Raw genomic sequence first — 281,363 nt, 5'->3', positions numbered from 1 at the left:
GTTTTCAAGGCCAATAGAACTACTGCATCTCTGGCTCTCAGAGGATTGTTTATTTGCTCTACCAACAGACTCTGTAACAATATCCATTACCACAGAGCGTGTTTTTCCTGTTCTTTCCTACTCCATGTCTTTCCCACTCTTACACACCTGGAACCCTACTGATTCACCATGGGGACTCAAACCATGCTTGAAGGATCTGGCTTAATGGTTACTCACTTGCAGCAGGTATAACTCAGGCCCACATTTGTAGAAATGGAGTTGCAATGTGCAACTCAACAGCCAAGGTCCTTCTGAGGGCACCATCCAAGGTCCATTCTTTCACTGTTGGTGAGCTACTGGTGGGTAGATATTTGATTTTCTTAGTCAGAGGGAAGCTTAAGCAGAACTACTGTGGTTGAGAGAAGTAAGTTATGAAGGGAAAAGTTACTGCAGTCCTAAGTCATATTTCATGCTTAGATATGGGCAGTCAGAAGAGCTGGAAGAGAGAGACCATAAAAAGTTTTTCTAGGGATATGAAAAACAGTGGGTTCGCAAACTTAGAGCAAGGAACTCCATGTCATGTAAAGCCTCACATGGAATGTGTTTATAGGATCTGCATCCTGTCCTGAGCTAATGAAATGGGAAACAGTGAGTCAGTCTCAGTTTCTCATGTTATTCGAAGCACATGGAGTGATTATTATGGCTGGCTGTCTCAGAAGAAACAAAACACAAATATGTGTTTGAACCATGCCTAATTTTCCAAAAGGATGGACAAAACCAACTGCTATCTATCCAGAGAGATATCTCATCTTTATTGTGGTAAACTGCAATGAGCTCATTCTTCTTGAGCCTGGTTAAAAAACAGGCAGTGGTACGAGACTGCAGTGGACCCCAGAAATGAAAAGCAAGATGTGTTTTCTGTTCCAATTGTACTTGTCATTTTTACTGTGCAAGATGTTGTTAGACATTAAGCTGCTGAGCTGAGTTTCTGTGGTTTCTCTTTTCCATTTGGTTTCCTCTACACAAGCAATGGAAAAATGTATCAGATTTCTTGGCAGTCTTATGAGGGGATACTCTGTGCATTGGTCTCTCTAAGCTACAGTTTCTAACAGTGTCAGCTTTGTTTTTAGGCCACTAACATCAGAAACATCTTAGAACATTATAAAATATCTGATTATAAAGAGCCTATTGTACTTAAATACAAGCATTTATAGCTTTCCTAGCAGCCAACACTGTTACTGTGCTAGTATCCCAGCACGTATTATAAACCTAAATTTTCATCCACTCATTAAAGGAGTCACTGATAAAAATGTGTCCAGATTCCTCATTGCTCAGTTTTGTTCCTGTTCATAAATGTTGTGAGATTTGGAGGGCTTGGGCTACTTAGAAGACCCTGGGAGCTTCTGAGCTGCAGGTCATGGGGCTGTAAAAGGGAGAGTTACAGGAGATTTGGCAGCTGCACAGAATTTAATGTTGGGCAGATAGAGAGTATGAAGGAGCAGCTGGGCCAGAACGCTCATTTCCTGCATCAAAAAAGTGAGGTAAAGGGATGTTTCATAATGAACAGCTTCTTCTGGAGCTTACAGCAAAAAGCCAGAATTCACATATCATGAATCTGAGACTAAGTATCCAAAGCAATAACTATCAGACTTTTTTTTGAACAGAGCCTCTCAAACTAAGACAGCTCTTCTCTGCTTGGCATTTTTCCTTGCGCAATTTTTTTGGTTTGTTTGCAGCTACCTACAATCTCCTGCAATCCAACTTCCAGCATTGATAGGCTTGAACTCTTTGTGGCTTAACCTCCTTATCCAGAACAGCTATTACTGCTGCTCCTCTGTGTCTGGCTTCCCAAGCCTTCATTCCTTTGGTGTATTTCAGACTTCCTGTTGTCGCTATCAGAATGAGTCCTGCTGGCAAGCACTTTTTGACACATGCAAAATACAATGCGTGCCTGGTCTGATAAGGAAACAACGTTGCCAAGAAAAGTAGGTAAAATCCCTGTGCCAAAATATACCCCCAGCATTCCAGCTTCCTAGAAGACTGCGTATCTGCCCCTTCACAGATAGCAAACATTTTCCTGTTCTCTGCATTTCTAGTTTCCAATTTATTCAGCAATCCAGTTGGGAATAAATGCTTTCCACAGCATTTAAGAGTTAGGCAGTAAGTAGCCAACTGAAAATAAAAGCATCTTGGGCACCTGCTAGAAACAGGCCTTTTAGATCATCCACAAATAGCTGCAAAACACACACAAAAAAAATATTTCACACTTCCATGCTTTTGGAAATTTCTTATATTGCTGGGCAGTTTGTCATCAGGAATGCACTGACGGACATTCACCCGTGCTTACACTCATCTAAACTTTTGTTCCAGACAGCTGGGATAAAATTATGACTTTAAGGGAAAAAACCCTACACCAAACAATAGAAAAAATGAACTACCAGCATTCTGTGCTTGCACATACTACACTTCAGGCTGTCCAGTACCAATGAAAACTGCCTGTAGTAACAAAAAGCTGTTAATAAACCACTATATATTATGCCAATCACTTTTTAAAATGAACTTTATGGTATACACTGGCAGATATTTGGAGTTATAAAACCATGCTCAGGGACATTAAAACCATGGAGTCTTTGCAGCAACAACACCCTACCTCAATTTAACATTCAAAAGTGCCTATTTACAGTCAAGACCTATACAAATTAGTTTGGGGTACCATGAGAAGATGGCTAGGCAAAGAAGAGTTTTTAGAAATTGCTTCTCTCCTCCATCTCTCCATGAAGAACAGGACCACATACAACCTACAAGTTATGCTCCAGCAGGTTAAGATAATTTATTTTCCTTTGCAGCTGGATTAGATTAGGAGACTGTTAATTCCTATGGCCCATCTAGAATGCAAAACCCCAGTGACTTCTGGTAAAACAGGAGTTACACTCAGAAGTTCAGCACTTAGGACACTGAAGTTAATGCTTAGGTTTCATTTTTGTTCTGTGCTGGAAGTAGCAAGTGGACAGTAATTACTTCTGCAGACAGTTATTTTTGTTCCTTGAGGGATGGGCAAAGAAAGGAGGAACAATGTCAGGGCTGTGACAGTGCTATTCACACAGCCATCATTTCAGGCTGAGTACCCTCATCACATTAATGAAGGAAGTAAGCACTCAGTAAAAGTACAGCATATTGTTTTTATCTGACTTTCTACTGTCTCAATAGCTTGGCTGAAGATGGAGAACTGCCATCACTGGGAACATGTAAAAGCAGGTTAAGTGTCTATCTGAGATAAAGCACCATGGTTTCAAGCAGAAATCTGACCTGTATTTCTGTAGAGCCCTTGTTATTCTCAGTCTTGAGGTAGAATCTCAGTCTGGAAAATGTATCATTTATCAATTTATTAATTCACTACTTATTTAACTTCTGTCATCACCCACAGATATGCAGAGCCATTTTCAGCCTGCATATGCAGACCATAGCTGGGGATCCAGGGGGTTAGTCCATCAGAGTAACAAGATGAAGTGCAAAGTCTACCTTTGGCTGCTCTAGGTGTCAATTCTTCAACACGGCCTGTCAAACCCATGTGTTAGCAAAAGATGGGTAGAAACAGCCCAGACCTGTGACATGACTTCCTGTATTGTCCCATTTACTGAAGTGGACATAATGACTGCACAAAACTCCTCCTTTGCAGGAGTATTACCGTACTGACAGAAAGTTCACTTTTGCAGAGTACCTTCATCTGCATTAGGAGAACTGTAAAGTACTGGCACTTGTTCAGTATTCCTTGAGGAAACCTACGATTTTCATTTCATTTAATTGGTATAACCATTTTCTGTCATCCTCACTGCACAACAGAGCTTTATGAGAAGCGACTGTTTCAACCTAGCTTAGAGCTGCTGGAGATCACTATATAACCACTATATAACCTGATACTTGGATCAGCTTGCAGCTAGGGCTGGATCAGCTCAGTACCTGAAAGCAAAAAAAGCATTGGAAAGTACATATGTTATAGAAGTAATAGCTAGACATTAGAGCTTTAGAGCTGCTCCAGCAGAACACCAATGAGCAAGGGGCAAGAGGAGCAACACTTCACTGCAGGCACAGCCAGCCCCTGCTCTGTGGTTTCCTTACTTTGTTTGTTTGGTTTTGTTTGTTTGTTTTTTGTTTGTTTTTTTTTTTGTTTGTTTGTTTTTTTTTTTTTGATGGGGAAGGGGAAAGGAGAGCTCCTGCACTTCAGTCTCTTGGTAGCAACTGGTGTTTTAGAGGTAGTTTCATTTCCCTGGGATCCTGTTGTTTGGCTGGGAGGCCCTGGGGTGAGTCACTGAGCCATCCACCACAAAACAACAGGAAGAGTCACAAAATTCTTCAAGAACAGCAGTGTCTGGGAGGTGTCTTCATCCAGGCTAGATTGCTGGTTGCTGACAACTCTTGCAACTGCATTAGAAATATGCTTCTTTCAGACCATATTTTTATTTTATTCCCTTTTGTAAAATGGATTGTTTTCACAAATCTTTCAAACAGTAGAGCTGATGGAATACTATTTATCAAGCTTAAAATTTAGTGAGTTTTTCTACATTTTGCTAAAAGATCTGTTTGATAAAGAATTGTTTAAATATTTGATAATCTTCACAGCTGGTGATATATGTGCTTTCAATGCATGTTTTGGGGAGTAAATAGCAGTATTTGCTGAGGAATTCAACTGAAAATAATGTTTTCTGGTGCCCAGCCATACCAGATCTGTGCTCAAGCCAGGCCAGATCTGTTCTCCAGATAAAGCTACTGGAGATTCATCAGATTCTTCCAGACCAGTCTAACTGTACTCCCAGTGAAGTCAATGAAAAAAATCCAGAACCATCCTTTCAACAATTTTGGTGAGCAGCAATAGGACTGATTACTTTGGAAAAATCTTCTCATGCCTATTCAATATTTACTTCAATGACAGGTTAACAAATCCATATTCTGAGTGCCTAAGCATTACTCCTATTAAATTCAGCTGGACACCTTAATTCTGAAAGTTACACATTCAATCGTTTATAGAAACAGGCCCTGGAAAAGGAACAGTGCCATGCAAATAGCAGTCCTGTATTTCTATTTTCTGCAAATCTCCAGAATCCTACTCCAGTCTCATATTGCTTTCCCATACACGTTACTAGGTTGGCCTCACTCAGGGTGGGGATTATATGGAATAGGGTTAATCTTTATTTCCATTGGGCATTAGCCCAGTTTATGTGACAGAACAGAACCTGCAAGTTATAAACAATACCAACAAAAACAGGAATTTTCTACAGCAACAGGAATTTTCTATCACATCAGATCTAGGGCTGAGGTTTTTGTGAACTCCATGAACCATTAGCCTGTGACATTCACTGGGCATGAAAACAAGCAAGCATATGCAATTCTAAGTATTAGGGCATGGAACGAGAAGCATACATCCCATTCCCTTGGAAAGGTGAGGCAGATGTGATCTATACCTCAATAAAGCACCTGATATTGCCCTTCTGCAACTCAGCTACTCCTTGTGCAGGAATCAGCTCTCTCTCAAAACCACATGTGACCTTGTTAATGTGACCTTGTTAATGTGACCTGCAGATACCTGAGTGCCCAGCTGTAACCAAACATACCCCCTTGCACACAGACTTGTCATGGTAATAAAGAAAGCCCTCTAAGGTGGCCAGTTCTCCTGGTTTCTATACCTCCCATAACAACATGGAGCTAAAAGCTTGGCTGAACACCTCTTTTTCCTTGCTTTGACTTTTGCAAGACTTCTAACATTTTGTTTCACAGTTTTCAACAGTTTTGATGTGCTTTCCATTTCCCTGTAACAAATGTTACTTCTGTTGGCCTTTCCCCCCTCTGCTGCACCCCTATACATTCTCCCCTTTGCACCTGCATTGAAAATAAGCAATATTTTTCCATGTTTATACAACAGGCAATTCAGTTCATACTGAGCTGGAGTGGGTTCTGGCCATATGACTGCCTGGCTGACCGACACAACTAAGGTCTCCCTAGCCAAATTATCCTCTTGGAGATCATGAAAATATGATGAATAATTGGCAAGGATAGAAAAAATGAAGATAGAGCTCACACTTCTGCAGCTGGCTGATATTCCTGCTTAAGTTACTAAGGAGAATTACATCAGATGTGCAAAAGCTGGGGCAACTTTTCTGCTAACATTCTCCTTCAGTTAATGCAGTTTTCACTTTTTGCCAAATGCATTTCCTTGGTCTGTAAAGCAGGGAGAACTGCTGGAAGACTCCAGTCAGTAACTCTGAAATCGTGTAATAGTCAGTGATGGTCTTTGGGATAGGTTTGGACACATGTATTGCCAACACTATCTATTAACACAAGACATTAAGAGAAGTTTCTTATATTTGGAAAAAAAAACTTCACAGAAATAAAAATACATAAATCAGGAATGAGCTAAAACTCAGTGTCAGCATGCTCCAAAAATGAGTGTCTAATGTTAGGCCCCTAAATCCTTCTTAGCCAGCAGGATTAGTAGCTTGATCTTTGCTACTGGTAATTGCCCAGCAAGTTCTGAGAAAGTAGCTCATTTAGGCACCTAAATGTCAGGTTTAGGAACCTAATTTCAGCTTCTAAAATAAGAGCACCAGGATTTTCAGTTACTATTAGAGTTTTACTTTCAGGTCAGACACAAAATCAGAAGGGCTCTAATTTTCTACTTCCACTTTAGACACAACCCCAAATGTCACCACTGCCATAATACTCTGTAGGTGGACGAGAGGAATGATGGCAGAGCCCATGGAGGAACACTGAACACGAGAACAACTCCAGTGCCACAGCCTAGCTCCCCTTCCTCCTTCTGGCTTCTTGGGAAGTGCTCTCAGGTCTTGCTGCGTTTGCCCCAGCTGCTTCCTTCCTTTCCTCTCGTTATCTGTGCAAAAGGCACTCATGGCTTATCTGTCTGCCAGGGCTCCAGCAGGGCTACACAGGCTCTCACGTCACTTCCAGCCCAGGCAGGGGCACCATTCCCACCTTCTACAAGACAAGGCACCCCTAAGGTGCCAGGGAACTCCTACACTCCAGCAGCTGAAATGACCTGCCTTTTTCTGCTGAAGAAGTGGATTTGCCTCTGCTATGCAACTGGTAACAGGATGCTCTACAAGGAATTGGAAGAAAAAAAACCCTAAAATAAGCTATTTTGATTGGCTACTTTTAAAGAGGTTCTGTATTCCTTCTCAAGACCCTCCAGAACACAAAAAGCATAACTCCAGAGTATGCTTGAAATCAAAACCGAGGCTAAACTTAAGCAGAAGCCAAAGCCAAACCAGAAGCACAAATCAAAACCAAATGTGTTGCTCTATTCCTAGAAAGTCCTCTTTTCAAATAAAAATGTAATTACACTCTTATTTTGTCATGTCTCGCCTATACACAAAACTGTAACCATTTTACTAAGCCCTTTTAGAAACTGACTTTTATTTTAATTAGTACAGCCCTTTTATATTCTTTTGGTTATCCTCAGAACACCTTGCACTGATTTGTCTTAATTTATTCCTTACAGACCAGGGCAGCTTTTGTCTCTGACATCCTCAGAGTGTACACGTTTTTTGTCTGGAATTTTTTTAGTGAGTACATTTGAATAATTTTACATAGAGCAAAAATCTTTCTGAACTCCTTAATTGAATTTAGTGTAAGATGAATTCACAAAAGTCATCCTCAGCAGGATTGCAACGCAGACTGTAAGATTATAGTGTTGACTGGTCATATACAAGTAGGGAATTAATCCAAAGAGGCACTAAAAATAGCATGAAGAAGCTTTTTTAAAACTGTAGCCACCTTAATCAGTGCATAGAGCAAGGTGGCAAATGTTTTTTACTGACAGGACTGAGAAAACAAAAGTCAGAAAGGCAAGCCGTATGAATTTGATGAGTTTACACCTTTAAATATTCCCTGGATAAAAGGAGAAAACATTTTTGCAGGAGATCCTTTTACAGGATCTCCAACTTTGCAAAATGACTTCAGGTTTATCTTCTAGAACTGCTAACCCTCTGAAAAAGGGCAGAAAGCAGGGTGAAAACCAAAAAAGGATGGATAGAAAGCAGGGTGAAAAGCTAAATAAGGATGGATAGGACAAGATGGGATGGCTTAAAAATAAAAGAGGGTAGGTTTAGATTTTCTATTAGAAAGAAATTCTTTACTGTGACAGTGGTGAGACATTGGAACAGAGTTGCCCAAAAAAGTTGTGGATTTCCCATCCCTGGGAGGGGTTTAAGGCCAGGCTGGATGGAGATTTGAACAACCTGGTCTAGTGGAAGGTGTTGGAGCTGGATGATCTTTGAGATGACTTCTAACTCAAACCACTCTATGACTGTGACAGTGGGAGATAACATTTAATGAACAATTGCAGTGCCCTGTTGAAGCTGTACTTTCAAGAGCTCACCTAGGCACAGCTGCTTCAAGGATTTTAGTGCACACTTGTGCTCAAGTACAATGTCAAGAAACTTTGCAGACCAGTTTTCAAGGGCTTCCACTTTGGAGCATTGCCATGTGTGCAAGACTCAGATCATTAATTCAGGAATGGCTAAATCCTAGCTTTATTTTCATCATTCTTGCTGGTAAAATAAAGTGAGTAAACTGATAAGAACTGTTCAGTCGTAGGTATCTGCAGTGGTAGTATCTAACAGAAATGCAGGATGGGATTTGCTCTTTCCTAATGTGTCTGATTTGGTTCTGATTGAAGAGTAATTCAGTATTGCAGCAAAGGAAGCTATAAGAGCAAACATTATTACAATTATGAAAATATCCCACCTATGATTTGCTTAAAGCATAGCCCCACAGTAATTAACAGGGCCTTATGCATTTTCAGCTCTATCATTAGTCAAAGGCTTAACAAAATCTCTCTAAGGAAAAGAAAGCAGGAAGGGCTGTGCACAGATTCCTGGTGATTCATTGACTTCCTTCCTTCCATCCCCAGCTACTGTTTTACTGGACAAGTCTGCACACTAACCAGTGTGGTGCTGCACTAAGTAATGCCCAGTGCAAGAGAGGGCCACCAGCTCCTCACTTGCCTTCCATGGGAGAGCAGTGGCAGCACCAGCACTGTCCCAAAAACACCCCCAGGGTCTCCAGGTGACCCACTGGGCTCTCTGAGGAACAATTCTCACTTCCAGGGGAACCCTGCAGTCCCCTTCAGTGAACCCTGAAGCAGGCAAGCATGCCTGTGTCCACCAGCCTTGTCCTGCTTTTGTGGCCTGATAGACCTCTCCATCATGTGTGCCTGAGAAACAAGGGGATTGATCACCAGCTCACACTATCTCCCACAAAAGCAAGCTGTAAAATAAGAAAAATATAAATTTTAAATAAACATGAAGGTGTTTTCTTCCCTCAGCTGTCATGCAGGATTTCTCCAAGGCATCTCTTTGCTGCACTGATTCAGATAAACATGCTAAAACCCTCCCACAGAGACCTGGCTATTTCAGTGAGATCAGAGATATCTGGTAGGGTGTTACTATGTACAAGTATTAGCTCTCAAGTCCTGATTTTTTCTTCAAACTAAAAATAAAAATATAAGTAATTTAATCCAGGGGATCTCAAATCTGTGGCATGACTTAAATGAGCTTGTGGTATCTTCAGGGGTATAAAGGACATGGTGTTCCCAAGTGTCGTGGAAAGGTCCTGCAATAAACTGATTTCTCCAACTGTACCCCAATGCTTCTTAAAAAACACCCCAAAAAATAGACAAGGTTATGCTTGCCTATTTCATGACCGTGAAACACAGCAGGATCCTCATGTCCCAGCTGAATCGCTGCTGGATAGTCCAGCTGTGTGCGGGGAATTAAATTGTGTTTTGACTTGTGTTTTTAGAATTCCTTGATTTTTATAGGATAACCTCAACAAAGAAGGTTAAGAGCCTTTCAAGGTGGCTGGAATAACTTTTATCAAGCTTTTCGTACAGTAAGCTCTAACTAGCACTGTGTTTTTATTACTGGTCAGACTAATAGAATAATTACATGTATCACTGCAGTCAACCATAGAGAATAGAAATGCTAACCTTCTTTAATTTTTTTTTTTCCATTAGGAATTGACATTGGGGAAGGACTTCCACTGGACTAGGGGTTGTAAGTGGGCCTTGATTTAGGTTATGTTCTCTCTATAAAGCATTTCCCTGACCTGCCAGTGTGAAAATACAATTGACTTGAGAAGGAAATCCCTGTTGAAAAGGCCACCCTTAGTCTTCTTTTTATCTTCAAAGAACCCATGTAAGATCAGTGGGACTATTTCAACAGGAAGTTTTAACATAAAAATGCTAAAAGCAGCTCCTCAGTTTCACTGAATTGATGTTTCAACTTGTCATTCCTCATTTATCTTGACTCTTTTCTTGTTGCAACTTTTGCACAAAGCAAATAGACTAAACATAATTTATGTGTTACAAACTGAGTGGCATAATTCCCCACTTTTTAAAGTCAATTGGAGTTTTATCAGCAATCTGGAAAGAGGCAAAACCTGATCTCTCATGGCTGTAACTCCTGCCCTATTAAGAGCCATGGCAAAACAGCTACAGATTTTAATGGAAGCTAGAGCTGCCATTAGGTTCCTACATCCCCTATTTGCATTGCAAGAATGATTCAACTGCGTTATTTTCCCCTCTCTTGAACAGGATTTCATCACCTGTTCTTGTCCAGACTTTTCCCTCTATCAAAGTTCTCTATATTCAATTTCAGAGTCCTGTCACCAAGTTTGCAGTGGCATAATGCCATCCTATCTTGTAAAGGACTTGGCTCAGCTCCCAGCAAAATCAGTAAAATCATTTCCATTTCATCCTGCAAGCTGAATCAGACACAAGTTTGTAACTCTGAGTTTTCCTCCACGACCCCTCTGCTCTTTAGCCTTGAATTCCCACAGGCTCTCAGGAATTTGTTCTGCTTTTACTTCCAAGGCTTTCAAAACAAAACTGATAAAGTGATTTTTCTCTCTGCACCTCTTCAAGGTTCTTTAGACAGAGCAATCAAAGGGTGAATGAGAAAAAAATATTTGGCATAATTTTCTGCAAACAGAAGTCTCAGGAATGATGTTGTGAGTAAGATGGGAACTGCTAAGCCAGGGTACATGAGTGGTGCCTCTGGTCCTCTGTAATTCTGCAGATTTCAGATCACATAAAACTGACAAACATTATTTCCTCATATTTTCCTCCAAATCAATATCTTGGACAATGAATTACCTATACATGAGAGGGTGTTTTCATGGCTGTGAAAGTTAAAGAGCAGCTATAGCCCCAGCCAGAACAGGAGGGTAGGACACAAGGAAGAGCCATTTACCCCTGGATTTTACACAACAGCTACAGGACATTGGAGCCACTGCCAAGATTCACAACTTGGGAAAGGCTTGCTGCTCATCAAAGATCCAGCAGAGCAGCAGGGTTTAAGACAACACTACTGGAGCTGTTGAAGGGGACACACAGACCCTATTGCACTGCATAACTTCACATGTTGAAATTCCTCACTTATGGGAAGGAATGCCTTGCTCTACTCTTCTGTCAGACTTGAAGAACCAGCCTCTGAAAACTTGTTCAACAAACCAGTAGCAGCACTGTCTATCCCTATACAGGTGCAAGTTGTGAGTCATACTTTAGTTCTCACTCATGTTCAAATCCAGCTGTCTTTTCTCACTGCAAGTGGTCCAGGATTTTATAATACTTGTAGAGAGGATGTGCATCACTGTTGTAATGTTAATTTGTTTTTAATTAAACTAATTTTAAATAAAAAATACGGTAATTTTTTTCAGTTTCAAAGGCAATTTTTTAAATTTAAAATGCTGGTTAGGCTTCATTCTTTTTCATTACTTGTGTTGTTGCAACCCTTCCAATTCCAAATCAGAGGTGCCAAGCTGTCTTGAAGGAATTTTCTTAACAGAGTTGTGTTCCAAATACTAATAGTATTAGTATTGTCTAAACTAGATAATTGGCAATCCCCAAAGAACACATAGGATCTGTTGCCTATATATTACTAGCTCAGGGCTATGTAATGGCCAGCACTAATTGATTTTCTTTCTTTCCAGTCATACAAGTATAAATCACAGTTAATAATTATCTCAAGTCATTTCTAAGATAGTGTCTATAGTAAGCATGCTTCCACCATGAGTACTATCTTTGATATGCTTTCCTACTAGGAGAGGCAGAAAAACACCATTCTTCATCCTGTCATTAAGCACAGACTGGAGATTTAAACATGTTTGGCCAAAGCTCAGACTACAGTGGTACATGATGACTGCATATATCTGAGTTCCACAAAAAAAAAAAAAAAAAAAAAAAAAAAAAAAAAAAAAGCAGACACTATTAAATGTAATGATCAAAATGCAGCCTCCCTAGCTCCCACCACATTCAACTACACTTAACAAGTCACACAATGCAGCAGTAGCTACCCTCACAAACCTTTGCACCGAAAGTGTGGCATAACTGCATTGTGGATTTCCAGGAATGTTAAAAAGCTGATTAATTTGACCTTTAAAATGTATTAAATGTCTACTGAAAAGCTGACTGTAATAGCCCTGAAAGAAGAAGGGCATTAATAGCTTTGCATATATTATGTATATATATGTGTTTAGGTGCAATAAATATATAATAGAAACATTGCTATTTAAGCATGTTAAAATAGGCATAGGATGAAAAACACTTTTTACAGGAACATATGAGTACGTGCATGCAAGAGCAGCATTGGTGAGAGCAAGGTTTAAATGTACAAGAGATAAATTCTTCAAGCAAATGAAAAAACAAAGCATCAACACTTTTTGTTTAAAGACATTCTGCAACATCCCTGAACAGGATAAACAACATAGAAGCCACAATGCTCTATCTCCTCAAACAAACAAATGACGTTAGCTAGCACTTGTGAGGGACTGATAGAAACTGAAATAACGTTCCAGACCTTTTAGAGAAGTTGAGCTGTGCTGGGTGCATATCACAATGGGAAAAGCAAGCAAATCTGGCAGTAACACAGTTTCCTTCATATAGAGCTAGCTGGTAAGTAGCAGGAGTGATTATGACATTGCCCTGCACCATGCCAAATGCCCACTGCCTTCATGGGCCAGAACAGCAAGGAGAAACCATCTGAATATAAAAATCTTTTCACCAGATTTTAACACAGGACTCCTGGCAGGTATAACCAGGAACAGGTCCATCTGAATCAATAAATGCATCCCACAGCACCCACACAGGTGTAATCATTACCCTGCATATAGTTAATAAGCTTCTTTATGCTAAGCTCCTTCCATATTTAAATGGAAGTTTTTATGACAATTGTGGCAGGTGGACCAATGCCTGAATAAATCTAGAATAAATAGCCTCAGATTGGACATAGCTTCAAAATCAGTGAAGCTATTTGTTTAACTAGAGGTGTGTTACCTTGCACAGCTTTTTTCCTTTTTTTCTCATTCTTTACTCAAGCAAAGCTCGTGGGAGTTTCTCCCAGGGCAAGAACTGAGTTGAGTGCTAAGTCAGTTAAGCACTCCTTTGTTTCAGGTTCTATCAAATTAATAAACTTATATTAATAAGGCTCTCACACTGCATAGACACACTGATGTATGTAAAAATTGCGAGTCATTTTGTCATGGTTCACCTTTCATAAAAATTCAGACCAAAAAACTGTGACAGTGAGAATTTCCAGGTGGCTGGCCTCAAATTGGTGGAATTAGTTAGGATAATGTGAAAATTGCATCTCATTCAGATCAGTCACCCTGAGACTGGTGCTAAATTGCATCCCACTTCCAAATTAGGAATGAAGTTTCTGGAAGGGGTTCCTGCCACAGAGGGGTAGCATCTCCACCCACTGATTTCACAAGAAGTCTGGTCAGGGCCTAAGTCAAAATGAGGAGAAAAGTGGTCTTGTGTATTTCTGAAACTCCCTTTTGCTTTCAGACATCAGGGTACAGAGGTTCAGACGGGTGAATAGGTGGACCACAAACAATGATCTGTGCTTCCATATTTACTTAGGAATGCTGTATTTGGCAGTGCACGTTTCCAGTGGCGGAAATCTCACTTCCTGATGTAAATACAATATTTGGCAGCAGTTAACACATATTCCCCGAAGAAAACCCTGCCACAGTTTGAACCCAATGTGCAAGGGACATCAGCATTGAGACAAACTGGCTAAGCTCTTATATTTTGACAAATCTTACACCAAAATGTTCAATACAGAAGGGAGAAGGCTTAGGCAGACTTCAGACTGTTGTTCCAAGAAACACTGAACAGCAACTATTGGAATATTTTCTTTGCATACGAATGAATTGCAATAATCCCTGAATAATAGCAGGTCTCTGATTATTTTGTGGAATAAATATTTTCCTTGTGTAATACTGCCCAGTGGATTAAAAATCAAATGAAGTATAAGCCTGTGCCTACATTATCTAAAGCTCCAGGATCCCAGGAACCACTGGCTTACACACCATCACATACACCATTAAGAAATGTAAAGGTCATATTTTACTCTGCTTTCTTCATACATACAAGAGAAGAATTTTGGTCACAAAAAAACCCCATCTCCCTATTATACCCCAAAAGTATGAAGTTTCCTTGGGAAAAATAATGAATTCTAATTTGATTTTGAAGGAAGTAATCTTTTTTCTTGTCGGATCTGATAAAGCAGCAGCCCATGATTACCTAATCTGAAGGTCATGTCACATTCCAATAACTAACCTATCCACACAGGGGATGGAAGCTGTGCTGCACCACCCATCATGACAACTGTCAGCAAAACAAAAGCAACGCTGCTCCCTGCCTTCCTGGTACATCCCAAATTGTCTGGATGATAATTCCTAAGACCAAACAAACAAAAATCTGTAATGTGTGGATATACCAGTAAACTTTCAGAGAGGAGATAAACAGAGGTCAAGAGGAAAAGGAGCTTAAGTAATAACCACATATTTGCAGCCGCAGGAATTTAGCCATGCTCCATTTAGGCAAGCAAGAGGGGAGGATGGTGTTGGTCTGAGAAGCCAACACGCCAAAGTCTGAGATCTGCTAGCAAAGCCTGGTCTTCCAGAAGCTTGAGCAGCTCCTCTCTCTCCTTTTCCCCACACTTAGAATGCTCTCATTTTCCCTATTCCAACCACTCCCCACATGCTCCCAGCACATATCCCTTGTACCAGCACTACCTTCTGCCTGGGCTCCTCTCCTCAGCCCAGCTTCCAAACACACGCCCTGGCCTGGCAAAGCACAGGTCTGCAGTGACAATTTCCCTTACCAGAGGCACCACACGGGGATCTCCCTCCTCTCTCCAGATGCCAGTTTTCATTTAATTCTTCAGGAGCTCATGTCTCTGAGGGCTCTGGTCTCGCTGCCAGGTGTGGGTGACTTCACCCCAGGCCCTGCAGGGTGAACAGGGCTCTGTGGGAGCTGGCATTCCATCGGCCTTCAGCCAATCCTGGGAAACAAAACCACAAAATTACTACATCGTCGAGAACGACCCTTGTTAATAAATACCACTGATGCTGAAGCCCTCCTTAACCATGATGGAAGTTGTGAATAAGAAGTGCCCAGGCCTCGCTGCATGTCCAGCCGTCCCAGGAGCCTGAGCCTGGGGTTGTTCCCCCTGTCCCTGTGCTGCCAAGGGAGGGAAGAGGGGACGGTGACCACCCTGCGGGGGGGTGACACACCGTGGTTGCCAAACTGCAGGTGATGCTCCTGGCTCCTCACGGCAGCTCGCAGGGGAAGAGTGCTGCCACGTCCCCGGCCCTCACCAGGTGGCACCAGCATTCAGCCAGGATTCCAGCCGGGATTCAGCCAAGATTCTAGCCGGGATTCAGCCAAGATTCTAGCCGGGATTCAGCCAAGATTCTAGCCAGGATTCAGCCGGGATTCAGCCAGGATTCAGCCGGGATTCAGCCAGGATTCCAGCTGGGCTGCTTCTGCTCGCCCCAGCAGGCAGCCGGCGCTGGTCACTGAGCCCCATGATGAGGCCTTCTGAAGTGAATGGTGAATGTAACATAAAAAAAGCCCAAAACAAAATAAAACCCCGAAACATTCCTTGCTTATACCTGAAAAAAAGATCCTCTTTGTTTTTTAAACTACATGTTGCCTTCTCCCTTGCAATGTGAAGGGAGCCAAAGCCAGCAGCTCTGGTGACCAAACTCTGATTCCAGGCTTCATTTTCTGTGAATGTACTGCTCTTAGTTCCCTGCTCCTTAATTATTTTTATATTGTTAGTTTGATACAAAAGGAAGGCAAGGCTTGATTCAGTCAAGCCTCTTCAGAACAAACCCAAGCAGCATAATTGTTAATTAAATCACCTGAACTAATTAAACTATTTGGAAAAATTAAAGAAATTGAAAAGCAAGTGAGAAAGAAAACCCTTCTCCCTTAATGTTGCTCTACTGAAGTTTGCGCCTGGAATCATGGATACGTTTTCCTCCGCTGAGTTTTTGCAGGTTTAAAAACAGTGTAGTCCCTAGATCCTTTGTCTCTGCACTTGAAAATCTGGCAAGGAAATAGCAAATGAGAAATAAAACTTCTCATGGTTAATACTTACATAAGCAACAAGCATTTGCCACACAGCTGCAGCAGCAGGGGTTTTGTGCAAGAGCCCACTAAGTGACATGTCCAGGGCTGGACTTGGTAGTGTGCTAGAAAGGCAGTTTTCTTTCTATAACAGCAAAGGCTGCCTGAGAAGTAAAGAGAAGAACATAGGCAGAAAATTAATTTAAAAAAAATCTCTAGATCGTCCCTTAGGTCCTTCTGCCAGACGGCTCAGATCTGAGAAACCTGAGCCCAGCACCCTGAGCAAAGTCCTGGGGAGGAAAGGAGAGGAGCTGCTTCCCCCTCAGTGAGGATCCAAGTGGCTCCATCTCCACTGGGAGCTGCTGGTGCTCCCTGGCCCCCTTTGTTGATCAAACCTTGTATAGTTGGTATCAAAGCACAGTGGGTTACATTTAAGTGGTATCTTTACACACAAAGGCCTCCACATGTCTTTGCAGTCTTTGTATCTAAATTACACCAACTCCTGCTGAAATTCGAACAGATATATTTGATATGCAAAATAGCTGTAGTCTAATTAACAGCACTGGAGCTAGATTGCTCTGCATGCCACACTTGGATCCAAACAAGACTTTATCCTGTATATTTTATGAGTTAAACAGCAGTTGTACGGAAGGAAAACCACATCATCAGGACACAAATGAAAGGCAGAAAGGAAGATCATGATGTAATAATAATAATTTAAAAAGGTAGTCTAATAATAATAAATGTTACAATCTTCATGACTTAGTAATTAATTATAAAGCCCCATTTAGAATGAGACCACAACAGTGCTATCACAGCTATGTCTCAATAAGAATTAAAGGTTCCACTAAGGTTTTGAATATCTTTCCTTGGTTGTCAAAGAAATTCTGCAATTACATTTGACATCCCATTCCATCTACATGGAATTTATATTCCCACAATCTGCTTAACTTTGTATTCTTCTCTTAGAACATCTTCATTAAGGTTCTACTATTAGAAATTACTTTTTACATTAAATAAAGACTGTACATTTGCAGTTTCTAAGACATTCTGAATGTAGAAGAGAAAGCAATAAAGAAACTTTTTTAGTGACTGAACACAACCACTATTTCTCCTAAAAGGAACTTTTAGACTTCTGTCTTTAGACTTTGTGCTTTGAAAAACAGGGCAGGTTTCATACATGATGAAGTTCATGCTAATGGCTTGACTGAGGTAACTGCAATGAAGAATTAAGAACTAATTACTGCCTCATAAATAAATTTTTCTTAGAAAAGAACCCATATCTTCACGTTATGACCTGCCCCTGAAGGCAAGGGTAACTCAGGTTCTCCTTAATAGATCCATTGGGGTGAATTAGACTGAAACAACACTGAATGATCAGTGTTCATAAATATATATATGTGTAGGGTTTATTTTTGAACAATTTGGTTGCAATGGAAAGGAGATATGTAGCCTTTTTTGTTATTACCTGTAGGAATACAGCAATATAAAAGCATAGAAACAACAAGAAAATGTGTAAAAAAAGGAAAGAAGGAGAAATGAAAGATAAGAGTAGAAAGATGTCACCACACGTGGATCCTGTGATGAGCTGTTGGTTAAGGTGATGGCTGCAGTCCTCATTCATCAGGGGTGGGGATGAAAGGTTCCAGAAAGGAGTCTGTGGGCACCTTGGGGGTCTTTGATGGTTTACAACCCCTTCTAAGACATGACAGCTCCTCTCAGGTCAGCGTACATGAGCCAATTACTCACCTCCACAAATGGCTGATTGTTTTGAGTCATTAACCATTATTAACACTTCAGTCTCTCACACAGAGTGAAGCAGGAACACAAGAAAAGATTTTCCTTTCAAAGCAATTAACTCATCATGTCTGTTAGGGAAAACAAAGCTACCTTGATATTTTTTTCCTCAAAAGAATCTTTGTGGGACATTGCAATGGTTTTTTAAGAGTTCAATATCATTTGTATGAAGATTATCATACCATGTGTATATGCTCATACTTGAATCAGAAAATAATCTGGTATTTCACAGTTTACAGATAACTATAAACTACTGTTTATGTTTCCAGAGTTTTCCTCTTATACTTTACATTACAAAAAATTTCTGGAATCTTTTCTTATGTCTATATACCTGGACAGACCCCAGAAAACTTAATACCAGCTTTCTGAGAGCAGAGTGCAAAACTGAAGCCAACTCCAGCCATTTCTGTACAGAGTCCCATAATACATATATATGGCTTCAGTGAACAGAGGTATCTGAAATATATTTGAATTAATAACACTCTTCACAGGTGAGCAGAGGAGAGAGGGAAATAGAAGAGAAGGACACAAGACTGCAGCCCAAGGCACACTTAATAAACTAAGATGTCAGAAGAACAGTGTTAGGAATGTAGGAGAAACTAAAGCAGTTAAAGTCACTCTGGTGAGCTTTGAGACACTCAGTGCATCAGCCCACAGCTATCACAGGCCATCTGCTCCTCACAAAGTCAGGAGCCACTCAAGGCAGATGAATATTATGTTCAAGTACTGAAAAATATCTAATTTGGATGGATAGGAAAAGAGTTGTGGCTGCTCCTTGTAAGGGTAGGACCACAGAAGAAATAGAATTTTGCATACAGCTAAGATTTTCTTCTATTTGCAGCTTCTGTGAAAAGGCTTTTTCCATTTTAATTTGCCAGTGCATGAACTAAATAAATATGTGGGTAATGGCAGTCCGTGTAATACTGGGGACATGCCAGAAAATGCTTTTTTTTCAAAAAACACTCAGTGGAACAAAAAATACATTTAACATCTTACCTGTGGCCTCACAGTTGAGGCCGCAGAGTTCAGTCACATTTGACCAACTTACTGAATGCTGATTCAAGCCTGCTGAAGACAATTTGTTGAAGTTCAGAAAATACCTGAAAAATGACAGTGATGCAGAGTCAATGCCATAAAAAAGCATTTTTCAGATGAATTCTTTGGTAAAAAATTTTCCATTGTCAGCGCACCCTGGTCACCAATATTTTCCCAAAACTTTGTGGCCATCACACTTGATGGTCTAAACTCTGTTTAAACTAACAGGGACTCGACTGCTTTGAAAGTCCGTGTTCAACTTTTGGCTTTGACACCCAAAAGTCACAAAGAGTGTTGCCTTTCACAGCACTTGGAGCTCTCTGAAGCTGAGCAATGGTATGAGTATGGCTTTCAGGAGCATCTGCAAATTGCTGTTCTACAACAGACAGTAGAAAATGGGAGCTTAACAACATCCTACCTATTGAACTTTTGGAAAAGAAGTCACCAGTGCCTCGAAGATTGCAGAAACCAGTGTGTCTAGCAGAGAGAGTGGGTACTGTGCTCAGCCTAAAGCTGCAAAGGGCTGAAGAAAACTTTATTCTGATTTTTAACCATCCCCATGAATGACCCTTGGATATGAACTACACTGGGCCGGATAAAGAAAATAAGCACTTGGCATAAATGTTAAAGAAGAAGGAAAAGCTCTCTCTTCTCTGTTTTTCCTTTCCTGTTCTGTTAATTTCTTGATGTTGTTACTTTACTGTGTCCTGGTAGCCATTGCCCCTGTGCCATGGTCCTATTCTCATATGCAACTTGTTGGCTCTCTTCAGAGCTCCTGATTTTCACAATCTGCCTTCAGATTTTACCCAGCAAATCTCCCTTCCTCAAAAAATCTCCTTTGTCATCTTTGCCATCTTTTCTCCATCTCTCCCCATCAAACAGGTTGTTTCCCAAACCTCCCACTCCAGGTTGCCTGGTGTATTGTAAAGGTGCTGTGCTTTGTTTGCAGTCTGTCATCCCACTGCAGTCAGCCTCAGCCCAGAGGAGGCATTGCTACCTAGCAGAGAGCAGTCACATTTCAGCTCTGGTGGAGGTTGCCCAAGCTCCCAGTTCTGCTCTGTTTTCCACTCTCTAGCTGTACCTCTGCACATTGCCAAGAGGTGCTTCCTACACTGCGCTCCAGGCTCAGTGGACAGGTTTGTGGGGAGAGGATCTACACCCTGCAGAGCTGTAACTTGGGGGAAATCAACAGGACACATCTATAAGAGCAAATCCTTAAGCAACACAGTCTTGAGAAACAAGTCTCTGCTGAATGCAAGTGTGCTCTGCTTGTGCTTTAAGGGCTTATTGTAACTATTTTTTTTACTTTGGCTAAATGTGCTTGGTTTGCCATATGTTCAGCAAACAGCCTTTTCACCTAACGGCTACCACCATGCCAAATCTCAAAGCAAAGAAATTGCAGTGATCTTTTAATATAGAATAAAATATTGCCCCCCGCCCCCTCACTTGGCTTTGATCTGGAAAAAAATTACATCACTTTTTTTTTAAACTTATATTTCACAGGTGCAGGCCTGCGCCATCCCAGCATGGTCAGTCTCATTCTAAATGGTTAATGCTTGGCTGAAATGCAAGCATCTAAAAACAGGATATTACACCAGAAAACCGGATAAGTGCAGTAACAGTAGGAGCTGCAAGGCCCTTCCCAGCCATCCCCTCTCTCCATCAAAACAAATAGAGATAACATCTCAGTGCATTCCTGTCTAGTTAAAACCCTGTGCAAGCGAATCGACAAATTTAATGCACATCTCTGACTTGTGGCAACTTTTTGGTTGTGATTACCAGTGCTACAAAAGTTGATGTTCAGAGCTGTGGTGGAAAGAGTGCTTCTCTAAGGCTTTTTCTCATCAATACCACAGAAACAGCATTTCCCTCCCTCCTCCCAAAACAGGGAATGGCTGTGATGGTACCAAGTGACTCCAGGCAGGATGTGTCACCTCCTTTCCCACTTGCATTTTTCTGGCCAACTGGTGGGTTCACCTTCACAGTGCCCTGCAAGGCAGAAGGAAAACAGGCATCCCAAGAGGGGACCAGCCAAGGAGTGAGATGATAAGAAGTGACAATTTCTGTCTTCATTCCCTTCCACACCATTCATTTGTGAACAGAGGAGGAGGGGACCACACCTGCCACTGGTCTGTGCAGATGGCCCTGCCTGTGTGAGCAGATTCACACCCAAGATGAAACCAGCCCGATATTTGCACCCAATAGTTGTGGAGTCAGGGACACAGTAGCTTTAACTCAAAAAAGCTTAGATTCTCTGTTCCCTCTGTGCAATGATGCATATAGGAAAATGAAGGGGAATGTGTTTCTCCCTGACTCCTTTCCTACCCTGAAAAAGGCAATCTACTTTTCAGCCTTGGCCTCATCTTTCCAGACAGCAAGTTGTTTACTTGCATGTGTTCAGAGCCAGAGACTCCTGTGGTGGCATAGGAACTGCTGGGTTGGGAAAATAGAAATGCCACACCAGAACAAAACTTTTTCCCCAGCAAAATTTATATTTTATATCGCTCAAGTCATGTTGGTTTTTGCTGTTCAAATCTATTTGTGTGTTCATTATGTCACCAGAAGAAAGGGAGAAAATTTGTCATTCTCTAGAAATTTAAACTTTCCATGAGAATTCCTGAAGTTCCTCTGTTTATTAGAATTCCATTTAACTTTGTGTTTTGCTTTGTTTTAATGCAGATGTGCCTTGAGCTATAAAGCAAGAGGCTGATCTGCTTTTCCATTGCATTTAGCTGCTTCTTTGCCAAATCTCAATATGTCCCAAGCCACGCACACTTTTCCCCTGCTTTAAAAGAAGGAATCCACATTTCCCAGAAGAGTCATGAAAAGAGGGGAACCAGTCTGATAAACCCCTTTTCTTCCTGAAAGGGAGAAGTAGCAGAGAAGGGAAGAAGGAAAATCACTGGTGTAGGATGTGTTCATCCTATTAGCCTAGCAACAAAACACACTGAAAGGCAGCAGCGCTTTCGGCATTAAACACACTGAAAGTCTTTATGTCAACAAAACAAAATAAAACTGCATTTGTGATGGGGAAATTTCACCTTCACTTGATGTATGCAATTTTGCCAGTGCCACCACTGAGGAAATAAATCCGGCAATATCCATTTTATGTGAGTCTCTATTTACCATAACAAAATAGATTTGTTCTGGAAAATTTTTTGTCAATATATCCTTTGTTAGGCATTACCTTCATCTCCTAGCAACAGTGTGGGGAAATCCATCAGAGACATGGAATTTAACAGCAAAATAGGATGGCTCACTGTAGCTTGTACATGTTTGGAAACCTGCACTGGCATGCAGATACTCTCACGCACTTACACTGTTTATGTCCATTGACGGACTGATAAATCCAACTACAGCATGGAAACTGGGAAAAAAAAGAAAAGAAAACAAAACAAAAACTCTACTCTTTCTCTCATTAAAAACAAATTTACCAAGGCACATGAAATACTGAAATAACTGCTCTGCCTCTTGCTCTTGGGAAAATTCTTTCACACCCATACACATTGCCCACACTTTGTGGGACATTGGATCCACATAAACACACACACCACATTAAAATTCTTGTGATGACACTTAAAAAGTTTAAATGTCATCAAAACAGAGTTTTTCCAGCCTCAGAGATTTGTGGGGTAATTTTCCTAAAGGTACAATAGGAACAATAAACCTCTTGCAAGCATCACAGTCACTGAGCAAACAGGTACAGAAGATGGCAATGCTCCTCAGGTGCCTGTGCATTTCAGGGCATGTACCAAACTCTGCTCTTCTTTTTCTTCCAGAGAGAACCTGTGCTCCATTTCAAGGAAGTTAAGGGTGAGCTAAAATGCTTTAAAAAGTCTCTAAGGCATCTCTTGCAGCTGAGCTCTGCAATACCCCTTTGATCTACATGTCATCCTGCTGGCTGTTTTTCAAGGTTGGATTTGTCCCTCAGGCTGGTCCCAGGAGGTGGCTCCTTGCCTGCAGTGGAACTGACATTATTGCAGCTCAGCCTCTGCAAGCACAGAAAAGAAAGGGATGGTACTGCAGCCTTGTGGCTTGTCTGTAGCATAGGAAAATGGGAATTCCCTGTCTGTCCCAGCCTGGCCACATCTGGAGCCTTGCAGCTGACAAAGCTCAGCCATGTCTCAGGACACTCCTTGAGGGTGTGAACATCTTGGCTTCATTGGCTGCTGTGCTTCCAGAAACACACAAACTGCAAGAGCAGGTCTAGGGTGTGGAAATACTTTACAGAAGGGACATTGCCAGAGACTGGGGGGGGAATGACTGAGAGGATTTCCTTTGCTCCCCAGTTCCCTGAGCACATTACCACATATAGAAGCCTCCACAAAAGTAAGAATGACTCATCCTAGTGATCCCCATAAGACAGCACTGTCTGAACCAGGCTGTCACCTATAACAAGATCTTATGGACACCATTCAAAGGCCAGTAAAGATTCCTGAAGTCTTTGTGGGTTTATACCCATACTCCATGAGAAACCTGATTTTATAAGTAAATTACACAGTTTAATCTCCTACACTATCACAAAGGCAATTTGTTATCTGCCAATCAGATAAGTGGATTATTTCTGTGTCCTTTACTATATCTTCATTAAGGGGACACTACAGTAGGAGATTGCCTTTATATGTGTGTAGTGTCCTGCAGATGGGAAATCTTCCAACATATATTGTAGAGGGTTTCTTTAATAAAAGAAGATGTAGCCCAGAGGCACAGTCAAGCATTCTAAGGACTGAGGAAATGTGCTGTTCTCAGAGATCTGTTTTAGTTCAGCTGGGGAGAGAGGAGGCAGCTGAGGGGACACCTCCATGTGACTGAGCCAGCCTGAGACAGCTGTTCCTAGGAGGACATTAACAGATCAAAAGGACTTTATTAACTACACCTTATAGATGTGCAAGGGCTTTAGAGGAGGGTTAATTGGCAACAAGGCAACTAAATAGCTCCCAATACAAAACCAGTTATTCAGGTATCTGCTGAACTCTGAAAAGGCAGCTGGGGAGACAGGTGGGGGAGAAAAACAGTTTTGGCAAAAGTCTGTGTTTTCAAGGGAAAAATACCGTCCAATGATTGGGTATTGCTGCTGTATATATATGGGGGAAATCTGAGCAGTGACCCAAACCCCCTTCTGCCTATCTTTGGAATGAAAAGACTTTTGCTGCAAGACCTCTTCACACTGCCTGATCCTCAAACAGTGGCAGAAGATGCAAGAACCATCCCAAGTAAAACTTCTCCTTTAAAAAGACATTTATATTGTTGTTTCTGATTGGGCATAATGATTTCAGTCAATTTGAATTTTTACCCATCTAAGCTGTGTTTGTTCTCAAACTTTTTGCTACTGACTTGCACACATGTTCAGTACACAGAGCAAACACTTTGGTGTGAAACAACATCATACACAATGAGTCATCTGTGCTCTGGTCCACAGCCATCCCACAGAAAGCTGGGGCTGTCAGTAACTCTGTCAATTGCAAACATAGCTACAAACACTCAAAACCAGACAGTTATCTTGTATAACACCTTATGGAGACTCTGTCTAAAGTAAATAGGAGCCATGTCAATGTATTTTTGGAAGAGCTAGAATAGAAAGATAGATTATTTGGTAAGGGAGAAGACAAGTCCTTTTGGACAAGTCCTGTCTACACTGATGCATCTGAGCAAGATGATTTTAAAAATAATTATAAATTAACCTTTGACTTACAGAAGAACCTGTCCTGGTTTCTATGGTGATGTGCAGCTATCAGCAAGCGTTAGCTTCAAGTGTACAGAAAAAAATACATTTATTCATCCTGGGGAATAGCACTAAATAAATTAACAGTGTTAACTCCAAGTACCCTGATGACACAGGCAGGTGAAAAGGGGAAGAAAGGGGAGAAGAGTGGCACAGGAAGGCAGGGAACAGCAGAGAAGATGGCAGAAAAGAAGGGAAAGGGAGTTGGGGGTATGGCCTGTAGTTATGGTTTTATAACATGGGGCAGAGCAGCCTAGAGGAGAAGGTGAAGGAGGACAGAGAAAGGCATAAGAGGGACAAGAGCAGTGTGTAGAGATGGACAGGCAGTGACCAAGGGGCCAGAGGGTGTGTAAATGGGAGAAAGAAGGGCAATAAAATCAAAGAATGTCAAAAAAGGTCAGAATGGGGCAGAGCTGGGGTGAGTGCTGCAGAGGAGAGCAGCAAAGAGAGGTGAAAAAGGGAGAGAAGAATGGCAGAAAAGCAGAAAGAGTGGAGATGAGCAGAGGTTAAAGAAGGGTGGAGAAACAACAGAAGTGAAGAGAAGGTCAGATAAGTTCAAAGAATGTCAGAGAAGGTCAGAGACAATTGGGCAGATGGAACAGAACAGCAGAGAAGAGGGGTGGAGATGAAGGAGGAAGAAGGACAAAGGATCAGGAAAAAAAGAGAAGGTCAGAGAAGGCTGAAGAAAGGGAGAGACAGGAGGGAGGCGGAGAAAGGAAGGAGAAGTAAAAGAAGAAGGGCAGAGGAGAATGAAGGTCAAAGAAAATGGGCAGAGACAGATGGGCAGAGTGGGGTGGAATGGGGACTGAGAAAGACAGAGAAGGGCAAAGGAGAAAGGTGAAGGATGACTCAAAGTGAAGAGCTCTCAAAGATTGTAAATTCACCATACCAATATTGGCACTAAGGGTGTACCAAGGAAATGCATCCTCTGATTTATCAGAGTTGCTTAAGGATCCACGACAAACAGAGTGAACCTCATTTCCCCCAATAATACACACACACCCCCCTATATCTAAATCTATATCAATATGAATTTTTCCATCTGAATGAGAAACGTGGGAGTTTTGCTCTCCACTTTCCCAACCCCATTCCTTTTGATCTGGGAACAGAGAATTCCAATTATACTCGGCCCTGTCACTGCAAACAATTTCCAAACCATCTGCTATCTAATAAAACAACTCGTCTAGACAAACCCCAAGCCAGGCAACAAATCTGATATTGTACTTGAAGTCATCTAAGTATTAACAACCTGCCATTGCTAACCTGTCAAACTTCTTCACTGGAAAAAGGACTCACATTTACAATCTCAGGCAGAAGGACTGGAAACGGGAAAGATTTTTTCCATCGTTAGATACAGGAGAGCTGCTTAGAAGATGGGACAGGATCCAGCCAGCCCAACCTGAGCACTGTTTACACCCACTCAGTCCATGCCTGCGAAAGCAGGGAGCAGTGGAGAGAGATGGGTGCTTTTGAAGGGGCCCATCTGCTCACACTGGAACTCCTGAAGCAGGTTTGGTGATAGTTACATAGCTGGGGCCCATCAGTCTTGCCTGCTCCAATAAGATGGAGAGCCCAGCGTATTCGGGATTTGCTACAAAACTGCTTTTAATTCGCTACGCCTGAGAGAGTGGAAACAGATCCCAGGTTCACTAAACTCAGACTCGCTCTGAGAATTAGATTAAAAATGTTGTCTGTCTCCAATGACACCAAAATCGGCTTTGTGTTGCGTGAGCTGAGAGGTTATCTTTCCTGTTCCTCTAAGTTGATTTGAAAAGAAAGTTTTTGTCTTGATGACAGAGCTCTTAAATACTCAGAAGCACGGACCAAACTTGCTCCAGCTTCTGAGCATTTCACTGTGCAATTTAGAGCCAAAGTCAGAGGGCAGCAGTCTTTCCAGGGTAGGGCCACAGGGGCAAGAGGGTAGGGCCACAGGGGCAAGAGACAAGTTGAGTTCCAGCTGCTTCAGAGAAGAGGTTTTGAAGCTCCTTTTTTCCCTGAAACCAGGGAAATCAAGTTATGGAATCATGTAAGCTGTTAAAAAACTTTGCTGAATCTTGTTTTATTCTGTTCAGAAAGAGTCAGTCAGGAAATAAAAAAGGCAAGAAATAATAAGCATGGTGCTATAACACTTAGACACTTACTTGTTTGGAAGCTCTTATTCTCTAGTCTTTATATCAGTTTGGTCCAGTAGAGCTACATTCAGAAAGAAAATACCTCTGGTAGGGTTTGACCCAACACCTTCTTTAAGGTTTCCATCACTCGATCTGAGCAGCAGGAGAAATTAAATTAATAGGAATTAGGCATCTATTTTCAGTAGAGCTTTTGCCTAGGCTACAGTGCTGCCCTCCCTCAGGATGCCATCTTACCTCTGATCAATGGAACAGTGTTTATCTATCCAAGGTTTTGCTCAATCATGCAAGTCCAAAACTCCCTCTCACATGATGGCTGTGAAGGCAACAAGGGAGGTTTTGTGAGAGGGAGAGAAGATAGTCAAACCTCTTTTGGGTACATTTGGGCTGAGCAGTGGCCAAGTCCCACGGTATGCTCAGAAAGTGCCTGGCAGTTTCATTGAGTGACCTATCCCAAAAATGTCCTGGTACCAGGTGGGTGAGTTTTCTTCCCACAAGAGAGCAAGGAGAAGATACTGAGTAGGGACTGGTACCCTCTAATATGGGAGCAGCGTGTGCTTGAGGCATGCTCAGAAACACACTTAGGTCCTCCCATGAAACACAGTCAAACACTGACAAAGAATGATTATTCAAGGTGCAGACCATCAACTCCAATACTCTGAGAAACCTGTGATCTTCATTCTAAGTACTGAGCTGAGTTTGAGCTGCAGCTCTTCTCACTGAAATTGAGCCTGGTTTTGAGAAAAATCATGGGGAACTGGTAGACACAAATTGGGAACAGAGAAGCATATTTGGACAAGTGTAAGTGTAGTGAAGTGAGGAGTTGTTATCACCCTGAGTTATCACTCTAATGGGATGATAAGAGAAAGTTTATGATCCTCAGGGGTTAAAGAGGGAATCAGACAGTTGTACCCACCAGCATTATCTCCTCTGCAGTAGGCATGGCTGTGTTATAATGATGATGGATTGAGTCATTAGACATTTTGAGATTCTTTCATGATATAACATTGCTGCTCATTAAACCAAGCCTAGGTGAAGGAAAGGCACTGGGAAATGGAAAAAAAAAAAAAAGAGCTAGTGATTAAGTCTTGCTGGGTTTGGTAACTGGAATTGGAATGAAACAATCGACTGCTTGGAAATGGATTCTGCAGCAACTGGGTGACAAATTGCAGGACATCCATGTCACCTTTAGCAGCATGAGCAACACTTAAAAACCTATTTAAATTCTAAGAATTATACCTATATTGATTAGGAATTACAGTCAATTTAGCAGTTTCCTTGTAGTAAAGTGGAAGTAAGCTGTTAATCTAAACTGTGGTAAGTGTTATAAACACATCCAATTTTGATCGAACTGTTACTGATGTAAACATATCATTATAATGAAATTTAAGTAGTAGCAAGAACTGTGGTACAAAGTTCTGGCCAGATCTCAGTGATACCAAGATAATTGATAGAAGAGCAAAAAGTATTGATCTTGCATGACTAATAGGCTGCTTAACACAGGGAGAAGGACTTACAGCTAAGAACTGAAGATTAAAAAAAACTGAATAGCAAACCTGAAGTGCTGCTTCAGTGCATGCTTGAAATATCACAAGATGTTGGAAAAACTCATTTACAAATTAATATTCCCTTCATATTTATGAAGTATGAGAATCTAGAGTACTATATCTGGCTTTGGTACATAGAACATTGTAATGATATAAATTAGACATAACTATACTGTGAGGGTTCATTTATATCTGAATATAAAGTAAGAATGCAATTCTGTTTAGAGAAAGCAAAAAATATGTTTTTTCTTTCGTTTTTCACTTAACACTATAAATCATGTGTTTATGTCCTTCTATTTTTCCATTTGTAAGTTGGAGCTAATATTACCATGACATTTAAAAGGACTGTTCTGAGAAAAGAGTCATAAAAATAACAGAGAATTCAGCTATTGGAGCGCTGATTACCATCTTAATTATGTATTTTTTCTCATTACATCTTATAGGATGGAAACACTTGGTGTTTATTTTCCATCTGTGAAAGCTATGCCCAGTTCAAATTCAGATTTCTGCCCTGAGGATAAGTCTGGGAGAAATGCTTCCAGCCTCTATATCCAGCAAGTGAGAGGTGAGGGGACCCTTACCCACTTGTAAATACTGATTAATGCTCTCCCAGGTTTCACAGTGCCGGGCATGACCCAGCTGCAAGTCACTCAGCCACATCAAGACAATAACTGTGCTCAGAGGAAGCCATCAAAGGCTTCCAGAAGAAACCCGCTTTGAGATGAAAGAGAACATTATTACGGTAATCAACTCTGCTAAGAGAAAAGGAAAGCTGTTTCTCTTTGGGAAGATTTCCAGTGTTGAAGAAAAGTGGGGGGAGAAGGCGAGAAGGGAAGATGATAAGGTCTCACACGTTCGATTGATTGTTCACATCTAACAAAAATAGCCCTGGCCTGTTCCCATTGTCCTGCAGCTGCTGGCTTCATCACACTCATTGTGTATTTCCTCATGGCTGAGCAGTGCAGTTGCCCAGTTTCCTCTCCTTCATTTCCTAACAAGATCTGTGATGAACTGTAGGAAAAGCCATCAGCCCTACAAAACAATGCCTTTCAAGTTTCCCTGGGTCCATCCCAGAAACCCAGGCTACTGTCTTAGAGCAAAGCAAAGCAGTTTCAGACAAGTCCCAGTGCAGGTACCCAGATCCTATCCTGAATCAGATCCTATCACCTGCATATTTTTATTTTTTATTTCTTTCCTGGGGCATATCTGAAGTTATGTGGACTTTAAGCTTGCTCCTAAAGTGACGGGAGAAGCTTCCTGCACTCAAGGCCAAAACATCTTGAGAAAAGAATGTGCACAAAGAGATGAACATTGTGTTTAAAAAGTCTCTTTTCCCTCTATGTATTTAACAGCCAGTGTTAATTCTCCAAGGAGACATTCCTGTACATGAAAATTTCAGATATAGAGCAAGATGTAAGAGGTGTTCTTTCTCATTCCTTCAGTGGTCTTGGAGCCATTTAAATTGAAACAAATTCACCTGGCATGGCCAGATTGATCACAAACCTGCTCATCCCTTGTGGGAATAAGCTACAGAAATCAAATTATCATTCCCAAGAAGGGTATTTTTGCATACAGAAATTAAACCTCAAAGCATCATAACTGAATATCCTAAGATTGAAAGGTTGGAATCATTCCTACAAATATTTTAGAGTCTATTAAACCCTCTTTAGCTGAATTTCTCTCTGCCTTTCATTTTATTGCCAGGAAATTGAGGAATACTTTTCTATAAATAGTTTACAGAGACCAGTATTTTGCATCTATACCCCCCTTCCAACATGGATACCAAAAGAAAGCTCCTTTTCATGCCATGTGATGCTTCTTTTTCTTTAAGAACTGTTTTCTTCATAGAGGAGCTACACTTCAGCAGAAATAACATCAGATGTTTCAGATTAAACCAGCTGAGAGGAAGATTTCCTCTTTCACAGAACCATGGAATGGTTTGGCTTGGAGGAGTTTTTAAAGAGCATTCAGTTTCCACCCCCTGCCATGGGCAGGGACACCTTCCTCTAGAACAGGATGCTCAAAGCCTCATCCAACCTGGCTGTGAACGCTTCCAGGGATGGGGCACCTGCAGCTGCTCTGGGCCACCTGTGCCATTGCCTCATCACCCTTGAAGTAAAGAATTTCTTCCTAATGTGTAATCTAAACATCTCTCTCAGTTTGAATCCATTCCCCCTTGTCCTAACACTAAATGCCCTTGTCAGAAGTTCTCCTCAAGCTTTCCAGTAGGCCCCCCCAAAAGGACAGCATAAGGTCACCCCAGACTCTTATTTTTTTCAGGCTTTCAGTCAGTGCTTTGTTGTTATTCTTTACTATTTGTCAATACCTTAAATGTTCTGGATTAAATCAATGTGAACAAAATCCTGCGGGTGAAACAGATTTAACTTCTGGTGAGAAGCACTGGATAAAGGCCCAGACAGCTACAGACCAATCTCAAGGCTATTGTGAAGATCCCTGCCCAGATATTTCATCAAGAAATGGCCCTTCAAGTGCAAATTTCTGACACCCAGGTGCAGGTGAGCCTTGCACACAGCTGAAGGAAAGAAGCTATTTGGGAATAATTGTCAAAAGGGAAGAACACCTGTGAAATACTCTCAGTAAAAAAAAATATTTTTCCATTCCTGCTCCTCCCTTGGGAATCTGTACACTTCCTGGATGAGGGATGTGTTAGCCCTGGAAATCCAGCCAAACAGATAAGCTGCACTTCAGTTCACCTTATTCGCTGCCAGATCTTCAATCTCAAAAACACTCAGAGCTTAACAATTCTTAATCCAAATGTCAGCCTTCTCCTCTTTCCTCTGCTCAAATATTTTGCATAGCTTGGAGCAAGGAAAGTCTTTGTAGGCAATTTCAGAGCTGCTCACAGTCCTTGTTGCAGACATTTCCTCCTCACACTCAACCCTTGAAACATTTATTTGGACTCTTAAACAGGGACTTAATGACACATCAAGCCTTTAAGAAAAACTGAGGGGGTGAATAAATGCTTTTCTGTATTTTAAATTTAAAAAGAAGGGATAATATAATGACCAGTCTGTGAATTATCCATGACAGCAGGCAACACCTCACACAAAGCTCATTCAAGTACCTGAAACCCACAGACTAATCAGGGTCTTAAAAACACTCATAGGCTCTATTCAGAGCCTCTTTTTACTGTAGTTTGACCTAAATTCTCTAATAGTCACAAAAAAAAAAAAAAATTTGACTGGAGAGAACATAAAATAAGCTCATTTCAAATGCTGCTACTAATGCTCTGGCATGGATTTTAGCAGCTTTTCTAATACTTTAGTTCAACATAACAGCAATGGAATCATTCTATCTCCATTAAGTCCCTTGAATTTGTATTCCAAAGGAAAGAAGAAATTATGGAGAAGAAGAAAAAGCATTAATTAGATAACAGGGGGAAAAAAACCCAACAAAGCAGTTACTGTATCTACTTCATCAGCTTTATGGTTGTTTCAAACATGCCATACTTCGTTAAGTTGAACTAAGACCACTAGAGATCAATTAATATTGATTAAATGTGAGAAAAAAAGAGATATGACATTAAATAAATGTCAGGTTCATTCCTACAGCATAAAAAGTGAACTGGTTAGGCAAGGCATTTTCTTCTGAGTTTGTCTAAGTCTAGTTGAAGAAGGAAGAAAATTTGTTCAATAAACAATCCCTACTGATCTTGGGAGATGTAGATATAAGAGCAAAGAACAGGTGTGCAAATGGATACAGACTGTGGCTATGTCATGATGTGCACAGAGAAATACCATCCAGGGAAGTAATCCAGTATCATCTCCTCCTAATCACTTCTTTCTTGGATATTTCTTGGACTAAATTATGCATTTGTTGTCCCTAAAACCTCTAAATCCTTACAGATATTTTTCATTACTATGGTAACTGTTTAGAGAGGAGCTGGTGATACAATCAGAGGCAACCATCACTACACAAACTAAATCATTGTTTCATTAGTTTTATTGGCTCCTTCATACTCACAGCACTAAAATTGGAAAACAGAGTCTGCTTGCTCCCTGGCCTGAGGAAATTTGCACTTCAAGTTGGATAGGCTGTCTAATGAGAGAAACTGGGCTTAATATCCCCCCAGAACCACTCATATCAACTGCCTAAAAATATTGAATCCTCTAACAGAGCAGCACAATTTTAGTTTTCCTGCTACACCTTACTCCTCAGGCATGCCAGGGTAAGCCTTCAGAGGGCTGTGCTTGAGGTGCCCAGCCAAGAACTGGAAGCAAGCCTTGTGCAAGGAGAGGTTCACATCTGGGCATGTGCACAGCTGCTGTGTTTCAGCACCTTGTGCTTATGCCTCCATTAGGCTTAGGAAACTAAGTAGGAAAGCTGCAGAATGAGTTTTGAGGAAGACATCCCTTTTCATGCTTACAGCTTTGCAATTGCAGAACTCTTTGCAGATCACAAATGCAGCTTTAATATTTCTTAGGCTTTGAATGACACACTTCTAGTATCTCCAAAATGCCTTCAAGCAAGAGCTACTACAAGCCCCCTTCATATTTTCCAAGACAAGAAAAGCCCTCTCTGCTTTTTCACAGACCCAGGGTGGGGGAGAGCTTCATCCTCAGGAGAGGCAGGAGCTGCTGTTGTTCCTCACAGTCCTGAGAAGACACCATAGAAGCAAGAGTGATAATAGATATCAAAAACAAACATTTGTTTTTCCCAAGGACTACTCCGTGCAGTGTTACTGTAATATTTTCAATCAGAACCATGACTTAGGCATACTGACATCTGATTGTTCACTTCTTACTATAGTTCTCCAATTTGTTCCTTCCCTTGCTTGCATATATGAGAGTTTTAAAATAATTTTGCAATTTTTAAACAGGATACCTCCTGACATCTTACAGAATACCACCATCCATGGATCAAAGTCTGAGAGACACCTTTGGTAGGATTCCCTCCTCTGATATCTGTTTATTCATACCAAGATGAAAAACACTTACCCTGTCCCAGATATCTAGGAGTCATGCACTGCAGTGCCTGAAGGTATTTAGGCTGGATTTTGCTCTAGTTCTACAACCATCACAGAAGAGTTTTCAGCCCAAAAACCATGCCAGTATGACTCCTGCCACCCTCAGGAACACCAGAACTTTGTCAGGCATATTTTGGAAGGAATAGGTATGTCTGACTGGATAACAGTTTGATGATGTTTTGAAATACTATAAATGCATTAGGGAACCCTGCTACTGATACTCTCCTTGCCAGCAGCTACTCATTTTTGCACATCCTATGACAACTCATAAAACTCCTGCTCTGCCATTTTGAGAATGAATTGAGAATTTTGGCTAGATACAGGCTGTCTCCCATTCTTCTGCAGGCAGCTAAATAAAGCTAAAACACACATATACATCCTTTTTGAAGATTTCCATGACTGCAGTCATACTTTGTGTCAACAGAGAGGTTTTAGCAGTTTTCTGTTTGGGTCTGCTGCAGATCCCTGCAATTATCAGTGCCACCTCCTGGTGCAGAAACATACTGAGATCCAGCCACTCAGGAATGCTAGGATGAAACACAAAATATCCCAACCCTCTCTTCTTGTTTAATATTTGTTGTTCTCTACAGCCTTTTATAAACAGCTATCTATCCTACAGGAAATCAAAAAGTGCAATACTTTTGTAGCTATATGTATTGAATGAAAGGGCAGGGAAGCTATCAAAGGCAAGAGGTTACCATGGATTTTCCTTTCCAGGATATCCATAACAAAGCTAAAACCAAAAAAGAAATGTATATATATGCTGATCAAACCAGCTGAAGCTGAACAAGACAAAGCTTGTGAGTTTAAAGTTTTACTCAGAAATGTCTGCATTCATTTCAGGACTGAGGAAATAATTCTTGCAGTGTTTATGAACCTTAGATACAAAATCTGAGATTTTGACTGACGATTTGAAACCTGAGGGGGAATCCATGTCCCCACATCTTAGGTATGGAATTTCCACTGATTTATCCAGGCAAACAAAAGTGAGAGAGGCAAGACTACAGGTTAGGACACAGCTGCTGGCAGGAGGCAGCAGAACAGGACTCTAGTCAGAGCTTGCCAATTTATTTTCTAAAAATGACCAAGATGTGCCTTTTCTAACCACAGCAAGTCAGATGTTTTCCTTAGCTCCTCTCTACTTCAGTAACCTAATCCTCAAGCAAAACACCTTCAGCATTATTACTCAGTGCTCCCATGGGATGGGTCACACTTTCACCAGCCTATTTACAAGAAACCAACTCCCAAAAATGCAGGTGAAGAGAAAACACATAGCCAATGAAAGCAAATATTTCCAAAAGTTGAAGCACAGGATCTATGTTTTCAGTGACACTTCCCTTCCCTTTCCCATCTGTCTCACTCAGAGCAAGAGAAATCACAGGCTCAGGTCTGAAAAAGCAGCAGTGCCTTCCCTGTGCCCCCAGTACTAAAACCATTTTTGCTGGTGCTGGGGTACCAAAAAGGCCTGGAAGGCAGCAGAGCAGGCAGCCTCTCATTCCAGGAGAGGGCAGTGAAACACGGTGTAACTTGTCCAGGAAAGGGCAGATGCACCATGAACTGCTCAGCAGCACCTGCTCAGTCAACCCAAACGCTGACCTTGGCAGCACAAATACAGGCAAATTCAACAGTGGGCTTCAAGAGTGGGGTTTCACATGTCACAAGCTCCCTAAATTCACCTGGATCACAATTTCTTTGGAAAATAATTAATGCAACCACTTGTTCGCTCCCTGTCCAGGGAGAGGAAAAGGTGTCATTAGGAGGCAGTGTTTTCTTGCGCTTAGGTTAACAGGTCTCATTTGTTCTGCCAGTGTGGAGGGAGGCAGAACCAATGGAAGAACTTGTAATTCTCTTTTCTAATTAAGATAATGTGCCACACCAGCCCTCAATCATATTTTTGGCATGCTGCAGTGTCCATGACACATCTCGGAGAGACCGCAGCTGTGATTAAACATTTTTGATAACCCATAAATATAAGATTAGTTGCCTCAGTTAGGTTTCTGATAACATCATTCATTTCAGATCATTCAATTAGTGTAGACAAAAGGGCTCTTTCCAGGAGACATAATGTCATTGTCTCTGGAAAGGAACGTACTTCCCAATCACTGTTTATCACTCTGTAATTACAGTGCTGTAGCAGCCATGCTCTATATTACAAGAAGTCCTTTTTGTGCCCAAGGATCCAACAGTTCTTTGTTTTAATTTATTTTCCTCTTAAATACCTCCTGCTATTTAAGCAATAATTCCCTGTAAATCAATTGTTAGCAGCAGTTAATGACTGGTTGGTTAATTAATAGCTGAATGCAAATCTGAGGGTGTTTGCCACTCTAACAAACCAGCAGACAGTAACTGTGGGGTTATTGCTCATGCACCCTATAATCAAGGACTTTTCTCAAGCCCATGTATAATTTAAAGAAGGGACTGTCTGGGTTGCAATAGGTGGTGGCATTAGGGGTGTCTGTGTTCTGCTGGAGAGCTGCATTAAGACGTTTTTAATCCAACAGCCTGCTCTGCTGCTCTCTCCAAGGGACAGATTCCCAGATAATCTTTTTCACAACATTGTCAATTAATATTTATATAAGCCTGTTTTGTCTCTTATCTTCCACGAAATAAGGTTTGGAGTGATGCTGCCATGGAGAAGGAAGGAGAGTCTAAAGCAGGCAGTAATTGATGTTACAAAAAGGGTATGTGTAATGGACCAGCTGGCTTATTATGAACTAAAATTCTGCAATATCTTCAATGCAGAGGATGGTAATGGGGAATAAATGTTGACATTTTCATGGTGAGCAATGCAAGACCATCAAATCAAACCATTTCTGGCACATAATGAAAGCAACATTTAAATGGAAACTTGAGAGATAAGAACATTTTTTCATATTTTTTTCTGAGTAGAAATGTGCAGCTGTAGGAGAAACTGCACGGCATGAGTTCCCCACACTGACACAAAGCCAGGAGTTCCCAAAAGGGACTGTCTGACTAGTCCTAAGTTAAAGAAAAAAAAAACAGCAGAAAGGAGCATCCTTGCATGACTGCACCAGCCCTTCTCACTCTGACATTAACTGGTAAATCTAGACAAAAATCTGTCCTCTCCATGACCAAGGAGAACAACTGCTCTCTGTTTTGTTTTTTGTCCCACCTCTGCACTGGACATCTGCTGCCATGTTACTGTCAGCCTTCCCTTGGCTAAAGTGAACAAACCCAATTCCCTTGGCATCTCTTCACAGTTTGTGCTTTTCAGTGCCCTATGTTCTGTCTGATTTACCTGGATTTTTTTGTCCTTCTCTTCACCTGCAGGGAAAGGGAGCACCTGGTTGCAGTACTCCAGTGAAGAGAGGAAAATAAATATTGGTTGTATCTCGAGGATGATGATTCTGAACCATAACCCAGAACATTTAATTCATTATTCCCTTCAATAGTCAAATATGCTGCTGCCTGGTTATTTCCCCACCTTTCACCCACCCCTATCTATCTACATCTCTCTTTCCCAACCACAGAACTTTGGATTGTTCCTGAATAAATGCAATTTAAATATTTAGGAGTAGTTTCTCCAAGTTGTGAAGATCATTTCAAATTCAGATCCTGACCTCCAAGGACTTCTATCATCTCCTAGTTTTGACATTGAGAGATTGACTTTGTTTGCTTGTTGTTTAGTTGTCAATAAAAAACCCCCAAAACTTAAAAGAACTGAGTATAAGGAAACTGCTGAATGACCTTCTTGAAATATCTTCCCTGATGGTGATCCAGTGATAGCTATTGCTGAGGAGCTATTTTTCAACAGGCTGTGCAGCTACCCCATTGTAATTACATCTATACCATATTCTTTAGTCTGTCACGTATGTCAAAAAGTGTCACTAAAAATCAAGCACCAGTGCATTTGCTGCTCCCTCTTTATTCATAGACATGCACTGTGACAAAGAAGGAAATTAGATTGATTTGACATCAAATGTTCTTGACAAGCCTATGTTTTCCTGTATCAGCTGGCTACTTCAGATTGATTGCTTAATGATTTGTTCCTGAATCTTTCAAGGACTAAGTTAGATTGACAGGTCTGTAATTCCCTGGGTCCTCCTTTTCTCTCTCTTTAAAATATTATACACTGTGTTTGCCCTTCTCTTGTCTTCAGGGACCTCCTTTCTCCTCCGTGAGTTCTTAAAGATAATCGCTAATGGCTCAGCAATTGCTTCAGACAGCACCTTTAAGTACTCTGGGGTGAATTTCATCAGGCCCTGCTGACTAGAATTCATTCATCTTACCCTAAATATTCTTTAATCTATTCTCCTCCTCTTCCAGCCTGTATTTCTGCCCCCCTTGTAAAAAGTAAGTTTAAACAACAGGCTGTATACCCTGCTGACTGATACACTTCATAATTCAAAGCAATTGAACATTTGTCAGTACATTTTAATCTTTTAATATTTACCAAGCTTTATATTTCCGTTCTCCACATTACAAATTCTAAAAACCCAAACTCATCAACCCCTATTCACTGGATGCTAAACAGACACACCACTCTCAAGGACAGATTCATTGCTGAGGATGGAGCAGAAAGAGAATATGTGACTAAAACATTATGTTTTGTCCTGCAGAATTTCAGCATTCACTGACAGACCCTGATTGCAACAACAGGTTCCCACTTCTGCCCAAGCTGTTCCTAAAATATAACTGGCACCTTCATTTCTGAGAGTACACCCACAGCAGTGTCCATGAGCCAAGCACTGTCCTTTGAATTGGTGAAACTGCTAGGGCTGTTGTCTAGATTTGCTCTAAATTACAAATATTAAGGCCATGTGTTGTTTGGGTTTTTTTTTAATATTAAATATGAAAGCCTGCCGAAAGTCATGGTGGGTTTTCCATGTAAGTACTACATGGAGATCTACTCCCTGTGCTCTGTCAGACACCTGATGCAACAGTACTCAGTGGGAAAGTAATTCAGGTTTCTACCTGCAACAGCCACGCAGAACAATCTTTATTTCAGTCTTTAATAAAATCTTTTGTCTACTTCTCCTCTCAGTAGTTCACTATCATTACAGACCTGAGTGACAGTGTTTGCACACCAAGGCTCTCGCTAAAGCAGGGCATTTTACAGTCAACACTCTCAGGTTTGCTTTTACTAGCAGTTCAAGGGCTTTCTGCCAGAATAAAGGATATTTCATAGGAGAAATTAACTTTTTAGAGGCCTGTAGGCTTAAGTACCATCCCATTCCTTACAAGTCAAGATGACTGCAAAAAGTCAGCTTTTAAATGAAAAGCACTGGGCTCAAGTGAGTTTGCTGACAAGCCAGTCATCAAAGGAGGAGGAGGAGAAAACTGGAGAACCACTGAAGGCATTCACTTGACCTCTCCACATGGCTAAGTCTTGCAATGCACATTTTCTAGTTGACACCAACAAAGCCTGGATGACCAGGCAGCTTTTTTTTTTGTTTGTTTCTTTTTTTGTGTCTTGAAACCCTGATCAAACTCTCATTTGAGAATTTGCCCACAGTGACCCTGATCCATGTGACTCCTCTGCAAACATCCTCTTTACCTGGAGCTGCATGTGGAGATTATGTGAGGGTACCAGCTGGGGGAGGGTCCAGGGTTGCTCACTTCTTTGCCTTCTCTGTGTCTAGAGGAATACAAGAGGTTTGTTCTGAAGCACTTCTATTTCCTAGTTTTACCTTAGCATGGTTCAGACTTTAAACTCAGGGTTCAGCTGTGCCAAAGTCTAAATTTTAATGTATCACTACCAGCAGCTGCTGTGTGTTTCCAAAACAAGGCAGCCATAAAAATCTAGGATAAAGGTTGTGATGGCTCAGAATAAGCATTCTCTTTTGAAGGGATCTGTCTCTGGGAATGCATATTTGGAAGAAATAGGTAAAACAAAAATTTAGTCCTGCTTCCACAAAGCTTTTCCTTTACAGAAAGAACAACACTGACATTTGAGATAAGAGCTGGTTTGAGAATTTCTATCAAAAACTTCTCATAAAAAAAAAAAAGTATTCCAAGTCAAAACTGACCCTTTCTGCAGTAATATATTGGTTTTGATGAAACTCACTGGCAACACTGCTCAAGTCTAGAACAGAAATTATATGACATTCAAGAAGGGGAGAGGCAAACCACAGAGGTGGCAATTACCAGATGGAAGGGCATTCGCCCAAGACACAGGATACTCTCCCATTTGCACTTCCAATTATCCACATCCTGTATGAATACTATCCTGGTGTTCTGTCATCAGACCTACCTTCTGACAGACAGAAGATTTTACAAACCCCCGCAAACAGACCAGTTCACTCTTCAATAAAAATAGATTTGCAATTCTCATGCCTGGAATATTGTCCTATGGAAAACAACTTTTGAGCCATATTTGAAGGAATTAACTTCCAGATACAACTTTCCCATAATGCCTCAGATTTCCTTTCTCATTTCCTTTTTGGAAACAGCACTGTTGGGTTCCTCAGCTGGGACAGCTGGCTGGAGTCTGTTCTCTGCTACTTGTGTGGAACCAGCCTCATGTTCATCTCTATTTTCTGAATTTGGAAAAATCTTATAAAGGGAGTAATTTTCTTCTCATCAATCTTCTATACCTTATCTGATATTAAAAAAAATATGAATGCTGCTTAAATGGTCCTTTTCTTTGAGCTTTACTGCCATCCCCCTTTCTTAACCCATTCTCATTCTTTCCACTATTTTTCCAGATATTTTATTTTGAAGGACCCTTAGCAGTCTAAAAATGTTCAGTTTTTTTAGATTGAAGAATCTCTCCAACCTACACTCAGGTTATTATCTTGAATTTTGCATTTTTATAATATATTTGCATTTTCATGCCTAATTTTAAACTCCTACTTGTAATTTTGACTTTTGTTATAAAATCCCCTTCATAACTCCTCGAGTGAGACAACAATAAGCAACAGAGTCTCCACTGCCATCTTCCTCAGAGTTCAGTAACTCAGCAGGCCAGATTCAGCAGCCAGCTTTGAGTTCTGAATTTTCCAGTTCTTCAAGCACTGGAGGAACTAAGACTATAAATCAGTTTAAGAATCACTTGATAATGACCTGTCAAAGATTGGCAGGTTGTTGGTTCACAGGTTGGCCTTTACCAAATGTTGAGTCAGTTCAGAAGCATTCATGAACTTTTTCCCTTGTCTAGAACGGCACTGAACCTTTGAATCAAGGCTCTCACAGTAAGTATCAGTAACAAAATAAAATAAACCTTATCAGAATGAGGAACTTCTCCCTGTTTACTAATATCTTCAGAGAGAAACATAATTTTTGGGAAATTAGTTGCCCATGGGGCTTTGCTCCCCACTGAAGAGTCCCTAGACACCCCCCTTATCTTCTCTGCATGAATTTGCTCATCAGCAGGAGAAGGCAAAACTTGACTACACTCATTGTCTTGAGTAAACAGCACTGCTTTAGTGATTTTTAATGCTATGCTTCTGGTCCTTAGAAATGGTAAATTTTTCACTAGAATAAATTCCCTAATACTGCATGAAGGATTCAGAACTTCCCCACTGAGCAGCTCAATAAAAGATTTTTTAAAAAGGAGGGGATTCACTGTTATCTTTATTGAGAAGAAAAAAATATAGCTCTTGGATCAAGCTGCTGTCCATGGCATCCAATTATTTGTTTCCACTGCACAAAAGGAAATAAAAAAAAGAAGAAAAAAACAGTAAAAAGAAAATTAGCTACATTGATTGCTGGCTGGGGTTTCATTTTGGGTTTCCCCTGTGACTGCAGCATCAGCAGGAATGGTTACTTAGTCATGAATGTGCTGCACAGCAAGAAATCAGATTGCTCCATGTGAGAAGCTGAGCTTTTTTTCTGGTCTCTCAGTTGGGTGAGGAGGAAATCCAGCTCCCCTTAATCACAGCCTGCCACCACAGAGGACACATAACTCACTGCTACAGCCTTTATTATATGGCTCCCCAAAATGAAAAGAGCCTGTAGATCTTGGCTGTGGGGTATTGGAAATCAGTATTATCCAAAATAAAATTCTAGCAGATCAACTTAATAATGCTTTTAAGCTTGTTTGGAAACCAGGACATTTTTAACTGTATCTTGATAAAACTCCACCTCCATCTATAATGGGTTCCTGATTATTAAACCCTTATTATAATATGATCACATATTTAAGCTGCAATTATGCTTAGCTTCCCCTTGTGCCAGAAGCCCTAAAAGAGAGGGATAGGGCTCTTTCTCAAGTAGTAATTACACAAAAACATAATTTAAAAAATACAATATAATAAGTCATTGGGAGAAAAAGAACAATTCTGGGTCAAGCCAGAAGAAAAGACCAGAGCAGGTCAGAAAGTCAAAGTTACCTTGTACCCTAGTCCCTGTTTTCAGCTAGAAAATGGCACCAAAAAATCTCTACTCATTTAAAGCTTACATCCCCAAAAGTGAGTTTGCTACAATGTGTAGCAAACATATTTCACTGAGCCACTGATATAGAAAAGGAGTGATTCTCAGAACCTAGTGTCCCAAACTAATCATCAGTGATTACAGTGCACCTGGGCAAAAAAATCTGAAATCAGACTTTGTTTCTATGCCACAAACATGAAATTTCAGTCAGTGCTAACCTTACAGCAAATGAAAAATTTCATTTGCATTTTCCTTTCTACAGAACCAAAACTCTCCCTTTGTAAAAGTTTGATTGTGGAAGAGCTATATTTCAATGTGAAATTCCTAATGGACAGTATCTATAAGCATATGACAGGACTGCAATGAGCCTAACAGGGGCTATTCAGTTATTAAAATATCCAGAAACAGATTAACAATTTTTCATAATCAGAGCAGCACTATCAAGTGCAAGAGGGTTAAATAGATGGAAAACTGCAGAGTGAGGTGGTACTGGCTCCTAGGCCCTTACACAGCCTCTTCAATAAAGATTTTTTTTTTGGCCATTCCCTTGAAATACTCATGCTCCTTAAACCCTCCCTGATAGCCTCAGTGACATCCCACTCCCTGGTTCCTCTTACAAAAGACTTCACAGCCAGCATGCTGAGGCTAAATAACACCATCATCTTTTCCAAGGTAGCCTCTACCCGGCAGCATGAAGCAGTAATTTTCCACTTTACGAGCTGCACACAGTGCATTGCCTACAGCAGCTTGTTTAAGCACCCTGTCCCTGGGAAGAGAGATGCTCAGAGGGTAACTCCTTGTGCTGCACCACCACTCCCTCCTCCTCCTCCTCACTAGGCTGAGAGGAGCCAAGGCACCCCCAGAGCAGAAGGGGGAGGCTGCAGTACAGGCACAGCACCCCTGTGCCTCAGCACCACATTATCCTCCAAACAGAAAGGAAAATAAACACAAGTGGCACAGCACATCTTAATTTTCACTGCTGGTAAGTGACAGTTTTACTCAATTTTAGTCAGCTATCAAGTAATCAGAATGAATTAAGCAGCAGAAGGAAGGGCTGTGCCAGGATCCAATAAAGCAGTGTGCACTGGAGTGCTTCAGGGAGTCACTGAGCATCTTCCTCTTATCATCATCCCCCCGGGTTCCCCATCACTGCCATCAGACAGCATCTCTGAGCAGCTCCAGAACACCAGGAAACCAGCACCTCCTGCCACTCCTATCACCAGCTTTCAGAATCAGCTGTCAGTCCAGCTTGTCTCCGTGGGATGGTTCTACACACATGCCTGCCTGTCTTTATCTGCTTTGAAGAGCCTAATAAGAAGGCTTGAAATTGCTATTAACTCCCAGCAAGCTCCACTCACACCTTTAACTCAGAGCAGTGCTTGCACTTGGTCAGCACTGGTGTTCCCTCAGCTGAGATGAACACGGTGGGTTGAAAGTTTTCATGGGAAAGCCAAAGGCAATTTCTCCTTTAGACCTCCCAAGGAAAGGAGTAGCCTTGGGGACACTTCATTCCATGTTTGCACTTCTCTAAATATTATACCTGCTTTGGTCTCAAAGGTCATCTCAGGTGCAACCTTCCCATTGTAGGGATTGGATATTGTTGGCTGTAATAAGGAGGGTTTTTTTTATTATCTCCTCCTGGTCATAGATCAGCTTTCAATCTGTGTTTTGCACACTGTGCAAGACATGAGGGTATTTACAAACACAAACTTCCAAGGATGTCTTTAGAGCACAAATGAGAAGGACTCTGGTGAAATCTCTGACTTCAGCTGTGTTTTACTACTGCCATTAAGCTGTCACACAGGGGCTGTAACCTGCAGTGATTCCATATATAACTGCACACACAAGGCATACGGTTAATGGCTCCTTCCTAAATCCTGACTGTCCAGCAGTAAGGAGGCTGTGGACACAGCCTCCGTGAATTTAGTCAAGCACACGCCTTCTCTTTACAGCACTAATAAATAACTATTACCCTTTGGGACAGGACTGGAGGCACACAATGGAGAAATGTCCTGGCAGGCTAGAAAAGGACATCTAAAGAAAAGTGAGTTTTGGCTCAAGGTGGTTGTTCCTCACAGCTGTGGTACCTTCCCTGATGCTGGGCAATCCTAGCCCACATTAACTCTGGTTAGAAAATAGATTTTGCCAGATAGTGGTCAAATTTATACTGAAAGGGATGGAAAACACTTCTTCTGTTGCATGAAGAACATGCAAACAGCCTTTAATTATGGAACATTACAAAACTACACTGATCCAAGACCCTCATTATTTTTTTTTCTCCAACAGTTATTTGCCTCCTCCTACGTGAACCACCCCCACCTCTCGGCAGCTCCTACTTCAAGCTCTTTGCAACATCTCAAGAAATTCAAATGCCTGCTCTTAGAGGAAAATAGTTTCTAATTAAACATAGAGTGTGGGTGTGAATGAAGCTGGGCCCACTCGTGCCTCGCTGAAATCAACAGAAAAATGTTTTTATTTTTTACCATGAGCATCAGCAAAGACAAGGGTGATGGGTCATTGCTCCCAGGCACAGTCTTGAGGAAACACAGGGTCACTGGTACCAACAACTAATGTGGATTTTCTCTAGGTTTGGGAAAAAAGTCTGAAGCTTCCTAAATTTCAGACTTAGGGTGAAGTCTTGGCTGGAAACGTGTACGCTAGAGATTGGATCATGCCCAGTGGGCAACAGCAAGCCAAGAAGATGGAGTGCTCATGTAAACATTAGCTACTTATAGGTGCCAACATCAGAGAAGATCATCTTACAAACCTTCCTCTGCACCACATCAGAGCACGATTTTGTGAGTTTTGAACCAAAATTAAGTATTTGGGAAATGTTACTCGTCCTTTTCATGGCACAATAAGGTATTTTGCAGACTCAAAAATCTACTTACATAATTTTCAAATATATTCTTTCTTATATTCTATTAATCTGAGGTCTAAGTTTAAAAGAAAATATTCTAGCTCATAATTTATCTCTTTCTACTATAATTCATCCACAGAAACATCCAAAAAGTAGAAGAAAGTGTTGGAGGTGCAGACAAACACAAATCTTGCCAGCATCACAACACAATACAGAAAAACAAAGACAGACCATGGTTTTTGTTCATCTAGGTGGCAGTCCTATCAGGCTAGAGTAGCTGTAGATGGTGTTCAAGCTCTGGATGATTTAGTCTCCACTTCCTCAGTTCCTCCTTAATGTTCCTCTACACACTTACACAGCTGTGTAGTGTGCACAGCTGCTCCTCGACTCCCACAACTGCATTTTGACCAGTGTGGTTGTGGTTTCCATTTGGTAGTGACTCCACAGAAAATACCCACTTGGAAAACTGGAGAGGAAAAGATAAGAAGCTGAAAGTTTTTCCTGACACCAGTAGGACCCCCGTAGTTTGTTTGAGATAATTTAGTTTACAGCAGCACAATGGATCCTGGTGGTGTTAGAAGGGAGGTTCTGCCTCTACTCCAGAAAACGCTCCTGCACTGTGTGCAAGAAAAGCTGAGTGTGCTGAAGGATTATAGCACCTCATATTCCATTTAAATTCTCAGTTATGAACACTCCAGTTATTTTTGCAACAGTAGCTGGTAAAGTTAGGGCCTGTGTGAAGTAGGAAGAAATGAGAAATTGATTTTATTTCAGTAACACAAAATTACATTTTCCTTGTAGAGCTACTCAGACTCTCAGGAAAAAAAGAAAAAAATCAGTAGCTGATCTCCAGAGGTCCATCCAGCCCTATATGCTCATCAAAGTTCATATTCCTGCAGCTAATGATATATTTTCCTTCAGACCTTAGCTTGTCTGGAGATGGGAAGAAGAGATCTGTTTTTTTCATTTTGATGAGGCTAGCACTTTTCAAAGTTCACCTATGCATAATCTTGGCAGGGAGACGTGCATCTAGCTGATTTAGAAGACACGTTTGTGTCAAAATCCATCTCTCCTGATTTTCACTGAAGTGCTTCAATATGCTATGGTACTTCACAAGATTGAAATAAATGCATTTCATACCTCTCATCTCCCCCAGCTCCCACCTTCCCTATAACTATGTTTCCATTCCTTTTTAGCAGAAATACCTGAGGCTGCTTTTGTTTTTCTTAACACCAGATTCAAACTCAGGGTGATTTGAAGACTTCTCTCTTGGACTTGTTTCCCCACAAGTCATAGTTCATCAGCATGGCAGCATCTCTTCTCCTGCATAAGAGTGGCTCCAGGGCTTTTCAGGTGCTGAGTTTGCCAGCAGAAGAGAGCAGTGCCAACACTATCTTCCCTTGCATTGATTATACTTCCTCCACCACCGCCCCCCCCTCCCCACAAAATGTAAACATGTCACAATGCTTGCTCTCATTTAAGGCTCAGATGGGCTTTTTGGGGGGAAAAAAGTGTTTTCTCTTGTCTGTAACAGACACCTTGGCAAGATTTTTGAATTTGCACAGGATATATTTATACCCTTTAAAAATCCTGCAAAAGACTAATCACCTTCAGGAACACCCTGAAACTGTGGCTCCAGCTGTTTTAACTTCCTACTCAGCCTCTTGGAGGAGTGATTAAAGCCAAAGTTTGAAAGATTTTGATGCAAGGCTTAAAGGTATTCCCACCCTCAGCTGCATCCCAGCAAGCATTATTTTTCTTGCAGGGAAGGCAGGAGACCAAGCTATGTATCACCTTCTAGCCACCCTGGTTCACAGTCTTACTGGGATGCAGAGCAGTGATCAGTGGTTTCACACTGTGTTTTCAGGGTCTGAAATGTCACAATATTTTCTTTCCCCACCCCTGGGAGAGGGGCACAGAAGGGGCAGAGAAACAGAAGGTGCTGAAGGGGAATCTGCTACAGGTTCTGGTAAAACATTGGGCGGAAAGCACAAGCCCTGAACTGCAGGTTCTTATTCTACTAAACATGGAAACCCTTCTCCTTTCTGACCCCTGTGCAGCACAAGGGGACCTCCAGAAGGACTCAGTGTTGGGGGCAAAGCATCCTCCAACCCCAGGTTCTCAGCAGCCACCCCTGCAGTTGTCAGTCAACTGGGCCCCATTACCTCTGCTCAGGTTGCATTTCATATTGACTGCTCAAACACCACAGGATGTAATGTTAAGGACTTTCATACTTCTTATTAGAATGAGCTGAAGGACACAAGTGGAATACAATATGTATTGTTTTGACCTGAAGGATGTTTTTAATGTGTGTAAGGGTGAGCCTTTACATACAGCACAGAAATGCTATAATGATATATGGAAAAGGACAAAGATACTGATAGCAGAGGACAAAAATTTTTCTGTTAACTGAGCAGCATTATTCCTCAGACTTATTTAAAAGTGAACCAGTTCCATCTGGCTTTAAGAATCCCCCAATACTATGTTTCTGTATCATGACAGGAAAGATTTGCTGTGCCCCTGGGATAGTAGCTGGACTCCTACAGATGTCATGCAGGAAAGCAGAATAATGAGTGCAATGGGAAGAGCAAGAGAGAGAAAAAGAACAGAGGATTCTCCAGTCCTTGCTGTTTTTTTAAACCTAAATTCGAATTTTACTTATGTAAAGGCATGGCACAGATCTTGTTTCACCTTGGATTGCTGTGACCTTGTCACAGCAGAATGCCTGGCTTTGTCTATTTGCTGTGTTCCATCAGTAAAGGACATAACGAGTATCAGAAATCCTAGGGGATTGAACTTGGGGGTCTGGAGGTTGAAATACCAGAATAATCTTGCCAGTTCAAGAGTTTCAAATGATGACTAGAGCTGCTGAATTCTTATTCAGCTTGAACTTCAAGAGGATGACTACTGGCTTGCCACGCTAGCACCAGCCTTGTAGGGTTACAGGCGCGCTGCATGGAAACCAGCTCCCCATCCCGGTCCCCATATGTCTGAGCTGCTCCCAACCCAAGATACAATCTGTCATGCTGATCTGAGAGGAGAAATTTGCCCTCTCAAATTTGCACAGAAGATATGACTTTGTCCTTCAGTAGAAGAAAATTCTTTCCTTTCTGAAGACAGTTGAATTTCCTCAAAAAATGCAGAGATCTGGGATTGGGATGTTTCAGAGCCTGAGTAATACAAGATCTCCCATGCAATAGCCCATCCAGGCCCCTCAGGAGGTTTTGAGGAGCACAGGCTTTCTGTCAATGCTAGACCATGAAAAACCACACAGTGCATTTCTGAAGAATATGAGGTTTCTTTGGCCCTGCAGTGAATTTAATGTGGAAGGGCCTAGGGAAGGGAAAAAAATTACTAAATGGGGGAAGCTTGCCAGCTGTGAGAGTTCTACCTGCAGATGCTTGAGTGACCCTCAGATGAGCTGGATTTCCTGAAAGAAAAGAAGGGCATGGAGGCAGAGAGGCTGTAAGGAACCATCAGAGGAACAGGGCTAGTCCCTGTGTGTGCTCCAGTATCCCAAGGAAACACAAGGACATCTTTCACCAGGATGCAGTGCTATGTCTCCTTATTTCTCATTCTAGCAAAAGTTTTGGCATGTGAGTAAAATGATTGATGGCCTACAGTGCTCAAAATTTTGGTCTGATAAAAAAGCCAAAATGATACAGTGGTGATTTGATGTGAAGTAGCATAAACAGAGACAAGCCATGCTCATTGTCCTTTACACAAAACTCCTTTTTTCACTGCCCTGATTTTCCCAGAGGATTGAAGCACACACGAATGCCTTGTCACACACATACGTCCTTGTCATTATACCCCCCCTGCCAAGGGTCAGCTTTGCAAGAGAATTTTCACCCTTCCACATAGCTGTCCAGTGCAAAACTGCTCCATCACATATGGTCCTCCACTTAAGCCTTCTGGGACTCAAGCTATTCATAGGTTTTCCACTGAAATGATGGAGAGGAATGAAATTCAGTTCTGGCATAGGGTCTCTTTTGGCATTAGTCCCTCCCAGTTGGTAACTTCCTGCTCTTGCTTTTCCCCTCTCTATGGGGGAAAAATAGCCCAAATAATCTACACAGAAGTTTAGCTGTTGAGTGAAATTTCACAGCTTTTTATGGGTTTCACAGAATGACTCAAAGAGCCTATTAATTTGCTTTTCAGATTTTTTAGGTTTAAAAAAGAAATGTCTAGCAAGTCCTAAAATCCTTCTACAGAGCCCGGCTGGTTATGTTCCTCTTGGAGGCAAGTCTTTTTGTTCCTCTCCTCGGCTAGAAACCCACCACCTCCACCATCTTAATTTAGATTTTACTTCTAACAGGAGCAATGTGAGTTGCACCACAGCTTCCTCAAGGGACTGCATGCTGGTCCCCATGAAAAGCAGCACAGAGTGAAATCTCCAGGACTCAGGATGAGCTCTATGCTGCATCGAATGGAGATGTGCTCTCTCCCTTGCAAAGACCCCTTAGGCCTCTCAATTTCCTTGGTTCAAGCTCAGGACCAGCACAGCTTTATTTTAACTTAGACTTCCCTGTGAAAACTATACTAAGCAAATGCAGAAGGTCCCTCCAGTCCTGGAATTAACTTAATTTTACTTTAGTGAGAGAAGTTTGGGGGAAAAACCCAGTCTGAGAGTCTCTGAAAAATGCTGATTAAATGCAACTTGGCAACAAACCATCATGGAGCATCTCTTGCCAAACATGATCTGGTACTTGCAACTTCCACTGAATTTCATTCCTATTGTAGCTGAACTTGGGGGAAATGACAGGGGAAGGATATTAATATATTAGGGGCTGAGAGAGAGCTGTTTTTCAAGTGAGACAGGAGCAATGAGTGTTTCAAGCCCCTCATACTTCAGTGAAATCCAATTTTCTGTCACAAATGTCGCACTGAAGAAAGAATGCACTTGGAAGTCAGAACCTGGGATGCTAAGCAGCATCTATAAAATGCCTAGGAGATGAATACTTCCTGTGCCCCTGTTGCTTGCAAATGTTGCCTTCAGCCTGCAGCAGGAGCAAACATTAGCCACTGGTGCAAGGCTTTGTACTCAGAGGGCTTTGCAGAGAATCCAAATTGCAGCTTGTACTTCCCTGCAAAGGCTGAAGAAAATGGCTGTGAATTCCCATGCTCAGGAGTAATGTGTGCCTTTAAACATTTCATGAAAGTAGGGATCTCTGCTGAGACAACAGCTCACAAAGGCAGGCTCAGCCTTCAGCTGATATAAGCTCTGGCCAGCAAATTTCTGTGCTTAATCCTTGGAGAGTCCCCTGTGTCATGCCTGCTGGCAAGCTCCAGTTGGCTCTGAGTGTGACCCAAAGGGTAGAAGGAGGGAGTCCATGTGATGGGTTACAAGCCTGGATTGTTTGGGATGGGATGGCAATCTGTAATCTTCTGACCAAATTTGTCCTGCCAAAGAACATGATAATAATAACAGCCCTCTTTAAGGATAAAGGCAAATCCCAGCACTGAGATTGGTGGGATCTCTAAATTCTTTGCAGCTTAATCACAGCAAAGCAGTCAACCATGAGGTTAGCTCTAAAGGGATATGTGACAAATGTGCTGGCCTTGAAATACAGCAAACCTACAGCTATTTATTATCTCCTTGCTGTTCTGCAGGCAAGAGGCCATGGTGGTAGCAGCAAGATGCTGCTGCCCCTGCTTCGCAAATCCAACACCCTGAAAGCATTAAGGGAAAGATTCCCATTGTCACCCCCACTGAGAACAGTTCCTTAAGTCAGAGCCTTCTTGGACTGAAATATTTCATTAGCTTTGGCTAAATTGAATATAGCTAAGTCCTCAGACTGTGTCCAGAAGTAATATGCCTTTTACCTCCTGCCCAATTCACCACTATAAACAAATTAGAGATACACTTTAAGCATGTCATAAACCACTCCTGGCTTAAATTTATCCAGTCTTAATAGCATTGCATTCAGAATAAACTTCCAAGAGAGGTAAACACAGTTAGAAAATAAGGCTTTTGCTCTCCTAGAAACAAAATATATTCTTTTGTCACTACTAAATAATGAGAACATTAGTTCAAAGCATCAGGAAACATTTCAGACGAGTAGGAGAAGGATTTAGTAAAAAAAGAGTATGTAATGGCAATTCTTTTGCATCCAGGGAAGAGCCACCTAGGTGAAGCCATACCACACCAGACACCAGCATGTGGCCCTAGCTGGCACTTCTGCCTTGCCATCCTAGGAATGGGAGCCATGGACAAGCACAAAAGCCTGTTTCTTAAAATAGGTTCAGTGACCTGAATGCAGGAGCTGCTGGAGCTTGAAGCTTTGTTTTATTAATCAGTTTTCATGCATTTACTTGAGGATTAACATAGGCTGCCAGCTTTATCAGCATTAATTTAGAGTACCTTGAGCTATTGAGGACAGAGCTGTCTGCTGCTCACAGTGTCAGCACATCACCCCTGCTCCCCTCCTGCTCAAGATTAAGGCACCATTAGGGCAAAGTGAACGCTTCAGATCCACACTGCTTGCTCCAGCTCTGCACTGAGACACACCAGAGGGGAAAGGGAACATGCCAGAGGCAGCACTTGCAGGTTATTTTGCAGCCAGAGGGTGGCTGGGGCTGTGAGGCTGAACGAGCAGCAAGCCCTGTGTTGCTGTCCCCCCACAGCAAATCTGATGCCTCCACAAGAGAGCACAACTTCCCAACAGCACAGAGGCCCCCAGAGCTCAGTACCTGAAGCATCTTTAAAACACAGCACTAAAAAGAATAGGACATGAGCTATGTCCTGTAGGCTGCGGTACAGAGCCTCAGCAGGCAGCTCATTCCACTGCAGCTCAGCTCCCTTCTGGCTGCCTAAACACCTCTTGCCAAAGCCAGTCCAGCAAGCCTGGAGGGGCACTCTCTCCCCTTCTATCCTACCTGCACTTTCAGTGGAGCTTCTGCAAAGGTTTCTGAGCTGCAGCAATCCACATGGACACCAGGAACCATCTTGGAGGTGGAAGGTTCTGTGGCACAGTTTGTTTACAGCCTCAACTAACCAGCTGTAGCTGTAACAGCACAGCAATTAACACCTCCCTAGCTGAGCAATTAATTGTTCTCTGCTGCAGACGGACACCTGGACAAAGATGTGCTAGAAGAGCTGAACATCTCCAGACATTATCTAAATCCAAGGGCCCTGAATCAAGGACCACCACCCACACTGGCAAACATCTTCTCCTGACTGAATCCAGACACCAAGTCAGGTGTTAGTAAAAAGCCTGTAACAAACCTCTGACACTATTTAAGCAGCTCATACACCTGTGGAGTGTAACTATCTAGTCTTAATCTAAAGCACCTGTCTGGCACGGGCCAGAAAAACAGTTTGGGGTCTTGAAGCAGAAGGACTGGGAACTGTGATCAGATGAGAGGGACAGTTTAGACTCTGGGAGCGACTGAGCATCCACAGAGGCCTCTTCTTGGCAGAACATATGGCAGACCTGGAAGAGTAACTGTACTCTTGTGTTTGTCTACAGCACACTTATCATTTCCTCTGGGATGCAATTATGAGATGAGAACAAACTAAATTCAGAGGTACATACACCAACTGCACAGCAACATCGACACCCTAGCATAAAACAAAAGGCACAAAGCTCGAGAAAGTCACTCCAAGAGGATGTAATGAAATAGCAGCTATGATTTGTCCAAATCAAGTTTCTTTAGACCAAGTCTTTCTTTAGATCAAGTCTTACTTGATCCAAGAGGTTGTTTTGCCAACACTGAAGAAAAGAATGAAGGACTGCCTTGGGTGAGGCACATTTCTTGGCTGAAAACCAGTCCCAAAACCACCAGAGTTTTACTTCAGGCATGCACATGGTTTGGGACCTCTCCTTCAACAGCTCACTGATCTCTGCCAGATGCTGCAGCCCTCCCAGATCAGTAGCCTCTTACCATATCTCAGTTACAATCAACTGCATCTCTTTTCTCACTTCCTTTGGATGGAAAGAGGTTTGAGAGGACCTACCTGATCTCCCACACTGTCATGTTTGAGGTGGCAGTCACAGCATGTGGGGGCCAGCAGCTTCAGCCAGAACCACAGCAGCTGGAAAAAAAAAAAAAAAAGAGATAAAGTTATAAACCAGGAAATATTTTCCCAGGGTGAGGTACCTTCTTGGCTGGCCACACCCAGGGCCAGCATATCTGGGCTGCCTACTTCTTAGGGACTTTGTATGAGATGGTGTCATGCATTTGTTCCACTTAGATTTTGGCATGTGTCAGTCAGAGAAATTATGTCTGGACTCATGATTGTGACTTGTGTTGATCATACAGATGAGGGGAAATCTACTGATTTACTGTTTCAGTCTAAGACAAAACCTCCCTTGAAAAAACAGCTTGTGACCTATGGAAAGGGTAGGTTATGCAGTCAGTGGTGGCTAGCCTGCTCCCTTGCAGGAGGGGGCTGCCACCAAAGGGAATGAACCAGCAGGTACTTACCAGTGTTCTGTACAGGCAGGTGGGACTGTAGACCTCTGCCTTCATCAGTGCCTGAACAACAGAAATGAGGAGTCACACAAAGACACTGAAGTTCTCCAGGAGCAGCTGTTGTGGAGATGTACAGAGCACTAAGGCACAAACCCTCTGAGCACCTAAGGAAGCTGGTCATGGTACTGAAAAACAGCTGGCCAGCAAACCAGGTACTGCATGGGGCTGGCACCCAAGTTAATGCAGTTTCTGAATTGCAGCTGGCTCCACTTTCATTGGCTGAGGAGACAGGCAATGGCCTGTGTGCCCACCCCCAGCCCCTTCACCATGCCCTGGGACAGTCACCATCGGCTAGAGTGGCCGATGCTCAGCAGCAAATAAAGCCTTCTCAGGGACAAGCTCCTCGTTAATCGTTCCTTTGAAACAATCAATCAATCCCCCCTTCTGTCTAGGAGGGCTGCCAGAGAATAAGATGATTGCTCTCATGCCACCTTGTGTGACTCACCAGAGAGAAAAGAGTACAGCAGTACAGGGAGGATAATTACTCTTTTTTTGTGAGTTGGTGCCTGGTTTCAGTGTATTTAAGTGTTGTTTAAGTGTCTAGTTCTTGGCCATTGTATTCAATCTTATTTTTATTAGGGTCTTAAAATTTTTACAGCATGGAGAAGTTTGTACCTCAATGGGAGCTTTCAGAATACAGTGAAAAATACAACCATAAAAGACAGAAGTACAGGTTGCTCCCTGGCATTTACCTATAGTGCTCTTCTCTTGCCTCATTAACTTTGTAAGCATCCAGGTTTGCTAGAAATCATGGTAATTTGTACTAAATCAGTAAAGCAAGCGAGCTGAAATGCAAACATGCCGAAGCCACTCTTCCACCATGCATGTTGCTGCAGAGAGAAAACTGGTTGCTTGAGGGAGGGACAGCTGTCAACGCCACCACAGCTGTGCTATTTCCCTGACAAACATCTCACTGGACATGTTCCCAGGGGAGAAGTGGGTGGGGACATGAGTACAAAACTCCTGTGGGCAGGAGCAGCACCCGGAGTCTGGGATGTCTGCAAATCTGTGGATCCAGGTGTGCAATATCCTGTCTTGGGTGCACTTTCTTCTTTCTGTAGTTTCCCCCCCTCAATTTGTTCAAGTGGTTCAAGTCTGAGGAAGGAAAAAGGCCAGTCTGTTTTGCTTTGTGGGCTATATTTCTATGGGATGCTGCTCCTTAAAGAGCACAGCTGCATTGCTGCCAGGCAAACACACCCGTCCGCCAGGGCTCAAGTTTGTTCTCTATGGGTGGCCAGACCATATTCTCTAAAAAACATCCAAAAACACCCTAAACTCACAAAAAAACTACCAACAGGCATGTAAGCACTTCCACATTCCCCAACTTGCTTGTTCTGCATAAACAGCAGAATTTTATTTTTCTTTCCGCCACATGCATTTTTAACCAGCTGTATATCACTCTTGTTTTAGAAGACATTGCATAGGGAAAAAAAAAGGCTGCAAAGAGACTTTGCTTTTTATTGATGGAGAAATACATTATCAGGTGTGGTTCACAGGGTTAGTCCCTCCAGTCTACCAAGAAGGAGATTTCAAGACTTTGCAGATTTGTTTTCATATTTCCTTTGACCAAATAGGTCACTAAAATCGATACATATTGTTGAAGTCCATCCAGCCCACTATCCACTATTCCCTGGGAAGGACAGCAATGAATGCTAGGAAATAAGAAGGAGCATACCTATAAGAAATCCTACCTGTTCAACTTCCTCATACGTGGGTTGCTGCTCATGTTACTGTTTGCTTCCAATGGGCGGTCAAATCAATACCACTTCTAAGCAGGAAAAGTAGATTTCAGAAAGAATATTGTTCAGCATTATTGAACACAGACTTCCTCCCTCTCCACCCTCAACCCTTTTTTACAAAAAAAGAACTCATCCAGCAGGCACTTTACCTTTCTTAGCTAGAGGACACAGATGGGCTCCTCTGCACCACAGGTCAGGAGTGCTGGGCAGCAGTGGGAGGATCTGCAAAGAACTATCAGGACATCACAAGCCAGTTTTACTGAGTTTCACTCTGCATTACTCCCTGAGAATACATAATTTCTCTATTTCTAAAAGCAGGAAGAGATAACAATACCATAATTACCTTGGAAAGGTATCAAAGAGCCTAATGAAGTAATATTTGTTAAGCACTGAAGGATCTTTGAATACTGTGAGCGCTTTTTGGCTTTACTTTGTCCTGTGGTGGTCGTTCAGAAAAATACTGAAATGAAGGGCAGAATTTGAAAGTGACTATTTCCATAGACATCAGCATCCCCCAAACCCACTTGTGTTAGTGTGCTTTGAGGTAGTTAATATTTGCCAGGTGTTGAAATGCTCAGACACATTTCTCCCCAAGGTATTTAGAACTGTGATCCGTGAAGGCAAATGAAAGGGATATACTAGGAAACGCATTAGAGTTCTTCCTGTGATCTTGTGATTTTTTTTCCCTTAACGCTTTTGCACAGTTTCAAACCAATGATTAACTTTCCACTGGCAAAATCAGGGCTGTAAATGTCTGGGGGAACTTGCTAGACGTGCTCTTGCACTCGGCGTTTGGGCAGAGCTGGCTCACGCGCTGCCCCGGCGCTGACAGGGAGCGGGAGTGCGCAGGCCAGAAGCGTGCTGCTAGTGCAGGTAAAGGCCAGGAGAAACTTCACCTGCACAGACACTAAACACTGGGCCTTTTGGCCTCCACACTAACTGATCAACCAGATTAGGCAAGGCTGGAGTCAGCTGCCTGTGCTGCAGGCTGGCTGCCCGCAGGGCACGAGGCTCCCCGGAGGGGCAGGATACTCAGGTGACATTCTGCTGGGTCCCTTCAAGACAAGCAAGAACAAGGCTCCTCAGGGGAAAGATGAGGGAACTTCTGCAAAACAATCTCTCCAACACAACCAAGAAAACACCCAGTAAAGCAACAGCAACAAAAAAATCAGCCAGGAATTTAAGAGCTGTCGAGGATCTTGAAATGGTGGTGGCTGTGGCAGATCACCATGGATGGGGGTGAGGGGAAAGCCTGCAGGGGCAGCAGGACATTGAGCCACTGCTCTGACATGGTGGGTAGCAGCTAACACAAGCCAGGAGAGCAGAAAGAAGCTGCTTGGTTTTCACCCTTCACTGATGCTGTGTTGGCCTTGCAGCCTCCAGGATGCTGGTCACAGTGTGCCACCAGTGCACCATGGTTTGCTCACCAGCTGATCTCAGCTCTCAGCAGTTGCTAAAATATGGGGGGCAGAGGTATGTATGGTAAAGCTCAGTATTTTTCCACTTGTGTTCAGCCATGCTGGAGCTCAGCTTCTGTGTTAGGCCCCTTCATACAATAGATGGTATGCCAATAAAATTGCTCTCAGGAGAAAATTCTACTGGGTGAGGCTAAGAGTGGCAGAATGAGGTTCTTAACAATCTTGATAGAGGCTGTAAGCAGTCTAAAGAGAAGCCTAATTCAGATGCCTCGGTATGCAGCCTTTTTGATTACACCCACAAACCACCCACAACCTCCAAATTGCTATTCTTTAGAAACACCCTGCAGCACTTTCTGGTTTCCAATATACAGCAGTGCTCTAGGCTTAGCTGCTGGATTTATGCATGCACATGCAAAAATAACTAATGGAGAGCTTGATCAGACAGCAGGATCTTTTCTCAAATGACACATTTTAGTAATAAAGGAAATGTATTCTGTTATCCTGCTAGCATGGAATAATGAAACCATAGCTTTCCCTTCCCAGCTTTTTTCCCTTCCTCTCTTTTGAGTGTTGCAAAGCAGAAATGATCCTTGGCTTGTAGGCTGCAGCAGCCCACAGGAGCTTTAAGAATAGTGTCAGAAACCCACAAAGCCATGCTGTTAATTGGGGACTGGGTCATTGGTGAGACTTTGGAGAGCTGTGCTCTCATTCCAAAGCAGCAAGGTACCCTGCAGGTGCCAAAGCCTGACATTTCCATGCAGAGGGAGGAGGGTCCCGTGTTGCTGAGACTCATTTGTTTGGCAGCTTTGTCAAGCACACCGTGGCCTGGGAGATCAAACCCTTCTTCCTGCAGGTTCATGCCCATAATCTCTGCCCCTCCACACCTCTGGGAGGTGCTGCTGTCACAAGGACCAGTGACCATGATGTTTCCGTGTTTTCTTTGTAAGACGTGTGTGCTGCTACTCAAATCTCTCTCTGTCTTCGCACTGCTGCCTGTATTGCCCAACTCTGTAACTCTCAAAGCAGAAGGCTAAAGGAAAACAAGATGAGGCTGATTTTTAGGCCATCTTGTGAACTTCTGTTTTGTTTCTTGGGCAGCTGGGGTTTCCTTTTAATTGCAATCTCAATTTAAGGCGCAGGACAGAGGGAGATCGAAGGGGAAAAAGAAAACCTCAACTAATTTTCTTCCCTTTCTGGCTATTAAGTGTGGTTTAAGAACAAAGTCTTCCCAGAGAGCTTCTGTAATCACAAATAAGAGAGACAAGAAAATAAAAGTTATGCTCCTGCTAACACTCCTGGGTTTTAAAAATTTTAAAAATATTTCAGTGTTCTACTCATGTTTTTATGAATCTCAGACCTCCATATTACCTCTCGTAACCACCATCCACACACAGAGACCTAATAAGGTGGAAAACTCCAGAATCTACAAGAGCTCCAGAGATATCAGAGGTAGAGAAGCATTGCTAGTAGAGAGCTGGCTTCTGCTGTCATGTCAGAAGCAACTAGGGAGGTATAACTACACATTTATCAGCCTTTTCATCAAAGGAAACTGATAGCATGAAATGCAACTTGTTCTCTGTGATGCAAATTCATCAAAACAAGAGCAGAGGAAGCTCATCAGCTCAAGCTAACTCTCAAACAAAGCTCCCTTCAAGGCTGCCCCCCAGACTTCTGCCTCCTTGGCTCCCAGCTCTTCAAAAAGAGCCTCTCCTGCCAGCCCCATGGCAGGAGAAAACCCCATCCATCCTCTCTCAGAGAGTTTTCCCAGTGCAACTCACACCTACACGTATAACTCTGTTTCTTGCCTCGCTAATGATTCTATAAGCCATCTCAGAGGCCAGCTGCCAGAAGCTGATGTCTCTGCAAAGTGAGAATTGTTTGGAGCATGCAGGAAGGTACTGTGTTCTCCTAGCAACCAAAGTTGTAAAATAATGTAATCATATCCAAGATAATGTGATAAAAGATTATATGATGCTTGTATCAGGTTGTTATGGCAACTGAAATAAGTTTAAATGCGTGTATCCAGCGTTTCAAACAAATAATGTAATTGTCTGCAAAATTACCTTCCTAATTAACCCCATTCAGTTTGCCATCCTCTCCATTCATATAAGCCTACTACAGGGCTGTTGTGAAACCTTATTTTCATAGAATCATAGAATGGTTTGGGTTGACAGGGACTTTTAAAGATCATCCAGTTCCAACCCCTTTGCCATGGTCAGTAACACCTTCCACTAGACAAGGCTGCTCAGAGCTTCATCCAGCCTGTCTTGAACAATGCCAGGGATGAGGCATCCACAGCTTCTCTGGGCAGCCTGTTCCACTGCCCCACCACACTCACAGTAAAGAATTTTTTATTGTGCCTGATTTAAACCTACTCTTTTCTAGTTAGAATCCATTCGCCCTTGTCCTGTTGGTACAGGCTCCTGTAGAAGGCCCCTTCCACCTTTCTTGTGATCTGTCCATCCTCACCCACCAGCACTCCAAGTCCTTCTCGGCAGGGCTGCTCTCAGTCTGTTCATCCCCAGCCTGTCACGGTACCAGGGGTTACTCTGACCCACGTGCAGCATCTCACACTTGGTCTTGTTAAATCTTATGAGATTTCCATGGGCCCACTTCTCCAGCTTGTTCAGGTCCCTGGACCCATCCTTCAGGTGTGTCAGCAGCACCACTCAGCCTGATGTCATCTGCAGATATGCTGAAGATGCACTCAATCTCCCTGCCAATGCCATTAGTGAAGATATTTAATAACACTGGTGCCAGTACAGACACCTGATCTGACATCCACTGACCCCTCAGAGCCATTGACCACCAGCCTCTGGATCTGACCATCCAGCCACTTTCGTATCCATCTAACAGTCCACACATCAAATCCCCCTCTCTCCAATTTAGAAAGAAGGAGGTTGTGAGAGACCCTGTCAAAGCTTTACAGAAGTGCAGATAAATGAGATAAATGGCATCTGCAACCCTTCCCTTGTCCACTGATGCAGTCCCTCCATCATAGAAGGCCACTGGGCTGGTCAGGCAGAACTTCCCTTGGTGAAGTTGTGCTGGCTGTCCCAAATCACCTCCCTGTTTTCCGTGTGATTTAGCACACCTTCTAGAAGGATCTGTTCCATGATCTCTCCAAACACAGAGGTGAGGCTGACAGGCCAGTAGTTCCCAGGCTCCTCTTTTCTACCCCTTTTAAAAGATGGGTAAAATGTTTCTCTTTTTCCTTTCATTTGGGACTTCACCTGACTGCCATGACTTGTCAAAAAGCATGGAGATTGACTTGGCAACTACATCAGCCAATTCCTTAGGACTCTGGGATGCATCTCATTGGATCCCATAGACTTAAGCACACTCAGACTGTCATGAACCAGGTCTTTACTCACCATGGGGGGGACTTTGCTCCCTGGTCCCCATCCTGCTGTCCATCCACTCGAGAGGTGTGGGAAGAGAGGTTGCCATTGAACACTGAGGCAAAAAGTACCTTGAGTGCCTTACCCTTCTCCTCATCCATTGTTACCGTTTTTCCAGCATAGTTTACCTGTGGGGGAAGGGGGAGCATTGCACCTTCTCTGACCACTTTCAAGGCCTTTATCCTGCCTCTGCCCAACCCTGTTTTTATTTTGTTTGAAACCTTCTTTTTTATGACCCTGCTGATGTAAAATTTGTTATTTCATCACTGCACGTTTGAGTCAACACCTATTTGCATTTCAGTGCATCATCTAACATGGGCGTAGTTTTTTCCTTTTCAAAACAATTTTGTTTCTTAGGGAAATGTCCTAAGGTGGTGAGATTTACTTAACTCCTCCCCTTCCCTGTATCTTGATGAATAACCAAAACAGAAATTCCAGGAAGTGAAAATACCCAGCGCCAAAGCCCAAATGAAGATGACCCATCATCTCAGCCATGCTGACAGCAGCTAGGAAAAGAAAGACATCCAAGAGAGGGCACACTGCATGCTGTCAGAATCTGGCATCCTCTTCTCAATTTCCATTCCCCCTACCAAAATAATAACCAATTTCTCAAGAAAAATCAATTGCCTTGCTCCAAAATTTCCAGTTCTTATCACTAGATACACTTTTAAGAAACATTTTCCATGTCTTTTGATTCCTTCCCTTTGAGGCTTTATAAAAGTCTAATTTCCATAGAGTGTCGTTCTGAAATCAACCCATCTTCTGTAATAGTCCCAGTGGGCTGATGTGGGGAGATAATTGTTTTCTGGATTGGATCAGAGTTTTAGTCTATGCTTCATTTCTGAGCTGTGATTTTTAAAGTGATTCTAATAGATACAATATTTAAACTGACACCTTTGTCAAAATTTTGGGTTTTTTGGGTTTTCTCTCTTTCCCACTTCCCAATCCTTGCTGTACATGGGGACAGTGGTGGTGGCTGGGGGCTGGGTCCTGTGCCACAGCTGTGGGCAGGAGGGCACAAACCACCTTGCAAACCCACTGGAGCTGTGCCCTCCACAGGCTGCTCCTGCTGAAGATGCCAAGGCAGCTCAGCTGATCTTTTCCCTCTGTTCTTCCATTACCTGCCTGGTGCTGAGAGCACAACCTGCACTCCAGGTGCTTCCCCTGCCCTTCCTTCTTTTTGACCTGCTAACCACTCACCCGAAGCAGCACTAATGTACCAGCAAAAGCTTTGCTGCTTTCAACACCTCAAAGGAAAGAAAAGTCCCCATAACAACACAAAGCAGCAGTAAAGAAGCTGGAAAGAAGGAAATGGGGTTGATGAATAACCTCAGCTGCCCTGCAGAAGCGTACCAGAGCACTGCCTGACCAGTGCTGTGCCTGCCTGCCAGGAGAGCCCAGCTGCACACCCAGACACAACCCACTCTCCATGCCTGCCTTCCCATCTGCTGGAATATTGGGCATGTTTACCCTGCACTTCATGGGCTGGCTCCAGGCTCTTCCCCATGTGACTGCAGCATCAGCCGAAGGCAAAGATAACCGAGCCCAGCAGGTGCTGTGTGGAAACCAGTGCTGGCAATGGGCTAAGCCTAAAAGCATCAGGGCCATTTGCCATGTAGGCCTGACTTGCAGTTGGGTTTTTAGCCCTGCCAGCAGGTTCATTTCTAGGCTGCAGAAAATTCCCCAGAGGGCATAAGCAAAAGGAGAGAAACAAACCCTTTGAAAATATAATTTATCTAGGTCTTATTTTCTTTTTTGCACAACGACAAAAACAAGACAGGTAATGTCCTTTCTGTAAAGGCACAAGTAGCTCTTTGGATGCACTAAAAATGCTTTTGTGAAATAGAAACATAAGGGTTTTTAAAATAGTATGCTCTATAACCAAATTACCATTCCAAAGTAGCATCATGCATAATATTCCTTAAATTTACTGATAACTTCCCAGCTTCCTGTTCTTCTTGGGAACAGGAACGAGATTAATTTAACTTTGATACTGCACTAAGACCCAGGGAAATGCCTGAGTGGTATTGTGTACATCATATGTTTCACACCAACTGCACCATCCTTCTGAACTTGCAATTAACGCTGGGCTCCAATACCTTTCCTCCATCTGAGCATGATCCAAAAAGCCATCCTGGCAGATTCAACAGGAGCAGCCAACACACGACAGGAACTCTGAAAGACATAAAGGATATTGCAAGGTAGGCATTGCACCACACAGGTGCCTGTTTGGAAACCACAAACCAGGAGCTCCAATTCCCTGAGCACATGCTGAAAGACACCTACAATATGTGCAGCAGGATAACATTTTCTTATTTTATAACTTGTCTAAGTGCCTCCAGACAATTAGGGTTAGGATTCATATGTATTAGGAATTTACCAAAAAGAGGATACCTTGACACAAATTTAATCTTTTCATAGGTCTGTTTTGCAGACAAGAAAATATCAAAAATCAGCCTATAATTTTGTTTGCTCACATATGAACATTAAAGTGAAAGAAAGGAAAAAGATCTGTAATTTTTGCCTCCTTAGAGCTCACAAACTTCATTTGGAACTCCAACATCTCTGAGCACTTAATAATAATCCTAGTGGTGATATGTAAAGGGTTGGAGGAGTTTCATACAAAAAAAATCTTACTTTAGCTACTTATTTCTGTGAGGCTCTTTGCGTGGCTTCATCAGAATGAGCTATGCTGGCTTTATGAGAGTGGATCATTTATAAAGCTCATATAAATGATGTATTCAGAGAGTGTTTTGTGCTCCACTTGATAAGCATTAATTGTATGCAAAATGGCATACAGCAACTAATCACACCTCTTTCTTGCAAGGTAGTTGTGGCCACTCAGGTAGGAAGCCCATATTTTTGGATATTTCTAAGCTGGCCTTACAAGCATTTTTAGCTCTTTCTTTAAGAAATGAGCAAGGTAAAATTTGTCCAATTGTTATAAATTAATAAAAGATGCAAATCTAGTCATCTGCATGAAGAAAATGGGAAGGTAGGAGAGGCTGTTTCTAATCCAAATCCCCACGCTGACTCCCTCTGCAGCAGCAAGGAAATTATTTTCTCTGCTCTGAGCCCCAGTTTTCCCCCTCAAGCGCTAGTGCTAATTATACCTGCCTCACTGAGGTTTTGTAACAAACAGCCTGCGTGTGAAAACTACTTTGATGCAAGCAAGAGCCAAGTTTCAGTAATAAACATATGGTGAATGACATTTTGCCTGGATTTATGCAGTGGAAGAGTTTATTTAAATCAGATTTGGAAACCGATAGCGAGTCGGAGGAACGCTGCACCATTTCCCAATCAATAAATAAATACTTGCTTGTAGCCTCTGCTCTAAATGCACGGAAGCCTGGCTCTGTGCCAGGCATTAGACAGACGGTGGGCTTGGAGTTTGTACCCTTATCTTCATATTTTTTGGAGCTCGTTGCCCTCTTCCAATGCTCAGTTTAAGGGCAGAGGGGGAAGGTGGGAAGGTGCTGGGGCCATCCAGGGCAGTGTTCCAGCACCAGTGAGCCAGGGCAACACCCTTGCGCAGGGAGAATTTTATAGCCAAAGAGCATGTGGAGAGGAAGATGGACTGAATCTAGATCCAGCCATTCCTAAAACTAGGCAGAGATGGAAATATGCTTTTTAAAAACTTTCTCCAATAACCAGGCTGCTCTAGCCAGAAACACCCTAAAATAAAACCTTACCTGGTGTCTGTAATCCTGAACTTCAAACTACTGTACAAATTACATCAGTGCACTTAAATACTTTATCTTAAAAGGGTAGCCACCGACTTGGGCAATTTACGGACTTCAATTATTTACAATTGCCTCTTTGTCAAAGCAGGAGAAGGAGGAGGAAGGGAGAAGACTGAATCCTGGCAATGCCATGACCCTGTGCAAAACCATGGGCACACAGAGGTTTTCAGCAAAGAGCTCAACCCCAAAATGCTTTGTTTTAACTGCAAGCCTTCTAAGAGGGGAACTGCTTTTCTTTCATTCTGTGCTCTGGGAACTCGTTTTTCATTTTCAAATTATTTTAGCCAGGCTGACTTTGTGGCTGCAATCCCAGCCCTGCCAGGGTCCAGTTGCCTTCCATGAGGCTGGGAGTGCCATGCCCTGTGCACGCAGCCCCCACAACTGCAGCCCCCTGTGAACCCTTTCCTGATGGCTTCCCAGGCACACCAGGAATCCTCACCAGAAGTTGCTTTCATTCTTTTGTTAATATTTAATGCAAAAGTTTCATCTTGAAGGAGAAAGACCTTTTGGTTCAGAGGCAAATATGAAATGATTTTCATATTAAGGCTCTCAATTACTCCTTCTCAAATAAGTGTTTCCATATGGACAATTGTATGACAAGTGGGATAGAGTGGTTTCTGCTTTCTTCAGCTGCAGTTACTGATAATTTCTGCAGCATAGGATGGATTCCTTCACTTCAGACCCAAATTAACTTTCCAAGATACATGCATCTTCTCCTCTCCCTCCCCCCCAATCTTAAATTACCAGTACCACAATCCCACTGGGGAACTGGGAAAATAAGGGTATAAAAATGTTTAATTTTTCTAATAGTTTTAATTACCATGTATTTTTAAAGCCCTGTGATTTCTCACGTCGCTGTGGGATAGCTGTTCTAATTTGAGTGGTGACAATGTACGTGGGTATGGAATTAAATTTAAACCTTCCATGGTTACTAACAGCTACCATCACCACCCTGCTCAGGATAACCCTGATGCTTTGCTCTGGGGCCTCCCTTGCCATGGCCATTTTCCCATCTCAAGATTTAAAAGGGATCTCAGAGCCTGAACCTCACCAGTTCTTCTAGCCAGGCTCTGGAAGCAGAGTCACTTACATACCACCCTGGGACTTCTTCATCTGGCCATTGGGCTGCTCTTGATGAGAAATGAGACACCAGAGTGCCTGACCGAGCCACACTGTGGGCCTCTTGGAAATTTTTCCTCAGGGCCTACTTCTTCAGTCCTGTTATCTGAGGTTTGAGACACACAGACATGAGAGATGGGTTTTCGGAGCTAATCAGGATGGGCAGTCCTACCAGACAGAGAAGGGGAAATAAGCCACCAGCAGCATTCATCACAGAGACCCTTCTCTGGGGTTTGTAAGTCTCACACAAGGAAGGGGTTTAGGGCAGTTTGTCACTACCCAGTGGGGCAAAATTTGAAAGCCCCAGTGACTGCAGAAGGGATCTGAGGGTACCAAGGGTCTGGGAGGTAGAAGCAGAAAAATCTCCCTTAAGAAAGGTCATGCTGGCAAAACAGCCTCACTCCTCACAGCCTAAAAACACTTGGAAGAACAAGACAACCAAACAGCTTTCCTTCAGTAAAGACAATGATCACACTGCCTTGCCTCCTTTTTTGGTCTAACCTTGTCATTTATGAGTGTACCCAAGCCTGCAGGAGCAATTGGGATCATCCCAAAGCACAGACCAGGGAGTCCCACCCACAGCACGGATGAGTGTTCCAGCTTTTGTGGAGGCAGCTGAGTAGCCTGTCTCTGCTAACAGAAGATTAAGATGTCTAGCTTAACAGAAGATTAACATGTAAAAATAAAAGCCAAGCGAAAACAAGAAAAGTGACAAAATAACAGCATAAATTACTGTGTAATATGAACATATTAATAAATTACAGGGATAATGATTTTTAAATTATCACTTCATCGCTGATGTATTTCTGCATTAGAGGCAGTATTTCACAATCTATATGAACTGTGCTGCTTTACAGATGTTACCTTTTATAATTCCCATTGAAAAACTGAAACACTGATCCAGATGACACAGCTGGTTAACATAAGTATTGTATTTTCAGATTTCCAAGAAAGCTGTCAGGACGACTTGAAAAAAACATTTGGTTTATTATTTATAAGAAATGCTAGCTTTCCAATGCCAGCTAATTCACTTAAAATGCTATACCAATGTGCTAGGTTCAGCTGAGCAAGGGATTTCCAGCTTTGCACAATTATGGCTTTGGCAGCTAATACTGCTTGCAGCAGGGTTTTTTCCCTTTGGTTTTTGGTTGTTTTTTTTTTCTTTTTCCATGCAAGTTAACTGAATCCCTGAATTTCTTCATATGCCCTAGAATATAAATTTGCTGATTTCAAGGCAAATTTGTTTCATTTTAAATCACGTTAATTTGCTTCTGAAGATAAACCAATGATTATTTAATTGCTTGGAAATTCTCAGATCACACTTTTGACATGTTTGCGGTGTCTGTCCCACATGTTGAAACCTGTGGGACCAGGAGATGATCAATAGGAGGATGAGGAAAAGAGGGGAGAGGAGATGTTGGGGTTTGCAGTGCCTGTGACTGCATGGAAACTCTTCAAGCCAGGTCCTGTAGTGGCACAGTTGAGGTGAGGGCAACTCCAGTGGGAAAAAAGCAGGGTCTGGAAAGCAAAAAGTGGCATTTTTTTGTGTCAGACACTGCAGAAGGATGGTGAGCCTTGAGTGTGTTTTTAATACCTAATGGAAGACGAGTAATTCGCAACAACATTAATGGTCATAAGCATTAGTAGTTCCAGCCCTCCAAGATTTTATGATGTGGAAAGAATTACTGTACATGTCAAAAGTGGGAGGGATTTGGACTCTTTGCTCTTCCATTGAAAAATACAAATACTGACTTCCATTTCTCTCCCTCAACACCTTTGTTCTCTGAAAAGACAAAGGCTGGTGGAGGAGCAACAATCTCATATTTCCCAGTGCTCTGTCTTCTGAAAATGGAAAAAAAAAAGAGAAATACCTCAATTTTCGATAGCAGGATGAGGGGTTTATTTCTCTCTTCGTACTTCATTCATTAGGAGCTGTCAGGTCTCAGGGCACATCAGAGGCACTGGGAGCAGTCAGGTACCAGCTCCCAGGCTGTCTCTGGAGCTGGCATGGAGGCAGAAATGGAAATGGGCATCACCAGCACATCCCCAAGGAGAGAGCTTTTGCACAGGTCCTTGCCAGACAAATGGACTGTTTCTACAAGAACTACCAGGCATGGGGGAAGGTGTGTGTGGAAGAAGCTCCATTACCCCTAGAACTTTTGGAGTGCTGTGCTCCCTGATTGAGGGAAGAGAGCAGATGCTGTCCCACAGAAAGTGCCTCAGGAGTGAGTGTTCTCCCCTCATCCACCAGCCCCTTGTGCCAATGTGATCCTGTGCAAATCAACCAAAAGCCCCTGAAACCCCCCCAAAACCTGAAACAAAGCAAAAGAACTCCACCCAAGGAGGAAGAACCCTGCTGGCAGCTGGCCACTGCACTACTGCTCTGAACCATGCCAAGGTGAAGGGCTCAAGGACATGATGCAGAGCCAAACTTGCAAGGCAGAGCACTGAGCACAGCAAACACTCATCACCCCCATTTTGAGAACAGCTTGCCTGATTTTTCACTGGCCTGAGGCAGCCTGCTGAGGGACCTGCAGCCAGAAAGAAAAGTGAATAAAAACAGTCACGGATGACTTGCCACAGGGAGCCCAAACCGACTGAATTGTGGATCTGATAAGGTGCCAGAAAGATTTATTAATTAATTGACTGGCAATGGGAACCATGCAGGCAGCAGCAGCCCCTACCTGCATCCACTGACAGCTCCTTCTTGCCAGCCCCACCAGCCAAGACACCAGGAGTCTGTGGGGAGGAAGCAAAAGGAGCATCCTGGGGATGCACGTGCCCACCACTGCTCCCTCCCTCATGCTCCTGTTATCAAGGCTTGAGTCCCTGCCCAGAGGCAGCACAGGTGCCTTCACATTTGTTTTTAATGAAGGATACAACTGTGCAGTCCAACAGCACATGGATGCAAGGACAGCCTGGGACTTTAAACATAAGCCCTTGAGATATGCTTGCCATAAAAGCAAACATCCCTGCCAGCACACACAGAGTTTGCAGCACATGGTGCTTCCCTGGGCATCCCCCAGCAGCCACCTGTCCCACCCTGCAACCAGCAACAGCCCCAAAACCTACAGAGCTGGGGCAGATACACCACCCTGGCCGTGCAGATGTCCCCAGACAAGACCCTGACACCAACACATTTTATTTTGTCTCAGCAGTGCAAATGATGGAGATCAAATGTTGCCACCAGTCCAATCCTGAGCCAGCCAGACCCTGACAAACTGCTGCCAGTAACTTGCAATCTCCCTGGAATACAGCTGTAGGCTTTGCAAAGAGTGGCACCTATATTCATGGATTATGGTGATGGGACTTTTCATTTATTTATTTATTTCTCTTTGCCCCTCTCCTCTGTGTCCAAGCATCCCTGGGCTGTAATTAGCAGCATGCTGCTTTCCCACTGCTTTCCCAAAAGTGCAGAGAAAAACCAGAACGTGGTGGGTAGGGAAACACAAGCGGGATTAAATACCAACATAAATCATTCTGAGGGTGTAGGACCAGGAACAATTTTTTCACATTTCACTCACTATTTAAAAAGTACAACCACCTCCAACCTCCAAAAGACACCTCCTCGCCTCCATTGTGAAATGGAAATGAGGTTGATGTGTGATTTCCATCCTCCAGGCTCCCCCTCTGATTCCCACCAAATTCTTCTCTGCCCCCTTGGATGCCACCAGCCACAGCTCAGCCCCAGCCCCATGTGCCCCACGCTTGGCCAAGTGCCTTGGAGCAGCCTGGAGACCAGACCCAGCACAGAAGCCACCGGTCATGTGCTGGGGCACCTGCTGAGGGTGGATGTCCCCAATGGCCTTCACAGCATCTCAGTAATTCCTGTTGCTGACCTCTCTGCATGTATACCTGTTTTTCACCGGCAAAACTGGTGTGTCTGCCCCCCCTTTCCTCTCTCTGCTTTTCTTGCAAGAAGCTGCTTATTGCAGGGCTGCCTCACAGTCTTCTTCCCTCCCTCTCTGCCTTCGCTTCTAGGTTTATTATGTATCAGCTGCAATGGTTTCTGGAAGTTTTGCAGCATCATATTTCTCACTCCTTGCCCTTTTTCTCCTAATGCCTCATACCTCAAGAATGAGCTATTTGTTATTTTTCAGGAAATCTGCCTTACAAAGGTTTTGGCTGCTCCAAGAAGCTGGAAAGCTCCAGGAGACAGCTCAAGCAGGAGCTGTAACCTCTGATTCCTTCTCCTCCTTCGCATGCTGTGAGGCACATGGGGATCCTCACCTTGCACCACTTCCCTATATCCCTCCAGCTCCATCTCATCCCATGTGCATCTCCCACAGCTTGCAGAGATGACTATGTGGCTCCTGCTGGGCTGCCCTGCTGGCTCCAAAACCCAAGCAGAGCTTTTCATCAGTGGGGGCTGGACCCCCATGTCCTGCCCCACACTGCGGGGAGCCTTGCACTGAAATCTGTTGGGAGCAGGGCCCAGAAGCTGCTCAGGCTGCCACAGGGAGCTGGGAGCACTGGGGACTCACGTCCTGCTGCTCCAACAACCCCCAGCTCAGTGTGAGAGCTGTGCAGATGGGCAGACAGCACAGAAAAGCTCCCACCTCCTGTGAGCAAATGCCACCCCCGTGCCTGGGAGGGACGAGCATCATGGGGACCGCCAGCATGTGAACCTCCTGCCTCTTTTCAGTGGGACACTGCTGAGCAGAGCTGGATGGACACACACACAGCCAGCCCTCCAGCCTCACACACATTGCTGCATCTCTCCATGCACCACAGCTCTCGATGAAAGCTGCAGGAAAAGGTCTGGCAAACAGTTTTCCTCAGCCTGTAATACTCTCATGCCTGAGCCTTACTAGATTCCTACAGTAAACCCAAGAGTGTGTCTAGGGCTGCTGCATGTAATTAAAAAGTGATAATTGTATCAGGTGTAATCTCACCCTCCCTCCATGCAGCCCTATACAGGTAAGCATGGGAATGGCTATGTCACTCTGAGCAAGGGACCCTGCCATGTCAAGGAGCGAGAAGGCTGCAAGTCCCCCCTGCACCTGTCAGATAAATCTACTGCAGCCTCTTATCAGCAGCAGTGCAGGGTCCCCGAGCCAGCCTGCCTGATCCGCGGAGCACTGAGGTGCTGTGGAAGATAAAAATCAGCAACCCACAATTAACACCACCAGCAGCAGAGCCTCCTTCACTCACCAGTGCAAACACCTTCTCCTGGGTGAGCAGCACCAGCAGGTCTCTGCTGTCAGCAGGGACCCTGCGCGCACCTCAGCTGTCGCCACCCACGAGGTTTTGGGCATCAGAGGCCGTATTTAGCAAGCCCCACTGTCACCATGGCAACCAGTTTCGCTTAAACGGAGGGATGCAGAGGCCCGGATGCTCCGACCCTGGCAGGGCAGGGGGTGCCATGGATGCTCCGGCCCTGGCAGGGCAGGGGGTGATGGCACTGCCAGCTCCTCACTGGGGCCGTGCTGCTGCCCCCCGAGCAAGGCAGCGCCCATAAAGAGTCTGGCCTCTCTGAGTGTTTTTGCTGGATGTTCAAATGAATTGCCTGTCATGAAAAAAAGAAAAGGAGAAAGGAATTATAGTTATTTTCTTCCCAAGAGGTGCGATTCAGTTCAGGGAAGGTTCCATAAGGATCTCCTTGAAGGATGTACCTTGCAAACCTTTGTTGTTCTGAGCTACACTCTGTGAGACTGCAGCTCCAGGAGAAGGCTGTGGAAGACAACAGGCAGCCCCCACAGGGATGGTGGCAGCTTTTGAGGAGGACAAGGTCCTTACCAAAGGCCTGGAAGTCTGGGTAATCAGCAGGAATTATTAACTTGGAAAAGAGCTCTAAGATCATTGAGTCCAACCACTAATCCTGCACCACCATGTTCACCCCTATCCACATCCCATCTCCATCACTGTGTTCACCCCTATCCACATCCCTAAGTACCACCCCACACAGCTTTTGAACCCTTCCAGGGATGCTGATTTTCAAGGCATTGCATCCCTCAGTTCTCAGCAGCCACTATAGATGTGATCCACTCATGGAGCAGCAGCCAGCCTGTAACCAGGCAAGCCCATCCTACAACAGACATCATGAAGATTTTAGTACCCAAGCCAATCACAAGACCCCAGGATTTTATTCCAGTGATGTACAAATGCTCACACAAGCATGACTTAATTTAATTTTCAGTGCTCAGCAGAATGCATTTTTTGGTGCATCTCAGCTGTGTTGCAGAGATAAATGATGCGTTTAGTCTTTTGACAATTTTGCTAAAGCTTCATTCCCAGCTGATCTCTTTCAAATGATATATATTTCAGGGATTTTTATCCTTAATTAATCTTTGTAATAAAAAGAAAAATAGGAGTTTTAGAAGAAATGCATTTTCTGCTATTAAAATTATATTTTCTCTCATTCCTCTCTTATTTCCTTCCATTCCCTGAGCCTTGGCCTTTCACTGCCCTTGCAAACAGGCAATCCCTGAGACCTCTCCAGTACATTTGATACTGCAGGAGACTGGAAATATTTCAGAGCCAGGAAATAATGACAGTTATTCCATTAGATACAAAGATATTCCTCCACAAGCCTCACTAAAAAAGCATTACACTGTTAATAATATTACCCAAAACTCCCTTCCAGCTCTAAGTAGCCCAGATAGCCCTTTGTCCTGCTGCTCTGCACTGTATCCTCTCTTCTCCTGAGAACACTTTGGCAAAGTTTGCTGAACTGTGGAGAATACTTTTGCCATAACACACGTGCTCTCTTCATCCTGATGCGAATCCCAGGGACTGACCGGGCAGCCCCCGAGCTCCCACAGGCTCAGGTTTTCTGCAAACACCTGCAGTGTGCTCTGAGCAGGTGAGCTCCTGCCCTGGCTGCTGGCTTGGCTTCCCTGCAGCACATCCTCACCCTATGGGCTCATCTCTGGCCTCCTGCTTCACCTGAAGGAAGGGCAGCTAAGGGCAGGCAAGGCTGCCAGGCCAGCAACAGCAGGAGAAGCAACAATAATGCTACCCACACATACACTTTTCAGCTCCAAAGTGCTGTTTTTACTGTGCTGTGCTCTGATTCCTGAGAAATTCTGCTTTAGTGAGCTGCAGATACCCCTCCCAGCCCCAGTCCCCTTGGAGCTAGTGCTGTGGGGATGGGCTGCAGGTGCTCTTGGTGCTGGGGCAATTGCCACACAGGCTGAGAGGCTTTAAGCCACCCCTGGGTCATCTCTGTGCTTCAGCTTTCCCAGAGAGGGACTAGAAAGTCCCTCAGACTTCCTAGCAGCCAAGAAACCCAGAGGAAGGGCCAGATGACACATGGGGACACATTAAGGGGGGGAAGAGGCAGACAGGGCAATATCCCACTTTTACATCTTGTCTCTTGATAACTGTGTGATACTGAGACAATCTAAATGCTGGAAAAAAGATCATATTCTCTCTCCAAAACACCTGTGCTGGCTAACATACATCTATATACATATATATATATATATACACACACACATCTACATAAGTAACTTCTTGGAGGCAGAGTCTGTGCTGACACTACCTTCACACTCCTGATGAAGCTGTGAGGAGCCAGGAGTAATTGTGATGCACTACACACAAAGGTGAACTTGGGTTAACTGTGTTAAAAAACAATAATAAAAGCACAGTCCACAGGAAGTGGAAAAAGTAAAGCATTTCTATAGACAGTTTTACTTAAAGCTTCATACTCTTGGACTGGCATGGGAGCAGAGATGCCAAAGAGCAGCCCAGCAAGAAATTCCAGACAGTGTAGAGCAACTGTCCATTCTCTAACTAGTGCATGAATATCTTTATTTTACTGGCTAGCTATACCTTAATAGAATAATCACTATAGATTGTAGAATGTAGAGTGGCCTGGATTGGAAGAAAACTCAATAGTTCCAACCCCCCCTGCCATGTGGGAGGATTTGGAATTAGATTCCAGTAGATGCCACAGCACATATTCTCAGTCATTATGGAAGACCACTCCAGAGGTGCTCGTTCTCAAGGATGAACCCCTTGAGTTTCAGACAAGCCACATGATGGCTCTGGTGGTTTTACCAGAAAACACATCATTTAGGAGCTGCCAGCTGAGCCACAGAGGGAACCATGGCTAGGAAGCTGGGTGAATCAGGACCACAAGTCCTGACACATTGGTCCCCCCATTCCCCACTGGGAAGCTGCAGACAACTCATCCCCAGGGAGCCTGGGCCAGGGCATGCCTGCTTTTGTACCCCTTCGGGTCCCCACAGCAGCAACTTGCTCTGACTTGGTGGGCTGGATGGCATCTCCTGGTGCAGGCTCTGCCAGGAGCTGCTTCCCTGGCAGTGAGCTCTCCCTGAGCCCCTGGCAGCAGCAGGGCGTTCTGGGGACGGGAATCCCTGCACCCCCCAAAGCCTGTGTGAGTCATGGAGCTCTGAGAGATGGAAGGTTATTTCTGGATGTAACTTTCTGGACTGAGGGAAACACTGCAGTGTCAGCACCCAGCTGTGCTTTTAGGAGGTGAGTTGTTTGGCAAGTCTTGCAAATCTATTTCCATATGCAGGCACACGCATGAATCACTCCTTACAAGAAAAAGCTGCAGGGGTGAAAGGGCCAAGACAAACTTTGCTGGGAGTGAAGGCAAAACCATTATTTTTTTTCTCCACTATAAATAAAATAGCCACACAGAGGCAGGAGAGGCCAGAAGCCCCCTTTCTCCCCTTACCCAGAGCTGATCCTCTGCTTGTTTTCCCCAGCAGCTCCTCAGCAAGGATCAGTACTATCACCTATTGATGCCAACCTACTTCTGCAGCAACGTCAGCACTTTTCACAATGTGTCTATAGCTTATTGCCAATATTATTTCCCCATCTGCTAAGAGAGAAATTATCTTATTCCCCTGTCCAGTCACTCTTTCCCCACAAATATCAGTGTTTTCCTAACACCACGTATTCCCAAGCAACAAAAATAGGAACTGTTTATAGGGACAAAAAGCTTGAGCCCAGCATGCAGGCAGCATCAGTGCCCCAGAGGATCTGGGAAGAGGAACCAGGGCAAAATGGTGGCTGTGATAAAGCAAAAGAACAAGGGAGAGAAAAGAAAAAGGGACAAGAGGGGAAGAAAATAAAGAACAGGAAGAGAAACATGTGGAAGAACTTCCCTCCAGCAGCGATCCCTGGTAGGAAATCCTGATGCCTCTCAGTAATCCTAGTCTCCCTAGCAAAGTACAAACCTAGGAAAAGTCTCACCTAGGAAAGTGGACAGAGGCAGATGCAAAAAAGGAAGCATGAAACAACTTACAATGACACAAGCATTACTTGCTTGGCTAAATTTCTACCTGCTACATCTGAGGAATCTTTTTGCTATCTCTAACTTCCTCTCCAACATCAACAGTTGTGATCCTCCCTCCATCTGGCTCCTTTCTGCTTCAGCTTTCATGTGCATGTTCCTCACACTGATCCTTTGTGCCTGTTTGCCCCACAGTACTGCAGCAGACAGCCCCTCACACACATTGTGGTCAGTAGCTCCTTCAAGATTTAAATCCTTGCATAGGATTATGCTTAGACCAATCATCCTGTGGTTGCTCCTGATTTATATAAATTTCTGTACTTATATATCCTCCAAGTATATTTTCAAAACATACCACCCATTCAGAGAGCTCTTAAAGAGCACTGCTAATTTGACGAGCAAGCAAATGTGGTATTTTTTATTGTGACTAGGAAAGAAACTTTTGCAATTTCCTGGAATAAGTGCTGTCAACTCTTAACTTGCTTCTGTCTCGACTCCTGTAGTCCTTGTTTCCATACCCTAAATCTCATTCTTGGCTTTCCTTCCACAGTTCTTTGGCCAATACTTTAGACCTCTCCCTTACCATCATTGCATCATTTCCCACTTATTTAACCTTGCTTTTTCTATTCAAGTGTCTGGAAAAGTTTTCTGCTGCTTTTCAACCATGATCAGCAAAGATAACTCAGCTGGACTCATGCTGGTTTTCACTGTATTCCTAGACTTTACTGGTCATGTCCAACTTACTTGGCTAACAGGTCATTTTTCCATTCCTTGCTAGCTTTTTATTTTTCTCTGACATGGATAGTTGCAATCCCTACCTTACAAGGCTAATTGAGATTTAAGGTCCTCATAATTCCTGCCCTCTTATCCTGCAGAGAGCACAGGCTTTAGCCAGTCATCCCAGCTGACTTCATGGCAACTCCCTTGTACAAAGTCCAAACTCCTTAGTAATACCATCCTTGCACTAAGGCTGAACTGATTCAACTCTTCAGCATGTAATAAATGTATCACTCTATTCCACAATCTGTGCTTCTTCCTCTGCCAGGGCTCTGAATCCCAGCTCATTCCTTATCACAAGTCTGCCCTCCAAAACTTTACTTTCCATGCCATTGCCTGCTTTCCTTTTCTACACAACTACCTTCAGGTCAGCACCTGAACTCCACTATAAATTTTAAGTGCACATCTATTCTCAGGTGAATTTTATCAGCCTAGTTTCTGTCATGGCCTACTCAGAGCCCTGGGAGCTTGGTACAGCTTCCTTACCTCCTCATCTCAGACTCACAGTGTAGCACTGCTACCACTGTCTCTTCTCCTGGCTACCTTGAAAAGAGAATGAAATAAATAACCCAATCTCTCCTCCCAGTCCCACTACTCATTCCTTTCCTTTCTCTGGCACTCTGGTCCATGGCTGCAGGGCCTTCTCAGTCCATCAGCTCTGCAGCTTTATTTAAGCTCAGCCAGAATGTCAGACCTATATTCCCTTCAGAGTGCTCTTTCTCCTCAGAGAAATGCAGTCTGACTACAAAGCTTATTAAATATGTACTGAAAACAATAAACAACCAAGTGACAGATAAACAAATCACCTCCTCCTCAGGCAACCTTGTCAGAAGGTTACTTCTCCCTCCCCAGGGAGGCACAAGATCTCTCATTTATGTGATAACGTGCAGATCTGCACCACGGTAATGACTTTATACACATCACATGCTTCAGTGCTTCAGCCACTTGCTTGCTGAATTCAGGAAGGAAATATTTCCCTCTGTAAAAATTTGGTGAGATTTTTTTTCATGACTATTTCACCTTCTGAAGGATCAGCAGTAGGTGTGGACAAAGCACAGGAGTGGACAAAGAGTGAAGAAGGTCCTCCCTCTTGCAATTGATACTTACCTGGAAAATCTGGCAATCAAATTTATTACCAGACCTGGCAAACAACTACTAATCCAGTCTTTCACTGTTCTCTCAGTCTGGCAAGGCATTCATTTTCTCTTATCTTCTTGGATCTGTACCTTAGTATATCTCAGCTCTGCACTTGCAATGTCCCTCTGCTTCTTCCACTTTCTCAGGTATGGCTCTCATCTGTTGAACTCACAATGCCAGAAATGTCAAATTTAAACGTCAAATGGCACCTACAGGCAAGCAGGTCGAGTCTTTTCCCCCTCACTCTCCACTGGTGAGACACACCTGGAGAGCCATACCCAGATCTGGGCTCTCCAGCACAAGGGAGCCATGGACTTCATGGAGTGAGTTCAACAAAGGAACACAAAGGTGATTAAGGGACTGGAAGACCTGAAGAGATGGAGAGAGCTGGGACTGCTCAATCTGGAGAAAAGGTGATAAGTACTTGATGGGGGGAGTAAAAGGAAAGAGCCAAGCTCTTCTTGGTGAGGCCTGGCAACAGGACAAAAGACACAAACTGAAATACAACAAATTTTTAAATGTAAGAAAGAGCCTTCTGCACTCTAAGAGCTCTCAAGCACTGGCACAGCTTGCCCAGAGAGGTTGCAGAGTCTTCATCCTTGCAGATACCCAAGACCTGACTGTACATGGCTGCAGTCAACCTGCTCCAGCTGATCCTGTGTGAGCCCATCTCAGCAGTACCTGCTGGCCTCAGGGACTCTCAATGCTGTAGCACAACAGCAGTTATGATCCATGCCAGTCTCCTCTGGCACAGAACTCTGGGAAATTAGCCCAGGTCACAGTGTTCAACTGCTCATTTAAAGCAAAGGAAATTATTAAATAGCCAAATGTTGAGAGCAATGGGCTTGCTCAATCACAGCATGGTCAGTGGCATCAGCTGCCTCAGGAATGCAAAAGCTAAAATATGAAACAACCACCTCTTGCTCAAGTCCTGCTGCTGTAAGAATTGCCTAACTGGGTGTCCAGACCCAAACTTCCAGCAGACAACCATGCCAGGCTTTGCCCAAAAGGGAAGGGGGGCCGTGGGGAATCCCAGAGCAACTAGTGATGGACACAAGTGGGGCTGCACAAGGAGCAGACACTGTCATGTCTGTCACCATGCCTGCAGGCTTCCCACTGCATGGCTAAATCAGTCCTTTAGCACAATCTTTGCCAAGTTACTTTACCTAAAACAAGCTTCTGACAGGGATGACAGAGCCAAGGCAGTCCTTGCCTTTGCAATCATTGGCAGAGTACTGCCCAGAGCACACAGCTATCTGTCAGCCTGATGAAACCTGGTGTCACATGTAAAACTGAAATTGCTCGAGTTATTTAAGAAATATTTAAAAAAAAAATCAGGGCCTCACAAAACTTTTTATTTTATAAAGTTCAGCAGGCCTGATACTGCAACATCAGCTCAGCAACACACAAAACCCCAACCTCTATCTCTAGCTCCATCAGCTCATCTTTTTTTACTGCCAGGAAAGTGCCTACAAGCCTGAACATTTACATATGAAAATGTGAATGTAGATATATTTTTTCCAAAATCATTGAAGACCAAGAAGTCTCATCCTTTTGCATGCCCAAAATGGCCACTTTTAAGGGGATTAAACATAATTCCAAAAACAACTAAGAAAGCAAACTGAAAACTATTTTTCAAATGGTTGTTTTGGTGCTTGTGGTTTTTTAGCATTTGGAATAGCTGATTCTCACATCCCTCTCTTAGTCAAAGAAGTGGGAAGACTCATCAATCTGACTAATCTGAGCAACAGTATCTTGAAAAAAGAAGGGAAACTGATTTCTAAGGACTAAAATCGTAAATTCAGCTTGCACCCAGAAAATGCCCCCAAATTTTCATTATTTTACACTCTGAATGCCACTTCACTAAAAATTTAAGCTAGGGAGGAGAGAGTCAGGACTCCTCTAGAGGCTTCAGAAGAGGAAAATGCTGAAAAATTCCTACCTGTGCCCAACAGTAGGCAACACTAGCACAAGCTTAAGTAGGGTTAAATCTACTGCAGTTTTGGAGGAAAATCCAGAAAAAATTCAAATGCTGTCTTCTGCAAAAAATATACACTAAGAGCTCATGCACTTTGTGCTTAATAGCTGTTGAAAAGCAGAATTATGATAGTGCAGAAAATATAAGACACTATATCAAACACTATCTCACACAGCAAGATTCAGGTGGTTAAAAATACAGTAAATCTCTCAAGTAGGCACCAATGATGGTTTTGGCATTAAGGTGGGGTATTCAGTAAGAATAAGGAAGATATCTGTACAGGGAGACACAGCCCCATGCATGACATGTCACGGATGAGGCCACAGAATCCAAAACTCAGCCTTCAGTGGCAGCAGGGTTTTTCTTCAAATTCATCCACAGTTTCTTCTGCATTAGGAAAAAAAGAAGGAAAGCTGGAAGAGATTGGATGCCCTGAAATGAGACAAGCTTTGGAAATCGTTTTTGGTCCTTCCAGGAACATTTCAGTATAGCTTAGACTATCCCTTGGAGCAATCCAGAAACTGCCCCTCAGCAGGATGGCAGGGCTTGCTTCAGGAAGGAGCCTGGCCATCCTACCTGGATGCACAGGACACTGCTGTTTTGCATGCTCCGGATGCTTTTCATTCCTTCGAGATGCAAAAAGTTCCAAAATCTCCTTTGTGACCAGACACTTTGTACACTCCCTAGTGGAGCACTCATCCTGGGCTGACCTGCTTATCTAATAAACTCGTCAGCAACTACAACAGACATTTCCAGCCCAAGTGATTGGTAACATGGACCTTTTGGCCTTTTGGGTTAAATCTACCGACTGAGAGCCTAAGCAGAATCACTGCTGAGCAGAACCCCCCCTTCTGTACTACCAGACTGGCTGGTGGAACTGCCAGGGCCTAAGTGAAATGCAGGCAGACAGCAGACTGGGCTGCCCAGCAGCGCTGCCGTGCAGCACGGGGCGTCTCCAGAGCAGGACTTACCTCAGGTAACCTGCAGTGTTCAGGGAGCACACAGGGCTCAGCAGGAAAGCCAAGTGGTCACGCAAAGTGTCACTGTCCCCTTCTGCACACAGCGTGCCCCTGAACCAGAGGGACAAACAGCTCCACCTGGCAGACGAGCACACAGATTCTGTGCATCTGTGCTGCACTCTACACAATCTGAAATGAAAAGTTACATCTGAAATAGTCCCAGATATTATGAAACCTCTTTATTTTTGCCACCTGTCGTATCTTGTCAAAATTAGCGAGAGCTAAAGTGGGAAAAACATGTAAGAAAGCAGGCACTGAGCCTATATTTAATAATGGTACCTGAAAGAAGGGCTAAGACAATACCCACATCATTGCACCATTTGGCATCATCTGTCAGCTCTTCGCAGCATGATGGACTCTGGAAGGATGATGCTGAGCACAGTTAGGGAGAAAATGATAAGGCAGAGCTTTGACAGTTCTTCTCTGACTAAAAGAAAGAGCATTTGAAATAAAATTGTAATCATTGTAAATGATACTTGTTGACCTTTTTAAACACTCCAGATAAGGGGAAAACACACAGAGGGCTTTTTTTAACTTGTGCACTCTACTTGTGGGTTACATCCCATTCATTTTAGTGAAAACCCAACGTTCTAACCAGACCTTGGGGGAAGTCTGCAGAACTGAAGAACTGACAGAAGTCAGTAGCTGGGTAACACATGGGTTTATTTCTTGGTAAAGAACTGACCTTGAATCTTGAAACCAGTCACTCATCTCTTACAGCAGCAGTCCTCTCCTGTCCACAGCAAAAGACAACAAGAAGCACACGCATGAGGTGCCTGCGTGCTTCTGCCACTGAGACAGCAAGAAAGGGCAGGATGCTTAAGTTCATGCACATTTTTATTGAGTAGTAATATAAAATGCTTCTTTCATTGTTACAAGTGCATGCTTTGATTGCCAACATTTCGAAGTCAAATTACAAAGGCAAGGCTGTAGGCTGTAGTGAATTACTTGGGCACTTATACAATTGTTAAAAAATATCAATGGACTGTTTGTTTTGTTTCCTTTTCTTTTTTAGAATGAACCAGTTGAAACCCGTAACTGATATACAAAGGGAAAAAAGTGAAAAAATTACACATTTTGTGGCACATGACAAAACAGAACAAAATGACTAAACCATTATGACATTAACAGTTATCATGCATTTAGAATTTCACATGTAACTACAAACTTATTTAAATTTCACAAGGTTTGCTAAACATGCTACCCATCTATATGTGCACTGACAAGCTTATGTTAAAAACTTTAAGAATACTCTCCCCCCTTAGATTTTTCAAAGCTTTTTTTGATTACAAAATTTCAAAGGCATTAAGCATTTTCTTTTTAGAGAATATAAAGTACGCCAGTATACATACATTTCCAGTATAAGTCAGACCACTAAGCGCATTACAGTCCCATACAGGCCTATACAGCCATTTTTTCTTAAAAAACATGCATAGGCAGATTTTTACAGAATATAGATGCTTTTCACTGCACTTAATATGGTGTCTTGTTCACTATACTTAAAAATGCACCACTCATAAATATTTAAATTTAGCAAGCCACAACCAAGACTTGTTTTACCAAAAAAACCCCAGAAAACCTCCCAAACCAAACCCCCCTAAATATAAACAGCAAAAAAAGATAAATGTTATTATTCCAGTCTTTTTTTTAACAAAGAAAAAGATAATTGCCGCCAAATTAGTAAGGTAAGTGTTATATTTAAAGAAGGGCATTGAAGCACACTAAAGAAACCTGAGGTAAGCATAATCTGTACAAAATTAAACTGTCGCTCTCGCTCGCTCTCTCTCACTCTCTCTCTCTCTCTTTTTTTTGGCATTTTAAACAAATTTCCAACTTTTTTTTTTCTTTTTTTCTCTATATTTTTAAAGAGTGCCTAATTTATTTCATAGCCATTGTCTGACAAGAGTAGCAAAACATTATCAATAAATAGTCCTTATTTAGTTTGTACATTTTGTTAAAAATGTTTCGATGTTGTAGATGTTGAGTGCTGCAACTGTAAACGTACAATAGTTAGTAAGAAATTAAACAAAGTTTTCATGTCCAGTAACATAATAAAAGGCCTTTCAGTAACATAGCTAGACTTTCCCAATGTAGTAGGAAAACATGTTCATTCCCCTAACTTTGCAATATATACCAGCATGAGCTTTCATTTTTCTACAAGCATTTAAAGGCATATCCAAAGGAGGTGTGTCTCCCCCACCCGCCCTCCCACCAAATTAAAGTTGACGATCTCTTTGTTGATGATTTTTGTAAACTGAATCCAACACCTGGCCCCCAGAGCAAACAAGCTATTATCAGAGGCAAGAACACCCCAGTGCTGACGTGCAGCAACCCCATCGCGCCCTGCAGCTCACCCCCCCTCCCAGACAGTGGTCACTGGATATTGCTGCTATTACTGCCGTTGCTGTCCGTGCCATTAGTCTCTGTGGAGATTGCCTTGTTGATGGAGTTAAGGTTGGCATCGGATGGCACGTCTCTGCGCGGAGGCATTCGCTCATTAATTCGATCTAAGCCTTTGGCCTCTTCGAAGCTAGTGATCTTATGCTGGGGTGAAAATCCTTTGATAGCTAAATAAAGGATTATTGAAAAATAAAATTAGCAAGTTAAAACTCTCAGCAGTTTTTCCCCCAATTTAGCAACAAGTGCAGGAGTCCTTCTTTGGGAAGGCAGCAACGAGAAGATCTGACACCACCACCAACTCCTTACCACGCTCAGAAAGAGCTGGGGCTCACCACCACCGTCCCTTCCAACACAACTATTGTTTTCAACACAATCAACTTCCAGTATTTTGTCGTCCACTGGGGCTCTGCTTAGAACACCAAGACGCTGACATGAAACTATGGTTTGCACTTTGGAACCATGCTGAGGGCACAGCCGTGAGCTGGTGAATTGGCACTTGCTGTCACCACTTACAGCCTTACGGACACCGTGCCTTGCCCTAGTGCTCTTCATCAGGCAAAATTCCCACCTGACTGCCAACAATCATGCAAAAAGTGCTGGCTGCTTCCAGATGGTGATGACATGGTGAGGCCACTTTGTGGGATATACATGAAAGCTAGGGAAGATCTGGGGTGACCCTACAACAAGTTGCCTTCTGTTCTCAACACAGGTGAGCTGTTGTTGATTGCCTAGGGCAATTATCCTCCCTGATACAACCCTGGACTTCTGGAAAGCAGCTTGAGTCAAATGGCAGGAGCACTGTGCAACACGGATCAGGGATATTGTCATTTTGGACAGCTATACAGTTTAGCTCAGGAAATGCACTGACAAAGGACCAAAGTTCCAACTGAGGATTTATGATCTGCCCTTTAGCAGCGACATTGGTGAGGCCATACCAACCTCAGAAGGAAGCCACAGGCTGAGGAATGTACTCACAGACTGTGATTTTTATTTTATTCTCTCTCTAATTGAAGTGTTGCAGATCTTTAGATTTAAAGCAAAAGAGAAAAAAAGCACTGTAGGCAAACAGCAGGTCTCAGCCCCGTAGATCAGCCTTCTTTGTCTTTTTTCTCTTATCTGTACCAAATCAGTGCACTCCACTTCCAGAACTGGAATTTCTGCTAGGCCTCTATCATAACATGCCACAGAGCAGAAATGGTGCTTTAGTACCAGGAAACTGCAAACTCCCTGGGGAGAAAATGGTAGGGGAGTTTCAGGGATCCAATTCAGTATTCCTTCTCCCCTTTTCTCTTCTCCTTTATCCCCAAATACTCTCCTTCCTATGTCAAGTCCTGATTCTGGACAAGCTGGTAACTTCTGTTAAAAAAAAAAAAAGCCTAACACATCCAAAACCCCAGAACATCCCTGGTACCAAGCTACCACTCCTTGTATTTAGTGGGGAGCAAGAAAAGGCATTTTTTCATGCTGGTTGTGCCAACCTTTCCTGTGAAAAATGATAGATCCTGTTTGCCTCGGGATTTAGTTGTTTAGCCAGTTTCACAAATGTTTCATTGGAACTTTGTGAAGTGCATGGTTTTTAACATGTATTATACTTCAACTCAGAAAAACAACAACATAATGGTGATTAGTCAAGTGAGCAGGGACGAAGCAGTGAAAACAGAACAGGTTGTACAGTAAGTTTTCTTAAGGTTTGCCTTTTGGGTTGGGTTTTTTTTTAAATTTACCTTCTACCACAAAATGAAGATGTCTAACAAGCACCCATGCCAATCCCTTAAAGCAATAGTTTAATGGATGGCTGCATTGAAGCTGAAGCAGTTGCCATGTCCTGGAGCTTGCCAGCAGCACAGCCCAGTTGGTGTTACCGGGCCCTGAAGGAGAACTGGTGAAACTTCTCCTCCATCAGAAGCTTCACCTGTGTGGAGCAGTAGTTGTGACTATGGTGACAGTGGCTAACTAGCAAGGATGGCAAATCAAGAATGAACTTGAAGGGTGCATGTTGCTCGCATGAGGGCACATTAAGGGATTGTATTTCCAGTAGACACATTATTGTCTGTAACACTAAGGAAGGTGCTCTGCTGTAGTTGCTGGTCAGACAACGAATATTAGCAGGTTACATGGAGAGTCTACTAAAACACAACACATAGTCACAGAAAATCACAGAAAACAGCCAAACTGTCAACAAGAATGCACACTGCAGATTAGAGATTGCCGATAGGAATAGATAATTCCAACATAAATAGCAGCTTACTCACTGCTATTTAGAAAGCAGTTGTATTTTCTCTTACATGTTTGTTCTGTAATTTTAATCACTGCTTTAAAAAATTCAAAAACAAATTCAACTGGCCGAAATGGCACATCTTACCAAAGGACAACAATCACCAGATTTTTTTTTTAATTAGTTAAAAAAAAAGACCCACAGAAAATTTGAGAGGGGCAAGAACAAAATACAACTGAAGAATTTTGTTTTAAAGGGGAATTCTGAAAATTCTTCTTCCAAAACTTTGTAATACTGAACAAATATTGTACATCTACATTGCAATACATGGTTACTTAGCTTTTACCTGAAGTGTTCAAAATTGTTAAGGGTTAAATTAGAGGTCTGTCAACAAAGCACCAGTTTTCAATACTGAGCATTCAGAAATCTTCTAAGGCAGCCAGTCACTTTATATGCAGCTAAAATGGTGCCCGTGTTAATGGTTGCTCTAACGTAAATATCCAGTGTGTAAACTGCCACTACCAAAAGAAGCAGACATCTTGCAGACAAATGTCTTGTGTTGTTTTACTTTTAAAGGGAAACAGAAACATGCTGTACTATAACAAAAGACCAATAAAATTTTTTCATTAGTGACCTAAAAGAAAGGAAACAAACTGAAGCATAAATAAAGAAAAAGTGGAAAAGAAACAACAACAAAAAGAGAGAATATATAAAAAGCTATGTGTTTTCTTTGACCAGAAATTGCTGAGGATAGTTTGAGCCAGCCTCCAGTGCACAGCTTTTGAGCTATGTGTCACAAAGCGTTTATGAGCTGCTGCCAAGTTATGTCCCATGAAATCTGAGTTCCCTGATCTCCTCCTGTGGCATTACTCAGTGCTTAATTCAACATACAGCAATTCCAACGTGTTTGTAACTTACAGAAAGAGAAAAACCTCAACAGCAGCAACAGAAAGAAAAACCAAAAGAACACTTTCCCCTTTAAAGCAATTACATTTTGGTTAATATCGAGCCACAATTGTTAGCCCAACACCCACACAATCTGTACAAGCTACAGCAAAATGAATACACCCAGCAGAGCCCTTATCTGTTGTGGCACCAACAGAAAGGGGACTGGCCAATTTACCTTCATCAGCCTCAATAGCCTCAACAGTAGCTGAAGAGAAGAAAGGGGTAGCAAAACGAATGAGAAAAAATGAGCAGAGGATTCAACTCTAAGAACAAGTCAGTGAATAGCAAAGGAGCTACGACACTAATGTTACTGTAAGTGCTGGATTTTGGCAAAACAGACACACAGAGAAATGTTTAGACAAAAACAATAATTTGCAGATTGAATTAAGCTAGAGTTTGTTTTAAAGCAGAAGTTTCACAAACTAAAAATTTTTAAAGACACATTTAAGAAGTTTTCTTTTGACTCAAAAGAACTACAAAATGTAAATGTCTTCCATATTGCACATCTGACCTGAAAAGGTCATTATATAATTGTCCCAGCTCTCAGTAAGAGCAGTTTGACTTGCCCTGTCAAAAGAGAACAAAAAATGGCATAAAGCCATTGCACAAAATTCATACAACTTACAACATCAGCCTGAAAAGTACTGGTGCCAGTACAAGACAAAGGAATTCCATATACAACTTAACAAAATTATTTTCCCTCTCCTGACTAAAAGAAACATCCCCACAGCATGGGATCCTCAGAAAGCTTGGCCTTTGCCTGTAACCTTGCCCAGTCTGCTCCATCTGTAAACTTTATTTTTGTCAACACAGTCCCTGAAAAACATTTTGCTAATATTTTATTTAAATCAATGGATGCAGATGTAAGATTGACTGTTGGACCTCCAAAGTTGCAAAGCCTGGTCAGAGAGAGCAGAGCTTGTAACTGGGAGATTGCTGTGATGTTATGAATACCATGTTATCACTATTATGAAACCATTAATGGTTCTTAAACATATACTTTCATTTGAGTTTTACCCATCAGCTTTGGTATGCATTTTTTTTACAGTCAGAGATTTAGAAGCTGATGCAAATCATTAAATGCAATCCAATATGCCAAATATTTTAAAAGAAATTTTGATTTTCAAGAATTTCTCTGGTTTAGAGAATAGTTCAAGAAATCAAGTTTTTAGGAAGTCATCTCTTCTTTTTTGTCTTGTTTTCCCCTACGTAAAACCCAAACGTGTATTTTTTTTTAAGTTAGGATGTCAAATATGGATTAAGATATATTCTAAAATATCTATACTATTATCTTGCTGCATGGGGAAGTGAGAGGATTTAACCCTCATGCACCAAGGTAAGCCTATGCCTCTCAAGCAGCAGAGCAAGAGAGATGGCTAAAAAACAAGGAACAAAACCAACGCAAACTTAAAAAAAGAGGAATCATGATAACTAGGATGAAAAATTAAAATGAATAACAAGATCCAAACCAGCACTGACACATTAGAAAAAATGAAGACTAAAATGTATACTTCCACAACAGAACATACTACTCATATTTTCTGTTAATACATATGGCAATATGTGTGCTTAACAGAAACTATATGAACTTCAGAGTATTTGGTGAATGGGGTACTGTGTGTTAACTAATGCAGAAGCTTGTGTATAGTAATGTTTTACTGAGCCAGAATACTGCAGTATGAGGAGATTTTCTTTTAGCTTTTGTAACAAGAACATTTGGCAATTTTCTCAAATTAATTTCAATTCCTATTATTTTGCCAGGGCAACAATAGCAGTTTCCTTGGACCAAATTTTCTGACAAATGTAAAGCAACTATGTGGAGAAAAACCTAGGTGAAGACCACAAACCCATTAAGAAAGGCCTCCTGTGAAATCATATTGCAGCATTTCCAAAGCAGAACGTTACTATGTCCATCACACACAAGTCATCAACAAGAAACAAGAGAAGGGAAAAAAGTGGAAAAGGAGGTTTACCACCGTATACCTGAATCTTCTAGATTAAAGAGACAGTAAAGGGAAAAATACAGAGAAAGAATGCTCCAGGAAGGAAACAGGAAAACAAGAGGCTGAGACTGTGTCAAGGTTATAAAGCATTTCTATTTCTTACATCTACTGCCAATAGAACCTCTATAATTGAGAGACCTTTATGCGTGCCTGCAATATACTCTACAGCAATACACACAGGGAAAAAAAGGAGAGCTTCCAGTAATAAATTAAACACTTTGCACTCCTTATTCCATAAGGAAACAAAGGCAGTCCTACCATAGACTTACCAATTTCCTGTAACAAGAAGCACTTGGTATAAAACTGACAATCTGTATTGTGTTTGTGTACAAGGCAAACACTGTGTTTGTAAGAACCTCCCTTCACTTACATCAGAGTGGAATTGTTCTCGTGTTGTCGCCTAGAATTTCTAGGAGAGAAAATCTAATTCTAGACCTATTTTCCACTGGTGGCTGTCTATGAGGAAGAACAAATCAGATAAAATAAGAGTTTGAGTGTCATTAGCTAAGTCGAACCTTCAGTACTCCACGTATCAAGAGCTGCTCTTTAAAAAAAAACCCCAAAAGATGCTCTGAACTGTGGAAAGAGTGCACTTAACATACAATCCTGAGCTATCATTCTGAACTGTTGATTTTCAGGGCCTCCCCCCTTTTCTCTAAAAATTGATGCTAAGTAGTAAGTCTTGAGATGAGGCCTCCCATGAACTGCTCACAAATGCTCCAGCACAACAAACTACCTGGTTTTCTTCTATCCTTTGTGTTTTTTTTTTTTTTTCCTGAGACAGCTGTGGTTACTTTTCTTAGGTTCTGCAGTTGAAAACCAATTGTTTTTTGTACACAGGACAAGACACACGGGCAAACAGGCTTACCGCTTTGCAGTGTTTGTTTTCCTCCGGAGAGCACTCCACTGGGCAGCATTCCTGTCGGAGTCAAACCTTTCAGCGTCAGCACACTCTCACTCTCTTCTCTGCAAAGGTTAAAGAAGAAATGAAAAATAAAACCCCCAAAAGTAAGTAAATGTCTTTGCTAAAAACATGAGATACGTTTTAGACATCTTAAGCTACACATGCCCTGCAATGATTTTGTCATCTCCAATCTCCTTGCCAAGATAGACTGGATTTGGTGATGACATCAGCACCAGTGAAGTTCCCTTCACTGCTGTGTACATTTGTTAAACCTTTGCATCACACCATATGCAACTCCTACTGCAGTGAACACTATAACCTGTGCCTATGGAACAATACATCTGTCAACTCAAATATGACAGGAGAAGGACCAGAAGGACCAGCTATTGCTAACAATGCATTTAGGCATTTTACACGATGTGGTCCGAAAGCAACTTAAACTGTTAGTTTGCTCTTGTCTGCACTAGCAGGCAGGTGCATTATTTATTGATGACCACCAGCCACTTAAAGAAAGGCAGCTAAAAGCTCATTAAAATTAATAAGCACTTCCATCCTTTCTAGTAATGTCCTTAATACTTTTGTATGCTAAAAATAATATGGATTAAACAAAATTATTTTATGAAACTGAAATATGCTTTGCTGGTCTCCAAATACATAGAGTTTTTAAATATATGGCTAGAGGAATACAACAGCTCTATCCAGAGAAGCCTTTAAGTAAAGCTTTCTACAAGGACTGTGATGCTGCCTATGATGACATACTTTCTCAGCAGCAAAACTGACCCCAATTCCTTAAGAGAAACCTATTTTGAAGTGCTTTACTTTGAAGTATATAATGACATTAAGCTGGAGGAAGCAAATACAAAGACAGAATTTAGTTCCACATTCACTTGAGGATAATGTGGTTTTGTCTATAAAAACTGTCTCTCAGCAATTCTACTACTTACAATTTTCTTTGGACCTACATGCCCTGAATGACTCACGTATATGAAACAACTCTTGTTTACCTACTACATATACTCTTCCAGTTCTATTTTTAGTTTGAAAATAATTCTGCTTGCACTCACTTTTCATTATGTAATAGTCAAAATCAAATTGTGACCATTTTGTTTGCAAGTTTCCCAAGCAATTAAAACTAACGCAAGAGCAAAATATTTTCAGAATTAACAGAGTATTTTTATCATCAACAGTTACACAGCAAAGCTTTTGCTTTCTCTCAATTATTCAGTACATTACATATATATTTTTTTTTAAATTAAAGTGCAATGGCATTTTTAGCTTTACCCTCATGGGTTAAGTTTATTTACTGTATTTTTATTATCTTTATACTGAATGTGTACAAGAAAGATGTGTGTCACAAATATAATGATGTTTTAGCCTTCAGTATTCCTTCATTTCTATTTGATGTAATTTATTTTTATTTATAAAAAAGGATAATAGATTGATTAAGTACTTTATTTACCTCTCTCCAGTCTAAATACACCGAAAGAAAAGTCAGAGTTGAGAAACAAAGTTGGAGAGAGTCAATGACAAGGAATCACGAAGTCTTCCATTTAGCTAAAGCCAATCCTTCTACAATACCTATTTTCATCAAAGCTCATTTATAACATTTGAAACTCAATACAACACTATTTTGATACCTAATTTTTTACACCAAAATGGCTGAAATTATTTCAGCTTTACATTCAAGTTACATCCTTGAGGAAAGGGACCACTCCAGCCCAAAGAAGAGATGACTAAGTTCTTTGCAGATGGTCAGATTAGGTGCTAATCTTTCAGAAAGATTTCAAGAAATAGTGAAATAAATTTCATAAAACACAATGACTCAAACAGGGACTTCAAAGATTTCCAGAGCAGGTTGGTATATAGACAGATGATAGATGGTGGCACTGCTGATTTCTTCCTAGGGTTACACACAATTACCTGACACTTGTGTCTTACATGGATTATGCTGACAAGACAGAAAAAATATCCCAGGCTTTTCTACAGGAATAGTATTTGCAAGACAACCTTGTGAAATTTTTACTGCCTAGCAGCCTGCCACCTAGCTGAGGGGAGTCAGCCTTTCTCAGAAAAAAAGATAACAGGTATCCCAGTGGTGGCTGGGATGAAATGTCACTCATCCCCCTGGAAGACTTGTCACCAAAACCATGCATTGCAGGTACCTGTTTATTTGCTGACTATGCCTTGGATCACAGTGAGGATGTGCTGTATTTGCTGGTTAAAGCTAAGGGAGAACAAATTACTCTTCATCTTCAGTCTTTCCTGCAAAGCTTTCAAGGCCATCAATAATCAAGAGCTGTAAAAGGCTGTGGTGGTTTTGGCTGGGGTAGACTTAAGGTGTGGGACTTATGTGTATCATTGTAGAGAGAGCATATGCAGGAATTATTCTGTATCCCTCTTCCATCCTTGAAACCATTGAAAAGCTTCTGCCCTACAGATCCCTTTGAAGAAGTCTGACACATGGCTGATGTCAATCATCTGTAAGTTGTACAACTTCAAATATATCAGCTGATCATGCAACTTCAGATCCTTCTGCTTATTAAAGTTCACAATTCTTGTGAACTAATCCTATATTTTAAAAGGTGGTTCACAATGGAATACAGGCAATCCAGAAGCTGTAGTTCAAGGTTATGGGAGAAAGCCAAGTTTCCCAAACTTTGTTTGCTCAACTATCATTAGAGGAAAATAGTTGTGCAGTTTTATGAAGGTGGTAGCAGCCACCTCCAGGCTCTCTGCCAGACTTGGTACAGAGAAGCAGGTGGAAACATTTGATTGCTCCCCTATCTTGTTTAGGGAAAAGGCATGATGCCAACCTGTTTTTTTTTTATTATGGGCACCACTTTGAAGTAGCTCATGCATCACCAGTAAGTCAGTTGTAATACTTTGGGATCCCCAGGTACAAGGCCCTCCATCTCAGTTTGCTATTTAAAGCTATGCTGCTGCAATCTGCAAGGCGTGGGTGAACTGCTGTGCCCATGCAAAGCCCTGCAGAGAACCTGCCCACTGCTGGCATGCTGCATCCAAAGCAAGCAAGTCGGACGTTTCCACTGAAATTAAATAGTGGATTCTTCAAGTAACTATTTTATTTATTCTTCTTACATCAATCATGAAATCATAACAGTAAATGTTTTAGAACTCCCATGATTTTTCACTAAGCATAACCCCATCACAACTGACTCCAGCAGACCAACACACAGCTTCCTGAGGAAAAAATCACTCGCTGAAAGGGAGGGAGAACTGTATTTTCTATATTTAGACTTCAGCACAGTACAGCATGTTTTCTCTTCTGCTCAGAGACATCAAATGGAGAGCTCTAAACATTGGGTAGCAATTAGTTACTCATGTTCATGTGTTTGGGGGAGTGCAGCCCAAAGGAGCATGTTGCTGTTGCCTGCACAACCATTTCCTGGATTTCTAGGTAAATGACCCTAATGCTTTCATCTTTAGTCATCATTACTTGTGGCTGTAGCAACATCTGTGGGTGACAAAGTGTGACAGCTGACTTCTTTTTTAACGAGAGGTGATGTATAACATATCCTTTCCCCACATTTAACGTTTGCCTCACAGGGGCTAGAAGTTAATTAGTACACCTGGTCAGTAAAAGTTTTTAAAAATGGTAATTGGATTTTTTTTTGCTGATGTCTTTTGCTTGTTTCATATTCAGCAAAAGCCCTGAAGAAGACTATTCAGAGCCAAAATAAATAGCACCATTGTATAAATAAAACAATCTCTAAAAGGCTGCAGTAGAACTCAGTTGGGTGGTATACTAAAATAGCATATTTGCTGTTTGATTAACTGTTGAGTGCTCTAAGTAACTACTGAAAGATATCATTCAACACTAAAAAAAACTAACCCAGCATAAAGCCTTACCTTAACACTGAGAAAACTCTAGCCATTTTTCCTATTGCTCGTATCTTGTTCCTTATAACCTCCTTTCGAGCAGCAGCTGTTGCACCTATGGAAAAGACATTAAAAACCGTTATAGGGATTTGTAAACAATTTATCACTAAATACTTTCAATACTAAATACAAGAAACATCATATTAATGCTACAGTTTGCCAAACTAAGCCACATTTGCAATCAAAACTGAAAACACTTTTTCTCATTCCTAGTTAAAAATTATTTAAAGATAATAAAGCCTAAGGGCAGAGTCATAGAAACGAGCATGAGATGGTAGGGGTTGTGTTTGCTGGCAGTGGCAAAGAGAGTTCGACAGAGCAAATTCCTTCTAATCACTGCTATGGACTGCTCAAAATTACAATTGCTTTGAAATTTGTGAACTCATGCAATACTCTGCCTTTTAAAAAAGGCAGACTACAGTTTGGCTGAGTTTCAGGTGTACTTGTTACTTGGGCATCATCAAAATCTGTACATGCAAGAGAGAACCACCTGAATGGAAAAAAGCAAACAGGACTTATTACAAAGGATCCCCACCATCCCCAAGAAAATGTTCTGTTACACTCAGAAAGCCAGTTTCATTAATTATCACAATCAGAACCACATACATCATGAAGATTTCTCCTAAAGGTTTCTGAAGGACAGCTAACCTTGACTTGTGTGGATGCTGCCTGACAACTCCTGCCTGTTCAAGGGCAAAAATGAAAATTTCTGTTTTCAAATTCTAACAAATTGATCTATTTTGTAGAGCCCATCAGGGAAGCTAAATCAGCAGAAAGGGGTAAAAATGAGGAGGACAACATTAGTGAAGAATATGCTTGGATGAAACCAGACAAGTAGCGGCGGAATCAGAACTGGCTTCAGCGTGCAACAATCCAACACCTCCCAACACCACACATCATCTTTCCTGCCCTGAAAAACTGTTATGACAGGAGCTCAATGTCATGGAATTCATGAACTCAATGGACTTTTTAAAGGGATAGCCCACAGACTAAGAGGAATGATATCTGTGTGTTTATCTGCCAAAAACAAGAAAGGTGATGGTGTACTGGAAAATGTGGGACCTGCTATGATATACCACGATACTGTCCTGGTTTTGGGTGGAATAAAGTTAGCTTTCTCCTTAAAAAATACTCAGAATGATGGCTTTCAAATCTCCCACACATAAAGATAAAAATATAGAGCAAATATTAAAACATATAAAGATAAAAAGAGATATGAACACTTGGGCATAAATGTCTAATTCTAGACAATAAAGAGTGGGAGAAACAGCTATAATTCAGCTGTAGCTGAATTAATGTAATATACTTTAAACAGCTTAATGAAAAGTTTAAATAAAACAGGACTGATTCAGCCGGGTTCTCCAGGAACAGAAGGTGGTACCTTCCTGCCTCAGTACTATGATCTCACAGAACTGTACTCTCAAGACAGACAAGACATGGTTTTCAGCCTTTCCTATTCCGAAAACACTTGAGCATGATTTTTCTTCCTTTCTTACCCCTACGCATCACAATCCCTACTTGCTTATTACAAGTCCACACTGTTCTGGTGTATCGTATAAGGATATTCAAAAAATTGAACAGCAACTAAGACTGTAGGATATTTGAGAACTGAAAACTGGAACTGTAATTTATGACTGAAGTGAAATATAATGTCCTACATTTAAATACAAAATAAGAATAGAGAAAAACCCCCTCCTTAATCATAAAACACAACAGGCTCAAAGGGAGTATTTTGTATCTCATTGATACACATAAAGGTTACTAAAAAAATATACTTAAAGAGTTTGGTCTCCACTGAATTTCCTAATGTGTCACAAATATGTGAAAATGACATATGCTTAGTAAACATTACAAATAATTTTATTTATTCTCTCTGGCTTTATTAACAAATGTACTTGATATTCACAATGTTTAATTGCTCTGTTAGTTTTGACTGAATATCACTAACCTCACAGTATGTGGATTTCTTAACTATTTATACATAAATCTTAGACTCACATTCCAAGTGTGTCTAGTTTAATATTTTGAAATTCACTATTACTGCAAGTCCTGATGAATTACTTGAGCTATACTTAAGCACACACTGATGTGAAAGTAAATGGGTCAAAACCTGAGAACTGGCTATAGGTAAAAGGGTTAATTTTAGCCCTTGCAAACATTGCCTGATATCCTCTTAAGATTCTACCTTCTTTTCTTAGAACCACAGACTCATTTAGGCTTGAAAATATCTTGAAGATATTCCAATATCTAAACAAACCCTTTTTGAATGAAGGAACTAAAAAAAGAAATTTAAAGTTGAAGTGTAAAAATTATTTAGGGGGTAATATAAAAGCTTTGAATCTTACTTCAGTGATTTAACAAGTTCTATTGGATTTTGGATTGGTATCAAAACACAGAATCTGCAAGCCAGCTATGAAGGATTAATATAAAAGGTAATTTAAATGTTCAGGTTAAGAAGCACAAGAAGGAAAAAAAGGGTATAAATGCTGACAATACTCTGAGACGTAGGATTGAGCAGATTTAAAACAGTGCTGAGTAAAAAAGTCAACCCCAAATCTCTCACTGGTACCCTCATATATATTATGTAGTTAAGCATTAGGAAAATTAAGAAAACTTGAGCCTTCCAACTTATTGAATACCTTTCTTCTGTGCATAAATGGGATCTTCTTGTGAATTCCAAAGAGGGGAAAAGAAAAAGATCAGTGATGTTTGTAGAATGAAAATAAAAAATAATACAGAACATTTGACAACATCAACGGAAGTGTAATGTTTAAGTAAAGTCTGAAAAACAGAAAAGAAACAAATTAAGCAGAGAACATCCAAAAGGAAAGAAACAGGTTGAAATGAGAGGGGAAAAAGAAAAATAAAAAAAGAAACCTTTTCAGCTTAAAGCCTTGTTAGTAGGTTTTGCAGGAAATCAACATGCAGGTAGGAGACCAGCAGCGGTGTCACCACCTCTCCAACACAGACTTTCTCCTGCTTTGATAAAGCTAATCACTTCTCAAAACCAGCCCCACCCTGGCCATATGGGCTGTGCCTGTGTGATGATGCCTCTTTTGTTAAAAAGGGTCAAACTGATTGCTCCAGTTCTCTCACAGAGAAGCTTACTGTCACAGGCACGTCTGCCTCTCCTGGAGCATCTGTGCCACCCGCTGCACGCCTGCCTTTGTCCAACTGCTCCAGCAGCTCTCGGGCAGCAAATGCAAATGCCACCACTGTGCAAGGTACTGCATTTTAAAATCAGCTCTTTGAGGGCAAGACAAGTGCAGCTCTTGGTGCCCAGGCACAACTGCACCATGGTCTGGGGACACTGGGCACCTAGTGCAGGCTGCTAGGTTGGTCCAGAGGCAGAGCACACCGATGATGCGGCTCACAGGAAAATGCTTTGGGCATGGAAACAACTACATCTGACTAAATCACAGAGTCAATAATAAATACAAAGATTACATTAAAATGCCACTCTGTCACCAACTCACAGAAATTAAGTATGCACTGCAGCCCAGCCTTAGTGGTTTGGAGGAGAACAAATGCAAACCCCTGGGAAAACCCCTCAGTTTCTCTCCCAGCTAAAAATCAACTCATTGCCAAGCTAAGACACTCTCATCAGGCAGTACCATGAAGGTCTGTATCAAGATATTGGTAAGTAACAGACCTAAGGACAAGACCCTTGCTTTTGCTCTCTCAGTCTCTGTTAGTTGCTGCTGAGCTGGCTCCAGGCACAGTTGACTGCAGTGAAATGTGGCAAATGTCATATACTACTGTTTACAGCAGAACCAGGTTATGACTGGCAGGAGACATTTGACTTGGGAATTCTCTTTAGGTTGGAACTACAGCACTGTACTGGGAAGCTGTTTTCCAACAAAGGAATAAATGCTGTAGCTAATGGCTCTGACAGTGGCTTTTCTGTGAGAAGGCTGAGAGCTACACTGTTGAAGGCAATACAAAAAAAAAATTGTAGATAATTTAGGAGTGTCTTCATGCCAAATCATGGTAAAGATGCATACAAAGCAAGCAGTGCATTTGTGTCAAATTGTTTATTGCATTATTGTACCCTTTTAATTAGCAGTTTAGTTTATTCAATCAAATGCATGAGGCCAGAAATGTTGCTAATTAAAACAAAACAGAACTCTGACTGTGTGCTTGCTAGGTAGAGGTATTTGCAGCTCCTGTTGCTAAGTGATATGTTTGATGCACAAACATACAGCACATGAACTAACATTTGCCCAAGACATTTTTTTCTGGACCAGATTATATTGCAACCACCACAGCAAACAGGAAAGAGAGAAAGTACAGCAAGAGGAAACTATCAGAGATAAGGAAACTTGACCTATCATGTTCTCTCATTTTTAAAGTGAGTGAAACCAAAAGGCCAATACAGGCCAGCAGGGACATATGGGATAAAGGGCATTACGATATTTAGGCTTTTTTCACAGTAAGCTTACACAGAAACTGCCTACAACAAATTGATCAGATCCCCATGATGTGTTTCCTTAGGGGGGGGGAAAAAAACAGTGAGGGGGCAGGGAAAAAAAAAAAAAAGGAACACATGCTGTTGAGCATCCTGCTTATGGCTAGATGCAACATACATGACTCAGAACTAAAAATAATAATAAATGAAAAAAGGGCTCACAAGAACACCATGCAGTGAAGTCAGGCAATACTGATGGGGCTTTGTTTTGAAGGAAGGAATGAGAGGGGAAGACAGAAGGCAAGAAAACGTAAAAGAAGGTAACGAATGATCAGTGCAAACCATAGTGATGGACCATTCTCACTACATGTGGGAACCCAGGTCAGGGCATGTTCAAACTGCAAGGAGAGAAAGGAAATCAGCAGCGAGCCCTGAAAACTATTGATGATCTAAAAATAGCAATGATTTTTAAGAATCATTCCATAAAACAAAATGCATCTGCTGTTGCAGATATCAGGTGGTTCCTACTATGGTGAATACTGCTAAAAAGAAATCAGCCAGTAAACAGGACTAGTCCTCCAAGGAAGCTGGACAGAAATTACTGATGAAGAACAGTGGAAATATTGAGCCACTACAAGACTGTCAGCAGACAGTCCTTACAGAAACAGCTTTGATTAAACTGGTAATCATTCTGGTCTGTTTCACTGAGAACACAAATGAAACACATCTTGTACTTCTCTTCCCCAAAAGGCAAGGCTTTTTTAAAAAAAAAAAAAAAAGAAGAGGGAGCTCGACGGAAAGAGAATTTTTGTTTGCTGTACAGATAAGAAATCAGAACCCACTAAGAAATCATTACAGATATCAGCTTCTATTTAAATTTAAATCAACATCAAATTTACTTCTATATCAGAATCCTTCAGTCTCTTCCATGTGTATGATCCCCATGAGCCTAACATGTCCATTGGGCTGTAGGTAAAAGTGAGAGCTCACGGCAAGCTGCAGCACCAGTGCCACAGAGCCCATTTTACAGTTCCAAGGGGACTGATTACCTGGGAAAGCAGACATGAACATATGCCAGCTCTGGTTTTTAGCTACACATGCTAAAGACAACTACTATTTCTAGTATCTTCCTTGCCATAATGTTTTACACAGAGAAATCATTCATACGAAAAAACCTGAGAGCAGATTTAGGTAACTGTATTAGTGGCACAGCAGTAGGAATGGTTTAGTTATTCCTCAGCTGGAAGGAAACTTTACTGCTGTTAGATATTGTTACACAGTACACACACATGCCAGCCCAGAGCATTCCAGCCTGTCTCCCTGCTCAGACACCTGCAATGCTGCAAACTCCAGTGTGGAGCAGTGCCATGGCAAAACTCCCAGGGAGGTGGGATGGGGGTTCACTTGCCTCTCAGAAAAAACACAGTAAATACAGAGACCTCCTTCAGCTGGAGAGGGCTGCTGCTCAAGACCCCTAACACCTCCCTATTTCTGATTCTGCTTTTGAAAACATGTTCCTGAACTGTAACTTGGGGATGGGAATGATGACACTCCAAAGTTTTAGAAAAAGAGTACATAGGCATTGGCCTGTCTATGCCCAATGGAAGCTTACAGTACAACTTTAAAAGGAAGTATTAGGCCAAGGCTGAATTAATTTAGAAATCTTTCCCCTAAAGTCTTTGCTTTGGCATTGCAATCAGTGGAATTTCAGCCTGTGCTTAAGAGCTTTGTTGAGCCAAGGATTTTAAGCACATGGTTTGTTGCTACTGTATTTAACTTGACACAGTTTTTACTCATCGTATGCCTCCACACAATTTCACACACTACTTTAATTACACAGTAGTGACTTATTTAAATTTCATGAGGAAAAAAAATTGGGCACAATATTCAAACAGGTGTTTTCTTCTCTTCACTGATTACCAGTTTCAATAATTCAGTCTTTGTCCCAAGTCCTGCAAGATAATTGTTCATGTCCACACTCTGTGGCCGATGCAGAAAAGGGAATTCCATCTGGTTTTTCAGAATAAAATCAAAGTACTATCATCTATACCAGTCTTCTCCATCACAAAGGAAACATTTTGCAAAATCTGTGACCTAGCTTCCTAGATTTGAAAGAGAATCTTAATTATTAATTACAACTTCATTAAACATTTGTCTTACTTGAAAGTTCTACATTTGCCTAGTTCATTCATTCTGTCTAAAAACATCCTGAGAATATTCAGTAGTGTTAGATTTTTCCAGGTTCTTATTTTTAAAATTATTTCTTAGTATTTCTGTCCTTTTCATATATTTTTTTTTAGACAGATTATCTATGATTACTTTTCACAGATTTTTTTAAAACACTGAGAGCATTCAGAGTAAGAATGTCAGGGATACATGGGATTTTTTTTCAGCTTTTCTCAATTGAGAAGGGACATTTTAGATAGCTGCTATTTATTCTTGCAGAGCCTAACAGAAAATTATGTCTAAGAAAATAAACTGACTTTTAAGAATCTACAAGATTTAGGATACAAAGTACAATTTACAGTCAAACCAACAGGTACAGGGCAACTAATCATCATATAAACTTCAACCCAAAGGATAACAGAAGTGACATTTCTGTCTTGGCAGAAATGCCAGGTTAAAACATTTTCTATCTGTGTTTACATGCTTATTTTTAAAGATTCTATTGCTCTTGAAAGCCTTTTAGACACTCAAGTGCATCAAAAGAAGTGACTAAAGAAATACCTCAAGTAAAAGTCTTCCAAAGTCACACTACCAACATTTTGGGAAGGAGCTCTGCAGGAAGCATATTTCATTGACATAATGAAACTCACTATGAGAATACCTGTGATCTTTTGCATGAAATCATCTGCCTCCTTCATGACAACATAACCCAGACTTCGTGGAGGGAAATGCAAGTTTTTTAAGCAGAAGAATGGGATAAAGAAATGGTTTAGGTCAGGGCAGAGCCATTAATTCTTTCTGAAGCGTAATGGAAGCAAATCCATTGGAGTCCAGCACAACAGTTGCTTTCAGTGGCACAGAACTCAACTGGGACTCAGAAAATTATTTCATGGTTAGTAAATAAACTTTTAAAGCAATTCCACGGCAAACAATTTCAACCAAGGGTAGAGGCTCTTACCATCAAATCCATCTTCCTCTGTTCCCAGTTCATCATCTGAGCAGATGTTCAGCACGTTTACCAGCATCTCTGTCACTAAAATGGAAAACAAGTGCAAAATGTTGATATTAAGCTTCCCTGGTCTGTCAGATAGCCAACTCCAGCTGTAGTAGTGTGAATAAAAATTCAGCACAATAACAGCACCCACTTTTTAAACAACAGGATCCGTAATATTAGAAGCTGAAAGTGTCCTGTGTAGCTTCTAAAAAGCACAAGTTTCCACAAATATTTTTCCAAATACAATGAACACAACAAAAAGACTTAAAAAAATCTGCTAATGATCTCTCTTTTTGCAACTGTCAGTGAGATAACATTTGTTTTCTCCCCCTCAAGGCATTTTTTGCTTTTCACTCAACTTGGATAACAAAATGACCCCTCTCCTGTTGCTCCTAAATTGCAATAGGATTTGATTTCCCTGCCCAGCAAATGGGAACAACATTCCAGTGGAAAAAGGTACAAGAGGGATCATAGAGTATTTCTTTATTTATCCAGGTTTTGGATACTACTTCAAGTTCAACAAAACATTAACCTTTGTAAGATGTCCCCTTGAATTCAAGGGACAAATACAAATAGACCAGACAGTGTACATTCCTTAGAGGTGGAACTATTCTGTATTCAACAGATACATCACTATTGGAAGAACTTAGGCCATATTCAGCTTGTTTACTTTGAAATTTGGGCATGAAAGGGTCAGCCACAGACTGTCCCTACCTTGGTCTCATTTCTTTCCAGAGAGACAACTGTGAGACACTAACCAGAGAGCATACAAACTAAGAACAGTGGAAAAAAAACAACCCCAGCTAAAACCAAAACCAAGAAAATGCAACTCAGAGAACAAAAAGGCCAAAGTTATGACATAAAATGTGAAGCAATTAGCAGATTAAGAAAAACTTCACTACAGCTACATGTAGTAAGCAACATTAAATGTGTTACCAGGCTTGTCTACCCTTGTACTGGCTACGCAGGTTGAAACTTTAATTTTTTTAGTCAAGTAGTTAAAATTAAAAATTAAAAAAAAAATTAAAAATTAAAATCCTCTTCTGTAACCACTATGAAGGCTTGGAAAATTAGAAGGGTGGGAAAAAGCTAGATTTTTTCCTACTTTAGTGAAGGATTTAATATTTTCCTCTGACAGTATTAGTGGAAAGACTTTCCACGTTAACAACAACCAGTGAAGCTAACAGCTTCCTACCTTGGTTGGCCTTTGAGGGAAAAAATCTATATTAAAAGAAAGGGAATAAATAACAAGTTGTGTGGAACACCAACTTACATCCTTTGAGTATTGCTTTGCATAGAAAGGAAAATACCGATTTCACTTCTTTGGGCTCTAAAATTTCCAAGAAAATGGTGAATGTGACCACTGGAAGAAATGAAGGAGGAAAAACCACCCCCAAGATGTAAGAAGAATGAGGAACACCATGGTGTCAGAACCTCAACAATTCTGGCCATGCATCCTGCAGCCCCACCTGAGCAGGCTGCTGATGGGAAGCCTCTGAGAAGTGACCTTCCAGCACTGCAATGTGTGTGGAGAACATGCCCAACCTAAAAACAGCCTGGCTGAGTTTACAGCCAAAGAAAATGAACACGTTTTATCTGCTTCACAAGAGTCTGCACACGCCTCAGTGACAATTATGTCATGTCTCCATTAGTGCAAGCAGCTGCCTATTCTTTGGTAATCCCTGTTTTATGGTCTATCTGCTTTGTCCACAGAGACCTCAGGTGTCTCACCAGCAGCTTTCCTCAAACAAAACAGTAGCTCAAAACAAAGCTGGTCATGACTGCAGGTATGAGACACAGCTGGCTGTATTTCCAGTTGCCTATTAAGAGAGAACTGTTATTCCAAGCAGCTTTTAAGAGTTTATTAGAGTTTTCTGGCAGTAATTTTTTGTTGCAGCAATACTCTATAATGGATGGATCAAAGCAAGCCTCATCTCAGGCACTGAATAAATGACTTGGGGTTTAGGCAGTTTGTATTTTGTATTAATTTAATATGCTAGACCAAAGTGTTCTCATGCCTTTTGTGTACTTGCCATTCACAGCATGAAGCTGCATTTAGGCAACATCAAGAGCATTAGGTTTCAATAAAATATCATTTGTGATCTTTAGACTCTTCTTGCCAGCGATGAGGCACCACATGTCCTGTGCAGAGAAGGGGATGAGGAGCAAGTTCTCCTTCCTACTGGCATCCCTCTACTCTCTCCAGGAACAGTTAGTCAGACTGGCTCTTAATATCACCACCTCTGTGTTTGCTAATGAAAAAGCAACCCACCCATAAAGGTAATGTGAGTAAAGATGTAACCCCATGTAGAGGAGTCTGTTGAGACATCCATTCAGCAGTGATATCCAAGGGGATGTTCAAAAGCTTATAACAGAAAAACAAATCAGAATTTTGTTTAGTGAATGCACCTCTGGCCTGCAATGCCATAAAATCTATTTCTGCAGCAGAAAGATAAGGGTATCATCACCTGGAAAGAGTGGAAATTATAAAAAAATATGAGAAGTGTGATTAACCACTGGTAATTGCTTGCCCCTCTGAGCCCCATTTCTACAACTTTGTCTTCAAAAACAAGACACCTGTCTTCAAATTATTCTTGTCCTTTAAAATAAATGAGGCTACATGCACAGTGACCAAGAAACCATTCTGCAGTCTTTAGAACAGAACTGATTTACATACATACCCTTCTCACCAACAAACGGCAAGGACCAGGTAAACACATCCATGAAGTTTGGAAGCCAGTACGGATGAGGGGAGCAGTTGAACTGCCTGATATTCATAACATTGTTCTCATATTTCAATACTGCAGCTAGAAGGAAGAAAGAAAAGAAACAGAAGAGACATCAGCCATGTGTGTAACTGGCTACCAGACCAGGAATGAGGACAGCATGCACAGCCCACAGAGCTGCTCAGCAGCTTCCATACACTTGATCCAGTGGCACCACCTGAATGCTAGTTATAGTAGGATAAAGCCTCACTGAAGTGGAAAGCCATTTTCAGTCTGAAAGCAGTGTCAACAGCTTTCCCTGCCACTAAGATGGGCTGGTAAGTGAATTAATATCTCTGAGTAGTCAAGAACATGAGCTCTGGGATCTGCCACCAGTGAGGAATGAAGCAGAGTATTCAGAGTCCCCCATTTCACACAGTTATCTGAGCTCCTCACAGCCATGCTTTGGAGATAACAGAATAAAGCATTTATGACTCAAAGACTGAGCACTGCTCTTCTGATGGACATTTTCAACATATTTCATTCACAGTATTGTAACTGAGAAGACATCTGCTTCTCACATTATGCAAACTCTAGGCAGGCAAAAACGTGCTCCCTATAATAGGAATCAATACTAATACAATTTGTCTTGCACCATTTAACATTCTCATCATTCTTATCAACACACAAACACACAGACTAAGTCTGTTCACAGGCAGAAATATAGATATTTATGCCACACCCACTTTTTAAAGCACTGCACCAAGTTCAGTGTTAACTATTGTTAATGGACTTCAGGCTCATGTCTGAAATGGTAATCCAAAAAGGTAGCTTTGAGATTATCACCAAAGTGACTTAAAGACATGAAATTCTTTAAACAATGCAGTTACAGGAGACTGCATGCAGGATATTTAATTAACACAAGCAACAGAAACAGTCAACATAAGGTGTGTCATTCTGTGCTTTCCCCTTTCCTCCAGCCTTCCCACTTCCATCTCCCCAGGGAGGAATGTAGTTCCAGGGACTGGTTATCACTTAATAGCCAGCAATAAAGTTGCACAACTGCAATGTGAGACAGCATTGTGGGAAATGCAGTGTTGGCTGAAGGGACTGAAGAATTCCTTCTGATTATTTCTCTCTTTTCTGATTATTTCTCTGATTGTCTGTCAATCAGAGAAGAAACCTTTTTTTATGCACTAGGTTGTTGCTTCACAAATATTTAATAGGATGTTAAATGCCTTCCATTTTGTGGTCAACGACAGAGTCCAGAGTGACCTGGGAGTTTCTGAAACATACTCCCTGACAGACACAGAAAACAGCAATAATGTGAACTTTTGCCAGGCAGACACCATCCACTTAAATAAACCACATTTGACTCTTGCCCATCCCAGTCTGACAACTGGCAGTCAATCTGCTGCTCAGCAGAAGAAAAAAATGGCTTAATACTAGTAATAGCAAAAATGAGAAAACTAGTGTCAATGCTCTGAATATTTCCAACAGATTTTGGCTGAAATCACATGCAGCAGATTGAAATTCATTCTTTTTCTATTACTGTGACACAATTGCATAATAAAAATAAATAGTTTGTGGCTTTACAGAAAAAATGAGTCAAAACCACACAAAAAGGACCACTTAGTGGTTGTAAAGATTCATTTAGAAGGACTAAAACTTCAAATTCATCATCTTAGTGAGCTGAGGTAGTTCCCCTTCCCACTACTTCTTCAATTTATCAATTAAGTCTACTTCTAAATTCTGTGAAATTTGAATAAAGAAATAAGTTTTACAGGGAACTTTTAAAACTGGCCTCTGAAAAAGCTGAACCCTATGCAAAACAGTTGCAAAACATAAAATTAAATAAAAATGGCTTTAGTTAGGTTGTTTCCTTTGAAAGGAAGATAATTTAAGATTACTGTAACAAAAATATCCTCACAACACCTTGTTAATTTATATACCTGAATAGCTTACAAAATAAACTTCCAATAATAGTATTTCAAAAAACTCTCCCATGTAAATGACCTGTACATCTCCTCAACAAATCACTTCAAAATAACATTACACAATAAAGCAGGGTAATAACAGAGAAGCCTTCTAAAGTAACTCTTCTCTTAAAAGAATAGAATAAAATGGGGTATCATAAAACCAGTATCACAAATACTTTTTGGCATTTAAAATTAAAAATCTGTAATTTACAAGCACAACTCACACAAAATATTTTTATTAGGTAAGTAATGAAGATGATATTTAACATGCAAATCAGCTCTTGTTATGAATGTACAGTCCTGATTACTACTTAGTAGTCAGAAGAGGAAAACTTTGCCTGGATCAAGTAGAAAATACTCCTCAGATAACAGCAGGAGTTTCCCTGAGCTTATCTGCCTCTGTGGCTTCTTTTGATAATAGCTTTCTTTTCCCTCTCTGTTGGCTCAGAAAAGATTGGGGGTTTCAACTCTGCTTCATTCCTTAGTCCTTCGTTAACTCAGTGCCTAAGAAGCTACAGGAGAAGCAGCAGCCCTGAAAGAGTACACAGCTTTTGAAGGTTACAAGAGTGGAGGTCACACAGTCGCTGATGGAGGAGACAGAAGTGGAATGGGCTCCTTTGGTTATGAAACTTGTAAGAGAGGAAAACCTGACGCTACTCAACATTTGCTTATTATTCCAGGATGAAACCTCAATACTTTTTCTTTCCAAACACAGACAGATGATAGAAGACCAAGCCATCAACCATTATCATGTATAATCACCAACCAGAGCAAGAATCTTATTTTATTATTCTTAACAGACACACACATTTTAACCTAATTTTGATACTTGCTGTTGTAAGTTAGTTTTAAAAGCTAATGTTTTGTAAAGTGAAGATGTACAGATAGCCCAAATGACATTACACTTGTTTCCAACGGTAGTAACTGAGATATTGGATGCTGAAATCACATCAGAGTGAAATGAAACACTAATGCAGCAGGCAAAGGGCATTTGTACTGTTTAGCTTGAAGCATTTAACACAGCTACCCTAAGGCTAGGAAAATGGGTGTTGAAAACTGTGCAGGTAAGACACCTCCTTCCTTTGGCTACAAATGGAGACAGCCCTTCTAACCTTCTCAAGGTTAGACACAGCAGCTAGGGCTAGACCTCCCTGGTCTCCTTCAGTTAAAGATGAGCCTGGAGCAACTGTGTCACACTGGTCAGATCCGAATGGATGTCTCAGACCCTCGGGCATCTCAAATGGGGCTTTTAAAGATTATATATTTGGAGGTAAGTTAAGGCCTGAAGCCATGTGAACAACATTAAACTGTGTGACAGATAGCTCAGAATTTCTCAAAGACATGACATATCCTGCTTCATGATCTGACAAATAATTTTTCAGGGTAAATTAATTAATAACATTTTAATCAGAAAAAAAACAATCAGAGGAAAAAATAATGAGCTTGGTAGAAATACTAGCCCAGAATATTTTTAGATGAACAACCTAAATATATTTTCAGCAAACAATTTAACTAATTTTCTTGTAATTTTCTTTCAGAAAACTCATCCCACATTTAGAAAATGAATCAGTGAAAAGTCCCCCAAATTCTTCACACCTAAGAAAGAATTTCAATTTCTGATTTAATGCCAAATTAACTTCAGCATTAACTGTGCAACTGGGAACAATGCCTTCTCAAGAAGAGTTGCTAAGTAACCACAGCATTTTCTGCCCAAGTCAGGTCAGGGATAAGGGTTAGTAAAATGAATTTAAATACTATCAAAGGACAAAAATTATTTACTCTACAAGGTAATGGTCTAAATAATCAAGTACAGAAGTGAAGATAATTGTAGATGGAAATATTTTTCCTTATACAATTTTAAAGATTTTTATTTTGCATGTGCAACTGCATCTTGCAAAGAAACAGCCAAGTAACATTCAAGATTTAATCAACAGACTGCAAAAATCACTTTTGGCAAACTTCTCTGCATCAGCAATGAGATGGCCTAGATACCCTGACAACTCTTCTTTAAAAGCTTTTGTTTCCGTGACAAGTACTCTTCACAGCAGCAGAGATAAGGCATTAAAGAAAACTGATAGGGCAAACAGAGGTTACATCTCTCTTCTTCCTCTCAAAGTGCTAATATTTCTCAGAGATCATCCTTGTCTTCCAGGTATACTACTCTGTCTTTTTCCAGGTGAAAATAATTTTCCTGTTAGATCCATCTGGATCAGGCACACTTCATGGTATAGTTCATGCTGAATCTTTATACACTTCACTGACATATAACTTATGATACATTAACAAGCATACAGATTTACAGATAGTTTTCATTTCTCTACTATCCCAAACTCTCCTGCACACTGACTTTCTTTTCCTGCTTTTCCTTTAGGAAACAACACATGTATGTTGCAGCACGTTGGAAGAAACTTCATGCTGGAGATTTTTTCAATAACTTTGGTAGTTCTCTCTCCACTACAAAACCTAATCTTTTAAAAGTGTTCAAAAGATAATAGTCTGTATTTAAACAGCAAGTTAAAATTACTCAGCCAAAAAGCACCCACTTACTGAAGTTACAGCCAGACACAAAAATGCCAGTATTACCAGTGTTCTACAAGTAACATTTCTGCCTCTATAGAACTTCTGTAGAATCTTTCACTTGATTTTTTTTTTGTTTATTTTTTGGGGGTGTGCATAAACAACACTACAGCAAGGTCTAATTAAGGCATTAAGAAATACTGAATACAGTAATGAAAGTTTAGACACAATACAAGGCTAGATCATATCACAAGGTAATTTTTGGCACCCTCTTATTCAGTTGCTATGGAGAATTTCTCCTAGTTATGGGCACCCTGGAGCCCAGGGGCAAATCTGTACTTACACAACTTTCTCAAAGTTTCTTGATCAGCACAGGTGATCTCTAAGGCCCTGAAGTCACTGGTAACTACCACAATCCAATTAACATTTATCTTCTTACATAAGCTTTCTCTCCAGAAGCAGTAGTCTTAGAAGAATCACCAATGCACTGGTACTTCTTGTAATGAGTACTAATAACAATCTTTGAGTATCTTTATGCCTTTTAATAAAACAAATGAAAGCAGAAATGTTTGAGAAAGCTATGAAGATACTGAACAGTAGCTCAGAAGTTGCCAAAAAACTCCCTCCCTTTTGCCAATGCTTTCCATTATACTGAATATGGAAGGAATTATTAATAGTAATGGAGTAGGATAATAATGGAAAAAGGAGGACACAAGGCTCCCAATATTGAGGCAGTTTCTGAGTCTTTGAATCACCCCCCTGAAAGCCTCTCTCTGTGTCTCCCTTAACTGAGAGGGATGCCCTGACAGGAGCCTCCTAATGCAAAACCTCCCTCTGGCACCCAAAGCTGTGTGTGTGGCCTAGGGCTGTGACAGGAGCCACAGCCACGTGTGCACAAGTGACACACACAGCCTGCATGAGGCCACAGCCAGGAACCAAAGGGATACAGAAACCTCCCTTTGGTGCCAGAACCCAGCAGAGCCAGAAGAGGTTCCATGGTGGGTCAGCACTCTGAGACAGCTCATGCAGAGGCTCCATGGCAGCGTTGTTAACAGCAGATTTGCTGAACACAGGCTTGTTTGGGTAGCTTATCTTCAGCCACTCCTGTCAAACCTTCTTTTGCATTGATATCCTTGCCTCCCTACTGCTCTTTGAGGACATATCTGATCCCAGATCTGATCCCATGGCTGCTCTCCACCAGGGACTGAAAGAGCCCCTGGATAAAGTTGGCAAACAAGTCTACTCCTGAAGTGCTTTGAGGAAGCTCAAGAAACTACATCTGTTTTAATGGGTGTAAGAACCATCAACCTGGGGGAGAAAATGAGCATTCTTAACCTCTTGCAGCTTTAAAAAAAATGTATTTATCCTAAACAATACTGCATTTAAAAATGACCCATTTAATGTCAATGGGAGCTTGAGCCTCTCAGGAATTTATTTAGGGTGACTGTTGGCTGACAACCAGAGGAAGACTGAGAAGGCATACTAGACAGAAAGGTGCTTACTAGTAGGAGAATAATTCCTTTTCCAAGGACTGACAGTAACCAAACCTCCAGATAACCTGTAAAAGTCAATTAGGTTCTGCACCAGTGCATGATGAGTCAGCTAGAGCAACTGCCCTGACAACACCTCTGGATGGAAATAATGGAAATACCTTCCTTTTTCTCCTGATACCAGTCAGAAACTGTGCTCTCAGTAAATTCATTTGCTGCAAACCAAGGAAGTCAACAAGTAGCCATGTTCTGGACTCATTCTATACCATAGTGGTTTTTTTTTTCCTTGAACAGGGAAGCAAGCACCCAGAAACTATCCAGATAAAGATGTATGAGCAATGCAGCATGATAAACTATGCATGATGTACTTTAAATGCCAAGAGTCAGGGCAATCAGTCACATGAAATAATGCCTCAAAACTTCTAATGAGCGAAAAGGAGGCAGATAATCTCAATGGAGATCCATTACAAAGCTGTTAAAGGTCAGCCTCTGAATTCACAAGAAGTTATATATTCAGGAGTGGCACACAGGTGCTGATGCAGCATCAGTGCTGATTTACCTGAGCTCACTCTGAGCAGGTATTGCTGGCAGTGCACACCAACTCCAGCTGTGGCCACAGATAACCCCTCAGCAAATGGTGTAGAGCTTTCCATCAAAACAGGCATTCCACCACATGTAACACCTGCCTGCCACAGTGGAGCATCCTGGAACAAGGGAAATGACCCTCTCTTTGGAAATGGAGATAAAAGAGAGGCAATTCTCTTTACCACCCAAACTGTGGTTTCAAATTCAAGGTTTTGAACACTGTGAATCATTGCTCTCCTTTTAATATTTGCCCTCAAGACAAAGTTTCACATAATTCACCCACTGCCTTCATTGCACAGAACTGCTTCCATGCCTAAGAAACAAAAGGTGAACACTTTCTACCACCTTTCTTTTACAGACTTGTGATTGTTCAGCCTTCGACCCAAAGCAGCCAACCAGGAGAGTAAACACACTTCTCCACCAATAGCAATGATCCTACCAAGAAAATGAACACATTCCTTACTTCATCCTGCACTTCTTAGGTTGCTAGCAGAACCCCTACATCATTAACTTTTACAAAAGTAGCTATTGACAGTTCTGCTTGCATGGTTTTGCAGAATAACATATTAATTTTCCCACAAGTTAACAGGTATATTAAGAAATCTGAGGTGTAAAAACCCCATTATCTAGCAGTGAAGTGCTTCCTTCCCTTGCATACAGTTCATGCCATAAAAGCTTTTAGATTATAAATTTTATAACATATAATGATGCGTGAAGAAAGCTTTCTTTTCAAGTTTAAAGAGAAGTATTGTTTGCTTCCTCTGCAAACAAGCATCCAGATTAAAAACAGCCCTTCACAAGAGAAACTGATCTCTTTGCAAGGCAGCAACTTGCAAGAATATAACTGAGAAAGAATTATTTTACTTTGTTCACAGAGAAACACAAATTATTTTATCATTATGGGGACTAGGAGAAAGTAAACAATACTGCTCATTTGAAGATATAGAAGGACAGGTTTATTAGAAAACTTTATTTTTAGAAACATGAATATTTTTTCCAGTTCATTAGAGATTTCTGGGAATGCAATAAATGAATAAATTCAGAGAAGCTGCAAAGACTTGTATTGAGTGGAGCTTTTATATAGTGACCACCGACCCTTATTTCTGTAGTAACCTTTTATTTTTTTGGCTATTTATATTTAATTTTTCTACATTTCAGTAGTCAAGGATTAAAACCCCCAAAATGTAAAGGAACTCAGACATCCATCCCATGCTTTATCTGCTCATGACCTGTCAAAGTTTAACTGGCTAGACAGTTTGCACATACAAACTCCAATAATTTTATTGGAAAGAAGCAAGGAACAGATAATTAATTATAAGGAACACTAGGCTCTAAACATCTCACCCAGAGCACTTCTTAATATACTTCTTCATTAATAGAGCTGTTTTAAGTTTTGCTTCCCGTGTAACATTTACTTAATAACTTGCAGTCAAAATACAGAAATATCCTAAGGCATATTAAAATACACAGTTATGTTCAGAGGCATACATCTGCCTGTAAGGAATTTAATTAGGTTTGTATTATATAATAAGTGGAATGGGCATGAACTAACAAAAGACGAAGAAAATGGGCATGAACTGATAAACACAGGAATGAAAAGACACCAACATATTCAAGTGCACAGAAGTACAGTCTACTGTACATGAACAGGAATTAAATTCTTACCTTTGTTATTGTATACATCTAGATAGTTTGGTGCTGAAAAAATTGTGATTAGCGAAGGGAAGCCTGTTGTTTGGCTTTTCCTGTACATACGATACCTAAGAAGAAAGAGAAGATACTCATTACTACCCAGTGTTGAATGTCCATTTGTCACTGACCACATTCAGTGCGAAAAATGCCCAGTGCATTAGGGCTCTGGCTTTTAACACCTGCCAAGACTGAAAAACACATACACGAGCTACTTAAAAGCCACAGGAAAGAAGTATTTCCTGCAGATTTTCTCATTATAACCATTTGACATGACCAGGAATCCATGCTTGAAAGTGGTGTGTCTGTCTGAAATTCAGTGAGCCGAGGTGGGATTTGTTGTGAATTTGCTCACTGCCCAGGACATCGCCAGCCTTTCCCTCTGGGGGACTGTGGGTGAAGCAAGCACCAGCAGGTACCTTGGCAGGGTCCTGCCTTCAGAAGGGAACTGGGTGTCCCCCATGACCCTCCTGCTGCCTGCCTTCTCCAGGCATAGAAGCCATGGCACTGCTAGGGCACATGGAAGGGGTGAGAAGGGAAGGGGAAATGGGGCATCTGATACTTTCAGTGCTGTGTCTAATCTTATCCACTCTATCAGCCAGTTTATTAATGTCTGTGTGTTCTCATTACCTAACCTTACTGCCTCATGAAAAATACGAGGCTTATTGGGCCAACAAATAAGCACTAAACCTGCAAGTAATTGGAAAGAAAGCAACCAAACAGTACTTAGACACAAGTACACCAAACACTGCTCTTTAGTCCTCAGCTACAAGAAACCTAAGAATTCAGCAAACATCCACAAAAGTTGCACTGAAACTGTTGTATAGTTTAAATGCAATCTTTTCCACAAAATTTTAATTTTCACCCTTTACTGGAAAGCAATACAAGAAAAAAGAAATCTTATTACCCTTGAGTATTCCATGCTAGGTATTTCTGGCATAGTAATAGCTTGCTTTTAATTGCATTACCATATGGAAGTCACAACAATTCAAACATTCAGAATAGTTTTTAATATGCATAGTGAATATTGAGCTTATTCCTACAATGCCACTAATTTATCTTTTATTGCTGTTCAAGTTGGCTAAAGTTTTTACCTCCAAACAAACACAATAATAATTTAGGCATGATATGCAAAGCTATTTATTCAGATTCCAATCCTTCATTAATATCTCACAAGTATGGTACACTTCAAATAAGAGGAATTTTTAAAGTAATTTTTTCAAAGCAGCACAAAAAATTCTACCTTTATAATGACAATAGTTTCATGGGGAACCGTCAACACTACCTGATGCTTGACCTGGACTGTTTTTGCATTCAATGGCTTAGACTTCTTGAATTCATTAATGATACTCCTGCATAAAAATTTATGTGCCTATACAGTTCCATAATTTTTATTTTTTTTTATGAAGTATAAAACCAGTAGACCCAAAAGTTTTAGGTAGCTGAGAAAGTCCTAAAAGATGGCAGTTCTGGCCTTTGTGAGCCAAATCACTTCTCTGGCATCATGGCAATCAGTGTGTAAAAATACTCTGGCATATTTGCAAACCTTTTTCTGAAATGAATTTGTTTTTCTTTACATGTCTGGCATTGTTTGGCATCAAAAAATTTTGGTCATTTTAAATTAGTTAAATACACTAAGGCTAAGTAAGTGGCATTTATAAGAATTCATTAAATTTTGTAACTCACTAATAATAATGTAAAAGACATTATAATGCCAGTGTGTATTTTTGTAGCATTAGTAAAAAGTGAGAGCTGTTGCAACTTATATATTCCAGTTCATTCTCACTCATCTGCTCTTCCTTTTTGTGCTCTGTTTGGGAATGGTAAGCCATTATACATAATGAGTATTATTATTGTCCCCTCTCCACACATACTTACCCAGCATCCTGGGCTTCATGAGCTCGAAGTATGGATAACAAGTTATTGTGCTGTAGGAATTCACATACAGCAGGGTAACTGTTAAAAAAAAAAAAAGTAATAGCACCTGTTAAGGCATTATCAGAAGCAGCACAAAGAACTCTAGCTTTCAAAAAATGTATCATAAAGCATGCATCATCCATGAAATTAGCACCTGCTCTGCAGGCAGATTTCAGTAGAGACAATATCACCAGCAGTGTCTTTTTAAATCCCCCCCCATAACTGCTTGGAAAGGAATGCAAGAAACTCATCCATTACATAACAACAATCAGCCAATGGCTTGTCAGGAAAAAAAGGTACTTTCTTTTATTCATCTAAGATTTAATGTATTCTAAAAAAGCAAAATGTAACACAGCAGTTGCTTGTAACAGAAAACTTCACCCACTGACTACTGTATGCAGTGGCTGCTTATGGACACCAGAAAATAAGGTGGTTAAGTGGAAAGAAAAGGAAAGAGAGAAAGAAGAAAGGAAAATCAATCCTCAAACTGGGAATGTTTATCTTCCTGAACTTTATCTCCTTGAGAAATAAATTATCTTTCCCCTTGGCAACTTAAAATCCTGTGACTTCTGAAACCCCAAAAATGTGTTCACTGAATATATCTGTGCTAAACATACTGAGCAAGATAAAAAAAAAAAACCAAACAAAAACCAAAAAACCTCAAGTATACAGTACACAAAAAACTGCTGTCCCAGGCATGGTTTCATGGTTTCACCTTGCAATCAGTTAACAGCCCCCTCAGTTTCTAATTTCATGCATGAAAAAGATGAAAACTTACATACCCCTCTCCCCCAATCTAATACATCATCTTCCTTTAGTTTATCCAAGAGAAATGATACTACTTGCTTCCAAACCTTCCTGAGTATTTTGGAACTGAAATGTCATTGCAGCTAGAAGCTACAAACCCAGTGGAATGCTGTATTGCTGTTTCTGGATTTAAGCTTCCTAGCATGTATTCTCAGATGCAGGTCTGGTATTTGGAATTGTTTAAAAAGATTGCCATTATAAAACAATTTCAATTCCCAAATTATGTGGGGTAATGTTTTGGCAACTACAGTGATCTCAAATGCTGACAGGCTGCCATTCAAACCACTGGCAAACGAGAACTGATTTGCATACATTTCTTTTCATAATTAATTGTGACTAAATGCAGACTTATGGTACATTTTGTTTAGAAATTTTTACATTAACTTCTGAAAACTGGGGTCTATCATGAAAATCTGATAGACAGTTGATTATGTTCATTATCAGTGCAGCTGCTCAAAATGGCTAGGCTATTACATTTTTTTCCTCCATAGTATTCTTTTCATCCAGTGTTAAGTACTGCTTTTAAAGAAGACATAATGAAGTGGTAAAAAATGCTCCTAAATAGATATGATAGGTTCTTCTTTCCATTTCAAGTACAAAACTAGTGGAGTTTTTTATTGCCTAATTATCTTGTTCTTCATAAATTTGTGGAAAATAAGAATTCTGCTAGCAGAATTTGGCAGATTCTACAGGGCCCACACCTACAATAGCAGAGGTGTCACAGTGCTCCATGCAAATTTACAAAAAAATAATTTGCCTGCCTTCTTTTTTTACAAGTGAATAGCACGGGACCTTCAATGTGCCAGCTGCCCTATTACCCAGAGCACCACAACCCATGAGCAGTCTATCAGGATATTTTATTTTGAAAAAGGCAAAGCAACTTGCAAGCATTTTTCTTGAGCTTCTTGTTGAAGCAGAGGCTGGGAGTAGCAAAAGTAGCAAACTTTGCATCATGTGCAGCTATTACATATGCTATCCTGCATTTCCTTAGTATGTTAGCTTTAGATTAAACCATGTTACTTAACACAAAAATACATGTCCTAAAAAGCAGGTAAAAATAAAAAGTCACACAAAGAGCCAATAAAACAGACATTATGGCAGAAATAATCAAAACCAAAATTCTACAGAAATTACTTCTGCTTGGAAATCTTTTTTCAAATATTTTTTATTAAAATGACTGACTTGCAGTCAAATTCCCTACTAATTTTTCAGAGTGCTACCCTTCCAGAAACCCATTCCTCCTCGCCCTGCTTTGCAGAGCCCAGACTGTAACTCAGATGAGCCAGAAATAAAGCAGTTGGCCAAGAGGGAAAACAAACAAACAGAAATCCCCCACGCAACAGGCTTTTCCAGAGCGCCCCAGCCTCCTGCCTTCATGTGTCATGCTGAATCACGGAGGAGCGGTGACTCACAGAGAAAACAAAACACCCCTCTGCTAAGCTAGAGAGATGCTATTCCCCATGGAGTACGTGACTGATATTCCCTACTTGGGCATCTTCTTTCATTAACATGCCTCATGCATACTTTACTAGTTCTGAGGTCTCTTTTGCATGATATCTGATTACTTCTGGCAGTTTTCAAAGAGAAGCAATACTTTGCTAATATGAACCAAAATGGCAAATGTTTTCAAATTGTTTTTCCACCAATAACTGGAAAAAATAGACGGAATCAACATAGTTTTTTTTCATGTCCCCTCATCATACCATTAAAAGAGAGGCATAAGCACTTTCAAAAGAGAACATTCAAATTTAGTTCAAAAAGCTTCTGTAACATTACATGCACATATAAAATAGGTTTCCTGCAAAATCCATTGGCCTTGCACTTGAGTCTCCAAAGGCAAATGCTTTGTTGCTGTGCTGTTCCCTAAGCAACTCTCAGAACATCCCTTTCCACCAGCTTTTCCTTGCTCTTAGCTGTGCTGTCTGCAGAGCTGCACTGGGAAGTGGAACGGGGCACTGCATTAGAACAAATAAACACATCTTTTTTTGCAGAGTCGTTCTTCCAGAACTGGATGCTTTCCCAGGTCTGATGGAGCACACAAGCAATTCTACTAGTACATCTGGGCAGACAATGTGAGGGTAGCAAGAGCCCTAAAAGCTTCTGGTCTGGGAGAAAGAAGAGTAGAAAAGTGGGCAAAAGTATCTGTTAAAAATGCTATCACTAAAAAAAAAAAAAAAAAAAAAAAATCATGCAACTGTGCTTCCCACCCTGAGCTGAAAACACACTACAGTCTTCAAAAGCTTTCAGCAGGTATTTCTTTAATCTTTGCATACTGACAAACTTAACTTGCATGTCAAGTGCACCACTGAAATCATTTGCTTGTAGGGCCAAAATTATAACTCTACTCCAGAGTAGAGTTCAACCATCTGCAAGGTTGAACCATTTCACTGCTATCCAAGGCTGGAAAGTGTTTCTTGAACAGCTCCAGGCAAAGTGACCCCAGCAGCTCCCTGGGAAGTCATTCCAATGCCTGACCACCCCTTCAGTGAAGGGGTTCTTCCAGGCGTCCAACCTGTTTCTTACAAAATTGCCTGAGAGTTACTGTACCACTAGCTTATGAAATAAGTGCAAAGGGTCATTGGCAAGATCAGTACAAATTAAAAAGTGTAAATAAATATTTGCTAGAAAAATTCAAGGCAAGAATTAGATAATTTGGTAAACAGGAAAACTTCTTTACTGGCTGGATCAGCTGAAAAACTATGTGCCTGTGGGTCTAATATCACTCGGGAACAAATTAATTCCCTCTTGTTTATAATATACTCTGAACACATTATTTTGGGTATGGATGAAAGAAAAGCTTAACTCATACTAAAAGAACAATTTAAACAACCAGCATTCCATTAATGATTTCTACTTTTTCACAAAATTGCATCAAACATGACCAGGACTACAAAGGAGGTACAATTTTAAACTTCACATAGGGAAAATGAAATCCCATCCCTATCACTTTTTGTTCTCTTTAAGGTACAGAAACTTTAATATATTTTCATTAATTCCTTATATTCCACAGTTAACATTTCACTCTGGCATTGTGCTAGTTTGACAATCCACAGTACAAAATACTGCTAGATGCTAAAGGTGCGCACTAAGCGTTGACTCTGAGCGCTTCTGAAAAATCAGACTATTCTTTCCATCTCTAAATGACAGGTTATGCCTATGGTTTCAAGATCTGACATTTTACACCTAGCCACAGCAGTTTCAAGAACTCTTACATAAAGGGACATTTCTTGAAGAAATACTGGATCAGTTTGAAATTCAATAGGCTGTATGAGAGTGATCACGTAAGAAATGCAGTGAGAAGCTTGTCAGACTACTGTAAGCTACAGTCTTTACACTTTCTCATAGAAATGGCCCAACATTTCACAAATGGGTTTTGGCTAAATGCAGAGGATTTTGTGCACTTCTGAGATGGAAGGTCCAGTTAACATGGTGCATGCACAGTTAGAAAGCCACATTACTGTTATTTTCCTCACAGCATCTTTGTATTAGGAAATAACTTGAACTCAGAGCAAAGTAACTTGCAACTTGTCATTATAAGTTGCAAATAATAAATATTTTATTTATTTTATTTATCTGTAATAAATAAAAATTATTTATTACAGATATTTCCTGCAATTGATTAGGAGACCTTAATCAGCTAGAAATTCTTTCACTTATTTGCAGGCATGACTGAAATCTTCCTGACTTTCATTCAAAATTCTCATTGCTATCTTTTAACTTCCCGTTCTAGAAATGACTGAAGAAACTTAAGAAATTTTATTCAGTGAAGAATAAACACAGTCATTCTATTAACAGGCATTCTTGAAGGAGGACTGAGTAATTCAGTCCTTCCTTTACAAGCCTGTTCAGGGAAATTTGTTCCTTTACTCAGGAAGTAACTAGAAAAGGCAAGGAAAATTAAGACATTCTACACTGATGGATACCTTTTATACCAGGTATTATTATTAGGCAAGCAATTAGTCATCTTCCAGGGCAACTAGATACTTCTTTGAAAAGGAATGCTTGCCTTCATATAAACTCAGATAACATGATTCCAAGCTAGCCTTCTGACTCAATCATCAAGCAGTTATATGTCCCTCATGTGACCTGATAATTAGCTGTCTTCTGAATAGTTCCTCTTCTCCTGAAAATGCACTTTTCTGAATACGCATCAGGACACAGACTAGGTCTGGTACATTTTCTGGAGGAAATTGATATATGTATTAAAGAAATTTTATGGCAACTGTATGGAGCAGACCTCTGAAAAAAACCCCAACCTAAAATCTAGAACTTTTTCCAGTATATAAACAGCCCTGTATTTAAGCACAAGCCATATCTGCCAGGCTATTCATGAGTGGAAATCACCATTGTGTGCAGTGCCTGGGAGTCACAGGTACACTCCAGCATTTGCTGCTGCTGCTGAGAGGATAAGCAATGATTTTACTGCTCAGTCATAGCCCATTTGTTTGCAGCAGTGTGCCATCCCTTTCATGATGACCCCAAACACACCCATGGAGCACCTCCCAGATGTCACAGACCCGAGTGTGGCTGCCGGAGCTGCCCACCGGAGGCGGGAGCCAGCGGCCCAGGCTGCAGAGCCAACTGCTCTGCTCTTCACTGGCCCCATGCTGCAGCAACAGGGCTCTGAGAAGGGAGCCAGAAATCTCATTTTTGAACATCAAACCATCTGCCACCTTCCTGATAATGTCACCAACAAGGAGGTTGATTCCAGCGGCTCTGTCACCTGGTTTTTGGTGGAAGCCCTTGATTTACTTTTGACATGTTACTAAACAGCTACAGTCAGTGTTCAAGGGGAGATTTTCTAACACAAGTGAAAGAGGAGGATTCCTCCCTTCCTCCGAGTTTGCTGAGAAAACGTAGATTTGTGTAACTAGCATGGGTTGAAGCAGAAATGCTTCACTTCAAAAAGTTCAACAACCTCTTAACATTTCAATAACATCTTCATGTTTCTCTTGAACAAAAACGCTTTTTAAATTAATATTTCACTGAATACATTGCTCATTTTGCCATTTAACCTCCTCCCCTACTAGTTTTGCTACTCTGGTGTCCTTGTATGTTGTTCTTATCTACCACAATAAAAAAAAAGGCAGAAATTCCTTAAAATCCCCACACTGTCAGGGGACAGCACATTCATGTTTCTGCAGGAATGTGACAGGCACTTTTCTGCATTTCAGGTATTACTAAGTCCCATTTAACAAATGCTTTTTAAATACCGAATTTCTTAAGAAGAATTGCTTCCAAACAAACAAAAAAATTTGATCAAACTGAGAGGAAAAAAGTTCCTCTGTGGGGGAAATCACAATTTTTATTTACCTTGCAGAACAATAAGTAATCCATTTTTCAGTGCTGGCATCTTTCATTAGAAATTACATTTAATTTCCAAACTAGAAATGCAGTTGCATACCCCTTTTTAAAAGTGACACATTCATTCTCTAACTTACAAAAACAGAGGCAAAATACACAGGCTTTGGTGAATAAAATTAAGTGATTTAGAGTTTTCCCACTGTGGCATAACAGAAGAGATTAAAATAAAGCAAGGATGAATTTTTCTGAAAACAAGGCTAGCCTGCAGAAAAAAAATGCCTAATTACCTAAGTAGTGCCACAAAGTTCAAGCAAACATTTATACTGCAAAAGCAGAACCAGTTCACCAACAGAAATCTATCCAAAGTAGTAACAATCACCTGTAGAAGTACGAGCACCCCCTGACTGTGTTGTGAGTGAAGTGTTCCTGAGTCTTCTCATTTCCAAAGTCCTCCAACGGGTCTGACCACAGGATGTCACACATAGGTCCATATGCAGGTGGTTCCTTGAATCGATCTAACTAAGAAAAATAGGAGACAAAGAAATACTAACTTCTTTCAACTATGTATCACAGAAACAATGAAGCAAAATTACTATTTTTCACTCCATGAGCAAGTGAACAAGAGACTCATAGCAATCTGTTCTTCAGCTTTAAAGCAAAGGAGTTTAAGCACCAGCAAAACACTCCTTGCAAACATTGATGGGGACAGAAGGAATAGATAGAACTGAAAATTAAGAGATTCAGTGGATTCATGTTCTACATGAATTTTTGTTTGCTTTTTTTTGCCTTTCTACTGGTTTTTGCAAGCATTCCAGTGGACAAGGGAGAATATAATATTTCTGTATTTCATGATTTTTCAAACCTTAAAACATTAAATTTATGTAAGTGGGGCACCTCAAGAAAATATAGTAGTTATTTCAAAGGCAGGTTCCATTTAGATTTATGTACATTTTCACAAAAAAAAATTATCTAAATATCAAGAAAATATCTCTGCATTACAGCATGTAGGCATGACATTGCTGTTGCTCCTGTAACCTCAACCCTAATTAAGAAGCTAAAAACTTCTTTTTGGTCCTCCTATGGGTATTTAATACTTCAAATTATACAGAATCATACTGCAAATAAGATGAAGTACAGCAAAATAATAAAATAATAAAAATCAGTGTTCTCCTGGAAGAACTCTTTAATATAATAACATCATGTGTTATCTCAAGAATTCTTTCACATAAGAGCAGCCCTGTTAAGATAGTGTATGAATAAGGCTTGCAGTCTGCAATATTCTCTATTTTGACCAGAAAGATCAAGTAAAAGATTCAGTAGCTAGTAGATACTTTCTCCCCTCAAAAAAAAAAAAAAATCAAAGAGAACAAATGGGTGTTGTAAGTTTTCAACACTCAAAGTTTTAGTAAGAGACCTCTACAATTTTGCCTTTGCATTCTTGTTTTGACATATTCACAGCATATCTACACTTCTTATTTCAGCCCTCTCCAAGTAATGCTTATGAAATTACAATGCATTTAAACAAAAATTCATAAATATGCAAACCCAGTTTCTGCTGATTGCCAAAGATAAATAAACCTGCAGGGTTGGGCAGGGAGAAGGAAAGGTGTTAATGAACCTAATCTAGAATCTGAGAGCTAAACAACTTTACTCTGCCATTATGCTGTTGCAGAGCCAGCTAATTTTTATGCAGAGTATTTTTGTTTACTGAGATAGTAAACCTTTACCTCAGAAACAAAACTTTGCATTCAGTAATTTTTTAAAGTGCAGTTAATATCTTAAGCTAATTGATTTTAAACCAAAACATGTAATTACTGGCTCAATTTGTTGTTGTTGTTTTTTTTTTAAACTATATTCATTTCTTAGTAGACTACAAATTAACCTCAGAATATAAATTACCTTTCACTAACCTGAAAGCTCAGAAATAGATATCCATTTGCAAGTCTCAAACAGCAAACAAGGAGGATTTTTTTTCTGGGAACACTAAGAATGAATGGTTTAAATAGCTCTTCCTAGAAATATCGACTTCCTAGAGATCTCTTCCACAAAACATGTGAATAAAAAATTAATCCTTGATAACATGCAATAACACTAGATTATGTGAAGAAGCTGTTTGATACTGTTCTCTGAACTTCCATGAGATTTCTGAGAAACTTTTCAGAACATAAGGGTACTACAAGTGTGAACTTATTAAGCCTCAATTAGACTATGTGCTGGGCACTCTAACGCAGAACAACTAAAAATATGGTGGGACTCATTGAGAATGAAGCTCTTGACAATTTAAAAAAATACCAACTATATTCATTACAATCACATGAGCCTTTTTTGTTACATCTTTATATATTGTGAGGTTCTTCTAGAGCTCTTTTGCATCTTCTCCAAGAAAGCACAGAACACTTAACAAGGCACAAGGAGTTGTCAGATGGGGCTTGCATTGTGCTTACAGGTAATAACCTCCAAGACTTACTTTTCTGATGTCATCTAAGGTGTTGATCTCGGGAGACAAGCCACCATGTACACACAGGAATTGTTGGTTCATCAGAGCAGCCAAGGGAAGGCAGTCGAAGGCATCCATGCAGGCATCATATACACGTTCTGAATATTTGATTTTACCTTTTAAAAATTGAGATAGTAACAGAAAGTGCCATCAACACTTAAGAGGAAAAAGGATAAAAGGATTGTGCTTAATATCGCAAACTTTTTCCTCTCACTATTCTATCTAGTATTGAGGACTTGACCCAAACTTTTGCTTAATACAAAAATATCTTCAGGAATCCACTGCTGGAAAAATTCTTCCTGTTCTGAGGTGAAGCTAATAAAATTTTTTTCATATTTTTTCTAAAAAACTGTAAATAAACAACTGAATATACCATTATAGTCTACCATTTCTACTCAGTACGAAATCTGTAGAGCAAGCCTTAAAACATCTGCTGAATGGTTATCATCATTATCACTCAATATACTCTCTATGAAATAGTCAGAACTTTAGCCCAGTCCCTTATAATTAATTATCTACAGAAATGCCATTATGAAATGAACGAGGTGGAATAATGAAGCTGAAATGTTAATTTACCAATATGCATATTAAACTCAGTAAACCATGAAGCCTTCAAGCCAATTAACATTTCCTTTATCCCCAGTGTAAAAAGAAAATACAGACTTATGGCAATAGTTTCATCTCACTGTGTCACAGGGAAAAAAAAGCTTCATTGTGCAGGTAAAGGTCTACATCTAATAAGCTTTTATGTGTCACTGCATCATTTCTTGCAACACAGAAAGGAATTTATATCAAAAGAGCATATTGAAAAGTTTAAGCCTACACACAGGACAAATGTGAAAATGCTATACCTAAAGGAAGAATAAAATAAAAATTCCTTGCATTTTTCTCCTGCTCCATGAGATGAGACCCAGTGAGATGAAGTCCTCCTTAACTAGCAGTCAGGAACCTGTCCCAGGTGCCAGGGCTGTTGTGCCAGCAGGTTTTGCCTGCCAGGCTGCTGTGTGGGGCAGCAAACCCTTGGCTGCTGCCAGGAGCATCAGCAGCAGAACACGCTCACCGAGAGCATCCCAGCCAGATGGACCCACAGCAGCCCCAGGATGCTCCCATACTCAAATATGGGGGGGTCTAAGCCCTTCCAATCCACACCACTGAGAGGTCACTGCCCCCTCAGGGAACAGGGACTACCGTTTAAAATTAATGGCATTTAACATAAAAATTTGCTAATAGTGAACCAATATAAAATATCTGCAAAATAACAAATTAAGTTGCTGAAAAAGGAGTTAAGAAGTGAAAGGTAAGATAGACTTACATTCTTGCTTAAATGTGAAATACTCTGTTAAATGTCTACATTCATGGTTCCCACGAAGTAAAAACAGTGTTTTGGGGTAAAGGATTTTCAAGGCCCACAAGTACAGCACACACTGTGAATCAGAAGAAGAAAGAAAATTAGAATTCATAATTAATGACGGAACAATTTACATTCCCTTCCATCACAAAAAACTTGCAGAGAAAGTAAAAGTGCAAAGCAAAATCTGTGCAAAGAATTTATTTTCAACTGATTAACTTCATTCTTCACATGCTACACTCAAACACTTCTCTGCACTTCAGCCTATACTGGCTGAAACTCGAGTGGGTACATTCTGTCAGAGTTTCACACTTCCTGCTGAGTGGTCCCTCCCTGGTCAGCCGTGCCAGGCTGCCCCCAGCAGCCCCAGCTCTCCCCCAGCGCTTGCTGTGCATCCTAGAAGGAAGTGCACACTCTCCACCTGCAAGGGGAGGCAGAAACCTCCCGTGGAAACAATTCCACCGGAAGACCTGCATTTCCTGGCTTAAGGAAAATTTGCCTCAGAACAATTTAACTCACACTTCAGGAAATACCTCAGCTTCCAGAATTACAGTTTTTAAATGAGAGCTTGTTCATTTTTCACTTAGTGTTGTTCCCTACATATAACTGCGGTAAAAAGATCCACAAAGCTCTTACATTAAATGAAGTTACTACTAAGCTTTTACAATGCCTCTTCTCTTTCCCAAAGATTTCTATTTGAGATGACATTTCTTCTAGATGTGTTTTTAAAGATAAAAAAAAAAAAACAAACTTGGAGAGGCTAAGCTCTGCTCAGACCTCTCTAAATCACCCAATTAAAAATATTTGTTTTGAAAATGAACTCACAGCTCCAAGAAAGTTGATGGAAATGAGACCCACTCATCCCATGAGATGAGCCCACTGCCTGCAGGGGCACTTTACAGACCACAATGTCCTCTCAAAAACTAGAAAGCTAGAAAAACTGTCTGAATGGTTTTTCCTCCAGCCTTTCTTATATAACCAAGAACTGCTGAAATGCTGCACAAGAAACAAAAGGTGTCAAAAAACCCCACTTTCATTCTCAACTACTTCCCAACACTCCCCTTTGTTCCATTGGGGGAAAAAAATTCCTTTCATTTAACTTAATATTCAATAAATTGGAAATTCAGAATGTACTCTATGGTTTCAGATTAGAACAATAGCATTGCTGTCAATGCAATGCCTCTACATTATAGTGTGAACTCCCTTCTACAATTCAGAGTGTCTTGAAAAACAGCTGAATAATAAATTTAATCATCTCAACATGTAGATTTCAGATCCCTTGTTTGCTACTTAGTCAACTTAGAAGAAACACAGGAAAAGATGAAGGGATTCAACATTTTAATGTTTGTGCTCACACTATCCATAGATAATCACACAGCAGCAGGAGTTTTATACTACTACTCGTTGCCTTGAATTTATTACATGTAAACACCTGAATGCTCTGCCTGTCCTTTGTCTGTAATTTCTGTTCTTCTACTCAGAAGAAGAACAGAAATTACAGACTCAGAGGGTGTACAGACAGAGAAAAACAGCAAAAAATACAGGCAGTATACTCAAGGAATTGTAAAACTAATTCCCCCTCTTGGAAACACACGGGAGGCCTCCCAGCTCATGCCAATTCTTCCACCTATCTGGCGCTACTGCCACTGCAGGAAGCAAGAATAGATGCCAGAAATGCCAGGGAAATCATGCTAATGTAATCCAGCATAGAATTGTGGTGTCAGGTCACAGGAGTCATCTGTTGTGGTCCAAAACAACCAAAGGGTGTGGGTGGAGAAAGTCTTCTGCCTCTGTGTAAACTCCAGCAGACCTCGGTTTGATGGTTTCATTTCAGGGGGCAAGAAACCTGAACTTGTCCACACCACCAGAGCAATTTTCTCTCTCTTTGATGATAACTTCATCATTCCTCCAAAAATTTCCAGAACATTCCACTTCAAACTTACTGACACATGCAAAAATTTGATGTAAATGTTGTGGGACAAGAAGTCTAAAGTGACACCCCCATGCACACAAGGAAAGCTCCAGGCAAGTTACCTTAGAGCTTCTTATCCTGCCAAAACATTGCCCTCGTAACTAAGTTTTTCATTTTCCTAAAGCTCTGGCAAGATTAAAGCAAGCACTCCATATTTAAAATATTGTCCGGATCTGGAAAGCAGGGAAAATAAGTAGAGATGGAATTTTTGACTTTTTGGCATTAGGTACTTGTTTACAAGTTGATTGCTCTATATTTGCTTATCATAGATTTATTTTTTCTTTTTTTTCTATGCTTCCTTTGAAGTACTCATAAGAAGCAGACAGAAAATAACAGAGAATCAATACAGTCTAGAAAGTTCTATTTCTCTGCCACTATTCAAGCAACCTAAGCCCACTATTCATATTTTGTGTTGTTTTCAGCAGTACTATATCAAAGGTTTATTTTGTTTAGATGATTTCTTTAATTTTCTCCCTTTTATTTTTCAGTAGTTCAGTGAAGAAATGTTGTAATAGGAAATAAGAACTAATTAGAAGATTTTTTTTTCATGCAAACTAAAGAGCAAATATGAGGGCAATGATTTTCATGGCTTTTCAACTTAGTGTCATTTATATACAAAAAACATTATGTGTAAACAACAAATCATGAGCAAACATTCTGGTTTTGATTTTTTCCTGCCTGTGCTTCGCATATCATAATTCTTACTGAAAACAAAATATTTATGATAAATTGTCCTTGTTGAAAATCTGAGCTTAAAGTCTTTAAGTATTTCATAATACTGCTTCCCTGTTGTCAAATTTTTAAATACCTTTCTTCCTTCAACATTGTCATCAAGAACATTCTCAACATCAGCTCTGCTGTAACTCTCTGCAAAATGTCCAGCTGGGACCTTACAATCTAGACATCTGTAAGGTATTTTTGCCTATTTCATTTCAAACTATCCAAAGACCCATATTACATATATATATGTGTGTGTGTGTGTGTATATATGTACGTATGTATGTATGTATCTAAGACTTAGACCCTCAAACCCCTCTTGTTTAGTGTCTTTCAGCTGTTGAAATAGCAGATATGTTAAGTTTGTAACAAAGAGGTAATCTGTTTACCTCCCAGCTCCCATAGTCAAGCTGTTTTCCTGCTGAGGTTCTGGCAGCCTCAGCTTCAGGAAAGAAAAGGTCTGTGCAATTAAGCACTGTGTAAGCCAAAGGCCCACATTTTCAAAACAGACTTGGGATTTAACTCCACTGTTGCATTCTGAATTGGAGCATTTGCACAATTCCACATCTCAGCCCATCCTGGAAAGGAAAACCAAAGGTCTCACAGCTCTTTAATCACATCTCAAGTTATGTGATTAAAACAAGGAACCTTGAAAAATCATCACCATGGCCACTTGAGTACAACCACAGCATCACAATGCTCACTTCTTGGTGCTCTGGCACTGGTAGTGCCAGGAAGAGAGAGATGCAGCTCACTGCCAGTTGTGTGGCTTTGCAGGGGCCACAAACGATGAACTCCTCCTCCAAATGACTGACAGCACTAGGCACACCTCAGTAGATGAAATAAAGTGTGAGTGAGTGTGAAGTAATTCGTACTTGAAAGGATAATTTGAGCCACACATTGCTAAGGTCTCTACTGATGCTCTGCGACCTGTGGAATGGGCATAGCTCCCACACTCTCTAACACACACTTCACTAAAATATGAAAATTGTATTACTCTAGGTGCACTGAAATAATGACATCATCACAACATCTAGTACAGATACAGCTTCCTAGAATGGAGTAACCATCCCAATGGAAACCGTGTACCTTTTACACACATAGCTGCATTCACACTACTGGGATGAGTCTTTATTACAGCATGATTTCAGAGACAAATAAAGATAAATTGCAGCTGTAACCAGAATACTCACATGAGATGCAACTTACTGCCATTTCTGAACTACTATCCCTTGAGCACAAAGAAGATTATGAATACTACTGCAAATAAAGAAAAAGCCATATTGTCTTCACTACAAGTAGGATTTCAGCACAATCGCAATATACTGTTTGCTAATGTTTAGACCACAGTACTCCCATTTCAGCCTTTAAAAAGAGTATCTGAAAAGTTAAAAAAATATCCAAAAAGAAGTACCTTTTTCAACCAAAAACTGACTAGGAAACTCTTTTTTGTAAATGTTCCTATAATTCTTATAGCTAGTACTTTCTAGACAGAGATGGCTCCTAACTCTCCTTTTTGGTATCCTGTGTCTAGGCCCCAGCTGTTCTCTAAGAAGATGGGTCCCACAGAGAGATGGCATCAGTGCAGGGGAAATGGTGCCATTACATGTTCTCCCCCTGCAGCCAAAAGGGGGTTCTTGGATGCTGGGGAATCACACTGGGAACAGCTGGCACAGGACCAGTCAAGCTGCAAGGACAGCCCTGACACAAACAGATGTTACAATCTGGGAATCTAATACATATAAAAATGCTCTGAATTTGCTGAATTTTCACAGCTCTGAGGAGCAATGCCATACAGAAACGAGATCTCACAAGATGCAAATTGTTGCTATGAAGAAAGATATTTGCTACTGGTCTACAGAAGAAAAGGGCAAGGAAATTCAGGATAATTCAAGTGCTAGGACTTTCTTTGCTTTAAGAGAACTGAAAAAAACTATTAAGTTCACTGCTGAACTATTCCTGATCAGCCCAAATTATTTTAAATCAAGCTCCTTACTGGAAAACATTAATACACTACAGCAACAGACGATGCTGAAAGGTGTTTATTTTTCCAATGAAGAATTGCAAAGTTCAGAGACCTGAGAGATAATAAACACACAACTTCACCAGCATTAACTTCACCCACTGTTTACTGACATAAATTTATTTATGTGTAATTCTTTTCTTGGGAGAGACCATTTAATTATTAAGAGTTCACCGAGTTCAGAAGCATCTCAAGTGCCAGATGCTTTTTTAAAATTGGCATTAGGTCCAGCAGTCAAATTCCAGACTCACTCCAAACACCTCACTTTGCTCTTGCTGGAAATACCACAACACCAGTTTCACCTTCTGCAATGTCAGTCTGTGCACTCAGGAAGGGAAATGTATGCATGTTCTGAACCTTAAGACATAACTCCACTTTTGTTAGTTTTGAACACTGGTTCAATTCTCCATTTTTTAACTTTTTCCTCTGCCAAAAATGATCACTACATACCTTATGATGGTCAAGCGACATATAAGACTGTATATGGAATTGAGCAAGAAAATAATTCAAACAGTTGGTTTACATATTATTATTAATGCACTGTAGTTGGTTTTTACTCTGTAATTTTCCTAAGACTGTGATGAAAAATAGTCTATATGTACTCTCCTCCCTACACTGGACAGCACTTGTCTGCTTTTCAAAAAAGAGTTTTCAGACTCGGGTAGAGAGATTAGTCATTCTCCCTTACAACCTATTCCTGCAGAACCACTTAGGCTCTAACTATTCTTTACATTTAAAAATAGCCCTCTGTTTTGATTATTTGGGTTTCTACTCTCCATGACCATAAAACTTATTTGAAAGTGAAGACTAAGGGGTTTCTTCTGCTCTGGAGTCAAACCCCTCGAACAGTGCACAAGCACAAGTGGGAAATGTTATCAGTTATACAGCCAAGGAAACAAATGCACTGTATTAAATTGCAGAAATTTATTCTTTTAAGTGAAGAAATGCCCAGGTTCTGCCAAAAGGTCAAATGGAAAAGAGAACACAGATATGGAATAAAGATTCCGTCTGTGCCAAGAAACCTTGTCTCATTCTACTCACGACTTGACATTTTTTAACTTTACCTGTTGGAACTTCTCTATCAGTCTCTCATCCTTTGACTCGTTGCTTAGAGCTAATATAAAAAACACCAAACACACCCCCCCTTCAAGCAGTGAAGCTCACACCAATAAAAATGGAGCATGCACATGAAGAACTGAGCCCTTGGATCAAAAGCTCCATAGAGCAAGGACCGACATTTCTGCTGAGTGCCTTATACAAATACTTTTCTCTTTTTCCCTCTGAATTATCAAGTGCCTTCCACCTACCTTATGCAATTTCTTTCTCTGTTCTTAATGATAATAGCTTGCATTATGTAGTACCTTTCATCCAGAAGAATCCCAAATGCTTTGCAGCCCACAGAGAAGGATTATCTCGCCCACTATCAGAACTCAGCTCGGTCTAAGCTCAATGGTGTCACTTTTACACTAGAGATCACACAGCAATCAAGGGGAATGCTTTAAAAACATGTATTACTCATGATTAGTACCTTGGACCAGCCACTTAATTCTTTTGGAAAGACCCCAGAACTGCAATACTCTCCTGTCTCCATAGCAGAAAGGGAAGCCAGCAGATGGATGGAAGAAAGATCACTATGTGATTGGCATGGCAGAAATATGAACCGAGGCTGGGGCTGTTTACCAGCATGACTTCCCCAGCACAGAGTACTGACAAGAGTTGGTGCCTGATCTATGTACTTAGGTCCCCTTCTCCACCAGAAATATCTTCCCCCTCTAAATGCCAAGTTGCATTTTTCACAATTTTCCTTTCCTTGTCACTACTTATTGTGCTGAGTTCATGCCTGAATGCACAGCTCTACATCTAAATACACTTATGAAACAGAAACTTGCCCTTCCTTTCAAAGATAATCTTTAATCAAGGTGACAGGTGGGGAAAATCAGTTATGTGACCAAAAAAACCAGTAGTGATTTGAGAACCTAACATAGAAAAGAAATAATATAAGTGACAGCTGAGATACTTCCTTGGTGCTGGCAGAAGCCAATAATGCTTCCAGTGAAAAAGCAATGTTCCTGAATGGAAAAACTGCATTCAGAATACAATTTGCTAAGTATGTATGCACAGGTTGCTAAATGAGAGATTTTAAGGGGATTATTGCCTATACATAGGCTGTTGTCTTTGTTTCATATGGCTTGCTATTTCTTTAATTGGCAATAGCACTGGAACACATTTTGGTAAACTGTCAGAGAAGCACTTGAAAGCTGTTCTATTTCTTTTATTAAAAGCCTATGTATATAGAAGTGAAGACAAAACTTTCCTCTTCCAGACACATCTTGTCTCAATCAAAGACTGCAGGAGATATGAATTAGGTTATCACAATTCAAAAATGGTAGTTCAAGACCGAGCTGCACAATGGTTTAAGTCTGTGCAGCTCTTCCTGCTCCTCCTTCCCAACCCTCCCCAAGCAATCCAGCATGGCAACCCACAGCAGTGATTACCAGCTCACTTGAAATGAAGTTTTAAAATGAACTAATAAAGGAAAAGTAGTTTTATTGAATCTAGTTTTTCAGAAACGTCTTACTTTAAACATAACACTGGCAAGATAATACACTGATCTGTTTTCCAAACACATAACTCAGGTGTGCTTGGTCTTATATACTTGTATACCAATATGGCAACAGTATACTTGGATGTGGGATGTAGAATGAAACAGCAGTGGATGTGTTCTCACATGATGCCATCTTATCTAGTCACAGACACACAGACATGTATCATAGGATCTATATTGCTTCCAACAGGTAATGGGCATTCTGCCCTGACTCAGAGGGAATTCAAGTCTGAACTTTTCACAGAAAAGATCAAGAGTTCAGCAAGGATTTCTGATTGACTAGATGACTTCAATGACTAGATGACCTCAATGACTAGATCAGCTATAACCTAGACAAAAAAATACACATCAGGTTTTATTCAGTAGTTGTGCACTTCATCCTGTCAGTTTGTAAAATCAAGCAATAACACAGGATAGAAGAAAACATCTAGTTTGCTTTACAAGCACTGGAACAGAGAACTTGGGTTTGGTATTTGACTCACTTCTAGTCAAAGCTGGCAGGTTGGATAGGACACTGTTTCTTTCACAAGCCAGCTAAAGAGGCCATTTGACCTCCACATTCTATGGCCTCACCTGGAGACTACGCCAGGTCTCAGCACCACCAACAGGGCACCTGTGCATCACTTCTCTGTGGATTCAAGTGCTGCATAAAATCCAGAGATCATGCTCTCCTGCATGCCATATCTAAACAGAACTTATTCATTCTCTCCAGCACAGCATGCTGCATGCTGGCTTTTTGTCCCATCTACCTCTCATCTAGTCCTTCCATTCTCCTAAAATTTCACATCCAGGAAACTCAGATCAAATAAGCCTAAAAGTCAAACTAAACTATGGGTCGCAGGTTAAGTTTTTTCTGTTATGTCTCTTTTCTAATAGCTCTCATTTACTCAGGCTATTTAGCTTTTGCAAGCTGCAGAGCACACTGCTTTCTGTGCAATATTTAGATGGCCACTAGTTAGCACCATTCTGTGTCAGCTTTCCAGCACAGATATAGTGGGATTTGGCTGCATTCCAAGCAACATTTATAAAAACACCACCAGCAACATTAACATGGCATTTGTGAAGAGCCTCATATTCCTGAGCTAGTTAAGATATGATGGTAAATATACAAAACAGGCTGCAAGCAGTTTTGCACCCAAATCCAGAAATTAGAAACTTACTTCAATGCTGAAGTACCCTCTGTCCACGTAGTCCCCCAGGAAGAGGTACCGCGTGTTGGCAGGAGAACCTCCCACTTCAAACAGTTTCATCAAGTCAAAGAACTGACCATGGATGTCTCCACAAACTAGAACAGAAGAGGAGCAATATTTAGATTCACCATGCAAAAATCATCTTAGGTACACACAATCCAAAGACGTGTTATGACAATTTTGTGCATCGTTCACTAGTTAAACAGTTTAACAGTCTGTGCCTTCAGGGGAAGAGTTTGGTTCTGCTCTCTTGTGAAACTTCAAACTCCCTGGTGGGTGATCCCAAGCATCTGCAGGAAAGCAGGCAATGCTTTTGGAGAACCCATGGATGTCTAAGCATGCAGTGTCAAAACCTGCATTGTTTCTTCTACTCAAAAGATAACTTCCCCCCCACACATCCCATTTAGGATCAAGCCTGGAGCTTTTATGGCAATGATCCTTAACCAAGGTGATGTTAATAGCTCTGACTGGTACTGTTTAAACTGGTCCTTCAGTGACCTAAAAAAAAAAAACAACCCCAAAAAAACCCTCTGATTTTCACACTCTAAGGGTGATTTTTGAAGTAACTGAAGAAAACCAAGGGTCCAGGATAGGCCTTATCATGCAGCAGCAGCCACCTTAAGTAAAATTCAGATGCTCTCTTTCAGGTAATGCTGTTGGATCCACTGCAGATCAGCAAACCTCACGTTTGTCAGCATGCCTTGGAGAAGCTGAAGTCACAACTCCATATAGACACAAAAGGACTCCATACCACAGCTGCAGCACCAAATACAACAAACTCCCAGTGCAAAGTGTTCATAGGCTACTGTCTTTCATCTCAGTCAAGTTCACATTATAGTTTTATATTTGTATCACTTTTCCCTGAATGTATACACTAAGATCCATATAGTGTCATTCCATCAAAAAAACTAAATACAAAAGCCAGAAAGAACCCCCATCCAACCACCCACTCCCTTTGGGTACAGAAAAAACCCACTGATATCTCAGTCACCGCTTTCATGAATATTTATGTGAAATTGGTGACAATTCATGATTCCTGACTAGCTGACCATTCTTCTGTGATAGTAACATGATATTTTACCCATAAAATAGCATATTTCATCTTATCACCACTGTGATACACTGTATAATCTTTTTACCAGTTGATTCCCCACTGGGAGTTTTAGATGACAACTTTCATACTAAAAGCCATCAACATTTACAATTTCAACCTAAGAATAATATCTGCCATTAATTATGTAAAATAAATACTATTTAAATTTCCAAGTGGTATGACACCACCACTGTTTCTCTAAAAAAAAATGTTTGTACTCCGAAGGAAAGTTTTTGGTAACATCTTTATTTGAACACATTAATCTACCAAACCAATACACATTTCTTGACTGTACTCCTCTGCATGGACACTGTGGGAAGATTAAAAACACGTGTCGCAATTTGATGGCCAGGCAATCTGCTCTCCTAACTTGCAGCAGAAAAGCTTTTAGTTACATAACTGTACAGTTCTACCAATTATCGCCCGCCCCCATTTGCTCCAACTGCAAAAACCTGAAGTTGAACAAGACTTACAGATTTTTAAATGGATTCAACTTTTTTAGTTTCACTTAAAGCACAAAGAAACTGGACTTTTTTTTTCCTTTTGGTATGCAGACATGTGTGAACAGGTAAAGACACTGGGCCCATTACAGAGAAACCAGAAAGATTAGAAAGCTTTCTGCAAGTACCTGCACATCCCTGAATTTGTCACAAGTCAGAAAAGCAGTGTGCAAATCAGTAAAAAGGACAGAAATAAAAAGTGCAGAGCTCTGCAATCCCACAAGTTGCAAGAGTCTGAATCAGTCTTGAAAATGGGTACTTGATAGATATTCTAGGTACTTTGCACAGAGCAGCCTACTTCTTTTATGCTTAGCAATAGATGCTGAAATGTATCCAGGAAAAACAAAACAAACCCCCCCCCCCAAAGATGGAAAGCTGAAAAGCCCAGCACTCAAAACTAACCTTGTCAATTAAAGTAGTTCCAAAAGAGAAACTTAAAATCAGCAGGTAAAAGCAGAGAGAGGAAGATGCTCAAAATTAAGAGTTAGCATTGAGGTTTAATTTATCATGGCCAAATCCCAGAGTTCCTCCTGGGAAACGAGAATGTTACATACAGTTAATCCAATTAGTATTTTGCCTGGAATAGGATGGAATAGCTTACAGACTTTACACTTTCCAGGTTTGTATGTATAGGCTTGAAATGTCCTTGTAATGTAAAACCCATATACTCATATTCTGATGAATAGCCTGATTTACAAATGAATATAAGGGGCAATTTTGCATGCATACACTACTATGCTCAATTTATCATTTGAAAAGAACTGCAACTGCTCCTAAAGCTATAGTTCTGCCACCTTTCTTTGCAACTCTAAATTCCTATGAACCTCTCAGATCTGGAAGATTTCCCAGGCAGTTGCATCAATGCTTTATCTTTCAATAGGTGGGGGCAAAAGAGACCCAGCATTATATTTCCATTCATAAAGGCAGAAACATCAACCAGCCAATAACTCTAGCATAGTCTCCATGTCATCTTGCAGCTTCATATCACTAAGAAAGAACTTGCAGCACTGTCCCCACCAAGAGCCCACAGAAGAGGTTCCATATCCACACTGCACTGCTGAGTCCACTACTGTCATCCTTCTTGTTATGAGAAAAAAATAATTAAAAGCACACTAGTTATTATATATTCAGGTTTACTCTCTTACAAGTATTAGTATTGAATCTGTTGTTCCTGTTAATTTTGCCAGACACATCCTGTTTTGTTACACCTGCACGGGCCCTCTTTTGGAACTGGAGCTCTTACTATTAAACAATACATGCAAAGAGGTATCAACATTCTTTCATCACTAATAACCAAAAAATCCCCAGCACAGTAAAGCAGGAAATTCAATTTTTAATGAAGATCTCCAGGATCAATGTACTTATGGATTTAAACTATGAACACAGGGAATGTAAAGCATGGTTTCTATGCGTGCAGAATTAACATTAAAAGCAGCTGTGTTCATATTAAAAAAAAAAAATCCAGAGGAGGAATTCACATAGTACCAATATCAATGATTTCACAGAAGTGCCATCAAGTCATGGCCTTTGTACACTCATTCATTTATAATAACAAACTAATCTGACAGCAAATTTTTCTCCCTAAAGAAGACAGCACTCCTGAATTTACCCAGTGCTCTTCAACTTCCTTTGTATTCTAAAATTGCCAGCTGGAGAACAACAAAACTTTTTCTACTCACTATTTCCAGAGTCAGTTCAGGCATCAAATTTGTTGCTTAAGAATTTGTCTATTTGAGCCTGTCAACATCCTACCTAAACTCTCAGGGCAGCAAGCTCTAGAACTGCACAACACACTAGAAATGTTTTAAATGTAAACAAATTTTTAAGTTATTTGAAACTAATGTCCTGATCTCCAAAAAAGTAATTCCTGGTACAATAAGAAAATTTGAGAAACACTAGTTGTTTGTGGACTCCTTAGAAATGTATCTCTGTTGAGGAAGTTTTCAAGGAAGACAAGAGCCCCCTTCACAAGATTCAAGTTCACAGGACTGCCCTTGCAATTCCCAAGAAATCATGTTTCTCAGCAGCTTTTTCTACTTGTTATGATGGGTATTTTGATCCACTACACAACCTTTAGGTAAGCAGCAGATTTTTTCCAATTTAACTCTCTATAAAATATCTTTCTATTACAAAAATAGAAATTGGATGCGGCGAGACACAGGAGAAGTGTTTTTGTCATCCTAATACAAATTAAATTATGTTTCTGATGGCTTTTCTGTGAGGATTTTTCTTTGATTTATGTCAAAGAACAAGCAATACTGAAACAGGAACCACTGATTTCAAGTGGTATTAGCAGTGAAGGAAATTTGAAGCTGAGCAGTGCATTTGCCAGTTTATTTATAGATGACAAATCATTGGTATAACAGTGATTTAGAGTGCAATGTCTACTGGCACAAATAAAAAGTCTGCGAATGCTCTTCACATACCTTCATTCAGATAACTAAATGCTCTTCACTATGTACAAACTCAGTCCAAAGATTATTCTATATGGTTTCCCACTCCAAATGGACATTAAGAACAAAATTTATATTCACACTACATTAAACATTGTCAATTTCAAAATTTTCCATGTGCAACAGTTTGGATATGCCGCACTTATTTTCTCATTTACCAGGTACATACTTAATTGGTGTAACATAATGGGCTGATAGTAAAATACAGTTACTGTTTCAAGTGAATTTTCATTCCATGAAGATTCGATCAAGATTATATTCTCATCTTCAAATGCCATCAGTTATTAGGAGCAGGTATGTAACACTCTATCACCGGCTCCAGAAGCAACATTTGCAAATTCATACATATATGACAATTAACAACAATCTAGCAAAGATAACTTTTAAACCACTGTGTAGGGAATAATATCCACCACTTGATCACTTGTTCTTTACATTCACTGAGCTGGAGATGTTTTTGCACTGAGTTCCAAGAGACTGTGCTTGAGCAAAGCAGCACACAATACTAAATACCTAAGGGAGGAAAACACCCTATTGAGTAACATTGTAGAATGCAGACTGCAAATCCCAAAGGAGGTTGCTTTGTACAATGTTTTGGAAGCATTTAGCTGCTTACCATTCCATTAGTGAGCACATGCTTCCGAAAGCTTACTGCTTTGCAAAGACAACTGATACTTACAAAGCCTTACTGACAAAGAAACGATTGCACCATGTAAACCTGCACGTGTCTGAGCAGAATTGTGGCTGGTCACTTGTACAGACCTACAATGAGATGGTAAAGAGGCTGCATGTCCAATGACAAGTATGCCCTAAACATTTTTCTCTTGGCAAGGAGTTTGAAGGAATGATAGGTTACAAAAGGCTAAGCGAAGAAGCCAAGTGGGAAGGAGTACTTACAGTGGCCACACAAAGGCAAAGTAAAATCAACTAAACCAACTTCTGTAGCTCAGTTATCAAAGACTGGGCTTCCTCAGAAAACTCATAAACATGAGGGAAAACAACCTCAACAGCTATATGCATAAAATTCTCATGTGCTTCAAGAACAACCACTGCATTGTTTTTGAAGGGTTCAGCTATAAACCAGAAGGCTCTGATTTTCCCCAAAACTTAATAAGCAAGTCACAAAGAAGGTTCACATGTCTTTGATTACGTAACCTTACAGCTTGAATGAAGTTTGTCAGCAAATGTGTTTCTGAGGAATACTATATATTGCCATAGCAATATGAAATGTTCAGAACACCACAGTTTCATTCCTTTTTTTTTAATCACTAAGGAAAGAGCAATTTTCTTCCTTATTTTCTGGAGAACCACAATGAAGAAGTACAAAATAAAAGAAAAAACTCCAGAGATTTTTACTTGCATGTGCTCACTACAGGGCAACTCAAGACACCGAGTTTGTGGTTAAGTTACATACATTGTTTCATTGCCATGCAATTCTGTTCCTATTTGTGAGCTGATTAAAGAACTTGAAGATTTCATTACTTACTGAGATTAAGGTCAGAATCATGTAGACAGCTCACTAAGTAACTCTTCCAAAGAAAACAAGTACAAGATTCAACATAATGGGCTTTAATATAAACGTTTGTTATACTAAGTCTATTGAACAACACAGCTCTATTTTCAAAAGAAGCATGATCTCATTCATATTCATATCTGGTTATCTAACGTGATTATAATAGGCTTTCATCTATCTTTTCCCTTCAATCACTGCATGCAAATTGATGAGTTTATACTACCAGAATGAACTGGCATTAACAAAAAACTTCAATCATGTATTTTCATAAACAGGCCTGGTTAGCCAGAGATAAATCCAGAAACCATTGACCATACAGGTACAGCAAAGGAAACCACAAAGGAAGCATCAAGGCTACATTTGCCAATGTTATTTGACTGATAACATTCCTCCCTTGCACAGAGGAAAAAATGGCAAGGAGCATCTTGGGAAAATCTGTTTTCTGTGCAACACATGAGGACACTATACTGTGTTCTGCTCTGCCAACACTTGCAACTCCAGTGTCTGTAAAGATCACCCACGCTCACTCCTTCTAATGGGAGTTCGTTTTCTCCCACCATCCCCTGAAGGCTAGAACAAATTAATGACACTTGATTTGAAGAGGCAGAGTGAAAAAGAATAGAGAAGGGAAAACATCACATCAGAAAAGACCTTCAGGACAACAATCATTAATATTCTCTGATGGAGGAAGCAAGAAAACCCCCAAACCCTAACCCATGCAGCAAAAGCCCCTCAAAATGCTAAGCCTAGAAAAATGTCTTCAGCACAAAGCTTTTAAAAATGGCTCTAGGTATTAATTTTCATGTCACAATATTATTTGCAGTGTCTCAAAACAAAATAAAAACCAGGTACATAAGCTTAGCAGGCAGAGGAGTGACTTCGTGTATACAGGAAATACCAGAAACAAGTCTTAGGAAACTGGCTCTACCAACTGCTGTAAAACCTACACTGGCAGAGAAAAAGTCCTTCTCTCCATGCCCCTACCCCAGCTGAATTTTTCAGAAGAGTAAATTGGTAGCACTTGTTGGTAATGAAGTACCAAATGAAAATTTTCAATTCCAGATAAAAGCCACTTAATGGAGTGGTAGTACAAAGGGGATGGTGATCTAGTGACTATTTTACAGATCTTTTTTTCCAAGATCAACGTAGGTAGATGCTTTCATCACATATATAAGATGCTGAATGAGGTCACAGAGGGAGAAACAAAGTGTGACAGGACTAAATCAGCCTTCATTCCCATATCCACCAAAGAAACAAGCAGCTCTTCCCCCTGCCACCCTCCCAAGGTCAGCACTGCCCCTGAGGATCCTCCTTAGTAAATATAAAAGCAAGTAAACTGTCATTGCCTCCTGTTAATGCACCCTTAAAATCAGGGAGCAATGAATATTCCACAAATAACCCCATCAGAAGGATTATTTGTGAGGAAATATTCACTGGTGTTTGGGTCAGGATTTCCAGCTCATATCCTGAGATCAAGTTTATTTTTAGCAATAGGAAAATTCTCTTATCCTCAGTTTTACAGATGTGAAAAACAAAGGCCCAAGGAATTTTAACAGTTTATAAGGTCACAGGTTCAGTCAGCAGGGATAACCTGAGAGGGAGCAATGCACATTTATATTGCTGCATCCAATTCAATGCACCAGAAGCAGACAGCTTTCAAGGAGGAAGGAAGATTGTGCAGAAGAAGCAGGCACAGCCTGGCCTTAAACACAATGTTCCAAATGAAATTTAGGGAAGGTGAAACAAGGCAAAATGAGAAAAAGACTTTTGAAGAGGAGAATCTCAAATAACAGCATAATTTTTTTTTCTGGTTATTTATTTATTTCAACTCTTAGAAACAGGTTTCTCTACAATCAGTATTTCTCTCAGCAGCACTAATCCCAACCCCAGTAAAGCTAAAACACAGGCAGTAGTATTACATGGATCCAGTGAGAGTTACATAAAGCCCAAAGAAAGCTTCAGTTATTTACAGGGCCATGATGGATAGTATAGTTTGCTCTTCTTACTACAGAATTTTAGAGCAGTATTACCATCACAGACTGCAATCCAATCACCTTTCAAGCACCCAACAATGTACAAGGTAGCAGAATTAGCATGTCAAGCTTCAGTATATGAATGCCTACTATCTAAACACCCAACCACAAAGCCTTCATGTTGGCTGGTAATACAGGTTATCCATTTTTACCTAGGGATAACATTTGCTGTCACAGTTTCCTCATTCTATGCCATCACAGCCCTGCTTGATGCTTTACCCCATCCCTACTAAGTGTTTTATTAAGAATCAGAAGCAACACTATTACAAAGAGCATCCTCCCTCCTTCAGTGCAACAATTTATCTTATCAGTGGAAAACAAACATTTGCCCACAATGAAAAACTGCATTTGTTTGTTACCTTTGTATACGTAGCACTCTGTACATCCCAGAAACAGAAGGGAAAATGAGAATGAAATTTCTCAAATTCCTGTGCTCTTAATTAGCAACCATCAGTATCAACATGGATACTAGTATGCCTCCTGAGTTGGAAGAGCCAGCACAATTAGCTTAAAGAAATTCAGTGAAGTGTAGCATTTGGGCTATATTCAGAGCCATGAATGAAAAGAACCAGCAGCAAAGACCTACTGAGCTTTAAATGTCAGTTTTTGCACCCATCTTAGTGGGCTTAAGCCATCACTGTATCCAGCCCTTCTGTACTAGGGGTGTTCATGTGATAGTACATGAGTATAACGTAAAGGAAAGCAAGCAATGTACAAGATTCCTCAATTCTAGTTTAAGACACAGAAAATTACTTTTTGAAATGATATAATCCAAATAATATAACCAACGTCTTATGCAAATCTAATTCTGGTGAAAAATGCTTAAGCTCTGAGGAAAGTGCTTTCAAGAGAATGCTCTCAAAAGTAATTTTTTGTCCTGGTAAAAGCTCACAGAATAATTAGTTAGGAGAGCCAGTGCAAGAAGGAGTTGACTACAATGATTTCCCCTTGATGAAAACATAAACATGATCTTGAATAGATGGCTAAATCCATATGCTGATCTTAAATCAACATGAATTATAGGATGGTTGGGGTTTAAAGGCACCTTTAAGAATACCTAGCTGTAGAAACGAACTGCTATCACTTAATGATCATTATGAAAATAAACACAAAGAAGTCATGTTGATGAACTGAATAGCCTTAATTATGTTTCTTTGCATAACCTTGTTATCAGGCAGAGTGCAAGCAAGTTAAAAAGGACTAAGGGCAGCACTAAGGGCTGTCAGTCAGGCAGATTTGGGCTAGCTCTTGCTCTGTGCTCCTCAAGCAAGCTAACCAGCCCCTGACACTATATTCAGAATTGTTTTCCTAATGTCTGGCTAGAGAGGGGAAAAACCCCCAAAAGGTCAGAAGAGGGGGGTGACAGGAAAGAAGTATTATTTTAGCAGACAGCTACCAACCACATCACATGCCTTAAGCTGTTCTGAGAGGTAAGAGAGTACTGCTGTTCAGAAACAGAGGTGAGAAGAAAAGGCCACCACCTTGCAAAGAGAGTATCAGGTGAAAAAAAATGAAGAAAAACTCTGTTACACTGAATTGGCATTTAGGGCACTCTTCTGGTCTGTAGTCTAGCAGTAACCTCAAATATGACATCTTTTCAGGCTCTTCAGGTAGAGTTGGTAAATACATTTTAATGATTACAGACCAGACATTCCAAGGGGAGATAAGTAAGTGTTTAATGTGCTGCCTATCACTCAAAAGATTTCATTGACATTTGATAAGTGAATTAAGTGTACATGAATTCAGTATCACCAACCAAGGATCTCCACACCTTACACTTTGCACTTGCAGGATAAAGGATTCTTCTGCTTGAACCCCAGACAAACAGATAATACAATTATATGTAACACAATCCCATCAGAGCACACAGCAAAATAATGCTTGAATGGGGCAGTAAGAGATGAGTATTTCCTTGTTCCCATTCCATGCAAGTTGGATACTGGTGATTTTTTAACACAAAGCTATGCTCACACAGATTGAAGATGTTAAACCCTTATTTCAGAAGAACTTTCCTCTTTAACTCTCTTGCTCCCTAGAATGACTCACTTTTCAGAAAGAACATTGTCTGCTTTTGGCTGAGATCCAATACATTATCAGTTTAAATCATAATACAAAATGTTCTTTCCAACTATAATATACTACAATACTAACCCCCAAACCAGCCATAGATTAGTTTACTTGTGTCGTGAAAAAAGAAAAAATCCTTTCCATGATATTAAAATAATTGCATTTCTGTTCCTCATCTCTCTCTAGCATGCATTTCCTGCAGCTTTAAATTCAGCTCCTAGCTGTAAGAAACAGGACCATGAAAACATTCCTGGTGAAAGATGATTTGACAAAAGCCATCAGGTGAAAATGCTCACAGTAAGAGTATCATTTTTACTAGAAATTTTAATGTAGCATGTTATTAAACCGTTTGTGATTCCTCATAACCTCTACATTTCAGAGAGAAATGCCACTTTTCACCACCTCTTACAGGCTGTGAGGTTCCATCCTGTGAGGGCTGGTGACAAGCTGACCTCTGCAGTATGTGCTTCTGTTCAACAAAGCAGAGTCAAGCAAAAACCCAAGGAAGTGCTCAAAACCACTGACCCTTATCAAAGCACCTCCAGGAGTCTCTCTGACCAGAGTCCTTCACTAGAACAATGAAATCATCAACCAAAATGGTGAAACATCATAGGAAGCTGAACTTTCACCAAAACAAAAGTTACTATTACAAAAAAACCCCCAAACCTCAAAACCCAAATGCCAAACGAAAAGAGTGAACTTCTCCACACAGTCAAGGCAAATGCAGTACGCCCAGCAGCGTTACTAATTTTCTTGCAACAAAATTGCTGTCATTGCTTAGGAAAACAGCCAACACACAAGATGCCATTGTGTTTTTAAGCAATCATGTCTGCATCTAGCCTGGATTTATATGGCTGTATAGGTCCCTTGATACTTACAGATGCTTAAATTTTACACTGTTGCTTACTACCATCCACATATTGTCAGACAAAGTTTGGACACCAGCACCTTGAAAGAAATCATAGCTTGTAATTCAATAGTCCATTGCTACAAGGAGTGGGTCCACTCCAATTTCTTGTTCATTCATTTCTTTATTGATGTCTAATTCCCTTTGTTTTCTATAATGAGTAGCTTAACAAATTGTCTTTTTTACAGGAGAAAAATAGTGAACCTGGTATCTTCTACATTGATGGCATTTATATTCATTTTTATGCATACTTCTAGCTATTCTATTCCTTGCTTGCAAACAAGCAAGAGGCTTTATTCCCAAGAACATGCTGCCTTGATGTAATGAAACAAAATCCTTTACCCTCGTTACACATTCCTTTATGAAACACCAATTGCTGCTGCTGCTTTAAACTTGTAATGGTTTTGCACAACTGATCGGTCAAATTTGGCTTTCAACAGTCCAACAATTTCAGGGAAACAATTCTTTTGTGGATTTGATACTGTCAAGTGAAAAATGTGTACTAAGAAAAAAATATGCTATTTGTACTTCATGGACTTCCCAGGCTGCTTGCTTCTCTTTTGGACTGCAATAACCTGGTTATTTGAAGTCACCTAGAGGCAGAAACCTTTCAGACACATAAAAATAATAAAATCCTAATGTATTCATATGTTTGGTAGAGCTTGCCTGTGCTTCACTGCAACGGTAGATATTGCTTGGCAGTCTCTCTTTAGCCTTTTGTATCTGGCTAAGTAATAAAATATTAAAAAAAATAACCCTTGTGGATCATAAACCTGCATTTATTGTATCTGAATGTTTGAATGTACTCCAGAAGTTTTATAACTATATATTCATTGAAAAGTTCATACAATATTTTTGTGTATCTATATTTCAAACTGAAATATTTACTACTGAACTTGGTAAAGAAAATTCAATAAAGACCTTCAACAGTCTGTCTACTATAAATAGACTGCTAGAAAGCTGAAAAGCATGTGACCAAAAGAAAAAAGGAGCAGCAAAATCAACAGAAGCATCTTATAAAAAAAGGAAGACATATCATTGTGACAAAAAAAAAAAAAATATGAGTCAGTGCAGACAGGACCTTTTCTTCAGAAAACACACAAGTAAGGTAATCAGGTTTTAGAAGATCATCACCCACAAAAGAAGATAATTGTGTATGTGTCTTTTTGGTGACCAATAAAAGCAGGGATATCTATGCATCACAGGAAGTAGAGCTGATGAAGGTGCTATGAAATAACACAAGTAGAAAAGAACAGGCTTTCAACATTATTTTTCTCCTTTTTCATGCTGTCTCTGAGAACAGACAATTCTAAAATAAAATAAAAAAAATTAAGAATCCAACAACTAATTCCCTTACCTCATAAGAATGCACATACAGCTAGGAAATACTTGAGGTTTTCCACCAAAGAGCAGAAATATATATGTTAGTCCTTTGTTTAAGAATTATAAGAGTCTAGAAGACTGTTTTAAGAATTTAAAAAATGAAAAACGTCATATTTGTTATTTTTGAATACTTTTCCAGCTTTGATCAAAGGTTCAGTGAAACTGGACCACATAGAAAAGACCTAAAACTCTGGAAATGTTTTGACAAGTTTTCTTAGAGGATGGAGGATTAGAAACTTGCCATGGACAACATTACTTCCATCAGCAGTGGACAACAGTTCATCTCTTGCATTGAGGACTGACCAAGTACGTGGCTACAAGGGATCCCAAGATCTGGAAGATGCTCCTTCAGTTCTGGAAGCTTCTGAGTTGTCCCTTCCAAGCTGAGCAAGGAACAATTTCCAGTCCTAAGCTTCAGCAGGAAAGAACTCAGGACTTTCCTTGAGCCCCTCTCCTTGATCTACTTTTAGAAACAAACAGCAGCAATAAGGGAACTGAAAGAACAAAGCCACAGACTTCTGCAGCCTAGCAAGGCTTCTGCAGGCACAAGTCTTGCAAGCCCAGAAAGCAGTTTTCCCCTTTTTTCCTTTTAAAATTGTTGTAACAAAGTTCTACTCCAGGTATTCATATCTGTGATAAAAAAATCCCAAACCAACAAAACAAACAAATAAAAACCCCAACAAAAAACAACAACAACAAAACCACACACAAAAACATCTATTTAATGCTACTTAAACTGGAGCAAGTTATCAGAAGTAGCATGGATAACAGTAAGGATCAGATGTGCTTTGCATTGGAGCAATGATTCTTAACATTTCCTGTACTCCCTGTCACATAGATCTCATTTGCTTACCAGTGTCTCAGAAAAAAACACCTCCAGAAATACTTGTAAAAGAGAACAAAATACTTAAATAAGCAATGCTTGTTTTCTTTGTGGGTTTGGTACTCAAAGTTAGTAAATATCATTGTCTTGTTTTGCTTTAATTATACTGTCCTTTTGGGCACGGAGGATGATGTTGTGAAATGCTAAAAGTCTCACACCCTTGGAAAGGCATTACAACATAGTGTCATTAAGAACTGGACTAACGCTGACATCTTCCTGTAGATCATTCATAATCATGATTTGTGGGATTATTTCACACCTGACTAGCAAAAATGCTTTTCTGTATTGAGGTTCCATGTTCAACACAGGTTTTTATTTGCCACCTACAAGAACAGTATTCTATGAAGTTCTTTTTTTAAGTAAAAGGGATTTAAGGTAATTTTTCAGTGGACTGCAGCACTGCTGTGGTTTTCAAGGCAGCCCTTGAACATGGATGCTTTAATTATCTAAGCTCATTAACTAGAAAGATATAAATCATCATTACAGCAGGAAACAGAGTGCAACATTTAAAACTCAATTAGCAACAACGCAAGCAAGTGGTAGGCTGCAAAACCTGGCTTTTCTGTCAAATTAAAGATTTAATAGAAGTATCAGCACCTGCCTCTCTTGCTACTTTAGTCCTGGATTATCAGGAGCTATTTCTCTGTTGTAAATGGCAACAGTAAAAGAGTTTATTTGGTAGCTTAAAAGGCCATTTCTATTCCTTGTACCTTCGCTTGAGTTTTTATAATTCTTATCTACAGTACTCTAATATTCTTTATTGGCTGATGCAGTTTTTGAGCTGCTAACTAGCATGAAGTCATTTTGCTAGCACTTGTAAAAACAGAAAGCTATTTAATATTAAGAGTGTATGTTGGTTTTTAAATACATTAATTCACTAAACTTCTAGCAATGGAAAATTCACATTTTGAAATTGCTGATGGATACATTCCTCAAACCAGAGAAACAGAGTGTCAAGAGAAGAGGAAAGCACAAAGTGTAAAATGAATAATTTCTAAACTGCAAGAAGTCACTTTACCTGTTCTTCAAACTCCCTTCACAAACAAAGTGATCATTCTACAAAAAAGAATGGTAATTTTCTGCATTCAGGAAGAAACAAAAAAGGCTGTATTTTTTTTCAAAGAGCATGTGTATCCTGAGCAAAATACATATTAAATAACACAAAAACATTTGTTTCTGCTACCTGGTTAGGTAATTATTATAGAATAAAAAGGGTGCCTAAACACAGAGGGAAAATATATTGATTTAATCACAGTTTAGCTGTCTTTTCCTGCCCGTTTAGGAATGGAGACAGTGAGGGGTTCAGTGTGACAAATTAAGACTTTGCAAGAAATTACCTAAAGAGCAACACTAAGGAAAAAAATATGATCATGCAAATATATCTATACACTTTTGAAATAAAATATAGGTACAGTGTTAAAATTGTTCTGAATACATCCTTTACAACTGCGATTTCCTACTTTGGCTTTTCTCTTCCCCTTGTGCTTAATTTCACCTTCTTTTTCAATATGTCAGGACAAAGACAGGAGAGCTACAGCAGGAGAGAAGGAAAGGAACAGTTTTCTAGGCCCCTGTCTTGTCTTGACACTGGGACTGCATCAAAACCTGTGACACACAGAATTGATTTGCAGTCTCAGGGTTGGAACAAGTTCACACTTAACTGAAAGGCCAAGAATAAATGAAGTACAGATGTGAAAAAAAAATAATTCCTGAATAGAATTTTGAGACAACAGATGTCATCTAATAATCTACTTGTTTTTACAGGTAAATTATAAAAAAATAAAATATGGTGTATTTAAATATTTTAAAATAAATTTTCAAATATTAAAATACACTGTATTTTATTTTTTGAACTATGTAAGCCAGAAAAAATCTGCCATTCTGAAAGGAATGAATAAACAAACCCAGTGCATATTCCAAGTCAGAATCAAGTTTCGTGCTTAGTTCAAGACATTTTTTACAGAAAACGAGTCCTCTGTAATCGTCAGTCAAATGCTACCCATGTACGTGAGTCACATACAGATTTTGCATCCCAGACAAAAATTCTCCCTCATTGCTGCTGTATTATTAGACAGATACTTATGTCAACAGAAAATAAAAACAAAAAGAGAAGTATGTTGTGGTTTTCAGTGAAAACCATCAGGGAAAAAAAAGGTGAAAAATAGCACAGGAGGCTGCAAAACCGCATTGAAGTTTAATACCCTCTCCAAGCCTTTAAACTGTGCTAAGTCCTGTAATTCTTATGCTTTATCTATCAAGAAAAGGTGCATCAGCTCAGACTCTGATTTGGTATGAATCAAGCATCTGTAAGAGTCAGCATCAAGGGCTCCTCCTCATGAAGGCAGCATCCCCTCTTGCACAGGACTTGCCCTGCAGCACCACAGGTGACATGCTCATGGTGGCACTGCAATGACTGCTTTGCAGCCAGGTCATCCTGCCTTGTGCTGCTGGCCTGAGCAAGGACCAGACTGCACAGCCAGTGGACTCAGGAACTGCTGGAAAACATCTGATGGCCTACAGCAGGTGCTATTCCTTTCCACAACTATCTACATCTCCTTTTTTCTTGTTGAGAAAATAAAAATGCTTCTTCAGAAAGACTTTGTGCTGTTAGTTAATCAATGCATAGTACTCACAATGCAAAATGGCTGTCAAACATTAGGTGGCTATTTTGCAATAAAGTAAGGCAATATCTACTGGCTGCACTTCAAATTCATTTTTAGGATTGTGAAGGGCAGTGTCCATATAATGCACATCCATAAAATGTCCATATAACACAGGGGTAAGGTACCATGCTACACTGAGGAGCCCCATTTACACTAGCCACTAAACTGAGCAGGTGCACAGCCTACAATACAATACACTCAGCCCTCACTTCAGAAACCCATCCAAATTCTTTTTCCTCTCAATTCAGCTTTATTTGATTTTCCCATTCAAACTTAATTCTGCTTCTCTGCACCTCTGGGGGAAGCAGTTCCTGCTGTATTAGGTTTAGAGAGGGCATGCCTGATGTTAATACTGCATGGGAATGCACCAGACAGACACATTATTAGAAAAGGATTTACAGCATTTCCAGTTGAAAATAAACAATGTAAACCAGAAATTACTAAATCTAAACAAAATCTGTTTGCAAGATGCCTTGGCATGAACAAGATTTAACTAAAGCATCCTGAATACTACCTGTTTTTACAACTAATTATCAACAAGTGTCATTAGATCATTTCCTTCACCTCAGCTGTTCATCTCAAGGGTTTACCTTTGGCAGGGTGACAGCAAAAGGAAGCTTAAAAAATCCACTTACTCCAAGCTTAGAGTCAACTTTTGCTCAGAAAGCTGAAGTCCACAGCTCAAAATACAATCTACTGTGTAGCACAATAACTTTAGAACACCATTATTATTTAACTTAGACTTGTAACAATTACAGTGGGTATGACTAAAAATCCCCAGAAGGACCTGAGATACTGGATAAAACATCATCTTATAGATTTGAAATAAAGGAAATTAAAGACCCATACAGTAAAACTTTACTATCATAAAGTAAAGATTTAATATAATCAGTGGCATAATCAATACATAATTTAGTACTAAGCAAGGTGAGCTATCACAGACTGAAGACAGATCAAGAGACTGTACAACTAAATGGAGAGTTCACAGGAGGTAACATGCTCCTCCTGCTCCAATCTCCTTTGTCCTGTCAGTGCCTCTCAAATGCTCTAATCCATGAATGGATCAAAGCTGTATTAGAGATTAACAGCAGCTGGCCAGTAGGAATAGGGAATCTCCCCAAGAAACAATGTAGCTTGCTCCAACCTCTGCAATCAAACCAGTGCAGGTATCCATGCTAACTTGTTTGGCCAATGACTCCTGGCTTCCCTGCAGCAGATCACTGCAACTGCAGGTAGGAAGAAAAAAGTTTCCAGACGGGAGCTTTCACTCACAGGTGAGAAGTGGACACTGAGGGAGGCACCTAACTCGAGTGGGTGGTGGTGGGGATGGCTTGGTTTTGCCTACCCGTACACTCACTAGTAGAGAACACACACAAGTTAAAGCAAGCGGACTGCCAGCAAACTGACAAGCCCCAAACAAGCATATAAGCAATGACTAGAGAGGAATCATTCCCCCCAGTCTTATGAAATACTATCCCAGTTACATCAGCTCTGTAGAATCTGGACAGTGTTACTGAATGGTATGTTGCTCTGTGCAGCTTATGTTGCTATCCCTCAAAAAATCTCTTATCGCACACTCTAAGATGGAGAAGAATCCCATTAGCATTTCTATTAAAAGGGCTTTGAAACCAAACTCTGGAGTTAACAAGCATGAAACATCAACCACAAAACACATCTAAAAAGCTTTTGGTTTCCCAGGAGGGTTTTGGCTTTTTTTCCTCGCTACTTTCCTTAACAGCAAATCAAATAATAATAACAAATGGTTCTGATAATTAAATGCCTCCACATGTTACTGGAGGCGTTCATTTCATTGCACTTACATAGAAGTACAATAACTGTATGGTATGCTGCAGCAGAGTTTATTCAAGTGTACTTCCTCAGGAAAGAAAATTATTAACTTACCAGATGCAACAGATACTGACATTTCTCCATTATCAGGATCAACCAAAACACAACATAACGCAAATTATCATATACTAACCTAAACTCCTACATTAAAGAAAAAAAACCAAGAGCTATAAATAAAAAGACCTATTTCTCACCTGACCACATTTCCTAACTATATATCCCTAGAACTGTAAAGGAATTTCAACAATATCTTTTTCACTTCAAAGACTTAACTCACATCTTCACGTAATAACTTCTGCTTGGACTCATAAAAAGGACTTGGTAGGCTATGTTGGCTTTCCAAAACAAAAGCTAAAGATTCAAAAAAAAAAATTCACAAAAGACAGCATGTTGCCTAATGACTGCTAATAGAGGACTAGGCAGGCTACAGTAAAGGACCAAAAAACCAAAACAAACAAAACCCAACAAATTTAAGTACCACAGAAAACATTTCTTCGTCCGTATTATTATTGTAAAGAAAGTCTCCATGACTTTACAACACTGACAGTCATAAGAGAAGAAAATAACTTTCAAGACAGAGCCTAGAAAAGTGCAATGACTTTGAAAACCTCATAAAACTAATTAAAATGCTTCAAAAATATCAGTATCCATCTTCTTACTACTCTTAATTACTCATAATCACTGTTACTTAATAGTAAGCAATCTTATACTGGAATTTGTCCTCTATATTTCCCTTACTGAACTGACTTAACAAATTATATACCAGAACTGTAATTTACTTCATGGGTTGTAAAAAGCTGACTACCTTTCCACCTTTGACAATTTTGCATCTTTCTGACTCATGGTGATACAAGAGCACAATTCACTTGCAGAAATAAATCTGTATCTCCTTCAAATAAGCTCCTTGCAATTCATTCCCCCAACACATAATAGCAAGGTTTATAACCCCAGCGGGAGGCTGGGTTAATAGCACTGCTTTTCCCACATGGGAACAGCAGCTGTGAGAACATGTGTACTAGCATACTCAAAACATGCAATTATTAGTTTGAATAAGATACCAAAGTGTTAAAATACCTTAATGGGGAAAAAAATAACTTCATTTGGATGCTGAATGATCCACAGTGAAGACATATCATTTTCCTTTTTTTAACTCCCAAATTGATAGCATCCTCTTCTGGCACAAATTGTTGTTATTAGTCACAGAAGCTTTTTTAAGATTTATTTATTAAGTCAAATTTCTCCAGCCAAGAAATCACAGGGATGTAACCTCATCAGCATGAAGAACAGATGGACATTCCCAATAGGGTCTCCTATTCCTCCCCAAGCCCAGCCTCCTCTTCCCAGCATGGTCAATATTCTTAAGTGATGGTATAGAGGTTTGGCTGCCAGCACTACTACCCATGTGCTCAATTTGCAGAGTGCCCACTTCAGTTACCTGGCCCACTGAGTCATGCTGCAGGAGCCAAATATCAGTGACTTACACGATGTTCAGGCTCCTCTCATTTTCCGCTGACAAAGTACTACTGGTTCCTTTACTGGATATGTACAGCCAACAGAGACAAGAGTAAATAAAAATAAAGCAACTGACCTAGTCTTTTAATATACCTCCAATGGCTTAAAATACAGTTTTCCATACAATAGAAGTTCAACCCCCTAAGTATACCACCAGTTTTGAAAAGGAAATCCTACTAAATTAAATCAATAGCTCTTGGACCCTTCTGTTTTTCTTCTTAATTCTGCTCCATCTCCAGTGAAACCCTGTAAATCAGGCAGAAGTACCAACTCCCACCAGCACCTACAACAGCAAGACTTCACAGGGACAGACTTGGGCTTCTAAATTTTCAATATACTGAAGCAAATTTACTTTCAAGATCTGTTGTTCTTCAACAGGCTCTTTTCTCACTATACTCTAAAGCTATATCAGAGATACTTGAAGGAGGCTTTTGAAATTTTTTTTCAGAATCTGCATACAGCTCCATCTTGCAATTGCAATATGAAATCTCAAAAGAAATCACCAAGAATTCTGGCTCCTGTGTTAATTAAAACAAAAAAATCACATGGATACTTCTACCCTAATGTTGCTTTCTGAAGCCCTCAGATGGCTAACTAAAGACTAAAAACTTTCCAGTGATATCACACTATGGGAAGATATGCATGCACTGAGAACAGTTAGTCAACTGTTCCTCTCATTACAGACAGGGAACTTTTCTTCCAATTCCAAGCTGACCTTTTATCATTATTAATAGGCAACTACCTTTTTGTACCACCACTGTTTTTTAAAGAAAATAAGCCATTGTTCCTCTGGCTTTTTCTCCTCAACCTTTTCCATATGCACAGTTCCATTACTTCTGCATCCTTCATCCTTAGAGCACTTTGTCTATACTTTTTTTTGTTGAATTGTAACTTGAATACAATCAGAATTAGGTTTTTTTATTCCAGAAAAGTTTAACCAGGGCTTCTAACCACACAGGGATGAAAATCAGCACAACACTTGCCTGTGTTTATTAGAAATGTCTTCCCAGACAAGACAAAATTTATCTTTTTCACACTTAGCCATTCTGCCATTAACTGTGAAAGCCAGGACTTTCTCTTCCACAGACAAGATGATGAGCAGGATGCTAACAACAGAAACAGTCAACTTCGTGAGTAAAACTAAGGACTTCATCCCATTTTTACTACTGCAACCTTTAATACATTCCAGTTCTTCCCTCATTTCCAGTCCTCTGTTTGACAGTGCCTCCCACAGAGTGTCCTCGGCAGAATTTATTAGCACATGCCCACTCTCTTATGCCAAGATAATTAATGAAAATATTATATACAATTTGCCTCCTGATGAAGCTCTAAGCCTTCTGGAAAGTGGCACTTCCTTTAACAGGGCTCAGGGCACCTCCTTTTAGCACTGCAGGATTCTCAGAGTTTTGGTGAGAGCCACAAGCCTGGTGACCTCAGTCATGACTTGACTTCCTAGATGCTCAGTCTACACCAAAGCTCTCATGCAGGCCTAGAAAAATCTGGCTGCAGCATTACAATGGGAGTATCTTCACCCTAAGTTATGGTATCCTGTGATGTGATACTCTCCTGAAATGAATTGTTATGCCCAGTACTAAGCTCCAGCTTGGAAGGATGTGACCTAGCAGCTTTTTCTGTTGCTGCTGTGCTTCTTCAGAGCTCATCTCCAACACCTGTACAGAGACCAGCAGCTGCACTTGCACATGGAGAGTATGAACAAGATAATTTTGCAAAATGCAATGTATCAGCCACTTACATGCCTGCTTACTTTTCTTGCCTGGGTTACCTCTTCATTCTGATCAAGGTCTTTGTTACCTCCCTGTTACATGTTACAAGGGCAATCATTTAGTACTTGGCAAGAATGCTGCAGCCAGCTTTGTAACAGACCACCCTGATGTCCAAACTTCCAACACCTTTTCTCCTTAACTCTGCAATCTGTGATCAACATTGTCCTCAATATCCTTAATTAAGATGCCACCTGTGTCCAAACAACAACAGAAAAATGAGATGACACAACTGCATTGACTAAAAGCAGACAATACAATCGTCAGTGCAGAATTGCTGGGTTACCCTCCACTCAACGCACACCTAAACAAGGTGATAAGAAAAGGTCTGTAAAGACATACCATCGTATCAGTTCTGAAACTGTAGGGAAGAAACTGTGGTTCACACAGCTATTCACAAGACACAAAAGTAGTTATCTACTAAAGTCACCATTAAAAAACATCTACACACAGCAAGCCTAAATCAGTCAGAGGGATGGCCAAGGTAATCCTCAGAGGTCCTTTCCAACCTCAGCCATTCTGTAGCAACACGAGGCAGGATGCCCTAAATATCTTAGAAATGCCTAAAATTTTGCCTCTCCATCTCCCCTCCTCCCATTTGCTCTAGAAACACAGTACAGCTGTGACATCTCAGATGCATAATGACTGGCAGCCACAGGCCTTCTAACTACTGACCATCAGTCCCTTTGTCTTGGGAAACAGCACGGTACTGCCAACACAGCTTTGGCTCAATAAAAAGCTTTACTAGCTGTGGTACTACACACTGAGTACCATACATACAGGAAAAAGTAATAAAAATAAAAATCAAACCAAGTCTCAGAAAAACGTTTGCAGCACCTATTAATTCCAGTGAACCACAGCAGTTACAATGAAGCAGAATAAAGGAGTTCCTCTTTTTTCTTATCTGCCTGCCAGATACCTGCTCCCAGAAAATATTAACAGCTTGCTTTACCTCAAGCAGACACAAAATTATTAATTGTACCTTGACGACCAGCAAGGTTTCAAAGATGCACTGACAGCACCCTCTTAACAGCAGGGCAAAGCTCCTACACAAAGGCCTGCATTATGGTTCCTTAGGATGACCAAAGTTCAGCTGGCCAAAGTCCAGATGGACAGCAAAAGCCACATCCTTCTTCTAAACACCCTGCAAGGTGATTTCCTAATTGCACACTTCTGCAATATCCTGGAGCTTCTTTTAATATCTGCAGAGAAAAGTACCTTGTCCTCCCAAATGTTTGTAACCCATACTGTCTAGATCATCCCTGGTTTGACACATGCTCTGCTCCTGCTAATCAGCACTTACCACAGGCAAGAGGCTTTGCCCAGGAAGATGACTACAACTCTCGACAGCTGGTTGACCCTTTTGACCTTATTTCTGTTTGGTGCAACTTCAGACAAGAGACATTGCTGCTTGCATTACTGCCAAAGCTGCTGGTCAAGTTCCTATGAAGTTCAACCAGGGAAAGTGCTGGACTCTGCACTGGGATAGGGCAACCCTGGATGTACAGACTGGGGAATGAGATACTGGAAAGCAGCGCTGTGGAAAGGGACCTGAGGGTCCTGCTTAACTGAAAGCTGACTATGAATCAGCAGTGCCTCGGCAGCCAAGAAGGCCTACCATGTCCTGGGGTGCAGCAGGCACAGCATCGCCAGCCAGGCCTGAAATTGTGTCAGGGGAGGTTTAGGCTGGATATTAGAAAAAGGTTTTTCACCCGGAGGGCATTTAGGCACTGGAACAGGCTCCCCAGGGCAGTGGGCACAGCACCAACCTGACAGAGCTCAATAAGTGTTTGGACAATGCTCTCAGGCACAGGGTGTGACTCTTGGGAATGGTCCTGTCCAGGGCGAGAAGCTGGACTTGATGATCCTAGAAGGTCCCTTCCAACTCAGCATATTCTATGATTCTGTGATTTCCTAGCAGCATATCAGCTGTCTGGCATGACACAGCCACCACACTGAAACAGGGCAAACTAGGCACAACATCCCAGTACTTCCCCTGGCAAGGAAGAATACTGTTCACCAACAGTGATCTGTTACCTATTTGACAAAAGCAGCAGCTATATATCCTGAATCAGGCACCTCCATAGTGACTCAAGAGAGGAATTACAGGTTGGTTTGTTTTTCTTAATGTTGACACCCAGGCACAGAATTTCAAACTCTATCTTCCTCCCCAGTCTGTGTGAAAAGCACCCCACAGCACAGACAACCTCTCTGCAGCAATAAGCAGCACGGGCCACCCACCCACACCACTGAGCTCACAGCTTAGAAGCAGTTTAACCCCTCTAGAAGGAAGCTTGCACTGAAATACAAAAACTTACAAGAGTCATTGGCTACATACTATTTAGTACAAAGACATTGCCATATTCTTGCCAAACCCCCAAACATTTCCCATACCTAACAGTAGAGCACTAAAATGCTATTTTAGTGCATTTAATGCATTGTTTGGCTAGACCTGGCTGGTGAAAGTGCAGACAGGCATACTGGCTCTTCCACACAGGTGAAATCACAGACTAGGAATTCTGCTGCTGCTGTTTGAGTAACACAGTCTAGTGGAATGTGCCCCTGCTCATGACCTTTAAGGTCCTTTCTGACCCAAACCATTTTATGACTCTACGATTTCAGTTGCTGTTTTCAGTAGTTGCCATGCCTGTCTGTCAAAAACCCCTCACCTGTATCTGTGCCAGGAAATGGCAACCTGCCCTAGCAATGTGCTACTGACATTTTAGGGCAACCCCTGCAACCTCAACTACACATCTAGGATCTAAGTTGTGCTCCTCAAAGAATGCGCTAGCAAAGACCAATCAACTGTTTGTATGGTTCTTAGATATTTTTCCAAGAACAGCATGTTTAATTGTTTCAGTTTCAAGAGTCTAGTTATAAATATTTGGTGTACATATCCAAATGCAATAACACAGTGTGCAGTAGCAATTAGGATGAGAGTGATGTAAAACAATATTCTTAGAAGAGCAAATTCATCTTTTTCCATCACATTTAGAAATCCCTCAGGTCACTTTCATATACATGCATTTTGTTGAGACAGATCATTGCTAGTTTCCACAATAGTCCCTTTCTTTAAAATTCCTTGATTCCTCTCAATTTTGTTTGCAGATGCTCAATTACCCTGCAGAAATGTAATGTATCTGGATGCAAGTAAAAATCATCATCTTCAGTAATGGCCTCTTGAAAAAAAAGAAGTTTGCTTGAAGATGCACATTAAAACTGTGAGACTCAATTATGTACTGTCAGTCATTCCAGTAGCTTCCTACTGTGGTAGGTGTCTGGGGATAAAGAGCTGGAACTAATTTCTCCTTTTAATTCCATTTTAAAGATCTCTATAAGCTCCATATACAGTTCTTCGACCTTCAGTGGCAGTACCAGCTATACCAGCCAAGCTGGCAAAAGTTGCCTTACACCTCTGCAGAACCAAAATGGTCATAAGGTCCATATACTATAATCTTGACATCATTTTCATGATACTGCCTATATTGAAACTCTAGAACGAAAATCTGATTGAGACAGTGGAAATATTTTAAAATCAAAAATTTGTAAACATCATGGCAAAGGTGCTTAAAATAGATTTTCTTGAAAACATGAAATTGAACTGTTTCATATATGCTAGATATGTCTTTTTGCTGGCTTTATACTACAGCAGATTTATCCTTCTCTTTCACATAATCATCCCAAAGCAGAGTCTCCTCTTCTGTGACATGGGCAGCATCACAGATTACTACAGTATCATAGCTGAAGCTGAAAAAATTGCATAACTATTTGTCCTGGTTTCAGCTGGGAGAGACAATTTTGCTCCTAGTAGCTGGTATAGTGCTGTACTTTAGTTTAGTGTGAGAATAATGCTGGTAACCACACCAAAATTTGGCAAGTAATGTAGTTTAAAATTGTTTTTCTCCAAATGCTGTTTAGCTCAAACTCTTATCCCAATTTCTTAGCACCAAAAAGGACCCTCTCACCCCCAGCCTACAACAACAGAGGGGACAGGACTAAGTGGAAGAGATTGATTTGTGAAGCAGAAATTGTCTTTTACTAGATGACTGCAGAGAGCTTGGCATAATGCTACTGCAATCTGATTAGCATGGCTCACTACTTCTTTTATTAAATAATAATTTACAATAACAAACCCTCCGATGACAGATAAAAATAATTCAATATTATAGTAAATTCAGGTGGTACTAAATAGATGACCAAATTTGATTCTTAGAAGAGATTTTGTGATATATTATGTGACCATCAGGAATCTCCTTCTCTGAATTCAGTGCTCTGTGTCAGCGGTGTGTACTCCTCACATCAGGGTCAGTAACCCCTGTTGCCTCACCCCCATTTTGGCTATCTTGCTGACACAGTAACACACAGACACCCAGCAACAACCTTCCTCTGCAGTGAAGATATAGATAAAATGAAACCCACTCATCACCCCAAGGCCTCCCCCTTCACAGGCAGCCAGATGCTCGGCACTGTGGAGACCCAGTGCAGAAGTTAAAGGTCTGTTCAAAAGGAGAAACCAATCACCCCACCCCAGTGCACACAACAGAAGCCCCCAAGAGAAATGCTTGTGTTTCAATACTGCATTTAGCCCCACAATCACCTGCAGAGTCACCTAAAGCCAGATAAATAGGCCACCACCAGCAAAGCTTTGAAAAGAACCTCATGTATTCTACCAATGGATAGCACAGAAGGTCCCCAAGTTCAATCTTAGAAGAAAAAAAATATTGGTAGCTGCTCTCTCAAATGTTTCAACATAGGAAAACGAAAAGATCTTATTCTAAACAAGACAATAAAAACTCAGATTTCTTTCTGACAGTCTCACATATACATAAACAAAAGTACACATAAAAGCAAAATATTAAAAAATGCCTCAAGTAGAAGGTAACACATGCTTATAGATTAATTATATTTCTTTCCATCATCAGCTGCTTTAAAAGGACAACTGCATAGATCAAAGCACTCTGTTATACACCAGAATTTTATTGCTGCCAAGAGAATTAATTCAAAATGAAAACCACCCCACTCATCTTAAATTTTAGGCTAGAATAACCATTAATCTCAATTTTCATCAAGAAATTCTCTCCAGCCAGGGATGATGTAAGACACATTTCTTCTTGCTTTCACTCCTAGTTGAGTGTCCATCCACTGCCAGACTTCCACCAAACCTACTACTTGCCATGGAAATATGAAATTAAAGCTTGCCTGCATTTGTAGGCTATTCTCTGAGATGCAAACCCATCCCTCCTCTCAGGGAGGACAAGGGAAGCACCCGGAGGGAAAGCATGATGCAGATGTGCCAAAGGAGATGAAAGCAGCAGCTTATGCAAGGAAGCCCAGATTTCTTACGCAGAGGTTTTCAAGTTATACTTGCATGTATGCTAAAGAGAAAGGAAATTTCCTCAAAGGCTAAAGAAAAAATGCTCCAAACATTGAGAAAGAACCACCATTTTGATACAAGGCACAGTTACATTATTTTCAGGAAATTCGGCAGTTTAGATTACAACAGAAAAGGCAGGAAAGAAATCCCTCACATAAATGAGCATGAGACTTCAGAAAATGATTGGATTCTGCCTTCAGGGAAGGGAAGAAAGCAAAAAACACAAGATTTACAGGGCTTGCTTTAAGACCAGGAATGGAGGTACTCCTTCTACATCTATTTGCTGATGCTATGCAAACCACATATTTATGGGTTTATCACAGAATAGGGGGCATGGATTTTAAAAGCAGTTGTCCTACCCCACTGTAGTGTTTGGCAATTCAGTAGGTAAAAGTAGCAAATTAGTCTCAAGGACAATTATAGATTTAAAAATAATTCTCACCTGCTGCTATTCAAGTATTGCTTGGTGTTCCCCAATAAATAATCCAGTAAATTATGTTTTGCCACAGTTTGGCCTGTGACCATTTTTCATCTGTTAATTCTGGGTTATTCCTGTTCTGCTTTTAAGGCAAGCTCAGGCAGCAGATTGTCCTGCATGGTCTGGCACCATTAGATTGCACTCTGCAATTCTGCATTTCACTCTCCTGGGGAGAACCATCTGGTCTACAGGTTTTAGAAGCTGACCACCTGAGTGGAAGCAACTTCATTAGAAACTTGTGCCAAAAAAAAAAAAAAGAAAAAAGTACTTCTGTACAGTACTTCTATTCATTTAGGATGCACCTGTAGAATAAATACATACTCTGTTTTTAATACATGACATATACACTTTTCTTGTTACTACAGTGTTTAGTAATGAAGGAGTTCTTGGTTATTTTATTTTGGTTCAATTTACTATATTTTGCTACAGTGCTTTAAACTTACACAGAAAATTGATGGATCTTTTCACATCAGCACCATTTACTTCTCATTGGAGCAAATAGAAAAGATACATATGAACACTCTAATTTAAAATTCCTAAGGTATAGTCAATAGTGAAGTCTGAACAAGTAAACAAAATATTTATATTAAAGAGAAGGAATTAAAAAGGGATTTTTTTTTTTCAGTTGAGAAGCATAAACTGCATATAAAAATTATGCTCTAAGCTGGGAAGTGCCTCATTAATTTTGTCAGCATGTATGAATGGGGAGCTTTTCAAAACCTTTTAACATCTGTCTGATTCTGTCCCTTGTAAATCCTTATCCATTTCAGTAGGATGAGACAAAGACCTAGGCAGACTACTTTATAAATGCCTTTGGCTACAGACAGCCCACTGCATGCATCATTATACACAAATCCTCGGGGTGGAATAAAAAAATTGAGTACAAGGAAATTAACTCAGTCTTCATATCCTACCATTTGCTGGGATGTTGTTTCCGGGGAGCTCACAATCCATTTCAATTTACCTTTTTAACCCCCAAAATCTTCTGTTTTCTGGAATGCTACCATCGTAATTTGTATTGTTTGTTTGACATTGTGTTCCTTTGAATAGTAAATAAGCAAACTACATATTTCATCCATATCCCACTGCCTTCACAGAGTACTACATGTGGGCCAACTCCTCACACAACCTTTCTGACAAGCACCAAATTAACATACCTTCTCAAAAAATAAAGCCTCAAACCTCCACATGCTTCAAGAGAATACAAGTTACCACATAATTTTCCAGGTTTTTTTAGCATATGAGGGTTTTTAAATCTTCAGCACAAATTGGAGCAACAAATCTAGCCATGCTAAAGCAGAAACATGTCCTGCTGTTCCCAGAGGTACGTGTTCCTTTTCAATTCCATCACAGTGTCTGAACTGGGTCAGTCTTTAGCTCTTACTCATCTCTGCTGGTAAGAAAAAGCAGCCTAAATGAACAAAACTAGTGGGAGGGGGGGGAGATACACACATACTAGAGGGAACTTAATAAAAGCTAGAGGTTAAATACTACTGAGGGTTCATCTGCTCTGAACAGTATAAAACAGCATTTGCAGCCTCTGACTACGCTTGGCCTCGACGTTAAAGAAGGGGAATAGCAATGTCAAAGAGCAGGATCTCCAGATATCTTTAGGCTGAGGAATTAACAGGCTGACGTGTTCTTCTTAGGTCAACTCACAAAATAATGTTTTTCTCTTTTTTTAGCTTTCCTTAGAGAACTTCCAGTTAGTTTATTAACCAAATGTTAATTTTCCCAGTGATTACTATGCACCCATATTTCTGCCCTTCCCCAGAAATGCCTGCATTAATATGCAGTGTCACTGACACAACCTCAACAATGTTCAGCCACTGTTCCCCTTGCAACCTCTGGAACTCCCAGCTACCACAGGCTTAACTCATCCTATGAGAAAACTATTTTCTTCTCCTTTGAGAGACAACCCAGTGACAAAAACATCATTACAGCAAAGATGTTCAATAATACAGCCACCCAAAACTGTGTTACGGACCAATACAAGTGGTTGTTTTCAGAGAGGATACTGTGGCAAAGCAAAAAAAATTAGTGGCTGCTTATGCTAAGAACAGCAAACAGCTGCCAAGAACTATCAGTCTGCCCAGGCAGTATATATAGAGCTAACAAACAAAATAAGGACTGGAAAAGGCACATTACATTCCAGAAAAAGTTGCTACTAATGTAGGAACCAAAACAGTGTTAACACTAATGTCTCTATGATACCTCCTGCTACATACCACAACCACCTCGTGGAATAAAAGAATTAAGAGAACTCAGTATAACTTTCTCTGACTTCTACAAACACCAAGCAGGACAGTTGTACTGCTATCCTGTACCTTGGGACAGAAATAACTTAAACAACACTTACTTCAAGTTTATTTGTGTGTATGCTATTACAAAATTGGGAGACACCTAAGAGATGTTTGACAGAAAAATATTTGGAATAAAATGTTAATAATCAAGGAAAAGCACAGCTGAAAGCTCTGCAAACATCAGCAGTGACACAGAGTGATTTGCGCTCCCTCTGTCAGAGTTCACACGGGCACTGAGCCCTTAAACCGTTCCCAAGACCAGAGCTCACTCCACGAAAACTCCAGCAAACACTCTGCCTAGTTATGAATTATTAACTACAGCAAAACTCATTGCTCAGAACTAACAGCAGCCACCCATTAAGCAGGGACCAAGCTTTATGTTTCCTTTGAGAACCACAGCAAATAGCACTTGCTGTCATTTTTATCTGAAAAATCAACCTCACTAAATGAATTAGAAGTTTATTCTTCCTCAGATGGAAGAAAAGAACACAAAAGCCCAATTTCCAAGAGGGGAAAAGGGCCTTTTGACATCTAATTCCAGAGGAGAAAAGACATTAAACTTCCCTTCAAATGAGATGACATACTAGGTGATTCTGTGGTGTCACATCTGTTACTGAACTCTATCCTGTATGTAGTGTCTAAAATCACTACCTAGCATTATTCCATCATTTGCTGCAGTACTACTATGAGCATTACCAAATGCAGAAAACCATATTTCAGACTATGGGACACAAGATGCAAAAAAAGGCCTAAAAGCTTCAAAAGTCCAGCCAGGAGCTAATGCAGGTTACCTGTTTAACTCCAAAACTGCATGAGTTGTAAAAAAAGTCTGAGATGAAAACTGTAGCAAATTTAAGTTCGTTTGTAAACAGAAGTATTTTAATTGAAGTTAAAAAAAAATCCTCAAACTCACAAAGTTTAATTATCTAATTATTCCTAATTCAGAGACATCTAAAGCAGGCTCCATATTCCTGGAGGGAAGAGACAGGCACTCTCCTTTACATTATGATTTTCTTTCTTTTTTTTTTTTTTTGATGTTACATCTTTCTACAGAATTTACTAAAAATTTTCAACAAACATACTTCAGATTAAGAAATGCATCTTCACATTTCCTCACACCCTGAGAGTCAATTTAAAAAGGCTGTTAAACTAAAACTTTGTGTTACTTTCATGCAGATGAATATTCAACAGGTACTAAGCCAGCTCTATGAGATTCACAGTGAGCCTATTGAAGTGACCTGGATTAAAGGCAGAACTAAAAAGAGATTTCTTTTTAAAATGCAAGTCCTTTCAACTCTGTTTATAATGAACCTTCATAAAATCTATTAAAATAAGAAGTAAAAACTGCATTTGCATTGCTGCAGATATAACTAGCTGCTACCATAGTTAGGGGCTGGAACTTTTCTCCAGCAGTTGAGAGGTGTTGTGTGCCTTGAGGCTTCACAAGGCACCTGCCTACATCCAGGGAAAGGGTGCCTCAGCCATCTGTCTTTGGAGCACCTTGCCCCCAACGACATTTCCCAGACTTTAAAGGGCAGATCTCACTTTCTGGGCCGGGGCACAAGTTACTGCCTTGCTCCTGATTTTAGACTACTGAGCTTAATAAGTAAAAGATCTCCACCTTCTCCATGGGGGCTCTGTTGTTTTAAACCTCAAATATGGACCACAACAGCTGATAAGGAACTGGCACACTGGTATCAAAAATCTGCAACTCAGTTTCACAAATCTAAAAAACTTTCAGAAGTTCTACATTATCTATATATCAGTCCTTACACAAAGCATTTAAAGGGCAGCTGAGATAAAGTGAAAACTTGCATGGATTCCACATGTTTCTGAGGAAGGGAAGTGACCAGGAGAGGAAGGGAGCTCCAGAGAGAGCAAAGAGAAACAGTGGGAAAAGGCAAGTCCAGACGCATTGAGGAAGCAGAGATGAGTGAACAGAAGGTTGGTTGCTTTTAGCTTTGAAAGCTGATGCAGGAGGGAGATGGGGAGGACACCTGGATGAGAATTTGCAAGGGGCTTTTGACCAGGCAAAGGTGCTGATCTGCTTTCAATATGAGATGACTTAGTACAACACAGATTGCTCCAAAAATGCGTTGCATGATGTTTAAGAAACATATTTATGAATGATTTAGATTTTCCTGTCTGAGAGACACTGTTTCTAACCTAAGAGAGCACCTGAGAGAATGTACATCAAGTTCTCCCCCAGAAAGAGAAGTTTAACTTTCTTCCCCCTCTCCATACTGTCAGCAAGAGGTTCTGGTGAAAGAAAATGGGATTTAATAAACAAATTTAAACAGACTTGAGTAGTTCTCAGTCTAGGTATTTAAACAGTCTTCACCCAGACATGAAAAAGAAACAGACAATGCTGAGTGCCTGTACCAGGAAGGCTGAGAATACCACAATAACTGCTTAAGATTCTGCAAAAGAAAACAACAGAGAGAGGAAGAGACAACATCAAAAAAATCACTTCAAGTCTCCACAGCCTAGATCAGAAATAAGGCTTCCCACCAGAATTGAATACCAAGTTATATACATGCTGGCATTCCTTAGATGAGGTTAGCTGGCAAGTTAAGGGCATCCTGGCCTGTATGAGCAATAATGTGGTCAGCAGGGCTAGGGAAGGGATCATCCCCTGTTCTTGGCACTGGGGAGGCCACCCCTCAAATCCTGGGTTCAGTTTTGAGGCTGTCCCTACAAGAAAGACATTGAGGTGCTGGAGTGTGTCCAGAGGAAGACAACAGAGTTGGTGAATGGTCTAGAGAGTAAATCTGATGAGAAGCAGCTGGGGGAGCTGGGATGGTTTAACCTGGAGAAAAGGAGGCTCAGGAGACCTTGTCACTCTGTATAAATGTCTGAAAGCAGGTTGTGCCAGGAGAGGTTTAGATTAGATATTAGGAAAAATTTCTTCACTGAAAGGGTGGTCAAGCATTAGAATAGATTGCCAGGTTTGTGAAATCACCATCCCTTGAAATGTTCAAAAACGTGTGGATGTGGCACTTGAGGACATGGTTTAGCATTAGAACACAGTATTGCTGGGTTACTGGTTGAACTCAATGACCTTAGAGGTAACAATTCTCTAATTCTATGATAAAGATGATACAACCTAGAGCAAACAAATCCTTTATCACCAGAAACAAAAAGCCTTCATAATCTTTGAAAAGGAGAAAATGGATGCTAAGACACCAAAAATTATTTTTTAAACTAATGCTCCTTGGAGTATCACAAAATGAAACTTGCAAGGATGCTATTCAAAATGCTGGAAAAAAATGCAGGAAAATATGGACATGCCTCATCAAGAGATGCATGCAATAAATAATCAGCAAGTATTAAGTATACAAGCAACAAACACAATTGCAATCCACACTATAATTCTGAGCACTGACACATGCAATGTTTCTTTTGAAGCAAAACATTACCTTATTTTCTATAAGCATCACAAATACAGAATCACAAACTCACAGAATGGCTAGAGTTGGAAGAGACCTTAGGAATTATGTGGTTCCAGTCCCCCTACCATGGGGAGGGACAGCCCCTGCTACATGGGACATCCACAACTTCTCTGGGCAGCCTGTTCTAGTGCCTCACCATCATCTGATCAAAGAATTTCTTCTGAATATCTAATCTAAACCCACCCTCTCATTTTAAAATCATTGTTCCTTGTCCTAACATGCCAATATAACATATAATATCTCCTCCTCCCTCCTTTTTATAAGCTCCCTTCAGGTACTGGAAGGTGCTGTAAGGTGTCCCCAGAGCCTTCTCTTCTCCTGGGCTGAGCAGCCCCAGCTCTCCCAGCCTGTCTGCAGGAGAGGTGCTCCAGCACTCTGAGCATCTTCATGGCCTCCTCTGGACCCATTCTAACAGATCCATTTAAAATAACTTCCAAGTGCCAAATGGATACACTATCTGATGGTTCACCATGATAGAGTGCAGTAAGTGTGCACGTATACAGACAAGTGCCTGAAACCCAGCTCAAAGTGTGTAAGCTTTGTATCCTGAGTATTTCATACACACACCCTGATGTGATTTTCTTTAAGCCTCAAAGTGAACAGCTCCTCCCTTGTACTGGTTCCACAGAGAATTATTTCCATGAAAGCATATTCAATCTTCTCATGTTTTGAGCAGATTTCACAAGTACAATTTTGGTATATTTCCCAGATAGAAATCATACCAAAGAAGCGTCATGCTGTACTGAATTTCTTGATGACAAAAGCGTCACACCTCATTTGACACAGGGTGACTCAAATATAGAGTTTAGTATTATTCTGCAAATATGCAAAAAACATCAGCAGATTTTCAATTTAGTAGCAATTTAAGGATCATAGCTGATTTAGTTTCAAGAAATGATACATTACTCCTATAATTTCACTATCATAACATAGGAAAATTTTAAAAGCATTACATACACAGCTAAAGTGTATGGAACATGCCCAGACTACACATTTGACTTTACCAGGTACTGATATTGATTACCAGGTATTCTTTCTCAAGCACTGAGAAAAATACTCTATTTTCAAAGAAATGACAGAATACCTTCAACTTCCCTAATAAGAAAATGTCATTTCAGCCTTTGGGTATGTGGCAGCAGCAGCCGATTATGCTCCTGGCCACTGCAGTTCCCCTTACTCCAGCTCCTGGTCTCAGACACCCTCGAGTGAAATGAACTGCTTAAGGGTACTAAACCAGCAAAAAGCTAGGCACTACACTGAATTACAGGACTTCTGCCAATTTAGACCTCAGTGGGCTTAGCAAGCTGGGAGAGTGGGTCCAAGGGAGCCCCCAGCCCAGGGGTCCAGGCCAGCCAGTGGGCAGTTCAAGCTGCTGCCACAGAACAGCCCAGCCAGCCCAGATGGCCACAAATGCCACTTAACAAGTCAACAGCCATGCTAGAGGAAAGGGTCGCTTACACTGGCTCAGCATTACAGGAGGTGAAAGGAAAATGGAGGATCTGCATGCCCAGGTCTGCTCAGAAACAGAACAGCTGAGGAAACATCTTCTGCAGGTCTTAGTTTGCTCTTTTCAACCAACAATATTTATAATGTATTAGAATAACTCAGTGATTACATCCGACCAAAAAAGGTATTTGTAGTTATGTGGCTGGCAAACTAACAGCAGTGACAGTACAAGAACATGCTTTAAACTCCTTATGTAATGAGCTGAATTTACTACTACTGCCAGTTTTACAAAAATGTCTCAGCATTTTAACTTGAAACCCCAAAAAAGCATCAGCATGTAACACAAAAAAAAAAGTATGAAGAGCAATCTCTTCATACATCTCAAAAAAGGAAGCAATTAAGACTTGTACTTTTTCCGATATTATCAAGGACACTGGAAAATTGCAGAGAAAATAAGAAGATTGCCAGGAATTAGACTACTCTGGTAGATGAAAAGATGGGGAAGAAGTGGGAGGAGAATGAGCTATTTTCCACATTGTGCTGTTAATTTTCCAATTGAATTGTCATTGCAATGCTTTAACTTTAAAGTTTACCACACAATTGCAGAGACATGAAGTGCTAACAAATCTTCCAAATGCAGCTCATATTTTCAGTCCAAAACTCATTATCTTTATGTTAAACATCACAAAATAAGCCATTATGAAAACTCACAGAAAGGTGAGGTTGCTCCAAACCCCAATGTGACAAGCATGCATTGATCAGCTAATTTGTCTCTCTACTTTTTCTACCCAAAAACTGAGGTGGTATTTTTGTTTTTTTTGCTTTTCTATATCTAAAATCCAGGCACAGTCTACTAGCCATAACCATCAAATCACTGTTCTTGACAGGCTGCAGATCACATTATGTTTTGGAGGACAGAGTTCTCTCTCCAGCAAAAAGTATCAAAGGCTACTGAATTTGGACTCAAAAATGCGGTGCAAAAAGTGCTTCAAAAGTGCATTTATGCAATGGAGAAGAAAGTGTGGAGGGATAACAGTAAAAGACCATCAAGCATCAGCATTGTCAAAATCCTCCTCCACTAGACACACTTGCACAACTTGACTGCATCTGCAGAATAAGAAATTGCTGAAAAATATACACCTGCATGGTATTTAAAAATACACTTGATCCAAGAGTCTTCCCCACGCCACATTCCCCTCAGTTTGATTAATGTATTGACATAATATACACAGCAGGTAACATGGAGACCCAGATTCAGGAGCCATGGAAATGAAGATTTTCCACACGTGGAAAACATTGTTATTAATATACTAATTATTTTTTCACAATGATATTTAAGCCTTCCTAAACAGTCAGAATAATTAAGGAAAGAAGAGGAAAGAGCATTTTTTTCCTGTGATTGTATTAACCTTTTCTGCATGATTAAGCTAAAAAGACAGCCATCGTTTATCATAATGTCTATCAAAAGATTTACAAGTCACTGGAATCATATGATGATAATAGAGAATTAAAAATTCCTCATTTCTCAAATAATCTTTCTTGGACCACCTTACCCATCCTTTTATCCTCAGGGAGAGGATAAAAGGCTCATGTACTAGACAACATTGAGTAAGTGAATTGCTGGTTTCCCTTACATAGTTTATTAAGAATGAAAATATAGTCTCAGTTTTAAAAACTTTTCATAGCTGAAAAGACTAGGGTTTTCCTTTCTCACATGATTTTTCACTATGTGGTTTTTCTTCTCATTTCTTACTGACTCTTTTAAAGCTAAACATTGTTTTATTTTGACAGAAAAGACTGAGATTTCAGCAAAAACGATGATTAAAAAAATCCTATGCTTCCGCCTAATTGCATCATAATTAAGAGTTTTGTTCTGCTTGTTTTATAAGTTCTGTTGTCACAGCAGTGAGGAATGTACACTGGGAATATCTGATGGATCAAAATTTGAAGAAATTGGGCAGAAAGTTACTTCTTCCGTAAGAAGTCTCATAAGATAAAGGGTTTTTTTAAAAAAAAATACATAAAACTATGAAACTTTGCTCTTTCATCTAAGTGTCAAAGGACATCATAGAGTTTAACTACAGAAATCTCTAAGACCCAAAATTTTGTGACAAGGCTTTTCGAGCCCCATTACTCAACCTCTGGCAGATTTCTCAGTGAAAACTAACAGAGCAATTCAAAGAATCAGCTTTTTAATTCCTATTGGTTAGGTTTTCTGAATTATTCTCCTTTTCTTTTTCCTTTCTAATATTTACTTCTACAACAGGCTTTCTGTGCCTGTTTATAAATGACATGGATATCATGTCAGTAATCTCTTCTGGTTGAAAATGTAATTTATTTTAATTGGAACTCAAAACCTGTTTGAGGGGTGGCAGGAGGAAACTGTTCCTATTTCCTGCTATAGTTCTCTCAGCATCTAATTACATCCATAAAGAGAAACAATGGGGAGGCTGTGTGTTATGCAGTTTAATGTGGTTAATTACACTATGCCCCCTATGCATGCAAATACACCAGAGCCTCATAACTGATACAGCACCCACCCAACACATTTACCAGCTGTAACAACTGTGCTTTGAGATCACATATGATACACACTCAAGATATAAATACTTGTTTACTGGAAAACGCTTCTAGTTCACGAGAAAACATGTAAAATGCAGCAGAACAGACACCAAATAAAAAATTCTAACCATTAGCATCTGTATTTAACACAAAATTCTTGTCAATATGAATTCAATTGCTGCAACTATAAACATACTACTCCTACTGAAATGCCTTTGTCCATGTTTTTGTATGGATAAGATACTTTGCAGAAGTCTTTTTTTTATACCCCCATATCCCAATATACTAATAGGAGTTGAGCCAAATACTTCACTTCCAAAAGTTTTACGATATTTGTGCCACAGCAGAATGGAATTAAGGAACCAGTCAAAACTTTTGCAAGACAGATTCAGTGCATAGGTGTCTCTGAGGACACAGAATAAATATTTTAAATAATATCTATCCCTGAGATAGATTCAGTTGGGACAGTGACACATCAGCTGGACACATCTTCTTCATTACTACTCTTTCTTCAAAGTCATGCTTGCATCAGCAATGGTCTGTGAGTGCAAAGGCAGACAGAGGGTAGGTACTCAAGAAGGTGCACATGAAACAGCTGCTGGCATGCAGAACAGTCTCTGAACACCAGGCTCTCCTCCAGACACTCTGGCAATGGGGAAGAATCATCAGTCGCACATTGCAGAGCAATAGCTTTTGGTGACAGCTTAAATGTTAACACCACCTTTCCCATGGAGCATGAAAGGACTTGGTCTTGAGAAAAGAGACATCTCAGTGCTCAGACAACTACTCTTCCAAGGCCAGATTTTTTGAATACAAAATCACCAAAAGAAAAGAACAAAAAGGTAGAAGGAGCTGCATATGGTCCTTCTTCTATGAAGAATCAAAGAAATGTTTCAGAGGCTTAGAATGAGACCGTCTGAGCTCAGATGAGTCACTGGGGGTTCTTGGAGCAAAACAGACAATATGGATAATTGATAAAACAGGGACAGAAAGTAAGAAGCATAGTCATGAGGGACAGTCGTGATGCTTGAGGAATATGATAGCCTTTGTGAGGAGTTAACCTCCCTCAGAGCACAGTTGGACTAGTAGGAGGTCTGTTCAGAAACATCATGTTACAAGGGAAGGACGAATGTGTGTAAGTTGGAAAAAAAAAGATGGATTAATTAAGAAAAGAAGTGGCAGAATTTACTCTGATCTACCTTTGAACCTGGCCCTGGTTTTGAACAAGAGGCAGCACAATGTGATTTTCAAAGGTACTGGTCAACCTAAATTATTTTAAGAAAAGGGCTTGATGTGGGAAGAACAACACAAAAATAGCATTATCTTCATTACTGAATGAAACCTATGCTGAAAAAAGCTGCAGTCTGGAGAGTAGGTCACGGGTGCCTAGGGAAAAAGTGTGATGAATTAAGTGCCAAAGAACCCGCAAATGTTGAGAAGATAGATGTCGTTTCGCAGACTAATGCCTTGATTTTGTTTAAACTACCTAAACTGAGTAACTTAGCTTCAACAGCACAGTGAAAAACTGCTACTGCTATAAAGTTTTAACCTTTACCCATTCAATTACTGTTAGGCCTGAAAAGCTCTCCTCAAAGAAAAAAAGAAAAGAGCTTCTCTGAAGAACTAGGAAAGGTGATATTCATATTCCAGATATTCTTAAAGATAAAAGGATATACAAACCTTGAGGTTTTAGAACACAGATATACACACCCACACACACCCAAGCTTTGTTTATGCAGTTGAAACACATTTCCTTCTACCATAAAAATCTGCAGCAAGCAAAGGCTTCAGATCTTCATCATTTCCTTGCTGCCTCAACCCAACAGAAATCCAGTTTAATCTTCACTGCCACCCTAAGTAAGATAATGTGAAATTTTTCCCAAATGCTTATTTAGAAAATGAGACTCCAAAGTAAAAGGCTGACTAGGCTGACTTGCATTAATTGCTTATCCTTATCTGCTCTCCCACAGCTGTGGTCATCTTCCAGCCTGTTCCCCTAGCAACAGCTGGAGACCTCTGTGTTCTGGCCTTATCGCTGTGGTTACTCTTCCTCTCTTGCATATTGAGAATATATGGCCTTGATGGCAGGTGCATCAGGAAGCAGCCAGACACACCAAACACATGCCACCAGATGGCATCTTCAACCAGCTACATTTTAAGATCATGCCTTCAAGAGCAGTTCCTGCATGTGATAAGAGCCTTGATATTCTGAAGCCTCAAGCTTCTAGACTAGAAAAAGCAGAAGCACTAGTGAAGACCTAGATTGGTGTCACTGATCTGAAAGTAATTTTTTCATTGCTAAATCATCATTTTACTGAGGATACATTTGTTCCCACAAAAAAGATTCTGAGAGCCAGAGCAGTATTCTGCACCATGCCTGATGCCTTCTCCCCACATCTCCTTAACGATGTCTCTCTAATTTTACAATAAAATCTAGGGCCAATGCACTGGATTTTCAAAGAGGGACTACTGATTTACACAGGATTTTATTACGTTTGATACTGGTTCCCTGTTTAGAGGTGGTTTTGGCCATAATTAACCTCTACACGTATTTGGAAATTTCAGGTTTTCCGCTATTATGAGAAAGTCTATTTCCCTTAGCAGACATCTTAATGAAAACATGACAAACAAAAAACCACCCTTAACTCCAAGTAATTCTACAAGAAACAGTAGACTACAAGCCTATCCTTAATCTGCTGTTATCAGTCATTACAGTAACAAATGGAGAACACAAACCACATCCAAATCTATAAAAATGCTTGCTTTATTGTACTTAGAGACCAACCAAGTCTTACCTCAACACGCTTACCATGCTCTTCTCCTTTCAAGTATAATTTTTGGTTATTTCCTGCCATAGGCATTGCTAATTAACTGCCTTTTAGAGACAAATATTTTCTCATTTGTCTAGAATCTAAAGATTTCCTCTTCAAAGGGATTTTACCCTTTCAACTGACTTTTTTTGATAGTTTGGGGAAAAATACAACCTAGATTTATGTATGCAGGCTGATTTCACAAACAGCTCTTAGGTCTTCCTCTCTACAATTTCAGCTGTGTACCCTGCACTGAGACTGGACTTTTTTCCCCCCTCTTAAAGTCTGATGAGAACCAAAGGAAATGAAGTGGAACAAAGAAGCTACATTAGCTTTCATAACTTATTGCTCTAGACAACTCCAACTATTACCTGTGACAGGAATCAAGCCAAGCAGAAAGCAAATGAAAGCATTCTGCCACTTTGTCAACTGCTGAAGCCGCCAGATTCATTTCTATGGCCACCAGCAACGTCCCCAACCCCTGTTGCCACACTAAGCTCTTGACCTGTATGTACAGGAGGCACCAAATACAAAGGAGAACATGCATGAAAAATGAACTGAAATGTGTTATGTGTTGTTTTCTTCAGGTTTTCTAAAATGATACATTTAGGTGCTCTTAATACAAGTTAATATATAATAAATCTGACAGTTCACTGAATTTTATCTCCTTGGTTATTCAGAAGAATTTTTTTTTGTTTAGATGAATAAACTCCTGTAAAGAACTCTCACAAGCCATTCATTTTGACATCTAAATTCAACCTATTCTGATTGAAGCAATACTTTTGGTATTTTCCACTTCTAAAGATAAATTTTTTTGCAGAAGTAAATTAGGAGTGAGAAGAGGTGTAAGAATGACTGTCAAAAATTCAACATGGCAACTCTCAGAAGTACCATCTGAAAGCAGTAATGCTGAGACACTTAATGAGCAAGAAGGATTCTCCACAGCACCTCCCCTTGTGCTGAGCACCATGGCTGGTTTTGACTCTCACAAAGGCTCTGAAACTGGAGCTTAGTCCTCTGCCATTCACACTTGGGTTGCCTGCTTTAAAGATGACATAGCTGAATTTGTGAAAATCTCACAGGAAGGAACAACATTGACTTAAGCCAAGCAATCCAAAAGGTTCAATACAACTGCTAAGTTCAGTATGCAATAAAGGGAAAGACAACATGTCATAGGACAGACTCCTCTTGAAAATTCAATTAATGCTGAATCTTCTTTAGTGGATGAGAAGTAAGATCCTCTTCACTTATCAAAACCATTTTATCAGGAAGAAATTAGCACCCCAAGTGGTATCAATACATGAATTTCAACTAGATTTAGATACCTAAAGCTGAGAAAAGCAGGAGCAAACACAGTGCAGAGAGAACACTGAGGAATAATTTGAAACTCACCATTTAATGTTTTAATGCCCTACAAGATGCACATAATGACCCCCATGTCAAAAGAAAATGTTATGGCTTGACACGCTACCAGTACAAATCACGTACATTATTGCCAGAATCCCCTGTGACACTTCCCAAGACTTTCTGAAATCAACTGCAGATTGAAAAGATGTTGAGCAAAACTGATCTTCCTAACTGGTACATTTATTTGGAGATCATGGATTTTTTAGGCTGTAAAGAACATCTTAAAATACTATTTTTAAAAAATGAATTTAAATGTTTTGAACTATAGCAGCTTTCTTTTTCATTTAAAAAGGCAGTATCTTCAGAGGATATTATATACACCTGGAGATTATTCTATAAAGGTTTTCTCTAGATAAATGCAGAAAACCAAATAAAGAAAGCATCTGTCTCAGCTCTGGTAGTATTTCTTAGAATAATTAAAATGCTAACACAAAAGCATGTAAAGGCAGGAAGAAGTAGAAGAATCACCCAGCCCAGAATAATATCCTTCTATAAGTACCATTTCCAACTTCTGATGTTCTCTGATTTATGCTCTAAGTGATGACAGGTATGTTTATAGTAGCTCTTTAAGAAGGAACCTATTAGTTATCTCCTTTGCACTTGTTAGTGCTTCTCAGTAGGTTTTGGTGAAAGGTTAGACACACAAAAATAGGGCAGAGATGAAGGCAAGAGACAGCTGGTGTTAGCTCCAAATGCACAATCAGACTCTGAACAACAGAGGCACACCTCTGCACAGCAACTCCCAAATCAGATTAACATGATGGTACCTCCAATGGCAACAATCAGCTGACACAAAATGCTGTTTGCTCAGACTTGCTATTAGCCCACCCCCTCACACTCCTCTGACTCCTCTTCTTGATTTCTGTACTGCAGCCACTCTACAGCTGTTGCAGGTACAGTGTGATTAAGACCAAATCAATCCCCCTTTCAGCCTCACACATATATAAATCATGACTCCATAATTATTTCACATTCAAACAAAATGGGGAACTCTGTTTTGTTCACCTGTGACTGGTAGATTTTTTATTTTCCAAGGGGGAAGGCAAACAGACTGGAATTTCCCTCTGCCTCCCTCTAGTTCTTACTCATTTCAGTAGCTCCTCCATCCAAAATGGATAGAAGGAGGAACATAGGTGGCTGTGATTTCAGCAGTGATCCCACTGCATTCCCACATCCCTTACTAACAGAGACTATGACCTAAGATTCAGTTAAATTAACCAAGGTGAAAATCAAAAGGAGGAGTAACTGGGCAAAGCTAAGAGAACACAAAAGGCAAGAACAAAGGTTGACTCTTCTTAATGAGGATTACACAGTACAAACATCATGGTCATTTTCAAAAAAGAACTGAAGTGTCAAAGACCCAGGTCTAACTCAAGCTGTGCCACTGACTACAAAATTGCAAAGCAAGTAAAATCTCTGATTTCAGATACATATTTGAGAAGCTATAATAAACAGCACTGCTATGATGTACTCTGTCTGCTTGGAATAGTCCTAGAAGAAATGCTAATGTGCTATACTGTGCTGTCAGTATTTACATGATGAACCACCCACATGCTAAATAAAAGATGGCAAGAACAAAGTCCTGAAGGCTTAGGTGTTTGCAAGCAGTTGTTTTTGTATTTTTGCTGGTGGTTATTTTTTTAATCAATGCAATTTCTGTGCTGACTTGAAGCCCAAAATACATTTGATCTTCCATTTCACAGCATCAAATTAAGCTCCGTATCTGAAGGAAATCTCAGATTCCACAAATTCAGTTTGGCTTTTTTGACTAATTTTTGCACCAAATAAAGTGAACCATAGATAGATCATTTATAAGAACAACTGAGGTAGTTGTAAAGAATATCATCAGTACTATCCACTGTGTTGGCAATAACGATAGATTTAAGCAGCTGCTACTAGAAAACATCAGCTCTGCCAAAATGTCAGATGCTAATGGCTGAAGCAGCTCAATTAAGCTACAAGACACAATTGCTTTGTTCTACCAGGGATGCAGGCACACATATTTCAATCTATATCTGGAACCAACAGAAGCACTTAGGCAAGGACCAGATAAAAAAAAAAATCTGATTATATACAGCCTTACATCTTCACCTTCTTACAAAAGAATCAGATTTTAAGCCACAAGTGATCTGATGCATTATGAGTTCTCAATAAAGCATGCAAAATAGCTGGAGTAGTGTCAGTTTTAATCAGCAACCCAAATAAAGGATCCAATCAAGATCACTTTAGCTGTTCAACAGTATGTTTAAATGGTAAATTACTTTAAACATAAGTTTAAATGCAGGTTTTCTGTAGTTTAATGACATTCAACAGTGATAACGTAATGGAAAATAATTGTGCAACAGCAAACTATGTTTATGCTACATTGAGAAAAGAGGATATCTAACACATTTTAAAAAATTATGTCAAACATTTCTTCATAAAGTCTAATTAATTTGAGAAAGCATATCTGCTTTCTTCTTGCTGCTTCTGCTTTCTTCTTCTATCTGCTGTTATATAGTAAAAACATGCAAAAACGACTGGACTACCATTTGTTTTCAAGACAGATACAAGAGTAGGGGGTGCTATTAATACCTTCCCTTTCCTCCACTTCCCAGTTCCAACCTGTTCTGCTGAAATCTCATCTATGCAAATGAGATTGTGAATGGATATTAAGAAAGAAACAAGTAAAAGTTCACTTCAGACATTACCTCACTCTAGGCAAAGTTAACTTTCCTATGATGAAGGAGAATTAACTGCAGGCTACTAAATCTGAGTGAGACTAATTTGCAGAAATGTGTCCAGGTCTCAGGTGTTACTGCTAAAACAGCAACTCAAACTGATACAGCAATACCAGGAGCATTTGCAGCTCTCATGCATCTCCAAGATACAGAAAAAAGAGTTGTACTGTAACTAGCATCCTGTTCTGAGGGCGGACCCCATCACACGCTCACTCTTAGTGCCAGAAATAAAATTAAAGATGCTTTTTCAAGGTAACTATACTGAATGTCCTATGGCAAAGAAGGGAGAAGTCCAATTCTTATCCTCAAAAGTTGCAGGTATCTAGGCTTCAAACCAGCAATTAAGCTTTAAAATTTGTGCGTCTGAAGACACCAGCCTTATAACACTTCACAATTTGATCACGTATGTGATTATTTTCATGGCACATATGTAAAAATTTTAGTTATACACCTTCTGGGAATTCAATAGTTTCTTCAACAGTGATCACAGCACATAGGATTTAACCCTAAGTATGAAATAAACAAATTTTAGCTACAATTACTTTTATAGAACTGTTAATTTCAAACAAACTCTGCTGTGCAAATGTGGATTGATATAACAACATTTGTAGGTCTCTAATAAGCAACCTTGCTTATTTTCCATGCTGAAATTTTATCTTAAACTGCTTCAAAGGTAGAAGTCAGAAAGAACTGGTATAGTTTGACTCTCAGATTGGATCAGATCATTCACATGCATACAAAATTCAGTGTAATTTTAAATGATATTCTCTTTTACTATAATGTGGGCATAAATACTTTTATTAACTCATCTTAACATTGATCACTTTAGCTAGAAATTCTTGCTGTTTACAAAATTTTAGCCTGCACAGCACTAGCAACCTACTAATATTATTTCATGCTACCAAATGCGAGAAACTGGGCAAAGGAAAAATATATGTGGTACATAAAGAAAAATTCAGGCACAGAACACCCTACCATTCCACAGAATAATGTACCCAGACAATATTTGGAAGCCTCACAGGTCATAAAGGCACATGCTAGTAGGAAAGGGCTTTCCCTCTAGTTTTTATGGACTGTAATGTACAAAAGTTTCCAAAGGTCACCCAAGTTGTCACAGCTGTTCCCACACAGGCTTGTCCATAAATGCCTACAACCTTTTTCCTCTCATCAATTTAGAGTCTGAATTGCAAAAACTCTGTGTGCTCCCAAAGACACAAACATTACAAGCAATTCAAGTACTTAAGATGGATTTCCATAATGCTGTGGCATCAACCAAGCCAATGGAATTTACCACCCAAAGACACTGCAATAATAGCACGAGTGAGTGTATTTCCCCTTATGCACAAGGTTAGTACTTCCAAACCTACAGGATACAAACACCCTACCTCACAGAGCCTGTGACACAAAGGCTCTGCAAACAGCAGTGGTTTCCTTGCACTTACCACAGCCATAAACACTAGAGCTGCAAAAAACAGGACGAGGAGAGGAAAATATGGCCAAGGAGTCCTGCAGAGACTGAGACACTTCCTACACTACAAGAATAAGCTTTTATTCTGTCTTCCCTGATGCCCTCCTCTCTTCATCTACCAAGCTTGCACCTGGCAGTTCAGAAAGCTTTGCACACAGGCTAACACAGAGTCAGGACTTCCTCAATGAAGCATGTTTAGAATGAAAGTATATGCTGTTTTTACCTATTTTCCATTTTTTTCTAAGTGAAGGAGTAACAGATGCTGGGCCCTGTGCCTGTGCATAGCCTGGCAACAGCCACCAAGCCAGAAACTACTGTCATGGACACTGCTGGTAGGGCAGCCACACAAACATCTGTACACAGACAGCTGCCTCAGTAATATTCATGCATTACATTTCAGTACACATACTAAAAAGTACAGTTTTATAAAGATGTATATGACTTAGGTTTTAGTGTTCTTGGTTTACTGGAGGACACTCTCATTAGTACTGACGGGCAGAACTAGCTAAAAGGACTGCACACTGAGCACAAAAAGTGAGATAGATCAAGTGTGACAAGAAAAAAGAGCACACATTAATTACTTTAAAAATAGATATCAACAGGGGAAAAAGACTTATCTTAAAGCACCAATACATATCTTACAAGCTTATTCATTTGTGCAGTCATATGTGCAAAAGGTATCATGCTATTTTCATTCGCTATCTGTAAATATAACAATATCCTCAAGGAAAATAATCTAAAAAGTACAAGCAAAGATGTGCAATGATAGATATTAGATAAACGTATCATTTTACAGTTCTAGGTCTATCCTGGAGTTATGTATGTCATTTAAGGAGGTATACATTAAAGCACAAAGAGAAAATCACCCATGCACCCATGAAGTCAAAGGGACACATGCTTGGAATGCAATTAAGAATGTTCAGTAGCCAAGCAGCATATTTTAGATTTGGGAGAGTCCATAAAACATTGCAGTCAGTCAACATGCAAAGAAAGGGCAGTGTATATCACTTGCTCAAAGTCACTCTGTATAATAATGAACCTCTGTAATTAGGCTACCTAGTCAATCATAAATCTGGCATTCCCAAGTGTACTTTGGAGTGTGACTTCAGTAAACATTGCCATCAGAGTGATTCAGAGATATACTTCCTTAGCCTTCTAGAAAAAAACCCAAAAAACAGACACTAAAAATGAGCCAATTTCCCCATGTGTCATGATACTGTTATGAACATAATACAGGACTGCAAATCCTAAGGCTGCCATAAAGACATCTGTCCACTGAACACCTGTAGTCTAGCGGTAGATCAACCTCATTAAACACACAAGCTTCAAATGAAGTCTGCATTCCTCCAAGTGCAGAGGTTACAGATGAAGTCAGTCAAGACAACATTGCCTCATCACTTCCCAGATGCAAGAAAAGTCCTAATGGCAGGGCACTTGGAGTCCCTTATTTCAGGCTCAGTTCATATTCGTACCAGTGAGCAGCAGCCCAGAGTAACTGCAGGAACAGCTCTCCATGTCTGTAAGCCAGACCTGCAGTGCAGGTGTGGAGCAAACAATGACAATTTGAGCTACGCTCACAAATGGGTTCATCAGGAATACTTCAAAAGGCTTATATTATAACCTTGCCAAATTTGAAAATAAAATGTATTAATTCAAATAGCAATCACATTGATAGCTCCAGCTAACCACAGATACAAAGTAAGTTTTAAACACTAATGCAAAATAATTGATTGTGCACGTCACATTCAGGCTCTTGGCATGACTCACACCCAATTATCATTTTCTTGCTCAAATTCAAGCCTTGTATGTACCCACTTCATTGCACATGACTTATAAACAGAACTCTGATACTTCTTCTGAGGACAATTTTACCACCCCTTAAAATAAAAAAAGAAGTGAAATTTCAAATGACTGGATGGTTGCACAAGGCTTTAAGACAGAACTTTTCATATTCTTTAACACTTAACAAGTATATCACTCTAATAGTCTGCAATGCTATTGCTTCTACAGTTACGCTCTTCTGTTTTTCTTCTTTTTTGATAATCACCATCTTATAAGCCAGTGACAGGAATATATTTCTAAAAGATGAATGCCTCTCCCACAAAGAAACCCATATTAGGGGGGTTTATTAGTGGTTTATGACTGTCATTCTTCAAAAAGATTGCTTCTCTTGTATTGAATCCTAAAATTTATTTTCTTAGCCACTCTATCAGTGGTTTTGTTTGTTCTTCCCAACGTTTGAAAAAAGCTTTCCTCTACTGCACAGCTACTTCCTGACTGTCTGCATAGCTGGCACTTCCACTACATCATCAGGCAATTGATATTCTCTTTATCCAGTCACCTGCTGTCATACTACTCATACAAAGAAAATTGTCAGGCCCACAACAACCATGCCTCACAAGCTTTCTCAACCTCCCCCTCACAATTTAAGTTCTTCCTTCTTTTGATGATCACTTTCATAACTACAGCTTTCATGTTTGTTCATACAGAAGATTAGCACTTTCTCAGCTACCCTGCTAACACACATCAGGAGCCCAGCTTTCCTATGCTGGCTTAAAAGAAAGTAGCTACCAGCCACCCTGAAGAATACTGCAGTATCACAATCACTGCATGAGAATAATTTCAAAGGCAGGAACAAAGCAAGGTGTAGGCTTAACTGAAAAAAGAACCAAAGACTTATATTATACCAGTGTTATACAATGGGGCAAACTTCAGGAGATTAATCCCCAAAATATAATTCAGAACAATTCCAACACCTTCAAATGCATTTAAGAAAAAATTTGAAGAGAAAAATTAAAGAGAGAGGGAGAGAACATTAAACACAGGCTTATGGAGATCAGCTGGGACACAACACACCAGAGCTGTCCTCCTACAGTATACATCTCTCAATGGATTAAAAAAAAAAAAAGGTAAAAATGACACCCAAAAAAAACCAACCCATATAAAGATAGAATTTTCTGTGTGTCTGACACCCCATTACAGACAAGGGTACTGCACCTCTACAATTTCTTCGATTTACCCCGAAGTGTCAAAAAAAAAAATCTGCAGAACTTTATTTTCAGTCATCTAAGGGTCCTTTTATTCATTCGGTTTTCCTTATTCATCCATGAGCTGCAACATGATTGACATCTTCTCCACCAGAACTGTACAGCAGCATGACAAGCTAATTATTACATAAAAAATGATACACATTACCTCTCCAGGTCAAGCTACAATCCTCTAGTTGGATGTAATTTTTAAAATTACAAGCTTTAATAAATTGTGCATCATTCTAGTCCAGACACTACATTCAGCTTCAGAGAAGGTTTCCTGATAATGAAGGGTTTATTATTTCTACATAGGTTTTGGTGACTGCTACCAGTATTGCCAATAAAAACTGGTAACCCTTCCTCTGCAGTAAATTACTATTTCTTGTACTTTTATCAGGGCTCTCGAGAAGCAAAAGTGATGAAAGCACCTGACTTCTTAAACCAGGTTTTATACTTTGGCTTCTTAGTTTAAACTGGCTGGAATTAGATATCTTTCCCCCCCAGCTAACTTTCTATGCCACAGATCAATTAGTTGTCAAAAATGCATTCATATCTTGTAGCAACAACAAAATATAGGAGGACACACATTAGAGCAAGCAAATGCATTCATACATTCAGAATGCAGGCAGAGGCAGGAGACAATTAGAGAAGGAAATTCAAAAATAAGGCATTTCCTGAGGATTAATGAGTGGGTGGTAGTGTTTGATAGTCAAGGGCAGGATGGGCTCTGCAACCGGCACAATCATTAATCCCCCAGGCAACACAAACTGCTAATTTTTTTTCTGCACTTCTTACTTTCCTTAACATCTAATTAAAATTTCCACTAAATTTGATACCATAATTTCCTCACAGAATCACAGAATAGTTTGGGTTGGAAGAGACCTTAAATATCATCCAGTTCCAACCCCTCCGTCACAGGCTGGGCAAGTCCCACTTGGACCATGTTGCTCAAAGCCCCATCCAGCCTGGCCTTGAACACTTCCAGGGATGGAGCATCCACAGCTTCTCTGGGCTTGTGCCTCACCACCCTCATAGTGAAGAATTTCTTCCTAATATCTCATCTAAACCCACCATCTATCAGTTTGAGGACATTCCCCCTCACCTTGTCACTATGTGCTTTTGTAAGAATTCCCTCTTTCCTGTACGCCCCCCTTCAGGTAGGTGCTAAATGGTCTCACTGAGGCCTTTTCTTCTCCAGGTTGAAGAGCCCCAGACCTCTCAGCCTCTCTGCAGAGGAGAAGTGCTCCAGGACCCTGAGCATCTTTGTGGACCTCCTCTAGACTTGCTCTAACAGGTTCATGGGCTCCTTATGTCAGGAGCCCCAGAGCTGGATGCAGCAGTCCAGGTGGGGTCTCCTCACCAGTGCAGAGGGGCTGGAAGAGAATCCCCTCTCCCTTGCTCTGCTGTCTGCGCTGCTTTTGATGCAGCCCTGACCACAGCTGGCTTTCTGGGCTGCAAGTGCACATTGCCAAGACATGCCGAGTTGCTCATCCACCAACATTTCTAAGTCTTTCTCATCACCTCTGCTCTCAGTCCATTTTCTGCCCAGCCTTTACTGGTGCTTGGGATTGTCCCAAGCCATGTGCAAGTTCTTACACTTGGCCTTGTTGAACTTCATGACATCCAGAGCCCAATGCTGTCTGTATGTCTGAACAGTCCTACTATGATAAATAACATCTATACAATTACAGAATTAATACCTGGTGCAAAAGGCCAGGTAACTTGTCACGTTTCAGAAAGTAGTTGTAATTTTCTCCTAAAGACTAAAAATGTTGCCTGCCTTAGAAACAGACAGGTCTCAGCAGACATAATCCCTTCCTTTATATTACAAGCTGCTTGATGGCCTCCATTATCCAGTGGTAGCAGACAAGGAGTGAATCAAGTATTGGAGAGAAGAACTGATTTTCAAGCTGCCTTTCAGTGCCTTAGGAAGCCACATACACTAATGCATTACCAAACATATCCCAGGCAGCAACCATTCCTCTCCATCACCATAACTCCACACTAACCTGTGACAGGTGCATCTATGTCCAGCAAATTCTTTTCCTGGCGGAGAATGGAAGCTCCCTCTGTTATTATTCTCAAAGCGACGCTCTCTTCCAGTCTCCCTTCTTTCATAAGGTGTGCCTTTAAGATATCCACACGAGGTTTCCCATCATTATCAAACACTTCCTTAGCTGTGAGACGGTGACTTGGAGGAAATGGGACAGCTACATGAAAAAGAAACCAAAAAATATATGGTCACTCTTTACAGAAAAGCTTCTATTACTGACACATTTCAAAACACATTTCTGCTGCAGAACAATGCTACCAAAGATTTTCTACTCCCTCTTACAATTTGTGGTTTAAATTGTACATAGACTCCCAAAGATACCATTAAAGTGCATGTATTCTACAAGATATATTATTAACACATGCAAGAAATAATTCATGCTTATAAAAAATTGAGAGAAGTATATTTAGGCCATAATTACAGGTAGATACATTCAAGTAAATCCCCCAAAAGGCATGGGAATACTAGGGAAAGGAGGGAACAGAGTTTAAACTGCTCTGGTAGAAATAGAGAACATTGACATCCCTTTCATTAACGGCATAAAATGCACAAACAAGTGCAATATTTAATATCTGTGCATGGACATGCATAGATACACTCCAATTAAAATTCTAAAACCAAGACAGAGCTCTCTCTAATGACTTTGGGTAGAGCGATGTAGGATGTTGTCCCTGTATAAGTAATAGCTTGCTGCACAAGATACATCTGAAACCCATCAGTGCTGAAGAGACCATTCCAGCACGGACAGGGCAGAGGATGCATCAGACTGAAGTTGGAAATAAATGGATAAATACAAAGCTTGTCCTGGCAACATGGCTGCAATCTGCATACTGTCCTCAAGTAAGGTCAGAGGCATAAACTTGTATGTTCCTGCTCTCCTGGGGCCAGTTGGAGCAAGAAGGCTCAGAGGTGATGCTGTCAGTTGCCAGGATGAGGCTGGAACATTATCCCAGCTTAACCCCCTTTCCCTTGCAGTTCAGTTGGAGCGGCACTAGGCAGCACCTGCCTCACCAGCCACAGGGTATTTATCCTGATCCCTGCCATAGATGCAAGAGGGTCAGGTTGTTCCAGAGCTCCAAGCAGGGACAGGAGGTAGCCACAGGGCTGGTTTCAGCAGGTCACATCTGCAGTGCAAACCTGTCCCTGCCAAAGGGTCTTGTCCCCTGTGGAATGTCTTACTGGCAGCCCCATCCCACACAAGACATGAGACCCTAACACAGCAGATCAACGTATCCATGAGCTTCAGTTTTCTTCTAATTTCACCAGCAGTGGACTGCAAAAACCCATAACTCACACTCATTATTTAAAGTTCAAACCCAACACTCTTCTCTTACATTACTGGAAGTAACAGAGCAGAAAATAAAAAATTTCACTTTACAGTTATTTTCCACTGATATTTTTGACAAAAACAGCTTCAGAAAATGCCTTTCCCCCACCTCAATCTTGTTTTCATTCCTTTTTGCTGCTTCAGCAGTCCATTCACTGAAATAATCTGGTGGGGACATATGAATGTGAGTGTCTGAAATACACTGAAGCCTGACTGCTCTCAGACTTAAACATGGGGAAAAAGGTGAAAATTTATGAAATAAACAATTTATTATGCAACACAGAAAAATAATAATATTTTCTAAAAAACAGAAGGTGAGTGACAGCTCAGCAGTTCTCCAAGCCTCGATCCTCTTTTTACAAAAACAAAACCCTGATCCTAAAGATCCTGCATTTCCAGTATTGAGAAAGGAGGAAGGGGAAAAGTTGGTACATATCTGCAATCACTTGACCTGGAAGAAGCACATGCCATTAGCTTGCATTCCTTAGCAAGACAACAGCCACTGCTCCTCCTCAAAGGCATGATATTACACAAACCTATGCAGTGCACCAGTACTTTGAGGTAGCTACCATATATGCTTGTAATGCTGAAAGGAGATTTTTACATTTATAAAGACAGAGCAAAACACAGATGCAATGACAATAGCAAACAGAAGCTATGACATAAAACCTACTGATATAGAAAAAAAATGACATATGCTGCAGGACTGTAAGAGTTCTGCAGGCAGAGCTCTAACAAAGATGTACCCACACCTAATTAAAGAAAAAAGATACTGTTCCAATAGCAGATGATTCATGATTAATTAGCAAAAACATGACTGACTGAATAGACCACAAATTGCATCTTCCATTATGAGAATATTAACTTTGAATGATTAACTTTGAATGTACACATACACAGAGCTTCCATAGAAGAACAAAGTAAGAAATGGTCACATTTGTGCAGAAGTCAGTTAAACATCATTTTTACTAATAACACCCACAAACGCTGGTATCAACCAAAATCCTTTTATAAATACAACAAACATTTAACTTCCATTGCTTTATAGAGAGCAATGTTACCATCTGAATACACAGGTATCCATCTGTTTCTCCATTCTTTTTTTTTCTTTTTCTGCTTTTTTAACCCTATCGTATTAGCATATATAAGTAAATAATAACAAATGCAATAAATTTGACTCTTCTCAGAAATAAACCCTAGAATTTCAGACACCAACTGTGCACACAATACACAATGAGGAAGAGCACAGAACTGGGAGAGGAGGCCACCAGGGAAAGGCAGGAAGAGGAAGGAGTGGGGTACTGAGCTGCCAGTATTGAGCTCCTCGCCAGGGAATGTTTTTGTAAAAACAGGCAAGAACCTGTATTAAGCAAAGGCCATAAAAAGGGAGCGGCAATAAAATGTGCATCTACGTATAAGACATAATTTTAGAAGTTTAGAGACAAATCTTGCTACAAGACCACCACACAAGACTCATGCATGCCTAATCATATTCTATAAAAATTAAAACCTGGACTAGTGTCCATCTCATTTACATTACTTTCTTTATACTGGCATAAAAAACAAACAAACAACTATTGGCCAAGCAAAATACGACCCTGGTGGTTTGGTCATAAAACATGGACCACAACCAAATGCAAAGAAACAAAGTTTAAAACCCTTGACCTCAGCCTGTCAGTAACAGTCTCCTGAGATCCTAAAGCACAAGAAAATTCTCTTTAACCATTTAATAATGGGGATTTTTCCACTTGTGCTTTCAGGTCTCTTGAGCATGTTCCAGCAAATGGAGGAAAAGATCAACCTGTTCTTTTGCTGTTCTTGCAGGCTCCTGTAAAACCCATCTCATCGCTAACACAGCCACTGCAAAGGTCAGACATCATTACTGTTCCTCTCAAATATTAAGCAGCCTCTCTGGAACAAATAAATAAACCATAAAGAGCTCTGCTTAATTAGAGTGGACCATGTGTGCTCGCATAAATAAAATACAAGCATGTGGCAAAGCAAGCATTATTTTGTTTATATATTATTCATTTTAAAATGAAGCTGTACACTAAATTAATACTCTCAGAGGAGGCTGCCCATAAGAAAAGCCCTCTTTCATCAATGTTCAAGTTCGCAAATTATCTCCCCCTCTAATGCTTGTCCTATAATTTTACGCAACTTATGCTGCATGGCTGTACTTAACTATAGCACACCGTACCTTTATGGCATATATATGCTTGCTTTTTTACTCGTAAGGAAAACACACCAATAACATCTGCCAACATCTCAATAACCCAATGCACTGCATTTGTCTAACAGCAATTTGCAATTCTCCATTTTGAGAAACATTTGCACTAGAGCCATGCCTAGAGCACAAGTTAAACACACTGACACTATGCCACAGGTGCAGAAAACTTAAAAGGTCACTCTGCAGCTTTGGGTTTTTTACATCTACTTCATAGCCTTCAGACTCAGTATGCACAAAAGTTTCCTAAAACTATGATAAAAATCATCTCCGAAATGCCAACAAAACTGTATTTTTAAAAGACAGAAACATTTTTAATAGTTAACTAACAGGTTTTGCAATCTGACTTTGAAAATCTAACCCATTTTATAATGTGTTTGAACGTATAGCATAACCCAGAGCATTCCTGCTGACCAGTAACACCCATACTGGAGTTTTTACTATTTAATCGGAGTTCTGCATTTCTGCACCATATTGGGTCTGACAAAACCTATGCAGCAACACAAAGACACAGCTGAAGATCAACTTTTCAGCCTAAAGACATGAATTTAACATTACCTAATTCCTGTACAGTTGCCTATGAACTTCTGGTTTACATGGTTTCTATGAACCTAAGGGGAAGGAACGATGACTTTTTTTTTTTCAAGAACCCTACTTAATTCAGGTGACAGACTGAAACAAGATGAGTCACCATCATCCACAGCTGCTAAAGGGGAACAGAGTGAAACCCCGAGGCAGCGCAGGGCTCACCAAAGCAGTGGAAAAAGGAAAGGGAACTGCCAAAGATGCTCAGCCCCGCAAGACATGGAATTCTCATGTGACAAACATCCCCCCTCAACAGATTTCCTCAGGCACCACATGGATAATGCTTTCATCTCCATACACAAGTTTTCTGGAGACAGATTCAACCATTCCAACATATTGAATCACTGCGATCTCTTTGTTAACCTGCATATTACTTCCTTAGCAGGTATTTTTTTAGGAGTATCACAGAGAAAGTTGAGTTATTCAGAAGACAAAATTTCTTTTCAATATTAAATTTTGTATTATAACATTCATACCATATGCAAGTTCTTATTAGTTTTTTGTGTACTTGGCAGGGAAATATGTCTACACCTGATAAAAAAAAAATCCAGCTATTTATATGACAGCAAAAGAGTGAAACCAAAATCATCTCAGTGGAGCTAAAAGTGGAACACATGTTCTGATGTTTCCTAACAAAAACTATCAGGTTTCATTTTACATTAGCTACTGTCATTAGAGTAGGCACTGAAATTGGCAATCTCTCTCTAAAAGATCAAGCTTTCACCTGCTATTTTAAGACATGACGTATTTGAGGACTGTTTTTACTAAATCTGCTCACCAGATGGTGAAAGTGTTGGAAATTAGAATCTGGAAAATAAATCTACAGTATAAAATAAGAAGCAGCTATGAGGATTCCTATAGAAATTTAGCGTGAATTTTTCTTCATTGCCAACAAGTTCTTGCAGTGTAATCAGAAGAGCTCACAACCGTATTTGCTAAAAGACATAACTAAATTAACATCACTCATGAGCAAGGCACTTTGCTTCACAGAAAGCTGAGCTTTTCACTGGGCTAGCCAGTCAATACTGCAAAAAGAAAGAAAGAGTCCATCAAAAAGAATGTTACATGAAGACACCTTTGGGTAACAGCACTTGCATGTGAACAGAATTGGGAGCAGACAAGAGAGGCACACCTCAACAAAGCCCACATACACCAAATTTAGAGAGAAAAGAGAGAGGAGTTCCTTTCACAGATATCTCAGCTGACAACACGGAAAACAGGCCATTTGACATGAGGCAATAACACCTGTGGCCTAGAAAAAACAGAAGGTACTACAGGTTGGCAAGGAAACTGCTTCTCACAAGACTGAGATGAGCCATGCTAGCATCATTTTTTGATGAACAAAAGCTCAAACTATAAAAATTTTAAAAAGTAACAAAAGACGCTTCATCAAATACGCCAGTTCCAATGAATATTTTTAATATATTCTGACACTTCAGTCATAACTGGGGAACATAAGAACATAACAGCAAAGACAGAATTGCCTCAGAGAAGCGTGCCTAACTTTGGACAACAGCTGTGATAGGATAGTGTTTGTAAAAGGAAGGGCTGTGTCAACCATGTACTGATCCCAACACACTGCCACGTTGCTTCCAGACACTAAGGCTGTGGCATTCTCATCAGTGGCATTCTCATCAGTAGGCTTCACTCCTTCAGTGAAATGTCACACTCTAAGACAACCCATACCTGCACACTACAAGCAATCCTCATGCAGAATAACTCCATGACACCTCGGGAAGCACAAGATCTTTATAGGATTTGAGCCTCAAACTCACAAGGGAAGGATGAAGTCTCACCCCTGTGCACCTTGTTACTTTCACAGGAGGGCGCTGCCTCTGAGCAGCTGCAGAGCTGGGACTGACTGGCACACTGTGCCACGAGCTATGTCAGTACATCTCAACCACATGCATAAGTTTTTGATAGGATGATCTCTCAACTGCCTCTACCATTGTAATGAACGTACAGGGATCTTTTTGCACCAGTGGCACAGCAGAAAGGAAGGACAATAAAAGTCACCATCAACTTGGACCAACAGAGGGGGGATGAAATCCTGTCATTTCTGTCTAATTACCAAGCTGAGGTGTGACGGGCTGCCCTTGGGTGGATGCCAGGTGCCTGTTCTTATGGGATGAAAGGCTAGAGTACTACCACTTCCCACCATTTCAGGAATTGCTATGGCCTTTTCATGGCATTACTGGCCTCCTCCAGAATACACAGTACCTGACAATAAGAAAAGTATATAGCAACACTTTTCTTCAACTCTTTAAAAGAGCATAACCAATCTCCTCATAAATTCAGGTCAAATTATACTTGGAAAGAACCACCATAAGTAGCTATGTCACCTTCAGTCACTTAAAAAAACCTAAAAATAACACTCACTATTTTAGGATTTGATTTTCTTTATATTCACCTCAGGAAGCTTTAAAACTCTGAAGAAGAATTTACACAAAGAGGTTCTTCCAAGAGGTTAGAGCAGTGGCCCATTATTCTTACTCTGGGCTCAAATGAAGAATAGTTATAAAAACCACCAAGGCCTGGATAAACACACAAGATTCCCTTGGTAGTTTGACCCTTGACTGGTGAGTTGATTGACTCACCCATCTCACCCACTCTTGAACACTTCTGTAATTAATTGTAGCATTGATATCAACAACATAGATAAATGTATATCTCTGTAACAAGCCAAAATCTAACTCTAATTTTCAATCCTTATCAAGCAATTAGCAATAAAACTGGTTTCCAGTTTTTCAGAAAAAGTCAGAGAAAAAAAATACATCAGAAATTTTCCAGAACATTTACAGGCAACAGACACATCAGAGAGCATAGGAACCCTAAGAACCTTGGAGGAGGTACAGGCTGGAAAGGGGAAGGGAAGGAGGTACACTTTAAAACAACTGCAAGAAAGAAAAGCCTCCTAATTCAAAGAAATGGGTCTGTATGAAATATCAAATTGTAGTGGACATGGTTATATACTGGCAGCATTCCCAGAGTATCTTCTGGCCTACTACTGTAATAAACAAATCCTATCAGTCTTAAAGAGCACAAAACAACACACATCCCTATAAAATATTGCAAAAGAGTATTCTTTCCTTGTGTTTGAGATCATATGCAAGTATCTTTGACATTTACGATCCACTCTTTTATCCACAGTCCATGGATAAAAAATCAACTACAACATAAAGTGGAGAGGAAAAATTCAGTTCAATAGGAAACATTCCCAGTTAGGACCAACACATACAGTAAAAACTGGAAAATGTGATCGTAGCTTCCTGGCCTCATCAGAAAAGTTTGTTTTTCTACTTTGTTACACCCAGGTTTTTCCATAGGCCTCGAACTGAATACTGTTGAGCTTTGTTTTTATTAGCTTTTGGAACAGAGAACAATAATTACCCAGAGTTTAAATTCCTTTATGAGAACAATTCATTTGGAGAAAATAGTCAGAGGAAAAAGAACCCCGTAACAATGGAAAATACCAAAGGTCTTCCAAGACTTAAGATAAGGAATCAGGCACAGTCCTCCATCCCCGAAAACACTTGAGTGATGGATAATTTCTTTTCTATGGTAATACTTCATTATTGTTCCTAATTTGAGGCAATTAGGAAGTAATTGCACTTGAAATTATTTCAATCTACAGGGGGGAAAAACCCCCAAACAATCAATTCCAGGACCTGGAAAACTTTCAAGTATCAATACAAATTTACGGCACCATTTTCTCCTGATTTTTTGGTTCAACTTAAGTCAGTTGACACTACCAAATTTCAGTCTTACATAGCGAAGGCAGCTAAAAGAAGGACTGCAAATAAACCCTCACCTACAAAACAGAATTCCCTCTCCAACCTTCTGAGCATAATGAGGTACCCTTTAACAAATTTTGTCAGAAATCAGCTTGGCTTTGAGAACTAACTCAAAAGTTTCTAGTGACATGCAAAAGGGCAAAAAGAAAACACAATTTCCTTTCCAAATGGTCTACCAATGGTTCTACCAGGGCAACCAAGATTTAGCTTCCAAAAATTGACCACTGTACACAGCCTGGCACTTGTCAGACAAATTTGTTAAAACAAGTCATAGACTCATAAAATGGTTTGGGTTGGAAAGGACCTTAAACAGCATCAAGTTCCAACCCCTGTGCCATGGGCAGGGACACCTTCCACTAGACCAGGTTGCTCAGAGCTCCGTCCAGCTTGGCCCTGAACTCCTAAAAGGAGAGATGAGTAAGTGCAAGTAAAGCAGCCTTTATTTGGAGTAATTCTGTTTCCTAACACTCCTTAAATGCCACATTACAGAAATTGCTCTGCTTAAATGTCAGCCTGCAGAGGTTGATTCCTGGAACAAGAAACACCAGCACATCCCTGGCTGCTACAAGAAAGTTCACTGGGCAGAGGAAATGAAAAATTCCTACTAGCATTACTAAGTAATCGTTTAAAAAAATACATTTCACATTTCAAATTTAAGGCTATTTGGCACCTCGCAATTGATAACTTTATGTGCAGCCTAAGGACAAAGGACAAAGACAAGGGGGTAGGGATGCTAACAGACCAAGGTATTTTACTGCCATGTTGACCAAAGGACTTGCAAGTAGCATCTTTGAATCATATAAGTTTTATTTTATTTGAATTTTTTTAAAAAGCTACGTTTTGGTGAAACAAACAAATAAACTCAAACACCTTACGTAAGACAATAAATACGAGTATGGGAAAAACATTTAAAATGTTAATGTCTGAACTATGCCCTATGAACTAAATAAAAAAGACATGCTGACCTGTAAATGTTAACCTGGTTTATTATTTTGCTGATCATGAGACATGCAGCAAGTAGCAGATATACACCAACACCTCATAAATCAGTCAGACAAGTCTAAGGAACAAGCCTTACAAATATAAGTATGTGTAAGGACCAAGGCAGCTGGAGCCAAATTGACCTTAAGAAGTTCGAAATAGCAGTTGATGTGTGGGTGTTTTGTTTGTTTCAGGTTTTGTTTGAATTTTGAGATTTTTTTTAATCCCAAAGAGCTTTGCTTATTTAGTAGCATTCTAGCCCTTGACCGAAGTTTTAAATCAGCATACTTCTGGATGAGTGAATCTATACTGACTCACACTGGTTTTAAGGTGTACGAGGAACTGGCCAAGCTCTGCACATACTAGTGTGAAAAGCATAATTTCAGAATTCCACTGAAACTGAATTCTGCTTGTTCAGCCATAATCAATAGACAGGAAATACACATGCATTAAAGAACCTGCACCTGATTATATAATAAACTAATTTGTACTAGGCTACATGTATTATTGATCCAGTAACAGCCCCTTCTTATTTAGGGGTCAGGTCATACACCTGGAAAAACAGCAACATAAAGAGGTACTAATAATTTTTTTTTCCCCCATGCAGTTTAATGTCTAGATACCAACTAGTTCTAACAGCATGGTTTGGCTTTGTCTGCATTAGGATTTAGGGGCACACACTTCATGTTACACAGAGCCATATTTTAAATGAACAAACAAAATCCCCATCTCAGTCTTCACTATACTCACTGAAATGCCTAGTTTCTCCTGGAACTCAGCAAAGGCTCAATACAATTTGTTTCTTCTTGCCTGATATCAGAGATATGGCTTACCACTCCAAACTAATACCACAGTTCAAACTAGAACATTTGACAGAGGAATTCAACCCTTCAGTTTACAGAAGGGGCATAAGCAGAAGGCAAAGTCAGCCCTCCACAGACCCTGTAAGCACTGGTGCCTTTCTCTCCTGATGAAAAGAATTCAAACTCTTCCACGGGACTCTTATAAATAGTTTCATATACAACTGTTCTTCTTCCAACATGCTCAAAGGACTAATTTCCCTGTGATGTTATTAGAGTTCACATAGACCAATACTAAAGATTATGGACCAGATTCACCACTGTGCTATGCTGTAATGCCATTAAACAAATACCCTTTCTAATCCAGCATTAACAGATCACACTGAGCTTTGAAACTGGCTTCAGCCTGCTCACGGTGTCTAAATAAAACTTACCAAACCAAACCCAGTGACACTGACATTAATCTCAGCAATGTGGCTGTGAATCAGCCCTGGTATTTTGGTTTGGTTTTCATGGCTTGCCTCTACCAGCACTTGTATCATGGAACATCCGCATGGAACTTCTGCCTTGGACTCATCATCAAAGCACATTTATTTCCATCAACTAACCTGCACTTCTGGAAAAAGTCATATTGATTTTAAAAGTAACACACGCAGAATTTGTAAGAAAAAAAATTTAACATTTTTAAAAGGCAAGTTTTTGTCAATTGGAACATTATGTGGTCTGATAGGCACTTTTTTTTAAAAACTTTTTCTTTTTTTTTTTCTCAGTACACGTGGCAGAAGCAGCTTCAAAGCTCACAGTAAAAGTTTCTAGTCCTGTATCTAAAAGGATACTTAACTCAAATCCTCCTTTTATTTATTATAGATGCTTTTATATCTTTTGTAAACCATATCTTCCCTCAAATCTCAATTGCTGTTTAATAAATGTTAGATAAAAATAAATCTGTCTAAATTTACCATTTTGCTCATACTCTCTGAAACATCCTGTTTTTAAGCAGAACACTGGAGTTTAAAAAAACAGCTTAATGAAGCAGTGAGAGAACCAGACACCTGTGCTTTATTCCCAGATCTGTTGTGTAAAAGCAATAATTTTTTTGCCAGTAACTAAACATAGAGAACACACAGAAAGAGCTCAGCACTGGGGTGCTCAGGTCTGTCGTGCACCATCCTGTGTTGGTCATGGAGACTCTGTGATGCCTCTATGAAGACCAGCATAGCACAACAGGACTCCCAGCACACTTCCCCCAACAAAAAAAAAAAAAAAAAAAAAATCACAGATGGAGCACAGCTACCAGAGAGACACCAAGAAAATGGGACTCTCTCATTTGCTAATGGTGAGGTGACATAAGGCACTTCCGGTCACATCTTGGGTCTCAAATCCTTTAATGCAGAACAGGTGACTATTATTTCAAACCAAGATCAAAAAAGATTTCAATCAGCCACTTATCCAGTGAAGTGCTGGCTGAGAGACCTTAGGTCAAAATACCACCTTCCCCTACCTTGACCAAGACCAAAATATTTTTCCACAGATGACTCAAAAGCCATGGATCAGACAGCAAGAAAGGAAATGTGATGCTGCAGCCTATGCAGCTGTGCAGGCATCAGGGAAACTTAACTCATTCCTTTGGCTACCAAGGCCACTTTCACATTAGATATTCACTCATTCCCTAGAACCAGTAAAAATGGCCTCATCTATTGCAGGGGCAGGAATTTTGATGTCAACATTCCCCTACTGCACGTACATTTTTTTTTCGGGTCCTAAGGAATCCAAATTCTTCTTTTACACTAAGCAGATAACTTTTTGAGACAAGCTGAGGACACTTTTTTCCTCAAGGAAGAAGTAATAGAGTATTAGTGCACCTTCCCAAAGGTAAGAACCTTTACCCCTCCTTAAATTCAAGTTTTTTCTAGCCTGAGATGAAAGTATGGCTACAAGATTAAGGGGGGACAAGAACAGAGGGACTACTACGCAGCTTTTTGCTGCAATATGGCAGTATTAATATCAATAGAGATTAGTATTAATAATGAATATTTGGACAAATAAAATTAAGATATTTTTCATATAAAGAACCATAAAAAGCAAAAGCAAAAAACAGGATTCAAGTGCTCTAAAAAATATCTCAAGTTTCTCAGATTTCTGCTTATACATGAAAGTAAGGACCATGAGCCAGAGGAGAAACCTCAGATGGTATTTATCATGGAAATATATAAATAGGTCCATTCACTAATGGATTGCAAATGATAAGACACAGCCTACACATTTCACTGCTTCTTAATCTTCCAAGTCCATTAACTCACTGCATTATCAAGAGATAAGCTTACCTGTAAGGTGCATCAGAATTTTTTATTAAATTACCTTAGCAAGAAATAGAACTTCACCTGTGTCATATATCACTCTATCAACATTACTGATATAATATAGCTGACCTGCTACATTATTATATATTATTATAATGAAGGAAAGCAGGACCTGGAGAAACATGCCATAATCACAACCTAGCACCAAAAAGCCATCTGGCATCTACAATCCGTGATGTGCCTCTTGGCTTTTCTCACTCTGAGCGCTGCACTGTTCTGTTTTGTTACATGCATTACTTCATTTCAGTGCATCATCCTGACCCAAGGAAAACAGTTCTGACTTAAATGGAACATGGGGCTGTTTCCTTCAAATAGATTCAAAGATGTAGTCCCTGCTACTTGCAAATCAAAGCAGCCTCTTTCCAAGAACACGGTCACTTCTCATGCTGAGCAATGGGCTTGTACTAAGCATCTAATAAAGACCTGCAGATAAAAGGCACATTTCATGAACCAAATGATGGAGTACAAGAACAGAGAATTCACTGTTCTTGCTTCACGCAGATCTCCCACTGTTACAAGAGAGGCTGCAGGAAGGTCAGAGATGCTCAGGGAAAAGAATACTTTTTAGCCTAAACAAGTAGTGGGAAACAAAAAGTATTTCAGGTGCACAACACTACCCGAAACAGATCTGTAGCCACACATACAAGACTTTCTCCTGTTTGCTCAACTCTTCTGCAATTTTATGTAATGGTTTGAATAAAGCCTAAGGAAACAAGGATCAATAAAATAACTTCTCACAGACTTCTACACAAAACCATCTCCAAGACCTCTGATACTGCTGGCATCCAAAATCAATGGAGTAACACTATCAACATAACAATGGATAATTCCCAAGGCATTCAAAATTTAGGAATATTAAGGGGTTTGGAGCTGTCTCCTCTTGCATTCCGTTTTAAAGGCAAATTTCTAATGCAGCACACATTCAAAACCCCTGCTAGAGCCTCACTGTGTCGTAAGCTAAACTTGTGGAAGGCAGAGTCAAAATCTATGCCTTAGTGAGCTGAAAGGTAGCAGCAATTTGCACAGCCAGTACCACTTCTTTTTGTCTCACACGCTGCGACCAAGGCAACAGTTACTCTGGGGACCAGCATAACAAAAAGGAAGAGCCTTTACAATCTGCACAGGTATCCCAAACTGAGCAATGTGCCTTACACATTTCCTATATCAAGAGGTTTTGTGCAGGGTTTTTTCAAATACATTCAGCTCTGCGTCATTAAAAATAATTGCAAAAATTACAGTGATTACACTTCCTGAAGTGATTTCTATCTTGTTACCCTGCACCATTTGCAGCAAAAGCATTAGTACTGGTGTGGAGGACAGAGACAGCACATAGACATGAAGTATTTATAACACTCATCTACATACAATTATTCTAAACAAAAATCTCTGATATGTTTTGTATTTAACAGAAAACCTGTCAAGGAAATAATACACACCATGGTGGTATCAAGACGGACTGCTGATGGCCTTGTTACACACTCTTACATGCTTAATAATAAAGAAGTGAATTATGATTACAGAAATTGAAATGAACTTAAATACTCACCACCCTGTTTGCATGCACACAAGTGAAAACTCTACAGATTACAGACTTTATCTCTAAAAGTTATAGAGAACTATAAAGAAGTACCAAAGGATACCCTGACTTGTATTTCCTTTTCACACAAAAACAATCCACATTGCACACAGCTGAAGAAGTTAAGATGCTTTTCCAGGTTACTGACAGGTAACACTACACAGCACTGATGTGAACAAGTGGTCACTTCTGACAGTGCTGCCCTACGAAATTGAACTAGTTTTGTAGAAGTTTGGGTACATGTCTTACAAGTCTCTCCACTTCACACAAAATTCCATCTGAATTCAAAAGGTAATGGACACTAATCCACATGCTCCTAAAAAGCCTCAAGAATCATATTTAGCCAACACTGAATGGCTGCAAGGCTTCTAAACTATACTAATTCTTTTGATCAATACAAACACAAGCACAACTCCCCAAAAGCACACAACCACCAAAAACAAATATTGCACATGAGATGTTTTTGAGGGAATAGTTAAAAAGAAATGCATCTCAGGGCTGTGAGTACCCCAGGCAATTAGGATCCTCAGAACCTTCTTATATAATGCACTATACCCAAAGGTATACCAGAAGAAACTCCTCAGTACAGGCTACATTCACCTGGACCCAAATCACTACACCAGCCTTGCCTCTGTTCAGAGTTATCTCCACAAAGCCATTATCTCCCAAAGTAGTATTGCTCAGAGAGGAGAACATGGGAATCTCCCATGTTTTATGGGCAGCCAGTGGCCAGCTCCAAGCTTAAAGTACTGAAATGCTATCTTTTATGACCAAAGAACTTGAGGGAGAAGATGGGTCTTGCAAAAGCCCTTCCTGTTCCACAAAAAAAATGCTTACAAACAAATTAAACCCAGTCCAACACTGCAGGTAAGGGCCCTCTGAGGGACAGATGCCTGTCTCCTCCCCACCCCAAGGACTGGAGAGCCAAAATAATATTTAAACTTGCTTCCACACTTTTTAATAGCTTTTTTAATATTTGTGATGAAACAGATAGTAAGCAGAGTGAAATGTCTGCTTTTCCTGACTTAACTGCAGCTTTCCAGAATGGCCTACAGTACTTCCTTGTAAATGCAGCTGAAGAGCTGCATTACTAATCTATTGTATGAACTTCACAAAAAAGATTAAGTATTCCAGTATAAAAAGAAAATAGCTTAACAATAAATAAATTTATAATTAGTCAACAGATATCAATAAACACCTCTGCACTGAAACAAAGTTTTTTTCCCCCTACAGAGCTTGCTATGAGCAGATACACAAAACTCTTTTTCTAGACTTGTTAAAACCAGCTCCTTGTAGACTATGCAGTAGATGTGAGAACAAAAAAATCCCAAAAACTATTTGAGACCAAAATGTGCCCAGTCTATTAATCAGGTTCCAGTTCCAATACAGAGCAAGGTCTATCTTTTGCCATTAACTTCACATTTTTCTAGTAATATTCATCTAAAAACCCTACAAAATCTCTGACTCTGCTTCCTCCCTTCCCCATATACTAAAACATCAAAATTACTATAAAAGAAAGTTGTATTTTTCACAATGCTTATACTGTATTGCATCAGACTTACTTAACAGGACTGATTCCTGTCAGCTAACACAGAAAATCTCAATAGAAGCTGCAAAGGCCTAAGTGATTTTCATCTAATTTGGTTTTGAAAATGTATCATTGTGTATCTCCTGAACACTGAAGTCTGATTTACATCTTTTTATTGCAATGCAATAAACTTCTGTGACCTGGGGGTGTCTGTGTCGCCATTACTCTCCAAAACCCAGCCAGCACTCCAACTGTAACTAGTTCCATGCATTCCACTTAGCACCCACCGGTGGCCACCTAATCTGTTGGAGTCTGTGGAAAAAAAAATGTTGGTGGGATGGTTTTGCTGTTGTTGTTGTTTTGGGGTTTTTTTTCCTATGTGGGGGAAGAATATATTTCACCTCAATTGCAAAAAAAAAAAGAGATTTAATTTAAACTACAAAATGATACATTTAATTACACTCACAATATGTTTAAAAGTTTTTTCTTCCCCCTATCTAGCTCCTTCAAGCTTTGTTAATCTTTGACTGTTTTGTTTCCTGAATAGCTTTAAAGAAGACTCTTTAATAAAATTATCACTATTTTATTAGACAAGAGTGAGACTACTTCCTAACAAAAATAGCAGCAAACAAAAGGGAAGAAATTTGCTCTGTTGAAGGTAGGTTAATATTTCTAGTGCTATCTTCTGGGGAAAAAACACAGAACAACCTACACTGAATTAGAGACACTAAAAAAGCCCTGAGGAAAAACAAAAAAAAATTGTGGACATGCAAGTAATACAAGAGTTACCTTTTTTACTCTTTCTACTGCCAAGATAGGTAATGACTGGGATGATAACTGTGAAGTCAGAACCATCACCAGTTTGCCTCCCAGCAAACTACAGTCTATTGAATTTGCAGCAAAACCAATCCCAACCTTTCATGTGCTGCTCCCAAACTCTCTGAGTTACTTCTACAAATGAATTAAAAGACACTTGTTAGGAAAACCAAGAATTCATCAGACATTGAATCAATTATTAACCACCTGGCAGCCAGCAATACCTTCCTTGTATTACCAATTCAGTGTTCAAACTGTAAGACAGAGATTAATGCAACAAATACATTTTAGATGCACATTTAACCGAGTGCACCATCAGTTCTGAATTGAGTCCATAAATGGCTTACTTTCCTGCATAATTCACATTACAAATAAGATCCAGCGACCTTTAATAGGGTGCAGGAAAAAAGAGCAAACCAAAGTCTGATTTAACTACAAGTTTCTGAGCACAAGTTGAAGCATTTTCAATTATCTTTTATCAAATACTCAGTGAAACAGAGGAGATTAAATTAAGTGCACTTCAACTGAATCATTTTCTGCAGAATCAAGCAGTCTCAAATTGCTCTGCAACTTGATAAAGAGTAGAAAATCCTGCATGTAAGTGAAAAGCAAGTACAAATGTATTATATATTATGTTTGTATGACACAAAGGCTTTTTTAAGATTAATATTATCTTAGCATTAAGAACATAAAGATACTAATGCGTACTAAGTAGGATTTATCACACAAGAAAAAAAATCCTTTGTGCCTAATTTCTTGAACATGTATTAACAAAGTCTAAGACTGCCGCTGGGAATTTCCCAAAGCACCCAAGAATCCATGCCTTATCCAGATGCAAGCAAGTCAGAAAGCTCAAACTCCAGTTTCTCAAGTTTTATCACTGTCCATCATGTTGTCACAGAACAACTTCCACATTTCTCCTGGTTTAAAGATTAGGCTAATGATAACTTCAAAGATTGCTGGGTTAAGGAGAACCATAAGGAGAAACATGGGTTTAAAAGATCTATCCCCCTGCTGCCCTAGATGCACGTAATGTAATAGTTTTCAAACCTCCTCATGCTAGTTCAGCACAGCATGTCCTAACTAAACCTTAAAAGTTAAACACATTAATTTTTAGTAATATTTATTTTTGCTCTTGCATTCTTACTATTTTCTACCTGAGGTACCATGAGACATGTGCTTTGGCAAACTCTGCATCATCCCAAGAGCCCTGCCCTGATATTATCTGGTACAGTCTAATCTTACTGAAAGCCTGAGGTAAACATCTGAAAACCAAGAGACTCGACTGCACAAAGGCTTAAAAGGGTTACCACACTTTTAAGGCCACCGAGTTCAAACTCAAACTTACTTAATGGTTGTGTTCTGTGGGATACATTAAAGAAACACAGTACACAGATATTCAGTCTTTTTTCATTATCTGAAGATCTCAAAACCCATGCTCCTGCCCTAATAATTTAAAGATACATAAACACTAAAATGAATATGTAAATACTAAATGAAAATGCAAACTCAGAAGGATAAATTCTACATTTAAAGCTTTACAATCAAACTTAATTGCTTCTGATTTAACTCCTTTGGGGGAAAAGACCCACCTACTTACTAGAATCTCAGTCTTACAAAAAAAAGTGATTTCTAAATTACTGAAGTCCTATGTTCATACTTCATATTTTGGTGGTATCATTGTCAGAATCTACCCTGCTTACAGTCAGGGGCAGATACACAGGAAACCCATTAATCCAAATTCACACTTTTAACCACCAACCATCAGTTGAATCAGCAACCCTGGCTGACAGGACAAACAAAACATTACTGAATTTATGATAGTATTTCCCTCTTCTGCAGGCAGCCAAAATAATTTTGACACATTTATGTACATCAACTTTAGCAGCAGATGTCAAGTGAGTTAACTTGTTTGTCTATTCCCCATCCATCCCAAGCTTAAAACCTTCCAAATGGAATCCCAGAATGTTTCCTGGCTAGAAGCTAGGTATGAAGCTATGTTTTCAAGAGGAAAAAAAAATTAAACCTTGTTTGGGCTAATCCAGCAAGCAAGAAGAAAACATTGTTCCTCACAGCAAATGCAAGGCAGGGGATGATGAATGGGTTTTCTGAGGTTCACAACATCCGAGAGAATGGAAATATTGCATATCCATATTTTTCGTATGAGAGACTGTGATTTTTTTTATATTGAGACAACATAGATAAAACATATTATGCCTTCCTCTACAAGTGAAGGGCCTTAGCAGAGATCCTGCAAAAAAGAACTGATCTAGTTTCCATAGCAGTCCCTCTTACCTCAAGCTTCACCCTGAAATTTTTTGGATGCACGTTGGAATGCTTCCAAATTTGCTCTTCTCTTTGAAATTTCAGACTCAATAACGAGATGAACATTGTGAAATCACAACTCCAGCAACGCTCAAATACAGCAACTTAAAAATGAGTTCGTTGCAACTTGTAGACATTTTAGCCCAGAAAGATGCTTCTCTGTGCAAGGAACCAGGTCAATAAGCAAGGAATAAAGCATCACTTTTCAATGGGTGTGGAAGAGCTTCATTGCATGAAATACTTAACAATTCACTCAGCCGAACAAAGTTCTTACATTTTCCAGCAAAACACAAGTCAGAAGCACACTGAAGATGTATTTATTGCGAAAATCTTGCCACAGGGAAAATAATAACTGTCAAAAAGCAAAATATATACTCAGATATATATATGTTAATGGAAACAGCTTAAAACCTTCTCCTCTGGAACTCAAAATGAACCTAAAATCACATTGCATTCCATTTTCTTTTTCCATCACTATGAAGTCTGCCATTTGCATCATTTAACTTTACCTGGTTACCTGAGAAATGAGATTTCAAATACCGTATTTGAAAGACAGTCTTGGCTTCTCCTTCCAGTGTTCAGAAGCATATAATTGAAAAACCCTAATAAGCATATAATTGAAAAACACAAGCACAGAGTAAATGCATCTGTGAGGCAAAGACAGAACAGGGATGTGCATGTTTCTCTAAATAATAGGCTGGTACAATTAATTAATAATAGAAAAGGACACACTAAAACCACATCCAGAAACAACAAATAACCTCTCCTGAAGCAGTAACAGACAACACACTACTTCCAAACAAATACTGAGGAGCTCTATAAAGATAAGTTTATCCATGAGGCACAGACAAGGTAGCATTTAAAGAGGAGGCTGTATTATCTGCCTTTGCCTTTTTACTATTTATGTTTCTTTCCTTCCCTTAATTCCTTTTTGCGAAGGCTTGGGCCCAAGGAAAGGCTTACTCATTTACAGAATTGAAAATAACCCCAACATCTGGTAGATTGCATTAGCTCAGCCCTTCAAGGTTTGCCACAGAGCCAGGCAACATTCACCCTCACAGGCTCCACCAAGAAAGTTTTCAATGATTTGTTCCCCCCCTTAATATAAGGATTGCAATTGGAATATTTTTCTTCTTATGAACAAATATTTGTAATATTGCACGTCAGCCTGCAGGACTTTATAGCTCTCATGGTATGAGAATAACTGGGGTTTGAATGAGGTTTGTTTGGATTTTTTTGAGGGGGACTTTTTTTGTGTTCTAACATTTCAACACAAACATCTACTATCTCACTACATTTATATAAACAAGAACCATCATCATAATACAGCCAAGCTCTTCGGTAGATTAGGATTAATTCCTACTTTTAAAAACAGAGGAATAAAAAAACCTAGAGTTGAGGAACTTTCTAATCAATGGATTTCTCCCAGATTAATGTTCTGAATTCTCCCATTTTCCTCATGGCTTACCCCAGCATTCAGAACAGTCTTTTAGTTTAACTCTGCTGTTTGGTAAGCCAGAGCTGCTCCAAACACATGAGCTTAGGCACACACTGCACAGCCATGCCCTTTGTCCTTCCCCTAGTGACATCAGCCACTCCATTTGCTGGGCACTACTTAGGCCTACAGAGCATCAGGCTCCTGCCTTCCCAGAGTGACCCATGGGAAGATGATCCTGGAAATAAAAGGCACAAGAGCCAGGTCCAAACTTAGCATGGTAGAACTGTAATTTTCTCATGTTTTCCATTCCCATGGGCGCACTCACATTTATCGACATCAAAACTTCATTTACAATTTTGTGGCTTAGTTAAGCAGGACTCTAAGAGTGTTGTGCAATTCTTTAGAGCTGGCCTTTAACTACCCTGAATAAAGTGGTACTTCATTACCTCACTGTTCACCTGCTCTTCCAAATCATTTATACAGCCAACACAACAGGGAGTAGAATCTCATTTTTTCCAGTATGTTATTACAACGTTTCCAGCTTTCCACAGTTGATACTGTGTATTTCAAAATTTATTTATACTTGAAAGTTACTGTTTAATTTGACATTTAGGGCTACAGAACACAGTGCTTTTCTGCAGGGGAAAAACACCCCACTGTCTTACTCATACTCTTCATTTTTGGCAGTCTCTCTCAGAAACACTCTGTCTCATGGCAGAGATCATTATCCTGAAATGATGCAGCCTGTGTGCAGGAATGAACTATGTGCCATTATGACTCTTGCAGTAACAGACCTGATTCCAGTTTCACACTGTTACAACACGTCACACTTTGTCCTTATTTTATTGCTCGAGTCCATTAAGAATGACAGTTTGATCTATTATCAGGGACTTGGCTCAAAGGGAATGTAAAATAAGGAACTCCAACTTCAGGATAAGTACTGCACCATGCTACTTAGAAAACCAGAGTAAGCTCATTTAAATGTCATTTCAGTACACAAAAAGCTTTTTCCATGTTTACAACACCCATTTTGGCTTTTGCTAACATCCCATTTTATAAAATTTCAAGTCAACCTGCTACAGCAGCTTCACTGCAAGATGAACTAACAATCTGGTGGGCCTCCTGTCCTCACGACCGCTGAAGCACAGGGATTTATTTTGAAGAGCTAACACAAGTTAACAGAATACAGAATGCAGACCTGGTGAGACTTCACACATTTAAGTAAGGTAGTAGGTAAGAGGAGAGAGGAAAAGTAGTGAAACAGTTGAATGCTTACACTTGGAAAGAAATCTAACTTAGCAGCTTATGCCTAGTAAGGAGACAGTGAGAGGCCTCCAATTCAATTACTGAAGATAAATAAAAGACAAATTTCTCATAAACTTGAAGTATATGGCCAAAGCTTAGATTAATGCCCAAGACCTAACAGATGGAAAATGAAATTAACAGCCACCAAATTCAGGTATAAGACTTCCAGTCAGCATATCTTGGTTTCATACAATACCCTAGTTAAAGATAATAATGGATTTACCTCTGTGCCCATCAGCTTCAGCAACTGATAACTTTTAAGACAGTAAAGAGCAGGTAGGAACTAAAAACTGGGTCTAATTATAAAAACAATATGGGAAGTGACAATCTGCAGAGCAGTAAGAGGTTTACCTGAAGTGCAACAGCAAAAGGTGCTTATTACATATATTACATATACAGCCAAGCCAGGAGGAAAACAGGTCTCAGAGGAACTGAGAAAAGGCAAATTTTGAGCACATAAGTAAATACCTTCTCAAGTATCTGCATAAGTCAGGGGTGTGAGAGGGAAATCAAGGGAGTTATTGTTCTCCTGTACAGTGAGGAGTCCCAACAGTTCTTGTCATCTTTTCACACTACACAAACATTTCAGAAGAAAATATGAGAGGCCAGCATAGGAGGGCTGGGTTCCAACTCACCAGAGCTTACCATGTCTCATAGCTAGAAACTGGTTTGAAGACTGAAACATGAAATTAATCTCTATTCATAATACCATCTCCCTGTGCTGTAGCCATTTAGCATAATTCCTTAGCAGAGATTTCCCGAAATATTTAAAGAGGAGGGTAATGGTAATGTGGGATAGAAGGCACAGGCAAATACAAGCAACCACTGTGAGTTACAAGTTAATAATTATTTCCTAAAAAAATCTCTTCCTTCCGTGATTTTCTTAGGGTTTTTCAGTTTCATCTGCCTTTTCAGATTTTAACAGACTGCTTGGACTAGAATGCAAGAGAGAGAGTGCAAGACCTCAATTAGAAATTCAAAGAATGGCTTTGAGGAAGATTGTTTTTCCTCTTCTAACTCTGAACTCTACATTGGTTTTGTCCAACTTCTTCACACAGGTAACTTCTCTTTCCCTTTTCTCCCTTCTCCTTAATTACAAAATACAGAAGTGGTCCTACACCTCTGTGTGCCCTTTTTTCATTTAACTATTTGCATTTCAGACTCATACTCAGGAGCATTTCAGAGGCCTGCATAAAACAGTTGGCTGCCAAAATACTTGCTTTAATGATTTTTCAAACCATTGAAATGTGCTTATCACGGTATCATTAAAAATCTCTTCACACATCACACTTTTGCAGTCTTTCACTGGCAATGCATCTTCATAGGCAGAATATTTTCAGCAATTCAGTACTGGGAGGAAGGGAGAAGAAATCTGAGAACTGCAAGCATGCAGTACAAAGAACACAGCAGCACGGGGTACCCAGACCTCAGCTTGTCAGAGGTGCGGTGTCTGCACAGCTCTCTGCCTGTTCACCCAAAGTATAAGGCTTCTGACAGTCACCCAGTGATGCCTGTTTGAGAGCACATGGATTGAGACAGCCCTAGCAACACCAATCTGTCACTGCTCTCCAGTAGTGAGGGGAACATCAGCTAAGGAAGACTGCAGTGGAAGACACAAGGAGGTCCAACAGGAGGAAAGAAAACCAGAAGAGGCAGCAGCCTGTGCTCCAGTCCCTTGTAATTCCAAATAAAGCAACTGCAGAAAAGCCTGCACAACAGCATTAATTGATAAATGTGACTAAACAACCTAACCCAAAGCAGAAACCCATACTACTCTAATTTCAACTTTAGTCTCCAACATTTTCATTAATCTTGCCTTATTTATCATTTATATCTTTAGAGTCTCACAGGTGGGAAAAGTTCTGAAGCTAAGGACTGTGTGGACAGTTGGGTGCTGAGCATCTCCAAGGATGGAGACTCTACGAACTCTCTTTACCATGCTCTCATTCCAAGGGGGACCAAAAGCCCTAGATTGGTATCAAAAGCCCAACTACACAGGAAACACTCAGCATGACTGAGGGAGGAATCAATTCATAGAGAGACACTTTAATTTAAATATACCTACAGAAGAATGAAGTGAGGGGAGTATTATTTCTGAAATAAGAAATGAACTTGCATGTTCTTGGAAATTAAAATTAGGTAAAGACAGGTTTCAGGTATGATACTGCTGCCTCCAGAAGAAGAAGGCCAGTGAGTATTTCTCATTCTCTGTTTTAACATATCCTTGCAGTCAGTTACAGTGAGAAGGAAAAGACGTATCAGACCATTCACAGAGCTGTATTCTCTACCGCCCCACTTTCTAGGAATTACCAAAAGAGTAAAATGTGGTCTTCCAAAACCTCTCTCTTCAACACTGTTGACTTGTAATCGCAAAACTGGGTGACAAACATACATATACAAGACAGAAGAGCTTTATCCCTTGAATACTTAGCATTTACACACTCAGTCCCTCCAAAATCCTTGTTCTTCAGTGGCCACCATCACTGGCTTTCCCAATGATATTTAATATTACTACCCATATACTATGAAATTCTCTTTTAAAGGAACAGTCAGCTGCAAGAAGCCATGAGAAACTTAATTTCTTTGGGCACTGACATTACTGTCCCTCCTTAAAAATCAATAAAATAAATCCCTGCACGTGCCCTTCACTTGGCCACCATCAGAAATCAATACTGAGAGGAATGAGGAACCATGTGCTCACCTGCCCCTCTCAATGCTGCAGCCAGGGAAGGGAAGAACAAGCTGTCTGGGGGACCTCTGGCAGCTACTTCACATCTACTTTCAAAATCTCCTGCAAGTGCCAACTGCATAGATTACACAGCTTTTTATCTGCTTTACAGCAAACAAAGCAGTTGCCAAGATAAAGCCACTTTGCAACCCAGCAGGGTTACAGACACACAATGGCAAATTTAAAAGGTAATAGGAAAAGCAATAACCTACCACTACCCATCCTCTCCTGCCACTGTCAGACTAGGCTGGAAACCAACGACTGACTCTGACTCCAGCACAGGGATAAAAAGTGGATAATCTTCATGTCTTTATACAATTCTCCAGTTCAGACAGAACTGCTCCCTTCCACTCTCACGTACTTTTTTAACACTACCACATACAAGGGATTAAGACAACACACTTCCACCAGCAACTCTTGCAAATATTAGCATTTGAAAATTAAGTTTAGATCATGCAACAACTCAGAAAGGCACAGACAAAAATATTTCATCTAACATAGTGCTCATTCCAGTCATATTTTTTCAACACTTTTCTTTTTCCTTGTTGGATTTTTTTGGGACTAGGATAAAAGGCAAGCTAACAGAAAATGAGGTTTTAGCCCAAACCCTAACTATGCCTGAATCTACCAGTAAGATGTCTTCCTATCCCTTAAATCTCTTGTTATCCTCCATTAAGGACAGGGATTTACAAAGCAGAAATTAAATGTCAGGTTTTTAAAATTACAGTTGTACACTGGTTTCAACATGCTTTCGTCACTGTAAATCCGTTTAGCTTGTTGCTGTGCCCATGACTTTGTTGCAAATGCAGGTTTACAGTTTGGGTTTATGTCTAACAGTAGCAAAAGCTGTCTGTTTTCTGTGTTTGGAGACAAAATACAGTAAATTATGCATCTAATCTACAGATTAGCATAAGCAGCATAACCATCTTTTCACAGCACTCAGGAGAAAGCAGCTGAAACTCAGATGAACATACCAGATATGTTCATTTCCAAGTAAAATGCAGAGGAAGTAAGGGTTTGGTCTGAGCTCTTTCACACAGAAAAGAGGAGTAGGGAGATGCACTCAGGGTTTTCTCTCAAAATGTTGGACCTCCCTTATTTTACTGAAGACCTCTTTACATTCAGTGTACTAAAACTAGGATGAAAAAAGAATTCATCTAGCTCTGCCTGACACAGATATGAACTTATAGTTGGACCACATTTGATGTTCAGTATATTAGGTCATCTCTGAAAGTCTAAAGTTAGACCAACCTGTTTCTTTATGCTGTGTTAGATGAACCAAGAAGTTTGTTTAGTCAGAGGCTGTTACATGCTCTAAACATTTCTGACTCTGAGATGAAGCTGCTCCATGACAGCAAGCAAATTTCACCACTTTGCCATACACTCTTTCTTTGCCTACTCTGCATTTTGTGTGAGAACCCAAGAAAACCATAACCCAGATCACAAAACCATCTGGGTGACCATGACAGACAGAATTATGTTAAAGATCTTTTCAAGTCTCTTTGAATTTTCTATTGACATAATAAATGCTGAGACATTGGTCCTAAAGTGAAACTTGTTCCAGAGCAGAGACTTAACTGCAAGACGATCCAGGCAAATCACATTCCTAACATACAACTGCCAACAAATGTGCATGACTAACCCAGTATCTTTATAGACTCCCTCTACCAGAATTTTGACAGCACAATTGAGCTCTTTCTAGAGTAGGAATCTTAAATAGGTTAAATTTGTTCCCCATGAGTGTGTTGCTCTCCACAGCCTAGAAAAGGAGATTAAGGCAATTAACTAAGGTAGATACAAAAGGTGAAATGAATCCAGACCCTGATCTCTACACATCCCCCATAAAATCACCTCTCCTCTCAGCCAAGGAGCTACTACCATCATACATTTCCCACAATCAAGCCAGTTGAAAGATTTGAATCAGCAGAGTAAAGCAAAGAAACACAAAACCCCACTAGTCACAGTCCATCCTCTGACGGCAGTACACGTACACCTCTAACTGTAAAAGCTGGGCTGTCCATCCATTTGGTTTGAACACTTGCATGACGGTAAGGGGAAATGAGAAGCCTTTTTTCCCTCCTATCTATGGATCTTTCTGTGAATTTCTTTTGAAGATGGCAACCACACTACCCACATGCATAATGCCTACAAGCTGAAGTGTCAATTTCCACCAGCCTCCCACCAGCACAACTGACACCATCTGAGCTCTAAGGTTTAATCCAATTCAAGTTAACCAACCTCCTGAACCACACTCAGCAAAATATATTTTACTTTTTCCCTTTCAGGAATCCCTTCTCCCCTCCCAAGGCTTTAGAACACTACTCAGAGTAACTAGTTCTTCTGAAAACAGATTTTTACAAATGACATGACAGACTGATCTGTAAGGAAGGCAAAATTAATGCCCTCAACCCATATACTCAAGATGCAGTTTTCCATGTCTTCTACTAGACAGCAAAAGTAAGTATAAGACCCTGGCAGTATGATAAATACCCTTTCTAGGTAATAGGTATATGCTAAATGCAAACTTAATTAGAATAGAATTGAAAAGTTAAGAAGCCATAAAAAAAAAATGAATAAAATATTGTCCAAAGATACAGATAGAGTATTTTATTTTTTTAAATCCATTTTTTCTCCCAACACCTTTGCTCAAGTCTTTCTTTAAAGTCTGTTGCCTTTTTTTTTTTCAGGCATGTTTTGCTCCATCATGCATTTGCTAAATGCTGAGTGCTGTAAGGCTTTGCTCCTAGGTTAAAAATCTGAGCTGATTTCTTGCTCTGGTATAAAAAGCCTCCACAACAAAATAAATTCTAAGAGGGCAGAAGCAGCTTTCTACTCCACCTCATGGATTTTCACACAGACACATCCCAGCTGTAGGGCTCTAAATGACCCCTCAGAAAGAGGATGGTGAAGATCTGTAGGAGCAGTACAGTCATGCCTACACTTAACCTTCAACCACCGCTTTAAAAAGACCTGCTGATGCAACCCCACATTTGAATTACAGCAAGTGTCATGTCAAGTTGAGGACTGTACAATTTACAGGCTAATGCCTTGAAAACATTACAAAACAAAACTAGCCTTGCATATGAAATATTTTTAAATCAGGAGATGCATGACTAGACAAGCAGCAAGTTTTCTCAGTATTTCAGCTTTACTTTCAAACATGTGTTGCTATTTTTTTCTTTTAAAGGTAATTACAGATATTGGGCAACAAGGGAGAGTTTTTATAGAAGCTGTCAACACAACAGTCTACTTTTCCAGCTTTCCTCAGAGCTGAAGAGAAATCTTGTGTGTTTCTACTAGGTAAGATTAGAGACACCCCAGCCTCCCATAAGAATTCTTGCCCTTAATGAGCCCTTCTTCCCCTTTCTGTGTTCAATTACTACAGCCCAATCAGAGTTCAGAAGCACCAGTGCAAGTAACAAAAGGCATCAATTATCAGCACTGGAAACCAGCAGAATACTTCATATGTACGAAACTCTCCATTTCATTTGAACATCAGAAAGTTAAAGATAATTTATTCATTTGGTTTAGCACAGTGCAAAGTTTTGGAGTAGCTGTCCTATTTACTTGTCTCTCAAAAATCTATTATGAAAGTCTTCTTTTATGCAAATGTTTTATTTAATCTCTTGCTCACAGTTAAACTTGAATGCCAAAAGAAAAACAAATTCAACTTCCTGCTACTGGGGAACACTGTGCTGAGGACTTGTCATATATTTCCTTTATACTTACATACTTACAAATTATGTATGTGAGAAGCAGATGATGAGCAGCAATTTGGCAACACTTCACCATCTGCTATTTGCAGATCTAGTCAAATTCAGAGTTAATTAAAGATTAAAAACAAGGACCGATACTTTTGAAGCAAAGAGCCATCTTCTTTCCTGGCATGACTGTAAATAAATAACTTGGGTAGGTTGTTCCCACTCACTCCAATACAATCATAAATCTGCAATATCATAAGGGCAATACAAATTGCACTCATAAAATACCTGTATATCTTCTATTTTAATTGAAAAAGATATACTAAAATCATGTCAGCTTTTTTAGAATGCCACAATCACAGTAGGCTACGTAAAGCCCTATTCAGGAAAAAGTCTATCTATCAGTAAGAAACATAAATTATCACTGAAAGACTCTTGTAGAAAGGGCTACAGAAAACATTAGAGAAAAAAAAATTAGTCATGTTGTAACATCTTTTACCTTTTATTACATACATATTTAACAAGTAATATTTAACTAAGGGTCAATCAGGAATAAGATGGCCCTGATGGGTCCCTTGCGTTACTACACTGATAGCATGCGACCTTCCTGTTGTCCAGTCCACATGTCCTATGCTGCTTCTGCAGGAATCAGCTCATGTCAGAATACCCCCCTCCCTCCTCGGGGCTCCCAGACCCTCTTCTCTACAGCCTTACTTCAGCTGCCTCCCTCATTTATTTAACTTTCTGAAAGAGCTGGGAAAGAACAACAAAAAGATAAAACTGGAAAGGATGCAACAAGTCCTCCCAAGATGCTGGCTCAGGTGTATGAAGCAAAGGTGCCTGCTCAACTCTTAGGAGCAGTAACCTGAGCTTGGTGTTTCAGAATGGGTTGGAAAGCTCTGCTCTGTTTCCTCTGCTACCTGAGCCTGCAGCTGAGCTGTGCCAAGTCCAAAAGCTCACCAGGCTGCTGCACAGCAGCTCACTGTGGCTGGCTGCCAGGGAGAGAGAGCAGTGCTGGTGGAGCTGAGCTCCCTGGGACACCGGCTGCCAGCTGCCCCTGCCTGCTGCTCAGCGCTCCTCAGCCAGCTGGAGAGCGATCCATGGAAACACCACAACTGCCAGGGTGCAGCATGCAGGGGGATGGAAGAGACTCAAAGATGGGGAGCCAGCTTGGAGAATGCTGGGGAACAGAACAGGAGCTCTGAAAAAATGGCAAACTCTACCCTCTCCCCAATAACCAGAAGCTGGTGATGGATTGAGAGATAATTACTGAAGAGTAATTATACTTGAAACAGACTACTTCTGCAGATTGCAAACAATTTTTTTTTTAATGAAATGTCAAACATCAGTCTTCTTGTTTTCTCCTCCTCATTTTTGCAGCAGTAAAATTTTCAGAACTGGTTGTGCAAGCATCATGGCAGCAATCAAGCTTTGGTTCACCAGCATTTCACTGAAGCTTACTTCCTGTGAGACTGTTACACAGGAAACAGGGCAAATAGGACTTCATGGCACCTGATTTGGGTTAAATACAATTTTGTTTCAACTAAGAAAAGCTGAACCAATGGAAATTTTATGTCAAAATATTTAACTTGTAAATGCCAACATTGAATTCTCCCCAACTTTTAAAATATCTCTCTGTAAGAAGTTGCCCCGCACAGTTGGGGCTTACTCAGTCCCCCCATGTCATGACAGGGGAGGGAATTGGAAGAGTAAAGTGAGAAAACTCAGATTAACACAACAGTAGCTTAATTGCTAAAGCAAAAGCTATGCACACAAGCAAAGCAAAACAGGGAACTCATTTACCACTTCCCATAGGCAGGCAGCTATTCAGCCTTTCCCAGGAAAGCACAGCTCTATCACACCTAACGCTGACTTGGGAACGCAAACACCATCACTACAAACGTCTGCTCCTTCCTTCTTCTCCCCACTGCATATGCCAGCAAGATGCCATTTGATGCCAGATATTCCTGGGGTCAGTTGGTGTCACCTGTCCCAGCTGTGTCCCCCTATTTGTGCACCCCCAGCCTCCTTGCTGGTGGGGTGGGATGAGGAACAGCAAAGGTCTTTAGACTCTGTGCAAGTGCTGCTCAGCAGTAACGTAAACATCCCTGTGTTACCAACACTGCTCCCAGCACAAATCCCAAAAAGAACTTCATACCAGTTACTGTGAAGAAAATTAACTCTATCCCAGTACAAATCAGTGGTACATTCCCCTCAGGCTGGTTGCTGCACTTGGAGACTTGGTATACCACATCTAAGACCACTTTTTTAAGCTGTGTTTCCACTGCAGTCTATTTAGCTTATGCTGTCTCTGTAGAAGATTTCCTGAAGTGAATATTAATGATATATTATAGAAATACTGAGGTTAAAAAAGGAAATGCTGATTGCATCACTCAAAACATTCTCCTGACGGGGAACAATTTCAGCTGTTTTGCAGAGTCAAATTTAAAAATATCAGGCAGTAAATTTTAAAATTATTCTTGTCACTGATATCAATTTATCAGGAGAGGTTTGAGGGTCTTCTGCTTTCTTCTTTACAGACTTCAGTAAAATTATTCATTTCATTTGTCAAAGTTTTATATTTTTATTTCTTAAACTTTCTGATTTCAAAACATTCGTTGGTTCCAGACACTCAGCATCAGGTTATTCCTCATTAAGTTAGCTACATCCATTCAGCCTTTCAGTTTCTAAATATATTTGAGAGAGGGAAAAGACAGGTAGTAACAGCACAAATTATTTAATGTGTACAACCCTGGAACAGAATAGGACAGACCTCCAAGATCAAGTCCAACTTTTTTGAGGCAAATTTGAGACGTTATAATTGGGAAGGCTGTGGTGAGCAATCAGTGGGAACACCATCCACAGCCCCGGTGACCTGCAATCAAGAAATAAATTCATACCTAATAGGTGCAGAGCAAGGCTGTGACAATGATAGTAGCAACCCTGGGTCTCTTTTATGAGAGGCTAAAAGAGTTTGCCCCCTTCAGCTAGGCAAAAATGAAGGTGGGGGGAAGATAGGGAGAGGATGGCTCTGTTGTCCCTACAACAGGCAACAAAAGGGGAAGGAATATGGGCTGGAAACAAATACAGGAAATCTGGGTGGACAGTGCTGGCCAGAGAACAAGTGGGTATCAATTGGGTCATCAGTAAGAAGCTTGCCAGACATGAGCACTAAAGAGGTCTCACAGTCTTTGAATCCAGGTAGACTGAGAAATTAAATAAATCTCAATAGTGTAAAAGTGGAGCTTGAACCATTTTTGGAGAGGGCTGCAAGAATGCTAGAAGTGACAGATGAGTAGATTCAGTGCTCCAGAAGAGGTCCTTCCCAGTCTTATAGTTTCTCCTTTTTGCAATTTTAAAACAATCCCTCCAGACTCTCCATCAGCTGCCATTAACTGCTCTGCTAATTTCATCCCTGGTGTCATGCATACAGTGCTCTGATTTGGCAAACAAGCCCCAGAGCTCACATAAGCAGCTTCCCAGAGGACTAGCACCTGCTTGTTCATTATCAACCAAGGATTTACAAATGCAGAGACACAGGAAGAGCCCTAACAGCCATAAGCTGTAAAGCTGGCAAGGCACTGAACATGTCACTCAGGGAAGTTGTGGATGTCCCATCCCTGGAGGTGGTCAAGGCCAGGCTGGACAGGGCTTTGGGCAACCTGGGGTAGTTGAAGGTGCCCACAGCAGGGGAGTTGGAACCAGATGATCTTCAAGGTTCCTTCCAACCCAAGCCGTTTAAATTTTTTTAAAAATAAATTTAAAGGCAGCACTGCTACAACAGAATAGAGAGGACAGAGGCTCCAGATTTAGAGGGAGGAATTTCTTTGGAAATCAACACTTACAGATACAGTCTGGCTGCAGCAATACTGCCCAGCACAGGCAACCCTTAGGCAGCTGTCACTCTAGCAGCTTTACTTGCTAGTCATTATATTTAACTTTATAAGTATTTCCTGTATGTAATTTTAATAATTTCAAAGTGTGGATACTTACGCAGTGACTTTTTGTATTTATATATATAAAAACATTCTTATCCAAAAGTTAATAAATATTTAGGAATGTACCAGTGTACAGTAACCTCTACTAACTATAGTAGAGGCTGAAGACTGTTCACATACAGCTTTACTGAAAGAAGAATTCTTATATTAGGTATAAAAGTATGAATAAATTATAGATAGTTTTACAATGTGGTTTATATAATATTATGCTCTGTGCGCCTTTCCTTAGAGTGCTTTCTATAAAAGAATCCATCTTGTGGAGTGAGACACTTGCTTTTTGAGCCAGTAAGTCTCTTCTAGCTCAAAAACCCAGAAACATATTTCTAACCACTGTCTTTTCTTTTTCCTATTTATAATATATTACCTTCAGTTATACTCTTTCTACTGTTTCCATTATGAAATCCTGCTATGTGTTAGGTACTGCCACTTCAGAAAACTCATCTGATGTAAGAGGACAATTATTCCTACTTTCATTTTATCACATGGGTTATTTCTGCAATTTAAGACACAAATGCAGGGAGAACTAATGATCTCAAACCAGCATTTTCATTCAGCTATTTGTTTATAAAACTGACTGCTTCCCACTTGTATTTAAGTCTAACATTTTAGAACATCTTTCACCACTATACATTTTGTCACACTTAACTATGAAAATAAAGTACATTTCAACAGATGTGAGCTTTAAAATCTTAATAAACAAAACCAAAGTCCAATGTTCTACTATTTATAATGGGAGGATAAAAAGCTTTGCACTGCATAGAAAACAAACTACCATGTTTCTCTGAGAAGAGCTAGTTTAGGGTTAGGGGGTGTGGGTTTTTTGCTTTGTTTTGTAGTTTTTTATCACTAAGAGTCATACAACAGCTTGAAGTACGCTGAACACCTTGGGTTTAGAAAACACCAGTATTAAGTATTTAAAGACTATTTATGCCAGTAGTTTTTCCCCCATGTAGAAGCATTTCAAGTTCCCTAATGCATCCTATTTGAAAATGGAGACATCTTAAGACTTTTCTTTTGCTAGACTTTTCTATTGTCTTCTTTTTCATAGCAATGAATCATCCCTATAAATACCTAAATTAATTCTAACTAAATTTTTAACAGTGGCATATTTTTGAAACTGCATTACAGTGATTTGAGAGTTCACTTTCCGAACTGAAATGTTGATGAACTTTTCAGTAAAACTGAGGTGAGTTCCGTAATAAGATGGCAAGAGAGAAAATGAAAATTGCTCAGAATTGCACATTTCTGTGTTTAGAATTCACATATTTCCTTTAGCTCCCCTTTAGTTCCTTTTTCTCCTTCCTTTTTCACTAGAAAGACTGCACACAGAGTTATAATAAAATATTTTCTATGTTTTGGGTTAAGGATTAAAAGAATAATGGTTTACCAGTTTAAGAAAGGAAAATAAACCATATGTCTGCAGAACGAACTGAAGAAGCTTCCTGTATATTCTCATATTTTGCAGAGTTCTATGAACTAAAAGAAAAGGCAAGCCAAAATGATGGCCTGCATGCAGCCACAAACAGTAAGCAGATACAGCTTTGAAGCCTATACAGTGATCAAATCTCTTCTTGTAGGAAAAGTTTTCAAAAAACATACAACAACAAAACCCCACAAAATAATGAGATCATCCAGGTTTGTTTCTAAATGGATAAGGAGGAGAAGGGGCCTCCCTTGTGAAATTTTCCAGCAAGGGCAGCTTCTGTGCTACATATGACAAGGATTACAAAGGTCAAACTACACAGAAGTCTGAAACTAACAGATGGCATCAGTCTACTTTTTTCAAACTCAACAGGAACAAGCAAATCTAAGCTAGGAAAGCAAATACTTAAACAGTGCTAACAATTATCTGAGGAAAGAACGAACACAGATCAAAACACCCACACATTCATGTCCTGGTACATGCACAGCCTGTTACTGCAAATGTGACATTAAGAAACCAAGGGGGGAAAATTTGGTTAACTTTAGTTATAGAAAATATTCGAACAAATGCCAAAAAAAAAGCAAAGTACCAGCACTAAGACAATGAGATGAAGTAAATTCTAAGTATTTGATTCTGTAAAAGACTATTCTGAAAAAAACACATTATCAAGAAATCACTTGTACCTTTTTTCATTCCAGCTGGAGAAATATTTTACACATACTTTTACCATCCTGCATATTTCATATTAAAAAAATGAGGTGGCAGCTTCATTACTGACTTCAGGAAAAAGGTAAATAACTGCTTTATCCCTCCTTTCCTCAAATTATTTCTAGGATGTATGATGTACAAACATTCAACCTCTACTTTTGATTTCAAAATGCATTTAAGCCCTCTATATTTTGATGTAGTAACACATTAACTTCATATTTAAAGAATACAAAATATTAAGCCATTATCAGCATCAGAACTCTGAATGCTTCAATTTTTTTTCAAAATGTTTTGAGGCCAGATACAATTAAAAAGTGTAAGCCATAAAAGGCAGAAGCATCTTCTGTGGCCTTGAAGTAGCTTTTATTGACTCCACCTGGCTTGACATTAAAGAAGTGCTGAATAATTATAAAAGCCATTATTTTTAGTTTCAGACTCCTACCACACTATTAAGTGAGGTTTTTTCTTTTAAACAGATGAGGGGGGATGTGTATGTAATATCTCCCCTTACAGTTTTGAATATAAAAGGCTTGAATGTGAGAAGTTTGATTTGTCTGTATTACCTTCCTAAATTATGTTCACTGTGCAGTTACAGCCTTAAAATGCTGAGCCTGCCTGTGCAGAGCTTAGCCACTTTCCCACCTCTCCGCATGCCTTCCAGAGGCTGAAAATTACAATTCTGCCTAATTCCAACCCTGGACTCGGCACTTGAAAGTTGATTTGCAACTCTCTGTATTTTGCTGTTCTCCACCAGTGTTTTTGTACACACAGACTAGAAACAGGCCAAAGAGCTGAGCTCCTACCGCACTCAGCAACAGAACTGCGCTGTGAGTGCAACACCACCCGTGATCGAGGTGTGCTAAACCAAACACATTCTGTACACCCCACAAAGCTCCTCTCCTGCGGCCCAGCACTTCACCCCACAGGTTTGCACTTAAGCAAGATTCCCCCTCGAGCTGGAAGGAGATGTATCCTGTCCCTCATCCCAAACACGCAGCCCAGAAGGTCGCTCGAGCACGAGCAGAGGTGACCGTGTGTGGCCGAGCGCTCCGTGTGTCCGTGGGGCTCGGACCCCCGGCCGCCCCCACCACGGAGCGCCTCGCTCTGCCGTGCTGTTATGGCAGACAGCACTGGGTGGCACTGTTAGACAGTGTTTGTGTCCCTGTCAAGGTAAGGAATATCCTCTCTCCCCACCTTGCCAATTTTTAGCAGCTGGCAGTGCAGCTGTGCAGGTTTCCCAAGGATGCTGTTGCAAACGGCAGCAGCAGCAGCGCTGCTCTCCGACATCCCTACTCCCATTACACGCTAGGGAAAAAACAGCACTTGCTCATCAAGGAAATGAAACCTGGTTCCTTGAAAAAATTCTAGAAAGCAGTTTTGCTTTTTTCCACTTTCAGTAATGTAGGTGTAGAGTGTTGTATTTACAAGTCCCAAATACAAAATAGTTGTACTGAAGTTCCAACACTATTCCCCATAACTGTTTTGTCAATAAAGTCAAGTGTCTCAACAATCTCAAAAGCTGATGTCTGAAGGGCTACATGCACTAGTACTGTTGGAGAGGACCCCAGTCTTATTTTGCCTGCACTCCAAAGTTCAGTTTTGCCCAACCAGAGAAAACACTTAACAAGTATTTTTTATTGCTCTGCTCTTTAAGATGCTGTCACAGGCTGCCCACAAAAGCTGTGAAAGCCCCATCCCTGGCAGTGCTCAAGGCCAGACTGGATGGGCCTTTGAGCAATGTGGTCTAGTGGAGGGTGTCCCTGCCCACAACACAAGGGTTGGAACAAGATGATCTTTAAGGTCCCTTCCAACTTAAACTATTTGATGATTCTGTGATAATTCCTAAATAGAGGTAACTTAGTTGCAATTAGAATGCTTTTAAAAATTATTTATGAGAGTAATGTTCTTTACAAGTTAGCTTATTTTCAGGAATATGCACAGAACTGCAGGAAGATACTCACTGAAAGGTGGTAAGGCTACTCCTGATGGTCCAAAATGTGTGGGCTAACAATTACCAGAAATTCTATGCAAGTTTTTCAACCTCCAGCACAAACTGAAAGGTTAATGTAATACTACAGGATGTGGAAAACTAGAAGCCAGTCCTTAATAATGACTACACAGCTTCAAATACTGCTATTTGGCTAAAAGTAGGCTTGACTCACAAAAAAAAAAAAAAAATTGCACCTCTACAAATATGTCTGAGGGTCAGAAGTTAACTATTGCATTTCAGGTTGCAGATGATACATTAGTAAAAATAGTAAAAGCTTGCTTAGTACTGCTAAACGTGTTCACATTATATAATTTCATAATCAAAACCAATAGCTCTGCAGAAAAAAACACATCTTACTTTTCCAAGAAATAGGATGGGAAGGAGGTTGAAAAATTATTTCAAGATATAACAATTTGACAGCTAACAGGTTTTCAATGCTGCACCGTGTACTAGGAATTTGGAGGAGGCAAACACTGAATTCAGAGCTGCAGAGGCCTCATTACATAATGTCACTGTCAACTGGGGTATTAGAGAAGTGAACAATGAGAGTGTGACAGCCTTGGTCATTTGAGGATTCCACCACAGCTCCAGATATATACACTGGATATTATACACGGTATTCAGCTTCCATGGGCAAAAATGGCAGCTTCTGTGTGACTTCCACAAAATCAGAATCTGATGTCTTGATACAACATAGAGAGGTTTGTTTTAAATTAAAAGAAAACTATGAACTTGCACGTCAAAACTGTTAAGTCACTGAAAATGCAATCTTAATTCTCAAGGTAAACTGACCCTTAAAATCTGTTTTATTCTGGTTTTTAACTTTCTTTCTTTCACTCAAAAAAACCAAACAACAAAACACACAAAAAACCCAAACCCAAACAACAACAAAATACCTTTGCTTCAATAAGTGGAACCTTTAAGTCCTCCTACATATCTCCTAAATAACTACTATCTAAACTACTTGGCATCTACCCTTTGAACAGCTGTACCATGAATTTCGGAGTCCAGACCAGCAGCTTGCACCTCAACACCAACATGACCTGCTTTACATGACACAATGCCTTCATTAACTAAAGCAGCTACAAGGAAGAGGCACCTTTAAAGCATGGTGAAAATACTTAGCCCTCTTGCTTTTCCTCTCCCAACTGACAAATGTTTGTCTTCTGCCTTACATTTTTTCAAGTTGGTCAAACCCACAAAATTATGACTCCAAGAAATTGTCATCAAGGACAAAAGGGCCACTAGCAGAAGTTTTTTAACAAATAAACATTCCAGATCTAACTATATATATATATATATATTAAGGGTCTATTTTTAAAATAGGCAGATGCATAAGGAGACACCTGTGCTTTGTCAGAAAGAATAATTACCCGGTTTCCACACATTTTCAGGTCCCAGGAGAAGAATGCTGGCCTTCACACTAGTAAAAGCTGTGCTTTGGGTAGTTACATTTGTCTTTTCTCTCTTCCATTCTTTACTTCTTCTTGAAAATATAGGATAAAAGCCTAATAAAAAAATTCTAAGAAGCTGCACTGTACATGGCCCATTATTCCCTTTATTTTAAGGTTCATAAAAACCTCAGTTTCCTCACAGAGCAAAAGACTGGGCTGCACAGTATGACTGAAGAACGCACTCAGCTCCAAGCACACACTCATGGCCCAGTGAGATGAAGAGGAATTAATTGTTTTCCCTCCTCGGGATGGCTGCCAGAGAGAGTGCAAAGCATGCAACACATTTACAATTTCAGTTGACTTAAAAAAGCAGCATACAAGTAGCAATAATGAAACTCCTACTGATGTGCTCACTTGTTCCTTCTCCCTCCCTCCCCCTGCAATTCTGAAAACAAGTAAATTAGAATCCCAGAATGATAGAGCTCTGCTAATATTGACAGGAATTAATACATTCATTGAAGCAATTAGCAAGTTAAGAGACAAGAGTTAATCATGACTGCAAGTAAAAGAGCCTGAATACAGATCTTACACAAGTAAATCTTATTTTGAAGAGGTTAAAACTGAGGCTTTTTTATTCTGACATTTCTTAAATACTTTTTTTTAAGGATATGCAAATCACTGTGTTAAGTGGTATAATCTAAAAAGCAGATTCTACCAACTTTCAGTCAGCAGACACCTTCCTTTTGCACAAGCTTAAACCACACAGGCGTTTTGCAAACTGTCCCTTTTATCTCTCCTCCCCTGGGCACAGGCTTTTATTAAAAGCCCGAACTGTTGCCAGCGTGCTGGTTTAAGCACCGCCACTAATTACACTGGAGACAGATGATTTCTTGTAGGGCAGACGGCCAGGGCAGGGTCCCCACGGAGCTGCTCTATGTCCCTGTCGGGCACCAGGGCTGGCCACTGCTCCTGCACACGGCTGCGCTAAGTAGGTCAGCTGTCACCTGCGCCAGGGTTCAAGCTTCTCACACAAGAGCACATTATCAGTCCTATCTCAGGATCAGTTTTCGACAGCTGAGACTGAAATCTTTTTGCCTTTAGAAAACCCCTGTGTATTTTTCAGCCAAGAAATTAACTTTCTTCCCCCCATGGTTTTGACAGCAACTGGAGGAGCACTCCAGGCGCAGCACTGACCACTTCTCCCCCTGTCCACCTCTCTAGGCATCTGCTTTGCACAAGAAACAAGATTCAAGAATACATCATTTCAAAACAAACAAAAACTAAAACACCCAGTATTTTCAAGTTTGAAAACACATCCTAACAGCAAACATTTATTTTTCTTTCCTCTAGACCACTTTGTGCCTCAAAACCAAACCTAACCGGGAAGTCATACTTGCTATTTCAAGTGACTGCCTAAATACTTCTCCATTTGATAAATATCTCTCCCAAACTACTTTTTTTCTCATTTGCATTTCTGAAATGCACAGGTCACTATCGGTATATTATTTTAAAAAAACCCAACAACTTCTTGTTTCCATGTTTCAGCTACAGTTTTATCCCAAACCTGATTTATCATAACGAGTCTCTGTAGAGCAAACACTACCCTAAACTTGAGATTGCTGGACCACTGTGGGACAACAAGCAGGAAGGTGGATTGGAATTCAAGTGTTCTGGCACTCAGGCAAGTGAACAGAGGATACAGGTGGTAAAGTTAAGTAACTCTCCAGCTGCTGCTCCAGCCCTGCCATGCTGCAAATCAAAAAACATTCTGGGGTGCCTGAGTGCTGCTTTTGCTGAGTGGTCACTGTCCCACTGCTCAGCTCTGCTACCTGGGCTCAGGGCTGCAACAAAAGCAAACATCAAATGCAGAAATTTGTATCCCATACCATTTAGGGGGATAGAATCATTCTTTGAAAAAATAAAATGTCCATGGATTTGTCCACTCCAAAACAGGACAAGGTGGCTTATCCTTCCTCATCAGGTACTCGTATTTTCCCTGAAAATTAGGTCCATATATACCTCTTGTAAAAAAATATTTTATTACATACCATGAATAGGAAAAAAACGTTGATTTCCCTTTTCCCCCTATAGAAAGCCTTTTTCTTCCTCGTACAAAAAAATATATAGGCAGCAAGCAGCTACATATGGGCTTCATGTACACTCACTTCCCCTAATGATACTATCTAATCATTGGATATGCAAAAGGAGAGATGCTGAGTATCCAAGAGGACCAATAAAATACATATCCCCCTTTGCCATACTTGCAGCTGAAGGCACGTTTATTGTCAGAATGAACCTTCTCGAGTGCCATTCACTTGGAAAACAAGGAAATTAAAATATCTTCCCTCTTCCGTTTGCTTCAAAAAGCTTTTAAGTTCCACTTGAAAAGAAATACAGAAGAGGCTTCAGGAGAGAAAAGAGTGGGTGGACAGTTTAAAAATTCAAGACCAAGCCTGCAACAAGAGTTTTGAGACATTATTTCTTCAGGCAGTAAGAAGCAGGTAAGATACTACATCTTTGCACATATACTCTATAAAAGGCATTTTACAAGCTCTCTCATCTCATCTGTAGTAATGGGGTTTTCCCTTCTTGCCATGCCAGCAGGAGACTGCTGTGCAGATGAGATGATGTCATCTCCTGGAATCCCCCTCAAGCCCTGCCAGCTCAGTCTTCCCAGTAACAGAGATACTGTCTATAAATAGTTATCTGGTGAAAACAAGGTTAGCTAAGGAATTGTGAGGAAAACAAGAAACTATGAAGACCAAAAAAAAAAAACCCAAAAACAACAAGCCCACATTTTAAAAGATAGTGTTCTTTACCTCTGAACATCAAAATTTAAAATTCTTATGAAAAGAAGAGAACACCTTTGCCATGTGATAACTCTACAAAATCCATCATCTAAATTTGCCAGTGTTTCTAAAATGATCCCAGAAATAGAAGCAATATGAACGTATACAAGGTAATATTCACATAAATGTACTTCTGTCATACAAATCTGCTATTCAGAACCACCTCTGACAAGCAGGGATATATTGCACACTGAGAAAGATCACTCCATGTATCACAACCTTGAAACACAAAGCTGTAGGCTGAAAAGCCTCATTTAGGCAAGTGCTGTACTATTTTCCCACCATGGCATAAATTTCAAACACTACCTTTGCATGTCTTAAAGAATATTTCAAAAGTTCTATAGAACTGTAAACATGGGAAAATTTCTCTCAAAATATATAAAGTTTTAGTAATTCAGAAAGCCTGGAAGACGTTCTGCAGAGAACTATAGAGAATTACAGGTTTAAAAGCCCTCCTATGCAACTGTTTTGGTGATTACAAATTGTTGTTGAATACATGATATTCAAAGAGGGACTGAAAGTAACAAAGACACTCACAAAGAATTTCAGCAAACTTCTGCCATGCAGGGGCTCAGTTTTGTAAGACTCTAAGACATACAAAGATATACACTGAAAACAGTGTCTCAAGCATTAAGTTTAAAAATCAGTGTATCAAGGCATATGACCTTTAAGTAGTATATTTACATCCTGCAAAAGTAGCAGGCACTGCTGGTACATACAAGCCTATCAGATGATAAGTAACACATGCCTTTCACCCAAGGTGAGAAGTGTTCAGAGTGGTTTAGGGGGATTTTCACAAGTGCTGGTGTGCAGAAACCCATGCAGAGCTCTACCTAGGCTGGGAAGAGAAAAGTGGTCTCCTTTTAGTGCACAAGCCTTTGTCAGACACATAGAAAATATTTTTGAAGCCTGAATTTACAACACTGAAAATTATTACTTCAGGTTTTCAGGGAAGTCAAGTTCATGTCTGACGCCATTTGATATTACACCTGCCCAATTCCTTGATGAAATACCTGCTGCACCTTGTGAGAGTAGAAAGTGTCATAAAGAAATAAAAGAATAGACTACATAAACCAATTGTCTTAGCAAAGAATTGGCAAAACAAGCCAAATGAATTAATGAGTTAGCTTAAGAGCACAGTGTCAGGGTAGTAAAAATATCCTCTTCAGTGCTGTACTGACTAAAGGAAACAGCTGTCTAAATATTTGAGTTTTTCTGAAAAAACATTACTACACTATGGCAAACAGTGAAGCTAATACTTTCACACAGTGAAGAAAAAAGAAGTGACCAGAAGCAAAGGGAACCCTCACAGTGATGTTAGCTAATTAACAAAGCTATTTTCACTGGAGAAAAAGGGCATGAGAAACTTCTGTAGGTATTCTGTAAGGAAATGAAATTAAAACAGACGAGGCTAATGCAAGGTGCTAAATGAAGGCGTCAGTTCAAGTGAAACCAGGCTCACTGCTGACAAAGTGCACTAAAGGAGCTCATTAGAAGAGGACTGCCATCGTTTAATCTGCATCTCAATGACTGCCACAAAACAGATCTAAGCCTACCTGGGAAAGCCTTTACATTCTTAATTTTACTCTGAGCAATGAAATGGAATTTCAGTGAAATCCTGGAACACACTGAAGAGGCAACTACCTCAAGTGTTGTATCTCAGATGTGGAGCTGAGATACAGACACCTCAATAAAGAGAAAATGTGGGCATTAAGATTAGTCTTCATTTCATGCCACAAGTCACACAAGTCTGAATACCACCAGGTCCAGCTGCCAAATGAACAAGGTTTTCCAAAGTAAATGAATGCTCCTTTCTCCACAAGAAGCACCTGAGTAAGGAATTAGCAGCAACAGCATGGAAATTACACTGGGCTAAAAAAAAAAAAAAAATTTTAAAAAATCACCTCCTGTAAATTATCCAGAACATGTCCCTTCCATACCTGACATTCTAATTTGACTTCCTTGAGAATGAAATGGCAAATGGCCTCAATGTTGAAAGTCAACACTTTGGGTTTGTATGCTTTCATTTGACTAAAATAATATAAAATAACAAGAGGTAGAAATTTCATATTTGTTGCACTGGTACAATCACTTACAAAGTGACAAACTTACACAAACATTAGAGTTTTAAAATTTTAGCTCCTGCAAATTACATGATCAGAGCATAATGATTGAGTATAAACATAATTTTACTTTTATGCAGTTCCCTACCCCAAGGATAAATTAATTTCACGGAAGGCTCATATTAATCTTCCCCTCTCAATTTACCAAAATAAGCATTCTTCTTATTTGCAATAGCACCTAAATTGAAAGCAACTTCACTGAGCTCAAAAGCCAATCTCAAGCATGCCTCAAACTAGAAGCTCCATATCTTCTATAAGAACTATTAATTTCCTTTTCCTCAAAAAATGTCTCGTTCCTCCATTTTTGTGCAAATGTCAGGAAATCCATTTCAAAATATCATATTTAAAAGGCAAAAAAGTCATTAGGATCTGTAGGATCTCTCACTCATCAGTGCAAGCAGCCCCTACTACAAGTCACATCAAAAGGCAAATAAACCATTTCTCCAAGTCCAGTCCTCTGTGCAGTTGGATAGATCAGGAAATAAGGATAGGACAGGAAAAAACATTCTGACTCTAGCTACAACCTAATACTCCAAACACAGTAGTTACCATTGTCAGCCTGGCTCAAAATGAGTAGTCCTGTCAAATACAGGGCAGAGGAAAGACTGCCTTTCCCTGTACCACAGGGATGGGGGAAGATGCCCCAGACTCAGGTAGGTCACTGCTGCAGAGACTGCCAGGCCACTTCTCAGTGCATCAGGCTCAGGTACCAGAACCAATTTAACTCTTGCAGCACAGGCAAATGCAGCCAGCTGAGCAGCTAACCCTGTGCTGACTCAGATGTGTACACTACAGCCTGCTTTGTTATTTTACCTGCTTCTGCACTGGCTAGTGACAGCCCCTGGCAATCATCCGAGCCTGCTCTTCCCAACTTGGGAGGTGCAACTCACCCTTGAAACGCTGCAGAGAACAAGTGAGACACGAAGAACCCTCCCACATACTATAATAAGCCAAGAATTTGCAATAGTAAAAATTAGATATGGACTAGAAAAAGCTGAGAAACCCTGACTAATACCAGCCCCTGCACACTCTGCCATCTTTAGACCATCTCTACCACGCACAGCATAATTTCTCTGCAAAAGCATTACAGGCAGCTACAGAAGCAGATATCCCTGGCTACATCAGTGTAGCTCTAAGGCTGAGCTGGCAGGCTCTCAGCAGGGTTACCTTGCTGCTTTGTTGCTTTCAGAGTTCAGGTACAACATCCATTTCCATGCTGTACACCACGGCTAGGGGACCCAAGAGGGTTCCCTTCTTAGGGCAGCTTTTATTTGTGCATCTTTGCAATGGTGTCGATGTTTCATCTAGCTCTTGTAAGTCTCTGCAGTATTTTTTTCAGACTGTGAAAGATATTTATAATTGGAAAATTTCAATCTTGTGTAATCTAAAGCTCCACCAAAGCAAATTAAACTAATTTATTTTAGCTTCAGTAGAAATGAAGAATACAGAATAGTTGATCTGTATCTTTCTTATACCATCTTTTTAAATCATTTAAGATTCAGACATTCTCAAACCTTTTTGTTTTCTAGGCTAAAAAACCTCAAGGCCTTTACATATTCCCTATAGACTGAGTTTTTCAAACCTTGTGTCCAAGCCTTGGTGCCATTGAGACCCTGCGCCTTTATCTACCACATCCTCCTTTAATTCTAAGTCTAAACCAGAGGCTAAAAGCACAGTGCTGAGCACAGAAGAATAATTATCTCCTCTGTCATTTATCTGACATGTTTGATCACTTATACAGCCCTAATGAAATCTCAGTGTAATGCACACCACCCCTAACAAGTTCAGTTTGCAAAGCCACTGTGATTCCTGAATCCTTCCTGGCCAGCATGCTGCCTAGCCCATTTATATCTGTACATTTGATTTCTCCTAAGCATAACACTTTACAGTTGTCTTTATTAAATTTCACCTCATTGATTTCAAACCATTTTTCCAATTCATCATATGAAATTCTAAATCTGTTCTCCTAACTGTTTATAATCCCTTCCCGCTTCATCTTCCAAAAATACTCAAATTATCCTCTTTGACAGCGATAAATGGATGATGAATACTGAGACTATCGACTAGTAAACGACTTAAGCCAGCCTCCTGCAGGAATTACCTTAATAGTCTGAGAGCAAACAACTAAGCCTAGCTCAACATTTCAGACTGATTTCTCAGTGGACTGAAGCATTGCCTGTCATCATCCAGGCATTCAAAAGAAATCACTTCTCTGGCATCTGCTTTAACCAAACTAATGTCATCTCAATTCTGTGAATGCTTCTTTTCTCTCACCTATCCTGTAGCTAGAGTTTTAAATGCTAACATTTAGTTTGGTGGTCAGAGTTTGAACAGGGCCTATTTTTACAATCATATACCTATTTACTGTCCTAAAGAACGTTATCATTGCCAAAAGCATGTAATTAAGCCGGAACCAAAAAAATACCTCAAAAAAGAAGTCACTGTTTAAGGAATGAATATAGCTACACGAGCTGGAGACCCCTTGTCAAGTTTTCAGATGTAAGACAATGCTTCCAAAACCATGTGCTCCCCTAAGCAGGGAAAAAACAAAAACCACCCACCCTCCCCAAGCACACAAAAGACACAGATAATAAAAGTATACTAAATGATCCATGTGCTTCAAATAAAGCAGAAACACATCTATGTAGATTAGAAGACGATTTGCTTGGCTGAGGAACTATTTCATGTTTGCAAAGATATACAAAAAAAAGCCTCTTGTTGTTGAAGTCCCAAAAGAGCAACTATTTTTCAGCCAGAAAACTATGCAAGCTTCAGCTTTGTCAACAGAGATCAAAATAATTTTATTTAATTAAAGACCTACATCTTCAATTTAAATCACAGAACCTTAGAGAAAAAGCCATATAAACAAACTACAGTTTAATCTATCAAAATTGTGTAGCATCAGCAGTCAACTGTAACATTATACAGATCACTTCAGCAGGAGAAGTGCCAGGCTTTTCAGGAGCTATGCTTATCTTCCTGTTGCTGTGTTTGGCACACAAATGCTCAGTTCTTCCTTCCAATGCCCATTATTGGCACCACTTCTTGACTCTACAACCCCTTAGATTTGCTTTGGGGTTTAAAACAAGAAGATAATGAATAATATCCCTTCTCATAGCTCAAAACCCAATCTGTGAATTCCCTCACATCCTGAATTTTATACACGAGACACACTCAAGCACCTCTTCTTGAATCAGGAGGGCTTGTGAGGAGCCCAGCTGCAGGTGCCTTCTGCAGCCCACGCAGGACCCAGCAGCTCTGGCCAGGGCAGGGCTGCCCAGCACCCAGGCACCCTGCCAGACACCAGGCACAAGCTTCCTCTTGTTGGAGAACACAAGAGAGGAGAGCCTGGCAGAGGGAAAAATATGCTAGCCATAGCTTCTCATGCCGAGATGGAGTCCTGGTGTAACTGAAACACATACACAGACCTGGGAAACCACCTTGATCCCACCACTTTGGGTGAGCCCAGGCACAATTCAGCTCCTCATTCTGCCACCTTACCACTAAACCTTCTCTGCAGTTTTGGAGACTGCCCAAATAAGTCTCCAAAATTGAAAACCTAATTTATAAGTCACTTCAGTGTTTTTAACAGTTTTTATACAGTGTTGTAATTTTGTAGTTTGAAGAAAAGCAAAAGCTTTGCATTTCTTTTTCCTGTTTCATGCAAGACTGACCAAGGGAGAACAGTAATGTATCTGTTACATTCTAAAAGGAGGCATACATGTATAAACTAAATCCTGTTCCTTAGGGAAGCAATAAAATCCTTATTTATTCACACAAAAAGAGAAATGCACATTTCTCACACTTGACTCACACATGTTTTTTCTATAAGTTTAATACCAAAAAGTACAAGTATCACCTACTACTAAGTAACTAAGTTATGGTCATCCATACTTCATTTTCTTTGAGTAAAGTAAAATAAAGCAGTATTTGATAATGCACAATATCATGTACCATAAGAAAAGTAAGCCTTTTCATGAACCCGTTAGGGAGTTCTCCAAAATGCAGAACAAATAAGCACAGTCATACACGTTGGCAAATTTGCTTCAAAAGGATGTTTTTGGTCATGTGAATCTTGCCACTGACAAGTTAAACACAAAATAATGATAAAACAGGAAACATATGAACACTGCTCTTCCTTTTCAATGGTTTCTATTTCATATCACTATGCTTCTGTTTAACAAGGTTTGGAAGGCCACTTCCAAAAAATGTAAAAACATCTAAAAAAAGCTTGCTTAGAGTTTAAATAAATTTTCTGTTCTCAGTTTCTACAAACTTCATTTTAACTGTTAACAAGTAGCCACCTCAGCAATCACAAAAAAATCCCAAGAGCACTGTTTATTCTTGTCAATCACTAACTGCATTAATTATTTTTATTTATTTTACTTTTAAGGTGAGAGACAACATTTATACAGAATGAGCAGCAAGATAGCCACCTGAAAAGAAATGAAACCCCATTTTTTGGATCAAGCCAGGTTTTTCATTTGTTACATGCTTCATGCCAAGGCTCCCTCAGGCTTCAGGGAGAGCCAGGGCTTTACACCCAAGTTGTTAAACACACACAGTAAAAATTTATCAAGGAGAAGGCTTTCACAAATGTGCAACTAATAATATCCAAAACTGCTCTGAGAGCATGTCAGCATCTGCATTAATCTGAAAGGCTGACAGACAAATGTTCAACAGATCAGGTAGCTGAATATCCTCAACAAAATACTCAGCAAGAGGCTCCTGCTGTGCTGCCAGCAGAACCATACACCACTGTCACTGTCCTGCTCACCCCCTTGGGGCACAGAGCCTTCAGCTTGACACCTCCTGCCATAAACACCCAAGGCAAAAATCATTGACTGGCATTACTGGCATCACTGGTGAGCCGTATGCTATGTTACACTGCATGGGAGCAACTCTCCCTCCCTACCTTTTACTTCCATACTGTCATCATGATATTGCAAAGGCTCCATATTGTTGTCTCCTTATTGTAAGAGTTTCACACCTCCTTGATGGTTCTCATGGGCAGCTCCTCTAGGCACTGACTCTTCCTTCTTCCCGCAGTAGCCAACTGACTCCAGTTCCCCTCAACCAACCAATCCACTCTTTTATAGCACTCTTCTCCTGATTGGCTACAGCTATGGCCCATTAAAGTCAGGCCTGCTCCTAATCTTCAATAATTAGCCCAGCCGCAACTTCTTAGGGATAAGATTACTTTCTATACTACCTTTATTTTCTTATATTCTATCCCCCTACACCATACCATAATTACAGCCACAGCTCGAGAAGACACAAAGCCAGGTACCAAGAAACACAGTGTACTTTCCAATCTGTGTCCCAGGCAGATAGCTCCACATTTAAATGGAAAAAAACTGAGGAAATCTACTGAGGCATCATCCACACAACCCAATCTGGGAAATATTTCTGTCTTCTGACTTCACGACAGGAATACCAGGCACCAGAGCATGGTGTTCAGAGAAGGGTGGGAGATGCCTGGGAGCAGTTGGACAATACCCAACAGCCACTGCACCATCCCGGGAGGAGCTGTCCACCCCCCACTGCCAGACTGGAAGGAAGCACAGGTATGCAAAAGAAGGTTGTCAGTATCCCATACATGCCATGCATCCTCCAGTCTTCCAAAAGTTTTGAGCTTTTCATGCCAGTTTGGAAGGTTACAGTAGGTTGTATATACAACTGATGCTACATTAGGGTGGATAAATTTGTTTGTTTTTTGTTTCTGTTTTGCAGTTAGCAGACTCCAATGGATCTTTAAACAATTCCATACAGAAATAAGGAGTGAGACCTTTTATCTATCAGATTCATGTCTTCCAAGCTTTATATATAATGTCAGAAAAACTAGGAAACCCGGCAGACTTTAGAGCATTATGTGAAATATATTCATACTGCACCTGTAGACATTCAAGTACTGTAATTATTTTTTCTGAACTTTAAAGGACAGAGTCAGTGACTAAAATTGTAGAATATGCTAAGTAGGAAGGGACCCATCAGGATCATCAAGTCCAACTCCTGGCCATGCATGGAACACCCAAAGAATCACACCATGTGCTTCAGAGCATTGTCCAAACACTCCTTTAACTCAGACAGGCTTGCTGCAGTGCCTTCTTCCCTGGGCAGCCTGTTTGAGGGCCCAACCACCTGCTGGGTGAAAAACCTCTTCCTGATACCAAACATTCCCTTGGTCACTGGTCACAAGAGTGAAGAGATCAGTACCTGCCTCTCTGCTTCCTCTTGTGAGAATGCTGAAGACGGCAATGAGGTCTCCCCTCAGCCTCCTCCAGGCTGAACAAAAAGTAACCTCAGCTGCTCCTTGTAAGGTTTCCCTTCCAGACATTCACCAGCCTCTTGACCCTCCTATGGATGCATTCTAATAGCTTAATGCCTTTCTTATATTGTGGTGCCCTAAACTGCCCCCAGGACTCGAGGTGAGGCCATCCCAGTGCAGAGCAGAGCAGGACAATCTCCTCCCTGGCTCGGCCAGAGATGCTGTGCCTGATATACCCCAAGACATGGGTGGCCCCCCTGCCTGGAGAGCACTGCTGATTCATCTGCAGGGACTAGAAGTTTTCCCAGCATCATAATTTCAGCAGAAAACAGTGCTGGTCTTTTGTGATTAGCTAGTTTCATTTTTAGTTCTTCTGCTTTGGAGTTCCCTTGGTATATTTCCAACATATGAATGACATGTACATTCTGTATTAAAAAAAAACAAACTGATGAGGCACAAATCATCAGGCCAAATGTAACTTCTGTTCAGCCTGGATTATTTGGTCCCAAAAAAGAGAGATGGATGCAAAAAAGATCAACCTGGAAGCCCAGGTCTATAATCTTGCATGCTCTAACCACTAAGGATGTCCAGGATTACAGACAATTCCTACAAACACAGAGCCCAAAAATTCACTCATCAGTGAGCAGGAGACTTTCCCAGGGGAGGTGGAAATCACTGCAGAAGGTCAACAGGCAAAGGTCTGCCCAGTGGCTCAGTTTTCTCCACTATGAATAGAGAACACCACTGGGATTTCCAGCTGGGTGAAATTCAGCTGACCATGGACAGTGACAGGGTTGCTATTAGTTTCCAAGTATCAGTCAAAGAAGCGTGTCTGATTAATTCAATTTTGCAGCCCTTTGAGTGATGTTAGAGGCAGCTGCTTGTCTCAAGATATCAGATTAAAAAAACATCATAAAACCTCCCATGTTCCCACCTACAAATATGGATTTGGATCTATTTACAGAGGCCTCATTCTGAGTGTTGCACTCATAAACAGTAAGGATTATATTTTAAAGTCACAAGAGCCTATGCTCTGAACACAGCTAGAAGAAAGTTCTGCTGCAACACTGGTAATGAGATTTACAAGGAAATGTTCCTACACTACACGTGGACACACATTCCAGTGTAAGGGCAGCTCTGCATCCATTCAGGAGTTTCCAGTACAGGAAAAGATTTCTGTATGAAACCAAAATGTACAGAATATTCTATTTAAAAGGCAATATAGCAAGTCTACTTCCTCCTTTGTTGATTTAAAAAAATGCACATGACTTCTTTGTCACACTTCATCTTTGGAGAATATAATAGTTCATATACTGCATGTAGTCATTTAAAAAGCCGAAATGCTCAACCCAATTAAATCTTTTTAAAGAAGTTACTTTAGTTTTTCAAATATGCAAGAGTCAACAAAAAGGGACAAGCACATCCATACCTGTACTTTACAATTTTCAGATGTGCTATCAGATGTTGTACAAAATGGTCTTATGATTCTTCATTTTAGAATAGATATTTAATAGTGACTTCTGTTAGTTAGTTGGTTAAGTAGTTAGACTTGTGCTTTGCATCACAGATGAAATCATTCTAAGTTTTAGCAATCAGCTAATGAGCTTCACATTGGGAAGCAAAAAGCAGAGGACCTTCAGCTTCTCTCTTTCCTCCTTCCACAGAAAGAAAAACATTTTAAAGCAGCACAGAGGGTCTTAATCCTACACCATGCAGAGGATCACCATGCAGAAGGTTAGGTCCTTCCTAACATGAGGTGAGAGTCTCCTGACCTGTATTACATTACAGGAATCATAGCAACAGCACCAGAAATGCTGAAGCTGCTCTGTCTGGATGGTGGGAGACTACAGAAGGAACCAGGCCATGAGCAGCAAGTCCTGCTCTCGCATGGAAGGGAACAACAACCAGGACACCCTTGGCAAGCAGAGGTTACTGGTATTCAGTAGTTAAGAAAACCTGGGCAGTCACCCTCCATCCCCCCCAGAAGGATAGGTGGATGTAGAATTAATTTAACACAAACTTTTTTTCATGAATTATAAAGCAAAAAGCATTTCACAGCTCAAAAGACAACAGATGTCAGATGTTCCTAGTACTTTATGTCACCAAGTTAAAGCAAGACGATGACAAAGTTTAAAAAGAACTGCAACTTTTATATTAATCAGCAAGAAGACATAGTAAGATGAATGAGACCTGGCACCAGTACCAAAAATACATCATTAAGTTACTAAACCAGCATTTTGGACTTGGCTTTAGGCAAGACCCTGAGAAAACAGGTCATCTTCTAGGCTTTGCAAGAAAATGTCAAGGGTTGTACCTCCCTCACAGACAGGATACTATGCCTCTTAATTATCTTCCAGCTGACCATGGAACAGAAAATGAGGTATCAGCAGGAAAAAGCTTTTTAGTCCAACTCCACTTCTACAAAACAACAAAGTATCAAACTCCAGCCTCTTGCAGATGTTTACAAAAGCACTGCACTGAAATTGCTCTTCTAATCATTCTGAGTGCATACAAGTTTTTTAGGTATTGGTAATAACTTCGGTAAAACACCAAATTACATCATTCTGGAAAAAATAGCTAACCTTTTAAGAACAGAAAAACTAAAAGAGAAAACTTGGTCTTTGAATTTAAGATTCCTACTACATTTAATTAGCTTGTCTCCAGACCACCCATGTATGATGTTGTGATTTACTTGAGAACTTACCAGCACAGACAAGTAAACTCCTTTGGCCTCTTGAACTAATCTAAAACTAAATACTTTCTTTTCATAGAACTCAGCGAAGATCATTTACCAGCAGCCATTTACAGAAACTGTTTAGGTTAACAGAGATAAGGAAAACGGTATTTACCAGTCTTTAAGTGAATTTACTCAGCCTTCTATAAACTGTTTTGCTTATCTGATACATTTAGAAAGGACTGACTGCTGGTACAGAGAGAACCACAGCCAATGTGTGGAGTCACTGGTTCCTCAGCCATACCGCAAACCTGCATCAGCAAATTAAAAAAAAAAAACTTAAAAAGGGGGAGGGGGAAAGAGAGAAATGGCTGCACTTGTCACTTCAGTTGGCTGGCTCAGGCACAAACTCAGGCAGAAGTTGTCACCCTTCCCCAGAGAGGTTTGCTTGCACAAAGTCCAGGTAAGCCACGGAGGCTGTGCTAAACCACCCGTCCTTGTGACTGCTCTGCATGCTCAGCAGCCAAACCACTGCCTCTTGCAGAGATGCAACCACCTGACAGCCTTCACTGCCTCTTACATTAGTTGAATTAAAAGCAAAACAATCTCTGTACAGCTGAAGCAAGTACTTTATTAAACAAGATTAAAGAGACTGGTCCATTTCTGCTCATGTCCAGTCCAGTATGGGGAGACTTAGGAATACTGCTCCAGTATGAAATACTGAAAAAGTTTTATAAACACCCACAAATATCCTCTTCAGCTTCTTTTCAGCTAATTGAGTTTAGATAGAAAGTTGGTTTTTCTAAAAAAGCAATAATAACTTAAAAGTGACATATATATATAAAAGGAATCCCAACTTAGACCTACACAACTTTTTTTACTTCTGTATGCAAATATTCCCATAAGGATGATTCTCCTGACAGCACACCTCAGCTAGAAAAGTGCTGTAAGAATATAATTTTCTCCTCTTTTGCAGTGATCAAAATGGAAGTAGTCTCTCACATAATGTTTAATCTAATTTTCTGTACTTGCTAGAATTGGGTGTTTTTCCAAAAGCTTTCTGGCACCAGATCTCAAAGAACACCAACTTTTCAATACACTTTGTTTTCATCGTCTTTGGGATCATGTCACAAATTGATACAGTTCAGTAAAACAAAAAAGGGGGGGGAGGATGGGAAGAGGCAAGGGATAAAAGTGGAAGGAAAGATGAAGTGGCACAGGGTGTCCTCTCCAGACAGCACCACCACTCCTTCTGCAAGCCATCATCTCTAACCCACAGAACGAGGTGTTCTGCAAACAAACAGGACAAATCTTTGTCCTTCTTTTCACTAAATGCACAAGTCATAAGCTTCATGAATAGCAATGTCAACTTCTACTTGAAATGCAAAACCACTTATTTAATTGTTGCCATGTGATCAAAGGTAAAAACATGAACAATTATTTTTCAGTAGTTCTCCCTAATGCTGTAAAATTATGATGCTTTCAATTTTAACAACACTTTATCTGAGAAGTTGCAAGCAATTTATTCTCTATATACAGCTCTTCTGTTAATTCCACCCAGATTTTCTTGGGGGAGAACAATCACCACAGAAGATTCAGATCTTAAAGAATAATCACTTTGCCTTAGGAAGGTATGTATTAGAGAAAATAAAACCTCTTCTTTCTAAAATTTTAAGAGGCTTTTCAGAGAGTATTTGTCTTAATTAATCACTGCTATATAAAAACAAATTACTGCAAACTATACTGGGATCCAAGCAGTTTTCAAGGGTTGGGATAATCTGTACTTGGCTGAGTGCCCATGAACATCCTCCAGGTCTGAGGATATACCAAAGCAGTGTACACTCAGTTCTAAGATACAACAAAGCCTTTGGAGAGTTAAGTGACTGCACATCTGAGTCACTGTCTGAATGAGACATTTTGGCCTTTCACACACTTCCCAGTGCCAGAGCCTCTGGATTTCAGTGAGGTTACAGCAGAGAGAAGACAAATCAAAAACAAAAGGTGCTGCAAAAGCAATAGACTCTTGAACTTGTCTCACTGTAAACTTTTAAATATTACTCTGCAGGCAGCTCCACTACTTTCCATCCACAACAATTCAAGTAAAGTTAATAAAAGGTAACAAGTATTGCAGTTTAAAAAGAGAAAAAGGGGAAGCTGTGACTCCTCCAGAGAAGATGAAGAGATTTGGTACTGAAAACACAACAACTGACTATATTTGGAGTCAAGGTTCTACACTAACAATCCATACTCTCCTTTAAAGATTAAACCTTGCTTTTGTTCCAGAATCCTAGTTATGGAGATCCTATTTCCTAGACCTGAGGGGAGGTGGCAGGGAATACATTAACTCTAAGTTAAAAAAACAAAACTGTACAAGTAGAACACACATGTATGCATGCCAATGCTTTCACCAGACAGGTAATAACAAGTGGCACTATTCTGAGAGCAATATTGATTTAACAGATTGGAGCACTAGATTCCAAATTAGAACAATAAAATGCCATTTGTGACTTTGCTGCTGGGATTTTGGAAGACTTATTGTAAGGAAAATAAAAGTCAACATTGGATTATATTCTGCACAAGAAGAAATAAACATGATTTGTGGCAAATCTTCCTGGCTGTTTTATAAGGCATAGGAGTGAACAAAACCAAAAGGGAAGTAAAAGGAATACCACTGACCTCACTGCACTTTTCTCCTGGGAGAACTAGTGGGCCTGCTTCCACTATTTTTTAAGAAAACCTTGAGGTAGTTTATGTACATCAACATACAAAAGGCAACCTTTAGGGGAGGGGACTGTACACCTAAAAAGAAAAAAAAAAGCCAGCAAAATCAGAAATTATCAAAAAGAGATTAAAAAAAAACTGTTACAGCCTGTTAGGGAAGACAGACTGCACAGCCCAACAGGGCAGAGCACATCAGTCAGCCAGGCATGAAAGAGAAACCCTCCGTTCTCAAGGAAGACAAAAGCTACATGGCCACACATCCACACATGAGGGCATGGTTTTCTAACAGTAATTGTCTTCACTTCTTGTTCTTACATCATCCTCTTTTTGCAAAAAACATGAACTGAACTAAAAAAAAAAAAGGCACTTCACTTTTGGTACAAGTTACATGAAACCACCCAGCTTTAAGCAGACTATAGACTGCATGAGAAAAGGAAAGGTCAAACATAAATGTTTTATACAGGTGCACAGAGCATAAGATCTAGGATCACCCTTCATCCCAGCAGGAAAAAGGAGGACTTTATTCCACAATTTCAGTCTACCTATAAAGAAAAAATCCATATCCTCTTGCTGTGGATATTGCCCTCATGCCAGGAAAGCAAAACCACTTACAACAGCCTCATTTTAGAGCTCCAGGCACCAGCATAAAAAGTTCTACAAGACCCCCAGCAAGGAGTAATCCAAGTTTCTTTGACTACCACTGAGTGGGCACATTCTCTAATGCCTCCTGCAACAGATGCCTGGCAATCCAGTTACAGGAGAACACCATCTATTAGTGCCACCCAATCCTCTCCAGTTTCATGCCCTGGACTCAGTCCAGGTATGCCCAGTTTAGAATCTGGATTCAATGAAATGAGTCTGTAGTCATGCTTTAGAAGGTTTTCTGTGAACTTTGCCCATCAGACAGGAAATATTACAGGTGTAATTATTCTGGGATACCTTATTATTTCCCATTGGACTGACTATCAGGATCTGAAACAAGAAGCAGGAGTAGTGTCTACAAAGAATTGGCTTTTTTAGCCAAGCATGGCACCAACTGATCACAGCTCTTCCACACAACAGAAACAAAACAGATCAGACCAACAGGTCTTGGCCTGAAACTCCTCTGCATCTCACACCTACAGAAAGTTACACGGATGGGTACTTTTTTGTAGGCTGGTCCTGGCCATTTGAGGTGTCCTTCCAAAGAGAGGCCTTTCCAGCAAATCTGTTCCAGGATTTCCTGCTGCTCAATTCCATTCACTGGATCCATGAAAAGGTTTTAGACTCTTGACAGACAAGCCCCTAAAACAGAATTTGGTAGTTTCAGTAGACATTGCAGTGTCTGGTTTTGGCCTGTGAACATCTTCAAACTTTGCTCTTTTCTCCTGTTTCATTTCACTAGGATATTTTGTAAGTGTCCACCTGGCAAACCTCACATAACAGATAAAGAAGTTCATATTTTATTCATTTTTGCCAAGCACCTTAGATTAAAAAAAACAAACCCCACATGAGATTAGTAGACAAATGAGGAGGTAAACTTGAAAGGCCAAAATATATAAGGCAGCTACAGCGTGTGTGTATGTGTACATAAGAAGCTTTACTGTAATCACGGTATTGTAAATATTTCAAGTACTCTGATAACACAAGTTGATGACACGCATTCCAGTCATCACCATTTTCTTGGTGCAGGAGAAAGGCATGACATTAAACAGTCCATACTAAGACAGGTTTTATAGCAGTTAGGCCACCAATGCAAGAAAACATCCTTTTTTTTAATGGAGACTCCAAATTTGTTTATAAAGGGAAAGAAAAATGCATACCTATGCATCATTTTTTTGCATAATTATGCACATACAGATGCATAATTTTTTCTGAGATGTTTGTTGATTTGGGGAGAAGGGTTTGTATATCTTAGGTTTGGCTATTTTTTTCCTTTAATAATCAAAAGGCATTCATTTTGGTTAACTCAGGAATTAGAGTTAGTAACCTGTTACCTAAGGCTCTTACAGGATGGAAAACAGACAAAAAGTCTTCTAAAGCTTCAGAATCTTTTCAGTACACAGCACAAAGTATTAATGCTTTTGCCTCTGCAACATCTGCCTGGCAACACAACTACCCACAGCTATCTCCCTATCTGAATGGGAAGTTAAACACTACAGAGGAAATTAGTGGGTTTCAAGAAGAAAGCTTTTAACACTCACCTCTCCCTTACAGAGTGGTTCTGGTTCACATACTCCTCTCCTGCTGCAGTGCCACTGAACCAGAAACAGGCACACTCACACTAGCAGGGGATGCTATTCTGTCAGAAACTAACTAGCAGCATGCCTTATATTTACGAGCCAATCACAAACACCCAGGATTTCTCTATTTCCAGTTCTACAGTAAAGTTTAGGAGCACCTACTGATCTCAGGAAGATGTTCATAGGATATTGCAGTTCTACTGTGAACAAATACATTACCTATATGGACCATTTTTCTGGTGGTTTCTTTGAAGAGAAATTAGACCTTTGACAGAGACTTCTACAGTGCTGCAGATACACGAACATGAATAAATAACTAACTAGCCTCTCTGGGTCATGTATCATACTCAGCAGTTCTCACTACTGAAGGTAGTGAGAACCTTTCCTACTCACTACTGAAGGTAGTGAGAACCTACTCCTTTCTCCTTTGAATTACCTAAATGTAGAGATGCTGAAACAGAAAACAAAAGGTCATTGAAACTCCTCTTGTAACTTTTCCCTAACTTCAAGCAGCATCCTTTCTGATGGCTGTCATACACTGAACCAGTGTAATAAATTCAGCCTGTTGCTTTCCCAGACTCCTACAACACAGAATATTTCAGAGCTTCTTTCACGGGGATGTATGTTTGCCCAAGATTTTAATTTATGTTATCATTTATACTACACCAAGGCCATTCATGCTTTACATTACAGTATCTGTCTATCTTTTTCCTCAAATGTATCTAGTCAGCTGAGCAATCCTGGAAGCTACACTTCCAAAACCAAGTATTACCTCCATTATCTAGATTACTTTTCCATGGAGGTGATGCCACCTACAGAACTTGCTCAGAACTTCTAGTATGGTTGCTCTACTAACTTTTCTGAAGTAGTCAGCATAATTCTGTCATACTCTGAACCTTTCCAGATGCTTATATTCATTTTCTGTTACCCACATCAAGAGATTCCCTTATCTCAGGTTTGATTTTAGATTAACACATGCAAGATTCAGTTTAAAGGGAAACTTAGTCAGGTTTAAAGGGCAACATTCACCCTCATAAGGAAACAAATAAACATGAAAATACAGCAAAGAAAAAATATGCCAGGGAGTGTCAGTGCTGAAAGACAACTGCCATCCCTCTCAATTTCAATTGTCATGCCACTATGAAAAAATCAGATGAACCAAGGACTAGGGAAAGATAAATACTTCCTTCCAGTAATTAGAAAATGGAGCTTTCTGATAGTCATATTAGAAACACTGGCAGTAACTATGAAAGATTTATATAAAAGCTTGCTTTCCCTTTTTCTTACAGTTGTCCAAAGCAAAGTACAGTGATCATACTATCTGTCCTTCTTCCACGCTACAACAAACTCCAGAGCTGCACATGCTTGGGAGATTCTGAAAATTCTCAAGAATTTTCAGAGAGAGATCTGTGCAAATCTTGTGCCAGCAACACTACTAGCTACATATGGATGCATTAACCCATTATATATATTTATATATATATATATATAATCTTCCCAATGCAACATATCTTGCTGCTATGCCAGGATAATTATTTACCTGGTGGACCCTCAATCACACAAAGAATTCTTCCTGTAGAACACCTCATTAGCAAACCTAACTTTGAATTTTTAAGGGAGATTTCTCTACTTCATATTGGGTCAAAAGATCTCTGAATTGATCAACTGTTTTAATTATCCACTTAAGAGAGCTGAGTAAAAGGTGGTCACAGAAGGGTTGAGGTTGAAAGGGGACCTCTGTTGGTCAGCTGCTCCAACCAACACCTGTCCTCAAGCAGGGTCAGATAGAGCCAGCTGCACAGGGCCCCATCAAGATGGCTTTTGAATGACTCCAAGGATGGAACTCCACAACCTCTGAGCAACCTGTGCTAGTGTTTGAAAAGCACAAAGTTACTTACTGTGAGAGCTGTCAATTAGTGTACGTTACCTCTTGCCCTGTCACTGGGCACTGCTGAAAAGAGCTTGGCTGCCCCTTCTCCATTTCCTACAACCAGCTTTAATACAGCCAGATAAAGCCTCTCTGAGCCTTGTCTTCTCCACACTCAGTGGCCTCAGCTCTCTCAGATTTCCCTAGGCCCAGGGCCATCTCTGTGCACCAGCACTGAACTTGTTCCAGTATGTTCACATTTTTCTCACACTGGGAAGACCAGAACTGAATCCAGCACTTCAGGTATGGCCTCACCAGTGCTTAGCAGAGGATTTACCTCTATCAACCTGCTAGCAACAATTGTCTTTATGCAGCCCTGAAGGCTCTTGGCAAACTCTCCAAGGCAACCCATAAAAACCTCTGTCTCCATAACCAAGGGGTGAAGGCAAAGAGTCTAACACACTTTCAGAAGCCAGAGCAACTGGATTATAACCAAAAAGATATCTGCAGAGTAACTTGCTGATGGGCAGTACTTCTGAAATTAGCCAAGGTTATACAATTAACTTACAGCAAAATACTGTCTGTTACAATAGGATACAAGATGTGAAGTTAAGTGTACAGAAAATTCACATGCATTTAAGACTTCTGTTAATGACAGCACTATCCCTCATCTTCTCTGTGGTAAACAAACAGTATTTACATGTGAGGTAAGCGTCACCTGAGAGTCAGAGCTCCAGGGAAGGAACAGTACCTTGTTAAAAGGATTAAAGTATGCTATTCCCTAATGTACAAGCTTCTCTATATGCATAAATTAACTTCCATGTACTTTCACATGTCCCACAAACTGTGAGATATGGACCAATTATCATGAGCCCAGCAAAGTGCCACAAAGATGACTTATGGGACCAAGGCATCTCTCCTGTGATGAAAGGCTGAGAGAGCTGGGGCTGGCCCAGATGATCTCCAGAGGTCCCTCCCAGCCTCAACTATTCTGGGATTCTGTGAAGCTGTCAGAGCTTGTGCTTTTTCATTGAGAGTGACTGAGAAAGGTACTTTGACACATCATTCATAAAAATTACAGATACACTATTTCTCCAGTGAAGTGGAAAGCAGAAGATTAAGTGATCGGGGGGGATCGGGGCGGGAGGGGGAAACCAAAAAACCAAATCAAACCATACCTGATGAGGTAGTAAACAGCCCAGAAGCTAAAACTGATCTCTCAACTGAAATGAGTTTTGGTTTTTCCCCTTTTGTAGTACAAGTATGGGCTTTTTTTTGAGTTCGCTTCTTTCCTCCAACTACCAAAAGTAACCTTATCTCAGGATGCTCCAAACACAGGACCCTCAAGTCATTTTCCCCTCCTTCTTACTGATAACATAACTACAGATTAAAAGTTATTATGGTTAACAAAAACTATAAGCACTTTATCTCTGTAAACTTTTTTTTTAAATATGGAGAAAGTTTGCTCTCTGACAATCTAAATCAAACTTAGGGGTATACACACAGAGTATATGACTAACTAAAAATTTCACCAACTGCCTTTGCCAGTTCTCTGCTTGTTGAGAGTCAAGTTCCCCAGAAGCTACCACTCAGCTTCCTGCCCTGCTGCACAGGCACCTCCAGGATACTCACCTGAGCCAACAAGGCTCATGCGGCAAAGCAGTACCAAAACAGCTCTCTTTGGATTTCTGAACTACCTTAGTTCTAAATTCCCTTAGTAACACTTCACTGCACTGAACACACACCCCCTTGCCCACTGTGCTCTTCATTTCTTCCTCCCAAACTCTCCACCTGTCATCCCAATACACCATGTAATGCCATTAGGCTCCCCTCTAGGAATCACAGACACCACCACTTGGGTGACACACAACAGCAGGTTTCTCAGGGAAGTAAATAATGCTCCCATACCTGTCTGCTATGTACATCTTCAGTAATACCCCTAAGTTACTCTCTTATAGCTGAAAAGTAAATTAAACAGATTTTATTTAAAGTGACCCAAATGTGTTCATTACTGAAGAAAACTTCTTTGTAAAGGGACACAGAAAGAATATATATACATAAAGTCTTCTGCTTGTTTTTCCAACAATGAAGAACAACCATATGCACATAGACAGAAAACATTTCAGACTACACTTCTGAAGAGAGAGCAACAGTGAAGCAAACTTTCTTGGCAAACCAGCCACCTACAAACAGACAAGTTCATCCTCACTTGGTAAATGAGCATTGCAAAGTAGAAAGGCACTTAGCTCACTCTTAAAATAAGTGCTAATGCTGTAAAAGATCAAATATAACAAAGTATTTTAAACCAAAGAGAAATCATGCACTGAAAAAGGAAGGCCAAAATAAGAAATCCTAGGATGACAACTTGATTCACAGTTTACTCAAGTTAATGAAAGACTCCAACTCCCACAGATTTCAGCGGGTTATGAAACAGGTCCTGCAGAGGGAAATGTTCCAAGTCACAAACAGCAATGCCGTATTTTGATACGTAATTGCCACCAGTGCCTATGAAGAAATCTCTGGTGTAAAATAGAGAACAAATACAGTAATCTTGCTTTCTCATTTTAAAAATGGCATGAAAGAAACAACAAAAGAAAGTTATTGAAGAGAACTAGATTGTTCCCAGCTGTTGTCATAAAATACTACAGCTGTTCATGTCATTGCAGCTAATGACCAGTTGCACTTTTTTAAAGATTGTAACACAGTATGACCATTGTAATCTACATCAAACTGAAACTTGGCAAGCATCATGGAAAAAAGACCAAGAAATCATTTAAATCCTATTTTATTTTTTGATTTCTGTTCATGGGTTGGTTTTGAGTGTTTTGGGGGGATAGGACGGGATTTTGTATGAATGGTTCTTTATTCAACTTGTCAATTATGCTAAACTACTTACAAAATCATGGTAAATAACAGGTATTAAATTATCAAAATTTTCTTTTCCAGTAATAAAAAGATAATTGAACTAAAATCCTGGTTTGGTTTGTTTTTTTGGTTTTTTGGGGTTTTTTTGTTGAAAAGAGGTGTGCTGACTTAAAGTCTCAAGTTGAAAGACGATGATGAAATATCTTTTCTCTGGAGCCAAGAACAGGGTAAGCATCACCATCTAGAAGCTTTTAATTGCTTTGCTAACTGAACTATACATGAACCAAATCAGACTTTTTCATAAAGATTCAAGTACACAAATGCAAAGAAAAGGTTAAAATAGAAAAATTCGTATATATATACACATATAGATGCAGAAAGAATTTTCAGATACAGCTCTCTCCAATGGAGCATTACTCTTTGACATATGGAGAAAAAGCTAGAGGAAAGCATGTGTTCCCACATAAAATCTCCACAGAACTTGAAACATACTACTTCAAGTAATTTCATGGAATTTCTCAAGAAAATGAGAGAATATAGGTTCCTCTCTAGCAATGTGTCCTCCCCTCCAAGATCATCCATACAGAGCTATAGACCAGGAAGAAATCACAATCCTGCACTTCTTTTTATCTTCCTTATAGTTACCAAGAACATAATTCATGAAGAAAATTAGAAGTCATTTTACCACTTTCTCCACTTTAAGACACAAAAACACTGCCAGAGAAATTCCAAATACTTTGGAAAGATGATGACCTAAACACTGCTTTGACCTATTTTCATGGCAGTGGCCTGGGACTCTGTAACAAGTAACAAACACAGCTGCAACAAAAAACCTGTGACAATGAAACTTCCTGATCCAAAGGAAGAAATAATTGCTAAACATGTACTTATAGCCAAACTTAGCAACAGATAACAAGTTAGAAGCTGAGCCTCTTTTCCTCACTTTGGGACACCTATTTAGACTGCAAAGGATTTCTTTCCAAATGATGGTTACTTCAAAACACAAACAATCCTGAAACTTTATGCAGCAACACAGAAAGTAGAATTATAAACCCTACCTTCAAATATAAAAGTCTAAATTAAAAATTAAAAATAAAAATTTAAATTAAATATAAAAATCTAATCACACACAGCATGAGGCCAACACTCTAGTTTAGGATAGTTTGGATTCTGTTAATTAAGCCTATTGAACAATGCCCAGAGTGACTGTTGTAAGACTCTCTGTAGCATCACATCTGCATAAGCCATCATTAACACATGTTATTTTCACCATTCCAATCAGAAGTTCAAAGTGCACTTCCTTTCTTATAGCAACATTGTACAAAAAGATCAAGTCTGCACAACTAGGAAGTATTAGATGAACACTGTAGCAGAATTTACTCCATAGCAATTTTGGGTGGTTTTTTTTTCCCTTCAGCTCGGTATTATGCAAAAGTCAAGATAATTCAAAGTATTTTGGCCAAAAGCAATCTGATGCAATAAAATGCCTAAGCTAAATGCCTCTAAATGATGGGATGGAGAAAAAGAATATAGGATAGAATACTGTTATAGCAATATCTGTCTCCATCAGTACATGTTTCATCACATTACAGCACTTTTTAATTTTGAAAGCTTGATTTTATTAACCCAGATATGCCTTTCTCAAAGATGAAAAAGTTGCTGCATCTTTTGTCAAAGACTTTATACAACCCTTTTTTAGCATGGCTTTTCCCTTTCTTTTCCACAAAGGTTTGGTACAGTCTCCATACAGACTAGGTTCTGCACCTTTTAATCCTAAAGTTTAAGGTGGGGGTTTTAAAATTCACTCATCTGTGGTGAACCTCAGGATTTTTCTAAAGTATTACCAACTTCACCAAGTCTTACCCTTCATTGCTAACTAACTCCCATGTCTGATTATAAAAGCACCAAAGCAGGAGGGCCCATACCACCTCCCTTGCAAGTTAACCAAGAACACACTGCTTATGCTGGCTTTGCAAAGCACACAAGTTGAAACTAACAGTCATAGTATGAGTGTTCAACATAAACTGCAAGAAACCTGCAAGCAGCAGCTGAGCTGCAGAATAGAGACATCCCTCTGTGACAAGCTGGGTAGAGCTTGAGCAGCACACTGACAGTGGAGCTATTCACTGAAAAGAAAGCTACCGTCAGCAGCTGGCTGCAGAGTTACAACAGAAGTCTGAGAAGAGGCAGAATATACTTCCCCTGTTCTCACAGGCTCCCCCAGGCACCTACAGATGCACCAAAAGGAAAGATACAGTGTTCCATAAACCTCTTCCATTAAATACATGCACCCAAATCACTCAAATCTACCAGGCAGCACTTCGGCTGCTCATCTCATACTTAGCAATAAGCAAACAAGCATAAGAGCAATGAGGAAAGAAGAGTTTTTAGAAATGCAGGACAGGAATAGACAGGAAAAGGGCATTTTGAAACCTGAGAGGGGGAAAGCATTAAAAACCCAACTTGCTGACAAGTAAAAGGAGCTGCAACACAAGTTCAGCACAGCTTTTAATTACAAGTAGAATGAAGTTTGATTGATAGACAGTTTTCAAATGAAATGTTTTTGAAAACTGGTTAAATACACCCTAAAGGTTGTTATCTACACCTTAGACACAAGCACCCCAAGACACACAAGAACTAACTTCTAATTAAAACCACCATTTCTAATGTGTGGTGTCTTTCCACTCTGCTTCTTTTCCTCTCCAGCTCCAAACATACATGGTGTTAGCTGACAATTAGCTGAAGATGATGCTGGCATCCTAAATCAATCTTAAATAAGACAGTCATGTTCTCCTCATACAGCAGTGTTGCTGTATCAACATTACCATGCCTAAGCTCTCTTATAAATAGAGATTAAAACACACATAGATGACTGTCAAGGAGGTACTGCTCTGGAGGTGTTATTTCAACAGTGGCAGCTTTCTGGGGGAAGAGTAAATAGGGTGGGAATTAGTCCAGATTTTTACCTTTAATAGAATGATTTACCATCATAATAGCACTTATTGTCTTCCTGGTTTTCCACACGTGATCTCTGGTCTCTTCCTTCACTCAGTAATTATAGGAAACCATTAAGTATGTACCTGGAGTACCACCTCCAGCAATTACCCATCTCAATCCACAACCCAAGTGGCAGACCACTCAGTGAGCCCCACACTTAGATGAACGTGCACAGTTAGGCTGCACATGCAGTGTAATGGTTTTCAAAACGGGGGTGATACTTTCCACCATTACTGAATAGACATAAAATTATCTTTTATGGGGGAAAGTCAAGATAAATGACTGATTATCAGAAGGGGAAATTATTTGAATGTTCAGCTGAAGAACTATTGTGAAATCACAGCCTATATTTGATTCATGAAACCACATATAAAAGAATATAAGAAGGTACCTTTTCATGAAGATGATTTGAAGTGGCTTTTACTTCAGAAACTTGTGGCTTCTTTTATGGCATGCTTACAGTAAGTGTTAAGCAGTATCTCTCCATCTTAAAATACTTTTAAGGAAGTAGTTTTTTCCACATTCCTTGAAGCTACGAAGAAGAAACTAATCCCCACTATAAACTGCTTCAACATCACTGAGAAGCCTAAAATAAGTTAATATTCACAGTTAAATGGAGTACCAAGTTTAACTTATAGTCCTGGTTTTGTACTATAAGTAGGAGCCACTCAGCAAAACATAAGAAACTGGAAAAAAAAAACAGGAAAGATGAGACGGCAGTATCCAGGCTACAGGTACTTATTTATTGCCATTACCCAAAATTACTTTTGATAGAAAATCCCTTTAGAAATACCAGACAAAAAACACTGTGCTGAGTTCTAGAAGCCTAGAACCACAAAAAAAAGATAATTTAAAATATCAAGTTATATAAACAAAGGTAAATATATTTTGCACATGATCTTCCTGCCACAACCTGCACTGCAACGCAAGCATATCCACACAACAACTATCATCTCTGAGCGGGATACATGTGATGGAAGTAAATACCATTCAATTTGGGTATGGATAACAGAGAGAAAACAACTCTTCTCTTCAACATCCCCCTATAGAAAATGACCTCAACTGGCTCATTTTTTCCAATTAAGTTAAATGCTGATATCATTCAGTATGTACTCCTCTTTCAAGATTACAAACAGCGGTATTAAAAGCAGCAGCTCCCTACTGAGGCTCAGTCAAAAAGAGCAGGCAACAGAAGGCAGCTTTAGCCAACGTGGAATTCAGAAGCATACAAAAGGTTTTTAACACACAAACAAGGCAATTTTGTGGCTCACTTCATATCAGTCCTACGACTCAGCACACTCAGCAAGGCACTCTCATCATACAGAGCACGAGAAAAGCCTCCCACCTATGCAGTGCAGCAGTAACTCTGTAAGAAAGGCACCCTTCAGCAAGTGCACAATTTTCCCCTATGCCTATACAGCAAAAGACTTGTTTCACTAAAGGGCTTATTTACAAAATGATCTTAATGACTAAGAGGCTCAGTGAGTTCATAAATCAAAACAAATCACCAGCTTTATTACACATAGTCATCAAAGACTGTACTTTGGTTTTGTTTCAGTTTCTCAGCACCACACTCATAATCCCTCACGAGCGTTACACACATCCCACATACACACACGGGTTTGCACAATGTAAAACATACAAAGACTGCAACACCTAAGTGTCATCCAGTTGATAAAATCTATTGGTCTTACAAGTATTAACTTAGTTTTGACATGAGGTAAGAACAAATCAGTTACATACATAAGAAATCATAACACAGCAACCTTATTTTCTTTCCTAAACAACCATAATATCTCTCCAAGTATATTCAACTGTTTTCTGCTCCTAGGCGCCTCTCACACAGCTTGTTTCCTAAAGGTACCTGGAGATCTGCAACTATGGAGTACTAAAACTGAGGTGGATGTACACCTGCTCCTTCAAATGAAGGTAATAATGGACAGGGAACAGAATCAATCCCCAGCTCTACCAGTGCCACCTTTCTGGCATAGCTGTGGGTGGATTCTCTAGTTAATAGTACACCTTGAACCCAGATGCAGTCTTCCTCAGGACAAGCAGTGTACCCCTACGTAACAACAATAAATTCATTAAAGTGAGCTTTCCTATGCCAACAGAAACAGCTACAAAGCAATTCCTTCTTTTTCCTCATGAGGATCATCCTCAAAAGAGAGGCCTATCATCCTTTGCTGCATTAGACAGTTAAAACTATTTAAGTAACCCTGGTCCTTGCCATAAATAGGCAATACCCAAATTTACACCAAAATAAACACCAAATCCACCAGCATTACAGATGTTCAGGTCAACGCATTGCTCAAAAACCACTGAAGCACTTGCAGGACACATCTATGCTGGAAAAACAGAAGCAGGCTTCTGCAATTCACCAGTGCTGGATTCCAGCCTGGAGCACAAGCCTTTGGTGAACATACACAAGTCTCCCTGGACTAATGGGAATTACCAATGAAGTTTAGAGTTTCCATTATTGACAGCAATTTTGCCTCTCACAAATCTGAAATTAACACTGATGGTGAGATATCGATCGTGAGCTGGCATTCATATTACATTACAAACAACTGTCAGCCTGCACTTTAGGAGAGCATTAACAGTAACACAGTTTGAAATCCAGAGACAGCAGTGTCTGGTTTTATTGTGTATTGTCAATTGCTGATATAACCATGTACACCTCCCCATGCAACGCACAAGAGGAAAGGACAACACCAAGGATCACAAGCCATGGCTACAGCCCTTCTAAACAACTGAGACAGAATTATTTCATTAAAACTCCACTTCCAATAAAAAAGCACCAAACAGAAAAACCCAGACAAAAGCATACAAGCATCTGACCTGCCCAGGAAAAAAAATCAAAACAATTAGTGTCCCTAACTAACTGCAAGATTTCCAAGAAATACTGACTTCACTTTTTTGTACGACTACTCCAGTTGACTTTCAAATTTTTATTTATGATTACTATGCTTTAGTGCAGTATTCCTCAGAGGCACTAATGCAACACTAAACACGTTGAGGAGGTCAAGTAACATGATACATGGCTTTTCCTTCCCCCTGGGTGGGGTTCAAATCTTGCTAATGTCAGTAGTGAGCAAAAGCTGTTGACATCAGGCAGCTGAGCCATGTGAAATGAGCTACTATCCTCAGTCCAGTTTTCCCTGGGCAGGTATTCCTACCTTCACAGGAACAACCAAGCCTACACTCTGGCTGCCAAGTCTCAGGAGTTAGAAACAGCATGGATAAGGAATAGCTTCCTCAGTCCCGAAGAAAGACACTAACTTTTAAGACAGCTCTGTTCAAGTGAAAGCTGCACCATACCACTAACAAAAAGGCAAGGAATTTCAATTAATTATAAGCACATCAAGTCAGCACCTCCTGCAACAGTATGTTGTCCTGAGCCTTGATCCCACAAACTTCTGAATGCACCTGAATATACAGTTTATCATATTTGCAGTCAACAGACCAAAGCGTTGCTCCTCTACAGCATGACAAAATTCAGAGTAAAGATGAATTGTGTGATTTGCATCACAACATACATACCATCCTCAGGAGAGCACCAGAGTAAAATGAAAGTACCCCTCAAACCATAACTGCATTCTCTGGATTAATTTTACTTTTTTCTTTAGCCCAACAAAACAGACAGTTTTGTCAATTTTAACTAGTTAATTTGCTTCTGGAAAGTTACCATTACACACAAACCTGAATTTCATCTTTACACTTCTCATCGTATGACAGTGTAAGATATGCATAACAAAGCCAGAAGACCAAGACGTTAAAAATATTAGGGGCTCCCAAGCCTTTTTCCCCACATCCCAAAAGCGTGCTTTATTTTTGAGTCAAATCAGTTCAAGCACAGTTCAGACAGTTCAAAAAGCAAAGAAAAATGAGTATGAGATTAAATCCTCGCCTATGGAAAAGCTCTACTTCTCCATATATTTGAGCGTTTTAAGCACAAGAAGCAAAAAACAAAATCAAACCCAGAGCAACCCCCTGAAGAAGCAGCTCTCAGGCACAAGCAATTTGCACAAAGCTGCTGGAACTGTAATCCCCCCAAGCCCATCCCACTGTTACGTAACAGTGCCAAGCCAGGATTTTTCACCAGCCAGCTCAGAGTTACTGTTAGTAGGAAACATCTCCTCTCACACACCAGCAATCAAGAGGATTAAAAAAAACCAAAAAAAACCCCACCATAATAAAATCAAACAAAAAAAAATCCCACACAGTCAAGCAGAGGGAAAAATTTAATCCGGAGACTACATCCATGTTAAAGGCATTTCCTTTAAGTAAGGTTTTATATGATATTCTAACTTAGAAGAACTAGCTTGCTTTCTCAGGTTACACTTTACCAGTGTTACCGTATCTGGTTATTCTCTCTAAAATAACAAGACTTCAACTACTTATAGAGGTGCTTACAATATAACTTTGAATTTAATTATTCTGTGTTAATTTGACATTGCAAGCACATTTCAGTTCTTCATCTCAAGAGGGTAAAAATCATGTCCTATATGACAGAAACAACAAGGTGATCTTTCCTTTATTACCATCAGTTTCTTGACTTCCTTAATGTCCATAGGAAGGCAGTGTGAAGTGCCTATGATGCAGCAAAGAATAATCCCATGAACTATCACTTGACTGTGTACTACACTCTTCAGATGCTATTTTAAGACCTTAAAAGGATTTCAATATTTAATGGAGGCCTGAAGCAGTTAAGCAGATCTTCACATCTCCACTGAAACACTGGCATTATAAGACAAACAGTTAGCAGGGGCAATGGACACCCAAGCAGCATGTATGTTCTTTTCACTCAAGACTTGAACTCACTTTAACCAAGTTGATTTCTCTCTGAGCTGCATTATAAAAGTATTTAACTATACACACTGCTAAGTTTTCTTAGAAATAGTGGTTTTAGATGTTTGAGACATTTACATGTGGGAAAAACACAAAGAGCAATTGCTGACAAAACACATTCAGATGAGCTGAAAGCACTAAAGGTTTTGTAAATACTGAAATAATTCCTGTTGATTACAAACATTGTCTTAAGCCAAAGGAAGCTGGCCACAGCAAAGATCAGGACGTTTGGTCATGTACTAGGACCACGCAGATTAAGGAAATTAAAAAAAAAAAAGAGATACTCCATAATCTCCTAACAGGATGGCCATTTGTTGTTTCTACAGGAGAGGAGTATCAGCTAAAAACAGGCTTTAAAGCCTAGTCTTGGGGTGATATAATGGACTGAAGTTTAAATTGTAAATATTCCAGATATTACAAGTTAAAGGTGAATTTACAAGCGATTTTCTTAAAATTCTTGCAATTATGTTTCTTATAATATCTGAATACCTACACTTTCCTTTGGAGGGGCATAAAATGAAGTAAGAGGGGAAAAGGCATAAGATGGTAAATGTAAATATAAACACAAAACCATAAATAACACATCTTCCCAAATAATATTTACACTGAGTGTTTCATTCTGGCATACACTCATGTAAATACAGAAGTGTATGTATTTCAAGGCCATTTCCATTTCCAGCTTTCCCAGGATATGGACACATCCATGCTGCACCTCGGATTTGTGCTGTCCACCGTAGCATACGGGTTATAACCTAACTGGGTGAAATACACTACAGCTGGATACACTTGGCTGTGCGCCCAGTGCGGAAGGAAGAAACAAACAAGAAACAAACAAACAAAAAACCCAGACCACTAAATACACGTGCACTTCCTACACACCGAGAAATGCACATGTGCAATTTACATCAGGCATCACCCAGTAAATAAAACCTTGGTCTGTACTGCGGGGCACAACGTGTTGTCAACCCAAACTCTCATTTGTTTATACGGCCGAGGCTGGCAGCACAGGCGTCCCTCCGAAGCAGAGAAAAGATCATGGAGCCCATCCGTGTTTGTGCCGAGCACCCACACGGCCATCCGCACGCACACGCGGGAGCACGGACACGGTACGCCCGCCGGATAACTTCACATCCTAGCAGGCCGGGCCGTCAGCAAGAGACGGCGATGGAGGAGGAGGAGAAGGAGGAGGAGAAGGCGGAGGAGGAGGAAGCAGCTTTCGCCGCCTCCCACAACGCCCGCGGCCCGCTCCCCCTCGCCCGGCATCCCCGTCGCGGGTGCCGCGGGGGCGGCCCTGCGGGAGCGGGGCACGGCGGAGCCGAGCGGCGCAACCGGTCCCCAGCAGCGGCGCTCGGTGTGGGAGCGCAGCCCCGGCTGCTGGCGCGGGGAGGCTTCTAGGCATCCTTGCTGCATGCGGGGAGCGGAACGGCAGTGACAAGCGGCGGCGCAGCCTGCGGGGGGGCTCCGGGGAGCGCGGTCCGGAGGAGACGGAGGAATGGGGGATGCCCAGAGGAGCGGGCGGGGGGAGGGGGCCGAGCCCTGCCCTCCTCTCCCCCAGGCACCGGGGCGGGGGAGGAAGCTGGGGCTCCCCCTCTCTCTCACGCCAGCCCTGTGCAGCGCCTTCAAGGCGGAGGGGGGGGAGGCGGCGGGGGGAGGAAGGGGGGGAAATGCTGCAATGTAGCGCCGGGCAGGCAGGCGAGGGAAGCCGCAAACCCTCCACTGGGGCCCGGCGCAAGCCCCCGGGCCGAGCCCACCCCTCCCAGCTGCCGCGCTGCCGGCAGCCCCGCGGTACCTGCCCGGGGCTTGCGGGGAAGGGGGGACGGACGCGACCCTTGCAGGGGGCCCGGCGGGAGAACCCGGCCGAAAGGGCGGCGGGGGCGCAGCACCCACCTTTCACCACCCTGTCCGTCGTCGATAACTTGGGATCAACGGCCTTATGCTCCGACATGTCCGGCGGCCGGGGAGGCGGCGAGGCTCTCCCCCCTCGGGCAGGGCAGGCGCGGGCTGAGGCGGCGGCGGCCGCTGCGGTCACGGCTCCGGCTCCTCCGCTGCGGCCGAAGTTGCCGCGTCCCGCCGCCGCTCGCTGGCTCGGCTGGGCTCTGCCGCGCGGTGCCTTCCTCCTTCGTCTTCCTCCACCCCCGTCCTCCTCTTCCTCCTCCAGTTAATTATTGCTGGCTTTCAATCACGCCTCCGGGCTGTGCAGGACGGCTCGCTCTTCCCCCCCCCGCCAAAGACCCCGGCGACAACACCCGCGGCGGGCGGCTGTCAGGCAGCGCCAGCAGGAAAAGCCGCGAGTGGACGCGGGCAGCAGGAACAGCCAGGTTGCACACGCAGCGGCCAGCCCTGCGCTTCCTTCCTCCGCGGCGCGCCGCTCCGGCTCCTCCCGCCGCCGCCGCCGCCACCACCACGGCCGCCGCCGCACGGGATCGGGATCCGGATCCGTGTCTTCCCCGCCGCCCCCCGCAGGGTCTCTCCGCGCCTCGCACCGACACCGGCCGCGGCCCCGCGCGCCGCTGCACACGCTCCGCCGCGCAGCCCCCGCGCGCCGCCCGGCCCCGCCCGCCCGGCTCCCGCTCCCGGGCGCCGCCATTGGCCCGCGCCGCGCTGCCACTCACTGCCGGCGCCCCGCCCCGCCCCGCGCGCGCCGCGCCGCCCAGGTGCGCCCGCCCGCCGGGGCCGCGCATCCCCCGCCGAGCGCCCGCACCGCACGGCCCCGCACGGCCCCGTCCTGCACTGCACGGCACGGTCCGGCACGGCCCCGCACGTGCACGGCCTGCGTGTGGCTGCGGGAAGGAGCCTACTACCTGCCGCTCACGGGGGCGGTGGCTGCGCGCCGGGAACCGCGCCCGGTTGGCCGCGCCTGCGTGCCCCGCCAGCCCGCGCGGGTGCGGGCGGGCGCGGAGCGCTCCAAGCGCCTGCCCCGCGGGATGCCCGCCCCGAGGTGCGGCGTCCCCGGAGGGGTGACACGCAGGTACCGGCACGCCGGGGCTGGCCTGCGCGAAAGGAAATCTTCTTAAATAGCATCCTTGAGCCGGGGGGCTGCTGATCCATCCCCTCGGATAAAGGAAAAATACATCCATCGCCCCTAGCTCAGTGTCTTGCCCAGCGCATCTGGCACACCCCAACTCGGGGCATGGGCTGGCGCAGCCTGCAAAGCTCGGCCTCGATGCTGGGACACCACTGTCCCCTCAAATGGGCCTGCGAGGACAAGCAGAATGGCCAAAGATGAGTGAGAAGTGTTCGCTGCCCCCAGCCGGAAGAAATACAACTCTTGTTTCATGTCTCTTAGAGGATTGGAAGGTACTTTACTGTGAAGGTGTCCTCCACCATTCCAGACAACATAAATATTGTTATGGGCTTGTTTATACATGTTGTTCAGGAGGAGCTATTCCTGACTAATTTCATGACTAATTTCCAGAATAAGGCTGGGCTGTTCTGGTTTAGTTTAACACCGTGAGTTTTAATTAAAGAGGAAAATAGGGCATACCTGTTCTGGAGAGGGATGTTTACAGAATTGTTGTTGAATAATTTCTGTGTAGATGAGCCAAGAATCAACAAACACCTAACCCGGCTTCTCACTTCCCTCTGGGGTGGTGTACAAGTTGCTTGCTTAGCAGATACTATAGCTTTAGAAAGCCACCAAGAATATAAGATGGCAGTTGTGACACATACTCCCTGCTTTGATCTGCCTGACATTTTTAGGGGACGTTTTGTTGGCTGTCCTTGTGGTATTTTCTCTGAGCATAAGAAGACATTGTATGTGACTGACATTTAGTAGAACAGCATGAGTTCTCAGCTTGTTCCAATAACTGTGGTGAGCTCCATGTGCTGTGACCATCCTCTTGTCCCAGGAGCACAGACTAGCTGGTAAGAAGCTGCCATCTGAGATTCCTATTGCAGCGCTAACATGAGGCATTCTCATGTGAAACAGAGCTAGGGCTCAAGCGAGGGTGTCATATATATGCCCAGAAAAATCCTGAAGCCCATGACATGTAAGCAGAGATCTCCCCATATGGTAGGCATACTTCATGAAGCATGAAGGGCAGAGAAGATTCTGGACAGAAAAACCCCTACATCTTCATCCCCACTGCTGGGAAACACTGCCCAGCAGCACTTGGTGCTCAGACACGGAAGGAGAGGCAGCATGTGAGGAATGCAGTATGGCCAGTACTGCCTCCATGTTGTGGGCCCCAGCTGCATGAGGTGTGGAGCACCAGTTTGGATCCGTTCTTCTAGGACTGCAGGCGGTTTGCATGAGTCATCTGGATTTGTCTTCATAGCCTGGAATAACAGAAGCTCTGGAACTCTCGAGTTTACATTTGCTCCCCCATTAATCACAGGACAAGACTTCAGTGCTGCTTTTTTAATGAGAAAGTATCATTGTTGCTGCTGCTTAAATAAGAACATCCAGCATGTTTGTATTCATTCTGAAGCCTATATAGGAGTTCTTCATTTTTAACAGTTTTCCTTTCCTTCTGGTTTTCACCTATAATATGCCATCCAGGCTACGTAAAGCTCTTTCATTTTATCTCGTGGAGGGTCTTGATAATTCATCTGTTGAATGTGTTCAGTCTTCCTTGCCAAGGTAAAATCCTCATTTCAGGTCATCTCTTCTTAGGAGCATTCAGATGAGCTTTCATAAGACAAAGGTCAGTACCACAGCCGAATACCACGAATCATGCCACCTCTGCAAGGTATGATACAGCCAAGATTCAGATCACAGGTGTAAGACCTCATAACTACTCTGTCTTGTTGTGGTGAAATCTTCACCCCATAACTTGTTTCCATAGCAAAAGGAAATCCTTATCCTCCTTATCCTTGCTGTGATGGAGGGAAAGGAAGAGAGAGAAATCGCCAAACATTGTCTTTGTTCTCTGATAATAGTAACAAACTAGAGATACTCTGTTTCAGATTTGTGTTAGCAGTACAGGTTGTATAGGCATTCCTTATGACTTAAATCTGTCCTTCAAATCCATCCACACAAGTAGTCCTTCAGGTTTTCCTTACACTCCTTGGTCACAGAAGAATTTATTTTTCATGGGATCTGAGTCCTATTAGATTCCTTTTTCTCATTTAACAGCAGGAGGAGAATACGAAGATCACATCTTTGAGTGAAAAGAACACAGTCAGTGGATTCTGGGAAAATTCTAACACATTTGACCTCTTGCATCACTAATGCCTAGTAGCATTGTTAGTCATTTCATCCCCTAGTAGAATAAAAGCCCAGCATGATAGATTGGATGCTCTAGTCTTCCAAAGAGCAGTCACTCCTAATTACTGATTTTGAGGACAAGCTCTGTGAGATCTGGGGGAGAGATTTTCTCCAAGTCTGGAGTAAGTTAGTACCCACCTCTTTGCCTCAGATGAACAATTCTGTTCCATTTTAGCAGAGACATGACAATTCTTTTAAGCAGCTCTGGAAAGTAGCAGCATCCAGCTGAAGAGGAAGGAGGAATAAATGCCCATACAAAGAGAAGTCAGTAATTCAAACTGGACTTTCATAAAGACACACAGACTGAGGGATTTCAAACTGTATCATAGATCCTATGAAAAATTAGCAGTCAAGTTGTCTTGACTCTATTTCAGCAGCAAGGTGAGGATTATTTTATAGACATGTAGTAATACTTTTGCCCACTGACTCAACCAATTAAGATACTGTTTAAAAGTATTGATTGCAAGAAATAGTATTTAAAATTTTAATCATTATTATTAGAGAAAGACTGTTCTACCTACAGGAGTCTGTCCTTCCTGCATTATTATTAGCCTCTGGAAGATCTGGCTCCACATATAATAAATGTAAGTTTGGCAATATCTTGGAAGTAAAGGGGAATTAGCAAGGGCCCTTAAATACTGTGGTGGCTGGATGGAAAATATGTGCAACAAGGTTAGTCTGGATATTGGTGCTGCCTTAAATAATGATTTTCCTGATTTTTCTTTCAAGAGAGATGTGAAATTGCTTTGATTTACTTCCCTTCAATATAAAAATTACTGGGGATTCCCAACATCTTTGTATCTATGTCTATTGCTTAGGCCATAGCCTCTATAGCATCATTGTCTACAAGATTAAAACCACTACATACCAGTCTATGTTGATAGTGTGTCTTGAGGAGATGCTCCATAGTGAACTCAACGTTCTATTACAGCTCACAGTCACAATAGTGACAACAAGCACCTAAAACTTTCAAAAGAACTAGATCCATCTACATTTAACTAAAATAAATTTCATAGCAAGTGTTGTATACTAGCCTTGGATAGGCAATATAATTTATCAACACTCCATGTGTCGTTTGGTTCCATCATATCCTCAAGAGAGGAAATCCACCCCCATGTAGAGAGCCTGCACAAAGGACCACATAGCAATTTAGATCACCATCAAGGGGCGCTGTCTGAGGACTTTTTTGACAATCATTTTTCTCCTCTTGTTCTACCTCAGTACAAAAGAGGGAGATAGATAAAGGGCCTGTAGCAAGTAAATTATTTGTATCATTGAAATGCTTTCTGGTTATGTTGGCAAGGAGACGGAAAGTTCAGATGGCAAAGCACAGACACATAACCCATCACTAAATGTATCCTCTCCTTTCTTCACTCATTGTCTTCATGGATCCCCTGTGGGCACTTAACCCGTTGATCATCAGCCTCTCTGGAGCTTTGCATGTTTTTCCCAGCATTCATCTGTTGGGCTTTTGGCTTGGCTATCTATGCAGGTTCTGGATTTTGTCCGGAAGTTTTTAGAGGAATTTATACACACTGTTAATGATACTGTGCCTGGTTGAGAAAGCAAAGCTAAATAGATAATTCTATAGAGAGTCATGGAAGGGATGATACCAAAAGGAATTGTGTTGCAATAAAATGCTAGCAATGGCGTCTGGAATACAGAAGAGAGAAAGGTTAGCTACAAATTCCAAGATGCTGAATCAGCATGGAAAACAGTAACAACTGGTGCCATGAACAGTTATACAGAGCTTGAGTGACATTTGAAAAGTCAACAAATAGTGAAAGAGAAGAACACAAGTGAGAGAAAATAACCTTGAGGCCTGGAAATTGTTTACCCCATGCCAAAACTGGCCTGCTTACAACAGGTTTCAATATAAAAGAAGCATAACTGTGGTCATTTAAGGCTGCAAATTAATATTTGCATTCAGATTAAGCCTCTGGTGCAAAACTGATCCACATGTCATGCCTGTAATCCCTCACAGCATGCAGATGCAAGAGAAATCATGCAAAGGACTTCCATATCTGTCCCCATTCCAATACTGGTGAGAAGCAGCCTAACACAAGTTTCCTCCACTGCAGTTTCAGATTTCCTAAGAGGCACCTACTTTCATCAGATGACTCCACTAAGCCCAAAGGTGAAGACCAGATAAGAATTGAGTTTGGATAGGAATAAAGCCAGCATAAGAATAAATCAAAACACCAGAGATGGAAAGAATCATCTCAAACTGGAAAGCATAGTCAGAAAGTCACAGAGCCAGGTGTTTGAAAACCAGAGTCCTATTCTAAGTCAAGTCAGGACTAGGACAAGGTGAGGTACAGGAGCATAACACAAAGGAAGCAGGAACCAGGAATCAAGACTAAGCAAACAAGAATGAAAGGCAAAAGAGTCAGAAGCAAAATACAGCCAAATGGCACTGCAGGCTGCCAAGAACAACTGGTGGAGTTGCCTGACACATCTGCTATTAGAGGAAATTAGCCAAGCTTTAGCTCCTGCACAGCTGGGCCACAGTCCCAGTTGCCCTATTGCATCCAGCTGCAGGGCCAGTAGCCCAGGCAAAGCCCAACAGTGTGGTTAAACATTCATTGACTTAAAACTTGATCTGCAGGAGTAGCTTGTCCCTATAAATTTACTGGTGCAAGCAGCAGGTTTTACTCAATTTATGTATCCAGCAGAACACTGCACTGATTTGCCTAAATGTGTTTAAAATTATTGCTTTAATTAAGCACTGCAAGTTTGTGCAGTGAAAATGTGTTACTGTAGAAAAAAAACAAAAAGCTGCGCGTCTGAAGGCAGGCAAGAGTGCCGAGGTTCCCAGAAGTGGAAAGACATCCCCTCATCTCCCCCTACTGGTGCGCCCGTCCCGGAGCCTCTGCCTCTGCCAATACGTTGTGAAACTGAAAGAAAGGACCCTTGGGAGCAGCTTCCAGCATCGAACTGTTCTCAAGATGTTGGCAACAGCTTAAAAACACAGTCCTGCTATCAAGAATTAGTCATTTGCTCCCAGGGAGTTCATCCTGCAGGCTTTGGTTGTTAATTAGACATCGCTTTCAATGGGAGTCTACAGAATACAGATTTTGCAAGGGGCTTTAGGATGTTATCCCAGTGAATATTAAAATCTTCCAGAAAATATAAATTAAGAAAGGAGTAGAAGGAAAGCTCACTGCATTTTAAAGATGTTCTTGCATTAAAAAACATCATGACAGACCAATGCCTGTTGAGAGAAATGAACAATATTTGAAGGAAATGGGAAGAGCAAAATGACAAGATATATATTCATTTTGTATTATAAGTATCTATATATAACTGATTTACCTCTGGTGTGTTATTGAAAACTACTAGTGACAGAAGCAGCTGAACAGATCCTGGAGTAAGACATGATACCCAGGGTGTTTAATACCCAGGATGCTTTTCTGCCTCCTTTTTCAGGAGTAAGGCTGATGACAGAAACACAAGAGCAAAGAGGAATGTGTGTAATTACTTTTGCAAGAGTAAGCCTTATTTGCTTTCATAGAGATGCCATGAATTATTATTTAGTTTTGCTGCCTTTATGGCCTGAAAACAGTATAGATTAAATCCCTGCCACTTTAAAGTAACATGCATGGAACACATCCTGGAGTAAATTATTTATTCAAGTGCCATCAGTGCCAGCTGAAGGCTTGGTGGCAGCACACCATAACTGGTGCTAAGAGTAAGATAATTAATCACAATAAGTTGATACTCAAGTAACAAACACTGAAAACTCTGATTTAGTTGCCAAAACTCTCAGAATGTAAAGTGTCTTGTGATATGTTATTTAAAGAAGCATAGTGAATATGAAAAGGAACAATGGACTAGAAAGTGCTTTCCAAACTGACCTCCTGTGCTGTCTTTTCTGAGGAACTTTAGAATGGATAAAAAAGGACAGAACAATCTTATCTCTGAATGTATGTTTGTAAAATTCCCAAATATTTTCAAAGCAAAAATACTGAAAACTAGAGATTACCATACAGTTTAAGGAGCTCTAATTAATATAACTACAGTATTTAATTAGATGTAAATAATTCAGTTGGTTTAGTGGTAGCACTACAAAATATAAAAACCTTAATTTAATTTTCAGACTGACCATAAATTACACATTGGAAATCCAGATTCTCACTATCCCCGAGGCTTTAAACTGCTGTACAATGCAAAGTTGCTTTTTAATGGTTATAAGTTACACTTACACTCACTTAAAATACATTTTATGTTCCCAGGGTGATGGAGAGCAGCCCTAAATTAAGGGAAACTGGGTTTCTAATTGACTACAAGCATTCTTGACCAGGGATGAAAGTGCAGTGCTGCTGTCTTAACCAACTGCAGCAAAGGAGAAGAAACTGTCACTGTGGCAGTGCCCTACTGGTCCCACGAGGCTTTCCTGCAGGGCAGCTTGCAACACTAGGTATTAATCTCATGGAAAAAACCCCAGAAATATTGACAACCAATCTCTCCCCTTCTCCCCCTTGCACCTATGTCACTGAAAAAACATCTACCTAAGGCATGGCACAGGACATCCTTTCAATCATATTTTAATCAAATTGCTTTTCATCAGCTCCTCAAATTTTATGTAAGAAGCACATGAGCCCCTTTAATCTTTCTCCCTCCTCCCTCACTTCTTAAAAGAAAGTTTCAGTGCTCTCCTTGAGCTTACTCAAAAAATGGCATTCAGCACAGCAAGAGACGCATAAATCTTCTGAATTGCTAAAAAAGTGGTACCCAGAGGCTGTTTTGGCTCTAGATGATGACAATTGAATGCACAGGACTGGAGAACACCATTTTAAAATACTCAGATAATAAATTTTCCTTTTAAAGTATCCTATCAGCAGAGATGTGATGTTTTAGACATGATATGTTACTGATGTGTTAGAAACAACAGGAAGTGCCTGGGAATGATCAGAAATTAAAGCTTCACCCCTTTAAAAGGTGGCAGGACCAATAGTTCAGCTGAAGTGCATCATCTACACCAGTGTATGTGGCATAGGCGAGCAAAAGGAGGAGCTGGAAACCAAGGTGCAGCAGGAAAAGTATGACCCAAGTTGCCATCATGGCAACAGTGTGGGTTGGTTCACACAGCTGGAATGTTGTAATGGATAGTGCAGTGGGTGTAGGGATAGGCAAGAAGGAGAGGTGGTGAGGTAGCCATGTATGTGAGAGAATGGTTGGATGGTCTAGAGCTTAATGATGGTGGGAGTGTTGATCTGCTGGAGGTAGAAAGCCTCTGCAGAGGGATCTGGACACGTTGGATCAATGGCTGAGGCCAGTTCAATGAGGGTCAACAAGGTGAAGAGCTGGGGCTGTCAAACATTGGAACAAGCTGCCCAGAGAAGTGGTGGATTTACCATCCCTGGAGGAATTTAGAAGACTTGTAAATGGGGCATTAGGGATTAGTGGTTTAGTGATGGACTTGGTGGTTCTGGGTTACCAGCTGGATTTGATGACCTTAAAGGTCTTTTACAAACAAATGATTCTATAATTCTTATTGGTACAGAACACATCCATTCTGTAAATAGATGTCCTCTATAGGATGGGACAATTTCATCATCTTGACTTTGACAGTTTGTGAAAACAATTTAAACTTAAGGCAAGGAGCAGACATTAACACTATTCAAAACTATTAGGATGTTTCCTATTGAGTGGAAGCAAACACTTTTCAGTTACTTTTGCTATCTTAGCTTTGCCAATAAACCCAGCACTTGCGTTCGTTCCTTTATATGACACTGCTTTCTGCCTAAGAAGGAAATATTTCTCTAACTCTCCTGGAGTTCACAGTTATCCCAAGAGTAATGACTTCTTGCTGGTTGTCTTCCAAAGGATGTTGTCAGCCCCTCAGTAGTTCATTTCGGGTGAAAATAACTCTTGTGCCAAGGCCAGGCCAAGATCATATACCAAATAAGTCCCATTAAAATCTTCAGATAAGGCATAAATGACATTTAAGTACTACAGTGCTGACCTTCTGCTCAGTAGTGAATTAGTCGAATGTCTGCAAAAATGGGTTTGATCTGAGTTAAAAAATTGACAAGTGCTTATCCTGACCTCACAGTGGGATTGGTGAGACTTGCAAAATTGAGTAGCCCAGGACATGCATGCTCTGCCAGATTCTCAGAAGTTTTCCACTTAAATATATCAGCTGAGAGAGGGCTGATGACAACTGTACCAGTGAAGGATCTGGATGCTGTTACAATACATTGGTCCCTGGATACTTAGTGGCTGGGAGCAGCCCTGGCACCATGACTCCTGCCAAACACAAAAGTCACAGAGAGTGCTAGAACCATGTGCTTGTGCCATGTTCCCCCCAGCTGGGAAAGAGTGTCATGTCATTTCATCTCTGAATCTACCTATTTTAGTCATGGAGCTTACAGGAAGAGAAAGGGAAGGGAGATGAGACAGAGAAAAGTGATTGCTGCTATGCAGATATACAATTGAATGAGGTCTAGCAGATGGCAGATGACCTGAACTCTGTCTCTTCACTAAAATGTTTTCCTTTTGCCTCCTTCCTGTCCAGACTTAGCTTGAGCTGTCACTTTCTATTCTTGCTCCAATTTTTTTTTTCAGTCATTGGGTCAGCTGGGAAAAAAAAGTGTTGTTCACTGGGAAGAAAGAAGACAAATGGATGCTTCCAACACCATATAATTAGAGTGCAAAGCATAGCCACAGATAAAATATAGGTGCATGTAAAATATGGGAACCAGACCTTCTGCCTTACTAATGCAATTATTTATATGCATGGCAACACAAATATGCTGTGGAAGGAAATCTGTGTCAGTGATAATGTTTGTTCAGATATTCATTTGCATATTCATGGGCTCAGATGGAGAACATGCAATGGGGAATGATTGGTTCACCTCCTTCCACTTCTGTGTCCTCAAAATTTTCCTCTTTTGTTTTCCCTTCTTTTCTCTCTTTTTAGTTTGGATTTTTTTATTCCCCATCTTTCATTTTGGAAGTACCTGGAACAGTATTTCAGAAAAGTTTTATAGCAGAATGTTTCCCTTTAAGGATGTAGATTGCACCTTGGAGTAACCATACACATTCTTCTAGAAGAGCCTCTGCATTAAAGCTGCTGTTCCTGCCTTTCATTCCCTCCTCCCTCTTCTTTTTCCCCATCTTCTTAGCTTTGTTGTAGCCCACGGTGGGCAGTGATAGGGAGGGATGATTAAGACACTGCTGTGACATTTTCCAGTGATTCTTTCCCAGGAAGGAATCCCCATTTCACAGACTACCAACATACACCCTCATAGTGTACAGAAGTGCTTTCCAAAGTATTCAGGTGATTCTTAATTTTAAACTCCATTATTTTAAGTGGTCACCAATTTCTCCCAATCAGAGTGTGTACTTTGAATGTCATCAAGCTTTCTCTGGTCACTGTCTTTGAACTATCTACCAACATAAATTAGGGTAAACTCTGACTATGTCACTCACAGAGATGAGCTTAGTAAATCTGGGATTTTCCTATTTAAAAAATTGCTAATGCTGCTCTAAATATATAATCACTGCCAACAGTAACACACATAGCAGCCAGCTTCCATCTGCATTGAGATTTCCCGGACAAGCTGTATAATATCACTCCAGAAACTACTAAGCCTTGGCAATAATCAGAAGATTGGTGGTGGTGAGACAATCCAGAAACAATGGATGAAGTTAATCAGGGAGGCCAATGAAATAAATATTAGCACAAAACTGAGGAAGAAGAAACTGCTAGGAGCAGAAGAAACATACTAGGAGCAGACACTGGCCTTTCACCTCAAAGCTCTTCATATTCTGCATATCATTCATATATAATATTACCATTCTAGGAAGAGCATATAGGAAAACTTGTATGAAGTAATGCCAAAAACATAATATTAAATTGCTTCTAAGAGTATGCTGATTTTCCAAATGGAGAAAGGAGAAGAAAGAATACTAATACCCTTCTGTCCATCCTACCTGCCAATTGCAGAGAATAATTTCCTTTCCTTGTGCAGACAAGCTATATAAGAAATAAACAACAAGAAGTTTCACATTTCACATTCAAAGATGCAGATCTTGGAAGCTGAACTCAGCAAAATTCACTCTGGAAACAAGACACACATTTTTAACACTATGAGTAATTAACCAGTGGGATTTCTTGCCCTGGAAGATGCTGGGACACTTGGAGCTTTTAAATCACGTCAGGGTGTCTATAAAAAGATGCTGTCTGCTTCAGTTGCAAGACACTGAACTCAGTGTAGAAATCAGCTCTGCTATAAAGAATGTTGGACTAGATGGTCCCAAGGGCTTTAGTGATTAGGAAATACACTCAGGAACAGATCCAAGTGTAATACCCAATTTGCACAAATACTGGTAATGCACACAATTTATGAATTCACTTTTGCTGGGAACATCAAGCATTCAAATTTAGAGTTAGCTGTCTGTGGTTGCACTAGTCACACTGTAGGACAGAAGGTATGCAAGAGGAAGAAAGTGTGGCTTCAAGTGCAACCAAACCAAAATTCCAATTAAATGTGAATCCTGCATTTGCACATTTTTATTTATGTATTCACTTTTTAAAATCACTTCTTTTTAATAGCCTGGGAATGAAGAACTGTATTCCAGTAAAAATAATACAGTGACCAGCTACAGCTAGAGAATGAAAGGGTATCAGCTCAGAAAAGCACTGCTTAACCCTGTATTCACCAACACCAAGCTGTTGAGACTCCCAAGCACCACAGTCTGCATTTCTTCTGAGACATCTATGTGTCTTCATAGTTTAATTTGTATCATCCACTGTAAACCTGAGTACAATTGCAGTTCCATCAGTCTTAGCGCCCTGCAAAGCAAAATCCTTGTCCCAGAGTGTAAAGAGAAAAACTCCACTTTACTCTCATCAGCCATTACCAGAAAGAAATTTCAGACCCCACTGATGGAGCTTTCCCTTGGAGCTCTGGTCACCAAGACCAGGCATCAGGAATGCAGTGAAGCAGTTTTCACAGCTCATGCCTTGTTGGTTTGCATAAAAGTTTGGCTTTTATCCAAAGAGCTAGAATCCATGGCAGCTTCTCAATCCTAGGAATCATATATTTGAATGCTGAATGCCCTGCTGCCTCCAATTAACTCAGAAAGTTCTTTATGGCATTTTATGCCAGCAAATTTATCAATTCAGCCCGCTGACTATGCAAGTCTTTTTTTTTAAAATACTCTGCACTGAATATCTGTAGGCAAGTAAAAGATGCCATGCATGAAAGCACAGGAGCTTTCTTTAGAAGTTCAGTGACAAAGTCTCTTTCTTGGCTGCTTCATAGCACTGACACTTAGGACATCTCTCTAGTGGTACTCTAGAAGTTATTGGTCATAGTCCATCATGAATTTGCTTAACTTTATTCAGCTATTCATATGAAGTCCATAATGAATTTGCTTAACTTTATCCAGCTATTCATTTGAATATTGTCATTCATTTGTCAGATGAATTTCGCCAATCAGACTATCTAGATGGAATATTTTAGTCAGAACTTTACCCTAAATTTCACCTTGTTTACGATTTTATCAGGAGAAAAAAAAAAAAAAGGGAGGAAACATTCAAGCCATTAAAGCCAGTGGTTTTACCTTACTCCTCAATTAGTCCATTTATTTCAGTGAAGCTCCACAATCTTCCACAAGAGCTAAATATGTCTCCCAGTATATTTTTACTGCCAGGAATAGTCCTTGTGCAATTCAGAGTGCCCTGGGCTGCCACTGAAGGAAGGTACCATGGTGATCTCTGAGAAACCAGACCTCTTAGGTGAGATGTCAAACTGAGGTCCTCAGAATTGCATTTCCAGACAGTAAGACTAAACGGAACTAGCTGGGGATACCACAGTCCTCACTGCACAGTCCTCCTGTAGCTGTGAGATAGTTGTTCATCATTTTGCAATACAAACTCTGCTCTAGTATTTCTACATTTTTGATTTTGAGAATTGAGAAGCCTGGAGCTCAGTGCTTTTTCAAAACGTAATACGTGCCAGATGCGTATTTGTCCACCGCATGGTTATGTAAGAGCAGCTCAGCAAGTCTCTCTGCTTCTCCCTTCCCATGGCACAGCAGACATGATTTAAATCCCAGTCTGCAATGCTTGCTGCGTGCTGGCGTCTTTCCACATGAGAGGTTTGAGATGTCATAGGCCACAGGACCACAGATAGGTAGCTAGCAATCAGTGCTGCAAGATTTCCTGGTCTATAGCTAGATATTAAATAGCTATAACAAAAACAGACTCCAAACCATCTTTCCTTAAAGCATAACTCCTCCATCCTGAAAACTGCAGGGTAGGATTTGGTCAGAACTGATCCCCCCACCAAAAATTCAGCAGAATTTTAGGAATTATTGACCTGTCAATAAACAAAAGAGAAGAAGAGGCATACATCCTTTGATTTTACTGATTTCTTTTCTTTTGCTCTCTTGTCCCCCATGTATATGAGTTTTGAAATCTAGATGATCAAAACAATATGTATTGTAGCAGTACAGGAAAAAGAAAGCCCTTCACTCTCAGTTGTTCAGGCCCACACACTACTGCTGAGGTACCATTTTGATGTCCTGTTCTGGCAGCTGTGTAATTATATCTCAAGTAGCATAATTAGATTCACTGTGCACACACTCACTGAAAGAGAGATGTACAACTGCAGTGGCTTTCAAGATAAGATTTTTATACTGATGCTCTTTCTGCTGCTATACGAAAATTCTTGTAGTGAAGTCAGTGAATCACAGTAATATGTAAGTGTTGACAGCTATTTATGTTAGGTCCTTTTGAATTTGTAAACAGAATATGACAGAACTAAAGCAAACACCAAGAGGTTATTTTGCACTCTGCTGAACTACACAAAGCGATATAAAGACATTTAGAGAAGATTTACAGAGCTGGAGAAAAAGGCTGCACTGTAGGATGAAAATTCAAGGTTGTCTTGGAGGAAAAGCCTTCACCTGGGAAAGTTCACCCTTGTAACATCATGCTGGTTCACAGGAGCTTTCCATTTGTATAAAGCATTTGTATGATTCCCAAAGCAGGCGTGCTCAGCGTGTGCACATGGGCAGAGGGTGCAGTGCCAAGGCACAGCTCTGTATGAGCTGCACACGCTGCTCAGCACCCAGCACACACACACACACACCAGCCCAAAGGTGTGCAAGGTCTGCCACAGCCCACAGAGCAGTTCAGCAGCCAGCCACATCCTCCTCCACCGTTTCTTTTTTAGATTTTATGGGAGTCCCCAGGATCTACATGGAGCAACACTCATTCATTCTTAATGCTGCTCTTTCCCTTAACCTCCCACTCTCATCCCACTAGAAATCACCGAAGAGAGAAAAATACAGCAGGACCTGGGTATAAGAATGTGAAAAGCTTGCTTGGTGAAGCTATAGACAAAATAGATTTAGAGTTAAAATTCACAAGAAATCTCTGCTCTGCGTGCCAGTTCTAGTTTTCAAAGACTTTACTGTAAGGTATGCAAGATTTGGGGTGTTTGTTTGCTTGTTGTTTGTTTCTCTTGCCTTACCTTGCCACATTTCTATTTCTGAACACATGTCAAGGCAAAGGAACAGAGTACTTTCACTCAATCAAAGCCAATTCCCATTTTGATAGTGCAAAGACTTAAAGTGTGGCTCAGGCTGACCCAAGGTATGCTCAGACTAATCTTATAATGTCATTAAGTAATAAAGATGATGGGCATAAACAGATTAACATGAGAACTAACCAGTCTGGCAAGCAGCACAGATGTCTTCACTGCCTCAGCTCTCTATGTAATTGCACCATGTGCCTTTCCAATTCCAAGAGCTTTTGCTCACTTGATTCTTAAAATAAAATAATATGGAACTAGTAGGAAGGGGCAGTGATCACATAAGTTCTAACAGGTGAAAAAATGCATTGTTTTTGTTACACATTTATGCAGTATTCTGATTTATTTAGGGTAGTATAAATCATGAGTAACTCAGCCACTCAGCCAGCATGGAGTTCTCAAAAGTGAGATACTTTGCATTTTCTCACCTCAGAGGGGGTCACAATATTTTGTGTGAATATCTCCTGTCACTTCTGCCCTCCCCCCAAGAAAGCACATTTCCTGCTAGCTATAGAAGAATGCTTGAAAGTGCAAGTGCTCTGGGTTAAGAACTTCTAAATGTATTACTGCTTAAAGCATTATAATTTCCAAGCCAATTTCATGATTTTGAGCACTCAGGGTTGGCAACAGTAAGCAAGTCAAAATAAATGAGGTGTAAATGCTAAGTAAGGCCAAAGAAATATACACTGCATGAACAGCATCATATATGAATCTCTTGTCCACAGTTCTATTGGCTGACCTCTAGATAATATCTGGAATGCCACTTACTGAATGTTGCTTCAGTAACCACTGTCTTGCTGCCAAAACCAATATTCCTGATTTTGGTAACGCGGCCTGTTATGATACATGTTATTTAGAAATGAACTGATCATAAAGAACCTGATGAAAACTGGAAATATTGAGAGAACAGACAATATTTTCAGGAAAGAATTATAAGACATGGAAAATTTTACTTATTTGGGCAGCTGAGCACAGCAGATGGCAAGATCTTCAGGGAAATAAACACAAAGTTTGGAAAAGCAAGAATGTGTTCTAGCAGTTGCCAGTGATCGCATGCAGCAGGAAAATCAGTCAAAAATTAAATAGACACTCAGTAGCACCAGTGTTTTGTCAACATTTAGTAAAAAATGGGGACTTGGCAGCCAGAAAGGGTAGGACAGAGGAGGCTGACTGGCTTCAAGGGCCAGTGTTTGCAAAAATAATTGTCAGGATCAGATGGTACTATAAATTTACCAATCAGGAGGTTTCAATGGAGATTCACCACTGTAAATCACAGAGTGCGCAGCTATGAAACTAAATTAATCATAGAACTGTTAAGGTTGGAAAATACATCCAAAATCATGGACTCCAACCTCTGACCAACGCTACCATCCCAACTAAACCATGGAACTGAGTTCTATGCCCAATTGTCTCTTCAACACCTCCAGGCATGGTGACTCCACTGCTTCCCCAGACAGCGTGTTCCAATGCCTGAGCATCCTTTCAGTGAAAAAATTATTCCTGATGTCCAGCCTGAACCTCCCCTGGTGCAGTTTGAGGCCACTTCCTCTCATCCTGTCACGGGTTGCCTGGGAGAAGATGCTGACCCCCACCTGGCTACAACCTCCTGTCAGGGAGTTGTAGAGAGAAATGTGAACCTACTGCAGTCCCCTCCCAGGATAGTGACTGTCATGTAATGAAACAAACCATGAGCAAGACCTGGATGTATTACATGGTAAAGCAAATTATATTGTCCCAAGGACATATTTTTATCAATTAATATGGTTCTTACCCAAGGACACATTTTTATCAATTAATATGGTTCTTAAATATTCTAATTGGATATTTAAGAATACGGTCTCTAAATAAATGGCTAAGTTTAGAAATATAACTACTGAGTGCTCATAAATCCAAGTTATTCCATAGAAGGCCCATAATCATCTCTTTTGGGTAAAGACTGCACAATATCTCACCTATGATTCACCCTTTCTCCATTCATTGCTGCTCAAACTTCACATTCCACATATATAGGATAAATAAGAAAGGAAAAATTTGGCCTATTATGTCAAACTGAATTAGCAAGTGATTTCATTTTAAAACAAGAAATTTTAGATGGCCAGAATTATCATTGTTCACTTGTATTTGACATTTAAATCTTTACTCAACGTCTCTTTGTACACAGGAGTCTTTCTCAGACTTCATTTTAAATTACTACCAGCTATCCAGGTGCCAAAACTTGAAAAAATGATAGCTATGGATGCAAGGAAAAGTCATGATGAAGAAAAATTATACATGCTTTCTGTATATGGATGCTTGAAGTGTCATCATTGTGGAACTGAGTTGGTCATTATATACAACCATACAACTTTTGTAATATCTGCCTCATGATCAAGCACCAGTTTGAAAAGACTGGGTATAAATCAAATTGGACAAAACCTTTCTTGTGTATCTCATGTCCCAGTGTATGATACTTATGCCTACATGTATATGCTTGTTGCAGCTGAGATGAATGAAGTGCTCTTCACGGTAAAATTAACTCAGTTGCTTTTTTTTTAAATTAGAATGTACATATTCAGTAGCAATTCTGCACTAATGAGGTGGGTGAATTCCTTGTCTACTGATGTCAGAGGTTTTTCCTGAAAGGGGAAAGGATTCCATGCAGCATTTGAAAAGATCTGAGTCATGCAAAATGATTCATGATACATGCACACATATGAATATCTTAGGCTTAGATCTAAGTACAACAGGACCATGACCAAACAAGAGAAATTCATAAGCTTTAGCAGGAGTTGTGGACAGTTTGTGGTATTTTTGTAATTTACATCAACTTTCAATCTTGTGTTAGGTATCCCAGAAATGTAACATTGCAGAAAACAATCCCTTTATTTTTGACCATTTTTTTATTCATTGTGTGTTCCAGAAGTTTAGAAAATTTCACTAGAGTCTTAGACTCCCAAGTACTTAAAATAATTAAGGCATGCCATCTACTCCAAAGCTTTGAGCTATTTGAGTATTCAAGACATATTGCTGTTTGTCTAATCTAGAATTTTGCTATTAATACAGACAAAAAAATTACACAATGGTAAATTTCTGAGACATATCTCCAGAAAAAAAAATCCTCCAAAAATTTAGTAATTTGAAATTTATTGGTTCTCTGAAACTTGAGTTGATTATGGACTTCCTGGGCTTTTAATCTTATAACTCTGAATATATTTGGTTTTGAAGTATTTTTAAATATTCTCTTTTGTTCCCAGATAAAGAGACTGACTCTGAATGTAGCTTCCACTGTTGAGACCAATCATCTAAATATTTGCATGGAAAGAGCAATCTTTCCATCAGCTCTGCATTTACAGCTGTTCAGTTGCAATGAACCTTGCTCATCTCCTGGCCAAATGCCTTATCTGAATGCAATTAACATTTCTTTGTGGTTTTTTAAATTTTTTTCAGTAAAAGAGCACTTCTAACCCTCTCCCCAAGTTTTGTATAGTATGCAGAATGTTTTCCAGAAAAAGCTTCTGTAGCCACTTCTTACTCAGCAGATTCAAATCTCCTTCAGAAATTATTTGTAATAATCCAATCAACCACCTGCCTTGGCTCACTGATATCTATTACCAGACATATAAGAACCCCCAAACCTGTGAAAGGTTTATTCCTCAGTTTATTCCTCAGTTTGTGTCTACAAACTTAGTACACCTGTGGAACTGAATATATGTTAAAGTCTTTCCTATTAGGAACTGCAAAAACCTGAGCAGATTCCAAGGCAAAAAAAAAAAGATTCTTCCTCCCACTGATTCAATGGGAGGGACTTGGGGACACTCCCCATCTCTTCTGTGCATTCCAAACCTTGCAGCATAAGACCTATGAGTCACTGAGCAGGATCTCATCTTTATGTTCATCTTAGTGGCAAAAAAATAACTTTCATTCTTTATAAACAGATTAGTACATACCTATAAACATATGCACATGCACAATTCTGACATATAAAATAGGAGGTAAATAAATAACCTGTCCTGTCAAATGTATGGGAAGTAAGTCTGAAGTGTTTCAGGTATTTCTATTTTCCTAGCTTGGTGAGAATTTTCTTTGCATTTAGCAACAATTTTACAGTTTTTTAATCATGTAACAATTGTCTTGAAGATTAGTACCTTATTTAAAAGGATCAATGGTTTTCTAGTCAAATATCATGATTCAGTTGGGACAGACAGAATATACGCAGTGTGGAGAGATTATGTAATCTCAACAATTAAATTCAACATTACTTAACATTTGAACTCCTAGGAATAAAGATTTGTTCTTCTCTGGTTTGCAATCCTAAGGCATTCAAAATAAGCACATACATGAGTAAGTTTATAGCCACCCCCTCCTTCCCCTTCAAACATTTAATTAAATATCCATGTAATGTTTTTGATGAAAGACACATCAAAATATAATATTTTAACAAAGCAGTTCTACATAATTTCCTTTCCCAAACCTACATAAAGGCCCAGATTCATGGGCCTTGAGAGGGAGGTTTGTAGCAGAAGGTCTGCACTGTCCCTTGGCTCCTGAGGGAAAATGCAGTTCACGTTGACGGCAGTGTAAGCCAACCATGGCAGGAAGCAAATGTACCTTTTCAACACGAATGTCAAAATTACTTCTCATTTTCAGCCAAGAATGTCAAACAAAAGTTCTGAAAATAAATACATTTACAATTCAGGCAGTTTTGCTTTCATATTCTCTATCAAAAAAAGTATTGTATTTGTTTGCACTTAGATTTCATCTTAAATTTATTTGTGAGTGTATCAAAAAGGTGGGTTTTTCACATCATTTTTTAAATGATTCACAGAATCATTAAGGTTGGAAAAGACCTTCAAGATTATCAAATCCTACCTTTGACTGAATAACACCCTGACCACTAAACCATATTGTAAAGTGCCATATTTACTCATTTTTTGAACACTTCCAGGGATGGTGAATCCACAACTTCCCTGAGGAGCCTGTTCCAACGCTTACCACTCTTTCAGTGACCCAGGAGTTCTGTCTAACTAAAGAGGTTGAAACTGAAACTGCTGCTAGCAGTAGATACTCCTGGCTATCATGAGAGCATACTTATAAAGAATTCAACCTTTCTTTGTAAACCTGCATAAGTTACTCGTTTTTCCCTGGGTCATATCTGAAACAAAAATTCATAGCTGTGTTTCCCAATTCAAAGCTATTCTAGAAAAGGGAAGATTCTGAGAAAACATTTTTACAAAAAAATTAAAGAAATTGCTAATTAATTCAGTGAATATGTTGACATGCCTGGCAGGCTGTTTCACAAAGTAGGGATGTAAACACCATGACTCTGTTGTTTAAAGGTCCTTTTTTCGTAGAAAAATGTATCATTAAAATACAAAGACATAACACAACCTGAAATCAACTCAGCTGATAAATATTAGCCTCCTCTCTTGCCTTCATGTAGAAAGCAGGCAAACCTTGGCTTGCTTTGCTTCATGGTTATCCAGAGATAGCCACAAATCTCTCTGGACTGTTCCTTCACTCTTTCAGCTATTTGGTTTAGGCAGAAACTGGATAAAATCCAAATACCATGTGTGCAAACCTGTCCTGGACAACTAATTCGACCAGTAAAGAACAAGTTTTAGTGGCAAGACCAAAGATAAACTGTTGGATCAATAGAATAGGAATTCTTTTGCAGTGTCTGTTTATAAATACATCCATATCACAGCAAAACAGTTACACAATTTCTATTTCTCCAATATACGTTCACATGCTGGTGACTATTTAATGAAAATAGAATGATAAGAAGAATTATCACCCACTGATTGCTTCCAGTTTAAGCTTGGGGAGGAGGGTGTATAAGCCTTCACTTTCACATTCTGTTCCTTCAGCTAAACATACAAGGCTTGGTCTGTAGATCTGTATCATGTTAAATATATATATAGCTTATGAGGTGGCCATAGTGCTGGGATGTGCAAATCCAGCTTTGAAGTCTACACCTCTTCCTGTTTATAAATAGAGTCTTGAATGTTAAATACTGCTCTGAAGCAGATGGTACCTTACAAAAGAAGCCATTAAATAGCTTTAATTTTACTGTATCCATTATTGTACATGCAGGTAGAAAATGCTTGCGGATTTATGTGGATGAATGTGCAAATTATGTCTCTTCCTCACACCTTCAATAAGTCCCTAATGTTGCAAAATCTGTGTTTTCCTTAGCATAAAAAACTCCTCACTCTATTAGGAACAGCATATGCCCCTTATGCCTTAAACAGAGATAGCCAGGGGCACACCTGCCAGGGTTTCTGTGGCAGGGGACAGACCCAGGACAAAGCTGTGCTCCCTACCCCAGCTGGGCACAGGCTCTGCAGCCCCACAGTCCTGATGCAGTCCTGAGCTGTCCTGCACTATTTGTATGGCCAAAATGGATTTTACTATTAAGACTTAAACCAGCAAAAGCTACTGGGATGCAATCAGCAAGTATCTGAAGAGATCCTTATGCATCAGCTGCAAACAGACTCAGTAGAAACACTACAAGACTGATAAAATAACTGTGTTTAATGGGGCATGGCAAAGTTAATTCTGAAGTCCAGAGGCTCCTTATTAGCTGGAGACTGGAAAGACAAAGGGGCAGAGAGGTGTAGAGACTTCTGAAGCTACACCTGACAAACCTGCATAAGTGACAGCAAAGTCTCTGGAACCAAACTGACAGCCACAAGCTCTGGGAATCAAACCACAGGGGGTTGTTAATGGTGCTTGGTCCCCAGTGAGCTATTGTAAATGAAGATGATGACTGCCAAGCACATTGTCCCATTAAAAAAGGCAGAGCACCAGAGACAGGAATTTCTAGACCAGACAGACTGGATCCCAAGAAGCTACAGTGTTGATTTACTTGTGAAGAGAGCTGGGTAAAACTGTGTACTACAATAAGAGTTTAACACCAACTGGAACAATCTTGGGAAGCTAAATTCCTTTTCTTTCCCTGTGAGATTCCACGGTATGATTGTTTCATTCTCACTCAAAGTCTGTTTGATATATTCCACTTTCTCTCCTAGGAAATAACATTCTATTTGTGCTGTTCCTTTCCCATATATTCAAGAATTTCTGGTTTTATGCACTCAGTTAAGCTGACAGTGGTTTCTGGCACCTTCTGTGCTGCAGGTACAATTTGTTCAGTACCGTGTTGTCCTCAGACATCACTGAGCAATACAGTAATGCTGTGACGCCTGAATGTGTCACAGGCATGACTGACAATCCCAACCTCCCCATAAAGACATAAGTCTAAACCTCAATTTGATAATGCACTTTTAACAGAAGAATATATTTCCTTTGGAGTAAACCATGCAAAACTTTCTTAGTTTGAAGTATTCAAACTACTTTTAATTGCTAATTAAATGCTTGTCCCCATTAGCCTCCCCATAGTTTCAGCAACATAATTATATCCCCATCTCTCACAGCAGTGCTCATTTGTGAAAGCCTTGCATAAAAAATGTCAACTGCATAATCAGAAAATAAAAAACATCCCATGATAATTGAGGTGACTAGCACTGGTAACAAATATAAAAGCACAGTGAAGGTGAGTGATTCCCAAGCAAACCATAGTTTTTTAGTGGGACTACCTGGGTAAGCATTACAATTAATGGAAAAAAATCAGGGGAAACTGAGACTAGGTCATGAATAATTGTTTAACCAAAACAGAGCTAATTAATTAATTTAAAAGAACTGATTGACCTGGAAAAGACTACGCAGAGAGTAATTGCTATAGAAGCTCTGTAAACTGGAGGATATTTTGGAGTTATAGTAGGTGTGGGATGTGTAAAGATAGAATTGCTTCTACTTTATTGGGAGGATGAGCAATGCACTAAAATTGCACAGGGATGTGCTGATAAGGTTCTTAAAATCAAAGACCTTTGTTCTATTATTATCAAAAACAGTCAGCAGAGAACATAGTTCTGGAAAACTGCATTTCAAGCATCAGAGAACAGCCCTTGCTTTGAGATGCTTCATTTTCAGTGAGACATTGGAAATGTTACATCACCAGAGTTACTCCTAATTGCATTGGATTATAACAATAGATGACTTTGTGCGCTTTAATTGGCCATAACAATCATTAACTAGATTTGTAGCAGGTAGTGTTTTCCATGAAATGAAGATGATCAGGTCACTAATGAAGGGTATGCCATGTGTTTGCAGCTGGGATTTTATTTGCTTTATCAGAACATTCATGCTCTCACCATATGTGTTTTCCCTTACTCGAGTGACTCTGGCCACTCTGCCAACTGAGCATTGCTTCAAATGGACTGAAGTTGGAAAAGGACTTAAACTCCTTTTGGATTTTAATTCTTTAAAAAACAAGCTTCTAACCTCAAATTTTGCTGCATTAATTAAAAATGTTACCATTCATTGGGTTAAATGCTGCAAGTTTAGCCACATCTGAGCAATGAGGTCACAGCAGAACATTCTCTGCAGGTTGGAGGAGGGATTATGTTGATTACAGTCTGAGGAAGAAGCAAATCAATCCCTCTGTCACTTTTGGTACTACTTACTTAGCACTGTTCTAGTTACCCTAAGAAGTCATACAGACAAATAATAATGTAGAATTCTCAGTGCAACAGGGAAAGGTTCCCTCATAGGGAATCTGTGCACTGATAGCAATGATTTACCATGATACAAATCTAGGGATTTATAAATCTAAAATGTAATTGCCAATCTGGAGAAAACCACCAAACAAATGGCATGCCATTCCACATCAGAGCAGCACAGGGAACACTGGTGGTTTATTCACATGGCTACAGCATCACAGTACCTTGTTACATAGAGAGACTGCTCTGAAATTCTGGTGGACAAAAAGCTTTGTCAATGCTGTGCAACATGACCTTCAACTTTGAACAGTCTTAGAGAAGTTTGCTTACAACTGTGTTTGCAATCAAACCAAATAAAGAATTGAGCTGGGCTTAATCCCTTGCCTCTGGCCTTAATTAATCTATAGTGTATAGTTACCAATCACAGCATTGATTTTCTCCCATGGATTTCTAGTATAATGTATCTTCAGACTCTCAGGCACAGTTTCAGAGTCTGGTCTGTTCATTGGCATGCTGTTGAAATCAGGAAATATAAGCCTAAGCTTGAAGAAATACAATGGTGACAGAAATGCAGTAAAAAAATTGTATACAAAAAGCCCCCTTATATACAGGGTATATAAATTGGGCAGCAAATGAGTTATAGTCACTTGTATCCATTCAATTCTTAATGGCCATGAAAAATTGATGCAAGTACATATATTCATCATTTTCTGGGTCCATGTTAAATCCTGAAGCTGGGGGAATGTATACCTAATAAAGTTATCCAGAGCTGCTTTTGGAGTTTCAAGGAAGGTCATTAAAATGTACAATGCTGAGGAATTAACTTCCACATTTAAGCATGTATACTTCTAAAAATCGACCTTCCAGGAAGTAATTACTTAAATATCTTCTGTACATCCTGCACCCAGTATTTAGCTTGTAGCATACATTTTTATATTTGGTTAGCATTTAATTTTCTGTACCTAAATTAAGGAGGAGGAAGCAGAAGCCTTACAAATGAAAAAAAATATTTCCCTTCAGTTTTTCTACTATTGCTCATTCTAAAGCCCACTACCTACTACTACCTACTGCCAAATCATTTAATACCTACTTCAGTTCATTTTTAAAGAGTTTGCTAAGCAGCAAATGAACTTGACCTTAAAACTGGGGAAAAATATACTGCATCCATTCTAGCAACATTGTTGTAGCACTAGAAAATGTATCCATTCCTAGCGGTTCCCATCACAGGAAAGAATTCTGAAGTTCTTCCTGGATTAGAAGCGATGACAAAACTACTCCAGTTTATCGTAAAACTTTAATTATCATGGTGTCCACAGAAAAGTTGGTATTTAATCCTAATTTAGGGGAGCATTTGTAATCTGAGTTAGGTTTGCTCACACAGGTCTCAGTTTCTGAGAAGATTTCCTTTAGAACTGCAACTATCTGACTGTTGCTTAAGGAAAGAGTGACTTTGGCCGGACAGTCCCTCCAGCTCAACACAAATGCCAGTGTGGAGGCAAAATGAGAATCCAGGTGCTGGCATGAATAAGAGTCCCATCAAATGGTAAAAGCCAAGAAAATGCCATGAAAAATTAACAGTTTTTAAATGTTATGAACAGTTTACATTATGGAAAACCACGAAGTTCAGGAAAAAGGGACATAAAGGCTGCTCCACTATTCACTCTTTGCCAGTGGCCATTAGCACTTATCTAAGGAAGAAATGTGAGACAAACAGCAATTCTTTTAAATATTCAACCAATTTCCTAACCATATTCCTAACCACCTTCCCAAGGTGAAAACTGCACATGAAAAAAGCCATTTAATAGCCACTGACTGACCTGACCTGTCTCCCACAGAAATTCAAGTCCTTACTTTGGCATTCTTAGTTCTTTGTCTTCATAATGCCATGGATTAACACTGTGCTGCATGAATTAACACTGTGCTGCCTGCACAACTCCCTCCTTTTTGTTTATTTTGAAGTCACATCATAGCATGAGTGTTGAAGAAGCCTTAAACTGTAAGAAATAGTGAGTAATCACTGCCTACATGCTTTCTCTGAACCATCTATCATTTTACAGGCCTGTGTCATACCTCCCTTAGTCACCTGTTTTTCATAATAAAGGCAACCATGTCACAACTGTTAATGAGGTTGATTTTCCCCTTTTCCCCCTGACAGGTCAATATAGTTCCAACTGAAAGAAAATTTCCAACAGAATAGAGATAATGCTTGTAAATGCAAGCCAGGCTCCTGCCCTACCCAGCTCCTTGCAAAATAACATGATGCTTCCTTGCTATCTTCCAGATAAGTCATAACTTCATAACACTCCCTAAATAACCTCATTAATCCTTTAGATATGGGAACTGCAGCAAGATGTGTCTGTCTTTTCATCAAGGCCTAGAAAAGTCAAAGAAGACTGTGTGTGATTCCTGCGTGAGCCAGGTGTGCACAATCTCATTTTACAGCAGGGCAGTAATTACAGAAGAATCTGTGATCAAGGAATTCATCTTGCAAAGCATCTGAGTGCACTGGTCTGTCTCATGGTCTGCAGGCATCAAAGAGCAGTCAGCCATTGCATTTGGGAGAAGGATGACTGCTAAATTTTAACACTAAATTTATATAACTAAAGCAATAGTAGTTTATGTTTCTATATATATTTCAAGAGAGATTGTAAAATATTGCTACAAAGAGCTCCACACCCCAGAGCTGCCTAACTCCTACTAGAGCCACGAAGATCTATCTATGCAGCAAAACTACCATCACAGCAAGGAAAGCTGTACATGAACACTTTTAAAATCTTTGTCTTCAGGCCATTATAACCTCTCAGTAATAGGAGATAATAATTGTCATAATTTCTTAATTACATTCTGGAACTTCACTCAGTCCCTGATTCTTAACATATCTGCCTCCCTGTTCTTTCTAATTTGATGCTACCTTGCCCCAAAAATGTCAGCCTTTGTATAAATAGACTAAAATCTCTCTCTCTCTTATTGGAACCAGAGTATTTCCTGGCCTCCAGGTGTGTGAGGACACAGAGTGCATGTTGAGACTCACACCCTCTTCCCAGCCCTTTGCACCCTGACTCCCTGCTGAGCAAACTTAGCGCAGTTGGCAGGCAGGGGCTGAAGGGAGATTGGGGACAGAGGCAGGACTGCAAGGTGTGTCATGGAAGCTGCCCTGCTCCAACACAGCCAGAGACAGGCAGTGCTAGCAGAACTGAAAGGATGTGGTCAAATCTTGAGAGATACTGAGCTGGATTTTGCCCTCTCCAAATTGTGAATAATTATTTTCCTTTTTTTTTTTTCTTGGAAGATGCACAAGTGCATTGAATAGCAATGTAACATAAGGCATCTTCTAATTTTTTTGGTTTTCCCCTTGTCTTATAAAAAAATGTTAAATCCTCTGGGACAATTTCTTGCAATGTTATAGACTCAGATTCCATGATCAGCTGAGAAAAAGTTACTTTAAAAATGGCATGATTCTATGCTTTGTTAATAAGCAATTTCATAAGCAACAAACATGATTAATTTTTATATTCTTTAGAATTTAAGCTTATACATTGCATAAACCTAAGAGCAGTACTAATGGTGCTTTCATGCCTCACCAGTATTCCAGAGTACGCTGGAATTCCTATTCTACTTCCTAAAACCATTCTAAGATCTTGATGTGAACATTTTGTTGAAAACAATAATTAGTTAACCAAATGTTGACCTGACAAGAGTGGAACTTTGGTTCTGCAGATCAGACTTAGAGTGGTACATTTTTAGTCAGGCATTCTCAAAAGGTGAGTACTGGAAGTATTTTACCTGGGTTTCCAATGTTTCCTGTGTAAATACTTGTTATGGATAGGAAGAGCTCAGCAAAGAGCTCCAGGGAACAGAGCCCCACTGCATTTTTTCACAATAGGTTTAGCACCTAAATACTTAGAACACTGTGACACTTTTCCAGAGAAAACACACACGAGTGGGTTGTTGAGAGTGATGAGATGAAAAACATTGGAAATTTTATTTGAAAATTTAAACTAACTGGTTCATTTTATCAATGTTTTCTGCTCAATCAATGCATTGTATCATCAGGCTGGCATCAGAATGGACTTGAGTGTAGTATTGATCCATATTTTTCTGGTGGTTTGCACTGTTGTAATCGAGATGGGTAGCTAGGGGAGTAATTTTTCAGTCAAATCTCTGCTGAATTTGGTTCTGTGCCAGAACAAATCAGGCTACACTTTCAAACATCCAGTTGGTTAATTATGAGGAAAAAATAATTCTGCCAGGGAAATCAAAATTAATGCCTTTTGACATTGTGCACACCATTGTAAATCTTGGAATAAGGGTTGTGCCTGTGCATGGGCACTCACTGCCTCTTGTATTGATGGGGCAAGTACATTTCATTAGGTTTTTGAATTTTAGTAGCTTGTGAAGTAACTTACAGTTTTTTGGGATGCCTGAAACTGTAGCAAAGCATTGGCAGCTTAATCAGCTGTCATGTTACAGGTCTTTGCTAAGTCTATCATGGAAACATGCCCATAAAAACACTGGATCATACTATGTAGGGGATTTCTTATAATCACCTTTATGCCTAATTTAAAATTGCATTCCCATTTTCATTGAAGTCAAAAGGTTTCACTGTATTTTATATGATAGGCCTGAAATGTGTAAGCAGATTTTTCTCCTATGCTTGTAAGAGGTGCATTAGGCCAATTTTGTACTGAAAATGTGTGTTTCCTCTGAATGTTACTGAAAGATTAAACCATGCATGATTTGAACAGTGAAGCAGAAAAACTGTGTGACTATTCTAGGGAAATTTCAACATAAATAGGCAATACACAATAGCAGTATAAGTGAGGTTATTTATAGATGGATGTTGTGATATGTAGATAGGCTGTGATGAGACAGTAATAGAACAAATTCTCAGTTCAACATATTTGATAAAGTTGTTCATACTCTCTATTTTCAATGGAAAACTTTCCACTCCCTCTTTGGAGCATTTCTTTACTGTATTTTCTTTTGTATTAGTATGATTAGTATGTACTGATCTACATCTTCAGTTGCTTTTAAATGCACAAAAATAGTTTTATTAGATTAGAAAGTTGGGTTTTTTTCCCTGCATAGAATGCCCTCTGTTTCCAAACCTGTGATTTTTGTTTTCAGTTTCGTGGGGTTTTTTTTTTGTTTTTGTTTGTTTGTTGGATTTTTTTTTGGGGGGGGGGGTGTTTTTTTTGTTTTTGGTTCTGTGGGGGTTTTTGTTTGTTTTGTTTGGTTTTGGTGGTTTTGTTTTGTTTTTTTTTCCAGGAAGATGGAGATTTCCAAACAGAAACTTATGGGGGCAGAAAGAAACCTTTCCATGTCACAGCACTGATATAGCCCTGCATTCCATTTTTTAGCATTCACTCATAGACTTGCTCCTCTGACAACCTTTAATTTTTCTGATTGCAATACCTCTAAATATGAACATTGAAAACATAAGTAAAAGGTGCCCAACATACAAAGGTTGGCTTAAAAACATGATAATTCTTGAACTTTGGAGGGGTTTTTTAATATTTGTTTTGGACCTAAAACCTTTGAGGTTTATATTTTTTTACAACCATAATGAGCAGAAACATGACTTCATTTTCATAAATAAAAAATGAGACTTCCAGTTAATTATACAGCTACACAGATCACAGATGCAACAGGCTTGTAGGTGAAATGAAGGCTTTGGGGAAAGAAAGTAAAAAAAAAGGTGTGTGTTATGATGACTGGATTGTTTCTGAGAGCTGCAAAGCAGGGGAGGGGGAGAGACAAGGAGGGGTGATGGGGGAAGAAGAAATAAGAAAGGGAAATTTCATAACAGGGCATTGAAGACTAATGAGTAGAAATATATGTGTGTTTTCGTATTCTGAGTTGTTGATACCTTTCAGTGATGACAGAGTTATTGATGGCACCTCCAGATTTTTGGCACTATTGGCAGTGAGAGTGTTTTCCTAAATTTTTATCCTATTTTGCTAGATATTATTCTTGTTATTCAAGTGAGCAAGTCCAGCCTTTTTAAAATGTAAGCTGGATAAAGGACTGACTTGGGGTTTTTTGTGAATCTCTGTGAGAAGCAGCTGTACTTAGCTACTCTGGGGTATTTTGATACCATACAGGCAAGATGGCACATTAGTTCTAGTAGTGTTAGATGATCCTTGCTAAGAAAAGTTCCATATGACAAAAATGAAACCATGAACTTTTTTTAACAACATGACACAATTCTTCAAGTTGTAGAAATAGTTCTGTTCTGTGGCTTCGGGTTTTATTTTTTTCCCCTACTGTTTGTTTAGTCCTAGATTATTTTTATGCTAAGAAACCACAGAAGGCTATGTAGAATCTGTTGCATTTGTGGTGTCTAGGCTAAAAGCATTCATCTATAAATATCAGAGGATTATGGGTTATAGTAGGCAAGTTTCAGAGCTGCTTAAAGTTAAATAAACATTTTGCATTTGTTTACTAAAATAACATAACAAACAAACCATATCAACTTCCTTGAACTTATAGTCAATTAAAACTAAACTTTATATACATATGTAACAGTTTGGGTTAGATCTCTAAGATCATATACTTTGTATAGTGCTGGAATTGGGTTGTATTTAATTCCATGTAATTTTTAGAGCTAAACATAGAGACTTTAGAAGAGGTTGGTTTGAAAGTACTGGAGAATGACGTTGTCTGGTGGGCACAACACCAGCTGCACAGACAACATCTGTGGAAGATCCATGGCCAGACTAAGACTGAAAGTTTGCTGAAGCTGACAATAAGGCACCCACATTAGCAGTGCTAATGGGTTTTATGTCTGCAGTTTTCTGTGGAAGTTCACTCATTTTCTAACATTTCCTAAAAAGCCAAAATAAATTAATACGTGGAGCATGCTTCTGGAATTTTGTTCCCAGTCTCCTTATCATTACTCCCACTATCTGCATTTTTCTCAGACTTCTTTAAAAGGCTGACTGCAGTGTCCTTAGTGGTAAACCCAGCATGATTTCCACATTGCAAGAAAGTTAGAGGAGCCCTCCTCCACAGACAGGGAGTGGGGTGAGCTTCCATGGCAGATTGAATCCAATGCACATGAATCACCTCAAGATTTCTGCAGCAGCAGCAGCAGCACCTGCTTTGGCTTTTCCCCACACTGACCTTTGCAGAACCTTATTCTGCTCTATGCAGGCAGAAGTCACCTGATGAACTTCTCCTAAAATTACACTCAGGTTTCCTTCACAATGTAGAAGTTAAAAGCCTGTTTTTATTTAAAAGCCTGTTTTTATTTACAGCAAGAGTTCACAAAGAGTATACACTAGGTCAGTAATGCTCATCCAGGCACATTCAGCTCACATATGCAAGAAGAAAAATGTAAGCACAGTGATTTTGCTGTGGATGTGGAAAGGGAGAATGAGATTCATTGTTAATGAACATCTTTCTTAAAAGACATCTGGCACCAAAATGACAAACTGGACATAGAAAAGGAGGGTGGTTGCTCCTAATGCTTCCTCAGTCTGCATGGGCCTCTTTCATATTATCATTTCTCTCATTTATTGAAAAACAACAGCCACATTGGCTCCTTAAAATATTTCCTTAAAGACTATCTTTGCAAAAGTCAAGAGGAAACTCAATATTTAAATCTCTCGGATGTGGTGAGAATGTTATCATATGGAAACTAGAAACCAAAATGCTTAGGGGGTGACCAATGAAAGGATGAAATGAAATTCTAAAATCTCAAAGTCCATGGGAAATACAATTTTCTCTGGAGTTTTCAGGTTATTTACAATGACATTT

At 40.2% G+C, this 281,363-nt stretch overlaps 1 protein-coding gene and 1 long non-coding RNA gene across 3 annotated transcripts; both read right to left on the bottom strand.

Annotated features, from left to right (window-relative positions):
* Nucleotides 1-15,882: 15,882 nt before the first annotated feature.
* Nucleotides 15,883-69,974, bottom strand: LOC143693953 (uncharacterized). The gene is made up of 8 exons (XR_013182059.1): nt 69,875-69,974; nt 61,958-62,033; nt 59,832-59,986; nt 55,189-55,271; nt 54,992-55,068; nt 53,253-53,303; nt 52,783-52,860; nt 15,883-16,575 (listed from the first exon to the last, which is right to left on the bottom strand). It is a non-coding gene; the product is annotated as an uncharacterized LOC143693953 (long non-coding RNA).
* A 9,687-nt stretch (nt 69,975-79,661) lies between these two features.
* On the bottom strand, nt 79,662-250,837 carry PPP3CA (protein phosphatase 3 catalytic subunit alpha). Of its 2 annotated transcripts, XM_077177193.1 has the most exons (14): nt 250,192-250,837; nt 179,820-180,020; nt 130,096-130,220; nt 121,583-121,694; nt 120,241-120,386; nt 118,153-118,292; nt 111,624-111,701; nt 109,722-109,816; nt 101,462-101,587; nt 98,745-98,819; nt 91,183-91,267; nt 87,277-87,374; nt 84,581-84,610; nt 79,662-81,409 (listed from the first exon to the last, which is right to left on the bottom strand). In XM_077177193.1, the coding sequence occupies exons 1-14, from the start codon at nt 250,247-250,249 to the stop codon at nt 81,216-81,218; spliced, it is 1,563 nt and encodes a 520-aa protein (XP_077033308.1). In that variant the 5' UTR covers nt 250,250-250,837; the 3' UTR covers nt 79,662-81,215. The 2 variants fall into 2 exon arrangements, with proteins under 2 accessions (XP_077033308.1, XP_054489509.1); XM_054633534.2 differs by lacking the exon at nt 84,581-84,610 and having other exon boundaries at nt 250,192-250,836.
* Between the last annotated feature and the right edge of the window lie 30,526 nt (nt 250,838-281,363).

Source organism: Agelaius phoeniceus, chromosome 4, assembly GCF_051311805.1.
Source record: "Agelaius phoeniceus isolate bAgePho1 chromosome 4, bAgePho1.hap1, whole genome shotgun sequence".
NCBI lineage: Eukaryota > Metazoa > Chordata > Aves > Passeriformes > Icteridae > Agelaius > Agelaius phoeniceus.
This window is presented reverse-complemented; position numbering and strand designations above follow the sequence as displayed.

Bases quoted from the DNA above. Each gene is read 5' to 3' on its own strand.
- PPP3CA (XM_077177193.1), bottom strand. From the start codon at position 250,249: ATGTCGGAGCATAAGGCCGTTGATCCCAAGTTATCGACGACGGACAGG. The intron at 120,387-121,582 runs GTAAGTCTATCT...AATTTTTAAAAG, and splicing joins TTTCACATTTAAGCAAGAAT to GTAAAATCAAATATTCAGAA. The intron at 81,410-84,580 runs GTAAATTGGCCA...TCCTTTATTTAG, and splicing joins GGCTATTGAGGCTGATGAAG to CTATCAAAGGATTTTCACCC.